Here is a 237,908-nt window from a genome sequence, read left to right as displayed (position 1 = left end):
GGTGGGACCCCAAGGCGTTCCCAGAGACGGTCCCTTTAAATGAAACAAGGTGCACGAGCTGGAGACACTCACAAACGCACACTTTTTCTCACGCACCTTTTGTTATTGCCACTTTTCCGTGCAGCATATAACACCCACAGGGCAAAAAAAAACAAAAACATTTGTTCTGTTTATCTCCTGGACCAGATCTTGGATAAACTCCCAGACCCTCAGTCGCAAAAACACGATGAAATAAAGTCCTGAACACGGAGAGGAAGGCGCTGCTCGTTTGCTTTTCCGGTTCTTACCTGTGGAACATCAGATGAGAAAAGTTTTGGCTTCTTCGCGTCTTCGGGGAGCTGTCTGCTGATGCGCTTTGGTGAGTAATTACACTTATTTTTCATTATACTTGGAGAAATGTCAACCAGCAATGATCCAAGCGCAGTCTGAGGGCTTCTGAAGTTACGCATTTAATTATAATTCTCCGTTATAAGCCAAGGGCGAGCGACAATTTTACACTCTTTTGTTCAGAAAAATCCCCTTTTGTTATGATTAAACGCACCAAATAAGTGAAGTGTGCAGCAAGACATTCGTTAACTTCAATTATTGTGGCCGTTGCGATTGTGGAAGACGGTTTTGAACGAGGCTGAAGACGATGATCTGTAACACTTTAAAATAGTGTCTTACTTTGGTAGTTCGTCGATACTTGAAAAGATTAATTTGCCTAATAACAGCAAATACTTTAACATTGTCTATTAAACAAAATATGTTTTCTAACTGCAATAAAAATCCAAATTCATTATTTATAAGCGGTACAGATCAAAATTAAATGGCTGGAATTGTTAATAAATTAAAAATAAAAGGTCGACTGATTGTTTTGATGCTGATTTAAATGAATTTGGTAAAGAACATTATTAACTGCATCACCACACGCTTTAAATTTATCTGTAATCAATCGTTTTTAACAGACGCTTTTAAAAACAAACTGAAAATAGACTTTGAATTTGTAAATGTGTAAATAATTTTTAAGTAATTCCCATGTTCAAAAGCCGACTATAGACCTGTGTCTCTGCTGCCACAATTTTACAGAAAAACGTTTTGTATCAAGATTGGATCATTTTATTGATAAGTACAATTAACTTAGTGATAATAATTAATATGGCTTTAGGAAAAAAAGGTCGACTTCAATGGGCATCATGGAGCTTGTGGAGAAGAAATCTGCAGCAACAGACACTAAAAAACAAACTTTTATTTATTTATCGATCTTAGACTTCTCTCCTAGACTTCATCTTACACTACTTTAAAAAAAAAATTGAAAAAATATGGCTGGAAACCTCAGGATGTGCATATAAACATTAAGATTCTGCTGGAAAAATGATTACGCATGGGGTTCCGCAGGGCTCCGTTTTAGGACCCATATTATTTATCATGTACATAAACTATGTCTGTGAGGAAACGGACAATCTGAGCTGTGATTTGTTTTGTTTTGTTGATGACTCCAGCCTCTAACGCTCAGGAAAGAATCTCACAAATCTTATACAAACAGTAGAAAATGAGCTTAGTAAAGTAAAGTAAAGATTTAATAAACTTTCAGTGAATCTAAATAAAACTAAATATATTATCTTTGGGAATAGAAAAGTGTATATTAAGTAAATATTAAATTAAATGATATGGAAATTGAAAGAGTAACAAAAATACTAAAAAAAAATAAAATAACACCACCAATAAATGTATGAAACTGACACTATAATTATTCACTTAATATGACATTTTACAATAAGTACCAGCACTAGTACCAAGAATTATTAGTGCAAGTGTCACTTTTGTACCACTAAGTACAGCTATTAGTTATACAGTAAGTATCAGTAAGTATCAAGTACCACAAGTACCACAGTAACTACCAGTGTAACTATCACCATTCATTCATAAATATGCACTTATCAATCAGAGACTAAAGTCCATGTGCATATTTCTGTGACTCTAATGACCACAGCTGCCTCACACTGATTTAACTGGATACAAATCAGATGCATGAATATATTTCCACACAGATTGTACGAGACAAAATGACAAACTCACGTCGAAAGCAGAAAATATTTAGAAACGGCTAAAACTTTTCTCTGAACAACCGACCCAGGACCTCCAGACTCGTCCAACCGACATTTGCTCGTTTGCTGTTGATTCATTTGCTCGTTTGTTTCTGTTTCGTTGTTGATTTTCTAACTTTTTCCCGGTTAAATCAGTTCTCATGTTCAGCTTTAAGAGGCAACGGCTGCTGTGATTTTGGGCTTTACAGAAATTTATTGAATTGAACTGAACTGAAGCTGCTCCTCTGTGTTTGATTCTGTTAAGACTCTGGAATTATTTGACAGAAACACTTGTATCAGATGTTTATATCGTGCATTTTTGACTTAATTAATCATATCTCATGTCAAAAATCTCAAATTATATCTAAACCAAGTCAAAGTAAAACATAATGTAACGCTAAAAGGGCGAAATAGGTAGAATGCACTTTCAATTAATGCAGAACCGACGTCTAAATCTTTGTTTAATGTTTTACAGATGGATCTTTTCTTACTGTGCATAATTGGTTTGAACAACATCAAAATCCTTGAATCCCTTGAAAAAAAAGATCTATACTTATATTTATTTCTCTTCAAAATGGCCGCTGTCCTTGCTTTGTGCGTTGAACAGTTGTAAACACACTGTATATATATATTTACTGTATATCCTGAGCATTACTTTCTCGTACAGACTGTATTGTTTGTCCAATTACTTTTCGCCGAGTGTCAGGCGCACAGCAGCCCCTCGCTCTGTCGGGTTAGCGGCGCGTCGGGAGTGATCCACACCAGCCCCGGCTCCAAACTGTCACCTCTGTGCTTCTTCTGTGTGTTCCTGTGTGCAGATCGAATAAAGCCTCACACCGTCCCTTCGTTTTACAAAAAGATCCAGTCGTCTTTCTCTCAAATAATAGTCACCAAATATTATCAATGCAAAAAGAAAACACAAAAATATCACTCTTGTAAACAGTATTAGTGTTTGGTTGATTATTTCTTCACTAGTTTCGTGTTTTGTCGCTGTTTTTTTATATTGTTTACAGTGTTGTCGTGGGCGCTGTCCGTGGTGCTGATTCAGCTCAATGTGTAGAATAAATTTTCATGTTCTTTACTAAATCGTTCATAATTATATCTTTATTTAATTTTGATATTTACTAAATAAAACTTAGATAGACATAGAAAGTGTGACTGTTTTTATTAGTATGTTCTGATAGTTTTAACGTGTTGATACATGTTTTAAAAGTGGGTCAGTGAATCTCAGCAGTGAAATAAGTGACGTCATTTTACAAACCTGAGTGTCACCGACTAAGACAAAACAACTGGTCGAGGTGAAAACGGGAGTAGATCGACAAAATGGTGTCTTGAAAATAAGCGATTAAAGATTACTCCAACATGAATGTCTCACTTTTGTCAAAATAAAAAAGGTATTTATCTGGATTTAAAGAAACAAGATATTTGTAGATGTTTCAGACACTTTCAGCTGAATGGATTTCCACAATCACTTCTAGAATTTCACACAGTACAGGCAGCTCTACTACTACTACTACTACTACTACTACTACTACTACTTCTCTACTACTACTACTATTACTTCTCTACTACTACTACTACTCCTCTACTACTACTACTACTACTCCTCTACTACTACCGCTACTACTACTTCTCTCTCTTTCTTCTTGTTCTTGTTCTTCTTCATGTTCTTCTTCTTGTTCTTCTTGTTGTTCTTCATGTTCTTGTTGTTCTTCTTCTTGTTCTTGTTCTTCTTGTTCTTGTTCTTCATGTTCTTGTTCTTCTTCATGTTCTTGTTCTTCTTCATGTTCTTGTTCTTCTTCATGTTCTTGTTCTTCTTCATGTTCTTGTTCTTCTTCATGTTCTTGTTCTTCATGTTCTTGTTCTTGTTCTTCATGTTCTTGTTCTTGTTCTTCATGTTCTTGTTCTTGTTCTTCATGTTCTTGTTCTTGTTCTTCATGTTCTTGTTCTTGTTCTTCATGTTCTTGTTCTTGTTCTTCATGTTCTTGTTCTTCTTCATGTTCTTGTTCTTCTTCATGTTCTTGTTCTTCTTCATGTTCTTGTTCTTCTTCATGTTCTTGTTCTTGTTCTTCATGTTCTTGTTCTTGTTCTTCATGTTCTTGTTCTTGTTGTTCTTGTTCTTGTTCTTCATGTTCTTGTTCTTCATGTTCTTGTTCTTCATGTTCTTGTTCTTCATGTTCTTGTTCTTCATGTTCTTGTTCTTCATGTTCTTGTTCTTCATGTTCTTGTTCTTCTTCATGTTCTTGTTCTTCTTCATGTTCTTGTTCTTCTTCATGTTCTTGTTCTTCTTCATGTTCTTGTTCTTCTTCATGTTCTTGTTCTTCTTCATGTTCTTGTTCTTCTTCATGTTCTTGTTCTTCTTCATCTTCTTGTTCTTCTTCATGTTCTTGTTCTTCATGTTCTTGTTCTTCATGTTCTTGTTCTTCATGTTCTTGTTCTTCATGTTCTTGTTCTTCATGTTCTTGTTCTTCATGTTCTTGTTCTTCATGTTCTTGTTCTTCATGTTCTTGTTCTTCATGTTCTTGTTCTTCATGTTCTTGTTCATGTTCTTCTTCATGTTCTTGTTCTTCTTCTTCATGTTCTTCTTCTTCTTCTTCATGTTCTTGTTCTTCTTCTTCATGTTCTTGTTCTTCTTCTTCATGTTCTTGTTCTTCTTCTTCATGTTCTTCTTCTTCTTCTTCATGTTCTTCTTCTTCTTCATGTTCTTGTTCTTCATGTTACACCCAGTGCCAGTATGAGCTGCTCTCCTGTCGTCACTTCCTCGTCGCTACATAAACGTCGGCATATGACACATTTCTAAAGTTTTCAGTGAACACAAACCGTTGATTTATTTCGATGTTCCAGTCCTGAGCTCATTCTGACAAACACCTGAGGAGTTTGTAAAAGTCTCCTGTGCTGAAAACAACGTCGTCGTTTAACATTTGGAATAAACATTTGGAGTTTTTGTCACTACAGCAAAAACAAAAGTGCAACATTTTAGAATCTCTGAAACTTTTTTATTATTATTTTTCTCTAAAACTGTGAACAAAATGAAACAACTGATTCAACTTTCACTGACATTGACGTTTGTGCAAATGGGAGCAAGTTATAAACATTCAACATTTCCCAAATTCTGGACAATTTTGCCAAAAGTGTCAAAAATGTTGATAACTTTTGACGTCCCGCTCCTTGAGATCATTTTGACTAAATTTGAGCGTGTTCAGATGAACGCCCGAGGAGGAGTTTGTGAAAGTACGACATTTACCACACACGCTTAGCAAGTTTTTATCCAATAAGGCAGATATCAGGTTGAGTGGAAGGCAATTTCCAATTTTTATTTTTGAAAATTGCCAGAAATTAGAGGAGCATGAGTTTTAAATCTGTAAAATCTTCTCTAACGTCTCTGTGGGGTGATTTCTATCGTGGTTTGAAGATGTAAAAACTACAGAGAAATACCTGATAAAGATAAACAACAGAAGAAGAACTGCATTAATTATGAAACGAAACGAAACTTGTCTTGTCTGGCTCTGTCCGTGGTGCTGATTCAACCCAACGCTCACAATGAAAACCTAAACAGGGACTGCATTTACTGTGAAAAGTTACGTGGGAGATCCAAAACTACGAACTATGAAAATATTTTGAGGCTCACAGTGCGCTTTATGTCAGAGGCACAGATGGAGTAGAATGAGTCGGCCCGTGCGTTTCATGACTCAGCAGTCTCCTAATGGGAAAAAGACACGTTCTTATTTGTGCCGGATGATAAACTTTAATCCAACACGACGGCTGAGGCGAGCTTTACTTTTTAGATTCTCCTAAACTTTACTTAACATTTCAGTTTCACTTCTTATCAGACGAAGGTGAGAGCGTTCGTTTTGTGGGGCCGACTGTGTTTGTCCTGGACTTGTTGATATAAAAAAGTGACCTGGCATTTTTCTAAAGTGGCCGTGTAATTACTGGAGCATGTGAACACGGAAAATCACAGCTCGTTTCATTGGAGCTGAAAGCGTCTGCCAGAGGTAAAGGGAAAAGTGAAAGCTTCATTAGATCCAGTGAAACAAACTCAAACTCATAACCAGACCATGACGACGCCTTCAATTCAATTAATACTTTTTCTACAATAACAAAGAAACATTTTGTCGTCTGCGGTTTGATGGAAAACTCTACCAAAACGTATCATTTGTCAAATAAAAGGCGTCTCTGAGTGTCCTTGAGGACCGGACTCGCCCACACGCCGCCGCCTTACACATCCACGTGTTTTTGGTGAGACGGCGCAGGATCGTTTGTCATTTCCCGGAGGTCATTTTTACCTCTTTACCTCACGCTGCACTGCTCCATGAAGTAGAACTGCACTCGACAACAACACCAGATGTTAGACGTCTTGTCAAAGTTTTACATAAGATTCAGGACACGCCGGAGGGGCTGGAGGACATGTCTGGGGTGAGGGAAGTCCCTGTTTAGAGCTGCCCCTGCGACCCGGCCCCGGATAAGAGGAAGAACATGGATGGATGGAGATTCAGGTGTGTTTAAAAGTCATATTTCACTAAAACATAACAGAATTAATGGGATTATATCAACGATTTCACTCAGATTCTTTCTTTTTCTTCGTCGTTTGGTGAATCATTTTATTGAAGTTCATCATTTTGAACGACCAAACTTCTACTTGACGGGTGTAAAACTGTGACACAGATGACGTCCAGGTCTGATCCACGGTAAAAACAACAGTTAAAACTTAGGAGTGAAGACGTTTCAAAGCAAACAAATGAAACAAAGAGAACACGAGTGAGGCAGTAGGGCCATTAAAGGTTGAATACTGGTCATTAAAGCTGTGATAAAGTGGGTTAAATTTAGTTAATTCAGTTCAATACATTTATCCACTGACCTGAATCTCCACCTGGTCCAGACACAGAGGGGGGCGTGGTCTATGTCGGCCATGTTTAACCCGGACCATGTGGAAGGAGAACTGGGTTAAGTTTGTTTGTTTAGTTTCAATGTTTTAAGTGTTTAGCTGTAGTTCTTACTCAACCATCTTAACAAAGAAAGTGGTTAAAAGTAAAACTATAAAGTTTTACCCACAGCACCAGTGAAGAATATGGCGTACACCGGGGGGGAGGGGCTTCCTGTGCAGCGGCGCCACTTAGACTTTCAGAGAGACATCAGAGTAGCCGGAGACACGTGGGTTTTCTCCTTAGTTTTTTAATTTCTGTTGCTTTAAGTTGAGCACAGTTATTTTTTTTGTAAATATGTGTTATTTTTGTCCACGGAGCTTCAAATAAATCTCGTCAAATGGGACTTTTCTGAGTCTGTCTCCGGCTTTGACCACGTCGGGCTTCCTCGCAAAGGCTGTTTACAGTTTCAGTGTCGTTAGCGCCTCCTTCAGGCAGATATAAGGCAGTGTCCAGCAGGAATCTGACCAGAACTGAAGAAGAGACGTGTAGGAGTGAAGAGGTTTAGCTGCTCGTCCTAAACCAAAACGGGACTAGACCGGGACTAGACCGGGACTAGACCGGGACTAGACCGGGACTAGACCGGGACTAGACCGGGACTAGACCGGGACTAGACCGGGACTAGACCGGGACTAGACCGGGACTAGACCGGGACTAGACCGGGACTAAACCGGGACTAAACCGGGACTCAAATGGGACTAAATCAGGCTTGGACGAGCAGCTAAACCTCTTCACTCCTACGACTTTTTGTCCATTTAACAGATTGAACCGTTGCTTTTTCCACAATGACACATATTTACCGTAACATAAACCCGTCCGTGCACTTTAACACTTTAAGCTCCGCAGACGTGTGGCAGGTCGACCCAACAGAGGCGAGAAAAAGGACGTCTGAAACCCTCGTCTTTTTACCGAGCGGTTCACGTCCTGCTGAATTTTAGTAATACGGCCAAATGTAAAACTCTATTGTGAGAAAACAGTGTAAATAAGAAAACTGAATAAACCTTAAGTGGCTCTAAACCTTTGAGAACAAAAACAAAAACACGTCCATATAAAGAAAACGTTACTGGACAGAGAAGCTGAAGCCCGTTTCTGTCGGTCTCACTGTAAAATTGACTTTATCCAGACTTTAATAAAAGAAGGAAATGATGGTCCCACTCAGCACTGGAAAAGGAAAAGAACCAGGTCTATTTAACTGGACAGAAAAGGCAAATCTCAGTCATTTACAGTTATCGTCTGAGTTCACTGCCACCGATTCGCTCTTTATTTCCAACATTTTGCCTATAAATCACTTTTAACTAGATCAATATGTGACCACAGTCGAAAATGAACAGAAGTGAGAGTGAAAACGTCCGACCGCTGAGAGAAATGACACTGTTCAAAGTTCAGTCCTGGAATAAGGTTCATTAGTGAAAATGTACTCGAGTAGTGCTGTTATTCCCACAGTATAAAAGAATCACTTTGTGTTAAATAAAATCCACACAGCAGTGAGTCACAGGATCAAATGTTCTTTAACGTGAACGTGTCTCTTTACCATTTAAAGAGCATTATGCAACTTTTCTAGAGGATGGACTGCTCTGGAGATTTAAAACATGATTTTTAAACCTCGTGTTCTGTGAGTTACATTGAGATGAACTTGTTTCTCAATAAAAATGTGACACACTTATTTTAAAATGTCAAACTTCAGTCACATGATGCAGCTCATCTGTAGTGACGTGTTCTACCTTCATGTCGCTAACGATAGATCCATTTATGATCGTGTACAGTGTGTACATAGGACCAGCCGTATATAGATAGTACTTTTCTGGAGTATAAGTACTTGATGGTCCTTTATAATGTGACTCACACATGAACCTGCTGTTTGTACCTTCATCTCATGATATAAACTTCTTTCTGCTCTTTACCTACTTCCGTCACAGTTACACAGATGTCCTGGATTTGCCATAATGTTCCATAATGTGGTGTTAAACTAAACTATCTCCATGGAGACGAGCCCAAGTTACACGTCAGGTCTTTAGATGATCATGAGGATGAGGTGATGCGAGTTTTTATGTAAATTTTGAGTAATACATAATAAATTACACTCCAGGGTAGGCAAAGATATAATATTTATTTATTTATTAATATTTATTTTATTTTATTTATTTTATACATTTATTTTTATTTATTTTATTTATTTTATTTATTTTTGTTATTTTATTTATTTATTTATTTATATTTATCTTTATTTATTCAGGGGAACCCAATGAGACTCTTTTTTTCATTGACGCTCTGTTTAAAATACAACACAAACATAAAAACAAACAAGACAAATCCATGTAAACATTAAAAACAGGAGCAGGTGTGGATTAAAACTCTTTACCAGATTATTAAACTGCGATTGTGTCACTAAAGTCTCCAGTTTGGCTTTTCCTTGTAGTTTGTTCCATTTTTGTGAAGTAAAAACGACTAAAAACCTGTTTCTCGTCTCAGTTCTGCTGCGGTTCGTCCTTGGCCTTATACAGTCTCTGATCTGGAGTTTTATCTTCAGGGAAACAAACAAAACACACATTTACACCGTTCAATAAAAATGTGTATTTACTGTGTGTCTGTTTATTTGAGTGTCTTTGTATCGTCACATTGTTCTGATGCACATTTCATTAAGTTCAATCTCACACCACAAACTTGACTTTTAATCCACTGCCTGGTCATAAAAACAGACACAAATGTTCTTATTCTGCACAAATATATTATAAATCCGAGTAAAACCTGCAGCCTGCTCCTCTGACACAGGACTGAGGGGTTTTTTTTGTTCTGTGATGTGAGTTTGTCCATGATTCTGAATAAAACCGGCTGCTGTTCATTGCACATAATGTTTTGGCAGTTTGGCAGACTGGCAATTACACGAGTGTGGGTGGAGTGTGTGCGTGATCGTGTGACTGGGAGCGCGGAGAGAGAAGGAGAGAGTGAGAGAGAGGGAGGGAGAGAGGGAGAGATGGAGAGAGAGGAGAGTGAATGGGAGCGAGCTGTGTGACCAGACCCGCGCACACTCAGCGCACTGTCCCCCACACGCGTCTGTCTGACCAGCTGCAGGTGACCAGAGGAAAAGGGTTCAAGGGAAAAGAGAGAAGAACAGAGAAGAGGAAAGGAGGAGGAGGAGGCGCGTGCCATAGATGGATGGGTATGATCTGACCGCAGTTATTTTGTGCACTTGTGTTTTTTTTTCTTCCTGTTTTCGCACGGATCTGCAGCGGTGTCACGATTAAGTAAAAGTATGAGCACAGACCCCGGCGTGGACTGCCTTTTCCACACCTCAGGAGGAGGATTTATGCCCTGGAGTTATCATCTTTCTGCTGCACACTCCTGCCTTCCCTTTGTCTTTGTGCTCGCGTCACGTTGGTAGTTGGTATCTCTTGTATTTCTTTCTTTATTTTCTAAAAAGAATGGGAGCTCAAGCAACAAGCGACAGTGTCTGTGCGCAGCAGCAGCAGCAGCAGCAGCAGCAGCAGCGTCCGCCGCGCTCACAGGAGGCTGCACTGGAGAACCACACGCTCATTTAGGCTTTAAAGCAGCTCCTCGTGAGAATTTGGGACCTGCGCTTTTGAAAATCTGCGTGATTTTCCAGAACAGCGATGGTCTCAGGTGTTGGATTAAGAGAAGTGTCCTGAGAAGTGCCTCTGAGACTGAAGCTGCTGTAACTGTGCGTCAGGAGGATTTATAAAAACGACCATGGCCAGGTTCTGCGCTGTGAGTTTCCCCCTCAGAGTCCTGTGGATGCTTTACGCGTTCCTGGATGTGAGCGGCTCTCAGGAGATTTACGCGCCGCACTCTATCCGCGTGGAGGGCGACGTGACGCTGGGGGGGCTCTTCCCTGTCCACGCCAGGGGGGTCCCCGGGATGCCCTGCGGAGATATCAAAAAGGAGAACGGGATTCACAGACTGGAGGCGATGATGTACGCGCTGGATCAGATCAACGGAGACGAGGAGCTGCTGCCCAACATCACTCTGGGCGCGCGCATCCTGGACACCTGCTCCAGAGACACGTACGCGCTGGAACAGTCCCTGACTTTTGTCCAAGCGCTGATCCAAAAGGACACGTCGGATGTGAGGTGCACGAACGGAGAGCCCCCGGTGTTTGTCAAACCTGAGAAAGTTGTGGGTGTGATCGGAGCCTCGGCCAGTTCTGTGTCCATCATGGTGGCCAACATCCTGCGCCTTTTCCAGGTCAGTCTGCGCAGGGGGTGTTTTACGCACGGGGGGGTGTTTTTACGCACGGGGGGTGTTTTACGCACGGGGGGGTGTTTTTACGCACGGGGGGTGTTTTTACGCACGGGGGGGGGGGGTGTTTTTACGCACGGGGGGGTGTTTTTACGCACGGGGGGGTGTTTTACGCGTGTGTTTAGGGCCTGGGGTTTGCTGCATTTGGCTAAAGCTTTGAATTTACCTGGATTGTGAAATGAAAATGCAAAAAGTCCCTCCTCCTCTTCACCTGTTGAGTTAAATATTTTTACTGTAATCTGCACATTTCTTCAGTTTTGTCTGGCTCTTGGCTACAGTTTCCATTTCCAGTGTAAGATCCCAGTTAAATATAAACTCTCCACGTCAGGGCTGCTCAGTGGAGGATTAAATGAAACTGTGAAATGATTTGTCATTTTAGAATGTGTCTCTGTGAGGTTCAGCTCTGTCCCTCTGGTCTGTGCTGCTGTGACTTTAAGAGTTGAGGTTTTACCTTGTGCTTCAGCTCCGCCCTCACTGCACCTCACACACTGATGGTTAAAAGTTGGACAGTTTATGAAATATATTTAGTTTTTTTGCTGGTATGTGCATTCATAAAGATGCATTTGTTGAATTTGCATCATCTTAAGTGAAAAACAAAGCAGATGTTCATGTTCTCAGTGGCTCTTGTCTTATTTAGATGTTAGTTCCATTTGCTCGTCGGCAGAGTGATGACTTATTTACCCGTGTTATCATTAATGTCTGCCACATGGCCTGTGTGTGCCTGTGTGTGCCTGTGTGTGTCTTATGTGTGCTTGTGTGTGTGCTTGTGTGTGTTTGTGTGTGCTTGTGTGTGTTTGTGTGTGTCTTGTGTGTGCTTGTGTGTGTCTTATGTGCTTATGTAACTCTCTTTTCCATCACCAGTGCAGTAAAAATTAGATCCATAACATTAGAAGTTGCAGGTGTGATTTTTTTTTACGCTCCCTAAACACATTTGTGATGCTCATTTCAACAGAATAAGACACATTTTTGTGCTCTCTCTGCACATTTTACACCTGCGACGCAGCTTTTGTCAGCTCCAGGTTTAGTGACAAAACAATACGGACGATAAATATGAAAAACATGAAAACAAACGGCCCCAGCGTCACAGAACGGAGAGGTCAAAGTGTGACAGAGTCTGAACGAGAGCAGCAGTGAATCAGACCCATTAGTTTTCATTTTTCACTGCTCCTCAGCAATAAGATAAAGTGACAAACTGTAACTGCTGATTTTACAAACACACTTTATAATCCTCAGTGCTTCGCTGCTGAACTCTGGCCCTTCGCTGCAAGTGTAAAATAAAAACCTTCGTGATGTTTTAAAGCAGCTCTGTCCTGATAATCACTAAATCGACTCGTTTTCTTCACATTAGTGGGATTTTTTACTTATTTTGACGCAGTATTCAGCCTGTGTGATGATATTTGAGTCGTAGATGGTTTAATATTTAACTGTGTCGACACTAGAACTAACTTAACTCTTACGTGTTTGTGCTATTTCCACGTGCGCAGCCAAAATACGGTTATTATGAGTCACTTCAAAAAAGATTGACTGATTATCCTGCGCTGAGGTTGGTGTAAAAGTGGCATAAACTCATGTCAATATTCGTTTAACAATCGTTATCATGGTATTTTTATCTCAGAGTCGATATAATGTGTTTTAAAATGTGTTATCGAGACAGGTCAAGTATCAAAGTTTTGATTTCAGAACTAATAATTCAATTGGGAAACTGTGATTACTGTAAATCAGCAGTGACTTTTAAAGGCAGGCAGTCAATATTTAGCCAAATAACAATGTAATAACTCCACTTTTTATACCAACCACACTGCACATTATTATTTTGATAGTACTGTAGTATTTTAGTGACATTAAACGTATAAATCCTGAGCCATTTGGAGTAAAGCCTCGACCTACAGGCAGCAGGACTGTTCTTTATACATCTGGAACCATTTGAGTGACACGCAAAACAAAACCTCGTCTTTCCCGAAACCTCCTGTATTTCCCTGAATTGGAGCCAGATGTTCTTCCACACGTGTGTAATAGTCGTGTTATTCCAGATGTTCTTCCACACTCATGTAATAGTCGTGTTATTCCACTAACGCCGTCGCTTCACAAACAGAAAAGCTCCAGTTGCTCCGTCCAGATCCTCCATTTCACACAAACTATCCCCAAAACGAGCTCAATATTTGATTAAACGTCTGTATCACTCACTAACATCTAATCACTAGAAACATGAAGCTAAAAGAGTTTATTTGTGTTTAAAGTCGTTGCTGCTGTTGTCGTCTCATCACCTCAGATGTTTTTATTCCTCCAGATTCTACTGAGTTTTATTCCGTTTGTAAACCCCCGTGTGGCGTGTCCAGGTGTAAAAGTGCATGTTGAGAGTGTGTCCTCCGTGTGGACAAAAACACATTTAAAGAGACGTTTGGCGCCGCGGTGCTGCAGTCTGCTCAGTGTCCAGTAGGGTGTGCTAAAGGACACTGTGACTTCATGCTTCAAACAGACAGAAGTGAAGGGAAAACTGGATTATGTGGATGTGTTTTTAACTATTTAATTTTGCTTTTAGATGTTATTGGATGAGCGCTGCTTGTCTTGATTTCCCTGACCACGCGCTGCCGTAAACATCGACGGTTTTGGTTTTACGCTTCAACAGATTTCATTCAATTTGACCAGATGATGCAGCAGTTCACTTATATTTGAGATATCGCACAAACATTAAGCGACATGTGTGTGTGTGTAGTGTGTGTTTCTTCAGTGTTTTAATGTGGTTTTCTTGGAGGTGATTTGAAATGTAATGTTTTCAGTCCATGTCTGAATCACAGATGTTTTGTTTTTGTGCTCGTGTCTTTACACAGACTGATATTATCCAACGACCAGATGGTTTCACCAACTCCACCAGACTTTTGTTTCTTTTTTACTCACGTTTTAAAAAGCCAGACAGGTCACACTTTGAAGTGACAGGTTTCGGTGCATCTGCTCTGAATCTCATTGAATCTCATTGAATCTGTCTGAATCTCTCTGAATCTCACTGAATCTGCTCTGAATCTCACTGAATCTCACTGAATCTCACTGAATCTCACTGCGTCGCTGAATCAAATTAAAGCCTCTTTATTTTGTCGTGTGATAGACACATGATCTGCTCCACTGCTGTTTGCTCTTCACATGAGGTGGACAGACACCAGAGTCTCACCAGTGACACAGTAAAGCTTCAGTTTGTCGACTGAATTACCCACAGTGCACAGAGACTGAAGACAGGAACAAACGCACAAGTGTAGAGCACGACTACGAGCTCTGGAACACTGTAAACAGAGTAAAGTCAGGACTCTGAACAAATGTACTGAGTGTAGAGCACGACTTCTGGAACACTGTTACTATCATCTGTTTTTTGAGATGAATAGTTTCGTGAAATTGCCGTTTTACACTGAATGTGCCACAGTTTTTACATTTTGTCTTGTATCTGTAGATATTTCCTGAATTGCAATAACACATTTATAAAAACTAAAAAAGCAAAGAACAAAGACCTAACACATAATGAACAATTAGTTTATTAAGAATGATTCAGTTTAGTTTGTACTTATTCCCCAAAACCAAACTCCTAGATCATTAATGAAGTAGTTCATCATGAGTTAAAACTTTATTAAGGCTGTAGTTTTTCTAAAGCTGCAGTTGTGTGTCTTTTCTTTAAGATGATGTAATTTTCTGCTCCTTTAAACCTGTTTCTGTCGTTGTAAAAGTGTCAGATTCATACATTTATAATCAGACGGTCGATGTAAGTTACGTCATAACCAAACATAAACCCCGTCATATTAAACCCGGTCAGGGCCGGAGCGTCTGGATCTGTGTTTTTTGGTGGTTTGTACCTCTCAAAGTCATTTTATCTGAGACTTTTCATGGCTGCTCTCCGTCGTGCTTCATTAGGCCCTAACACCAGTTGACTCATCCCAGATTGAAGATGTGGGACCATTTAATCCCCCTTGTCACAGCACATTATACAGAATGGGCCTGTTAATCACCTCCATGTGCACAACACTAAACACAACTCAACTTTACTTAAAAACGCAGGAAAAGACAAAATTTTATCACGGCCTGTAGTTTAAAATCAGCACTAACCCTAAACCTAAACCTGCAGGTAACAGTTTAATCACAAACGTCTGAAAATCACAAACCCCAGTGTAAAACTATCATCTTTTTTCTATTTAAACTGTTTATTTTAATGGTTTTCACAGTAAAAATAAGGCAAGGAGAGTTTATTTGTACAGCACATTTAGTACACGAGGTAATTCAAAGTGTTTTACAGAATAAGAAAGATGAAAAATCACAACAACAACAAATCAAAACGTAAATAATCATCGTAAAATTAACGTTAAAACAGAAGCAGAAGAGTGTTTGAACACAGAGAATAAATACATACATGAATAATAATACAAATATAGAAATGAAAGAGAAAAATATATATATAATGATAAAATAAACTAAAAAATATCTACATGCATCTACACATATACATACGCACAAATGATGTTAAGAAAAAAAAAAAGAAACACACAAGGGGGCGCTGTCATTACCAACAAGAACCTAAAGTTGGTGTCACATGGACGTCACAGGAAGCGTCCGGTCAAGTCCTTTTTCAGATTCTAAAACAAATATCCGTGTTTGTAGCTCATTCATTTGTCGTTGATGTTCCGACGGCGTCCGCAGAAATAATTCCTTTGGTTTCTTCCCCGGGACACGTCGCTGCCTTGTCAGAAATTTAGTTAAAAATGTCTTGGTTTTCTTAAAAGACAATCATGACTAAACAAATTTCCCAGCGCAGGACGAGGTAAAATGATTAAAAAGAAAGTAAAGAAGAAGGAAACAGCAGGAGCGAGGTTTACGTCTGCGCTCTCCAGAAACAGGACGTTACATTTGAGAGAAAAGTGGGATTTAAAAAGTCATTTTCACCATAAAATCGCTGTACGTAACTCGGACAAATGAGTAAATTCTGGAGCTACAAGAGGCACCACATTATTGCATCATTATTTAACTTATTCATATAATCGATAATCTGGTTCACGTCACAAAACCACAGGAAATACTCGAGTCGTTTATGTTTTAGTTTATATAAATGTGTTATTATTGTTGTTCTGGGCCAAAAAAGTCACTTAGAGGCGACGAGTCCTTCACAAAAGAGTCTATAATCTGTTTGACGTCAGAATGGTGAATGTTGATGGCACAAACGCGTTGGATATAATTTGGAGCGTGTATTTGTATCAGCTGTTGTGATGATTCCAGTTAATGGGGAGTGGGCCACAGATCGTTACACAAACGCGACGTTTCTCTGGTCTAAGTGACAGAGTAAATGTCTGTAATGAGGCTTGAACTCATTTACACGACAGAATATGCACGGCCTGTTGGCAGAGATCGAAATGAACCAGTCAAGTACTGTCCTTAAGTAGAGTTTATAGTATTTGCAGTTTACTTAAGTACATTTTGCTGTGTGTACTTTTTACTTTTATTTCGGTAGGTTTGAGAGCAGCATCTGTACTTTCTCCTCCACTAAGTAAAAGTACTTTTCACATGATTTGAGGGGTTATTTTTCCTCATAAGACTAAAGTTTTCGAGTTCAAGTTTCAGGTTTGAGCAAAACAAAAATAATACACAAAATTCATGAGAAATAATAAGAAATTGTTTGGCAAATGTTGACCAAAATGTATCATTTTTGAATAAATATCACTGCATTTACATTAGATTTACACTTGAAAAGTAATTCACGCACGTTTTTGACACACTGTTTGTTACTTTTTACTCTTAAAGTACATTTTTAAACAGGTGCTTCAATGCAATAACACAAGTCACATTTTCCCTCTGTATCTTTACTTTTACTTCAATAACATTTGTACTTCATCCACTGAATTTGACTCATAAATCCATCTTTTCTCATCTTACACAGGTTAAATGTTGTTAAATATTGACCTGCTGCACATTATTCACTAAAGTGTCACTTTTCTCTTGAAGATCTGTGTTAAAATTATAAGTTTTTTGGAATCTGTTAAAAAAACAAACACATTTTTTTCTGCAGAAGTGAAAGAGTCGTGTGTTGATGGGAGGATGGACCTGTTCACGGGGATAATGACTCTGCTCCACTTTTGGTCATTTTATTTTTGTTGAGATTGCAAAAAAGATGCATCTAAAAGTTAAAGGGACAGTGTGAAACTTTCCATCTATTCTCCGTGGAGACAGAGACATTTTACGCCAAAGGAACAACATTTACCTTGAGATGAAAGTCACTCACAGTAAAGACACAGGTTTTCTCTAGATTTCTCAGTCTCTTCTGCTTTTGTCATTTTATTTTTGTTGATGCAAAAAAGAATCTGGTCAAAGATCCAAACGTCAGAGTCAGACCGATTCAAACACTGGACGTGTCCTCAGACCGATTCAAACACTGGACGTGTCCTCGCTCGGTCCGACAGTCTGTTATTTGGTCTAATTATAGTCGCCGCAGAAACACGGCGAGCGCGTGACGTGAGGAAGTGGGACTGTCGTGAACCATCCCCCGCTCAGGTTCTCTTCACGCTCCATGTTTCTGCTTCTTAACTGTAATCCTCTCGTGGGGAACTTTCAGCCGCACATTCCCTCGCATCGAGTTAATCCCGGACCCCGGAGAGGCCGGGCGCTCTCAGCTGCTCTCCTCTTGTTTTGGGGCGTCTTTGTGTGGCGTCCCGAGCCCGTCACAGCTGCGTGGGAAGCCTCTTTTCCCTCGCTGTCTCCGTATAAAGAAAACACTATGGTAGTCAGTCCTTTGAGACTCACCACGAGCGCACAGCCCGTGTTTTACAGAGGGACGCCGTGTGATTTCAGAACTTCAACTTTAATGTTTATTTGAAACAGTCGGAGTCGGTGAGGTACAGTATTATTATTATTATACAGTATAGAACCACGATCTCATGGTTTATGCTGACATTTCTTTAATGTGACATACTCAGTATCACCTCTGCCTCAGATGTTTCTGCTTTGACTTGTTACTGTGAGCGGTGTCGCCTCTCCACAGACCTGACCTGCAGCTTGACCTGGTGGTGTTTGTCCTTAAGAAAATGGATCATTTTAATGCAGTATTATGGAACAATCTCAGTCAAAGCAATGGAATATATAAAGAAAGAGGTGGGGGACCCTTTATTAGAAAGATTATGCAGAAATAGAAGCAGTTTTTTTGTTATTTTACTGTATTTTGCAGTTGTTGTTGTTGTTTGAAGGCATCGCCAGCACAAAGTCATGTGCTTCTTCTGTTTTTCCTCATTTCTTTCCTGTTGTCGCCTCGTTCGCTCTCGTTGCTGTTCGCTTCGTGCTCTGTGCCGCTGTTGCCTTTTAAATGATATCAGTCGTGTCATGACCTACATGTTGCAGTGGAAGGAAAGAAATCTTGGATCAAGAGAGCGCCGTGGTCCACTGACTGCAAATGTAACACCCGACTGAACTACCACTGTTTTTATTTGCTTCTTAACGGCCAGAGCTGCTTTTAGTCTCATTTGTCACGTGATTTACTTGGACGCAGGAGAATCTATGTCAGCGTGAAGCACATTTGTCCTAAACTGACGCCGTACTTCTCACACCAACTGCAGTACACTCAAACTAATAAAGAGTCGACGGGTTTTACTGGAACAGAGAATGGCTCAAGTGGCTCGAGTGGCTCCACAAACTCGGCTCCCGCCCTCCAGACACATCCTGCATCCTCCACGAACAATAGTCCCACAGCAGAAAAACTCAAATGACAATTATCCAACAGGAACACACTGTTTACCTTTTCAAATAACCTACAGTGAAGTGGGTAATAAATAACGTGGGTAAAGAGCTGATTTTGCTCTTTAACAATGACATTATATTTCCCGACAGCAAACACAGCTTCCTTTACATTGTCTTAAAACGATTGTAATCACACTTTCTACAATGACCCTCTAATTATCTGTGATTAAATGGCTCTAAATGTGAGTCTGGTCCCTCCCTGAACTGTTCAAGTTTGCATTTCCGCGTTTCCCGTCCAGTTTCACACTTCTTTTTTCTAATAAACGTAACATTATTCATTATGAGTCTGGTGCAGGGCCGACGGGAGCGTTCTCTTCCGTCTTTAGTCTCAAGATCAACTTTTATCATCTATAAATACATCTGTGCCAATGTAGTGTAGTTACTATAGTGACCGTGCGTACCAGGACCTCCAGTGGTGTGTATCTGCAGGGAGGGGGGTCATTATCCACGACTTTACTGCTCCTAAATGAGAGACGACGTGCTCCAGTACGTACAGAACACGACTGCGCGCGTAGTTCTCCAGTTCAACGGTACAAATGACTCTAATGGTAAACTGTGTCAAGCGTGATGGCTGCGGCGCGTTCTAATTTAAGACGAGATCTGGGCGTGCGATTGGTGGAGGCCTGGTTCCATTGTGCTGCTCGTGAACCAGCTGCTAATCCACCGCTGCAAAACAAGGACAAAAGTATTTATGAAGCTCCGTGATTCTAAATGACTGCGAGTAAAGTGGAGATAGGCAAAAGTGTCCTAGTTCTGCTTTGCCTTGCCTCGCTCTTCTTCTGTGCAACGGAACGGCGCTTGTTGCCATGGCTACCACTCAATGCTATTTCATCCTGCACCAGTTAATTACAATCCAATATATATCTGTTCAATGAGGCCGACATTCCATAGTGTTTCTATTCACTGTGATGGGATGGGGATGGAGTAAGATTATTCAGCGAGGGATGAAGTTATCAGCAGCATCAGGACTGACTTTAAACACAAAATGGTTTATTCTAAAAGTGTAACCTCTTTGACATGCATTGACTTTTGCCCTTAGACCTTCTTGTTCTACTTGTTCTACTTGTTCTACGTTTTGTCCGTGACCCGTGCGAGGAGCCGTCATATCACGACTTTCCATTTCCTGTGACATGGCTGTAGTTTTTCCAGGAGACAGCAGGACAAATGTCACCCTCAGCGTGTGGATTTTCAGGACACACGGCGTAAAAGGGGCCGGTCGTCTCTCCCATAGACAAGATTTATGTGTTGCCAACTTGGCCTGTCCAAAAGTCAAGGACATATCAGAGGGACGCTGACTGTGATGGAGTCTGGGAAGACGTCCAGCGTGAGGAGGGAGGCTCTCTGCACGTCTCAGCGGATGGAGCGGCCGTGTGACTGTCGGAAACGCTTTTGGATGTGAGCGGGAGGAGAATGGGTCACGGTGTTGTTGTGTTTGAAAGTTGAATGTCGAGTTTTGTGAAGAATATGGTTGTTTCACACAGATAAAGCAGAGGACGGTTGAACGTGGTGGTTAAGAGACATTTAAAAGTATAAAAAGTGTCAGTGGTCAGGGGTGAGTAGATCAGTACTTTTACTTTAACTTCTGGACAGTTTTTGATGGAAATGCGATTGATAATAAGCCTTTGATTTACTGTGTGGAGCAATACTTTATATAACTCATATTTTTGTGAGTTTATTATTAGCAAAGACAAATATTTGAAGGAAGGTTTCAGTGATAAGTACGAGGCAAACGTGGAGCATAACAGATGTAACATTTATTTTAAAGCATGTATTGTGTGACTGTGCGTACAGTCGTCTTAAAGATGACACTCTCCAGCTGAACATAGAGCAGGATTTGTGACTTACCTTTGGTCTACATACACATTCTGCAATTACAGAGGATGAAAACACTGGTTTAAAAATAGCTTTCTGTGCAAAGGGGGAGAACAACACAAAGTCTCCTGTGTTAACGTCTAATGCCTGTCAGCCCGCCATCCGCCGCCGCCTCGTCCCACAGGAGCTCAGTGTCTCTGGAACCGCAGTGGCATCACCAACTCACAGCAAAACATGTAACGTGTTCAACTTTACAGATGCTTTGATGGTGAACTGCACCAACAATCAATGTGAGAATGTTTAAATTATAAATGCACGACCTCCAGATGTAAAATATTTATAGTTTTACTGGGCCACACGTGACTTTTTCAATTTGGCGTAGAGAGTTTTCAGAGTCTTTGGAGATTTGTGTGACTTCCAACGAAAGTCCCTCAAAGATTTAGAATCATAAAGAAAACTCCTGCATTTTTGATGTCATGGGCAAAGCAAAGACATAAGTCCAAAGGGGCTCGTTTTGTGCTTTGTGAACAATCGGCTCGGGCTCTCGTCCTCCGCCCACTGTCAGCGCCGCTCACGCTGCTTCACTGATTCAATGAAGCTCTTTTGCCCAAGGTCTGGAGATGCTCTACTTTTGACTTCCACCAAGAATGACCTCAAAGAAACTCCCAACAAGTCTGAAAAAGCCCATCTCCACATCAATGTCACGTCCTTTAGTCACTTCTAATCAATAAATCCTCAAAGTTGGACTGGGGCTTCTGACTCGACGTGATCTGGTTTTTCTTTAAGGTTTCAAAGTATTTGTCTAACCCATCTGTTAGTAAGTCAGCGCGCGCCCTTTAGAATACACAGTGAAGGAAAAAGCACGGAAAAATGCACGACAAAGTGGTGAGATGCCAGTGGGGAAGCTACTGTCTTTACTGTCTCTACAGATATGCAAAATAATCATGTGGGATGTAACCCGGGCTACATGGCCTAATTAAGAAATTCATTATTTTTAGCAGTGGGAGCATCCTTGTTTGAAGCCGTGCATCGTGTATTGTCCTATTCCCTCATTAAAGACTGATCCAGCCCTTTGTGGTTATCTGATCCTTCTGCTGCTGCTTATGACAGCACTTTACTTACAACAATAACACCACAGAACCGAGGCATAAAACACACGATTATCCTGCATAAATATTATAAAAACCTGAGTGATTGTCCCGACTGCTTTACTTTCCATGTTCTAACACCACATTAACGTGACCTTTACCTGTTTTGCAGGACTAGGACATTTGTCAGAGGTTGATAATTCTCTGGAGGCGCAAATTACATTCCACCACATTAAAGGTTACAGTCAATTTGTACATTTCATTCACTGTCTGCCATTGTTAAATCATAGCGTGAGTGCGTTAGAGCTCACACAGGTCTGGACTGTAATAGCAGTGCTGCAGACTGACTCTTTTCATCATATTACTCCTCACTATCTCTCTACACATTCAATAAAATAAATCTTTCTGTTATTAGACATGACATCAAACCTGCTTCCAGTCTCTGTGAGCTCTGGAGCCGCTCTGGAGCCGCCCCGGAGCCGCCCCGGAGCCGCTCTGGAGCCGCCCTGGAGCCGCCCTGGAGCCGCCCTGGAGCCGCCCTGGAGCCGCCCCGGAGCCGCCCCGGAGCCGCCCCGGAGCCGCCCCGGAGCCGCCCTGGAGCCGCCCTGGAGCCGCTCTGGATTGTGCACGTTCACGCTTAAACATTCACGGGGTTAAAACACAAACTGAAGTGATCCCAGAGTTCAGTTTTATCCTTCAGTCTGGACGTCGCACAAGACGCAAGAGCAGATTGGGGTGAGGTAAACTGCCCCCAGAAGAGCAAGTACGACTTTTTTTAAGAGTGAGGATGGAGAGTGACAGGAAGTTTTAGTAGAATCTGTGGTGGAGAGATCTCTGGACGTTTTGTCGACAGCGTTAGGAGCTGGGAGGCATTTCATTTACCTACGGAATCGAAAGGAATACCACGAATCCCTCTCTCCCAAATTGTCGCAAACCAGTTACCCGGTGTTCCTGACAAGGCTGTAAACGTAATGTGCGTTTTTGACTTAAATTTGAAGAGTTCTGTGAGTCTGTAGAACCCGGAAACACATTAATTTATGATAAAAACTACAAGGTGCATGTTTACAACGAGAGATTCTTGTTTAGCAATTAAAGTCCAATTGTGGTTTCTCTTTATCAAACACAATGTCACACCTGAAATATAAAAGTAATGTTTTGTTTGTTGTTTATGCTAATTGCAAGGTCATAAATCTTCCATCTAAAAAGGAGCAGATCCAGCGCTGGATGCTTTTGTTTACTTTCAGCATCATTTATCATCCAATCAGACCGTTTCAAACGTGAGTAAACGCTCGGCTCGAGATTCTCCCGGAGCTGAATCGTGTAGAATATCGACCTGCTGTAAATAGTAACCGTCAAACGTACGTCTTCTGCATCTCAGCTGAAGTCAACAGTTTGAAGATCATTGTTAGAGCGAAGTTTAAACAGTGTTTGTTTGAGTTTCATTTATCTTTATTTGTACAGAGCCCGGTGAGAGCTCCACAGTCTCTTTTTCACGAGCGGCCTGTTAAAATCCACAACAATACTGTGCAAACTAAACAAATAACCATCTAAGTCCATTTAAAACATTGAAAACAGGTGCAGGTGTGATTAGAAATGTTTAAAGTGCATTAGTTACACAACCTCTGATCATTTGTTTCATGTGTGTGAGATATTCTGTGTGAAATCTGCACTTCATTTGTTCATTTTGCTCTGGTTTTGTCATGTGAGACTCGAACGAAGGAGAAGCTGAGGATATAATGGGACCAGCTGACAGATCCATCGTGTGTCTCTGGTGTTTGATATTTAGTGACAGTGTGTTCTCATTCATAAATACCATTCCATCATATATCAGTGAAAAGAATTGGTTTAAAACTGTTAGGACAATATTGACAGGAGCTAAAATGTGTCCCGTCTCAAATGTCACGTTCTATGATCTGTGTTTTTAGTGGATTAAAGTCAACAGAACTCTTCCCGACGCAGCCGGGCGGAGCTGCTCTTACGAGGGTTAGACGACATTTACCTAATTTCACGCTGGAAAAGACAATTGTTGTGCGTCGGGAGGCGTTACTCTGCGGCTCCAGACATCTGCTCGTTTGAACTGTTCCAGACTCAGTGACTCTGTGGCGTCTTCTGACAGAATAGAAATGACATATTTATTTTGAAAAGCTCGAGGGCGTGCATTGGTTTAACATATTTTGTAAAATTATTTAAGTACTCACGCATTTTTATGGTTCAGTAATTCAGTGGAAAATCATGAAGACATTCTTCTTTTTATCTTTTCCCTTGTTCTTTGTAGACTCTCGTTTTCTGCCCATTTCTTGCTGTGTGCGAGTATTAAAAATGGAAGTCCCCTGGAGTTTTATGTCTGAGTTATATTTCAGTGCTGCCCTGTACACTGCGCTGTTCTAGCTGTGACTATGGGAATTTCCCTTAAGGGACAATTAAATTGAACTTGAACTTATCTTGTTATCTATTGTTTTCATTAAGTGGACTGGCCCAACACCAGGTGGCCTTGTTTCACTTTGTGGTGGGATTACTGATGCTTTGTGTTTATCAAGAGCGTCTGTGCACGTGAAATACGAGACGAGAGTCAGCAGGTTCGTACTGTACATGTTTTAGTGAAAAGTCTCGCCGCTCACACAGTGCGGTCCATCACGCAGAAGGACTGGGACATATGGGGAAAAAAAGAACCAGCATTTTTTCCCCATATTGATCAGTCTGGAATCTTCTTACATCTACACTCACCTGAAGGATTATTATGAACACCAGACTAATACGGTGTTTGACCTTTCGCCTTCAGAACTGCCTTAATTCTACGTGGTGCTGATTCATTCTTTACAAATGTAAGCCCATATTGATTGATTGATTGGTCTTCTGCTGTTGTAGCCCATCCGCCTCCAGGTTGTGTGTGTTGTGGCTTCACAAATGCTTCGCTGCATTCCTCGGTTGTGGTTACTTCAGTCAACGTTGCTCTTCTATCAGCTTGAATCTCTCGGCCCATTCTCCTCTGACCTCCTCGCCCACAGGACTGACACATACTGGATGTTTTTCCCTTTTCACTCCATTCTTTGTAAACCCTAGAAATGGTTGTGCGTGAAAATCCCAGTAACTGAACAGATTGTGAAATACTCAGACCAACAACCAGGCCACGCTCAAAATGGCTTAAATCACCTTTCTGTCCCATTCTGACATTCAGTTTGGAGTTCAGGAGATTGTCTTGACCAGGACCACACCCCTAAATGCACTGAAGCAACTGCCATGTGATTGGTTGATTAGATAATTGCATTAAGGACAAATTGAACAGGTCCTAATAATCCTTTAGGTGAGTGTACATCGCCATAGACGGGTGGACTTCAGGTGCAGAGGGCAGAGCGTCAGGTCACTACATCAGGTCACTACAGGGTTTAATAAAGTTTTATTTCACGTCGACAGGACCAGCAGCTCCAGAGAAATCCACACGTAACGTTTGGAAAAGCCTAAATCCATGTGCGTGTTCCGCTGTCAGCAGAAACGCTGGTGCGACGTCTGTTTGCTTAATTAGGTCTTAAGTTTCCCTCATAAATAGTGAGACAGAGAGAGAGAAGAGGAGCAGACAGAGGGAAACTGCAGATTTAAAGCTTGATAAACGTGAGGAGACATAAAGAAACACGCTACGGCCCTGACTCTGAACTTTCTCCTGAACAATCGAGCTGTAACTCTTTGGAGTGTTCTAAACCACATCAGGTTTTGTAACAGGAGCCAGTGCAATTTGCTGATTGTGATAATGATTCACTGTGCAGCTTTTCTACTGAATAATAAACTGTTACACGTACAGTGCGTGTGCAAGCCTTCACTTTTCATATTATAATGTAATTTCAGCTGCAGAATGACATGGTTTGGAGTGTTTACAAGGACATTCTCCACCCAAATGTGCACGTTCTATCCTCCTCCTACATTTTCATGGGTTAAACTGACTATATTGACCTTTATTATACAGTTAGAGCCATTCATTCACAAAGCAAAACGCAAACCCTTATGCGATTAATTCACTCCACTGACACCGTAAGTGTCTCAGGTGCATACGTCAATATCCCATTAGCAAATTTACTCAAGACGCAGTAATATGAATGTAAATGAACACGCCCGGCTGCACCACACGCCGTTTAACACGCCGGTTATCTCACCCTACTCTTCTGTTTTCACATTTTGGTTCAACAATGGCCAAAAGCACATTTATATTCACCTTAACACAAGGTCACATGGGCCTCGCCTGAGCACGTCCCCGTCACGCAGAAGGAGAAAGGTAATTGTCCTGTGGTTTTATAAATGAACAGAGGTAGATTCCAAGTGAACAAATGTTTAAACTATATTTTCTTTTCATGCACTCGCTGTTTTCATTATCGTAATCAGACGAAGAAGAAGTATCAAATCAAAATAGTTCTCCGTTGTTAACTGTGAAAGCAAATTAATGACACGACCTGACGTGTTTTTATCGACCATCTGTACCACTTTGTTTTCCTCAAACTGCTTAATAAATGTGAACTGCTTTTAATTTATCGTTAATATCTGTACGAGACGAAACTTTTTTTTGCTCATCGCCCAATAAATAAACCCACACTTGTACCGCACGAGGCCAAGACACATGTGGCGTCGTGCGATTGTAAGGAAATCGTTTTAGAGCGATGATTACGCACGCTCCATTACGCAGGTTATTACGCTGATGTTTACACGTGTCGTAAACGTAGACGCTGTTATAAATATAAAGAAATAACTGACCTCTCCAGTCATTGTGTCGTTATCTCCACCGGACCTCTGCAAAGATCGACTCACGATCGTTTTACTCAAGTCGTTTTTTGTGTTTTGTTGCGTTCAGTTTAATATTTAAGCGAGTTTATAATGTTCCTAGGATTGTTCTGTCCAAGCACCGTCACACTTTTCATCATATTTCATCTCTTTAAATCCGTCTCTATGTTTCTAACCTACTTGAAGTCCAACTATTGCTTATAACATGGTTTTCACTGCTGCATTTCGTCCGTTACTGAAGTGCAACCAATTTTCCTTGTGGATCAATGAACGAAATGACTTTTGTCTGGACTCAAAAGTCATTTACAAACTCTCGTCGAAGTTTAGTTGTCGTAGTGTAAAGCTGAAGTTAAAACATAATATTTAATGTGAATATTCAGCTGACATTATTTGGATTTGGACTGTGTTTGAAAGTAGGAGAGATTTTCCGTCTGGAGGCGGCAGCGACTGTAGCAGCAGGGGATTTATTACATTAGCTGTACAACCAAAGCTTGAAGACTGGTGCAGGACTGAAAATATGACTTTTTTTTGGCATTTTTAAAACAGGACTTTGCACTTCCTTGAGCTGTGGACTCACTCTGCACCTGTGGACCAGCAACTAAACATTAAGATCAGCTTCTCTTCTTCTTTTTACATGGTTCCTTCAAAAGATAAATCAAAAAAACGTCGTACGAGCCTCCTGTTGGATAATTTCTGCATGGATGATTATCGTTCAGCTGCAATGAGTTATTTAACCCCAACTGGTGCAATGAGTCGCTTCTCGTTTCTTAAACAACCTCGTGGAAAGACACATCTCCAGGTTGTGGAAAATATGTTAGTCTGGTCAAATCCTCGGCGTCAAGCAGAGAAAACATCTAAGGAGATTGTCCGCGGGATCCCTCAGTCGTCCAGGTCTGATTTCAAATTGTGGCTTTACACCATTCTGGATCCATGCGTAGATCTTTGAGATGTTCTTCTGTCCGCCTTTAAACGCTGCGCTCATCCACTCTTCCTCTCAGTGAATTTCATCAGTCGACTGGTCTGCCATTACGCATTAGCCCTGTTGATCCCCCCGCGGGAGGAGTCAGTCATGGACGAACAACACCAACAAACGCATCCACGCACACACACACAGCGACTTCGCACCGGCCGAATCCGCGCTCCTGATCCAGCCGTCGTCCCGCGCTGATACGAGCGTCCTCTAAAATGGCTGTAATGGACGTTTGCAGGTCGGTGATTGCCTCTGTGTGAATCTAGAGCAGGTTAGATGAGTTTCCACCTGTGCGTTTTTTGGGTGTAGACGCTCCCCCGGCTACACGCAATCTTCATGCTCCAACTCCTTCAGCGCTGTCTGAAGGAAAAAACACATCACATCAAATCTGTGTTTCTGCAGAGTGGGACGATTCAAAGAAGAGCTGGTTTATTGTGATGTTAGAAGTTCGATTCATACAGAGAAATATCAATATGAAAGGTCGTTGTTTTAAATATGACAGAGAGCCACACGTCAGATGCACCGACAACAACACGACTGCAAGGACCATTCAGATTTTTTTACTACAACTACCTTTTTTTCTTTTTTTCTTTATTCATTTGGAGCACAGTCACACACCCAAAGCACGTCTCACAGATTTGTCCCTACACAAGCTCAAAAAGGAGAGGGAAGAAGAAAATTTAAGTCCAACCCCTATCATCATTTGAACATAAATTATACTTCCTGTTCAGTTGAAAAAAATTAAATAAAAATACATACACACACATATATTTACACACACATATATTTACACACACACACACACACATACTGTCCTCCTCAGACTCGAGCTCTTTCATGTTGTGGCTTTATTCATTTCTCTTTCTTATTTGGGCTGATTGGACCTGATGAGTAAAAACTAAGAATTATCTTTTTGTATTATTATTATTATTATTATTAGTATTATTATTATTATTATTATTATTATTATTGCATTTTGAGAAAATTGATGTAACTCAAATGTCCTCATATGTGACATTTTAATCATTTTGATAAAACATTTGAATGATTTGCAAAAACATATTTATTAAGACCCTGAAACTGAAACATTTGTCCTGAGTAAAAACAAAATGAGAAACAACAAATGAGCCTCTTCTTCCTTCTTCTTTCTTCTTCCTTCTTCTTCTTTCTTCTTCTTTCTTCTTCCTTCTTCTTCCTTCTTCTTCTTTCTTCTTCTTCCTTCTTTCTTCTTCCTTCTTTTTCTTCTTTCTTCTTCCTTCTTTTTCTCCTTCCTTCTTCTTTCTTCTTCCTTCTTTCTTCTTCCTTCTTTCTTCTTCTTCCTTCTTTCTTCTTCCTTCTTCTTCCTTCTTCTTTTTCTTCTTTCTTTTCTTCTTTCTTCTTCCTTCTTCTTCTTCTTCTTTGCATTGTGGCCGAGACAACCCAAAATGTGTTGTCCAAATATGAAAACGCCAGGTCCCAGAAGGTTAAAACTACACACACATATCACATAAACATATATTACATACATACACCCCCCCCCCCCCCTCCACACACACACACACACACACACAGACTCATTCAATTCACGATAATAAATGCAGCAAAATGTCACTGACAATAATAAACAACAACAATAAGAACAAGAAAACAGCAATGATCAGGACAAAATCAGTATAAAATAAACCCAACCCTGATGAAAGGTCAGTGTGACTTTATGTTTAAACTGGCCTCTGTGTTTGAACCAGAACATGTCGTTATATAGAAACTTAAAATGTGTTTTCAAAATGTCGATCAAACACAACAGAAAAAAATAATTAGCTTTGTTTTTGTGTGGTCCCAGTTGTTATTGTGTAAAATGGAAGAGAGAAATTACGTTACATGGAAAAACAGCCCAGAGCTCGTTTTAGTAATACAGAGCTGACTATTGACTACTTCGGCCAAAAGACGTATATTTTACACCAACAAAACCAATTTACCTACAAAAACTCGATTCAAATACTAACTTACAAACGTAAATAGTGCTTAATATTGTATTGACATTGCTGTATGGCCTGAATATCCTTTACTGTTGATGAAGTATGCTTGTTTTAGCACATCAAATGCCTCTGCGCCCGTGTGAAAACGCCCCACAGCGGCGACTGCGATCATCAATCATCCGCATTCATTAAGCCGAAGCCGGTGCACATCTTACAGTGAGAGCAGACAGAAGCCCCTGACAAGCACCTGTCATATTTCAGAAGAGGAAGCTCAAGATAAAACTGAGAGAGTACGCTCACTATTCACCGCAAAACATCCACGAAACGCAAATCCTCCAGCTGACGTACTCCAAACCGTAAGATCTGGAGATGGTTCATGAGACGCTTTGCAATTACAGGTTAATCAGACAGCTGAAAACCCCTGATGCTATTATGTACTCTTATGGGAAATTAAAGTTTTGTTCATAAATATTGCCCTGAGCGTGTGAAGATAACGTTTAAAATGTACTTCAGGAGCTCGTAGTGGGACTCCTGAGTCACACGAGGTGAACGAAAGTGTGAGAATGACCACGAGCTTTTTATAACGAGAGAAATGACCCACCTCTGTTTATGAGACGATCGCAAAAAGTAGAACGATCCGCCGCAGCATCATAGACGAACCTGAACCTCAAGATTCGCCAAAAACCGGGCTAAAACCGAAGCGCTGATCACACGTCCGCGCTGTCGGCTCGAGTCCAGTGTTGCAAACCGAGCCAAATGTAAATCAAACTTCTAATTTGGATGGAAGACGGTAAATTCTCTCCAAGGGCTGAAGTTAAACACCTCACAATGTGCAACAACAACGCGCTCTTTCATGTCGCTTCCTCGAGCAGATAAACACTGAGGAGGAATGCCGTTTTAGATGATCGGGAGACGAAATGAACTGGATAAGACACTTGTTGAAGTCAGCACGTACCTGTTGGGGTAGAGCGCTTTTAAGTTGAAGCTTCAGTCAGTCTGGAGTGATCAATATGTGCTCCAGATCTAACCAAACGACTGCAACTGGACGTAGTACGCATGTAGAAAACCTTTACTTGCAGCACTGTAGGAGCGAGTCACCAGTAAAAGAAAATATACAAAATATTTTAGATAAATACAGACTCTAGCAGGACTGTTTAAAATAAATGTCTTGAAGTAATACATTTTGAATTAAATCCTAAATGGGATATTAAATCTGCAGGCCCCTCACCTAAACATGAACCACTGAAAGAATTCTGAACCAGTGTGACAGTTCAGTGGCTAAAACGAGACTTTTCAGGAGTGAAGCTCGGCTAAATCTTGAAAAAAGTCCCTGCAAAATCGTGCAGAAACTCTACAAAAGTCCGATGTTTGTGACGACACCTCGATAGCTGAACATAAGCAGGTTGATGTCAGAAAAAATACATTGCACTTTGCACAAACTGGCGTCAGGATGGAGCGAGTCAGAGCTTTAGCCGGTTCATATCCGAGATCCATGGCTAGAATCCACATCCGCGACAGTTATGTTCTGTGTTAGCTATGCTGTTAGTACAAATGATGAGTTGTCTGATTAAAAGTTTGAGCGGCAAATGAGATGAGGAAGCGTATGCAACTGGGTCAGCGAGCCGACCCAAGTGAGAAGAGTGATGAAGGGGAGCGCTGATAAGGACCGCAGCGACTGATGGAGACAGAATGAGGTGGACTGGATTGCCACGTCTGACTGGAACGAACCAGCCACAGAAGAAACAATAAAACAATCCAAATCAGACCTGGTTACGCTGCAATGGAACCGCAAACGTAATTAACCCAGGTTGAAATTCTGTTTTATTAAAAAAAATGTTTTATTAAACTCCTGCTTTGACCTGCCGTTAAATCTTGTTTATATAAAAGCTACATTTATATATTTATTTCTGCTCCGTGTCTCATACGTGCCTTACGTAACCGCACCCCTAATCACGTGACCCGAGTCCTCCAATCACAGCAGAGCGTCTTTTCACTCTGTGTCGGTTCTTCCGGGTCAGAGCTGCAGCTGTGAAAAGGTCAGTCCCAAACTATTTACAATATTCGCTCTTTTCTGTGTTTTTAAGCTTCAACAAACTCAGTAGTTCCTCTCTGAACATTGTAGATCTAAACCTCCGGTCCGTGGGGAGTCACCGCCATCATGTGATGTTAAACTGGGGAATTGGTGAGTTTGAATGAATGTAAAGTGCTGCTAGCATCCGATGCTAAGCTAATTAGCTTAGCATTAGCATGCTCGGGCTAACGGTGTTTTCTTGTTTGTGCTCATTGTAAAACACTTTTAATGCCTTTGTGGAGCATTTAGCACTTTGTTGTGAAATGACTAATGTTTATGTTGGTAATTTAAGACCATTTATGTGAAAACCTGCGAGGTTAACGCTGCAGCTATGGACTACAGCCACAGCACCGTGTTCAAAGATTATTTATTTGCAATTTGGCAATTAATTGATTAATTGCATTTGAGTGGTACATTATTTTGTGAACACAATGGAACTGAACAATGTAACTCAGCTCAGGTTAATTACTTTAGACTGGTCTAAAGATAATTTAGGGTCTGGTAGGAGGTGACACAGCTCCACTCTTTCTATCTTTTACTGACTTTTTAACTATAATCAAAGCCAATGGACACTATTCTAATGAACAATACAAATGGACACTAAGCAAAGACAAACTCTCAAATACTGAAAAGTCAGTAATAAGTGGACTCCACCTGTACAGATTAACTTCCTTTCATTTTTTTTTCCTTTTGTTGCAACCGACTCATCTCAACCAACTAGAACTTAAAGTGCACTTACTGACCACATCTTACCGGTTCAAATCTGCAGACTGTAAATATTCGGGGTTTTCATTATTGTTGTCATTATTACTATTTTGTGTTTTGCTCTTTTTGTTTCTGTAAATATTTGTAATATAATTCACTTCAATATACGGAACCAGCACCAACATAATTCCTGCCTCCTGCATTTTACACCAGCTCCAGCAGAATCTCAGTCTACTGATCTCAGTCAAACTCAATTCACACAGGAACTTTTCTTTTTATTAATAATTAATTAATAAATATAAGTTAACACGCAAAAACATGCTACATAATCAATAGGCTGCCAACCACAGCCTGTTGTCGTGTTGTCGTTCTTTCTTTTTTCGTACGCCCAACTTTCAGGTCGTGTAACAAAACAAGTCACTGCGTCCTTGGGTAATTGTACTATCGAAGTATTGGGATTGAAAAAAAAAAAAACAGCGAACAAAAACTAAACTGAATCCTCCAGATATTTTTTCTTCTTTTTTGCCAAACTGAAAAAAATCCAACTCTCGTAGAAGGCGATGACACAAACTGTATTCGCTTGAGCCAGGCTTTGCTAAATTATGAGCTGTATTTGCCACAGAGTTCAACCGTGTCACTAAATGGGCACGTTTTCCTGCATTCTGTTCCATGTTTTTCAGAATAATATTGCAGTGCATAGGTTTGTTTGTGGAATCAGCATCTGCTGTTTTTCTCCGCTCGCCCAGGGCCTTGAGTATACATGCTAATACATCACCGCTAATAACCGCGCGGGCAAGTAAACAAAAAGACTGGAGCAGAGGAAGTGATGAAGGCCGTGAGAAATAAATGCTTTGTGAAGTTGGAGGGAACGGAATCAAAATGGAGGCACGAGGAGAGCGGAGAAGAGGGCGGTACGGCGTGTGCAAAGGCTCCCTCTGGTGGACACGCAGATTCGTCCTGTTCAAGTCCGTGTAGATCCTCCGTTTGTCGCTCAGTGTAAACACGTTCGCCTACGTTTGTGTTATTTTTAATGTTCAGAAATGCAATTGTAAAGTTTTATTGCATCACTGGATTAGACATTTTGTAACAGCCAGTACATCGTAGTACCTTCGATGTACCGTTCGAAGTGCAGTTTGAAGTACCCGCCCGACGAAGTGTACTCCTCCGTGTAGTCGCCTTCGTGCCGAAATGGAACACAGAGCGAACTTTAACCTCTGTCTGTGCGCTTGTGGAGAATTGAACCGCTGAATAAGTGCCATTCTCCGCCCTCGTCGCTCCTTGAACACAAAAGAACATTCTTAAATAAGGACGAATATTAAACGTCACGACAGCTGCACTAACGCACAAGTGTGAGGGATAATTCCGCTCACGTTTGGTCAGTGACAGCGATTAAACACAAACGAACAGGACGTCACTGAGAGTCGCTTCAGACAGATCTTTACTCAGATTTTAACAGTTTCATGTCGCTCTGTTGTCGGCGACGTAAACCAGTACGGACATTTGAACGTGTGCTGCATAGCGGACTCCATTTTCGTCTCTTTTTTGCATAACGGGAAACGCAGGGCACATTTTCGTCCGCGTTCGTCCGCTGGATGAAATGAGACAACATTTATCATGCTGGCAGTCACGTAAACCCTTAAACGCACTGTTCAAACTGCACATTTAAGGGCACTTCGGTGAACTGGGACACGGCCATCGTCTGTTTTGACCCACGAACATAAACGGACTGGAGGTTTCCCTGACAGCAGGAGCACGGTCCAGGTTCTGTTTTAATTTCACGCAGTTAAACGTGCACATAAAATCCATCAGTCCTCCGGCGAATGAGAACAGACCACTCAGCTGCGCAGTATTTCTAACAAGTGGAGCACAAATGTTGACCTGTTAATGCAGAAAATAAAGACGGCTAAAGAACGTATTCCCACAATGTGATAACTAATTACATTCACTTCACCTGTCAGTGCGTCCAATGTTACGGCTGATTACCTTTCTCCATTTAGTAACTCAATAAAAAGTTTTTAAAAGGAGCAGGCACATTGTAATTACTTCCCAAGTATTCTGATGTCATATTCACTTCCCTGGGCCGAGGCAGAAACGCTGTCCTGGTGATTTTATTATGTGCCATCAATTTAGTGTGTCAATGCTTCCACAGCCCGTGTACCAGCCTTTTGTGTCGCCTTTCTCCATCTCATTTATATCCGCACCTCTATGCAGCGCTATCTCTTCTTTATTATTTATATATTTCATTGGTATTAAAGTGATTTATCTTCTGTATTACATTCCTACAGTTGCAAATTAATTATAGATCAGAGGCGTCACATGGCTGCGGCCGGCGGAGGCGCAGACCCGGGCTCCGAGCTGCGGCGTGACGGCAATTTCAACCTCCGCCGTGTCGTAACTCGTAGGGAATGTAAGAATGTTCGTTTTTGTGGTGTGAGCGTCAAAGAGGAACGAGAGACTGAAACATAAAGAAGGAAGGTTTAATGAGTTCCACAGGTGAAGTGAAGAATGAAGCAACGGAGTCTCAGGAAAGGACAGAAGAGAGTCCTACTGTCCTCTGTCTCGCTTTATAAAAAATAGTAAATTATGGTAAAAACTATGTGTATATCAGAATGGAGCAGGATCGTTACAACCGCCAAAGGATCGTCCTAATTTCCATCGATTTATTAACCAAATTGCGAGTTTCGTCCTTGCGCTCAGTGTTTGTTTGTGCGGTGTTTGTTTTCATCTGGTCTGCGCGGCGTCACAAATTAAGAAACTTTAGGCGAAGTCGAACGAGGGGAGTGTTTTATGACCCTCTCAGAGTCGGGGGTCACACATTCCTTAGTGGGACGGGTTCAGATAAGAAGTGTCTTTAACCAAAATGATCTTATTGTCCGCACGTCCTTGTAAACTCCACGCTGCTCTGAGTTTGATGTGGCGCTGCGCTGCTAGAAAATACTTTACAGGACTGAAAGCGTGATTTTTGTTTTACGACTCTACTCTTAAACCTTGTGTTGAATACTGTGAGTCTTAAACATTGAACTTTCTCAGTAAGAATGTGACACGGGCTTATTTTAAGATGTCCTCACTGGAATCTGCTACTTCATCATCTTCAGGTTGAATAGACGTCTTGTAAAACATCTTTTCAGTGACTACAAGTATCTTTTTAGTGACATATTCTACCTTCTTTTAAACAGTTAACAGTGTATTCATTCATGACTTTGTACGGACAGTATGTACATCTATAGATAGTACTTTTCTCTGAGTATAAGTACTGGAGGGTCCTTTGTAATGTAACTCACGTGCTGCTGTTTGTACCGACACTCCTCATAATCTTCTTTAAACTCTCTACATTACAAGGACTGACCAAAAAAGGTTAGATAAGTACAGCATGGTCCAAAAGTCACTGACAGTTTAAAAAAATGCATAACTCTTTTGTTTCTAAATATTTTTCTTGTATTTTTCCAGAGCCTTTAGAACGACTCTTCAAATCCATATGAAATATTTGTAATTTGAATAGGTAAAAAATATAGAAATGATTAATTAATAAGATAAAAATGTATCGACATTTATCTTACAATTACATGTGGCCCTTTGAGAGCAGCCATTTTGTTGATGTGGCCCTTTTCATTTTCATTCAATGTACCAGATTGTGGCTTTATAGCTCATTTCTATCTGTCTAAATGAGTTTGACACCCCTGCATTAAAGGAATAATAAGTGTTTTTCACAGACAGGGGGCAGTATCTCCACAGACCTGACTCATCCTGATTTCTTCCTGTGGGTCGATCTTAAAGAAAAGGTGTTTGTGAATAAACCTCAGACGATAAACGACTTAAAACATAATATCGAGGATCAAATAAGAAACATAAGCCGGAAATGATTTAAATGTGACGCAGAGTGTGTTGTTCCCCGAGTTTAAGTGTAAATGAACAATTATAACCGTATATATTGACAAAAATCTCAGAAGGTTCAGTTTATCTACGGCTAAAATTTGGTGAGTTTAACTTAAAAATTCTAGGAGCGACTGAAGATTTAAAAGTGTCAGTGACTTTTGGGCCTGAACCGTCACTAAAACGTTCATTTGGCGCCAACTTTCGGCTCCTTGGCTTTAAACGGCGGCGTCAACGAGCCAATACATGCGGCACGGTGATTTATTTAAGAGCAGTGCAGGTGTGTGTCACGTTTGAACACGAGTACAACGCAGAGCAGTGTATCGTTTTACCAGTAAAGAACGAGAGATGAAGAAACAGGTGCAGAGCTGCGACTCGTATCCACCCGAAAACACATCAAGTCTCGGGGCTTTTACAGCGTCGCAAAGTCAAAGTGTCGCGCGTTAGAATAAATCCACATCCAGTCACAGTCGGCAGTGTCTCCGTAAAGTTCAAACCAAACAGAAAGTATGAACCAAACTCCGCCAACATCCTCCTCCTCTTCGCTCCTAATAAAAGCGTAATTCTCAAATAAATGTGCTGTAGTAAATATCCAGTGTGGAGCCTGCGTCTGCTCAAAGTTGAAGCCAAACAGATAATTTGAACCAAAACACTGCCAGAATCCTGCTCCTCCTCTGCCAGTGGAACAGTAATTCACAAATAAATGTGGTGTAGTAAATATATCCACTGTGGAGCACGTGTGTAGTAGTATAGTACAGAGTATGAAGTATAACGTTTGTCATGATCCTCCTCCTCTGTCCAGGTAACGCGCTGGAAAAGAGTAAAGTTATTTATTTATATTTATTTATTTATCAGAATCACAATCAGAATCAGAACTTCACAAACTAGGAACTTTCTTCGGTGATAAAGTGCAACATAAAAACACACTGAATAATAATAATAATAATAATAATAATATTATTATTATTATTATTATTATTATTATTATTATTATTATTATTAATATAAAAAGTAGAAATATAGCTAATATAAATACACATCAGGACATGCATTAAGTTAAAAAGATATGCTTAAAAATAAAATAGTCATAGAGGCAGACAAACAAAAAGCATGTGAAAAACAAAAAGCAGCATCGTTACACTGGTATCGAAAAAAAAAAATCTAATGTGATCCAGCTGTTTATAATGTATAGAGTTTATAGTTTCAAATCGCTCAGTGCATATAAAAACAGCATTAATTGTAAACTTTGGCAGTGAGACGGGCAGTTTGTCCCTACAATGTGCTCTATTATAGCAGAGTTTTTGTTTGTTTTTCTTTTGTTTCATTCAGGCACAAACATGTCGTCCTCTTGTGTCTTTGGCACAGAAATAATACATCCAAATGTTTTCAGTTGTGCAGTGTTAGGTCTTTAAATTGCACAAAACGTTAATAGTATTCAATAAATGGGAGCATATAGGACTAGTACTACTACTACTACTACTACTACTACTATGGACTACTACGTTCACTCCTACCAGTGTTTGTCATATTTATATGAAAGATGAAACATAAAATAATATGGATGGGCTTTATTTAGTCTATTTATTACATTTATTAAACACAGCTGTCCAAATATAGTGATAAGACCAGTTTTTGTTTTATTTTGATGATGTGACACTAAACCATTTATGTCAAGATGCTCAAAAGAACTTTTAGGACCAAGTGCCGTATTTTGTGGACGATAAGTGTGACTTTTTCCACAGTTTGTCGTTGGTGCGACTTATACTCAGATGTGACTTATATGTGAAATGATTCAAATCTATAAAGTCACATGTTGGTTCTTGTCACAGTGACAGTCGTGCGAGGGGCTCTAGACTTGGACCAGTATCTACTCCTCCTGAACCACTCAACATTTAAAATATCAACATTACACTCATTTAAAAGACAAAGACAAACACTGAACGCTTCATCTTCCTCTGGAGTTGGTGGATTTGTTCAGAATCGACACTGAGGATGAAGAATTCAGTGGATTTATTGATTTGGAGTGAGATCCAGAGTAAACTTGTTGTTTTTTCTGCTTTATTTATCTGATTAACTGTTAATATCTTACGTTAACAAACCAGACACGTGTTCAGTTCTGTCTGTGCTTCATGGAGCTGAATAAATATAAATGTGTTACGTTAGCGTGATGTACTGATATTCAGCCTGTTGGTCCACATTTTATTATTATTATTAGAACTTGATTTAAAGATAAAATGTCTGTTCTTGGTCTCGTATTTTGCAAAATAAATCTTCCGAAAAATGCGACTTATATGTGTTTTTTTTCTTCATTATTTTGCATTTTTTGGCTGGTGCGCCTTATACTCCAGAGCGATTTGTCGTCTCCATTCCTGTCTGAAAATGGTGTTGTGGTTGTGTAAAGTTACATAAGATCTTAATAAACCTAGAGACGGAGTTTTAATAATTCTTTTGAGCGTATATAGAACATCTCAGCAGCTCCTCTCGTCGTCCTAAACGTTCCCCCTGACGTCCTGCAGTGACGGTGTTTAATCGTGTCCATAATGCATTACCTCGAGGTCACACAAACCATATTAGCGAGCGCCGTCGTGAGTAAAACGCCAACTATTGCCCATTCCCATTGTATCAGCTTGCATTTAACAAACAGAAGTCAATATAAGTGTGACTTATAAGACCCTGTGGCTATTCTGACAAATGGTTATGTTCCCTAATGTGGCAGGAAGTCCTGAACACTGGTGCTTACCCAGCCTAGCATAAAAAGGTAATTATGCTGACATCCCATTGCCTCTGAATTTATGCTTCGGTAATAGCCTAGGAGCACAAAAGCGGTGAAACATAAACTATATTCTACACTTTCTGAAATATAATGGCGTGAAATGACAGTTGAATCCATTTTGTCGTCCATCAACAATCGAAATCGCAATAGAAGAATCTGCTCGACACCTGATCTTCACCAGTGTTTTCTTTCTGCATCGGTGTGAAGTCACTAAATGAGATGGAAATGTGATTGCACTTGCAGAGAGCGTCCTACTTTGCATAAACTGCCTTTATTTGCAAATGAAGTAACACCTGATGCTTTTAGCCGTGGCAGCGTCGCACTAACCCAGTACAGTTGTGAACGGTTTGTGTTTTATTGCAGTATTCAACATGTTTATTCAAAAAGAGCAGTTTAAGTCACAGTATATTATAAAACCAAACGCTTCCTCACGTTCATTACGCTGAAGTTTATGTGCAGCGGGTTTTGAAATGTTAAATAATACCCGTGTTTTCCTCATACCTGTGATATTGTGGGAGCTCGGGGAAGATGAGAGCGTAAACCCAGACACGGCGTGAACATCCACTCACAGAAAATCCCCTCTACGCCCAAGAATCTGAGCAACTTGAGCAAAATTTCTACTTTCATTACGCGCTGCAGAGAATAGTAAAATATAGTCATTAATTTTGAAGAATGTGGATAATGTGCCAAGTGGTTCTTTTCTGAATTCAGGCTGTGGCACCATTCATTATTGCGCACTAATGCAGCACACCTGGGACGCAGAGCACGATGAGTGGATAAACGGATGGCTCGTAACAGGATTCACTTATGCTAAATTGCCTTTTAGTAATGTGTTGTTTCAGCAGTTACACCTGCTTTTTACTCTGCAATCTATCTACGTCTATCATCTGGAAAACTCTATGGAACGGAGTGGAAACGTTAAAACTCCGCCTACAGAGTTTTATGTGCGTCGCTGTGGGGTCGGGGTCGTACATTTACACACCACTCGTCGTTTGTTTACACAGATTGTTCCAAACTTCACAATAAACAGACAATTACATTCCATTGTGTTGGTTTGAATCCTCCCTTTTGCCCCACTTTTCTGTACGTCTTTCATTCTGTTCCTCACTGAATAGAAAACAGACAATATCTTCTGCAGACTCTGTTCTCCTAAATATGACAGACACAATTAAAGCCTCAATGCTCTTGAAGGACAATAGCTTTGGTAATTGTAAATGGATAAACGGTTCTCTGCTGACAGCCAGCTGCCAGAGCAATAAGAGAAAACATCACATTTAAAGTGTCGTTCAACCTTTGTGAGGCAGACGATAATAATCTAAATAAAGTCAAACCGTTTTTGTTTGAACCTTGCAATCTTAACACAATGTGTGATCATTTGTCCTTCAACTTTTGACAGAGGCTTTTATTGTGTGGTATGTGCAGTGGTGTAATCAGACAGAAACGGGAATAAAACTGTTAGAAATCCCTTAACACAACCTCAAATCAGTCTTTTTCCATAGAACCTGCACGTTGGTCCTTCCTCGCACAAACACAGTCTGGACAAAAGTCACCACCAAAAACAAAGTCCCACACTCGAATATTTGTTTTTTTCACCTTTAGCTTTGGTGCTGATTTCGCTTCTTCAACGTCAGATTTATTTCCATCCAGTGTTGCATTAGTTTTTCACCTGTTGCATTGATGATGGTCGAGTCTGACGCTGCACAAAGCCTTTATTTGAGCACAGACCTGACTCGTACCTATTTTATTTTTATTTTTTTGGCCAGGCAGAGTTGTTGTTATTGAAGGTTTGATGGTAGAGGACTTGTAACTAACATAAAATGCACTTAGTACTTTCTAATTTGGGGTAATTCATCAAGAAACCTAAGGGCAAAACAACAAAGCAAACAAAATGGCGGCGTTTGGGCCTAAAATGGACACGTCTACCTCACAGCAATGTCCAGGTTATAGTGGAAACCTGGAAAAAAAATAAAATAAATTAAATAAATAAATAAATACATTAATAATACTAATACTAATACTAATAATAATAAACTATACAAAAATATGACAGAAAAAAGTTAGAAAATTAATGATTACATGGTTTGATTGACTTTGTTTTTTGCAAGACTTTTTAGAAATATTTTGATAATTAAACAGAAATAAGTGAGTACTTTGTGGCTCTAGGTATTTGGCAATAAAACAATGTAAAAATACATCGTATTAGTTTAGTTAAATACGTATTTCACAGCCAACATTGTTAGTGAAGAACAACTGTGGAAATATAATCTGGCCTTAAAACTGAACACACAACAAGTCACACAAAAATGAATCCAAATCCGACCGTAGATTGTCAGAAAAAATAAAAGCAAAATTGTGCTGTCAAGGAATTTGGCAGTAAATGAATGTTGGCACACAGTATCAGGAGCTCAATTATGCAGCATCGCGACTCCAACTGAAAGAATCCTGTCATTCTGTCAGCCCAAGTTTGACATCACCGCCTACATCTGTGGACTGCTTCAAAAAGCACTTGCTAAAAGCTAAAAGGATAGTCATTTGCACAGACTCTTTTTTGTACCATAAACTGCCTGTGTTGTTTTGTAAGTCTTTGAACACAAATTACTCAAGCACTACAAGCACCGGGAATAAATATTACATTTTCAAGAAGCCAAATGTACTTAACCTGAGCCTCTAAAGATGTGCCTCAACAAACATCCGCAATGCACCTGGAAACACTCGAGTCTCATCGTCTAATGGTTTTACAAATTTAACTAAAATGAGGAGGAAAAGCGTAGACTGTGTAAAGGAGTGACTAAGTGAGTGTGACGTCACCGCAGCTTCAGCGCCGAATGAAGCTCATCGAGGCGAATTTGGAGCAGAGTTTCATATTTGGGATAACGAGCACGAGTATCATAGCAACCAAAGAGCCAATCCAGAGCGACGCTGGTGAAACAAGGCGCCCCATTTGTCTGTTATTAATGTTCATATCTTTGATTTACAGACGCAATAGTGAAATAAAAACCCCAGGATCATGTAGAGGGTTAATACGAACATTTAAGACCAGAATGACTAATGAATCATTTGAGTTTGAGACCCCTGAGTCGATGGAACAGGAAGTGCGCCCATGATCACTTCCTGTTTAGAATGCGGCAGCTAGCAGGTTAGCCACGTCCATTTATATAAACAGTCTATGTCAATGTATTTATGAACTATGAATGTGTTTGAACTCTTCAGCAGCCCACAAACTGAACTCAAGGGGGAGCTGTGGAGTATTTGACCCAAACTCGTCAAACGGTGCATCTGCTCAAGGACCGTTTTGTGTTTTTTATTTATTTGAATGGACGTTCACCAATGTCTGTCTGTTGTTTTAACGTTTAATATATGGTACGACTTAAACACAGTGTCCACTCTGTCTCTGAGTCGTCTCTGGTCTTCTGATAGTAGCCCAACGATCTGGTTATAGTACAACTACTACTACTACAATTACTACTACTATCACCAATATACCCGTTATACTATGGTAAAACTATTGGACACAAATTCCAAACCAAAACTGGGTCTTTCTGCGAGGAGTTTGCATGTTCTCTCTGTTTCTCTTTTTTATTTTATTTATTTTTAATTTAATTTTCAGTGGAATCGTGTCTGTTAATTTACCAGATGGAAACAGACTCCCTCAAACCCGTTTTCCTCTTGATGTTTCCACTTTGACGACTCAGGACTCACCATCCATTTGATTTATGCAATTTCGCTGAACAATTTAAACTGTAACATGACAAATACTTTGAAAACTGAATCTACAGCTGCGTCGTTATAATAATCAAGCAGCGTGCGTGACATTAGCGACATTATTCTGCACCTCCGTTTGTTTTTCGACTGTGCGATTCTGGCTGTTTTATTGACACCGGGGAAGCGACCGTCGGCTCTTTAGTGCACAACACGTCAACCAACTTTTTGAGCGAGATGACAATTAAGTAATAGGGTGCCGACAAGTGAACCTGTTATCGGCGTTGTTTTGCTGTCATGGCTGTCCACGCGGAGATAGTGACACGGTGAAAAGGCAACGAGAGGAAAATTGTGGGGTTGCGATGAGGAAAAAAACGCACAGTTTGAGATGAAATGGAGAGCGAGGGCCGGGGGGAGGAGACGAGATCACAACAAGAAACGAGCCCGAGACAGATGACGACTTTGTATCGCTGTGTGGACGAAAAAAAACACATGTGGGTTTGGAATGAAGATGAAAAGAGGGGAAAGAGAGACTACGTTGGGGCAAAAGGGGAGATAAGAACAGAGAGGTGTTGAGTAAATATTTTTTTGACTGGTTATTAGCTCTGTTGTGACACAGCTGGCCCACATTAGACGTCCTCTGACACATCGTATTTCCTCACCGCGATAATTGGACTGTCACAATGAAGGTCCCATCTACGCCCACGTCCAGCGCCCCCCAGAGGCCCGTGGGCACGCGCTCTCCGCCGCTGGACTCGGGCCCAAGCGCCATCGGTTCACATAAGCTTCCCCTGGTGCGTTTCAGTGGTTACGTGATGTGAAAGGTGCGACGCATGTTGAGATTATTTATGTTTTCTCATTCCGTGCGTCCTCAGAGAGACGCTCGACCTATAAAAAAAAAATCAAACAAATCGCCGGACAGGTTTTACGCTACGTCAAATATACAGCGTCCTCTTATATTTCAACACAAACTGAGCCAACATTGAAACTTGCAATAGAAATATCTGTGTAGCTGTGGATTCAAGGCTGTGTTTTATTTTCAAATCAATGTCTGGGCTGATTTCCAGACGCTGTGGGTCTAAAGTGGAGTACAACAGAGATACATTACACTCATTTAAACCCATTAACACTTACCACCTACCAGCATCTGAATATTCCTGTGATCCTGGCGAACGCAGAACACAAATAATCCCTGACAGTAGCTGGATCTGCTCCACAGGTCATGCATCTGTTTGTATTTCGTGCGTACAGTATGCATCTTTATTATTTATCCTGCTCAGGGAGAAGTGAGGCCCAACGCTGCTGTGAAGGTTTCAAGCATCAATGAGAAATGAACTTAGAAACCACGAAGTTCTCAGAAATACTACACTCTTTGGATTCATTCGCACGTTTTTTTTAATGTACGGTTTTCATCTCGCACTCGCCAAACAAGTGTTGTAATTTATCTGGACTTCAGCGGTGAGGAAATATGGACAGAACACGGTGTTTTGCGGTGGTTGTTCACGCTGCGCCCCCCCCCCCTGCTGAAGGCCTTTGGGGTTAATGGCGTTATCCCCAGTGGGAAATCATTTACCTGAATTCACACGATTCAAACGCCCCGCTGTGTCAAACTCAATTTCACCACAGGTCACTGCAGCAAATGAGAAGCATATCAATGTGTCAGAGTATCGATCACATCCATTATGAGCATTTATTTAACTTAAAATTATTGAACATTTGCTGGTGTTTAACATGTGATTCAATAGGGTCTAATGTTGCTTATTGTTTATTGCCAGGGGCGGAGCCAGACATTTTCAGTAGGAGGAGCTAAAGGGGAGCCTAATGTCGTAAATGTGGGTGCTCACTTAACAATAAAGTGTACCCCACGTCCTCTACCATGTTTGAGTCGCTGTTTTCCAAGTTTAAATGTAGTTAGCAGGCTGTTGTGGCTTATAAATGCTAATATGGATTCTTTTTTGGATTTATTTCTCATTTTTCCATCCTGGAGTGGGAAATCTTGGGAAGTCCTTGGATAAAGCGTAAGAAAATGGATGGAATGGATTGCTTATTGTTTATTGCCAGGAACGGAGCCAGACATTTTCAGTTTAAGGAGCTAAAGGGGGGGGGGCTAATGTCGTCAATGTGGGTGTTCACTAAACAACGGAGTGAACCCCACATCCCCGACCATGTTTGTGTCGCTGTTTTACAAGTTTAAATGTAGTTAGCACGCTGTAAAAGCTAATATGTTTTTCCTGGAGCGGGAAATCTGGGCCTCCCTGTGGATAAAGGGAAAGAAAATGGATGGATGGAGTCTCATTTTGAACATTTTTAGTCAAGATTGGATGTGCTATATAAAAGTGGGGCACAAAATCTTAGCTATAGCGGTGTTTTGACCATTCTAGACGAGGTTAGCGCCCCCTCATGCCCCCCTCCAGCACCGCCCGTCTTCATTGCACATGTTCTATCCAATACATCACAATGCAGTTTCAATATCATTTAACAATATTAAGATGTTCTCATGTATTTATTTGCCAAATCATCGTTACATTTTTTCAGTCCAAACGCTGATATCGGTTGCAAAAAGTCAAAGTATCGGAACTAAAAAAGCTGTGTAGCGATCTCATCTTATGTTACATCTGCAGCACGTCTCAAACTTTTCAAACTGGGAAATTAAAATGATATGAACAACCTCGTTAACTCGGTCTGAGTGAACAGATCGTCTAACCTGTCACACGCACTTTCGTTAAAACACTCCTCCTGTTTTGCCTGTTCAAGGACATCAGAAGTGATATTTTATTTTTCTTGACTCTCTGCAGAGCGTCTTTATCGTCCGACGTTCTCCTGTGCCTTGAATTCCTTTATCAACAAAGGACAATACAGATCTGGTATAGGTATGCGAGGCGATGAGCGGCGCATATGTATTCAACAGGCGGCTGAGCGCTCGCCAAATGTCAGTATAGATGCAAAGATCTTTTGTCTGTACGTGCTGCCATTGTTCCTTTTAGCAGCTCCTCCGGGGGAAAGCAACAAAAGCCCAAAGAACATCATGTTGTTTTTTTATCCTGCTCAATTATGCCCTGCCTCCATTTTGTCAGGCCCGTCGTTTCCTCACTGTTTACCACAACCCGGTGAAAAGACTTTTGTTTTGATGATTAGGGAAGCCAAGACAGTGCAGTTCATCCTTGAGCAACAGAGAGGGGGGGAGGTAATGAGACCGAGCTAACCGCGGTGCATCGTGGGCGATTTAGCCAGAGTAGGAGCCCAGGGCCGTCCACTCGCCAGTCCGCACGGCACCAGCGCTTCAGCTCTCGGTGTCGGCGCAGGTTAAATCAAACATTATCTTAAGATGTAGATCATTACTCATCATTATCGGAGCTAGTGCTAACACAAAGGCTCATAGATCACATGACTAATCCAGCGCCATTCAAAACAGCTTGTGTTATTCATGGACTGGAGACTATTTGTCACATTGAATTGAATCATCTAAATATGTGAGCTTTATCACCAAAGTGCAGGCTCTCAATGGCACTGATTCAAATGGCGTTTTTGGTGACCAGACGGGCTGTTTTCAAGATATAGTTCTAGTCCATCTCATAAAAAGCTTATTTATCACTACGAAAAGACATTTGGAGTAATAACCTTTGTCATACATTTCATCTGACTTTCGTTTTCAGGAACAGTCGCCCAAATTTCCACCGTCCACAGCGTTATGAGCAGAGTTTATGAATCCTACAGACGTGTCCACAGTCCCAGTAAGTATAAATAAACAGATAGTATGAGTTCAGACCTTATGTAACTCCCCTGTAGATGTGTAAAAAGTCACACGTCAAGTAAAAACATCATCAAGTAATTATGATTAAGTTTAAAACACGATTAAGTTTAAAACACGATTAAGTTTAAAACACGATTACGTTTAAAACATTAAGTTTAAAACACGATTAAGTTTAAAACAGGATTAAGTTTAAAATACGATTGAACAAGTTTAAAACAGGATTAAGTTTAAAACAGGATTAAGTTTAAAACAGGATTAAGTTTAAAACAGGATTAAGTTTAAAACACGATTAAATTTAAAACACGATCAAATAAGTTTAAAACATCCTAGAGTAAGTTTAAAACATGATTAAGTTTAAAACATGATTAAGTTTAAAACACGATTAAGTTTAAAATACGATTAAGTTTAAAATACGATTGAACAAGTTTAAAACAGGATTAAGTTTAAAACAGGATTAAGTTTAAAACAGGATTAAGTTTAAAACACGATTAAGTTTAAAACACGATTAAATTTAAAACACGATCAAATAAGTTTAAAACATCCTTGAGTAAGTTTAAAACACGATTAAGTTTAAAACATCATTAAGTTTAAAACACAATTAAGTTTAAAACACGATTTTACAACATGATGGAGACATTTGGAGTAAAAACCTTTTTCCCCTCATCTTCTCTGACTTTTGTTTTCAGGAACAGTCGCCCAAATTTCCACCGTCCACACCGTTATGAGCAGAGTTTATGAATCCTACAGACGTGTCCACCGTCCCAATACGTTCAAATAAGCCGACAGTTTGATTTCAGAGCTGACGTAACTCCCCTGTAGACGTGTGAAAAGACGTTTTTCCTCCAAGCGCAGACCGGAGAGAAAACACACCACACCACGACTGATGCCTCTCGTTCATTTCACGCAGGATTATATTTCAGAAAGCGTCGTTTAATGAAGTCTCCGTTTTCTTTACTACGACGTACTTTACTGCCAATCTCTACACCTTCATTTTACACCGGTGCACATTCCGTTTGCTGCACACACCGACCGAGTCACATTAGAAACCCGCGTCTAAATGTGATAGCTTTTATTATTACCGCGCTAATCTTTTCTGTGTGGTTCCGCCGTCTGCACCGCTCTTATACTATCACCAAAATGACAAACATGACTGAAGTGTGATCTGACAGTCTTCATAAAGCCGCCTTTGGCTTTTGTCTGCAGTTGATATTTCGCTGTATTACTGAAATTAATTGCGATGAAAAATTCCACTCTACCATCTGGCATTCCGATAAGACGTGCATCAAACAGGCGCAGGGGAAGGAAATAGATTCAAATAATGCAGCTATAAGGGAAGTGATATACAAATTCCTTTGACACTGACATTTATTTGAGGGAATATTCAGATGAGAGGCTTCCTCAAAATGTCACGCTTTAATATTTCTTCTTAATGAGAGCTTACAGGAGTCGGTGTCTGGTACAAACACGACTGAGGAAGTGTGCGGCGCATTACTTACACTCTCCAACGGTGAACTCTGAGAGGCGCCGTGTCGGGTTGAAGAGCACGCGGCGGCGCTGAGGTTGGGTCTGATGTGGCGCTATAGGCTAAAGTCGTGTCTTTGACCTTTTATTCAGATAAATCTTGTTAATAACAGAGTGACGGGGGGGTCCTTAGAGCATTTTTCTGATGTTTTAATATAAGGGAAACTGGACAAATGGCCAACACGGGGGTCGATACGCAGAGTAAACAGAGAAAGGTCTGATAAGTCACACCTGGGACACTTTCATTAACAGATCTGCTCAACGTGTCAATAAACGATATCAATATTACACGGGAAATGAAGGGAGAATCGGTTAAGTTCCATTGTGCCCAGAGAGAGCTGAATGTGGCATGGGGAAGACCTACTTTGCTCACGGTGGAGCACTTGATTTGTTCATGTAAAAATGTCATTCTTTCACACAAATAAGAGGGTTTAAGGTCCTGAAAATCATCTGGAGACTGTCCTCTGCCACTGGAGAGCCCAAACCTGCGCCCCAGATTCTGTCGTTAATATATCTGACTATTGCTTCCAAAATATTCTTCTCTTTATACGCTGCCTGGCCAAAAAAACCTGGATTTAACTCTGCAAACAGGTCGTCTCCTCCTGCAGTTGGTCCGGTCGAGGTCCAGCAGAGTGAGGTCAGCTGACACCTGAATATACTGAATGACCAGGTTATTCCATCAGTGGATTTTTGGGCATATTCCAAGACGACAATGTCAGGATTCATCGAGCTCAAACTGTGACAGAGGATCAGGAGCAGAGACGTCATTTTCACACATGGATCGTCCACCACAGAGTCCAGACCTTAACCCCAGTGAGAATCTTTGTGCTGGAGAAGCTTTGAGCAGCGTCAGACTCCACCATCATCAATGCAACAGGTGAAACATTAATGCAACAACTGGATGGAAATAAATCTGTGACGGTGAAGAAGTGAAATCGAAACAATGACACAGAGAATGTGACGTGATCAAAGATAAAGGAACAAACAAATATTAGAGTGTGGGACTTTTATTTTGGTGGTGACGTTTTTTATAAGTTTGTGAGCACGTGACTTGATTTTACCGCCTCATAACTCGCTCAAGTGCAAACATTTTACACCTGACAGCTTTGAAAGAGCTAAATTAGCATTAGCTCACCACAACTTTTACAGATTGATTGCGTCTCATGAGCAAAAAGTGATACCCAGTGTAAGTTTATTTGTGAAACATGTAAATATCTATCGTGTCAGACACTTGCAGGACCAGTAAAAGGTACCAGTTGACCAGTAAAAGGTACGCGCTGTAAAGGTTATCGTCCCGGGGCCCCTGTTGCCTGAATCCTGACCTCCCCCTGACTCTAGGCTCTCCTGTGTCTCTGCAGACCGTCTGCTGTAGCCACTGCACTTTGACCGTACTTGATCTTCAGCCAATATGTCCACAATCTGCAGGAAGAAAAGCAAAGCTGCGGATGGAGAGATGCTGAATTATTTAGATTGCAGTGGACTGTGTGGTCTGGTGCGGATACTGAGGCGCTAACTACAACCTTCTACTCACATATCGCATCACTGTAGTTTGTGTATTTTGAAAAAAGTTGGCGTTGTTAGTCGACGTAATAATAATGTATGTTTTTGAATAGTCTTAAAGCGTGTGGATGCATGTCGAGCGCTGTGTGTATTATCTGCTCCGTCCAAACATAAATCGTCCTTCACGGAGAAGCTGTTAAAACCTGCAAACACGAGCAATTAATCAAAAAAACTATTCATTAGATTAATTAATAAGTAAATACCTGGTAGTTGCAGCTGTACTGACAACAAAACATTACTATATTTTTCCTTAGCATGGCCACAAACCACTGGACTCATAAGAACTCCAGAGTGAAGTTGGTAAAGTGCACAACTCGTGGCTGTGGTTTTATCTTAAAAGCACCAAATGTTGCTGCTGCCTGGGGCAAACTCGAGTCTGCCTCTTTATGGGCTTTTTATGTGTTTTAACCAACATAAACATTGGCATAATGGCGGCGCTCGAGACTGGAGAGACATGATTCTTCAAACTTTGGGGATATAATTATAAAACTGAAAAAAGTGAATCTCCAATAATAATGCTGTGTGTCGTATTCTGATCATTAAGATGTTTTTGTGCAGAATACTCGGGCTTTATGAGGTGTAAATCATGGATGCTACGTGCTTCACATGGGGCCTATTTCACTGGTTTGATTGACAAGGAAGATCCTCTTAATCCCATCAAAAGTGGAAATGGATTTTTCCGGAGTGAGCAGGTGATGCCCCGTGTGCCTTGGCATTTGTTTTTGCTCTCCAGTCATTCATCAATATGCCGCTGCAGTGTTCCCAGGCTTGTAAATGTTGGAAGGGTCGGAGGTTCAGACACTGGCAGAGACGTCGCCCTAAAGGAGGAGCGTGAGGAGAACGTCTGCGGTGCAACTCCATGAGCCCAGCACCTCACCTCCTGAGACGTTTGTTAATAATTAAAGGCGTTAAAGATGCTACATGAGACTCTTATATCAGACAATCGAGTAGATCTGTCTCCAAATAAAGAGCCAAAACAGAACAAAACTAGAGCGTTGTAATGTCTGGGGGGGTCAAAGATACAGACTCGGGGTAAAAAGGTGAACAGAGGTTACTTACAAACACAAATGTAAAATGTAAATGTTGATCGACGGAGCAGATAGTAGAGCTCGTTGAAGGCTGAGATCTTTAAGCTCGTTACTACCTAAGCCTATTTTGAAGACAAATTTTCGAAAAATGTATATCCATTTATAAATTGGTCCATTTCAGCAGCCCCAAGGTGGATTTGAATGATTTTTGTGCCATTGTAAAGGGATCATTGGGCAGAATAATTTGATATGTCATTTATCCATGTATGTGTTACTGATAAAGAGAAAATTAGGATGAAACACAGCAAAAATTTTGATTTTTTTTTAGCCTTGCCTAAAAAAACAACAACATGTTTTATGATGAATAACTCTTTGGGATGTTGCTAACATAGCCTTTTTATTTCATAAAATAGAAACCAAACATGTGAACATTATCTCTGCAAAGGTTGAAACTGCCCGTTGTAGGTAGCAGGGACAGAGGCTGGGGTGTCCGTATCGGAGGTGGAGGTGCAGGGTAGTTCCAAGGAGCGGGATCTGGCGAAAAATGAGCAAAAAACTGTTGAGTACGGAGATAATAAGCACGAGAACTAGACTGAGCCAAGTGGAACTGCACCGCGGTGGATACACGGAGGTGGAGGCTTGATCGCTCATGGGCCGCAGGTGTGTAGTGGGCGGTGCCAGAGTCTCCACCCACCTGCCCAACAGAAGAGATGGGGGGAAAGACAGAACAGAAACACAGGGACAGACTGGGATCTTGACACAAAAATGTAGTGGTGCTTATTCCCAGTACCATGTGTCACTTGTGTTTTAATTTCCAGTATCATATGAACTATAATCGCACATAGAGACATTATTCTGCCATTTGAGCCTCATATTCCTCATGAATTTCTTTTATGAAACTGAAAGAAATGATTTTCAATATACCACACGGCGTTATGTCCTCTGATAGCAGCCAAAGATGGTCATAACGTCTGTCTCAAATTGTCCCAAACTACAGGGAAATATGAGAAGACGTCGCCACGGGGAATAACGCGCCAGGTCCGTTCACTTTCCTCATCTCAGGTAATTTAAAGTGACCATTACCCAAATGTTCTGAGGCTGATTCACACTCCAGATTTCTGTATGTTTCAGTGTAATACTCCTTTATCCGGGCCTCACTCGTCTTTTCTACGTCCCCCGAGTGAAAGCAGAGCGAGGTAGAAAAGTAACGTGGAAAGAAATCACAAAGAAAGAGATTCAAAAAGTGTGAAGTGCACGGATCATTGGTGAACTGATGGAGCTGTCCAGGGATGGGCTGTTTGTGCTGGCGCTGAATGACAGAGGCATCCGCTGGATACAATAGAAAACTAGATGCTGTAAAATAAATATATAGCGATGTATTTCTGGTTTTTCCCTCAAGCTTCCCAGTGTTTTGACAGAAAGTGGGCAATCCAGATGTCAGTGGCCCATAGGAGGCGCTGTAATGTCAAATTAAAGTACAGTGGCCCCTGGTTTATCTCGGGGGGTTATGTTTCAAAAATAACCCACAGTAGAAGAAATACACGAAGTATCAGCTTTATTTTTTACAATTATTCAATATGTTTTTGTCTGTAAAACCCCTCACCACACACTTTATACACTTTTCTCACACAGACGTTAACATTTTCTCACATTTCTCTCTTGTTTAATGAATTGATAGTGACTTTATTGAAAAGAAAATAACTTCCACTGGACTCTGTTGTAAAACGCGAGTTACAAAATTTAAATTCACACCTTTGCAAAATCATTGTTTACAGAACATTTGTCTCCGTCTTTACGCGCCGCCTCAGCTCGTTTCCCAGGCGTGTGCTCTTTTCCTCGTGCGTGCTGTCGCTCTTAAAGTGACGGTAACATATTTACCTGAAACTTAAATAATAACTAATAATTCTAAGATATTTTAACAATAAAATAAATGTATCTTATGTTTATAAATCAAATATTAAATGATTCATGTAAACGTAAAACAGCATTTAAAACAAAATATCAACACTAAATTTGCAGCATTATTTTATATGAATTAAACTTGTCTCCCACACATTCTGAGATCGATTGCCGGTGGCCTGCAGTGCCTTGGCCAGTCTGGACGCAGAGCACAATGCACGTTCATACTCTGTAAAAAAGAGTGTAAAACTGCACTGGAAAAATCAGCGAAACAGCGAGAACGCGAAAGGTGAACCACAATATAGCGACGGACGACTGTACTCCAGTATATTCAGTCTCATATTCAGTTTAAAAAGCCAGAAACAAAGTGTATAGTTCATTCATTCATCATTAAACTTTGAGATTAGCTCTCACTTTAAGCTTCATGACACACTCGCTGAAAACCGTCAGTACAGTGTAAGTCTGCGTCTTTACATGTACATAATTATTCACGCCGCAGCTGCTCCAGTGTAAAAAAAAACAAAAAAAACAACGTTCCCTGACAGCTCCATATGTTATGACAGCCTCCACTGTTAAAGGGGAAAGTGTGCTCTATAAAGGATGAGGGAAGCAGAGCAGAGGATAGACCTGAACATGGAAACACAGAAGGAGCCTCCAGGCAACACCGAGGCAGAGCAGCAGCAGCAGCTTCTCCACAACCCACAGAACGTTCTCACTCGCAGAGAAAAAACAAAGCAAGAGGAGCTGGAGGGAGCGAGGACGTCTGCGAGTCGTATTCAACCCAAGAAAGACGATTATAAAAGCCGCTCTTAAAGACAATGGCTCATTTTGTTACATCCACGATCTAAAAACAGACGCAGAGACCAGCAGACGCTTTACTGACCTTTTGTCGAAAACGCATTAATTCTCCATGTGCTTCTTCAGTTTAACAAAAACTAGAGAGCGTTGCATAGTTCACATTCTCTTCCCAAAGGTGATGTTGCATGAGGCGGGGAGAGCATACCAACAACGGCAAGGGACATTTCTGAAGAATTTAATTCATTGCAGCTGTCCGTCAGCCGCATTTTCTCCTTGGGATTTTGAAAGACTGCGGTTAGTGCTGCCCTATAATTCTTCTCTGTTCTCGGGGCCACAGCAGGGCAGTTAGAGCGCACCTCCAAACACATTTATATGCTCCGCGGGCTTCATCTGTAGTAATGTTTCCATGCATCAAACATTCTGATGTGCATTTTGGGCTGGTGCACCGGGGTTATACAAAGAAATTATTCAGATTTTTATCAAAGGCAGTTAGACGTGTCTGTTGGGTTTAATAAAATCTGATTATATTTGTGTTTCTTGTGAACATGTCTGTGTGTTCCTCAGTCGTCCAGGTCTGATCCAGAGCAAAAGATGAAGTTTAAATCTGTCAAATGGACAAATCATTGTAGAAGTGAAGACGTTTGGCTGCTCGTCCAAGCCGCGGCTTGGACGAGCAGCCAAACGTCTTCACTTCTACGAGACGCTTCTTCAATTCGGGTCAGATTATTTCTTCAATTCTGGTTTGTTTCAGTGTCGTTAGCGCCTCCTTCAGACAGATATAAGGCAGTGTCCAGCAGTAATCTGACCAGAACTGAAGAAGAGACTTAGACGAGCAGAGAAACGTCTTAACTCCTACAACGATTTGTCCATTTGACAGATTTAAACTTGGTCTTTTGCTCTATTTCTTTTGAACACACCTCAGTCTTCATCAGGAGTGTCGTGTTGTTGCTGTGACTGTGTCTGATCAGCTGATTTAAACAGATTTTGTCGCTGCCCTTCCTCCTGAAGCAGTAGAATAACCTGCAAAATCTACAGTTTGACTTTTTTTAGAACTTGAAAACGAAAATGTTGGTGCATGTTTTGGATTTAAGCAACAACAGGTTAAGTCTGAAGTCTCACCTCTCCTGGACTGGGACGAGGCTAAAGTCAGAATCACAAAGAGCAACAAGTACCGTCGCTGGATCAGGGAGGTCATCGAGATCCAGAAACACACCGCTGGACTGTGAATAGAGATGAGGGGGCGTGCCAACTGTCTCATACCTGGGATATAGTTATGAAGAAGACTGCAGATGGCGCTATCATCCAATCGTCCTATGTCCTACAAGCAGAAAATCACACAAAAAGCAGTTTAAATCTGCTGACCAAACATGAGACAGCAACATCACGTGACACTTTTGAAGGCAGCAGCGTGCAGGCGAAAATGCCAAGGTAAAAATCGAATTATATCAGAAGATTTAACGAACCTAAACTGGACTATTAATAAAATATCCTTTATTTTAGAGCCAGATACAACGAAACTAACGAAATCTTCCCTAAGTTTCCATGCACATCTTCTTATTTCTATGCTGTCCACGCTTATCTGCAGCATATTTTCAAGCTGTGATTTTAAATATTGCTCTCAGTTAAAACCAATCATCAAAATAGTTCAAATAAAATCAAAATCTTCAGTTTAATCCAGACCTGCTGCCCCTGAATCCAGTGTGACAAAAGTCCAGTCTGATCTCACTGTTTTCCAGAGGGGAACCACGATTTCACAGACGTGCACAAGTGTCCTGCCCTCCATCATCCCATCACTCCTTCTCCTCTTTCTCCTCTTTCTCGTGCACAGCCCTTTTGTATTCTGATCAGCTCCTTTAGCAGCAGGCCCTCCAGGATTTCCATTTCCAGCCTCATATCAAATTTATTGCTTGTTGGCCCGTTGAGATCAAATCCACGCCGCACGCTCGCCCTGGCCTGGGTTGGGTACCGAGAAATTCCTCCACACTTATTTATGCACACACGTTTGCACACGCCCAGAGTGGCACTTGAAAACACTTTAACACACAGAGACGCACACCTCCTCCGTACATCACAACACACAGCGGCATACGTTAAAAATAAACTCACATCAAAGAATCAAATCACTCTCTCTGCAGAGTTTTATGACCCCGTCTGCTTATATCATGTCCCACATTTGCATATCCCTCAGATTATGGACATGTTTTTTTGCAAGACGCCAAACACTAAAACGACTTTTGACAAACACATCTGCAGTGAAAACAAATGCATTTGTTTTTCATCTGATTTTTTCTGTTCTGATAATGTTGTGTTTGTCCATGGACTTTGTCACGTAGAATGTCCTGCATTATTCCTTTATTTCTCTACTAAATTTGACAGCGGCGAAGCGATATCGTCATCATATTTTTATTAAATGATACAGAGGTGTATTCATGAGAAAAGCTTTTGTATTGTGAGAAAAAAAAGTTGCTGCTTTTATGAGAAAAGTTACTCATAGACCGAACATTAATGGATCTCCACAGACACTGAAGAGCTTATCTTATTTTATTTTATATTTTTTTATTTATTTATTTTATTTTATTTTATTTTATTATTTATTTTATTTCATTTCATTTTTTAATATTATTTTTTATTTATTTATTTTTATTTTATTTTTTATTTATTTTTATTTATTTATTTATACATACAGGGAAACCCAATGAGACACTTGGATTGTCTTTTTCATGGACGCCCTGTACAACAAAAGCAGAAAAAGAAACAAAACAAGTCCATTTAAACATTAAAAACAGGAGCAGGTGTGAGGATAAAAGTTTGTTACCACTTCATTAAACTGCGATTGTGTCTCCAAAGTCTCCAGTTTAGCTTTTCCTTGGAGTTTGTTCTATTTTTGTGAAGTAAAAACGGCTAAAAACCTGCTTCCCGTCTCAGTTTTGGCCTCGTACAGTCATGTGATCTGTTATTATCTGGTGTTCTTCGTTTTTTAAAGTCGTCTCTTCTCGCTAAATGTCACACGGAGCTTCTCTTCTAACACGTCCCATGATCGGCTGAATGTTCTGCCTGTGTTTTGTCCCCTGAGGTCTGCGGCGCTGTAGAGACGTGAGATCGGACGCTGGTTTGACGTGAGCATATGCAGTACACACATCTGAAGTAAAAGTACACACATCTGAAGTAAAAGTACACACATCTGAAGTAAAAGTACACACATCTGAAGTAAAAGTACACATATCTGAAGTAAAAGCCAAAAGTTGTAGGAGTGAAGACAGATTGTACTTTTGTCTTTTTCTCTGGATCAGACTTGGACTGAGGGACGACACAGACACATCAGACTCGCTCCAGTTCCTCCCAAACCTGGATGTATAAGAACGGACACGCTGCGTTTTCTTCTTTTCTCCTAAAACACTCGACTACTGCTTTTAATTACGGCGCACAGTGGACGGACTTTGTTTATAAATCAACTTGATTACAGAACAAAGCTTAAACCCAACGCATTAAAGAAGAGCCCGTGGACGCTGAGGGTCCAACATAATGTTCATCTTAACTTTTCTCATAAAAACAGAAACTTTTTTCTCATAAAAGCGGCGAGTAAATGCAATAAGCTGCTGTTAATGACAATAACAGCCAAAGTAAATAAAACACAGGGGTGATGATGCGTTATGGCTTTAAATGAGCACAGCCTAATGGTCACTTTATATTTACTTCATGTTTACACGAGCAATAAACTGACCGTAGACACCGATCCACGTCACCTGGTTGGCGTCAGGACAGTTTCAGGTCCAGGTCCATTATGACTTTATCCTAAGTTTCAGTTTTGGTACAAAGTTTTTACAGTAAACCAACTTTATTTATCTTTTTTTGTCAAATGCACTGATGTCTCTGTGTCCCTCAGTCGTCCAGGTCTGATCCAGAACAAAAGCTGAAGTTAAATCTGTTAAAACAGGACAAAACGTTGTAGGAGTGAAGACGTTTTGCTGCTCATCCAAGACGCTTCTTCAGTTCCAACAAAAATCACTTGAATGAAAAAACGTTTCTGTTTTTATGAGAAAAGTTAAGATGAACATTACGTTGGACCTGAGCTGTTCGTGGAGCCGTCCCCTCAGCGTCCACAGGCTCTTCTTTAACGCGATGGGTTTGAGCTTTATTCTGTAATTAAGTTGATTTATAAACAAGGATCTTCCACTGTGCAACATAATTAACCCTCTGATGCATGAATTATGAAAGCCTTGGTCAAGATTTTTTTCTGAAGTGTTTTTATTATTCTCAGGACATGAAACAACTTTGTGAACTGCCTGTAAAAATGAGTTAACTTGGTGCAATGTTTAGGCCTGCGTAAGAAAACCAATCAGTGGAAATTTACTTGCAGTTACACCAAGTGACCACTGAACTGACCTCAATGGAGTGTGGCAGCAGAGAGCACTCTAGAGGCTGATGTGCAGCTCCACCACATAAACCAATGCATTAAAGAGAAAGTTATGTTTTAGTAACTGTCCACTGCAGTGACCGCTGTGCACAGAGGGTTAAATGCAGTAGCTGAGTCTTTAGGAGAAAAGCAGAAAATGCAACATGTTTATCTTTATACGGAGCTGAAGAAGAGTCTTGGACGAGCAGCCAAACATCTTCACTCCTACAACACTTTGTCCAGTTACAGATTTAACGTAGACTTTTGTGATCAAATGAGTTTTATTAACCTCCAGATTCCATAGGTCACATTTCGTGTTTGTTGTTGGCGTGTTTGTGCAGCCAAACACAGAGGAGCTCTCCACACGCTGCGGCCGTGGCCAGGCATGTTCTTTTTCTGTCCAGGGTCTAATTATGTTAATATATTCTGCGCCCGAGAGCAGCGCTCATTAAAACATGCAGGTAGCCTTGTCTAGCCTGGGCCATCACAAGCAGCTCTGCGGACTGTTGTGGAACAAGCTAATGCTTAATAAATGCTGCCACAAACCAAGGCATGACACACTTTCCTACATTCACAGATATCTTGTTAGCTCTGTCACCTCACTCTGATATTTTGGCCTGGAGCTCTGCTTTTCAGGCCACGGGCAGAAAAAACGAAGGGGAGATTTATGCAAAGGACCTGCAGACACCTGTTTTGTGCACGCAGGCTGCCGCCGTTACGCCAGATAACCCTCTGAGGAGGTTTCATCCATCACCGCGACAAAAACAAATGTTTGATTTTCTATTAATGAAATGAAATGAAACGTTCTGTGCCAGAGTCAAATGTATTCACCAGCAGAAGTGTTCCCCGCTCTCATTAACAATATGTTAAACTCATACGACTCTGTAATCACAGAGGTTCAACACATCCAGAAAAAACACGGTGCGTAAAAGAAGAACAGCATCGTCCATCCGTCCATCCATCCATTTTCTTCCTCTTATCCGGGGCCGGGTCGCGGGGGCAGCAGTCTAAGCAGGGACTCCCAGACTTCCCTCACCCCGGACACGTCCTCCAGCTCCTCCGGTGGGACCCCAAGGCGTTCCCAGGCCAGCCGAGAGACATAGTCCCTCCAGCGTGTCCTGGGTCTTCCCCGGGGCCTCCTCCCGGTGGGACATGCCCAGAACACCTCCCTAGGGAGGCGTCCAGGAGGCATCCTGAGCAGATGCCCGAGCCACCTCAGCTGGTTCCTCTCAACGTGTAGGAGCAGCGGCTCTACTCCGAGCTCCTCCCGTGTGACCGAGCTCCTCACCCTATCCCTAAGGGTGCGCCCGGCCACTCTGCGGAGGAAGCCCATTTCAGCCGCTTGTATCCGCGATCTTGTCCTTTCGGTCATTACCCAGAGCTCATGACCATAGGTGAGGGTAGGAACGTAGATTGATGGTAAATCGAGAGCTTCGCCTTTGGGCTCAGCTCCTTCTTTACCACAACGGACCGATACAGCGACCGCATCACTGCAGACGCTGCACCGATCCGCCTGTCAATCTCCCGCTCCATCCTTCCCTCACTCACGCCCCTCCAAGTGTCACTGTCATTACCCACATGGGCGTTGAAGTCCACCAGGAGAACAACGGAGTCCCCGGTTGGTGCACTGTCTAGTACCCCTCCCAGGGACTCCAAGAAGGCCGGGTACTCTGCACTGCTGTTTGGCCCGTAGGCCGACACGACAGTGAGAGACCTGTCCCCGACCCGAAGGCGCAGGGACGCGTTCACCGGAGTGAACCCCAACACGCAGCGGCTGAGCTGTGGGGCAATGAGCAAGCCCACACCAGCTCGCCGCCGCTCCCCGCGGGCAACGCCAGAGAAATGGAGAGTCCAACCCCTCTCAAGAAGTTGGGTTCCAGAGCCCGAGCTGTGCGTGGAGGTGAGGCCGACTATATCTAGCCGGTAACGCTCAACCTCCCGCACAAGCTCAGGCTCCTTCCCCCCCAGCGAGGTGACATTCCACGTCCCCAGAGCTAGTCTCCATGTCCGGAGATCCGGTCGTCGAGGTCCCCGCCTTCGACTGCCGCCCAGATCTCTCTGCACCCGCCCTGCATGGCTCCTCCCGCAGGTGGTGGGTCCACGGGAGGACGGCCTCATCGCTGCCGAGCACCCACCCCAGGCCTGGCTCCAGGGTGGGGCCCCGGTAACGCCGGTCTGGTGGCGTAGCTGGCTTTGTTCTTTCTGTCTTCTTGATGAGCTTCTGAACAGTATCAGACTGTAAATGTATTCCAAAGGTTAACACTTTCAGTTCTTTTACACCACCTCTGTCACGTCTCCGGTTCGATACACGTCTGTCGTCAGATTAAAATGTGTTAAAAGTAAATGAGCACGTTAACAGTGCGTCATACACCTGCTTTTGACGGATGCTGATGAAGTTAAACAAGACAGAAAAAAGATAAACATAGAAAAACAAGTGCATTTCAGTGGAATTTTACTGTTTCAAAGAATAAAAAAAAGAAAGAACAAGGCAGAACTTTTCATTTCCTTGTTTCTGTCAGAACAAATAGAAAGACGAAGTTTAATACACGTAAAATTCATGTCAAAAACTGTATTTGCATGTGGATTTTGTTGAGATATTCAGGATTTATAAAGTAAAGTAACAGTGGGCTGTGTCCAAAGGACAGAGCCTCTGTCTCAACGTCTCACTTTTACTTTCACTTTAAATACTGAAGGAAGAAAACACACCGGGTCTATGAAATTATGAAGAAGAACAGAGGACAGAGGAGAGGAGGAGGACAGAGGAGAGGACAGAGGAGAGGACAGAGGAGAGGACAGAGGAGAGGACAGAGGAGAGGACAGAGGAGAGGACAGAGGAGAGGACAGAGGACAGAAGAGAGGACGGAGGAGAGGACGGAGGAGAGGACGGAGGAGAGGACGGAGGAGAGGACGGAGGAGAGGACGGAGGAGAGGACGGAGGAGAGGACGGAGGAGAGGACAGAGGAGAGGACAGAGGAGAGGACAGAGGAGAGGACAGAGGAGAGGACAGAGGACAGAGGAGAGGACAGAGGAGAGGACAGAGGAGAGGACAGAGGAGAGGACAGAGGACAGAAGAGAGGACAGAAGAGAGGACAGAGGACAGAAGAGAGGACAGAGGACAGAAGAGAGGACAGAGGACAGAGGAGAGGACAGAGGAGAGGACAGAGGAGAGGACAGAGGAGAGGACAGAGGAGAGGACAGAGGAGAGGACAGAGGAGAGGACAGAGGAGAGGACGGAGGAGACACTTTCACCTGAGGCGTGTCCTTGTGTTTCTGCACAGGTGAGTCACATATAAACCACACACACACACACACACACACACACACACACACACATTACGTCACAGTTTTCTCTTGAACATTTCGTCTTTTCCTTTTTGTGTTTGTGACGGGACAGAGTCTCTTTAAATGAAGCGTAACATTAATCAAAACCATGTGATTAAACGGGCCGTGTTTCCTTTTGTATCTTCATTTTGTTTATTTGTTCGGTTCATGACAGAGACAAACGAGCCTTTTGTTTCCACGATCATCGACGTGACTCGTGTTTGTGGCTCTGGACAAGTGTTAATTGTTCAAGAAAATGTGTAAAAGAGACGAGAGCAAAAGACGACATTTAAAACGATAAAGGACGAGGCTTATTATCCAGCGTAATGTCTGTGTTTTTAAATCGACCTGATGAAGAGTTTTTGTGTCAACGCTGCTTTTTGCATGACGTGAATTCGTTTTATTTGAGTATATGTTGATATTTTATTATTTAACTGACTTTATGAAACCTTTGACCTTTATGTCGTGTAATATTTTCCTCAATTCTCAAAATACCTCCGACTTTTCAGTACATTCACCTTCACTACAAACGTGATTTTGAATTTCTGTCAGTTTTCGATACTAGATCAACAAACACATGACACTACGAGGAGATTTGAGCTTCAGAAAGTTGAATTTTGACTCATTATCGAGACAAACTAACTCTGTCAGTGTCGAATTCTGCTGTTTATTTGTGCCGTTTGTGTCGTTTAGCAGTATTATACTTTTTGGGGGATAATTCTGGTTTATCGTTTGGTTTCAGTGTCTCATTTATCGTTTATATTATTTATATTTACTTCAGGCCTTTACAGACGTGAACCTAATCAACACTTCAACACTTGCAGAAAGTCAGAATATTTATAGTAAAAATGTTTATGATTTGTGAAAACACCACAGTGAATTTGAGATGAAAAATATAAATACAAGCTTGATCAGAATTCATGAATATTCCAGTGACTGACCTCTTTTTGCAGGAGGAAATTCTGACCAAATCTTTTTACTTAAGTTTTTTTCTGTATCCACAACATTAACCCTGGACTAAATATATTTTCTTCTTCAGTTTAGTTTCAGTTTGGTTAATAATAATAATAATAATAATAATAATAATAATAATAATAATAATAATAATAATAATAATAATAATGCGTTTTATGTATAAGCGCCTTTCCAAACACCCAAGGACCCTGAACAAGACAAAAATCAGATCAAAACATACAAATATTTTTTACAAATTCAGTTTTAACGTTGTTTGTTTGTTTGTACTTGTTTTGAAATGTTCTGCGTCTTGGCCACGACTCCCTTGAAAAAGAGGTTTTTAATCTCAGTGGGACTTTCCTGGTTAAATAAATAAAAAATTACAATAAAACATGACAAAAAACTGACTGATAAAAGATGGTTAAAATGGTTAAGCTCGATCTTAGAGTAAAACACAAAACTGCAAACCCTGCGCCGGTTTGAGTCACTAATGCGTCGCAGTTGGATCTGTGGATCAAAGCAGGTGGCCCTGATATTTTCCAGGGGGAGCGTCATTCCCCGCCTGCTCCTTGTTAGCGTGTGCACGTGTGGCGTCGCGCTCGTGCCGTGGTTTATGAGCACAATCAGTCAGGTGCAGATGGCGGACTCACCCTCAGGTCAGCGTCCTCCCTCTCGCCTCACGTGGGGGGGGGGGGCTGCCGACTCGCACGCTCCTCGCTCTCGTCTTTAGATGTGTCTTTGGGTTCGGAAAAGACACGTTGTCGGTCAAATGTTACCGTCAAAATGATTCATTCCAAGCTGCGTATGTTGAGCTTGAAAATGACAGTGAAAAACTATATTTATGACAAATTTTTCTATCAAAAAATACATAAAAATACATAAAAATACCACCTTTTGTTATCCGCAGAGTGCACTTTTTTGCTTTTTAATCTCACCAAAAACTATTCTTTGACGTCAAATCTACAATCAAATGGTGCAGGTCTGGTTGATCTTTTCTTCTGACGACCCTGTTTTTACTTTGTACTGTGTGATTTTTATTTGTGCACCTGATCATGAAAACCAGAGCTGGATATTTGTGCACCGGCCTCACTACAAATGCTAATGTTGCTCCAAATGTGGTTTAGCTTTAGCGATTGTCAAGCAACACTGTGGTTAGAAATGGCGTCTGTCAATTATAGTATTTTATCTTAACTGCTACAAAAGCCGTGTACTTTAAGAGGAGTATTTTACTGCCGTCTTGGATATAATGGACCAGAGCGACTGAGACGTTTCTCTGCACTAAGAACTTTAATGTACAGCTTTATTTGCAGCTGAAAAAAGGCAATAGGTTAAATCCGTGAAGTATCAGCTTTATTTTTTACATTATTCTCTCTGTTTTTGTCTGTAAAACCCCTCACCACACACTTTATACACTTTTCTCACACAGGCGTTAACATTTTCTCACATTTCTCTCTCGTTTAAACTCTCTCAAAGTTCAAACCTTCGTAGGCGTCTTTGTCGGTGCAGAACGTTTCATCGACATTGTGGGTTTTGTCGGGGAGAAAACTAATTGCAAACGTACAGCACTTCAGAGTCACACTGAGATCCAACGTTTATGTAAATTTGTCTGAACACATTCTGTACTGGACAGGAGACACGGCACGGAGGAGACTGATGGACAATGGTCTACAGTCCAACAGCCAATCAGGACGCACGACACAATGGTCTACAGTCCAACAGCCAATCAGGACGCACGACACAATGGTCTACAGTCCAACAGCCAATCAGGACGCACGACACAATGGTCTGCAGTCCAACAGCCAATCAGGACGCACGACACAATGGTCTACAGTCCAACAGCCAATCAGGACGCACGACACTGTAATAATGTCACACACAATCCACTTCTGTCCAAGATGTGAGACACTGGAGTTGTCGTCTTTTTAAAACATAAATGTTTATTACTAAAAGACAATGAAAATGTTTAAATCCAGGCTCCAAACGGTTCTTTTTTTATCTGTGCGTGTGACTGAAAGGGTTTTACTCTGCACTTTTCTCCTTTAGTCTTAATTTTATGATGATTATTTGTGATGATTAATGTCATATTGTGATTTTAACGTCTTTTTTTTATTATTATCGTGCTGTAGAAATGAACTCACCTCGCCTAAAAAAACAAATTTAAACCTGTCAACTGGACAAAAAGAAGTGAAGAAGCGGCTTGGATGAGCAGAGACACGTCTTTTTGTCCAGTGACAGATTTAACTTTGGCTTTTACTTTGGCTCGGACGACTGAGGGACACGGACATAAATGTTTTACTGTTTGTTTTGTCACTGTCCTCGTCTGGAATAAAGACGAACTAAATCATATAATCTTTAATAATAATAATAATAATAATAATAATAATGCATTTTATTTATAAGCGCCTTTCAAAACACCCCAGGACACTGAACAAGACAAAAATGAGATAAAAACAGACAAATACAATAAAACATGACAAAAAACTGATTGATAAAAGATGTGTGATTGTTACAAGAGACAGGACAGACTGAACAGGGGAGTTTTGAGTCTGGATTTGAAGAGTCTAAGGAGATCAGGAGGAGAGAGATCCAGAGCTGAGGGGCAGAGCGGCTCAAAGTCCTGGTCCTCACGGTCACACGTCGGGCAGAGGGGACAGTGAGCTGGACAGAGGAGGAGGAGGAGGAGCAGTGTGGAGGAGGTCACATATGTACGAAGGGGCGGGGTTGTGTGTTGCTTTGACGGCGGTAATTAGTATTTTGAAGTGAATTCTCTGTTTTATGGGGAGCCGGTGGAGTTGTCGTAGGACGGGGCTGACGGGGCTGACGCGGCGGAGAGGGGGGGTCCGTGTTCTGAAGGAGCTTCGCGTTCACTTCGAGATTATCAGAAAGCTGTAAACGCTGAAAGGTGACTGCTGCTGAGACAAATTTATTGCAGTTCTATGCGTTATTTTTGCATCACCGGGAGCCTTCCATCTGCTTTTAATGCACGATGTTTATGCTGCATTTCCAGAACCTTCAAAAAGACACAAAAGCCCCGAGCTACTCTCCCCAACAACATCCCCATATGAGCTGCAAATGAGCGCCCTCCAACATAATTGATACTAAGCGCACACTTCTCTGCACTCACGGACTCTCTGATTGATGTCTGTACCTTCTCCGCTGTGCCCTAATAAACGAGATTACGTGGTGTTGCATTTTTCCCCCCGCGCTGCTGCTGCTGCCACCAGGGACATTCCTCATTTAACCAACAGGAATTAGCGTATTAGTGCCACTTTACTGCCAATCCCCCAAAACTCTTCTGCCAAGTCTTGTCCTTTTTCGCTGGGTGTTGTGCCAGCGCAGCCAGCCAAGAAGCCACAGATCCACACAGGAGACAGAGCAGCGAAAGAAAAGGAAAAGCAGATCAGTGAGTTTGACGGCGTCCGATTTTCAGCCAAGAGACAGCCGTAAACAGAATCTTAGTGTTTGAGTTGTCAGTCATTTCTTTGTTCGCAGTAATGATCTTATACTGAACATGTTTACCTTTTTAAATCAAATGAGATGTGGGCGTGGAGCTGCTGGTTTTACTTGTGTCCGGTGGTGACTCCAGACTAAACAGGACTCTGCTCATTTCTCTGGTCTGTTTTGTAACGATAATAATGAAGTTCCATCCCAAAACTTTGTCTGTTATGAATTAAAGCCACAGACTGTTTGTATAAATGGACATTGCTAACCCGTTAGCCGTCGCGTTCCAAACAGGAAGTGAGCACGGGCGAGTGTCCAGCTCCATCGACTCCAGGTCACTTTACTGCTTCTTCAGACTCGTCATTTTGGTCTTGAATGTTCGTATTAACCCACTCTACATGATCCTGGGTTAGGTTTTTTTATTTAATTATTTTTGTAGTTATTTTGAGTTTTTTTTTTCTTTTTTTTTTGTTATTTTATTTATTTATTTTTTGTTATTTTGAATGTATTTATTAATTTTTTCAGCTTATTTTCTTCATTTTTTTATTTATTTTCTTGAGTTTTTTTTTGTTGTTTTTTTTAGTTATTTTGAGTTGATTTATTTTATGTTTTGTTATATTGAGTTGAGTTCTTTTTTTTAGTTATTTTGAGGTTTTGTTTTCTTTTTTTTAGTTGTTTATTATATTTTAGTGATTTTTTTTGTTATTTTGAATTTATTTATTATTTTTTTCAGTTTATTTTCTTCATTTTTTGAGTTGTTTTTTTGAGATTATTATTATTATTATTATTATTATTTTAGTTATTTTGAGTTGATTTATTTTATGCTTTGTTTTATTGAGTTGAGTTCAGTATTGAGTTGAGTTCAGTATTCGGGGCGTATAGTCTCATTCTAACTTTTCACATCTGTAAATCAAAATATGAACATTAATAACAGACAAGTCAGGTCCTTCTTTCCCCGAGGTCGCTCCTGTTAGCGTTAGCAACAGGTTTGATTGACAGCGTTGCTATGCGCCCGCTCCCTGCTGAACTAATGGTGCGGACATGAAGGGGCCTTTAACAACCTCACTCCTGATTGGCTCTTTTGTTGCTATGATACTCGCGGTCAGAAGTGCAAATATGGAAATCTGCTCCAAATTGGCTCCTGTAACGGCGTCGACGAGCTTCATCTGACCGGAGCTGAACGCTGTGGGGGACGTCACACTCACTTAGTCCACTTCTTTAAGCAGTTTGTAGGCAAAATATGTAACTTCTTGAATTAACTAGGTAATAATAGTCAAAGAGTAAACACTTAAATAGACAGTTAGCAAACAGTTGTGCACGAATGACACAAACACAATTTAATCCATCAGCCAGTCCAGTCTGTTATTCAAAATGTTTTAGAAGAATTTCCCCCTGACTTTGACATTTACGTGATATTTTTTGAAATGTATTTTATTTTATTTAAGGCCCAAATGAGGATGCACGACTAAAGATGGTATTATGTGTGAAAGAATTCTAATCTGCTGTTTAAGCTCGTGTCGCTGCCTCGTCTGAGTTGAGAGGACTAAGCTCTTTTCACGGATCTTTGGCTGCGGACGACTTTGTGTATCTCAAAAGCCTCGTCTCTGAACTAAGACGAGCTTAGACAAAACAGAGGCAGCTTTTTGTTGTCAATCTGTGTCTGAAAGTGCCCGGTCGGTCTGTCCGTCTGCGTCCAACCCCGTCCTGACTCCCCCTGGAGCCTCAGTGGACGATCGACTCATTTAATATTTCATCTGCCAGACTCAAGCACAGAGATTTCTTTTTTTGAGTTTCTTCTTCTTCTTCTTCTTGTTCTTTTTCTTGTTCTTTTTCTTGTTCTTCTTGTTCTTGTTCTTGTTCTTTTCTTGTTCTTCTTCTTGTTCTTCTTCTTGTTCTTCTTGTTCTTCTTCTTGTTCTTCTTGTTCTTCTTCTTGTTCTTCTTGTTCTTGTTCTTCTTCTTCTTCTTATTCTTCTTGTTCTTTTTCTTGTTCTTCTTGTTCTTGTTCTTTTCTTGTTCTTCTTCTTGTTCTTCTTCTTGTTCTTCTTGTTCTTCTTGTTCTTGTTCTTCTTCTTGTTCTTCTTGTTCTTCTTGTTCTTCTTATTCTTCTTCTTGTTCTTCTTGTTCTTGTTCTTCTTCTTGTTCTTCTTCTTGTTCTTCTTGTTCTTCTTCTTGTTCTTGTTCTTCTTGTTCTTCTTGTTCTTCTTCTTGTTCTTCTTGTTCTTCTTCTTATTCTTCTTGTTCTTTTTCTTGTTCTTCTTGTTCTTGTTCTTGTTCTTCTTGTTCTTCTTCTTGTTCTTCTTGTTCTTGTTCTTCTTGTTCTTCTTCTTATTCTTCTTGTTCTTTTTCTTGTTCTTCTTGTTCTTGTTCTTGTTCTTCTTGTTCTTCTTCTTGTTCTTCTTGTTCTTGTTCTTCTTCTTGTTCTTGTTCTTCTTATTCTTCTTCTTATTCTTCTTCTTATTCTTCTTGTTCTTCTTGTTCTTGTTCTTCTTCTTGTTCTTCTTGTTCTTCTTGTTCTTCTTCTCCTTCTCCTCCTCCTTCTCCTCCTCCTCCTTCTTCTTCTTCTTCTTCTTCTTCTTCTTGTTCTTCTTGTTCTTGTTCTTCTTCTTGTTCTTCTTGTTCTTGTTCTTCTTCTTGTTCTTCTTGTTCTTGTTCTTCTTCTTCTTCTTGTTCTTCTTCTTCATCTTCTTCTCCTCCTCCTCCTCCTCCTCCTCCTTCTTCTTCTTCTTCTTCTTCTTCTTCTGCCGTGTACAGAACCCCGACACTGGAGCTGTGTGGCTGAGTTCTGAGGAAAGTCATGTGCTACTTGAACATATAAAAAGAACCTCTGTTGTTGATCTCATTTTCTTATGTTAAATAAATCTGTAAGGCTCAAAATCATTGGCGGAGCGAGTCCAGCTCCCACAGATGAAAACTGTTTCTTTCTTTTCTTTCTTTATTCTTTATTTATTATTGATTGATTGATTCTTTATTTGTCAGGGACCGTGTGCAAATTCATGAATCTGAGAAAGAAAAGATGATTTGTACAGATTTATCTCCTGCCTCTGTCCCTCTGCAGGTGAACACACATTAAAACACACATTTCATTACAGTTACATCATAAAACAAACAGTTCATCATTGACATCAGCAGAAAAATACAATAAATGTCCCATGTCCAGTGCAGAGTGTTTCCTTCAGTCCAAATATATTTAAAAAGTCAGTTCTGTGCAGGTTTTTACTGTGAAACAGAACAGAACAAATGAACCAGACTCATGTGGACATGTTTGATGATCTAAAATGTACTTTTTCACATTTCTAGTCAAATGATTCAGATGTTTCAGATGTTTCAGAGTCTGGAGCTGATTCTCTGATGGTTTAAATGAAAAAGCGACAGAGCAAAGTCCCAGGATCTGTGTTTGGACCTGAGCAGTTTCACAGAGACACGGTGGATCTGGAGTTTGTTCGGAAGAAAATTTAATACATTTTTTCAAAGTAGGTGGAGCTGAATTATTAATAATATTGAATACATTTCTTAGATTTGAACACAAAATTAAATTGTCGTAACTGAACATTTTATATTTACTGGAGATATTACAGTGTTTTGTTTTGTTTTGTTTTTTTTTAATCGAGTGCCTTTATTACCTGATCATAGATGGATCTGAGGGTTGAAATATGTGAGAGCGCCCCCTACTGTCAGGCTGTTCCTCATGCGTCAGATTGATTTGTGTACTTTTTTTTTATCAACAAAGTCTCGTCCAAATGAACACTTTGTACTTTGTCTCTGTTACAATCTTTATTTCTGCTCCGTTAACAAAGATCGTGCGTATCTTTAATTCTGTTCGTTTTGGTCAAATAAACACCAACTGTTTTATTAATGTTTAGAGTCAGACGTGAAGATTTGGAGCCAAATATCAGTTTTGTGCGTAGCTGAAGTAACGTGGCGGTCGTTGTGCGTCCCTTCGCCTTTAGCGTCTGCGCACACTGGAGTATAAATGTGCGTGTGAATGGATAATATGAAGAGTTTTGAGCGTCTTAAACGTGCTAAAGCGCAGTATAAGAATGTTTTTTTTTCCTTTTTTGCAACCTGTTAGCGACTTTTTTCACTCATAAAACGACTAAGACTGTGCTCATGAGGTAAAAGGACACACAGCAGGTGCATTTAGAAGTGGGACATACTGTATTTTTATGCAGATTAAAATGTTCCACTTAATACGACTCTCGTTTTTTTGAAGTTGCCGTTTTATGAGCTTCCAAAGGTGTTACATATTTCTGCTGAAGTCAAACAGGAGCTAAACACTGTCGGATGGCCTATTTTTACATAGTTTTCTGCATCCACTTTGGAATTTCTCTTTTGAAATGAATAAAGGGATGAATAAGATGAATAGTGAGATGAATAAAGGTTCTTTCCCTAAAGGCCGAGGGTCGTATATGACCGGCACGTCCCCATATGCACAGGCGCTTGTATGTTTGTGTGTGTGTGCAGTTGTAATCATGTTTTATTAGACAAATAAACATAAAAAAACCCGCACACACAGTGGACTGGATTTTTCTACTCGACGTCGATAAATCGTGTTTTATATTTTATTGTGGCTCTGCTGATTGGACTCGTTCTTTCACTGCTGTGATAACACGCTCCATATGTCGGGGGTAACAGTCTCCAGGTCAAACGGCGCCCCCTGTGGTCGTGTGTGTGTGTGTGTGTGTGTGGGGTTCATGCTAATGCCACTGATGCTGTGTGATGTTCATGTGCAGCTCAAATAATGAACGACAAAGTTTTTCTCTTCAGTTTATAAAAATGTATTTTCCTTCGTATTTTTCATATCTCAGACCATTTAGCTCGGGGAGATTTATGGTATGTTTTGGTACATTTCAGATCAATTGTTGTCACTTCTGATTTATAGAACTCAGCACATTGTGTTTCTCTCCCAGTCTAATGTAATCACACTGAGATGTTTCCAAACAGGTCTGAGGATGTTCTGATGGTCTGAGGTTCAATTTATTTGACTTTTTTATTTCCATGATGGGGTTTGGGAGACAACAATAAATGAAGTGCTGCAACTGACATTTTTTTTCTTGCAAAAATACTTATTTACCTTATGCATTCTGAGCATCATAATTATTTACTGTGATGAGTTTATAAAGTTCATCGCCTCAGTTCAGTGTGGAGTTCTGCTGAGTCGGTAAAACACTTCCTGATCATCGGACAGTAAAATGTTTTCTAATAAGATTCAGACAGCGCAGAGTGAGAGAAAGACTTTAGAGTATTTATTACATATAACCATCAGCGGAGACTATTGGCGCTGCGGCGTGTCTGCGTCCGTGATTAGCCTTTATGCTAGCTGGTGTGCCCAGGATAAGTTGCCTCTAGTTTGTGACTGGATGCTCTGACGCTTAAAGACACGCCGCAAAAATGTAGGATGGCCAAGAAACGTGTCCATCGTAGACGTTGCGTGTGAACTCCATGCTCCTGATGCCCCAGTGTGAACACACGATAAGGGAGCGTCCAGTCACCCTGCGGAGGAAACACATTTTTGCCGCTTGTATCTGTGATCTTGTCCTTTCGGTCATTACCCAGAGCTCATGACCACAGGTGAGAGCAGGAATGTAGACTGACGGTAAAACGAGAACTTTGTCTTTGGACTCAGCTCCTTCTTCACCACAACAGAAGATACAGCGACGTCATCACTGCAGACGCTGATCCAACTGTCAATCTCACGCTCCATCCTCCCCTCAGTCGAGAACAAGACCCCGAGATACTTGAACTGCTCCACTCGAGGCAGAGACTCTCCTCCACCTGCAGAGGCGACGGCTCCTCTGCTGCTCGTACAGTATATGTGCACTGGGCTGAGGCAGATTTTGCTCAAATATATGTTAAAAAAATGTGGTAGAGGCCATTTAATGTAATAAAAGTGTGAGGTGCACCGTGTGTTTTACCATCGTGCGGGTGGAGGGCTGACGTCGCATTCGTCTTTAATTTCAGAGTTACTGTACAGCGCTGTTTACGTGTAATCGTCCTCACCACCTGGAGGCGATGAATCAATTACTCAGCGCATAAATAACCTGTTTTCATAAGTACCTCCTCCCTGTAATCAACATGATATATGACTAAATATTCTAATGGGATAATGAATTTGGTGTATTAGTGCCTAAATGAACAAATCCATCTTAATACAATGCTATGGTTCTGTAAATGTGTCATTACATTTTAACGCACGAGATTAACCGTTTAGTGGAGTACATTATACCTCGCAGAGACTATGTGGCTCGCGATTGTGTGGAATTTAGTGTGTTCAGATCATTTTATCGCTGTGTAAAAGACCACAAAAGTAATGTCTTTATTGCCACACCTTTTCAAATAACGCTTGAAACTTTTATTGTTCAGAAATGCACAGTTGGCCACGTTAACCACAGCTGATCACAAAATAAATACATCTGGCTCTTAACAATCCTACATCATCCCGTTTAGCGTTAAATGTAAGTGGCCGTGCTCTTTATTCTTAACGCTTTTCAGCATTTTTATGTGAGCCGGGCCTGATCTATGGCGGTATAATCTCCTCGTTTGTGTATCCGTGGCGTGGCGACAGCGGTTGGCGGCTAATCCGGGCTGTGTTCGCGTACGCGGCGAGATCACCGGGAGAACTAAGCATCACTGGAGCAAATCGCTTAGGGGGGGAGATCCATTGTCGACGCCGTTGTGTAAAGGAAACTATCTCACCAAAACATGCGTGGAGCCAGTCTGGACAACATTTCAAAAGCCCGCTGAGAGCTGCTGGACGCGGCACAGTGCGGAGCGGTTATGCGAGAGGGCGATAGCGAGAGGGCCACTCAGCAGTCAAGTGTCTCATCGGTGCTTTTAGCGGAATACCGGGTCTTGGCAATTGAATGAAGCGCATTCACCAGCACAGAATCAATATGGATGCGCGTGCGGTCGTCAATGCGCGGGTTTGCAAAGGGACTATGAAAAACAAGATGACAGAATGAGCGGCGGTTTGGGTTGATGATTGCTTTATGGGCTCTGGGTGGAGAGTGGCGAGTGGGATTGGAGGCGCTGGCAGTGGCAGAGCCGTGGAGAGCAAAACAAGACGCTGAAGTAAGAGTTTATACGGCGCAGAAGCCAAGGTGAGACGCACAATATGGCTGAATGGTAATGTATTCAATGCCTTCTTTATTGACTCCATAATAAAGGGCTTGAAGACGGGTTTCATTAAGTTGAAATGCGCTGCGCAGCCACAACAGAAAGCACAAAAATGAATACATATCCCTCATAAAAACTCCTGCTGGATATTACCATAGGAAAAAAAATGTAATGTAAGATACAGCTGCTTCTGTCAAGAGCAGATTTAAGAGCTGGATGTTTCTTGACAGGACTCGACGGTGCACCCACAACATGACATTTATAATTTGACTGGAGAGACTTTGGTTCTGGGAAGTTCCCGGCATCAAGATCGTACGACAAAGTAACACGGACGACATTTTGTGTTGTCAAACTCTGGAAAAAATAGTTTGAATGATTGTTATAAACCGCAGCAGTGACACGGACGATGCTTCTGTGGAGAACAAGAACAAGTACAGTTAGCACTTTATAACTACAACTAAATAACGTGATGATTCCTGCAGCTTAAATAATAAGACATGAAGAAACACTTAATTCATCATGAACAAGGATGAGTTTTATCTCATTCAGCTGAAGCAAAAGACAAAAACATTTCCTGCTGGTCCAGCGCACTGACCAAACTCGACATCTGAATATATGACATGTCTGTTTTTGTGTAATGTGGATTCTTTATAGTACAAGTACAAGTACAGTACATCAGGAATATGTATAATGTCATTTCTGCTGATGTGTTTTTATGGAGGAAATTTGCAATTACTGTATGGAAGGAATTCAAACTTGGACATGATTACTTTTATTATTACTTTTACTTTTATTTTTTTGTATTATTATTATTATTATTATTATTATTATTATTATTATTATTATTATTATTATTATTTATTTATTTATTTTATGTTTTTTATTTTTTATTTATTTATTTATTTATTTTTTATTTTTATTTATTTATTTTATTTTATTTTTATTTTTTATTTTTTTCCTCTGTGTATATGCCCATTGGGGGAGATTAGATCAATACTTGAATAAAAGATTTGATCACACACACACACCCACACACGCCCCCCCCCCCCCCCCCCCCACACACACACACACACAAAGATCATAATGAACAAATATGAGTGACGTCTTCGTTCCTGCTCATTAAGCCCAGTTAAAGTTGCAGAATCACAAAGTTGTTTCTCTAAATTGACCTTAAATGGGGCAAACATGAGCCTGACTTCTGTTTTGTGGATGGACCTCGCTCCTTGTCGCTTAAAGAGACAAACTCCCAACAGTCTCGACCGAATGAGGCCCATCCATCGATCCCCCCGTCTGGCTCATCCAATCAGAGCGCGGCGTGTCGCTCTCCGTCCCGTCCACAGACTCTCCAATAAATCGTTGAGTCAGAAGAGCCTCTTTAAGCATCGAGAGGACGGAGGCTCCGCTGTTGTCGAGCTCATCACCACTTTAGGAACGACATACGGCCGAGCGGCTCTTCACTGAGCGTGTTTAGGATAAATATTTAAATCTTATGGAGGAAAAACACCAATTTGGCTCCTAATTTACCTTATTACACTCAAGCTGTTGTGTTACATCAGAGCCGCCGTCGCATTACACCGAGTCACTAGACTTTTGGAACTCATTTGAAATCAAAATAGTTACTCCATCACTCCAGCCACCTAAATGGTTTAATTTAAAATATTCATTGTGATTATAACTGTGCCATTCAATTAATTCAAGTCATTTAAAATTTAATAGGCTGCTCCAGGTCATTACCTCAGATCCTGATGGCTCTGAGCGCCTCGACGTCGTCTTTCTCCTCTGCTAATGCCAGACTCATTTTGCAGCGTGAATCTTTCTTCCTTTACTGTCTCCTCCTCCTCCTCCTCCTCCTCCTCCTCCTCCTCCTCCTCCTCCTCCTCCTCCTCCTCCTCCTCCTCCTCCTCCTCCTCCTCCTCCTCCTCTCACATCTGCCCTTCTCCTCCTGCTCGTCTCTGTTACGGGTGACACCAGAGAGTGAATTGGGGGCAGTGTAGGACAAATGAATTAACAGCATCAGATTAAGTAGGATTACTGCACTCTGTTACAGTCCGAGGTGCCGGGTGAACCTAATGAATTATGTAAGGCCAAAGTCCTCCGTGTATTTGATGGGACAGTACTGAGAGGGCACTTTTATTGAGCTTGTCACAGTCTAGTGCAAATCAAGCTAACGGGGGAGCAGCCGACTTCATCTGTTTATGGTTCTGCTTGAATATACGGCACGTCGCTGTGAAAGTGAAGTCAAAGTTTCATAGACGCTGCAGTGTTCTGCTGTTTAAAGCTTTATTTTTTACTTTATCTGAGCGGAATTTGTCTCGCCCCATGACCGTTATGTTGTATAAGCAGCTCTTGACGTCAAAATGAATGTACTATGAACGATCTGAATCTAATTACTGTAAATTTGGGACTGAATATAAGCCGCATCAGCTAAATTTGAAAAGAAAATCTGTTTTGTTCATATATAAGCCGCACCTGAATATAAGCCGCAGGTTTTTTTTTACACAGAAAGACGGTACACTGAAGGTTTTTAAGTTTTAATTAAGGAAACGCTTTTTTTCTTTTTAAATTGTGTCTGAAAAGCATCCGTTCATAATCTTTCCCTGTGTCTCACTTATGCGTTTACTGTTAGAGCGCCCCCCAGTGGACCTTAGGCAGTAAAAATCTATAAATTAGCCGCACTGTTGTTCAAAGCGTGGGAAAAAAGTAGCGGCTTATTGTCCGAAATTTACGGTACATGTTATATTTTCTTATCCGAGATGCAAAATGTGTACGTTTAACATCTGTACGATTACTGCAAACTCTGCTCTGGCGTCTGATCGTTGTGGAAAACACTTATAAACTCATTGTGGTGAATAATTAAGATGTTCAGATTGAAAAAACAAACAAACTATGGCCCATTACAAACCCACTGTTCTGTTTATTAACGTCTGTTTCATAAAACTTTACTCGTCTGGTCACTTGAGTCTCTTCACATTATTAACGTTCACAAACACAAAAACTCCACTGAACTCGATCACGTGTGTCTGATGGACCAAGGACCGACAACTCACGGCTCTGGATCCGGAGCCGTATGTGGCTCTTTCGTCCTTGTACCGTGGCTCCTCATGGTTTGGGAAAATAGTTGATGTAAGTATAAGTATTTAATTGAATTGTGTTTTATTTTCATAAATTGGAAGATTTTTTTGATCTTGAAATATTAAAATAAACGTTTCACTCACGGAAGTCGGTACAAACAGAACGGTGTGTATTTAGTGTCCGGTACACGATCTGAACGCACGAAAGTGACACAAGGACGACGCTCATGGTGTTTTCTGTTTTTGTTTTTTTTACTATTTGAGTTCAAAATGTTCAAATGAGTTTGTGACATAAATAAAATGTACTTTTCTCTTTCTTTCTTCATGGATTTCATAAGCAGCACATTATAGTTTATACAAAGTGTAAAGGTAAAAAAACTAAAACTTCATTTTCGATGTCAGAAAGTATTTACAGTGTTTTGTTTTGGGTTTTTTTTTTTTTTTTTTTTTAAAGATCGCCAACCCCTGCACTAGACTGAGTTGGGATCTAAAGTTAGTTTGTTAGCTAGTTAGTTAGTTAGTTAGATAGTTAGTTCATTAGTTCGTTGGTTCGTTAGTTCGTTCGTTAGTTGGTGGATGGTCTTGTTTCTCTTCTAACCTGACATTTATCACTGCTCAGTTGATAAATGTGCGCTCGACAGCCTGGATTGCTCAAACTGATAAAATTATAATGATTTACTTCAGCATCTGGTGTTTTTAATTCAATTTTTAGAATGAATATTTGGCAAAGACATGCATCAATACAGACCAAGACGCCGCTGCCAGTCGCTTCTTTCTGCTTCATTTATCTACCAAATAAAATTAAGACTTTTTCAGAACATTAAGCACTTGTGATCACACTAAAAAGGTAAATATATGAGAAAAACGACATTCTCAAGTGTTTAAGACTCATCCACTCACCTGAAACCCGAGACACCTGATCGTTCTCCGCACAACAGCAGCCTCGGCGTAATGAAGTCAGCGTAATGCGTCCGCCCTCGTCTTCTACGTCAGGTTACACCGAGACGAACGCGAGGGACGGACACATCTCAAACGCTCACTATTTTACAATCACGACAGTCATAAGCGTCTCAGCACAGTCACAGTTTAGCGTCGTGTTTGAAATGGAAAATAAATGAATGCGAGTCAGAAATGTGCCATTATCCAGCCACATCAATAAACAATATAAAAGTAATTATACGTGTAATTTTATACAGAACATCGAGAAAGCAATCGGACTTATTCTGCCAGTCCCCACGGAGATGTTCTTGCAAAATGTCGCCTTAAACGTTCTGTATCTGTCATTTATTAAAATCAAGATGTTTTTATTGTGAGAAAAAGAAAACATCTGGAACAAAATACCTAGAAAAACATGAACTTTTACTGTGAAAGGACTCACCTCTCCACAGATCTGACCAACTGGAACTTGGCCCTGGAACATCTGCTTTTCTTCATGGAGATAGAGATACAGTTTAATGCCGTACTGTGAGACATTTCAGGCCAAGCAAAACCATCGCTATAAAGTGGTAGAGCTTGTTTTAGAAAAGTTACAAATCCAGAGCGCCCGTCTCGTTTTTCTAGTCTTTTTTTTTATTCCCGATGCTGCGGAGTCTCAGTTTAGTTTGATTAATTCATGACTTATCCCCAAAGTGAACTTTTTACAAGGCGCTTAAAGTGTCAATTTCTTTTCTTTTTTTAAGTTTTATTGTCAAATGCACGGAAAAGAAACCCAGTACGATGAAATTCTTACTTTGCTGCCCACACTGGACGCCAAGAATATGTTAAAAAAAGGTATAAAACAGATAAATAATAAGATAAAGAGAAGCAGTAAAATATAGAAACAGAAACATAATCTTTACAGAACATGGACTATGTCAAATACAGGATGGATGCTGTGTACATATTCACAGATAATGAGCAAATATATTCAGATAAAATATTACAAGTGGAATTGTTTTTGACATTTGGATGATTGCGATTGATTAGTCAGTTTGATTTTTGGCTTCTCTTTTAAACATTTGGCTCATCCGTTTGAATCGACACATAATCAAAAGGAGCACATGGACGTTTGACTAAGGCCACTGGCTAAAATATATTTTGTGCCATTTTTGTGCAGTTGTCAGTAGTAAAACTGTGCACAGATGAGGATATAATGTGCAAACAGGAAGTGCAAACGTCCGAGCCGACTGTATTTCATCAGTTGAAGTAGCACAGTTGCTTTCTGTCATTTCCACGAGCTCTGATCACTGACTGATTGGTGTCCGGTCGCCGCACCGTCCTCAGTCTCCTCGCCGTGTTCCGTATGTGCGGCGTAGGCTCCTGTCGTCTTGATTTAGCTCAGGTCGGAGCGCTGTGCCAGATGTGACCCTCTGGCTGTTGCACGGTGAACACAAAGAGCTGTCAGACGCACAGACGTACATCCAGGAGACAAATCAGAGCTCGGGATTTGGTCATTAGCCAGTTCCACGTGCAGGTCGGAGCTGGAGAACAGGTCGGATTTGTTGAGTTTATGGTTAATATCTTTGTAAAAACTGGGCCTATCCACATGAACAAAAAGTGACACAAAGACATCAACATCCACATGTCCCCTGGCTGCACAAATAAACAAAACTGAAGTCATTGTATCTTAAAAAAGAGCTAATATTTAATCCTAAAGACGTGATCATTGCCATTTGAAAAGTCTTAAATTCACGAGATTCATATGGCGAGTTATTAAATGATATGGTTCAACATTTGTGAATCATAAGTTTGGACATTTCTTTCAAAAACAGCACATCTCCCGTAGAGTTAGAGCCGGAAATGACATTATTATAATATAAAATGTGAGCGTAAGGTCCAGTAAGGTTCATTATTCACGGTCACTGCAGTGTCTCTCGTCTTTTTGCAGAGTATTTGCTGTATTTCTGTGCACCGCTGTTGCAGGTGATCTGTTTTATTTTATTTTCACCGTGTCGAACATTTGGTGCCGTGACCCGAGACAAATTTCTCCTGAGGGAAACAATAAAAGAATATCTTATCTTGTTAGGAGGTGCAGAGTAGGTCTATATATTTGAGATGGAGCTCGGTCGGGACAATCGCAGCAGCAGGTTCTACTGGACGAGCTGCACCGTGAGAAATCCACCGTCTCAGACCCACTTTTCTGAGCTAATAACGTGACGTCTTATGGCTCAACCTCTATACCTTTTGTATTCTGCACAATAAAACTCACTGGATCATTTTCTGGTAATGGACACCAATTAGAGAACATTTTGCCGTTTCAGCCGTTTCATAATAAAATGTCTAGACAAGTCTGGCCTTGCTCCTTCGTTACTTAATATATTTATACGCTTACCCCTGCACCGACACGCCGTTTTAGTGCCATGTTGGACTAGCAAAGCAGACTTTATTAGACGCCAAAGTCTGACTCAGTTTTGGTAACAAAGTAGAAGTAAAAACTGCTGCTAAAGGTAGAGCTGTGACGATTCACGGACGTCTTCAACAACAAGTGGGAAAATACGTTGACGCAGGTCGAGCGTGGCCTTGATGTGGCAGATATCACAGGTAGAAGCGTCTCTGAACGTCTCTGCTGCATCTGCATACAAAGCGCAGCAGCTCTTCTCTTTCATTTTCTGCACACGAGAGGCGAAGGAGTAGCCCAATTCTCTTTAAGAGCGAGGGGGAGGGATGAGGTGAAGAGCTGTACACTCCTTCAAACGGATGAAACGCTTCAAACCGAGGGGTAGGAGAACCAAGGAAATGTGCTGACGAAATAAACTCAAATGTCATCAGTCATAACTTTAATGACATTTATCAGATCATATGGTTGTTCTTTAGAGTTTTGTTCACTTTGGGCCACTGTAACCTATATTTTTTTTATTTATTTAACCTTTATTTTACCAGGTAGGTCGGTTGAGAACCAATTTTCATTTTCAACAACGACTGGGCAACCCTAACCCTAACCTGCTCAAAGCTTAAACAGTCGTGTGTTTTGCATCGTCACATTTTCATTTGTCATGCAGGTTGTAAGAATGTTCGTTTCTGGTGGAGCAAGAGTCTGAAACATAAAGTCAGAAGGTTTAAAGAGTTCCACAAAGGTAAAATGGACAATGAAGCAATGGACTCTCGGGAAAGGACAGGTTTTGGACGGGTGGGTCTTCTTCTGGTTTGCATGGTGGGAACTGTTTTACAATCCTCTCAAAGTGCGGGTCACACATTCCTGAGATGTGTTTTTAACCAAAATGACCAGAACATCACAGTTATCTTCTTGTCCACAGTCGTTGTCCTCTCCCACGCTGGTCTCCATTGCGTCTTGGTGATTCCCCACACTTCCAAATCCACTGTGTGTTATTTAGTTTAGCGTTGGTAAATCAAGATACCAGTTTGTTGTAGATACCTTAGAAGGTGCTGTTAATGTGCAAACTCACCGCGGACTCTGGGCTGTGCAGGCTCAGGTCACTTCAGAGTGTAAATGCTGCAGAACTCACATCAGTTTCAGTAGATTCTCACCCGTCAGTATCCGCTTCGGTTATGAGGGAGAAAAAAAGTATCGTCGATCTCTGTTGAAACTTGCACGTGACATAGGCGTCCAAATCTATCTACGTTTTGATTGCTTTACTCGTCCCTGATGTCTGGATGTCTCTATAGGACACGTCCATCACGCGTCCTGTGCGTTCTCTTCGAGTCCTTAGGCTCTCATTACCGCCCGGTGCAGGAGGCCCGTGGACTCTAACAGCTGTCACAAATCATTGGGAGCTCTTTTCCGACAAACACACTCATTTAATAGACATCAGCCCTCAGCAGAAGGTCAATAACTCCAAGTCTTGTGCCATAGGCCACTCACACAAATGTCAGATGGAAATGTCAATATCAGCGCTGGGCCACCTTCACTGTTTTTTCATCCAAACTGTTTTGTCTCGTACTCAGTTCAGGTTCAGAGCAGCTTACAGGGTCATTGAATCAATTCTGTATCTCTCTCTGTCACCTCCTGGATCCGTGTTGCACTTTATTGTGTCGCTGTCTCTGACTGTGCCGTGTTTTCAACCAACTCTCAGATTTTGTTGTTATAGTTTTGTTCATTTTTTCCCCTTTTTGTGCATTTATAAAGCTGTAAACACGGGGGATTTTTTGCCAGTTCAGCACCACAAACTTTGCGTAGTAGAAAGTAAACCAAAATGAATGGATGAACTAATCAAAAATAGTATGTTAGAAACCAGTTTGTCTTTTCTGCTTTTTTGGAATCGTATCATTGCTGAGATATGATTCATTTAAAACTGGACGGTGCAAAAGAATTAACACAATCTCAGGTGAGTAGGTCAGATTTAGTTTTAATAAGTTGTTGCTGTTTTCCGACTGAAATCCCTCGGCAGGTTGGTGTTAGAACAGACAAGCCACAAAATAAAAGAAAATATATATACACACTGTTAAAATCCACACAAACATCAGTAAACACAGGCAGTGACGGTTGACGACGCAGAATCCAATGAGCTGAAATATAAATACATGACGGCGAAACCAACAACCAACCGGACACTGCGGAGGTGGAGAAACATCAGAGCAAAGCCGCCGTGGTGGACGTCACAGAACCAAGCGAACATCAGGAAAAAGGAACACGAGAAACTAGAGAAACGACCCTCAAACTGGAGCAGATCTGAGGAAAAACATCAGACATCTCAGTCCAGAAAAGTGCGGAACAGGAAGAGCAAAGATACTGCAGAACCCTCAAGCTCTTGGGACTCTGGTGGAGAAACGAGAGCGTGGAAAAAGGATGAGAGACCAACCTGCAGACGAGGAGGAATGGATTTTTTAAATATAAATACACTGCCAGGCCAAAAAAAAAAGGTCCCACACTCATAATATTTGGTTGTTCTGCAGCAACCCCCACATATTTGCTTTGTTAAATCCAGTTTTTGTGTATTTTTATCTGTTGATTGCTTTGTGTTACCTCTGAACCATGTCTTTTTACTTCACACTTTGTAATAATCGATGTAGATCAGTACAAAACTTGGCTGTAAGTTTTGTACAAGTGGGTAATTTTGGAAGAATGGAAATATCATTTACAGAATTTCATAAAAGCAGCAACTCTAAATGAACTTAAACGACTCAGATTACACCATTTTCTGATCTCTGTTTTAATGTTTCCTCGTCACACACAGACCTGGAGTTGTGTTTTGTTTCATTCTCACATGTTTATCACACAAACTCTGCAGATTTAGGCTGAGTACTTCTCTCAAACTGTTACTCAAACACGTGTAAATGAAACAAAACACAACTCCAGGATTGTTTTTTGAGAAGGAAACAACATTATAACACGGTTTAAAGATCAGAAGAGTAAATTTAGCATAAAATAAGTCTCAAAATTCCCTCCTGGAATCTCCGTACTGCGTCTGGGATCAATGGCGGCTTCAGCCATTGTCACGCTGTAGTGCAGGTTGTGTTTTATTGAAGCTGTCGAGATCCTGACCTTTCCATGTCCAGGCGGAGAAAGAAGAATGCCAGCGAGTATGATGGAAGGAGAGAGAGGTGACCAAGCCGCTTATGGCTCTAATCTGTCACAAGGAGGGAGATATTGGTTTTCTGCCAAAGTTAAAGCTTTAAACCAGCTGCGTGCTTGTATACAGTGTGAAGGTGCACGGACAAACTCGGAATTATCCGCTCCATCTGCATGAAATGACCAATTATCAGTGGTCAGGCCCAAATAGTTGTGCAGAAGTGGAATAATGTGGGATATTTGGATGCACTCGTGGTGGAGAGTACAGTAGGTCACGTGTTTTCGTCTGTGGACATGTCTGAAATGTTCTACAGTCTGGCATTAAACGGTTCTATCTATGCAGGCGTGTCACGATAAATACATCGCCTTATCGTTCAGGACGTAACAGATGGAACAGTCGGGTTTGGGGGCACATTTTCTTTGCGCTAGAGGGAAAAAGTTTGGTTATTTTTCTGTTCTACGTTGAGATTTGAGCTGGAAAGTGTTGAACTATGAACTTCTATGACTCGTTATAGATACAAACCAACTACTGAAGTGTTGTGTTTTGTTATTTATTTATTTCAGTTTGTGTTTTTAACAATATTGTACATAAAGAATGCTTTTGGGGGGATAATTCTGCTTTATATTTTGGTTTCAGTGGTATTGCTTATCGTCTATATTTACTTCAGAAATAAACCGCACTTTAAAATGTCTTATAAAGGTGTTTTATTGCCAAAAAATCCCTTCAAAAACATGGATTTATCGCCTCTCCACAAACCTGAACTATAACTTGGTCTGTGGCGTCACCTGGAAACAGTCACTGACGCTAATTTGGCTTTTAATTTTTTTGTGTGTGATCAGTTTTTGTTTTATTCAAGTATTGATCTCATCTGCAACTATACAGGTTACAGTACAATTACTTTTTTCCCCTTTTTTCAACCCCCACCAGAAGAGAAAAAAAATAAAATAAATAAATAAATAAATAAATAAATAATAATAATAATAATAATAATAATAATAATAATAATAATAGTGAAAAATAATATTATAAATGATATAAAAATGAAAATGAATAATATTTTCTCTTTTTCATCCTGAGGTTATGTCCCCCGGTTTGTCATTTCCACACATCCATTGGAAGTTCCTTTTCATTTAAAAATCACTCTCTCTTAAACGGCTTATGTTTCACAATAACTGCCTGGAGATTTCATTTTTATGTTACGGAAAAGAGCGTTTAAAATGCTGAATTATGTTTCTGCTGACACTGATCCTGCGCTGTGCTCCAGACGCCGTTCCCCGCTGTGAACGCCCCGTGTGCGCTTGTACAGTGACCGCTGAGCGTCTCAAAGCCTCCGACGCCTCTGTGCTGTGTCGGCTCTGTGAGGATTTACTTCAGCGGCCGTGTCAACTAACTCACCAATAATAAATGAATTTGGAAAAGAGAAGCAGAGAGTGAGTGGAACTAGTGTCTGACCTTCAAATCCAAACGTTTTAATATAGTTTCAGCGCCTATGAAATGTTACAAACTGTATTTAACTGATAAACTGTCAATTCTGTCCGTGGTCGGTTACGGTGACGTAGTTTTAGAGTTTTTAATAAATATCTGTGTCAGTCCATGGGTCACAGGTAAAATGACTGTGCAGGTAAAGCCTCTGTCGAGTTGATGGGTCTGAGTGTTTTCATTGTTCACGGTGGACTGACCTTTGACCTGCAGTGACCTTTGACCCCTGCTCTGACGTGCACAGTTGATGCTGTGAGTTCCTTTTTGCACAGAGCAGTAATCGCTTTGTGGTACCTGGAAAAATCCCATTTGACCAAATATACACAGATTGTTTGTATGTTTCTTTCCAAAATGTCACAGTGACGTCTGCTCTGGGCCCAGGTCTCACTGAAACAGACGCACCTTTTTCCTCGTGTAGAGTCTAAACACTGGTCTTTTCCACAGGCTGGTGAAGCTGTTTTATCAAGGTCACGTGTGTAACATCTGCTGGTTTAGTCAATTATACGTGAGGTGGGCAGTGCAGAGGAGGACCACCTGGTCCTGAGAGCGTCCTCTGGGCTTTAGAGCTCTGTTTGTCTTCATGTTCTCATGTGCTCATTTCTATATTTAGTCATATATTAGTGTAATAATCATGTAGTTTGAGCACATATCACGACATGTACGAGCTGTAACGTGTAGATCAGTAAAGTGGTACATGAAAGTGTTTCCATTAACATTCTAAAAATGTGTAAATGGTCTTCTTCATGGAATGAACTTGGGTCTAACATTGAATTCCATTTGCACAAAAGAGCAGTTTTCAAGGATCTTGGACTGAACCTGGAGCCATTTCTGAATGAGTGGGAGTGTGTTAGTGTGAGAGTCCTGTCCTCAGCAGAGGTGAGGGGAGCAGAGAATCAAGCAGAATAGAGAAGGAAGTACGCTTGGATTTATTTCCACTTCTCTGAGGTTACTGTGTTTTGTGCCCGCAGGCTTTTCTGCCCGGGTTTAACATGCAGAGAAGCAGCACTTTGCATTTGTCAGTGAATAATGCTCCGTTGTGTTGTGACACCGTACCCAGTGGTCATAACGCCGTGGTTTGTTTAAAAGGTCTGTTTGTTGTGATTAAAATACTGTATTGGTTTTAATCTTTTGTGCCTGTCCTTCAGAGTGTTTACCTTCGGGAGACTTGAGCCCTGCAGGTCACTCGGCGAAGCCTCTGTGACATCTCGAGTCACAAGTCAATAAAACACCAGACACGTTTAAGCAACTGCATGTCAAGGACACGGCTGCTAAATCAACAGGGTGTGACCTCGGGCTCAGCAGCTTTGCTTATACGGCTCGTATTCTGCTACTGTGAGCACAAAAAGACTGATTTTGTAGCTGCTGGTCTTTGCCATAAAAACACAGGGTAGAAGGATGAATTTGGTGAATGTTGATGACGATGAAGGTCCAGCTCACAAACCTCGTATCTCAGGGTCGTACTATGGAGCTGTTGGCTAAAAAATAATGTGCAGCAACGATCCAGGAGCTTCAGAGTGTGACGGAGGAGGATTTTCTCTTCTGTGGAATCTTTTATTTTAAATTTAAACACATGGGGCTGAACTTATTACTTAAAATTACATCAACTGAACATTCAAACGTGTCATTTAAAATCATCTTTCGTACTTCCCCCAGTCCAACAACGGCCTGAATCAGTTAAACTTTTACATTTGTGTGGCACGTTTTTGTAAATTCTTTTCAGACGATCGGATAATTTGAGGAGGAGACGGAAAACTGAACGGAAGAACAGTAAAAGTGAACAAAAGACGCTTCAGTTTCAGTGTCGTTAGCGCCTCCTTCAGACAGATATAAGGCAGCGTCCAGGAGGAATCTGACCAGAACTGAAGAAGCGTCTTGTAGAAGCGAAGACGTTTAGCTGCTCGTCCAAGCCGCGGCTTGGACGAGCAGCTAAACGTCTTCGCTCCTACAACTTTTCCATCCATTTGACAGATTTAACTTTCGTCTTTTACTCTGGATCAGACCTGGACGGCTCGACTGAGGGATCACGCCGACACAAACCTCTGAAAAGAAGACGTGTTTCAGACGTCGAAGCTCCTCTGCGATTTGTTCTGACCATTAGCAAAGACGCAGATGGACACTGACGTCGTAACCTCTGACCTCTCTGATATTTGCCGTAATCGCCAGCATCGCCCGCGCTCTCTGTCGTGTCGAACTCATTATGGATTATATTGACATTAGAGTTTGGTTAGCGCTGCGGTTTCCCCGTCTGATCAAACGTACATGGATTTATCTCGATTCTCGTGGTTTATATAACTTTATTTCGTGTGTGTTAAGACTTTTTTAGCGTACGGAAAACGAGGTCAGCTGCTTTTTTTTTGCTCGTTCATCTTTGGCTCACATTTAATTCATTACTTCCCAGCACATGTCGCTACACGTTTTATCTTTTCAAACCACATTCTCACAAATATTGTAAAAGTTTATGAAAATTGAATACGTTTTCCTTGGATTTAAAGTTCTGCTCAAAGTAATTAAGTTGATGGTTTGAACATTATACTAATTAATTACATAAAGACACCGTCAGCAAATGTAAAAGCCTCGCCAATTATGAGGTGTGGAAATAAACGAGAAGCTCACAGCCTGTCGTGGTTTAAAAAGTTGATAAATGCAGTGCAATTAGAGCGAGATAGCGACATTATTACGCTAAACGTTTTTATTATACTCGACGTAATCTAACAACCGACAATCCTGTGTTTTTCTCCTTCAGATTCCTCAGATAAGCTACGCGTCCACTGCCCCAGAGCTGAGCGATGACCGCAGGTACGACTTCTTCTCTCGAGTGGTGCCTCCGGACAGCTTCCAGGCCCAGGCCATGGTGGACATCGTCAAGGCCATGGGCTGGAACTACGTCTCCACCGTGGCGTCCGAGGGCAGCTACGGCGAGAAGGGAGTGGACGCCTTCATGCAGCTGTCCAGAGAAGCAGGTCTGTGACGCCGTTTAACTTAATGTTTCTGAAAATGGCTGTGTAGAAGGACAAGGACATTCTCTGGAGACGCTCTTTACCCTTACATGTGATTTGGGGTCATAGTTTTGTCAGACGTCCATAAAACAGTTTTTTAATTGTTTTGTCTCATGGCTACAACTCCTATCAGAGTAGAAATAAGAGTTTAATGAGGGTAAAATGTGTTTTCTAAGGTATAATTTTCAATGATGCAGCTTTGATGAAGTGGGAAAACAAGGGAAGTTTATTTGTACAGCACAGTTCAGACACAAAGTAATTCAAAGTGTTTTACAGAATAAGAAAGACCTTAAAACATGATCATAAAACTTACTTTAAAAGAGAAAAGTGCAGAGTAAAACCCTTTCAAAACCCTGTCCTGTGCACAGAAAAACAACCGTCTGGAGCCTTTTAGCTGCAGAAAACTGAAACAGTGATTCCCCATGTTTAGTCCTGGTTTAGTCCTGGTTTAGTCCTGGTTTAGTCTCTGGTTTAGTCCTGGTTTAGTCCTGGTTTAGTCCCGGTTTAGTCCCGGTTTAGTCCCAGTTTAGTCCCGGTTCAGTCCCGGTTTAGTCCCGGTTCAGTCCTGTTTTAGCCCTGGTTCAGTCCTGGTTCAGTCCTGGTTTAGTCCTGTTTTAATCCCGGTTTAGTCCTGTTTATTCCTCAGAGTGTGAGCTGGTTCTCACGTCTCAGATGTTCTTTTGCTGCTTTAAAGTCTTGAGCCACAGGAGTCGATTTGACAGATTTGATTTGAGATTCGTCTGATTGTTCGTTCCCAACATTCCAACGAAACTCGACAGAACCAAGAGCGACAGAAATGGTTTGATGTGTCATTTTTTTGAGGTTTTATTTGTCTTCTTGGAGCAGTTCCAAGAAGACGCAGAATCTATCACTGATCTATAAATGCTGCTGATACAAACATGACACACAGACTGGGCACTGACTGTCCAAACTGTTCATTGTATTAAAGGTTCTTGAAAGGAATTGATTAGGTCTGAATGTGTTGATTGGTTTTAGTTTAATCTCTGTGACATTTTGAGTGATTTGCGGCGTGTTTCCCTCTCAGCGGTGTAGGATGCATCGTGACATTTATACCCTCCACTTTTGTGAGGATTATGAAAGGACACGGCGCTGGTGGGGAGCAGGGAGGGGACCAGGGAGATCTTTTTAACTGTGCGAACACAAACACCCAGAGCCCCACGTTCACCAATAATCTGTTTTTGATCAAGGCCCAGACTCAGCGGTCGACCTAAAGAACCGAAACGCCTCATTTATACCTGGAGACAGACAGAAATGTGTGAAAACAGAGCAGATTTCAATAGAATAAATCTGTTTCTGAGGTAAAATAACTTTTCATTCTTAATGTCAAAAGGAAATTCCAAAGGAGATGTGCGGCTGCGATTAGATTGTCCCAGAATTGGACGTTTGCCTGATGCGTTTGACAGTGTGAGAATGAAAAAGCAGACACACCCGAGCGTCAAAATGAACCACGTTGACGGTACAAATGTAAGACTTTTTAAACATGTATGTTATTGGAGTATTAAACTGCACGTCTGAAATATTTAGCAGGTTCCTTCAGTTCATCCTGTTATCTGCAGAGTTCTAAGTTATCCACATATTGATCCCGGAACTTCCTCCTCTCTGTTCACACGTTGCATCCAAATATAGATCTTTGCACGCAGCGCTGGTCATAAATTAGACGGTTGTTGTTTCCAGCGCGGCGCAGACAAAAGGGGCAGACTCGCACAAGCACATTGGCTTTGTTTCAGTGAGCAAACATCCAGAGTGATTAGTGAGGATGTGGGGGACGCCTCTGCGATCGGACAATAGTCTCCAGCTAATGGCGCACTTCAGAGTGAAGCAGCTCAAAACAAGTTGGGCCAAGTGAACGAAATTGGATCAGTACGAGAAAATGATGAGAATGAGTCTGGAGGACGTGATTGGACTTTAAAAACACTGAGGAACATTTCACATTCACCACTTGATGGCAACAAGAGGTCGTGTGATTGTTTTGACTCCACAAAATGAAAAGAGCTTTAATAATTTTATGAATGAAACACAAAGGTTTAGACAGTGTTGGGCCTCCTCTGCTGGAACTAAACATGATCAGAAAAGTGAATTTATTTTCATAAATATGTCAAATGAAATATTCTCTCACACAAACTGGACGTGTACGTGTCCCGTGATTGGACTCTAGAGACGGAAAGGTGACAGTTTATAGAAAGTCAAACTAAACCCAGAGATCCAAAGCCAAATGAGGAGTAGAGACTGATCTCGTTGCAGATAAACTTTCCACGCCATTTTCAAGACGGGCCTTTCACGAAAAGCTGGATATTACCCCTGTGCTAGCTAACCTATCCCTGTGAGGAAAAGGGTTTGTCCGTCAGACGAGCGACTCTGAACGGTCCTCGTGGTCACAGCTTCTGACAAACGCTGCAGATTGTTCTGTTGTTGTTCGGCTACGACACTTAAAGCTAAAGTTTAAAAACATTTAGAGACACTGGAGTGGACCTGCAGCTCAGCGACGCGCAGGGAGACGGAGCTCCACTGAGGAAAAGTGAGTTTATAATGTGAATAATAACGTGGAGCATTGAAGTCGCCTCAGTTAAAGCTGCACTAAAGTTTGTTCAGTCTCATCTGTGCCACATTTTCACTTATTTGCTGATGTTTAGACTATAAATAGTTTGTTTTGTTATTGTCTGGTTGTGTCTTATATGAAACGGCGACATTGTGCAGTTTATTGGAAAGACTTGTTTAAATCATTTTGGTGGATTTTGTTTGGCATCTTTAAATCACATTTTTATTATTTTTTTTTGACAGTAGCTGAACTTAGTCTTCTTCTCTTAATTGTGAATTTAATGCTGCTTATTGGTTTTAAATGCTCCTCAAATGAAGTGTTGTTTGACGAGTCTGTACTGAGGTGATGTTGTAATGTGTAAGTGGGACGTCACTCAAGGGTCAAGGGTCAAACGCACGACCCGACACTGTGTTTTGATGATGAACATTATAAATCAAATGTCAGGTTTACTTAATTCAATGCTTGATTAATGATTTCAATGAATCAGAACATCTATAACCAGCTTAGTTTGAAGGTTTTCATATTTTTTTTATCTCAAAATCGCCTCAAGTGACGGCAGAAGATAGAAGTCAAACGCTGAGTTCAAAACACCTCGAGCGAGGAGCTGTCAAACCAACCCCGACCGCTCCGTCTTTCCCTCTGGAGCCCAGTCTCTCTGCTCAACCACGCCCTGACCTGCAGAGCAAAGGCATTACGACGATCGCTCTGCCTTAAAGCGCGTCATGTTCAGTCGTCTCAGAGGCTTTCGTGATCGTACGATGTTTCAGTTTCGCGGCTGCTTCTTGAGTCCATACCCTCTGGAGCCGCCTCCTATTATCTCTGAATCAGCGGGAACGCTCAGGCCGGCGCTGTGAGATGTTTGCTTTCTCCGCTTTGAAAGGTGGAGACTGCTGAGTGGGTAACAGGACCGCTCAGACCACGGGCACTTAGTATGGGCCGCGTACGCCGAGCGGGAGTAATGCCTCGAGGCTGTTTACCATGTGAAACGTTTGGGGAAAACAGGCGCACCAGGCGAGACGTAATGGCCAGCAGCTCCGGCCCCGCAATAAACCCTCCGCATTCCATGTTTCTTTCATGAGCCACTGTGACAATCAGATAAATGTCAGAAATTTTCAAAATGTATTTCAAAGAGAGCGCGACGTCTCCGAGCTGATGGAGTGAAATGGACTTTTACCGTCGATGTGAGAGGATTAAGTCTTATCAAAATATAAGGTGCGTTTTTGATTTATAGTAGAACTTTTCATCCAGTTTACACAAGTGTGCGCCCGTGTCACCGATTGCATCTCATGTTTGAACACATTTATATGTATCTACACTTAATATGACACACACATTTATATCTACACTACACAATACACAGATATTTTAGTACAGGACTGATGTGGTCTCTTCTTTTAGTTCCTGTTAGGACTCTGGCCGCTGCATTTTGGACCAACTGGAGGCTCCTTATAGTACTTTATAGTACTTTATAGTACTTTATAGTACTTTATAGTACTTTTGGGGCAGGCGGCGAGCAGAGAATTACAGTAATCAAGTCTGGAAGTAACAAATGCATGGAGTTTTTCAGCATCGTTTTTAGGTAAAATATTTCTAATTTTAGTTATATTTCGCAGGTGAAAGTATGCGGTTTTACAAGCTAGGTTTATATGGGCTGTGAATGAGAGATTTTGATCAAATAGGACTCCAAGATTTTTTACAGTAGGACTAGAAGCTAAACTCACATTGTCGAGTGAGATTATCTGGTCTGACAGAGAATCTCTTTGACCTTTGGGACCAACGACAATGACCTCTGTTTTTTCAGGATTTAAGAGCAGGTAATTCAAGGTCATCCAGGTTTTGATGTCCTTCACACAGGCACTGAGTTTATCTATTTGATCAGTCTGATTTGGTTTCATTGATAAGTACAGCTGAGTGTCATCAGCGTAGCAGTGAAAATTAATGCCATGTTTTCTGATAATGTTCCCCAATGGCAACATATACAGAGTAAATAGGATTGGACCAAGCACAGATCCTTGTGGAACACCACAGGCTACTTTAGAACAGGGAGAGGTGCTCTGGTTTATACTAACAAACTGGTACCTATCTGATAGATAGGATTTAAACCATTTGAGGGCGGTCCCTCTGATTCCAATGTCACATTCTAACCTCTGCAGTAGAATGTTGTGATTAATGGTGTCAAACGCTGCACTGAGGTCCAGTAGGACCAGGACTGAAGCCAGCCCGTTATCAGCAGCAAGTAGTAAATCATTTGTTACTTTAAGCAGTGCAGTCTCTGTGCTGTGGTGAGCTCTGAATCCAGATTGAAATTTTTCAAATATATTATTGTCCTGCAGGTGGCGGCAGAGCTGTTTCACCACAACTCGTTCTAGAATTTTTGAGAGGAAGGGAAGATTAGAGATGATCTTCAATACCGTGTTACTTCAGTGAAAGTTTTTTGGCTCGATGCATTTCAGCGTCTGATAAATCTACATTAATGAAAAAATGAAAAGTATTGATCCAGACATGAGGGTCAAGCTGTTGGATGTTTTCCAGCGAAGGGTCAGCAGTTTTTTCGCTGCTGTTAAATCTGCAGGTCGTGTCTTTTTGTGAAAAAAGACCAGAATAGTAAGTTTAAAAAAATCATTAATTAAGAAGATCAGTGGAGAAAAACATAAATATTCAGTGTAACAGTTCAATTAGATAAGAACGTGCAGTTTTCCAAAATGCATCGACGTGTTTACTGTCCCAAAGCTCATGGATAAAAGGACCAGTGACGTTCTCCGAGCTTTTGTCAAATAAGTTCTGTGTAGAAAGTTCTAGTGTAATATCTCCATTCTCCAATACTGCATCCAAATCTTTACTCCACACGTTTTCAATTTCAACAGTTTATAATTTGCAAAAAGTTATAGATTATATATTTCTGAATGTGGTTTGATTTTATTGAGCGATATATTTCAGGATGTCATTGCATTTCTGGGTCGTGAACTGAAACAAGCAGCACCAGCTTCTCCGTTTCAGTTACTATAAACTATTTGTATGTCTGTTTTTGGCCCGGATGCCCTTCCTGAGACACTTGACTTCATTTTTCTTGCGTCCCAATGTTGCCATAATGTTTGTCAGTCTGGCTCGCAGGTCGGCTACGTCCATTTATAAGTACAGTCTCTGGTTATTCCCTGATAATTATTGTATAAATGAGAAAAAATGCGATAAAACCAATCGTTCAGAGTTGTTACTGTTGTGCAGAAGGGTCATTTAGATAAACAAACTTTCCTTTTATGCTCTTTTCCCGTTTCCAGCTCCTTTTTCTGGCTCAGTTTGATGAAATCCTTGTCTTCCATATACGGCGCTCCACCCCAGGGGCTACAGCGTCTGAGGCAGCAAACAAACAATTTAGGCCTTATTTGAAGGAGCTGCTTTAAAAGGCACTTTGGGATGGGAGAGGTGATAAAGTGATAGACCGCAGAGAATCTCTTCAGCTTCGTGCACTAAAGCCCCGCTGTCTCTAAAGATATAGCCACGTGTTTTCATGCTGTCAGGTCATTTCACACTGATCCCAAAAGTCACTATTTTTCAATGCCCACAAAAATATGAGAAGAAAAACGTGTTTGTCCGTGACTTTAACCCTAAACCTGACCCTCATATGTGGAGTCTGTGTGGAAATTTGGTGTCACGATGTATTTATTTATTTTTTTATAAAATGCAACTTTATCTCAAATGTTTTACAGTCATTTATAGATTTTAAGGTGCCCTATGAAACTTTCTGGTGCAGGGCATTCATTCATTAATAAATGTATTTTTATTTTTATTTTATGCATTTATTTAATTCATTTTATTGTATTTATTTTATTGTATTTTATGCATTTATTTATTTATTTCATTTTATTTTTTGCATTTATTAATTTATTTCTATTTTATTTTATGCATTTATTTATTTCATTTTATTTAATTGTACTTTATTCATTTATTTATTTATTTCATTTTATTTTATGCATTTATTAATTTATTTTTATTTTATTTTATGCATTTATTAATTTATTTTTATTTTATGTATTTATTAATTTATTTTTATTTTATGCATTTATTAATTTATTTTTATTTTATGCATTTATTAATTTATTTTTATTTTATGCATTTATTAATTTATTTTTATTTTATGCATTTATTAATTTATTTTGATTTTATTTTATTTTATGCATGCATTTCATTTCATTTATTAGTTTATTTGGGAGGGACAGTGTACAAAAACATTAAAGATGCTTTACACCAGATTACAGAGTTAATTTACATCTGTATTTATTTATTTATTTAATTTGATGCATTTATTTATTTGATTGGGACAATGCTAATGTACAGACAATGACAGCAAAAGACAAAGTTTAAATCTGTCACTTGGACAAATCTTGTCGGAGTGAAGACGTTTTCTGCTCGTCCAAGCCTCTTCTTCAGTTGTGGTCAGATTGGACGCTGCCTTCTTATCTGTCTGAAGGGCTATTACACGGCTTTTGTCTCCAGTTTCAGCCTTAACGACCCTATTCAACCTTTAATGGCCCTCCTATTGTTCTCTTTGTTTCTTTTTGTTCACTTTGGGTCTGTGAGAGATTACAGTGTGTCTCAGGTTTCTGTTTAAGGAAAGAGGACAGTAATCTGACCAGAACTGAACAGAGGCGTCAAACTCATCTTCACCGAGGGCCACATCAGCAAAATGGCCGCCATCAAGGGCCAGATGTGACTGTGGCAGGATAAATGTCACTAAATGTAAACAAATGTCATGTAAAATAAATGTAACTACTTTTAAACTTATTTCGTAAAACGTATTTCCTGATAAACTCACATTTTTAAAAGTGTGTATCTGGTCAGAACCTTCAGCTCTGCTTCAAAAACAGACTTTTTTAGCCTTTTAATTATTGGACAGTTTGTTGTTTTTCTTGCAGTCTCACTTTTTCACACTTAGCTCCGTGTTTTGTGTCAAAATGTCGACGTAGATTGGACCGACCGCGCCTCATAACACAAAAAACATACAGATTTTCTCCTTAAAGCACAAACTTTATTCACCTTTAGCGTCTTTCTTGAAACTTCCTTCCACGCCCACAATTTTCCTCTTCCTGAACAATTTGGGAAAAACTGAAGAAGCGTCTTGTAGAAGTGAAGACGTTTTGCTGCTGCTTGGACGAGCAGCAAAACGTCTTCACTCCTACAACTTTGTGACAGATTTAAACGTCGTCTTTGACTCTGGATCGGACCTGGACGACTGAGGGATTACACAGAGAACAGACGTGATACAACATGATGTAAACGCACTGGATTAGAGCCAAAGGATCATTTCCATCCGCTGTCCCAAAGCGCTGGGGTCAGAAAAAGACCAAAATAAAAACTGCACATTCGACTCATTGTAGTTTCTGTAACTGCACATGACACGATTATCCTGGACAAATTGCGATTAACAATTATCAACGATTAAATCACGATCATTATTAAAGTTTCTGACAGTTTATAAATGTTACGGATAATTATTATGATTTTATTTCATATTTAAACAACTGTGAAAGTGAAAACAACAACGAGCCAAAGATCATCACGGAGAACGAGCTTTTTCTTGCACATTCTGTCGATATAACGGTGATTATCTTTGTCGCCGATTCTCACAATGATATAAAATGTCCCACAAACATTTTCTGTCATGACAATAAACGATATTTTTATTTATTGTCCCATCCCTAGTGACAAATTTAGCTTCTTATTTTACTTTTCTCACATATTGTAAAGTCTAAACCCAAAGGCCACGGAAAATAAACCAAAAACTACACCTTAAATTTCGCTTTGGACAAAACAAACCAACCAAACCAACTTTTTTCCTTTATTACCACTGCAGACTAGGGGTTCCCATCTTATGATTTACGATTTAATAAAGTTAAGATGTTGTGAAAATTGTCCCGCTGCACTAAACCAGTTGTTTGTGCGCCCGCGGTGCAGCGGCGAGGCCCATCTCCAGACGACTCGCTCTGTTTTCAGTGTCGTTAGGCGCCGTATTTATAAAGTAATTACTAATCCAGACATTTCATTCGTAAAGCGGGAGCACTGCTGATATTGCATTACGTCCTACTGTAGTTTAGCCCTAAAGGACCTCTGTAACTGCCCTCTGTCACGCTCTGTCCGCCCGGTTTGTGCCTGCGTAAATTCGTTAGGCTGCAAACATATTTATGGAACACAACACCCGCTAATGCCAAGTCTAATGCTGCAGTTTGATTACTGAGGGAGCCACAATGTCATAGATCACAACTTTATTAGACTCTTTAAGTCCCATAAAAACCCTACGGTCCTCATCACCCTCGCTGTAAAAGTCATTTAATAAAAAGGACTTCACTTCGTCAAACTGAAGTCACCGTTTGATTGATTTCTTTGTGATGCTACTATTACATTTTTATTTATATTGCACATTTATAAACAACTTCAGCTGCCCATAGTGGTTCACATAAAGTAGAAGTATACACCCCCGCGATTATGAAGGTGAAGGTTTAACGGACACGCACCGTCCCGAATACAACGAGGATTTATGTATTTAACGCGCGCTACGTTATTTGCATCTATAATAACGACAATTATTCAATTTTCTTACAGATTGTCAGCCTCATAGCGTGATATTTTGGGGTTTTATTGTCGCATTTTACTCTCCAGACCATTGACTTTGTCCTCAGCCAATCAGAACAGTTTTTACAGCAAAAAAACCCCCCAAAAAACAACACAAACAAAGCACCCGGTCTTATTCAATCTTACTGACACAGGGCCATTTTTTCTTGCAATTTCTCCAAAAATGATTGATCATCCAATAACAATATTCCTCATCAGACTTTTAATATTTTATGAACAAAACAAAACTGCTTTTTTACAAATAAAATGAAGTAATGACCATCAGACAAAGCCACACACTGCAGTACAGGCTAAATGTGTGCGTCTTGTATGTTTACACACTGATATGTTGTGTAACGTTGTGTGTTTCCTGTTTTCATTGGTCTATAATAAATCACAGCTCCAGAATAGTTTGACGTTGGCGATAATGACTCAGACCAAACTCAATTACGTACAAGCCAAACGTTACAGTAAAAGCGTGTGTGTGTGGACGTGTGTGTGGACGTGTGTGTGGACGTGTGTGTGGACGTGTGTGTGGACCGTAGAGCGGCGCGGGGCTGGCACACTGCCCACAGACGGCCCTTCGTTAGGAGGAAGGTGTGTAGTGAGGATAATGACTAACACAATGAGTCATGAGTCTGCAGCAGAGGCGATTCGTGACTCCTCTGCCTCGGGTCTAACTCTCATCACCGGCACAACTTTAAGAAACTCTTCACTCACACTCGCACGTCCCCGCAGTTCAAACGCTTCAAAACAACTCGGCAAGAGAAAGTAAATTGATCAGCTTATTAACGAAGTCTAACGGAGGAAAACAACACGAGGCATGAGACGGTTCAGAGTTAGTTTTAAAGTGGATCTGTGATGAAAATGTGTCGTGAAAACTGACACGGAACCAAAAGGCGAACAGTTTAACAGTTTTTAAATGTGCAAATTAAGGTAGATGGATCAGGGAGTTGAGAGCGGGTTGTTCGCAGTCGTCCAGGAGTAGAGCGTGAGCAGCGAGGTCAGAGACAGAGCTGGGTCGGAGACAGAGGAGCTGAGCGGGTCCAGGGGGCGGGGTCTGACCAGGAGCAAAAAAAAAACATCCAACTTAGAAACGAGAAACAAAATGCAAAAAAACATGAGACTGAGCCAAGCAGAGCTGTCCCACTGTGGACACGAGGACGATCTGGCGCTGAGTGTCAGGTCCACGGTCCCTTTGTCCTCCAGGTGCAGCTTGGTTAGTGATTAGTTGCAGGTGTGTGTGTGGGAGGAGCCTGAATCTCCGCCCAGCTCCAGGTTCGGACGCAGACGGGAGGGGAAAACAGCACAAAGAAAGACAGGACAGACTGGGATCTTGACAGAACTAAACACTTATATATTGAATTGTTAGAACTTTTATGGTCTTTGTTGTCACTTCCTTTGAAATGGGATAAAACCACGAGACATTGCACTTGAGACAACGCTCGGTAAAAGTAAAAACAGGCGAGACGTGGACAAGAAAGCGATCCCGTCTTCACGATACTGTTGCATCTTTCAGCTTATTTAGTTTTCACTTTATGCATCTCTAACAAAAACCACAGTGAACAGGAGCCTCCAGTAAATCAGGAGGTGAAGCATCACTTTTCAGCACAAAATACTGTGAGAGTATATTCCCGTTAAGGGCCCCAAAGCCTTTTGTAGTGCGTAAAAGCTACATTTGGAATATTTTAGTGCATTAAAACGTAGTGAACCCACCCGAGACAAGTGGACTCTGCACTCATTTATCAGCTGATGGTCCACGCTGACTGTTCCGTCATAACAGGACGTATGAGTCGATCCATCAGCCTGTCCCCCGTGGCGCTCCTCCGCCCGCGTACTGCCTTTAAATATATTATTGTAGTAATATGTGGATATAAAGGAAATAAGTCCCACGGTGCCCAATAACCAAACTAGCCTCTGGTACGATTTTTTTCTTCTTTTGTATATTTTCTATAAAGTTTTGTATTAGACGTGAAAAGCAGATGTAGGACTGTATACTGTGAGAGTACTACTGTGTGTATGTTATTACACACAGTACTTTCATGCTGTGACAGTACTGCGTCTTATTACACTTGACAGACTTTGCTTTACTCAGAAAATCAGTATCTTAGATCAGAAGCAGAAGGTCAGCTCCACGTGCCCTGAAAAAAGCTCCGTGTGGTGGAGGGAGAAGACGCTGAAGTGCCATTTTTCTTGAGTACCTTTCTAATGACATACTTAAAGTACTTAAAAGTATTAACTTACTTTTACTAAATTAAATCTTTAATGAGTAAAGTTTTTATTATTTTTCAACTTGGCAAAGTAGGCCAGATATTTAATCCACAGCTAGAAGGTTGTAAAGTTTAGTTCTTGAATATGATTAAAATAATCTCTCCGAGGCCCCGGGGACTTTGTCAGTTCCGCTCAAATGGTTATTGTTGATTCCTCACCAGGTAAACGCCAAAACACACGCACAAGACGCCGGCCCCGACGCTCACGAGTCTTTTCCGAGCGTCGTTATGGCCTTAGATCTGTATTAAAGCTCGTGAATGGCGCTGAGTGTGTTAGAATGACTGTCGTGTGTGTGTTTATGTTCACAATGAGCCCGTATCCAGCCGACTCACTGACTTCAAGTGTCCACCCTCCGGCTCAGCGTGTGGACCTCTGCACACGTCACCTGAGCTGCAGAGAGCTGCACTAGTTGCTTGGAAACAACATAATGGTTTGAAGTGAAGAGAAAAGGATGCAGTCTGCTCTCGCTGTTCAGACAAATACTGTAAAATAAAGAATATGTGAATCAACAGACAGCGGTGAAAAGATAAATATCAAACTACTCAACTTCTGAAGAGCAGATCATTATTTACTCACAGATCTGATTCTGAAATGTTCCATGAAGCGCTGGGTGTGTGACCTCAGAGCTCCGTGTGCTAAGTGACTGTACAGATCCATCTACACTGGTGCAGAAGTCGCTGTTGTGATTAGTCCATCCATGTGTTCAGAAAACGTCGATCGAGGCCTAAGATTAGATTGGACTAGTTTCTCTCTTTCTTTCACGCCCAGGAGAAAATAAGCGCCTCCCCGGACGATCCTGCCTCATCAAATGTTCATTTCTTTGGTCAATAATTGACTCTGGGCCTTTTATTAGCCTTCTGTTAGCAGAAAGATTAGAGCGAGGATCTGCTCATGAGCGTCTTCTCTTTCATTAGCAGAGATCGGGAGCAGCACACGATTGATTACAAACGTGCGTCTGTTTTGTGCGTCCGGGTTCACGGCCAGGACGGTCTGGGAGAGTTCACATCTGTTTAGTTTGGGCAGCAGAATTTTCCCATTGGCAGGAGTCGCAGTGGTATATTCCCTCTCCATCAGCTGCTTTCATAACACTCCAGCAGACATAAAACGCAATCACCAGGAAAGTTGGAACATTTCTTGGCCAGTAAAATATGATTACAATTCTATGTTTAGATCAGCCCATATGAAGTTACACTGTGTCCTTCAGGTTTGGACGAGCTCTGAGGCTTTGGGTCGAACATGTGACTGTGGACGAACAGAAATGACATTGTTCTGTCCTTTTGATGAAATGAATGAGACGATAAAGCGACGCATCGCTCCACGTGTTTGAGACAGAGTGTGATGTTTTTGTGTGAAATAATGAAATGTGGACAGGAAATGTCATTTTTATTATGGAACGATAAGTATTAAGTCTCCTGGACAGAAAACCAGCCTCTGTGTCTTTGTCTCTGTGTCTTTGTCTCTGTGTCTATGTATCTATGTCTCTGTGTCTCTGTGTCTCTGTCTCTGTGTCTTTGTGTCTGTGTCTCTGTGTCTCTATGTCTCTGTGTCTGTGTCTCTGTGTCTCTGTGTCTTTATGTCTCTATGTCTATGTGTCTGTGTCTCTCTGTGTCTGTGTCTCTGTGTCTCTGTGTCTTTATGTCTCTATGTCTATGTGTCTGTGTCTCTATGTCTCTGTGTCTGTGTCTCTGTGTCTCTGTGTCTTTATGTCTCTGTGCCTCTGTGTCTGTGTCTCTGTGCCTCTGTGTCTGTGTCTCTGTGCCTCTGTGCCTCTGTGTCTCTGTGCCTCTAGGTCTCTATGTCTCTGTGTGTCTGTGTCTCTGTCTCTATGTCTCTGTCTTTATGTCTCTATGTCTCTGTGTCTCTGTCTGTGTCTCTGTGTCTCTATGTCTCTGTCTCTATGTCTCTGTCTTTATGTCTCTATGTCTCTGTGTCTATGTCTCTGTGTCTGTGTCTCTGTGTGTCTGTGTCTCTGTATCTCTGTGTCTTTATGTCTCTGTCTCTGTGTCTCTGTGTCTGTGTCTCTGTCTCTGTGTCGCTGAAGGAAAACTCTCCACTCCACATTCTGAATCATCTACAGGAGCCACCTCAGGACAATCTACTGTAAAAGGACGTGATTTTCCTCATGGACACACACTTTGAACTGATCTCTCTTTTATGACGTCGACACAAACATCGGCAGGTTTGAAGTGAACTTTTTTTCTGCTCCAAATTGTAATTGGTCTGACGCAGATTAAAACTTCCTCTGAACAAGAACTGATGCAACTTTGACTTTGTTCTGTAAACGACGGTGCTTTTCCAGAACAAATATTAGGATATTTCAGAAAACTAACTGTTTGGTTGAAGCTGAAAGTGAAGAACAAAAATCACGTTATTCTTTTATCTGGTACATTATAATCTGTCATTTATGTTTTATCTGAAATGACTTAAAGTATTTTCTGGACGATAAGTGTGACTTTTTCCAGTTTGTCGTTGGTGCGACTTATACTCAGATGTGACTTATATGTGAAATGATTCAAATCTATAATGTCACATGTTGGTTCTTGTCACAGTGACAGTCGTGCGAGGGGCTCTAGACTTGGACCAGTATCTACTCCTCCTGAACCACTCAACATTTAAAATATCAACATTACACTCATTTAAAAGACAAAGACAAACACTGAACGCTTCATCTTCCTCTGGAGTTGGTGGATTTGTTCAGAAGCGACACCGAGGATGAAGAATTCAATGGATTTATTGATTTGGAGTGAGATCCAGAGTAAACTTGTTGTTTTTTCTGCTTTATTTATCTGATTAACTGTTAATATCTTACGTTAACAAACCAGACACGTGTTCAGTTCTGTCTGTGCTTCATGGAGCTGAATAAATATAAATGTGTTACGTTAGCGTGATGTACTGATATTCAGCCTGTTGGTCCACATTTTATTATTATTATTAGAACTTGATTTAAAGATAAAATGTCTGTTCTTGGTCTTGAATTTTCCCGACTTATACTCCAGTGCGACTTATATATGTTTTTTCTTCCTTATTTTACATTTTTTGGCTGGTGTGACTTATAGTCCAGAAAATATTTAAACTGACATATTTAAAGAATCTGTTCCACTTATTGGTGCTGATTTCTGCTGATTTGTTATTTTACACATCTGATAATGGAAAAATTAAATGATTTTACAGAATTTACAGATAAAACATAATCAAAACCTCATAGTTTGTGTCACTGTTACTGTAATAAGCCTGTTTTTAGATGAATCCCTGACCCATATTTGTTCTATTTAGTAAATTTTATCCTCCGTAAAACATTATTTGTGTCACATGCCGTGTCCTGGTCAGAGTTAAACATAAATCTCTGTATCTTACGTTGATCCATATGTTTGACGTCAGTGACTGGTTTTCTGTCGACCCACTTTCTTATTTTGTTCGTGCCCAGTGAGATCCCCCAGGATGCACCGGGGGAACGCTATGTGTGTCTCTTAAAGGGGAGGATGATGAAGAGACTTGCCCACCAGAGATCGCACCGATAAATACACTTTAAAGGGGCAGTGATGGCTGTAACACGTCTCTGGGGCCAAACCTAATCCACTGCAGCGAATCTCACACAAACTCCAGCTCAGTGTGGCATTAAAGGAGCAGGGGCGTCAACTCTGCACCAAACACTAAAAGCATCAGCGTAAATAATAGTAAAAAGGAGACTAATTCATGCAGGGGATAAACATCAGGTTATGGTTATGGTGGACTCATGTTTGACACTTAAATTTACTCTAATTAACAAGTGTTTTTTGGTTTCATTCTTATTTTCAAGCAGCTCCACTAACTCCAGCTCTTTTTTTAACACAATAACAGAAGAATCAAAGCCGCGCTCCACGCTGCCTCTGCTGGCAGCTGTTAGGACTTTCCATTTGTGAAAAAACATATTTGAACAATAATCCTTTGTTTACTCTTGATTGTTTCTGAGCGCTGCACTTTTTAAAAAACTTACCATGTATTTTTCATGGAAGTTGTTTACTTTCCTGATAATGAAGCTATTTAGAGCCAAAGCCACGTTCTGTTTTCCACAGTTAAAGATAAAAGTAAGTTTGTGCACACAGTATTTCAGTGATTAGAGTCATTTGACAAAGCCAAGGTTACAAAACGGGACTTATTTTTGCAAATCATCTTTTTGTTTGTGTGTTTATTTAGAAATGTTTGGCGATAAACTGTGGTTTGAATGCAGTTTCTACCAATAATTTAGCCAATTCCAATTCACCATCTGGACATAAAAATATTAATATAGTGTTTGGTGCTGAGATCATTTATTTATTTGACTGAACAAAGAGAAACGTCACTGTATTTTCAAATGAATCTGACGCTGACACAGAGCACACACCGTCCAGAACAGAGAATATCAGACTCATGAAGCAGAGCGACGTGGACCAGTTTGTATGTCCAGGATTTATGTATAATTCTCATTCTTACCAGATTGTTAAAATGGTTAAAATGGTTAAAAATCCATCGTTGATCTTCTTGACTCATCTCCTCACACTGGAAATCAAAAATGAGGGTTAATGAGGTTTTGTCCTTTCTGAAAGTGGAGAAGAATAAATATTCCAAGAAGAGCATCATAAACTTATTTTATAGAAAGTGACAACCATTTATTGACTTTTTTGAAACCGTCTAAGCCTTTTTTTCCATTATTATTATTATTATTATTATTAGTAGTAGTAGTAGTAGTAGTAGTGGTAGTATTAGTATTAGTATTAGTAAATTTATTTATTATTTATAATATTTTCATTATTTATTGTGTGATGCTCTTCATATTCATCTATTCACTCAAGATTTGTGTGATTTATTTATTTATTTAGTTTCGTATTATTATTATTATTATTATTATTATTATTATTATTATTATTATTATTATTACTATTTTATTTTTTTGATGTATTTATTTGTTTATTATTTATTTATGTATTATTTTGTACAGTTTGAGGTTGAGGTTTTGTCAATGTGGAGGTTTTATCCTGGTGGAGGTTTTGTCCAGGTGGAGGTTTTGTCCATGTGGAGGTTTCGTCCTGGTGGAGGTTTTGTCCTGGTGGAGGATTTGTCCAGGTGGAGGTTTTGTCCATGTGGAGGTTTCGTCCAGGTGGAGGTTTTGTCCATGTGGAGGTTTTATTCAGGTGGAGGTTTCGTCCAGGTGGAGGTTTTGTCCATGTGGAGGTTTTGTCCATGTGGAGGTTTTGTCCATGTGGAGGTTTCGTCCTGGTGGAGAACTACACCACCTTTACATGTCTGTGATTCAAACTCCTGGAAAAACACACAAAAATGTAAAATGTTCTTAGAAATTCCTCCGTCCGGCTCTGAATAAATGAACCTGTCAAAGTTTCTGCTCTGTTTTTTTCCCCGGAAACCTAAACTTTATCCCCCGTCCAATCACACGACTCCAGGCACAGGCAGAAGTTTAAGGAACATCTATTACCGACAGTCGCACAATCAGCACGAAGTCGCACAAAAACACATAAATACAGCCGCCCTCGGTGACTCAACTTTCACTTTATCAAACGTCCGCTGGTCGTTACCACATTACCTCTCTCTCTCTCTCTCTTTCCCTCTTCTCCGTCCGTTTCTTTCGCTCTCTCTTCCTCGTCTTTTCGCTCGGGGACAAAGCTCGTAGACGCCGCTGTCGGGTGTAGGATTGATTTGCTGTCGGGTGTAGCTCGTTTGGAGACGGATCTACGTGCGAGTGATGTGTCTACTTCTCTATGCAGTTTTATGAACCGCAGAGTCGGTGTTTGTCTGGGACGTTTCCATGGATACAACGCGTTTTTACTCTAAATTACTGTAATGCGGCTTTAACCTGATCAGACAGAACTATGTGTTTTAACGACCGTAAATTTGGGACTAGAGCGCGCCGGAATATACGCCGCAGGTTTTTGTGTTGTAGCGTGTGATATTTACACAGAAAGACGATACAATGAAGGTTTTGTGTTTTAATCAGAGGCGTCAAACTCATTTACACCGAGGGCCACAGCAGCAAAATGGCCGCCATCAAGGGCCAGATGTGACTGTGGCAGGATAAATGTCACTAAATGTAAACAAATGTCATGTAAAATAAATGTAACTACTTTTAAACTTGTTAAATAATGTTTCTGTGTTTATTATTTATTCAAGTTGTAAATATTACGTGTCTGTGTAACTGTGTATTTTCTGATAAACTCACATTTTTAAAAGTGTGTATCTGGTCAGAACCTTCAGCTCTGATTCAAAAACAGACTTTTTTAGCCTTTTAATTATTGGACAGTTTGTTGTTTTTCTTGCAGTCTAACTTTTTCATATTTAGCTCCGTGTTTTGTGTCAAAATGTCGACGTAGATTGGACCGACCGCGCCTCATAACACAAAAAACATACAGATTTTCTCCTTAAAGCACAAACTTTATTCACCTTTAGCGTCTTTCTTGAAACTTCCTTCCACGCCCACAATTTTCCTCTTCCTGAACAATTTGGGATGATTATTTGCAAATATTTCTCTGTGTCACTTGTTGGGAAAATCTCATTAGTTTATTGTCAATACACACATTAAATCAGTATAGACTTATTTTAAAATGACAGTCAAGCCTTAATTTACCTTCTCACGGCCACATAAAATGACGTGGCGGGCCGCATTTGGCCCCCGGGCCTTGAGTTTGACATATGTGGTTTTAAGTTAGGAAACACTTTTTTTTTTTTTATTGTGTCTGAAAAGCAGTTCAGTTCATCTTTCCCCATGTCTCACTTATGCATTTACTGTTAGAGCGCCCCCCAGTGGACCTTAGGCAGTAAAAAAGTATAAATTAGCCGCACTGTTGTATAAGCCGTGTGGGGGAAAAGTTGCGGCTTATTGTCTGAAATTTACGGTAAATTTGACAAAGATGAGTTGGTCGGAGCCGTGGGGAGGATGATTGACAGGTGGATTAACCAATCAGAGAGACGCTCCATTCTGGGGAAAAACAAACTAAAACAAACTAAAACCAACTTAGAGGATGAAGAAACAGCAGATTTCTATCGACAGTAGCTCAACCAAGCACGAGCAGACACTCTGAGAGAAAGTGGCTCAGTTGGTTGAGTGTTTGTCCACTGATCTGATGGTTGGTGGTTCAAATCCCGCTCTGTACATAAACAGATGGATGTGCTTTGAGTGACCGTTCACCATTAGAATCAACAGTTTAAACACCAAACTCTTATTTATCTCAGGTTAGAAGAAGTTCTTACATTTTGTTCTGAGTGATAGATGAATGTTCTTCTGCGTTTGACAGATCCGTGCTCCAGTTTAGCATCTGTGGTTGGACTGTCCTGACTCTTCTGGATTCAAACAGAATGGAGAAGGGACGGGCCGGTCGTGCAAATGTGATGCAACGTGAGATGATCGTCCAGATGTATTCGCTTCTTGTTCTGCAAAAAAGCAACATCTGGATCTTTATTTAATGCAAAACTAAAGTTGATTTCAGATCCATTAACAGTTTTCTTTGTGAACTGCCAGTTTACAAAAAAAAAACAACAACAACAACCTTAAACCGAGGCTTGATTTTCCTAAAACACCTAAAACTAAAATGACCCCCGATTCAAACTGAAGCTGTTTCTGGACCTTTTGGAGAGCAGACAAATGGCTGCGTTCTCTCTGAAGCTGAAACTCTGTTGTGTGCTTCGTGCTAATGGAGGGACGGCTCGACACAGTAGATTAGGCTTGTGTCGAGTTTTGACAATTCCCTTTTCAAATCCGAAGCCAAAATGACTAAAAATGAGATTCAGTGACTTGTTATAAAGTAAAAAGGTCCAGGTGGAATTGACGTACGAGGTCGTATTTGTCAGAATTTTAGACTTATTCTTTATATTTGTGGGTTTGGAGTACAAACTGATCCCGATTCTCCTCAGAACAGTTGATTTGACTGAAAATAAGTAGATTACAGCTTTCCCATTATGTTTGACACGCCTATTAGTTTGATGGCTCCTTTTACCAGCCTCTGCGCACAAATGAACTAATAAAGAACATTTCAGAAAACCCTCTTATTCTTAAAATCCAGTACAACTTCTCATTTTCGTGTCTGGATGTTTCTGCGCCAGTCGCTTTAAGTTAATCACGTAGGTTTAAATGTATGTAGTCGTTTCTTTTTAAATGATTGTGCGGCAAAAGTCCAGCGTGTGGCGTGAAATAACACAATTATTTATATACCCACGAGCAAATTTTCAAAAGACAAGGACTTTTGAACACGCTGACACAGAAATATCCGATGTTTTAAGTGAATTTATTACCGAAAACGAGCTGAGTCCAAACGGGGATTGAACCGTGCTTAAATACTCCCCATCGCGGCCGTGTTTACTCGTGTGTGTTTGCGTTAGCGTCTCCAAAGCGCAGGATCGTTCTTCTCTCTGGCAGTTATTGCGGTGTCAGTTGATGAGCTCCCCGGGGTAAACGGCCCAGTGTTGGGGACTTGGCTCTTGGCCCCCAGAGCTGTTTACTCCCCCCTCCGCTCCACCCCACGCATCAGCAGCACACACAGAATATAATAAAAGAGTAAAGAGGCGGAGGCAGAACAAAGCTACACAAATACTGGCAGTATATGGAGGGTAGGAGGGAAAAATGAATTTCAGGAGCTTTTATGCCAAAGATGAAAGCAGCGTCATGGAGCTCATATAAAAGGACGTGAGTGTAAGTTTACATCAGCACACAACACACACAAACGCACACTTTAAAGGCGTTAACACTGGATATGAGGATTCTTTCTGTTTTCTGTAGTTTGAGAAATTGACGTCAGCGCGATGCCCGGAGCGTTCACTTCAGTCGACCTATAAAAAAGCGTTATCTGCGGCGCTAAAGCTGTCAGCGTGCATCAAACGCGCGGATCGTGGGGTACGTATTAGACTCGCCGTGTTCAGAGAGAGTCCTGTTGTGCTTCAGAATAAAGTGGCCCGGGCTGCTGCGGTGTGACTGGACGTCTGCCCCCCGGCGCTCCAGCCTTCTCCTCATTCATCACGGCAAATGAGGCACAGCCTGCAGTGAGACCGGGGCCACGGCCAAACGCCTCAAACATCCTCTGGACTCACAGGCTTCGCTTTGTTAGGAGAAAACACACTGCCCGACCCACACCTGCACGTTCTACAGCGACTGTGCGTAAAGAGAACGATCTAAAGACGCAATTATGCACGAGATCGGCCCGAGCTGTGGGACTCCTGCCCCGTAGAGACAAATGATCGATGAGTCTGTGTTAAGTCCAAATCTGTCAGAGCAACATGACTTTGTACGACTCGACACACCTGCAGTCATAGTACTTGTGTGTATATGAAGTACTTTTGTATATATATTGTTAGGTTTGTGCACTTTTTTTCCCCCCTGTGTTCCTCAGTTTCCTTTGTTTTCCCAGTTTTAAATCATAAAACGTATTCCTAAGTTTTTTCCTCTATATTTTTGTTAGTTTAAGTTAGTTAGAATTTTTTTTACTATTTTTTAAGTCTATTTTTTATTGTTTGCTCCCAGTCGTTTTGTTTTTGCGTGTTTAGATAGTGTGACCCTGGCGTGCTCGCTCTCTCTGCTCACCGCTGGCGTCTCCATGTCGGGTCCGTGTAGCTTTTCGTTAGCGTCACTTCTTCGTCCTGGTGAGTCCGGACGTCCTGTTTTCGCTCTTTATTTTGCATAGGAAAGTTTATGTGTTGTTTTATCGTTAGCGTCAGGACGGCGGCGCGGGCAGCTCCTACGTCTCTGTACAGGGTCGTCCTGTCCAGCGCAGCGTCCTTATTTAACGTTGGACGGCTCACCATGGTCTTTTTTCCTTTGTTACTTTGTTTTTTTTGGACACAGGGTTTGATAAAGGTTTTTTCTCCACAGCTTTCCAACTTAAGAAGAACCAGAAGCTACGAAAACAATAAACCGCTTTGAACCTTTACCTCTGTTCTGCCGTGTCCCTTTGTAAATATGTTTGAACTCTTTAGGTCGTAAAGATATTAACGCCAAAAGTCGAACTAAATCAACACATTTTGGAGAAACATTCGTTCTTTTCCAGTGAATAAATCAGAGGCGTCAAACTCATTTTCACCAAGGGCCACAGCAGCAAAATGGCCGCCATCAAGGGCCAGATGTGACTGTGGCAGGATAAATGTCACTAAATGTAAACAAATGTCATGTAAAATAAATGTAAATACTTTTAAACTTGTTAAATAATGTTTCTGTGTTTATTATTTATTCAAGTTGTAAATATTACGTGTCTGTGTAACTGTGTATTTCCTGATAAACTCACATTTTTAAAAGTGTGGATCTGGTCAGAACCTTCAGCTCTGATTCAAAAACAGACTTTTTTAGCCTTTTAATTATTGGACAGTTTGTTGTTTTTCTTGCAGTCTAACTTTTTCATACTTAGCTCCGTGTTTTGTGTCAAAATGTCGACGTAGATTGGACCGACCGCGCCTCATAACACAAAAAACACACAGATTTTCTCCTTAAAGCACAAACTTTATTCACCTTTAGTGTCTTTCTTGAAACTTCCTTCCACGCCCACAATTTTCCTCTTCCTGAACAATTTGGGATGATTATTTGCAAAAAATCTCATTAGTTTATTGTCAATACACACATTAAAGCAGCATAGACTTATTTTAAAATGACAGTCGAGCCTTAATTTACCTTCTCACGGGCCAAATAAAATGACGTGGCGGGCCGCATTTGGTCCCCGGGCCTTGAGTTTGACATATGTGGTATAAAGTGTCTGTTTAGTGAATTTAGTGGAAGAATCACACCTTTATTTTAACTAATCTCAATAGAAAAACACATTGGCAGGTTCCACTCGAGTGATTATAAAAGACAAGATGACCAGACACGCACTTTGATTACGAGCGTCTTCTTGACCACGGCGGGTGTCACGGGTCTTGAACTGTAAGTGTAGTGCGAGGCGTCTAATCAGCACATCTGCAGGCAAACACGCAGCACACGGTGACCTCCGCTTCAACCGACGCCCCGTCACTCCGCATTAATGAGAGCAACGGCCCGATCCGACGACGGCGACGCATCGAAACTGCCACCTGACGTGAACTGAACGCACAAACGCACATGAGTAAACTCGGCACGCCAGTATCTCCGCCGATTCAAAGTAAACTCTCCAAGTAAACGTGGGTAAAGCGGTCAGATCCACTGGCCCGCAGGTTGGCGGTGCACTTCCAGCTCCCGCAGATGAATATTGTAAGACACTTGGGCAAGACACTTAACCCGCCGCGCCTCCAGAGTGTGTGTAAACCTGTGTGTGGATGTGCGTTTGAGTCGGTGAGTGGTTTGTGCGAGTACAGAGCTTTGAGTGCCTTGAAAAGTGGAAAAGCACCGTACAAATCTGACCATTTACACTCTGATAGATACACAGACTTTAACGCAGCAGTTTGATTTACAGTTCGATGCTAATTTGCAGCTTTTGTCCCTGGATGGTTCTCACAAACAGCGGTGGTCAGCTGTTTCTGGACTGATGTCACACTTTGTCTTAAAATTACAGAAGATCTTGTGCCTTACAGTTACAGATTGGGTTGTCGTCATGTAAAACACCGTTAGTAAATGCCCCGCCTTGTGCAGAAACGGGGTAAAAATGCAGTGAAAGCCTTCCAAAGCCGTTCCTTCCTCCCTTTCCGTTTCCGATGGTGCTGGCCTGGTTTCCTCCTCCCCAGAGAATCTCTTTACAAGTGGTTGCTGAATGTAGCAGTTTCCCTTCAACTAGACGTCTCCACTTTTGACTAGAGCACTCCAGCAAATGTTCCACTAATGCGTGTTTATTGCATATATTAAATGCATCTAGTTTGGTTGCTTTGTGGGTTTTGTCCTAATTTTATTACCACATTATTAAAGCTACTTCTCAGCCTTAATGAATGCTTAATTATGCATCGGCTCTTGGCTGTGGCGTTGCTTATACACACTGCAAATGTTTTAGCGAGGAGTGAGCGATGCTGTTAACTTACAGCTAAAATAACCTCAGAGATTTAATAGCTTTTATTAAATTAAACGTATTTTGTTAATTAGAGTTTATAGGGACCGGTAAAATGAACTGCAGTCACTAAAAGAATCGACCAAACACAAACCAATCACTGGGGAGGGAACTAGAATATATCTGAGTTTTGCTGCCACTTTTCTGGTCTTTCATATTGGACTTAAGTGACGCTGTGAAGTGAAATGTTCTTTATATCTATTTGCAACAGAAAACTGCGATGTAAAGCAAACCGTGCAAACAGAAACACGAGCTTATATCAGCCCCGATGGAGTTTTGAACGCAGAACGCAGCCCTTTTACGTCACGCCGCGCCATTAGCTGGTACATTTCTCCGTGTTACATTATTTATCGCAGCATATGACACGAATATGGAGCTGCTGATACAAGTACAAGCTGGAGGATGAGTAGAACTGATCCAGAACATGCACTGTGTTTAGAAATGGACGTAGCTAACATGCTAGCCGAGCGTCGCATCGGCTCGGTTCCAGTTCACGTTCTATTGAAAAACTGTCGTGCTTCCCGGTGTAACTGCTGCTGTCAGACTCGTTGTTTAGTTTTCGGGCAGGAAGCGGCGTCACGTTCCACAGCCCCGCTCTGGATCGGCTCTTTAACGGCTCTGAATCTCGCTCGGACTCGCAAACACGGAAATCAACTCCAAATGTGGCTGGAGCTGAACGTCTTACTCCCTCAATCCACTTCTTTAAACTGGTTCTGGTTCAGACTTTGTTCACGCAGGTTCAAAACTGAAACACTCACGTTTTCATGAGAGAAAAACCCACAAATGTCATTCCACCAAACTGTTGTTAACTCAAACAGAAGAAATTAACGACGCACGATGCACAATGGGGTTTAAGTTTGCACAAAACAATAGGAGTTGGAAAAACAGAGGAGCTAAAGTCAGAGGCACTATGCATGTTTTAATTATTAGAACAATGCAGGCTGGAAAATGTCTCTCCCAAAGGAGCTGTTCTCACTGAAGGTTCTGGCACAGGGCTATTAATATTTCACAAGTCAGTCTTAAGGAGACTTGTAATGGCTTAGCAGAGAAGCTCGTACCCACTCGATGTCGTACTTCAAGAGGTTACATGACATTTTCAGAGAACAAGCAGGCGAGCTCCAAGCGATAATAATATTGCCCCTGGCTGATATGAAGACAATAGCAACTCAGACCTTCAAATCAAATAGTAATTTTGAAATTATACAACACTTCTACAGAATACTGACTTGTACAGTTAAAGCTAAATGCGAAAAGAAGAAAAAAATGTGAATGAAAAGGCGATGTGTGTGTAAAAAAGCGCAAAAAATATCCCTGGACTCAAACTCTAGCTCCATGTGTGCTCCTATAACATCTCTGTGTCATATTTTGTGAAGAATGCTTATGTAATTTCTTTTTTGTGAATCCAAGAACACCTGCAGACCTCAGACAGCCGAACAGAGGCTGCACAAAGGAGCGTCTTCATCCCACCCACAGGTTTGCGGTCGTGTCAGGACTGCAGTTTTGGCGTCCGTACTGCGTGAGGGACACGGTGATCTGTCATGGTGATGCTGGTGCTGATGCTGCCAGGGCTTTCTGTGGAGTCTGTGGATGACACAACAAAGCTGCGGCCTCCACACTCTCTGGATGAACAAATTCCTCGAGTCTCGTCTCTGCTGTGATCTCTCCACTTTCATCTCCGTCTCTGTTCGCTGCAGCCTGGCACGACAAGACACAGACTGATACTACGACGAAATGAATAAACAAAAACAGTGTAAAGAAGAAGAAAGAGAAGGAGAACGAGGGTTGTGTTGGGTCACGTTTAATACTCAGGAATAAACTTTTATAAAAATAACACGTAAAAACCATAGACTGTTTATAAATGGACATAGTGCTCCAAACAGGAAGTGATGATGGGCGCACTCTGGATCCTTCTGTGTAAAAACTGTCCCCTCTCTCTTTTTTTTTTTTTTTTTTTTTTGAGTTATTATTAATATTTTTTTATTTTGAGCTCATTTTTTTGTTTTTTGTGTCCTCTCTCTGTACCTCCGGCCGTCAGACTCGTCATTTTGCTCTTAAATGTTCCTATTAACCCGCTTTACATGATCCTGGGGTTTTTATTTTGAGTTTATTTTTATTTATTTTTAAGTTATTTTGAGGTTTTTGTTGTTTGTTTTTTTGAGTTCATTTTTATTTATTTATTTATTTATTTTTTTGAGTTTTTTAGTTATTTTGAGTAAATTTTTTAATTTTGTTTTTGTTTTGTTTTTGTTATTTTGAGTTTTTTTTTAGTTTTTTAAATTTTTAGTACTTTTTTTTGTTTTGTTATTTCGTTATTTTTTTTGTTAAATTTTTGCATTTTTTTAAATTATTTTTTTTGTTATTTTCTTCAGCCTCGATGAGCTTCATTTGACTGGAGCCGGACGTTATTTAATACAGTCTAAGGTAAAAAAAAAAACCCAATATATGTGCCTTATTAGAACTTAAATATTGGAACAGGAAGCTTAAACATCCATCCATCCATGTTCTTCCTCTTCTCCGGGGCCGGGTCGCGGGGGCAGCAGTCTAAGCGAGGACTCCCAGACTTCCCTCACCCCAGACACGTCCTCCAGCTCCTCCTCATTACCCAGAGCTCATGACCAGAGGTGAGGGCAGGAATGTAAATAAAGCATTTAATTTATGTCCTGATGGAAGATAGGGGTGGAATTTAAAGTTTTCTTCTTCTTCCCACTCCTTTTTGAGCATAAATAAGAACAAATTTGTGAAATGTGCTTTAAGTGAACTTGATACATGAGCTCGGAATAAATAAATCAATGAAAATAAACATAAATATGCAAATTTTCCTGCACTTTGACCTCCTTTTCTGCATAAAGACAGTGCTATACTTTAGAACATTCGACGAAAAGCAATGAAGACAAGACTTTTCGCAAACATCTTGGTCAAAATCAACACTTTTTTTCCTTTGATTGACACAAACCATCCTTCAACTTTCACGTGAGATCATTTAGTTTAACCCGACGTGACCGTGTGGACCTGGAGCCTGGACCTGACGAAGCCTCCGCTGCTTTTTCACACTTCAAAATCAACTTTTTCTTTTTAAACTTTGTCTTTTTTTACCACACGGCCACGACACGCCGCTTGATCAACGTGTATTATTTATTCTGTTTGAAAGAATAGATCCAGACGCTCTTTTTTCTGTGGGATTAGTGAGAGTCTGTTAACGGTTTTATGATTCACCTCATTGTTTTACTCGTGCCGTATCGTCGAGTGCGTGTCGGAGAGCGCCGTGCGGATGTGCGTGACCGAGGCTTGACCGGGGCGTGTGCGTGTGCGTCCCTAACAGCGCCGTCCACGTGAATACAAACACGACTCTTTGATATTCCGCTGACGGCCCCACTGAACAACTGCCTGTGATGATGAAAGCCTCCCCTCTTTCCCTCTCTCTTTCTGATTCATCCCCTCTCAAAGCGAACCATTTATAACTTATTTGATCAAACACTCTAAAATATTCATGATGTTTGTAGATTTGTTACCTTCTTTCGCAAATAGCGCCGCAGACATTGAAAACGACAGGGTTACGGGGATAATATTTGTACTTCTGCCGCCCTGAAAATCTCTCCGTGTGGAAGTAAAACTGCCCTACTTATTAAACGAGCGCTGACTCCATTTTTGGGTTGTCGCTGCGATTGCCGGCCTTTGTGCCCAAACTCAGACGCGCAGAAACTTGGAGAGTCAAAAGCGTCGACGTGTCTTGTGCAACGGTGCAGACGAAACGAGAGGAAGAGACTGAAATGTTTGATTCACCGCTGCCTCCGCGATGACGATGCTCTTATAGATGAAGATTAAAACGTCAAATGATTGTTCTGTGAAAAGAGTGCGGAGCGACGAGCCGATACTCGGTTATTCTGTGTGTTTATTCAGTCAAAATCAAACATTATTCACTTGTGTAAGATTGTACATAACGAACAGCTGAAGTAAAAACGACTTATAACACTGTGGGGAAGCTGGTCCGAGTGATCAAAATAGGAGGCAGACTCAAAGAAGTCCCATTAGACAATATTTATTCCCATGTAGTGGTACTCCGTGAACACAAAAATAATACATATTTACAAAAGTGGACAGTGCTCAACCAAAACTTAAACAACTAAGAGAAAAAGGCCACGTGTGCCCTGGATACACTGATGTCCCCATCTGTCTAATTACCCCGGCTAAAATACTCTCCTGCACCAGAAGCTCCTCCCCCAGTTTACTCCATCTCTTCTTCAGGGGCTGTGGGTGTAACATGAGCAGTATTTTCCATATAAAACCATCTCTCAGGCCCAAGTCCCTTTACTAAAAGTGTTTAACAAAATAAACTATAAACACTTATATCAATGAAACAAAATACACAAGACATTAACACAAAGAAATAAACAAACTTAAACCAGTTTTCCCTCCACATGGTCCGGCCCATGACCCTCTCAAGTCTATAAAATGGCCGACATAGGCCACGCCCCCTCTTTGTTTGGACCATGTGGAGATGCAGGTAAGAGGATTAATGTATTGAACTGAATAACTAAATAGAATATATTTTAACGAACTAGTGTGTGGTGATTTAACTGATTGAAAACTAAACAAAACAAATCTGGGATATTTCTATTTAGTTTAGTTTTAAAAAGTTATTGAAAATGAACAGACATGTGCACAAACCAAATTATAATACTATTAAAAGGGACAAAGGCCCAGTTTGTCACAAACACCTAAACCGATTTAATAATAACGACGCAGAAGAATCACAAGAAAAGCAGCATCAGTTCGACAACAAATGACTCGATATGTAACAAAAGAAAAAGGACAAACCGCAGCAGTTCACCTGAATCACTCCTGAGTCCTGTAATGTTCAAAAAGTCGTGTTTTATACTGTACTTCTTTTTAAATGCTTTTATTGTGTAGGAGCTTTTTCATTTATCCTCCAGGTTGTTCCACACACTGACCCCTCGAACACAAACACAACCACGGTTTCACTGGTTCTAGTCTTACTTTTTTTAATAAACCTGTTGGTCTAAGATGATTTTGACTCTGTTTGAATAACATCTGTAAAAAGGGGCGGAGTTTATGATGATCTGCCTTAAACATCATCACGACTCAAATCAACATCAGACAATTTGACTCGTTTTAACTGAACAAAAACAGGATTTGTTGGTGCGAGATCGTCTGCTTGGTGAACTATTCCAACGACCTTCTTTTGGAGTAGAAAAACTGATTTTATATTAGATTTATGAGTAAAACCCCAGAATTCTACACAATAATTCAAATATGGTTGAAATAGACGATTGTGCAATAATTTAAGTGAAACGTGACTCAGAAAAAAAACATTTTACTCATTTTAGCAGCAGTTTTGGCTTCTGAAGAACAATAATGTGAAGTTTCCAATTAATATGAACTTTAACACGTCTGATGTGTGTGTTTGTGCGTGTTTGTGTGTGTTTGTGTGTGTTTGTGTGTGTTTGTGTGTGTTTGTGTGTGTTTGTGTGTGTTTGTGCGTACAGAGTCACACACAGGACACGTCTGATATGGAGAGAGGTCATTAAAGATGCACTATGTCACTTTTCTGATGAAACTTCTGCTCTCTGCCTTTATTTATTTGCCACAGTGGGGCATTAAACATCTCTCCAAGCACACGTCAGATCTGTGGAGAGGCAGCCCTGAATATTAGATGGATATGCGCACGGATAAGTCGCACTGTGGAACATTAAAGACGAAGGAATAACATCTCCATGGAGACCAGCAGGCAGCGTATCTACCCCCTGAAAAGTTACATAATGCAACACTATGGATTCATAAGTGAAGGGTCAAAAATGTTTTATTCCTCTTTACGTCGAGCTGTTTTTTTTAGCTCAAATGTTCCATAAATGAACAGAAAACTCTGCAAACTCCATGTAAACAAACAGATGACTCCAACAAACCCATTTTTGGCAATAAAAATACTATAATTGAGTAAATCCAAGCTAAAATGTATGATAAATGTCAGCGGTGATGTATTTTTCATGAGAGACCAACCCCACAGAAGAAAACGTCCGTCTCGTGCTTCACTTTTATCCTCTGTCAGTCTGAAAAAGAAAGAAAAACCACCGTCTATTTTCCTTACTGCACATTCGCTTTAAAATGAAACACAAACGCAGTCTCCCGGTGAGTTGATTGAATAGATATAATTGAATTTCTTAATACCTTTCATCAGCAGACGCTTTGTGTAGCCCTGACCAAACGATTATTACTGCGACTGTGCGTGAATGAATAATCAGGATAAGATAATACGCCGTAATTGTGAAGAACATCGCAGACGACGTAAAGCTGGAAGTTACCGCGACCGTTAGAACGTTGCCCGGTGGAACATGTTTTACCGCTGCGTTCCTGTGTCATGATCCGCACTGTCCGCTCCTGGTTTTCCTCCCTGTGTGCTCTTCCCCCTCCCTCACCTGCCTGTACCTGGAGCTGGGCGGAGCTCTCGGCTCCTCCCACACGCACCTGCTGTCCATCTGGATAATCACCACACCTGCCGTGGATAAGAGGAGATGGGGGAAGACACTCGGGGCGAGATCGTCTGTTTGGACTCACCCTGTCTGTGCTGTGTTTGTCGTCCTCACTTGTTCCTGTCGTCCCTGTGTTCCTGTCGTGCTCCGGCCCTGGATGTCTCCTGCCCGCTCTGCCCTACGCCCGTCTGGTCTGCCTGTCGTCCTGTGGTCCCTTCATGTCCCCGGTCCCTGTGTTTCCTGTGTTCCTGCTCACCTCCGGATCACCCCCTGTTCGTACCTTGTCCCATTTCTGCACCTTTTTGTCAATAAACACTGTAAATCTGCCCCGAGTCTGCATCCCTTGGTCCGCTACACTCACCGGTTACGACATCCTGCTTATATTGTTTCGTGTCAGTGTCGTGGCGTTTCTGACCGGCCAACCTTGACACGAGCGCGTGCGGCGTCACACTTCGACCTTGACGCCGGGTTATAATTCATCCTCTCAGCTGGTTTGTGGAGAATTGGACCTTAACTCAACGTCGAGAACAAGCGTACACAGACGGGAACAAAAATATGGATATACCTGAAGTGAAGAATGATCGCCCCAATCAATATTTTGTCATAGATAATACAAATAAATCGCCTGGCGCTGAGTAAAGGCGTTGGTCGAGCTGTACGCGAGGCGATAAGTCAAGCGTGTTTATGTAAGCTGCCTGGCCTCGCTACAGAAGGATCGAGGAGGAGGAGGAGGAGGATGTCTTTTGAACGCTTAATGAAAAACTGTTTTTGGCTAAGAAAGTCGAATTATCTTTAAAACTATCTTCTTATTAACTTCCATTATATAAAGCCATTCATTCTCCAATATTCCAATAACACATCATAAGTTTAGTCTCAAAAACGATTCCGTGTCTCGCATTAATTCACAACAGCGGACCGAGACTTTCAGACGGGTCTAGACGACTTTTGCCATCCTCCGTGTCAACCTCTAAAACTTTCGGTGGCTTTGATCGATCAGATTTTCTCATCCATCAACTTAAACGGGCGGTTACTTTTTGAGCGCCAAGGAGACATCAGATCTTGCATTCGCTCTGCATATCCTCGGATATACATCATACGTTCCTCAACGCGGCTCCTGAACGGCCACACCTCACGGACGGACACATTTATTGGCCGCCCGGTGATTTATGGCGGAGCTCTCACGGGATCAGCGCGTAGATGGATGGCCCACGTATATTAAGCGGAGCGGGGGCATAAGGTTGCTTACCTGTACGCTTTGAATGTACATGACAGCGGCTGATCGTCCTGATGGGTTTTTCATGTGGAGAAGGGGATGTAACCTGATCGATGGCTCACGTGGCGAGCGCTTCACTGGACGGCGCTGACCTGAAACGAACGCGCTGCTGTGGAGGAGTGAGGAGTGTGAGCACGCCTTCCACTTTATGCACGCCATGAATATTTATTAATAAGCTTTTTTTCCACTGGCGCAGTTTGAGTTGTGTTTCCATGGACTGGGCTGAGGTCCAGGAGCAACTGGCATCACCCAAATGTACAGTGACTAAAGGTGATTTAATAAGAAATCATGAGAAAGAAGAGAAAATATTTGATTATTTTCTGTTTTTTCATGTCTTAATGATGATTGTTTATCTGAAAAATGTCTTGCTCGCTGCTGCGTGCTGTTTGTCCTCTGATAACTGCTCAGCGCCGTGTCTAGTCCCGCCCCCTCGTAAGGTCATCGCAGGTCCTAACCTCGTCCTAACCTCGTCCTAACCTCGTCCTAACCACGCCCGAACCCCCTGGAAGGTAGAACCTGCAGCGAGCCACTTGAGACCTCTCAGACAAAGCGGTACAGTCACTTTAGACCAGGGGCAAAATGGCTGCCTCAGAGGACCAGATGTAAAATAAATCTAGCTACTTTTTAAACTTGTTAATTAAGTGTTTCTGTATTTATTACTTATTCAATATACAAATATTGCATTTGCCAAGATGTAAAAATATGTCTGTGTAACTGCATCTCCTGATAAAATGACATTTTAAGACCATCGTACCTTTTAATTTACTCTGTCGAGGGCCACATAAAATGATGTGGAGGGCCACATTTAGCCCGTGGGCCTTGAGTTTGACACATGTGCTTTAGAGTGTGTGTTATTACATGTTTTTATTCTCATTACAGTTTTAACTATGGCCTTAATCAAGAAATTATTATTTAAATGTGAATTTCAACTCAACCCATGTCTGAAATTTTGTTTTTTTTATGAAAATACATGGTGTTTTCTTGGGGGAAACTCATTTAGAGTTTTTTTTTTTCTCTCAGAGTCGACTCAGGTCAAGTCAGGTAGAAATTTGGAGTATTACTTATAAATCTAATATAAAATCCATTTTTCTACTCCAAAAGAAGGTCGTTGGAATAGTTCACCAAGCAGACGATCTCGCACCAACAAATCCTGTTTTTGTTCAGTTAAAATGAGTAAAATTGTCTGATGTTGATTTGAGTCGTGATGATGTTTAAGGCAGATCATCATAAACTCCGCCCTTTTTACAGATGTTATTCAAACAGAGTCAAAATCATCTTAGACCAACAGGTTTAATCAAAAAAAGTAAGACTAGAACCAGTGAAACCGTGGTTGTGTTTGTGTTCGAGGGGTCAGTGTGTGGAACAACCTGGAGGATAAATGAAAAAGCTCCTACACAATAAAAGCATTTAAAAAGAAGTACAGTATAAAACACGACTTTTTGAACATTACAGGACTCAGGAGTGATTCAGGTGAACTGCTGTGGTTTGTCCTTTTTCTTTTGTTACATATCGAGTCATTTGTTGTCGAACTGATTCTGCTTTTCTTGTAATTCTTGTGCGTCGTTATTATTAAATAGAGTTAGACGTTATAAGTCGTTTTTACTTCAGCCTAAACTCTTTCAGTCATGATAGAAATGTTATGTACAACTTTATACAAGTGAATAATGTTTGATTTTGAACAGAATGACCCAAAACCTTTGTAGAAGTATCAGGTTATAAACATAATCAATAATCAAACTAATGGACCCTGCCCCGTGTGACAGAGGCTCTGTGTGTCATTATGTGTCTAACGACGTGTGATAAAAGCAGAAACCTGCAGCTCGTCTGCGTCTCCAGGGACGATCGGCCTCGGTGTTTGTGATTATTGATGAGTCGTTATTGACGAGTCGTCCTGTTACAACATCATTATTGAACTGGAACATGTTTATTTTCATTTGAACTGAACCTGTTCTTAACCTTTAACCTTCTAAATGAGGTTAAATGAAAATCTACAAATGAATGACATGATCTCAGTTAATGTGTGTGTTCTGCAGGAAAACAACTGTCTGCCTTTATTTCTTTGTTTGTTTGTTTTTTTGTTTTTTTATTATTTTTTTCTTCTTTATCTATCATTATTTCTTTCTTTGTTTGTTTATTTCTTTATTAATTACTTATTTATTTTTTTATTCATTTATCTATCTGTTTTTATTTGTTTGTTTGCTTTTTTGTTTATTTATTTTTTCATTTTTTTATTCTTCATCTTTTTATCCATCATTATTTCTTTCTTTCTGTTTATTTCTTTATTTATTTTAAAATTTCTTTTTTTCATGTATCTATCTTTATTTATTTATTTATTTATGTTTTCTTTCTTTATCTATCTTTATTTGTTTATTTATTTATTTTCCTTCTTTCTCTATCTCTATATTTATATAATCCCTGTGCCTGATTTTACTTAAAAACATGAAAAACAGATGTAGTTTATTTTCAGTTTATGCTTTTAATCCGTTTGCAGTTTCTCTTTATCTTAAACATTCTGATCTTTCTAATTACTCAGCACAATGAGTTTATAAGCACAGAGCCCATCACAGTAATGCTGACAACAGCTACCATGATAACTGCGCACTTGCTGATTATCAGACAGTAAAATGTGTTATAATTATGCAAACAGCTCACAGCAGACACATTTTACCCCGAGAGCGGCTCATGTCTGCGCCGAGACAAACTGCTCAAATATACGTCAAATATAATAAAATGTAACGAGGTGCAGGACACGCCTTCTGCACTTTGTGATTCGGAGGTTAAAAGCTCCTCTGTCGTGTGCAAGTGTCGCTCCGTGTTGTTAAAATCCTGCCTAAACAGAAAGTGAAAGAGCCCTTTGTCGTGGCGTGTATCTGTCCCGTCTCTCGAGTCCGTATTAACGAGGTGCTCGGGAACTGACTCAGTGCCTCCAGCAAATATTTTCATCAAACATCATTAACGTCAAAGTCGCACCGCTCGCTCCCACACAATTAAGTTCAGCCTCCAGTCACATCAGACGCACATTTGTAAGTGCCAAAAGTCGGTCGAACGCCGCGTGTCGTCGTGGATACAGTCGAGTTGTCACCAAACTAAAACGTCAGATCCATTTTGAAACTGTAAAATTCAGTAATGATTTGACTTTTGTGTTTGTGTTTGAGTCTGTCCTGGGACTGGAGGCTGAAACCTGAAACGTAACCTCTTTTCTTTCTCTTTTGTGCATTGTCCTCAATTAAATAAATCAAATAAATTCAAATTCAAGATACCACAAGCTCTTTTTTAAACAATACACTGTCATTTTGTGGTTTTCTACTAATCAAACGTAAACTTTGTTATGTTTTCCACTATTAAAACTTCAATATCTATTTGTTTCTAGTAATTTTAGTGTCAATTTGCATCGATATTTTGACAAACCTGCACAGCGTCAGCGGTTAAACACTTGGACAGTGACTTTTTTTACCTTTACACATACGGTCCTTTCCACATGAAGTGCTTTTTTATGACCCGAGGATGTAGAAACTCGCAGAAATGTGAGCCGTCTGCATCCAGATCACTGCTAATGCTTTAATTACGACCCACATCGGGCATTATCCTTCACACCGAGAGTAGTTTTCACTTTTACGTTGGGAAAAACTGCACTGGAATGTTGGACCGTGAGGCAAACGCAGGTACGGTCCGTTTAATAATAAGAGTTTAGGTGTAATAAGACGGGGCGTGGCGGCAGGACGGGGGTGTGAATGTGCTTTACGTCTCCGGGTGAAGTCGTCATGTCGTCCGTGTGGTTCAGTCGCTCCGTTTTAGCTCCGTTATGTGTGTTTGTGGTGAACTGACGACACACCGGGTTCATAAAATCAGATGTTCTACTGCTTTGTTTGTTTGTTTGTGTGGCTTTTGATATTGAGCTGCAGGATTTGACAAAAGTACGGTACATTTTTTGTCAAGTACTTCCGTAAACTTGCACCAAAAACCTTGCATTTTAACGTAAAATAAACCGATTATAACATAACATCGGTCTTTAATGTACATTTTGTGTTCTCATTTCAGGTGGGATTTGTATCGCCCAGTCCCTGAAGATCCCACATGACCACAGACCCTCGGACTTTGATAAAATCATCCGTTTGCTGCTGGAGACTCGTTACGCTCGGGCGGTGATCCTGTTTGCTTCAGACGAGGACATCAGGTAAACAACGCTGCAGCCTGGATAAAAGATTATTTAATAAACATTCGCACAAGAAATCAGACTTGTACCTTAAATGTAATCTGTCTAAAAAAAAATCTATTATTCTTTCTATTTTCATATACTGTATTTTCTGGACTATACGTCGCACCAAGAAAAATGCAAAATAATGAAGAAAAAACACATATAAGTCGCATTTTTGAGGAAATTTATTCGACAAAATCCAAGATCAAGAACAGACATTTTATCTTTAAATCAAGTTCTAATAATAATAATAAAATGTGGACCAACAGGCTGAATATCAGTACATCACGCTAACGTAACACATTTATATTTATTCAGCTCCATGAAGCACAGACAGAACTGAACACGTGTCTGGTTTGTTAACGTAAGATATTAACAGTTAATCAGATAAATAAAGCAGAAAAAACAACAAGTTTACTCTGGATCTCACTCCAAATCAATAAATCCATTGAATTCTTCATCCTCGGTGTCGCTTCTGAACAAATCCACCAACTCCAGAGGAAGATGAAGCGTTCAGTGTTTGTCTTTGTCTTTTAAATGAGTGTAATGTTGATATTTTAAATGTTGAGTGGTTCAGGAGGAGTAGATACTGGTCCAAGTCTAGAGCCCCTCGCACGACTGTCACTGTGACAAGAACCAACATGTGACATTATAGATTTGAATCATTTCACATATAAGTCACATCTGAGTATAAGTCGCACCAACGACAAACTGTGGAAAAAGTCACACTTATCGTCTAGAAAATACAGTATTCAAAGATCATTTTAGACTTAACGAACACGTCTACAGTCGTCTCCTGAGTCCAAACACAGAGCGGCTCAGTTATTTCTCTGTGTCATTTACAAAACTGATCTCTAAACCACTTCAGTCAAACGATAACAGTTTATGATAATGACATAATCAGGACAAACGAGTTCTAGCGACGAGCTGAAGCCACATTGAAACGTGACGAATTTCCCGGCCCCTTTTATGACCTGTTTGTTTCCGTTGATCGTAGGGGGGTCTTGAACGCCACTAAAAGGGCGGAGCAGGTGGGACATTTCCTGTGGATCGGCTCAGACAGCTGGGGCGCCAAGAACAGCCCCATTCACCAGCTGGAGGAGGCCGCGGTGGGCGCCGTAACCATCCTGCCCAAGAGAGCCACCATCAGCGGTCAGTTTTCTCACCTCACACTTTGTATTCCCTCATCTGTGCGATATATTTCTCCAGGGAACAGACGATTTAATGTCCTATCTGGCTGCGAGGGACTAGCGAGAAACACATTACTCAGGGAGAACATTGGCTCCTTTGGTTTTTCCTGTGATGACACCAAACTGCTCTGTGTCGTTTGATAATTCTCACCATCATCATTCTGCCGGAGAGCTATCATCAGCGCTATCTACTGGAATTCAACTTCTTATTCAAACTCACAGCCTTCGTTGAATATAGAATGAAAAAAGTTTCACCCCGAGCGGCACATCGCAGACTTTTGCATGTTTATATATACAGTACTTTTCCTTTACGACGGTTCAAACGTCGGTAGATTTCAAGCCACTCAGCGCAGAAAACGGTTGTGTCTTCAAGGGCGAGACACTGTGCACTGCTTTTTAGTCTGGAGTATGAAAGTAAAGGCTCTGGGATGTAAAGAGCCAGAGGTAAAGAAGTGCGTTATAACACTGACCCGTTATACCGCACTGTTTAGCATCGTTTTGAGATGGTTTAGCTCTAAGCCACGGAAACACGAGGATATTTAACACATTTTAAGCACGATTTTTTCACGAGTCAGAAGGAGATGTGGCTTTAAGTAATGCTTCTTTGTCACGACAGTCTGCGTGTGTGTGGTGTCAGTTCCATCCGTCCATTTTCTTCTGTTTATCCATGTTCTTCCTCTTCTCCGGGGCCGGGTCACGGGGCCGCAGTTTCAGCAGGGACCCCCAGACTTCCCTCACCCCAGACACGTCCTTCAGCTCCTCCGGTGGGTCTTCCCCGGGGCGTCCTCCCGGTGGGACACGCCCAGAACACCTCCCTATAGATTTAGTTTTATTATGACTCTTATTTGTTGAGTAACAGATCCAAAATCTCAAATCAGAAGCTTTTCATCCTGATACTACGGCTCTGTGTGGCTTGGGAAAATAAATTATAAGTTTAAGTGTATTTTATTTGTATTTGTTTTTTTGTTTTTTTTTTTCATTATATTTTAAATTGGAAGATTATTGTGAATTATATTTTATTATTTTTCATCATTCAAAATAAACGTCACACTCACAGAAGTCGGTGCAGTCGCCAAAACGCCGTGCATTTATCGAGACTTTCCATCCCCAACACCGACATAAACATGATGTTCAGATTCGTTTGTGAGCAGCTTTTCTCCACCATGAACTATGTAAAAAACAAACCTCAGGCCTCACAGACACAGTCCTGAAACATGAAACTGCAGAGGGTCAGGAGCAGACGAACATCAACCAGAGAAAAGACAGATTTATGCAGAGATTTTGTACAAACTATAGCTGTTTATACAAAGTGTAAAGGTAAAAAAAGCAATATATACAGTGTTATCTTCATTTTCTATGTCAAAAAGTACGTGCGTCTTTTTGTGTCAATCTATAAACCATAGAATTAGCAAAGAACGCCAGCTCAGACGTACGTGCTGTCATTATTCGTCATCACAATCCCGACTTTAACAAGCTCCACTGCAAACTAAACATACTGCGCTCATACATATTCTTTCTTTTCCTTTTCGCTGCGTAATAAAGCAAATAAAAACAGCCACTTTGTTCAGATCCTGACACCGTCCTCGATCTATTGATGCTTTTGTTCGTCCGCAGTGAGTTGTAAATATGTAATGTTTGGTTGTCCTTCATATTAGCGTCACAAAATGTCCCCGTGTTTGTGTCAATATTTAAAATCTTTCACTTTGTCCTTGGCTCTTTGTCCCACCGTGAATCTGCTGTGAGATAAAACAGAATCAGACAGCGCTGCAGTTCTGACGTCCTCTCATGTTTCTGACAGAGTAAAGCTCAGATGAAACTGTAAATATGAACCCAGCAAACACAACAGGGCGTGTAACTATTAAGTGAAGTCATTTTAAACGTATTTTAAACGTCGTGGTCGTTTTCCAGCAGAGATCACTTTGACGTGAGTTAGTTTAAAGTGAAATGTCTGCAGATTGATTTGTTTAAATACACTTCTAATGACAAAAAGAGTCGTGTAAGACGGAGATAAAAAGCACAAAGAAAACTAAATAGTGGCAAAGTGTGGCTGCAGGCAGTGAGAGCGCCCCCTGTGGCAAAGGACCCCCGCTGTGTCGCCCCACTGAGAGGAATTCACATCCCACGGCTAATTGCATCTCTACACACATCACTACACGCACACATCTCTACACACATCTCTACACACATCTCTACATGCACACATCTCTACACGCACACATCTCTACACACATCTCTATACGCACACATCTCTACACACATCTCTATACGCACACATCTCTACACACACACATCACTACACGCACACATCTCTACACACATCTCTACACACATCTCTACACACATCTCTACACACACACATCTCTACACACATCTCTATACGCACACATCTCTACACACACACATCACTACACGCACACATCTCTACACACATCTCTACACACATCTCTGACATTTTCCATGGTCTTACACTGTGAAAACAAAGCTCTGTAAACTGTATGTCCTGGTGCAGGAGATGATTTTATTTGGATTAATAACTTTTCTTGGGTTTTTGCATTTGTTCTTTGTCTTGAAGGAGTGTTGCCATAGAAACCTGGTTTACGAGCTCATTACTCTATAAAACATTTTTACTCCACAAATTCTTCATATTTATTACAGCTCCTCACAGATGTAATAAATAAATGTATTTTTTAACTAACTAACTTTTTATTTTGGATTTTTTTAATGAATTTTTTATTATTATTATTATTATTATTATTATTATTTTACATATTTTTCATCTATTTGGGATTTTTTTTAAATTTTCTTTCATTAAAAAAACAAACAAATTTTTTATTATTTTCTTTTCTTTTTTTACACATATTTTTCATCTATTTTGGATTTTTAAAAAATATTTATTTATTTATTTACCTATTTTTCAACTATTTTGGAATAGTTTAAAACGTATTTATTCCTTGTTTTAAATATTTTTAACTATTTTGGGATATTTTAAAATGTATTTATTTTTTTATTTTTTTATTTTATTTTATTTTTTTTTACACATTTTTCAACTCTTTCAGAAGGTACCAAAACGCCCTCGCTGCACTCGTTCCTCTGCTGTTGAGTCGAGGGTTCGCATTAGGCAGCATGTTTAAATCATGATTAGTCTCCTTCAGGATGGATGTTTTCAGAAATTTATGGGATAAAACCAGAGAAAGCTGCATGTCCGACGCAGACGCTCGCCTTCATTTGACTCAGAAAACCAAATGGATTTAACTTGTACATTTTGAAGGACAGGTGAATTAAAATGTGAGCGCGGCTTGTTAAGGACGAGCACTTCAGCCTCTTTATTAGCTCTGTGTCTTCTTCCACTTTGATTGTAATGTGCTTTATATATTTACTCAGCAATAAGACTTTATACGATCATCTCTGTTGTAAGTGGAGAAATAGCTTCATGTCTCGTAGCTGTGCAGTTCCTTCAGACCATCAGAGGCCCACTCCTGCAGACGGCCTTAAAGGGAACGGCAGGAGAAGCAGAGCAGGTTTTGGGCTCTGGCTCTGCAGGAAACACAAAACATGAGAATGAGATGGATCCTCAGGCGTCTGCAGGGGGCGTCTGCAGGGGGCGTCTGCAGGGGCGGCTGCAGGGGGCGGCTGCAGGGGGACGTCTCTACCGCCGCTGCACCTCCTAGACATGTTCTGGGAAATAAAGGAGCCAAACATCTGTGCAGGGATTTTGCATCAGCCCAAAACTTAAATGGACTTTTGGATCAGTTGGAGAATCACCCAAAATCTGTTTAACTCTCTCTTTTAAAACTCCGTCAGTGATTCTGCGCTTTAAAAAACACGACATTTGACTACAGTTTGTTCACAACTATCGAAAGTATATTAAGTTTCCTTGATGTCGAGACAAAATACGTAGAGAAACAGATTTAATTCACACAACTGTCTCTCGAGGGAACCCTCCTAACTCTGCTAAATGAAGATAACATATATTGTTCCATTGTCATTTGGGACGGTGCTGCAGCTTATCCTACAAATTGGGATAATTAGTGTGAAGGGACTACACTCTGCAAATTAAGAAGAGATTAGCGATCATGCACCATTGCGTTTGCAGTCAACATCTCTTATTGTTAAGTACCTGACTGTGGCCAGATGTTGTTGTAATCAGTGAGTTATTCAGTGTAGCAAATGAGGATTAGTGAAAAACATTTGTTTCATGGTTGTATTTCACCAGCACAGGCTTTGACAAAATCCTAATTACGTTGTTCTTTTAAAGGCTGTTACGCGTCGTTGTAACTTCTGTAACTACGATGTGGATTGGCAGCTTTTGTGTTGCTGTTTTTGTTTTATCCGTGTATTTCTGTTCAAAAATGGTCTTTACTAATAAGGCACCGGGTTGAACCTTGTTACGTCGCAGGAAAGAGCTTTCATCCTGAATTTTCTCTCTTGTCTTGATCACCGTCTCGCCTTCACCAGCGTCTCCAGACATTCCCCTCCAGCCCGTTGTGTTTGGGATGTTCGGATTCGTGTTTCAGTTGTTTGTGAGACTCGGAATCACGGAGACGGACGGTTTCCCTGGACACTCAGCTGATTCAGTGGGAATACAGAGAGCAACGGGTCACACAGTGGAACCTCGTTATGTTCTTAAAATAACCAGCAACAGGCGAAATCTGTGAAGGACTCAGTATGTTTAAGGCTGTAAAACCCCTCACCACACACTTTATACACTTTTATCACACAGGTGTTAACATTTTCTCACATTTAAACTCTCTCAAAGTTCAAACCTTCGTAGATTTTACAAAATAAATACAGTATTATAGAACGAAAACACGTTATTTTCCTCCTTCCTTATGTAGCAAACCGAAGATTCATTTATTCCATAGTGTCGCCCCCTACAGTCGCAAAACTTCTACCTTCTGACTCAACAGCCAATCAGGACGCACAACACAATGGTCTACAGTCCAACAGCCAATCAAAAATCTGCGAAACAGCGAGACCGTGAAAGTTGAACCGCGATGTAGCGAGGGACAACTGTTTATTCCTTCGCTGGTGTCAAAATGAACTCTAACGTGACTAATAACAAAGAGACGAGGGGAGGAGCTTCTTTGTAATATATAGATGTTTTATTTATGCATTTGGAGATGAAATGTGCCGCTGAACGTCTGTACTTTTATGCTCAGACTAAAAAGAGGATGAGTGAATCTGTGGGACAAAGCGACGGAAGGAGCTGCGTCTGTGGTTTTTCTGTTCACAGTTTAACCTTGACACACAAAGAGAATCAGAATCAGAGCTCAGACCCTGTGAAACATGAACTACTTTCAGTTATGTTCTGGGTTTTTTCTGTCACTTTGAGGCTGGATAATATTAGTGATTGAATATATTTGTCCTTTTGTGGAGCCCTCGGTGGCCTGAGCTAAAACTGCAGGTAATTGACTTTGTTTACTGGCCTCAGCCTCCGCGGACGCACTGGACCGGCCGATGGCCTTTCATTCTGACCATTAGAGTAACAGCTTGGCTCCAGGTTTAGCTGCGTCTCCTTAATGCCTCCTGTTTGTTTGGGACTTGTGTCGTCAAGGTGGAGGCTGGAAAGTTTCTATAAGGGTCGAGCTCATGAGGTGTGTTCTTTTTGTCGAGGTTTAGGACGTCTTTTTTACGTTCAGAGCAGTCGTTTGGGCTCATATTTGAACATTTCACGTTTAAAACCCCTGAATTTATCGGTCATAACGCGGTTCTTCACGAATATCCTTTGCCCCAGTCGCAGTATTGATGTGTTACTGAATCATTGCTTCCTCTGTAGATTCTTTATACACCAGTGATCCGGTCCAGAGACGGAGCGAGGGACGTCGTAAAGGTCAGATATCGATGCCCAGCTGAGCCTTACGTTGAGCATCATTCACGTTCAAGTGCACAGGGGACAGATGATGTGCGTTTGTGGAGAGAGCGGAGGGTTTCCCGGCGCAGTGACCTCAGTGACAGACGCCGGATATGAGACGGAGACAAACGGGGACAAGGAGACGCCGGGATTTACTGTTGTTAGAATGGACTTTTTTTTTAATTCATGTTTTTTGTTGCATTTTAGCACCGGGGTAAGGACAGGAACAGAGAAAAAACAATTATATATATATACACACACGTGCATCTCTATAAATGCATACATGTACACATAAAAAAGTAAAATAAAATAAAATAATAATAGTAAAAGTATGGTAAGCATAATAAGTGGTAATATCAATGGAAAGCAGTAATACGGGCTCAGAGGTTGACTAGAAAATAAAACACAAACCGCACAAAATATGTAAAAAAATAAATAAATAAATATATATAATTAATAAAAAAGAAAGAATAAATAAAAAATAATATTTAATTAAAGAATAAATAAAACAAATAATAATAAAAATAAATAAATAAGAGTAGTAAAATAAAAAAAAAAAAAATAGCCTCTTTATGCTTCATATACACCAATAATGTGAACACTCAGTATATTTACATGTCAGGAAAACTGTATATCTGCCCTAGTCCACTTTATCAAAATGAATGTAAACCTGTGGATGTTTAACATGTCGTGATTTAAGTCTCCCAGATCAAAATAACACCTGGAAATGCTAATCCGCTCTTGGAAACTCACTGCACGTAACAGCGTAGTCCGATTTACATTAGACGGATCAAATGCTCAGTGTAAATGCTCATTTATATGTCATTTATTTGTTTATTTATGCCAAAAATGTGGTTAAATGTTGAGTTTTTAGTACAAATTGCAGCTATGAAGTGTTAGTGCTAAACTACTAGACGCCTCCAAACATCTTGAAGTCTCTTTTGAACTTTTTTGTTCTTTGACCTGCCTGTAGACTCAAGAGTGATCTGACAGGTTTTGGAGCAAAGACGATCTGATTTAGTTTGTTTATCAAACTTGTGCATGGAAAAGTAGTGACTGACATCAGATATGTTAAGTGTATTTACCAAAAATGTTGATTATAGGAGAAAAGTGGTTTGTTTTACAGCTTAACATCACACACTTATGTTTTCTCTATTATTAACAGGAAAAATAATCATGATGAAGCTTCTCTATGGTCAGACAAACTTCACTTTCCTTAAATATGTCTGTGCACTTTACCACTGTCACATGTCAGACTGGAGCACTCTGGGATGTGACTAGTGCTGGCATCTGCTCTGATTCCTGTGTTTTGTGCAGCTTTCATGCACTATACCCCCTCACTGCAGCACACACTCAGTCTTCTCCAGCTTTGCATGCGTCCCATACATCCTGAGATGAATCGCTCCGCCCGCAGCACCTGAGCGTGTGAACAGCAAAATGCACCTCCCTGCACGACGCGCCGAGCCTCTGTCAAACATTTAGATCCTCAACGTCTCACTCTGGTGCTTTGATTCACCACAGAACTGCACTGGGCTCTGCAAACTTATGTGTCTATATTTACATTCACTCGAGGCGTACGAGGAGTCGCACAACCAGCGACTATTACGACGTGTCAAATCACGAAACAACAAACAGCCCGGCTCTGCGCTGTGGTTTATATGAGAACAGAGTCTAGAGAGGCACAAGATGAAGTGTTAATGATCATCACGGACATAAAGACGTGGGCGGTGAAGCGGCCTCGCGTTTGTCTCCTTGTTTTGATGGTGTTGTATGAATCAGTCGACGGACAGAGTGAAATCCTCCACCTCTAACTGCATTAGTCCAGGTGTTGTTGTCCAGAGTCACTAGTCCAGCCTCTGCATTACACATAAAGTCATTAATGGTGCTTAAATTGAATGAGTGGGTGTTGGACATATTGTGATGATAATTATGTAATATTATCACACCTCACTTTGCACAGGCCAGAGGAGGTGAACCGTGCAACACTGCTTAATATTTTTATAGCTTCTGCTTCTGGGAACATTTGGAAAATGTGCTGGCTTCACACTTCACTGAGCAAAAGTTGCTTTAGCACAGATTCATACAGATTCAGGATGACTCCGAAAGTCTTGATATCCAAAAAGGCACCGAGTTCATCACCGAGGAGTTGACTTTTAAAGAATGACAATTTATGTGCAGTGGACCTGAGCGAATGTGTGGATTGTTTTTGAATATAACCAAATATAAACGTAAAGCAGAAGTGTTTTAGTTCAGTTTTTACATCTGCTTTGTTGACATATAATGGGACGTTTGCACCTTTCCCCTTACAGTTTAAGAGAATTTAAAAGTATTTCTGGATTTAAACAGATCCACAGTGTAAACCTCAACACGTCGCTCCTCTGCGTCGTCCACACAGATTCCACTGACGTCAGGAGCCACATCTGCCTTTCCTCAAACAACAATATTACAAACTGTGGGCAAAGATCCAGAGCTGCTTCTTCCTCATTACTGACTCATCACTGAGGCTCCCGTCGTGCAAAAATAAACTTGCTATCAATGGCTGTGCAGTCATTTTCACAATTTTATGACTGCATAATATTGCTTTTTTCACACCGTTTCAGGTTTTGTCCTGGTAATTGCTTTGTCTGTTCTTCTAATCACACCATGTCTTCAAATAAATACGCCGAGCTGTAACGTACCAAACCGAGCGTGAACCTGACGCTTCTGGAGCTCGTGTGACGGGACCCGCGAGGCTTTATTACCCACTTTTGTGTCACGTCTTTTGGGATATTATCTTCGTATATATAATTGTCCTGGCTGTATATGGACAGTGATAATAAATCCATACCTCATCAGAACATACGCAGAGCATTAATCACGACCTCGCGAGGTTCGACGTGCGTATTCTCCGGTGACACGTATGAAAGGTCTGCCAAATGTGAAGAGGAGATGATTGACAGTTGTAATATCCAAACCCTGTCAAAACATGTCTGAGGTTTCTGTGGAGTGTGTAATACGTCCGAGGCCTGGCAGCAGGTCGGGGTTTCATATTACGCACTGGGGATGGGGGCGATTGATTCTGTCAGGATTAACATGGGAAATATAGATTCACGGGTGACGTTTTCACTCTTAACTAAGGCTTTAGGGGAGTCAGTGATGGTTAGAGTTTAGGTTTTTTTGTTTTGGACCCAGGACACGCTGAGGGGCTGTGTCTCCGGGCTGGTTTGGGGACGTCTCGGGGTCCCGTCGGAGGAGCTGGAGGACGTGTCTGGGGTGAGGGAAGTCTGGGAGTCTCTGGTTAGACTGCTGCTCTGGATAAGTGGAAGAAAATGGATGGATTTTGCTTTTGTTTTTAACGTCTTACAGCACAGAAACAGCATTTTTATACTTTTAGATAGGCAGATGTTTGAAGTGTCTTGCTCCGGGACACAGCGGCAGTCCTCAATAATCATTTTTCTGACCTCGTTGTTGTTGTGTAGCTTGTAACACTTATCTCAGAGTGATTACTTGAAGTTGTAGACGTTCTGTAGTCGATTAATCGCGACCAAAATCATCGACAAATGTTTTTATTCGGATTATAAGAATTTATACGGGGAAAGGAGAAAGCGTGGAGAGAGTTATCAGGAGTTTTTTGGAGTATCTGGACACTTTTATCTGCTTTTTTACTTATGATACTCTTTATTACTACTTCTCTGCAGTGGAATAATAATTTTAAGAGCTTTATCCAGAGCCAAACCTCCACAAATATCTTTAACAATCGACTCCACCTGGTTTCTAGCTACTCAACACTTTTTTTTTACAATACAGTTTGATAAAATGCGTATTAAAAACAACCTTTTCAAAACAATGTCCCACTGGAAGCAGAAGACACATCGCTCTGACATCACACTCTCCACAAACTAGGCTACGTCCCATCAGGCATTCTGGTAAATTAAGATCAAACGCGCCGCTCGCCTTGAGGTTACCAGCACATGCAATTATCTCTGAACTGCTTTATTTCCTCCTCCTCTTCCACATGTGCGCTCCAAGTCCTGTTGTCTTAATACTTCATTCTACCAGGGCATTTTTTACCGTCTTCCCATCGAGCGGAGACCAGGACTGACGCCCCACAGTCAGACGAGATGTTTGTCTTTGTACAGTATCTTCAAAACGCCACAATGGGTATTAAGTGTTCTCCGACTTGTCTGTTTGTTTTGTTTTTATAGTGTGATATTATCTCGCTCTGGTAATCGTTTTATCAGCTGTTAGTCCATATGAAAGTGTTACAGATTTGTACACGGGCTGGTGCTTATGTTTTTGTCTCGCACTTGTCCCGTCCAGGTTTTAAAAATAACAGAACAAAAGCAGAGTGACTTTTTTATGTCAGAGCAACGGGGCCAAAATGTAAAACACGACAAAACGAAGGTAGAAACGTGTAGACTTGACTGCAGCTTGTTTAACCCTCGACTACAATACAGTCTCTTAACTTTCCCCGTGCGCTTTTTCTTCTACTTCACCGTCTTTTCCCTCACCACACTCCCGTCTGCCGTGAGAGGAAATACTGTGCCCTTACCGCAATCTTTCAAACGCCGTTCTTTAAACTCGCTGCTTTCTATGCAAATGAAGCCCATAATATAATAACTCACTTGATAAAACGCCGCGGCCCGAGCGAGACCACCTCAGATGAAAAACGTCTTTGTGGTGAGGGTCTGTCGCCCGGCGCTGCTCCACTTACACCTGAGCAGGAGGAATCAGCTCCTTCTTACATTTACATCTCCTCACCCACTGAATTATGAATTAAATCTCATACATTAAACGGCGTCTTTCATTCTCTCGTCGTCCATCAGCTCGTCCCACTTTGACCCACGTGTCCCTTCTCCTCTCGAGTCTGTCCCACTTCACCAACTTCACATAAAGGAACGTAAAGGTCCAGGTCCTAATCGAAAGTCAGAAATGATTCAAAGGAGTGTGAGGCAGTGACATCACAGCGGGTGTGAAGGACGACTCGGGGGTGTGGGGAGCCGCCTATCACTTTGAAGACACCCTCGTGTCAGGGGAAGGAAGATTAAGAGCACTTCTTAAGATAAAGCACAGCTATACTTATTATGGCTCCTCCTGACAGGATAGAGATCTGAATGATAGAGCGGTTAAGACCAAACTGTCAATAAAAAGTGCTTTTAAATCTTTGGTTCTATCTCAAGAGAAAGATTAAATTAAGATTTGATTGAAGGATGGAGGGTTTAACGCTGCCATAAACCACCTGGTTTCCTTCTTTTAGGTATGTGACCAAATAAATAATATTATGTGGATGATCAGACTTGAGAAATGGAGAAACGTTGTGTTTTTTTGGTTATTATTTTTGTAAATGATGTCTCTCAGTGGGACATGTTAGTGCTGGTCCTAAGCCTGGTTAAAAGTGCAGTATATTCCATGAAGGTTTTTCGTACGTGTCATGTCGATGGGTTTGATGAAGATGATTTGAGTCGACTGTAACATTTAACAAGAACTACCAAAAACGACTTTGTCCTTGACGTCCCCGGTGACACGAGTGAGTCTGTGATATAAAAAGTTGAGTTTTTCAAAGTCAGTGATGTGAACATTTCCTGTTTTGACACATTCTTCTCTTCATACTTAATAATAATCCTTTAATTGACTTATGTGCTTAACACCTCCACTCCGCCCTCCCGCTCCAGCTCATTGTCATCTGCACTGCCTCTTTTACATTTTTCAGCCGGATCCTGTGACTCAGTTTGTTGCTTCATGTTTACCGTTCTGGAATTATCTTTGTGAGCCAACGATTTGATTAGCATACGTGAGGGTTTATAGCATAAGCTCAGCCCGTGATACATTTGAGAGCTGTGTTCACTGGCAAGAGCCTCTGCTGCAGGTTTTTTGTTCCAATATTCACAATGGGCCCAAAGCCGTGGTATATTATAGAACATAACACACACTTACACTCACACACGCACATGCCAAAAGAACGTGGCTTAGTTTGGGGCATTACTGACGTTTCTATGCAGTTCTATTCACTTCTGGCTCTATTTGTTTTCTTAAATCATAAAAAAAATACTTAAAAGATGAATTTGCACAACATAATCTAAACATATACTCATGAGATTCCAAACTCCAAGCTGTATTTGTATTTTGTAACTGTGTTTTCCACAACTTTAGAGCTGAAAATGTGTTGTTTTGTCGAGTTCACTGAGTTTTTTGACGACTTTCTTTCAGGTTTTGACGCCTACTTCACCTCACGGACTCTGGAAAATAACAGGCGGAATGTGTGGTTTGCCGAATACTGGGAGGAAAACTTCAACTGCAAACTGATGAGCTCCTCCAAGAAGGACGACAGCAGCCGGAAGTGCACAGGTGGGTGGAGCCAAGGGACGTGACGCACAAACAAAAATGTGCAAAGTGAAATGAGGTTTTGGTACAACGCAGTTACACGGTGCAATGGTCACGGTCGATATTTATGTAATATTTAATCTGTTTTGTTACTTTTACTCCAGTGTCTGTACTTTTACTTAAGTATCACATAAAAAAAAACTACTTAATTAAACGTAGTGGTAGTAGTACCTGTATAAAAAGTACTTAAAGAGTAAAAAATATTTCAAGCTGATTTTGAGATTTATAATAAAGCTTCAGTTGTTTGTGCTGAGTTTTGTTCCACAGAAACAACTGAATCCATTGTTTTTTCTGGCTCTTTTTATTCAGATATTTGTTAAAAAGAAAAACAAAACTCAGCCTTTTCAGCAGGTCTCAAACTATAATAATAATTAAAAAAAAACTTTTACTTTTCAGCCTTGTTTCAAAATGAAGAGGAGTAGAAAGTACAAATACTGCTCTTAAATGCCACGAAAAAGTAAAAATTATCTACTTTAAATGTGTTTAAATAAAAATGTTAGGTGTCTGTACTTGTACTGTACAAACTTTACACCAGTGCATTTAAAGTCACATCACTGTTCTTAAAAATAACTGTTTGTTTTCAATCTGTAACTGAACAGAAGCACTTAGGACTTTCTTACAGCGGGATCCAGCGCTCGTCTCTGGAAACGACAGGTTTGATTTACGTCACATTTACGCTCCAATCCACTTTCTACGGAAAAACTGTGTCTCTCTCTGTCTCTGCTGCTTCAGACTCGTCATTTTGGTCTTAAATGTTTGTATTAACCCTCCACATGATCCTGGGGTTCATTTTTTTTGTTATTTTGAGTTTTGTTTTTTGTTTGTTTTGTTTTTTTGAGTTTGATTGTTTTATTTTTGTTTAAGTTATTTTTTTTAGTTATTTTTATTTTTTTGTTGTTGTTATTATTATTATTATTATTTTCTTTATTTTTTAGTTATTTTGAGGTTTTTTTATTTTTATTTTTTTATTTTGAGTTTGATTGTTTTGTTTTTGTTTGTTATTTTTATTTTTTTAGTTATTTTTATTTTTTGTTATTATTATTATTATTATTATTATTATCATTATTATTTTTAGTTTTTTAGTTTTTTTTATTTTTTTTATTTTGAGTTTATTTTCTGCTAATTCACTTTCTGTGTAAAAACTGTCCTCTCTCTGTCTCTGTCCTTCAGACTCATTCTGGTCTTAAATGTTCGTATTAACCCTCTACATGATCCTGGGGTTTTTATTTCACTATTGTGTTTGTAAATCAAGATATGAACATTAATAACAGACAAATCAGGTCCTTCTTTTCCCGAGGTCGCTCCTGTTAGCGTTAGCAACAGGTTTGATCGACGGCGTGTCCCAATTCGACATTGCATGCCCTTATTTGTATTTGTATTTGTATTTATTCAGTGTGTTTACGTTGCACTTTTTCACCGTATCAAGTTCCTAGTTTGTGAACTGTGTTCACAGACTATGGCAATAAAAGTCTTCTGATTCTGATTCTGACAGTCGCACACTTCGAAGTACCTGACTGACGAAGGGTGCTCCTCTGTGTAGCGCTCGTCGGTGGAAAAGGCCGTGCTGAAATGAGACAGGGCTACGCCGCGGAGTGTACGTCAACTGCTGTCTGTGCGCTTATGTTACGTCGCTTATGTTATGTCGCTTATGTTACGTCACTTATGTTACGTCGCCTAGCAAACGTGACGGCAGCTAATTAATGAGCTAAAGGTGTAAAATGGAGACAGAAATAATAAAGAATTAAAAGTAAAACTGTAATTATTTCATAGAAGAAGAAGTGGAGTCATCGCAGCTGTTTATTTCAGTTTACATTGAATGAAGTCAGGAGTTTATGTTTCTCTTTGAATATCAATAGACAAATTGAACATTCAAGGTGATTTTTTTTCCCCAATTGTCGCTAGAATTACATAACTTAAAGAAAATACACCTTGTTTCTCCTGTAGAAGTGTCACGTTCGTTCGCGGACGATCTCCACGGAAACACAGCGCACATTTTTGGCCACATTAGCTTTGTCGCGCTGGAAGCTACGTAAGCGTCCTTCGAATGTACCCGACGAAGCGTGAAACCGTCAAAACCGTGTCGTGGTGTGGAGCGGAAAGGGCGTTACCTTCAACAGCGTCTCTCCTGATTGGCTGTTTGGTTGCTATGAAACGCGCGCCAAATTTACTGCTATACCTGCTAGCCTGGATGAGCTTCATTTGACGGGAGCTGAGCGTTTTGTGGTCGTGAGTGAAGTTTAAATAGAATATCACTGACTTATTATGAGTAAAGACATTTTCAGTTCCTTTCTGCGCATTTTTGGTGAATTATTTGCGAAAACTTTTCACACAAATCGATGAAACGTGCTAACCCAAACCGTGTAAACTTTCGCCTAACGCCTCTGCACGACTCTGCTGCTTTTCGAAACGCGTCGGTGTTTTATTCACGATGGTAGCACACACTCAGAAGGCTTTCGTCCGCAATCAATAATGCACTGCAATTAGCGGCTGGACGTTGCGGCGTGAACAGACCTTGAACACTAATGAACCTCTTCAATTGCCGTATCGATCGGGAGCCCATATTCCACCGACGTTATTATATCGTCCTTCCAATCGTCTCCCGTCGCGTTTGATTGCGTTAGCTTTGTCTCGTACGATCATTCACCTGCCGTATTCCCAACCGTAACGACCGGTCCGTGATATGATAGATGTATAAACGTGTGGATTTCCCTCACGCCGTTTCCCCCGGTCAGATGGCGAGGCCTAATTGATCGGCGCAGCTCTGTAACTCCAGCTCTCTTCGCACATTATAATTCACACCGCACAGACGTAGGGATCATCTGTGCCCCCTAGAACCAAACCCTCAATTACATAATGAACACGCCGTCTGTGCCGCTCCAGAATGATTGACTCCTCGGGTTTCCTCGGAGCAGCAGGCGAGGAGCGGCGGCGATGTGCTGACAACACGAGTTTACAGAACCCACGGCTGCGGATGACGTAATTATAGAGTTTATACAGAGCTGATGCTTCCTCTCTGGCTCAGTGCAAATATTTTACATTATATAACCCGGAGGTGTTATTGCAGAAGTTGAGGTGGTGGTAAAAAGGTTAGTGCACCGACGCCTCACAGCGAGACGGTGTGTGGTTTCATACCTCCAGTTTACTTTACTTAACTTTGTGTCTTTCATGGTCATTTATTTCCCCAGTCAACTTAAAAACTTGATTTAATTTCAGATTTTGTTACTGAAATGCATTTTACTTTTATATTTTTTGGCTGTAAGTTGCGAGTCAAGGTAAATACACCTCTGTATCAAAACTAAACAAAACTCAAATAAATTAAATATAACTACAGTACTGTGTTGTAATTAAAGACAAGATGAAAGTCAAGTAAATATAAAGTAATATAAAACATAACTGAAAAAACTAATGGATGTAAGAGACTTTTTGGCCTCCTCCTTTAATACTTTGGTTGTCTTTAAACTAAAGCGTAACTGTTTGTCTCAATTATACGAGTGCTTGTTTTGGAAATCTTTGTTTTTTATACTAGATTAGATTAAAATATTTTATTGAAAACAGCTTTTTAAAAACACTTTTTATTATATTTTTGAAATATAGAACAAATGAAAAAAACTGCTATTCATACTACGGCTACTACTACTACTAATCATCATCATCATCATTATATATATAAAAAATAAATAAAAGAACTGAATACCATACACATTTATACACACACACATAGACACACATACAAATCTACACACATATTTACATTTATACACATAGAAGGACTGTCTCAATATTCATTTATTATTAAAATAATCCATAAAAGTTGCCACATGTATACAAAAGCTCTTGATTTTGTTGAGTTTTACTATTTTTTTATTTTTTTTCCCAGTTCAGTGGAATAAAGTCTCTAACAACGTAACGTAACTCAAGACGTTCTCTCGTTTTTAAGACACATTTACAGCAGACGCTCCTGGATCCATTGGAAGCTGGAATTTGAGGATCACAGTGAGGGTCTGGAATATCCTCGTCTAGTAAAGAGCCATGCTGGGACATTCGCCCTTCATGTGGACACTGTGGGCACAGTGTCCACATGAAGGGTCCACCCCTGGAAACAGCTTTTAATGGTCAGTGTGTGTTTGTTGACCTCATTTCCCACGTCCCACCTGTCGACACATAAAGGTTTTTACATAAATCTTTGAATGGAAATCCCAGTATTTCTCATTTTGTTCTGGTAAACATCTTTTACGATGAACAGTAAACGCCCTCAGTGCTTTATAAACCACGACATATGACAAACTGTTAAATCCCGAGGCCACGTACGGCTTTCCCAAGTGAAATAATCTCTTAACACCTTTTGCCACCAACTGATGGGCCACACTGATCTTCCATTTTAAATAATCTTCACGGTTTTACAAGCAGCGCGTAAGAGGAATACAACGCCCACGCCAAAGCTATTTTATGTGTCATGATGGTGCAGCGAGCATGACTGTGACCATAATCTGTGAAAGAACAGTCTATCACAGAATATTACAGTAATAAACCTGCCCCGTGTTGCAGCATAAGATCTAGAGTTTATGTTTGGGTCTAACCCTCATCCAGCAGAAATCATACAATATGAAGCATGTTGAAGCGGGGCAGAGTGTGATCACATTTTGTTTTATTATTTAATTTTTTAAATATTTATTTTTTATAATTTTTTGTATATTTTGTATTTATTAAATGTATTATTATAATTATTATTTTTTATTTATTTTATTTTATTTTTTTTAATGTACGTGTTGATCTGCACAGTTACATTTTGATGACATTTTTCCCCATTTTAAAGCCCACACCTCCCAACTGTTTTCACTGAGATCCCCTTTAGATGGAACATGCAAAAAAGCAAAAAAATAAATAAATAAATACATAATAAGGAAAAAAAAAATATATACATATAGTAATACTACTACTACTAATAATAATAATAAAAATAATAATAATGATAAATATAAATATAGAAAATCATGCCTTACAGATGTAGGGATTATATAAACATTTTTTAAAATAAATACACAATAAGGATAAAAAATAATAATAAAAATTATTATTATTATTAATAATAATAATAATAATAATAATAATAATAATAATAATAATACAAAATCATGGTTTACAGACATAGGGAAAAAAATAAATAAAAAATCTATTCATCTGATTCAATCTGATTTTGTCCCCACATTCAGATTATCGCCTCCATTGCTTCAAAGTGATATTTTCTTAAATGAAAAAGGACGTGAATAAGTATTTGATCCCCAGTTGAGAAAATAAGAAAATAGTGTAATTGGAAGCAGTGTGTACTCCATTATGCTTATACTTATGTAAAATAATTACAGCTGCGGTTTGTGGGGCCTTTTATGTGATGGCAGTGGTTTTCTTCTTGAAATAAACCGTGTGGATAATGTTGCCATGAAAATCATCGTTCCACACGGCTCCTAAAGGTGACTGCCGACTAAAGAAACATCTGGTAACTTTGATTGGTCTTTTCTTAAGTGCAGCTCCGGCGTGCGCCTCTTTGAGTCACTCAGTCTTTGGTGAACAGACTGAGTAAAGACGCACGACGCAGGAGCTTAAGTGCAGCGTTAGTTATGACACAGACTGAAGTCCAGCAAAGAGTCAAATGTGGCTCCAGATGTAGATCAATACTGTTAAATAAGGAAATATTCAACAGCGTATGTGCATTTTTGTGGTTTTTAGTTTAAATTCAGCCATTTTGCCTTTTAGTTTAGTTCTTGCTGATTCTGTTTGTTAATTAATCTCCAGAGCTCCATAAATCAACATCCGCACTACACCTGCTTTAGTGTTTCTCTTACCTGAATGATCGTTTGAGAAGGTTGTGATTGTGCAGTGCGGTGCAGCCGGGAGGAGCAATAATCACACACTGCATTATTTCTTTAGGAGGATGAGGCGTATACGGCGCCAAAGGCCTTAGCCTCTTGTGTGATTCTGTGTTCATGTGTTATGGAGCGCTAAAAGCTGATATGAGCAGGTCATGGAGAAGAGAGAAGGACTTAGAGGATCCTGTTTATGAGATAGCATTAAGCCGCCAGTCCCCGTGCCCCTGGCGTAGAAATAGAGAGAGTATAGAGAGTATCTCTGCGGCCTCCTGAGCTTTACTAAAAAGAGATAGGACCACTGCGATCAATGTCCGCTCAGCTGCGACTGTGAGGCGATACCGAGCTCATAATTGGTCTTGTCAGAGCGGCGAGGGGGTTGAGAGCAGAATAGAGAGCAGCCCGCCTCCTTCACTTTGACTAAAACAGAAGCTAACGACGTGACGGCACAAGCAGGTCAAGAAGAGACGCTATTTAAGCACACGTCCTTTGTTCGTCTGCCTCAGGTCTTTACAGGTTTTACACACAGGCTCAAAGATTATTATGAAAATACTATTCACAAAATGATCTTTAGTCGTGCCGTTATGTCCAGACTTTCTCCGCCACATTTCCTCCAACTTGTCTTGAAGCATTTACAATCCAACAAACCGACAGCCCCTCCAGCGCGCCTTTGGTCTTCTCCAGTATAAAACAGCCCGTTTTGCTAATTTAAACAAGTTATAGTCATTTTTTAAATATATTAACAATGCATGGGATTCATGTGAGCTGTTTGCCCGCTGGTCTTCACTAATGAGAACATTTGAGCGCCATAATGCTTCACTTATCTTCAGCCTCACTGCCGTTTCACTGACTTGTGTTTTTGCTTACAGTCGGACACAGCCGTCTGCACTTGGTCATCTGCAGACTGGAGAAAAGACGGTTTGTTTAGCCTGGGATTGGGGGAAACTGTAACAGAGACACACGGTTCATCTGGGTTAGTATAGAAACCTCAATCTGATGCAAACTGTTGAAAAAAGATGATAAAATATATTGTATTTGTGCTTCAGTCCCGTCAAATACACATTATACAGGGTTTAAAAAGTGAGAAGTGAAGTTATAAGCCAAAGCAGTGAAATATTTCTTGGTTTCCATGAAAGAAAACATTTGGATACAGTCAGACTTTAATTTGTAAATCAGTACAGGAGCACACTTGAACTGGTTTCATGAGTTGGAACAGAAAAACAGTTTCCAGATCTAATGCGTCCCATTAGGCTTCATTATCATTTCAAACAGTCGACAGAGACAAATATTTTCTGCATCTTTTACCTCAAAAATCAAGAGAAAGGGGAATGTGATCAAATACAGGTATTCAGACTTACTCAGATTATTAAGGTAATTCAACAGATTAAAAAACAACAACGACGGCCGACCTCCTGAACCTTCAGAGGGACATGACGGGTTAAAGGTTCACACGGGGCCAGTTGGACGCCTCTAGTTGGACGCCTCTAGTGGGACGCCTCTAGCCTCTAGTCGGACGCCTCTAGTAGTCTACATTTGAGACCAAACGCCTCTGATCCGTGTCATGGACGCCCTGGACGTTGGAGAAAAATCCTTGTAGCGCTCATCCAGGGCGTCCGTTGCGGTCTGTGAGTGTCTTTGGGTGTTTTGTTTTCCCTGTGTCTTTGTGAAGCTGCAGACCAGGAGAGAGTGACTTTAGTGGATTTATGACATAAAACTGATGAAAGGAGGTGATCGGCTCTGCGGCGTGTCTGGGTCCGTTACAGCCTTTACGCTCGCCGCATTATTAAGTTGCCGTTAGTTTGTGGCTGACGCCTTTCTACTTTTTCTGGATAATGATGTCGTTAAATCACTGGAGCGTAGTTTCTGAGTAAAAGTTCAGCTTTTCTTACTCTGGCGTCTGACACTTTGGACGAGCAAACGGAGCGTCTGACGTGTCAACGCTCAAGATGTGCCACGTCAACGCCAGATACGTGCTGCTCTGTCGCTTGAAAACACGCCGCAGAAACACAGGGCACCAAGACACGCGTCCACCATCGACGTCTGTGTGTCCCTCAGTCGTCCAGGTCTGATCCACAGCAAAAAGACAAAATTAAATCAACTGGACAAATCGGAGAGGACAGAGTTTGATTCTTGGGCTGGACGAGGTCTTCAGGTTTCATCCTTGAGTTTCCTTCATCAGCTCTGAAGTCCGACACAAGTGTTTCACGCAGAGGAATCTCGTCTCGTGCGTATTTATAAAACCACTCCACAGGGAAACGCCTTTGTCTCTGGGGTCTGTTTGTGTTGTGTTCAGGGAAACTCCTTATTGAGCTGATCTTTAGTATGTGCCGAGCATCACGCCACGGAGCGCACGCTGGAGCCATTATACGACAGTTTTGGACGCACTCAACTTCGTCAAAGGCGTCTTCGGGTGCACATAAGTGACGCAGGGCCCGGTGCGTCTTAAATAACACCATTCACACGTTTCGCTCTTACGCGTCGAACTCTATAACCTCCCACAATGTATATCTCCACAGTCAAACAGACGCATCTGTATCACAAAGAGGCGATTGTTGTGCGAGGCGGTGTGTGTCGCAGCGTGTACACAAACCTGCGGCTTTGAAGCTTCACAAAGACGAGGATATAGAGTGTGCAGCTCAGGTCGCGTTCTTCAATACAAAACGCACATCACTCGCTCCTCGCACACATCAGCCACATCCGGCATCAGCGGAACACGGAATAAAACCGTACCTCGTAGTAAATGTACGCTTAAAGTTTGAATGAGACCACAGCACGTTTAGATGTTTTTTTTATTCGTAGAAGAGCGCGGCGGCGTCGGTGATGTTTGTGTTCTTCCTCGTATAAATGAGACTGACTTCTGCAGATTTTTTAACCTCTCCAAAAATATTGTCCAAAACTCTGATAACACTTAAAGTTGTGCAAAAATATTGAAATATCGTTATATCGTATCGCTTCATTTAATGCTACAGTATCGATATCGTGTGCTGCTGTATCGATAAATCCCCAAGAGTATTTTTTTTTCTATATTTCACCAAATTATTCCGTCACAGCTCTACATTTGTGCAGCTTGTTTTAGAGGAAATAAACTCGTCTCTGCTGAACATTTGACATTTGATTCACTGTTTTGATGATTAAAATCAGTTTATTTCATATTAACTTTGGTCTTTTAGTGTCACAGTTGTTTTAGTCGATATGTTTTGCTCGTTCAGAGTTGTTAAACTGCACATGTCTCTGTGTAAATGTAAATGTGGAGCTCGTATAAACTGTGGATGAACAAAACTGACACATGGAACAGTCTGATGTGTTTTTATCGTTGGTAAAATCCACAAAACAAAATGCACCTTGTTCTGTTCATTCATCTTCAATAAATAGAAGATAAATTTAAAAAAAAAGATAAAATTAATGTTAATGTTTGTGAAAATGGGGTTGATCCTTAAGTTTCCCAAAAGTCTTTATTTTTCACTGAATTGTGTTGAATTGATTTGAAATATATCGTATCGTATTGTATCAAATCAACAGTGCACTGTATCGAGATAAGTATCGTATCGTGGCATTTGTGTCGAGGTTTGTATCGTATCGAATCGACAGTGCGTTGTATCGAGTATCGTATCGTGGCCTTTGTGTCGAGGTTTGTATCGTATCGTGGCCTTTGTGTCGAGGTTTGTATCGTATCGAATCGACAGTGCACTGTATCGAGTATCGTATCGTGGCCTTTGTGTCGAGCTTTGTATCGTATCGTGGCCTTTGTGTCGAGTATCGTATCGTGGCCTTTGTGTCGATGTTTGTATCGTATCGTAGCCTCTTAATGACACACAGCTCTTGTAAATACGAGGTTGTTGTTGTGTGTGCGTTTGTGTTGCATACATAATTGTGTTCATAGGATTATTCTCAGTGTCGTATATTTGTCGGTTAATGAGATCCCAGGTGAGACTCTGAGCCATAGTGTCTGTTTGTGTGCGTGTTGTTGCTGTATGTGTGTATTGTCTCTGCATGTGTGTGTTGTCTCTGCATGTGTGCGTCGTCACTGTATGTGTGTGTCATCGCTGCATACATGTATCCTTTCTACATGTGCGTATCATCTCTACATGTGTGTCATTGCTGATGTGTGTGTATTTGTCATGTGTGTATTTGTCATGTGTGTATTTGTCATGTGTGTATCGTCGCTGATATGTGTGTATTTGTCATGTGTGTATCGTCGCTTGGTTTCTGTAAATACGACATCAGTGACTTTATAACACACACTTGTTGTTCGTTGTTGTTTCACTAAATCATATTTAAATAATTTTACCAAACGCCTCAAACATAAAAACTCAAACATGTCGAGTTTTATCAAGATTTTTCTTAGTGGAAACATTTTTACAGTTTTGTGTGAGTCTCAGTTTATGAGACTCAAATTTAATAATTGTCCCACATAAACTCATAAAATATTGAGACGCCACATTCACAGTGGAGTGTGCGATCGCCTTCAAATACTACGTTTTGTGTGTTTTTTTCTCTTAAATTGTGCGTCACTAATTGTAGATCGTTAGAACCGACGCAGTTTGATTAAAGAAGATCTCACAGACGACTCGTGTGACTCATATTTCAGTAAAAGAACAGGGAGGGGAAAGCCACAATGCGGAATATTTGAAGTTATTGAGTGAAGAATCGTAGTATGGAGTTAATGTTGTGCGTCCAAACTCGCCGTGGTCTCATTTCTTTCACACTTTCCGTAGTAATAAAGTCGCACGCTCTGCCCTGAGGACGTGGACGCCGGGGTCACGTTCTCCGCACGCCGCTGCCTCGTCCCTCGCTCTTCTCTCGTTCTCCGCCCGTGTAAAATGAACCGTACTCGCTAATTAATCAGGAAACGAGCGTCGTCATGGAGACCTGGAGACGGCACATCCCGACGTTTCGCAGGTTCGACGACGTAATCACACACGAATATAAAGATGTAACTGTACAAAGGTGTTTTAGTCGTCACGGTGTGGATTTATTTTATCATCAAAATCGAAATAATCAACAATAATAACAAACAAAACCATGTGATCCAAGAAAACGCAATCATTTAGTAACAAAATGGAGATAATTTTGTCAATTTTGTGTCACGATTTTCACGGTGGAAATAAGTGATCAAAGATAATGTCACGATTATGATTAATTAGTCGCTGATGGTCTAAAAATGTTAAATATATTACAGTGGCCCCTCGTTTATCGCCGGGGTTACGTTCTAGCGAAGTATCATCTTTATTTTTTACATTATTCTCTGTTTTTGTCTGTAAAACCCCTCACCACACACTTTATACACTTTTCTCACACAGGCGTTAACATTTTCTCACATTTCTCTCTCGTTTAAACTCTCTCAAAGTTCAAACCTTCGTAGGCGTCTTTGTCGGTGCAGAACGTTTCATCGACATTGTGGGTTTTGTCGGGGAGAAAACAAATTGCAAACGTACAGCACTTCAGAGTCACACTGAGATCCAACGTTTATTGTCATGATGTCAGTTTCCCTGTCCTCCCGTGCTCTCTTCCCCTCCCCTACCTGTGTGTCTGGAGCTGGGTGGAGTGCCTGACTCCTCCCGTGCACACCTGGGGTGCATCAGCCTAATCACCACCACCTGCTGCTGAGTACAAGAAGGCTTGGCAGTCTACACTCGGTGCCAGACCGTCCGCGTGTAAAACGTGAATGTTTCTTGCTAAGCTTTGTTATATGGTACTTTCCGGCAAATGCTCATTTGGATTTATGCACCCTCCAGATTCCTGCCTCTACTCGCCCAGCTCCTGCCGCCACGTTCCAGTCCCGGTATCGCTTCCAGCTCGTCTTGTCTCCTGCTCGTCTCGTCTCCTGCTCGTCTCGTCTCCTGCTCGTCTCGTCTCCTGCTCGTCTCGTCTCCTGTCCGGTCCTGGTCTCTGGTTTGTCACCCGCTCCCCGCTCTGGTCTTCGTCTGATCCGCCTGCCCTGGTACCGCACCTGCTTCTATCCCCGTCCTGGTCCTGTCCTGCCCGCCTCTACCTGCACCGCACCCGCCTGACCCGTCTCCCGCTCCCCGGTTCCTGTACCTGCTCTTGTGACCTGTTTAAAGACTGCATTTTCACCGCTGTAAATAAACACTGTTAAAACTGCTCTGGTCTGCATCCTTTGGTCCTATCCGCACCGTTACGACAGAACGGTCTGGCCACTATGGACCAAGCAGGCTCAGATCCGGACCAGACGCGCCGCCTCACGCACTCTCACCCCGAGGCGGTGCTGGGTCAGCATGAACAATCCATTCGGACTCTATTGGAGCTAAATCAGACATTGTCCCAGCAGGTGGCACAGCTTAACCACCAGGTGGCCGCGCTCCTCGTCACCCCGCCTGCTGCAGCCGGAGCGCCGCCACGCCTCCCGGAGCCGAGAGGCACGGATCCGGAGCCGTATGCTGGACAACCTCACCTCTGTCGCGGATTCCTGTTCCAGTGCGAGTTCATGTTCCAGCAATGCCCTTCTCGTTTCAGCTCGGGGGCCACCAAGATCCGATATATATGTGGATTACTCCGGGGCAGAGCTCTCCAGTGGGCAGAGGCGCGCCTAATGAAGACGTCTGTGGATAGCCTGGATTTTAATGAATTTGTGTCCACGTTTAAGCTGGTGTTTGACCACCCGCACTACCAGGACAATGCTGCCTCCCGGTTATTGACTCTCAGCCAGGGCTCCAGGACGGTAGCGGATTATTCCATTGAATTCTGGACACATGCGGCGGAGCTGGACTGGACGGACAGCGCGCTGCGGGCTGTGTTTGTGCGGGGCCTGAACGAGACTTTGAAAGATGAATTGGTTTCCCGGGACGAACCCCCCGACCTGCGGACCCTCATCTCCCTCACTCACCGTATAGACAACCGCCTACGGGCTCGTCGCCGAGAGAGACGCCGGTCACCGGTCCCGCCGGAGCCACGCGCTGCCCCGCCCCCGCCGGATGAGCCCATGCAACTCGACAGGACCCTTGTGTCGGCCGAGGAGCGTCAACGGAGGCGTCGTCTGGCCGGGGCTTGCCTCTACTGCGGTGAGCGCGGACATTATGTGGTCACTTGCCCAGTTCGGCCAAAAGGGGGGGCCCACCAGTAGCACTGGGAGTACTGGTGGGCGAGCAACACATCCTGGACTCTTCTAATAGACTGCGGCTCAGCGCCACCCTGTGCGTTCGCACAGAGACCTTATGCGTTTCCGCCCTTATCGACTCCGGGGCTGAGAGGGACTTTATTGATGCCCAAGTCGCGGAGCAGCTCGGGGTCTACCTGGAGCCCCTCGAACGCCCCTTAAATGCCCAGGGGCTCAATGGACGTTTTCTGGGGCACATCACTCACATCACAGAACCTGTCACCGTGATTCTGTCCGGCAACCACCAAGAGAACCGTCAGTTTCATGTCCTGTCCTCCTCCGCTTCTCCTCTGGTCCTTGGTTACCCCTGGCTACGCGCCCACAACCCTGTTTTCGATTGGGCCAGGGGCGGAGTTTCGGGCTGGAGTCCCGATTGCCACGCCAAGTGCCTTCGGTCCGCCCTCCCTCCGGCCGGGAGGTCCGTTCCTGTCGCTGATCCGTCCCCAGACACCCCCAATCTGTCCTCGGTGCCTGCTGAATATCACGACCTGGGGGAGGTTTTTAGCAAGAGCAAGGCCCTCTCTTTACCGCCCCACCGTCCATATGACTGCGCCATTGACCTCCTGCCGGGTGCCCCACTACCATCTAGCAGGCTATATAACCTGTCTAAACCTGAACGCGAGTCAATGGAGGACTATATCCGTGGGTCCCTGGCTGCCGGAATCATCCGCCCGTCCACTTCACCCGTGGGAGCGGGGTTCTTCTTTGTGGCTAAGAAGGACAAATCCCTGCGGCCTTGCATTGATTACCGGGGTCTGAACAATATAACTGTAAAGAATAAATACCCGCTTCCCTTACTGGACTCGGCATTTACGCCCCTCCACGGTGCGACCATCTTCTCAAAGTTGGATTTGCGGAATGCGTACCACCTGGTGCGCATCAGGGAGGGAGACGAATGGAAGACGGCCTTCAAGACACCCCTGGGACATTTCGAATACTTGGTTATGCCCTTCGGTCTCACCAACGCCCCTGCCGTATTCCAAGCCCTCATCAACGATGTGCTCCGTGATTTCCTTAACCGATTCGTCTTTGTTTACTTGGATGACATCTTGATTTTCTCGCGGTCCCCCCAGGAGCATCATCAGCACGTTCGCCAGGTTCTCCAGCGCCTCCTCGAGAATAAACTGTTCGTGAAAGCTGAGAAATGCGAGTTTCACGCAGAGGAGGTCAGCTTTTTGGGCTTCATTGTGGGGCGGGGCCAAGTAAGAGCTGACCCTGAAAAGATCCAGGCTGTCACTGAGTGGCCCGTTCCTACCAGCCGGAGACAGCTCCAGAGATTTATCGGCTTTGCCAATTTTTATAGACGTTTCATCCGGGATTTTAGTAGGGTTATCTCGCCCTTAACTAAACTCACCTCTCCTGCTTTGCCGTTTGCCTGGTCTCCTGAGGCGCAGACAGCCTTCGAGAAGCTTAAGAGACTATTTACCTCCGCTCCCATCCTGCACCAGCCCGACCCTTCACGGCAATTCATCGTGGAGGTCGACGCCTCCGACTCGGGAGTGGGGGCCGTGCTTTCGCAGAGGTTCGACCCCCACAACCGCCTCTGTCCCTGCGCCTTCTTTTCCCGGCGATTGTCCTCGGCCGAGGTCAATTATGACGTGGGGGATCGGGAGCTCCTTGCCGTAAAGCTGGCCTTGGAGGAGTGGCGCCACTGGCTCGAAGGGGCGGAGCAACCATTCATCGTCTGGACCGACCATAAAAACTTGGAGTACATCCAGTCCGCCAGGCGCCTCAATCCCCGTCAAGCTCGTTGGTCCCTCTTCTTCAGCCGCTTCAACTTTCTCCTCACCTACCGCCCCGGATCTCGGAACGTCAAACCCGATGCCCTCTCCCGCCAGTTCGCCCTGGAGGATAGCCCGGTCACCGCAGAAACAATTATTCCCTCCTCGTGTGTGGTGGCCGCGGTCCATTGGGATATCGAGGACACCGTCCGAGAGGCCCAGACCAACGACCCCGACCCAGGTAACGGCCCTCCAGGTAAACTGTTTGTTCCCGATTCTGTCCGGTCTCAGGTGCTCCAGTGGGTCCATGCCTCCCGTTTCGCCTGCCATCCTGGTGCCGGTCGCTCTCTCTCCCTCCTCAGGAGACGCTTCTGGTGGCCCACGATGGACACAGACACCCGGGCTTATGTCGCCGCCTGCCAGGTATGTGCTCGGGCCAAGGCCTCCCACTCACCCCCTTCTGGTCTCTTGCATCCTCTCCCAGTTCCTCGTCGCCCTTGGTCCCACATCGCCTTGGACTTCGTGACGGGCCTTCCCCCTTCCCAGGGGAACACGGTGGTTCTCACCATTGTGGACCGCTTCTCCAAGGCCGCCCATTTCGTTGCCCTGCCTAAGCTCCCCACAGCCAAAGAAACTGCCGACCAGCTGACCAGTCATGTCTTCCGACTCCACGGCATCCCGGTGGACATCGTGTCCGACAGAGGGACCCAATTCACCTCTCAGGTATGGCGGTCTTTCTGCGACGGTTTGGGGGCCACGGTTAGCCTCACGTCCGGGTTCCATCCACAATCTAATGGGCAGACGGAGCGGGCCAACCAAGACCTGGAGTCGGCCCTACGGTGCACAGCCTCCGCCAACCCCGCGACCTGGAGTACTCACCTGCCCTGGATAGAGTATGCTCACAACTCCCTCGTGAGTTCCGCCACTGGTATGTCCCCCTTCGAGGCATCGCTGGGATATCAACCCCCTCTCTTTCCCACGGAGGAGAGGGACCTCGCCGTCCCGTCTGTTCAGCGCCATCTCCAGCGCTGTCGCCGGATCTGGAAGAAGGCCAGGGCGGCCCTTCTTCGGGCTGGAGCGCGCACTAAGGCGACGGCCGATCGCCACCGTGTCCCGGCGCCCGTATACCAACCTGGCCAGATGGTTTGGCTCTCCGCCAAGACGGTCCCGCTGAAGACGGACTCCCGTAAGCTGTCCCCCCGATTCCTGGGACCGTTTAAGATCATGAGGATCATAAATCCATCGGCGGTGCGCCTCCAGTTACCCCCGTCTCTCCGGATTCATCCGACCTTTCACGTCTCCCAGGTTAAACCAGTCCGGACCAGCGACCTGTGCCCTCCGGCCGATCCCCCACCGCCCGCCCGAGTCATTGACGGCCACCCGGCGTTCACCGTCCGCCGCCTGATTGACGTTCGTCGCCGTGGTAGGGGCCTCCAGTACCTCGTCGATTGGGAGGGTTACGGTCCGGAGGAGCGATCCTGGGTGCCCAGGGCACGCATTCTGGACCCCGACATGGTGAGAGACTTCCACCGCGCTCATCCTGACAAGCCTGGGGGTCCACCAGGAGGTGGACCTTAGGGGGGGGGTACTGTCATGATGTCAGTTTCCCTGTCCTCCCGTGCTCTCTTCCCCTCCCCTACCTGTGTGTCTGGAGCTGGGTGGAGTGCCTGACTCCTCCCGTGCACACCTGGGGTGCATCAGCCTAATCACCACCACCTGCTGCTGAGTACAAGAAGGCTTGGCAGTCTACACTCGGTGCCAGACCGTCCGCGTGTAAAACGTGAATGTTTCTTGCTAAGCTTTGTTATATGGTACTTTCCGGCAAATGCTCATTTGGATTTATGCACCCTCCAGATTCCTGCCTCTACTCGCCCAGCTCCTGCCGCCACGTTCCAGTCCCGGTATCGCTTCCAGCTCGTCTTGTCTCCTGCTCGTCTCGTCTCCTGCTCGTCTCGTCTCCTGCTCGTCTCGTCTCCTGCTCGTCTCGTCTCCTGTCCGGTCCTGGTCTCTGGTTTGTCACCCGCTCCCCGCTCTGGTCTTCGTCTGATCCGCCTGCCCTGGTACCGCACCTGCTTCTATCCCCGTCCTGGTCCTGTCCTGCCCGCCTCTACCTGCACCGCACCCGCCTGACCCGTCTCCCGCTCCCCGGTTCCTGTACCTGCTCTTGTGACCTGTTTAAAGACTGCATTTTCACCGCTGTAAATAAACACTGTTAAAACTGCTCTGGTCTGCATCCTTTGGTCCTATCCGCACCGTTACGACAGTTTATGTAAATTTGACTCTAATATTTTGTTCTTGTCTCTTGAGGCGGTGGTTTGTCACATTTAGATTTAATTTGACGTATTTTCTTGCTTCTTCTTTGCTTAAATCGACCGACAGCAGGACAGTTACAGCTCGTGTGCGCTCCTCAAATGTGCTGTACTGAAACAATAAGTAGGAACCAATATTATTATGAAGAAAGAAAATAATGTTCATCGTTAATTAAATAAGTACAAAGTAATAAACAAAATACTAATGACCCAAATAAATGTTAAATCAAACGTTACGTAAATTTGGCTGAACAGGAGACACGGCACGTCCCTTAGCCAATCAGGACGCACGACACAATACACATTTTATATACTTTTTATATAGTTGTACTTTGTTTGTTGAGTGTCTCATGGAGAACATTTATAGATCAGCAGCTTTTTTCTGTCGATTTTTCTGGTCACACATTTATACGATAACTTATGATTATATAAAATGTTCCACGAATGATTATTCCTCCCGTTTTTATCCTGATAAATGATATTATTGTGAATCGTCCCGTCCTGGGGCAGAGGTGGAGCGTCGTGTAAACATTTAGTTCATAAACAAACCCAAACTTTACAAAAATAGGTTAAAATATCAATTATCTCCATCCAATTAAATGTAATGAAAACACTTTGCCGACCATTTTAGAAGCACGGACTTGTTTTTCCTCTCATTATTTTTTTAGTAATTGGTGCATTTTTTTGTTTAAAATTTGCATTTAATTACAAGCACTTTGCAAGTTGATTGTTTTGAACATTTTAAAAGTGCGAAATAAATAAGTTAGCGATCCTGAAATGGGAAAAAACAGAAACTAATTAGACGAAACTTAAGTATTAACATAATTTTGCATTATTATTATTACTTTTTTCTATTCACACAAAACACAGTAACAGTTTTTTGTGCTTGAGGAACAGAAGTTAAGCTCCACACGTCTCCAGAGTTAAACGTCCCTCTCGTCTTTGTCTCTGGGGAAAATTATTCCTGTTCTCGATGTGTAAATGTGCAGAGGACACAGTATAAACCAGTAAAGTCCCAGGATAAATCTGATTATCTGAACGTGTCCGAGCTCCTGTTACTGTTGTTAAAAAACCCGTTTTCTTCAGTTCTATCATCGTTTCCGTCATCACGATCTCGCCGTAATAAAACAGAAAACAGCTCTCACTGTTTGGGAATAAAAGTAAAACAGAAGCTCCTTGGGTTTGTTTATCCTCGTCACTTTCAAACATGTTTTTAGTTTTTTTTTAAGAACATTTCTATTGAGTTTAATGTGTTGAATGTTCTGACTGTGTTTTGTGAATCTGAATAAATGAGAGCGTCTTTTGTCTTTACAATCTGATTTAAACTGTAGATAATATACATAAAACTCACTTATTATGTCGTGATATAATGTGTGTGTGTGAATAAAGTGTGTGATTTGTGTCTGATGGAGAATAGAGGAGGGAGATGATGCGTTTTTCTTCTTCCCACTGTTTTTGGAGCTTGTATAAGAGCAGACTGTGACGTGTGCTTTAGGGGAACATAGATAAAATATAAATAAATAGATAAATAAATAAATAAATAGATAGATAAAAAATAAATAAATAAATAGATAGATAAAAAATAAATAGATAGATAGATAAATAAATAGATAAATAAATAGATAAATAAATAGATAAATAAATAAATAAATAGATAAATAAATAGATAAATAAATAGATAGATAAATAAATAAATAGATACATAAATAAATAAATAGATAAATAGATAGATAAAAAATAAATAAATAGATAAATAAATAAATAGATAAAAAAATAAAAAAATAAATAGACAAATACATAAATAGATAAATAAATAGATAAATAAATAAATAATAAAAATAACTACATAGTAATTTATTCTGGACAATTCAGTCCTGTAAATCAGAAAAAAACAACAAACAAACAGAAAAACAAAGAATGGCCAGGTTTTGATTTCCAAGTGTGAGTCAAATGGATTTTTCAGTTTACATCATATGTCACTTTTGCAGACGTCCTCGCGCAGACGTCCACACACAGGCGTCCACACACAGGTGTCCACACACAGACGTCCACACACAGATGTCCACACAGAGACGTCCACACACAGATGTCCACACACAGATGTCCACGTAGTCGTCCATTGTAGATCCTTTCCTGATGAAGTTCCTGCAGCAGATACATTCACGTGGAGTTAAAGTGACATGGATTTAAGGTGTTTACTTCATTTGGAGACGACATGACGTTGAAGACATGAGGACCTCTCTGTGTCTCTGTTTACACGACAACAAACATCATTCTCTGATCATTCTCTGATTTCTGTCAGGGAAACAGACTTTTAACTGTTTTAATTCACAAAAATGGAACAAACTCCACGGAAAAGCCAAACTGGAGACTTTGGTGACACAAACTTTAATAATCTGGTAACAAACTTTTATCCTCACACCTGCTCCTGTGTTTAATGTTTTATATGGACTTGTTTGTTTTGTTTGTTTTTTCTGCGTGTGTTGTATTTTAAACAGGACGATCATGAAAAAGAGCCCGAGTGTCTCATTGGGTTACCCTCTATAAATAAAGATAAATAAAATAAAAAACGCTCCTGTTGGTTGGTCTTGTCGTTGCGGTTGAACCTTATCTCGTTCTCTCTGCGTCCCTCAGGTCAGGAGCGCATCGGGATTGACTCAAAGTACGAGCAGGAGGGGAAGGTGCAGTTCGTGATCGACGCCGTCTACGCCATGGCCCACGCCCTCCACAACATGCAGCGAGACCTGTGTCCAGACAACTCCGGGTACTGCCTCGAAATGGAGCTGGCGGGAGGCAAGAAACTCCTCAAGTACATCCGCAGTGTCAGCTTCAACGGTGAGTAGATGACCGGCTTCATCGGAACTGGGATAATGGGATTCAAACCATCAACTGCTGAGTTAAGAGCGTTTTAGAAGAGCGTATTTCACACAATCAAACAGTCATTCTCATAATTAACATTTAAACTGGGACACAATGCAGCAGATGGCAATACTGTGGAAATAAATGGTGATAATAATCTGATTTGGAAGCTCGTTCGCGTTGAAATTCTGGTATCGTCCGTCTGACTGAGCACGACTCCGCAGCGAGCGTCGTGTGTGTCAATTATAAATATACATTTTTATACCACAAGGTTAATGTAGTTTATAAAAAGGCTTTTCAAACAGAATCTTTACTAAACGAGCTGAGTCGCCTCGTGGCCATTTGTCTGTATGATAAAGTGTAAAGCTGTAAGATTAATATTAATGAAGTGAATTTTCCATGAACCTTATTACTGTGCAGGTTTGGGGAAATAAAATGTTGTGAGTGCGTAAATGTCGCCTTAATTACAGATGCAGTATGTTACAACTTCATTTTGGGATACAATTAAAGAGTTCATTTGCACAAACTGATGAGTGCGATTTGGAAAAGCCGACGGAGGATTGTAGTTTACGCTTAGTAGAGGAATATTTTTAAAAGCCAGATCTGTTTTACTGCTGTCAAAATGTGCAGTGGTCCCTCGTTTACATTCTAAAAATAACCTGTTAAGTATCAGTATCAGTATTCACCGACGTCATGGCGAATGACGAGCGCTAACGCGCTCGTCATTCGCCATTGACCCCACGGTGACGTGGGGAAAGTCGAGAGCTTTCAGAAAACATATAATATGTCATTGTAATGTTATCGGATATATTGTTTTTGCTAAAAATATAACCACATAAAAAAATAAATTTTTCGCCAGACCTGAATTATGGGCAAAATTTGGTGAGTTTTTGAATATGTTCAGGGGGTCAAATTCCTGCTCAAAGTGCAGAAGAAAGAAGAAATTATTATTAGGCCCGAGCCCCTACAGGGCGTAGGGCCTATTGCTTCCGCAACGAAGTTGCGGAAGCAATAGGCCCGCACCTTGCACAGACTCCTGTGTCAAGTGGCTGTACCTAGTTTTCATATAATTGAGCTAAATCTGTCTTGCTCATTACAGATATATTGTAAACCACAACATCACAAGGGGAGACTGAGCATTTTGAGCATTGGATATGTAGACAGACTAATAAACCAGTTTTTTTGTTTTGTTTTTGTTTTTTCAATAAAGTCAATGACACCCATGCTTTTTTTTGCACCGTGTTGCCATGGCGATGCGCCAAACTGCCAATGTTATGCTAATGGGAAATCTCCGAATTTTTCCCATTCATGGGAATAATATTAGTTTCATGGAATAATGTGAAATTTGGCACCATGACTCTTCATGTCATCCTGATCAAAAAAGTCAATCAGACCCAAGTCATATTTTTCACTGGGTTGCCATGGCGAAAGCGCCCATGTTATCCTAATGGGAAAATTTCCAAATTTTCGTACATTTCAAAGTCTTATAACGACTTACTACCGTCAACGACGAACACAAAATTTGGCACAGTGATTCTTCAGGTCGTCCCCGACAAAAAAGTCCAGGGGGCCAAGTTTGTATTTTGCACGGTGTTGCCATGGCGATGCCTAGAAAAAACAAATTTTGCCATTTTGTGCATCAGCACTTCAGATGTGTTTTTTTTTTTGTAACTTATATTTTATTATTTTCAAAAATACAACAAAATAACAATGAACATTCGGTCAGCCGTCATTTAAATAAAAAAAAACATTTGTCCCAGTTTTCTACATATTTTTCCTTTTGTAACCTTAAAACATATGTAAGTCTCTCCATGGCGCGAATTTCTTCCACAATGTCCCTCCAGTTGTCCAGCGTAGGGGGGTCTTCCTTGTGCCATTTGCGTGTAATGGCTTTTTTTGATGCTGCCAGTAATACCTTAATCAAGTAATGGTCCTTTTTTGGGATATGCGCATCAGTAGTCCGCCCAAAATACATCGTTATGCATGACCTTGATAGTGTGTACCCCAATATTTTCTCCATTTCTTTGCCCAAAGTTTCCCAAAATAGTGACACCTTGTTGCACTGCCAAAACACATGTGCATGTCCCACATTATACTCCCCACAATGTCTCCAACATGGTTGATCCACTGATAGAGATGCTTTTTTAATCTTTGGTGTGATGAAAAATCTGATGATGTTCTTCCAGCAAAAGATTCTCCAGTTTGTTTTGACATTTTAAAGGTACAAGTTTAATTCACAAATCATTATGTCCAGCTCATCAAACCACACAAGTGCTACATTGGGTCCATCCAGATCCGATCATTTTTGCAAAAGTCACATGAATTTTTATACTTTCAAAATGGCTGTTTTGTTAAGATGTCATTATGTTGAGTCGACTATATGTCCCGATGAGGCTGCCTCAGTTTGGAGTCTGTCAGATAAAAACCCTACGACAAGTTTGTTAAAGTACATTAGCTAGATTTTAGATATTTAGACTCAAGTTTAACCCAATATTGCCAACACCTAAAATAGACTAAACCATGGATAAGGTGGTTCAAATAATAATTAACCCAAAAGAAGACAAAAAAATGAATGGATTTTTTTTAATTTTTTTATTAAACAATAACTCAAAAACCTTTTTTTTTTAGTTATTGTTCATGTGCAGAACAGGGTGGGGGGTTGAGAAAGGGTCTACACTAAATATATATATGTGTAAGTGTATAATATAAGTATAGTATGTATAGTATAGGAATACATATATAATGTGCATGTATGTATATATATATATATATATATATATATATATATATAATTTTTTTAATCTTGTACATGTGGAGCCCAGGGAGGGGGGGTAGGATATCACCATGAGCTCGGGATGTTTTTGTTTGTTTTGTTTGTTGTTGTTTTTTTTTGGGGGGGGGGGGTATTGTGTTTTTGTTGTTATTATGTAAACAATAAAAACATTTGATCACAAAAAAGAAAGGGTCTAAACGTGGAACAGTCTCCTGTACCATTTCCTCTTCCTCTTCTCCAGCTCGTGCTCCAGTGTTATGCTCATCTTCTCCAGCAGGGAGCGCTGTTCTTCTGTGCTCCTCAGCTGTTTCTCCAACGCACTGCAGCTTTCAGCCTGTAGGGAGCTCTCTGCCTTTAGCTCCTCACAGGTCTTTAAGAGAGCCGTCTTCTCCTCCTCTAGTTCGGTTTTGATTTGTTTCTCCTCTTCTATCTGTTGCTGTAACACGTTGTTCTTAATGACCAGCAGGGAGCGCTCTACCTCTGCTCTTTTCAATTGCTGGTCTGATGCACTGCATCTCTCCATCAGCAGGGAGCGCTCTTTCTGTGTCTTTCTGAGATCCTCCTTCACCTCCTCACAGGTCCTCAAAGTGGCGTCCTTCTCCTCGTCCATCTTTCGGATGTGCGTATCTTTGTCTTCCATTTGCCGCAACATCTGGACCTTCTGGACAGCCGCCTCTTGTTTTTTGGTTTCCAGTTCATGTTTCAGAGCAGACATGTCCGTTCTGAAATCTGCCAGTGCACGCTTCAGTTGAGAGTTCTGCTCAGTCAGCTCTGTATTTTCTGAAGATTTTTTGTGGAGTTTGGATTTCATATTGGCAGCGTCCGTCTGAAGATTCCGTTTTTCCTTTTCCCACTGTTTGGATTTTTGTCTGGAATTTTTTCGAATTTGCTCCAACATGTGTTTCATTTCAGCAACTTGTTTCTGCAGTGCGTCCATAGTGCGATCTTTGGACTGAAGCTGGTGCTTCAGTTCATCTGACTGGTGTATAAGTGCTGCTCTCTCCTCTTTCACGTTGTTCAGTTCAATTTGGAGTTCTTGGGTTATTCTGTCCTTTTTCTTCATTTCAGTGTTATGATCTTGAATAATCCGCTTCATTTTCCTCTTGTCCTCCTCATGCTGTTCGACAAGCTGGTTTACGTCTCCATCTTTGATCTTAATCCTACGTTTCAGCTCCTCAGATTCTCTCACTAATTGTCTGTTCTCCTTTTTCACTGTGTGCAGTTCAGATTTGAAGCCTTGGAGTTGCTTCTTATGACCTGCAATGATCAGCTCAGTTTTGTTCAATAACTTGAGCTTCTCCTCCTGGTGCTGTTCGTGGTCAATTTCTCGAACATACCTGAGGTCTTCCAGTTCTTGGAGAAGACGTTCCTCTCTGGCATCTAAAGCCTGAGCAGCTTTAGAGGCCTTTTCAAATTCGAGCATGTTTAAGCTCAAGCTCTGGTCTTCTTCCTCTTCAGACCTCTGTTGGGTTTGAGGCTCCAACTGCTCCCTCTCCAACTCTTCAAGAGTTACAGAGGTTTGGACCACCTCCTCAGATGGTCCAGAGGTCTGGTCCTGATTGGCGAGTTCCATCTCCAGGTCGAATTCCTGGCTGTAGAGGAGTTCGTCGTCCTCAGAAGTATAATCACACCAGTTTTTGGACATGTTTGCTTCAGTGAGTTCTGTTGCTGTTCCCTGCTGCTCTAGAATAGCTGGGTTCAAACACTGAGGTATTTGGGGGACACTTGTTTCTCCTACATTAAGTGGTTCATTCCAAACTGGATCTTCAAGGCCAAAATAGAAAAACCCATTGACGTACTTGACAGGTTGCATGTTTTCCTCGTTGTCCATTGGAGTCTCTAGAATACCCTGGTTGAAACACTTTGTGTTGTCTATGTGCTCCAGTGTTTGCGTGGGTCTTATTGCTTCCTCCTCATCCCAGAGCGGCTCTGGTACATGTTGTGGGACGTGTGGACTGGGCTGTTCAGGAGGGCTCAAATCAGACACAGTGGTGGACCCTTTAAGAGCTAAGGCCATGAGGCCACGAGCGTTCTCACTGTATTCACTGTCATCACCGATCAGATGTTCCATCGTCACAAAGGGGTGATGGAGTGCCTCCTTGGGAGTGATTCTCATCTCATCGTCCAGGTCCAGAAGTCTCTTTATGAGATCAGCAAAGGCCAATCTGTCTCTGTGCTCTGGGTCTCCCGTTCTTGTATGAGACCCCTGAAAAACACTGTCTAAAGAGCTGAATATTCCAGCTAGACAATCTGAGACCTTGGGCATGTCTTCTCTCTGTCTGCCATAGTACTCATCTAAGGTTTGAAGTCTCCACTGTGTGAAGTCACCAGAAGGGCTTGTAAAGTAATCTAAAGCCATATGTGCTTTTTGGAGCACTTTTGCACTTGGAAGTCCTACCAGTTCGACGATTGTCCTGAGATTGTCGTAGGCTGAGTGTCCACTGAAAAGACGGTATCCTGTGAAACACTCTGCCAGAGTGCAGCCTAGAGACCACATGTCCACAGCCTCAGTGACGTCGCAGCCTAGAGTGGCCTCTGGAGCTCGGTATGGAAAAGGCTGCCATATGTTCAGGAAGTCCATCATGTCTGCATAACCAGCAAGGCCAAAGTCAATGAGTTTGACTTTAAAAGGCTGCTTACTGTGGTTCACCAGCATGATGTTGTCTGGCTTTAGGTCTGCATGAATGATCCCAGCCGTCTTGAGACCGTCAAAGGCCACCAGGAGCTGCTGTACCACTGGACGGAGCTCACACAAAGACAATAGCTTTCCTCTCATGTTCATAAAGTCGAACAGGCTCCTGTCTAATGTTTCAAATACCATGCATTCGGAGTCCTGTTCTGCAAAGTATTCAATGAACCTGACAATATTGTACTTGTCTGGTTGTAAGAGGCGCAACTCCTCCAAGATCTCAACTTCGTTTTCGAGACTGCTACTGGCGTTCTTCAGGGTTTTAACTGCCACGATCTCTAAAGTCTGAGGGTGAAAGCATCTAGTGACTGCACCAAAATGCCCTTCCCCAAGTACGTCCAAGACGATGTACTCCCCTAACTTAAACAGGGTTTGATCTAGTCTGGAGGGATATCCTGAAGCCATTTCAGTATGTATTTAGGTTGGTCAAAAAATTAGATATCTAAGCAACAGAAGAGCAATACACGAACAATACACGAGCAATACAAGAGCAATACAAGAGCACTTGACTTTGTTGTGACCGTTGAGTTTGATCTAACAAGTACTACAAATCGATTGCTTTGTGTCAAAGGATTTCTTTGTCACCGTGACGAGAACACCATGGCAACACTGGTTGCTAGGTGAGTGTTCTAGAGCTGGTCACATGACTTCATGACAACATTATAGAATGCCTCATTTAAATGTGAGCTGGAGAACAGTCAGGATTCTATGGTAGAATTTGCTGTTTAAAGTGGCTGTACCTAGTTTTCATATAATTGAGCTAAATCTGTCTTGCTCATTACAGATATATTGTAAACCACAACATCACAAGGGGAGACTGAGCATTTTGAGCATTGGATATGTAGACAGACTAATAAACCAGGAGACAGACTAATAAACCAGTTTTTTTGTTTTGTTTTTGTTTTTTCAATAAAGTCAATGACACCCATGCTTTTTTTTGCACCGTGTTGCCATGGCGATGCGCCAAACTGCCAATGTTATGCTAATAGCAAATCTCCGAATTTTTCCCATTCATGGGAATAATATTAGTTTCATGGAATAATGTGAAATTTGGCACCATGACTCTTCATGTCATCCTGATCAAAAAAGTCAATCAGACCCAAGTCATATTTTTCACTGGGTTGCCATGGCGAAAGCGCCCATGTTATCCTAATGGGAAAATTTCCAAATTTTCGTACATTTCAAAGTCTTATAACGACTTACTACCGTCAACGACGAACACAAAATTTGGCACAGTGATTCTTCAGGTCGTCCCCGACAAAAAAGTCCAGGGGGCCAAGTTTGTATTTTGCACGGTGTTGCCATGGCGATGCCTAGAAAAAACAAATTTTGCCATTTTGTGCATCAGCACTTCAGATGTGTTTTTTTTTTTTTGTAACTTATATTTTATTATTTTCAAAAATACAACAAAATAACAATGAACATTCGGTCAGCCGTCATTTAAATAAAAAAAAACATTTGTCCCAGTTTTCTACATATTTTTCCTTTTGTAACCTTAAAACATATGTAAGTCTCTCCATGGCGCGAATTTCTTCCACAATGTCCCTCCAGTTGTCCAGCGTAGGGGGGTCTTCCTTGTGCCATTTGCGTGTAATGGCTTTTTTTGATGCTGCCAGTAATACCTTAATCAAGTAATGGTCCTTTTTTGGGATATGCGCATCAGTAGTCCGCCCAAAATACATCGTTATGCATGACCTTGATAGTGTGTACCCCAATATTTTCTCCATTTCTTTGCCCAAAGTTTCCCAAAATAGTGACACCTTGTTGCACTGCCAAAACACATGTGCATGTCCCACATTATACTCCCCACAATGTCTCCAACATGGTTGATCCACTGATAGAGATGCTTTTTTAATCTTTGGTGTGATGAAAAATCTGATGATGTTCTTCCAGCAAAAGATTCTCCAGTTTGTTTTGACATTTTAAAGGTACAAGTTTAATTCACAAATCATTATGTCCAGCTCATCAAACCACACAAGTGCTACATTGGGTCCATCCAGATCCGATCATTTTTGCAAAAGTCACATGAATTTTTATACTTTCAAAATGGCTGTTTTGTTAAGATGTCATTATGTTGAGTCGACTATATGTCCCGATGAGGCTGCCTCAGTTTGGAGTCTGTCAGATAAAAACCCTACAACAAGTTTGTTAAAGTACATTAGCTAGATTTTAGATATTTAGACTCAAGTTTAACCCAATATTGCCAACACCTAAAATAGACTAAACCATGGATAAGGTGGTTCAAATAATAATTAACCCAAAAGAAGACAAAAAAATGAATGGATTTTTTTTAATTTTTTTATTAAACAATAACTCAAAAACCTTTTTTTTTTAGTTATTGTTCATGTGCAGAACAGGGTGGGGGGTTGAGAAAGGGTCTACACTAAATATATATATGTGTAAGTGTATAATATAAGTATAGTATGTATAGTATAGGAATACATATATAATGTGCATGTATATATATATATATATATATATATATATATATATATATATACATATATATAATTTTTTAATCTTGTACATGTGGAGCCCAGGGAGGGGGGGTAGGATATCACCATGAGCTCGGGATGTTTTTGTTTGTTTTGTTTGTTGTTGTTTTTTTGGGGGGGGGGGGTATTGTGTTTTTGTTGTTATGTAAACAATAAAAAAATTTGATCACAAAAAAGAAAGGGTCTAAACGTGGAACAGTCTCCTGTACCATTTCCTCTTCCTCTTCTCCAGCTCGTGCTCCAGTGTTATGCTCATCTTCTCCAGCAGGGAGCGCTGTTCTTCTGTGCTCCTCAGCTGTTTCTCCAACGCACTGCAGCTTTCAGCCTGTAGGGAGCTCTCTGCCTTTAGCTCCTCACAGGTCTTTAAGAGAGCCGTCTTCTCCTCCTCTAGTTCGGTTTTGATTTGTTTCTCCTCTTCTATCTGTTGCTGTAACACGTTGTTCTTAATGACCAGCAGGGAGCGCTCTACCTCTGCTCTTTTCAATTGCTGGTCTGATGCACTGCATCTCTCCATCAGCAGGGAGCGCTCTTTCTGTGTCTTTCTGAGATCCTCCTTCACCTCCTCACAGGTCCTCAAAGTGGCGTCCTTCTCCTCGTCCATCTTTCGGATGTGCGTATCTTTGTCTTCCATTTGCCGCAACATCTGGACCTTCTGGACAGCCGCCTCTTGTTTTTTGGTTTCCAGTTCATGTTTCAGAGCAGACATGTCCGTTCTGAAATCTGCCAGTGCACGCTTCAGTTGAGAGTTCTGCTCAGTCAGCTCTGTATTTTCTGAAGATTTTTTGTGGAGTTTGGATTTCATATTGGCAGCGTCCGTCTGAAGATTCCGTTTTTCCTTTTCCCACTGTTTGGATTTTTGTCTGGAATTTTTTCGAATTTGCTCCAACATGTGTTTCATTTCAGCAACTTGTTTCTGCAGTGCGTCCATAGTGCGATCTTTGGACTGAAGCTGGTGCTTCAGTTCATCTGACTGGTGTATAAGTGCTGCTCTCTCCTCTTTCACGTTGTTCAGTTCAATTTGGAGTTCTTGGGTTATTCTGTCCTTTTTCTTCATTTCAGTGTTATGATCTTGAATAATCCGCTTCATTTTCCTCTTGTCCTCCTCATGCTGTTCGACAAGCTGGTTTACGTCTCCATCTTTGATCTTAATCCTACGTTTCAGCTCCTCAGATTCTCTCACTAATTGTCTGTTCTCCTTTTTCACTGTGTGCAGTTCAGATTTGAAGCCTTGGAGTTGCTTCTTATGACCTGCAATGATCAGCTCAGTTTTGTTCAATAACTTGAGCTTCTCCTCCTGGTGCTGTTCGTGGTCAATTTCTCGAACATACCTGAGGTCTTCCAGTTCTTGGAGAAGACGTTCCTCTCTGGCATCTAAAGCCTGAGCAGCTTTAGAGGCCTTTTCAAATTCGAGCATGTTTAAGCTCAAGCTCTGGTCTTCTTCCTCTTCAGACCTCTGTTGGGTTTGAGGCTCCAACTGCTCCCTCTCCAACTCTTCAAGAGTTACAGAGGTTTGGACCACCTCCTCAGATGGTCCAGAGGTCTGGTCCTGATTGGCGAGTTCCATCTCCAGGTCGAATTCCTGGCTGTAGAGGAGTTCGTCGTCCTCAGAAGTATAATCACACCAGTTTTTGGACATGTTTGCTTCAGTGAGTTCTGTTGCTGTTCCCTGCTGCTCTAGAATAGCTGGGTTCAAACACTGAGGTATTTGGGGGACACTTGTTTCTCCTACATTAAGTGGTTCATTCCAAACTGGATCTTCAAGGCCAAAATAGAAAAACCCATTGACGTACTTGACAGGTTGCATGTTTTCCTCGTTGTCCATTGGAGTCTCTAGAATACCCTGGTTGAAACACTTTGTGTTGTCTATGTGCTCCAGTGTTTGCGTGGGTCTTATTGCTTCCTCCTCATCCCAGAGCGGCTCTGGTACATGTTGTGGGACGTGTGGACTGGGCTGTTCAGGAGGGCTCAAATCAGACACAGTGGTGGACCCTTTAAGAGCTAAGGCCATGAGGCCACGAGCGTTCTCACTGTATTCACTGTCATCACCGATCAGATGTTCCATCGTCACAAAGGGGTGATGGAGTGCCTCCTTGGGAGTGATTCTCATCTCATCGTCCAGGTCCAGAAGTCTCTTTATGAGATCAGCAAAGGCCAATCTGTCTCTGTGCTCTGGGTCTCCCGTTCTTGTATGAGACCCCTGAAAAACACTGTCTAAAGAGCTGAATATTCCAGCTAGACAATCTGAGACCTTGGGCATGTCTTCTCTCTGTCTGCCATAGTACTCATCTAAGGTTTGAAGTCTCCACTGTGTGAAGTCACCAGAAGGGCTTGTAAAGTAATCTAAAGCCATATGTGCTTTTTGGAGCACTTTTGCACTTGGAAGTCCTACCAGTTCGACGATTGTCCTGAGATTGTCGTAGGCTGAGTGTCCACTGAAAAGACGGTATCCTGTGAAACACTCTGCCAGAGTGCAGCCTAGAGACCACATGTCCACAGCCTCAGTGACGTCGCAGCCTAGAGTGGCCTCTGGAGCTCGGTATGGAAAAGGCTGCCATATGTTCAGGAAGTCCATCATGTCTGCATAACCAGCAAGGCCAAAGTCAATGAGTTTGACTTTAAAAGGCTGCTTACTGTGGTTCACCAGCATGATGTTGTCTGGCTTTAGGTCTGCATGAATGATCCCAGCCGTCTTGAGACCGTCAAAGGCCACCAGGAGCTGCTGTACCACTGGACGGAGCTCACACAAAGACAATAGCTTTCCTCTCATGTTCATAAAGTCGAACAGGCTCCTGTCTAATGTTTCAAATACCATGCATTCGGAGTCCTGTTCTGCAAAGTATTCAATGAACCTGACAATATTGTACTTGTCTGGTTGTAAGAGGCGCAACTCCTCCAAGATCTCAACTTCGTTTTCGAGACTGCTACTGGCGTTCTTCAGGGTTTTAACTGCCACGATCTCTAAAGTCTGAGGGTGAAAGCATCTAGTGACTGCACCAAAATGCCCTTCCCCAAGTACGTCCAAGACGATGTACTCCCCTAACTTAAACAGGGTTTGATCTAGTCTGGAGGGATATCCTGAAGCCATTTCAGTATGTATTTAGGTTGGTCAAAAAATTAGATATCTAAGCAACAGAAGAGCAATACACGAACAATACACGAGCAATACAAGAGCAATACAAGAGCACTTGACTTTGTTGTGACCGTTGAGTTTGATCTAACAAGTACTACAAATCGATTGCTTTGTGTCAAAGGATTTCTTTGTCACCGTGACGAGAACACCATGGCAACACTGGTTGCTAGGTGAGTGTTCTAGAGCTGGTCACATGACTTCATGACAACATTATAGAATGCCTCATTTAAATGTGAGCTGGAGAACAGTCAGGATTCTATGGTAGAATTTGCTGTTTAAAGTGGCTGTACCTAGTTTTCATATAATTGAGCTAAATCTGTCTTGCTCATTACAGATATATTGTAAACCACAACATCACAAGGGGAGACTGAGCATTTTGAGCATTGGATATGTAGACAGACTAATAAACCAGGAGACAGACTAATAAACCAGTTTTTTTGTTTTGTTTTTGTTTTTTCAATAAAGTCAATGACACCCATGCTTTTTTTTGCACCGTGTTGCCATGGTGATGCGCCAAACTGCCAATGTTATGCTAATGGGAAATCTCCGAATTTTTCCCATTCATGGGAATAATATTAGTTTCATGGAATAATGTGAAATTTGGCACAATGACTCTTCATGTCATCCTGATCAAAAAAGTCAATCAGACCCAAGTCATATTTTTCACTGGGTTGCCATGGCGAAAGCGCCCATGTTATCCTAATGGGAAAATTTCCAAATTTTCGTACATTTCAAAGTCTTATAACGACTTACTACCGTCAACGACGAACACAAAATTTGGCACAGTGATTCTTCAGGTCGTCCCCGACAAAAAAGTCCAGGGGGCCAAGTTTGTATTTTGCACGGTGTTGCCATGGCGATGCCTGGAAAAAACAAATTTTGCCATTTTGTGCATCAGCACTTCAGATGTGTTTTTTTTTTGTAACTTATATTTTATTATTTTCAAAAATACAACAAAATAACAATGAACATTCGGTCAGCCGTCATTTAAATAAAAAAAAAAACATTTGTCCCAGTTTTCTACATATTTTTCCTTTTGTAACCTTAAAACATATGTAAGTCTCTCCATGGTGCGAATTTCTTCCACAATGTCCCTCCAGTTGTCCAGCGTAGGGGGGTCTTCCTTGTGCCATTTGCGTGTAATGGCTTTTTTTGATGCTGCCAGTAATACCTTAATCAAGTAATGGTCCTTTTTTGGGATATGCGCATCAGTAGTCCGCCCAAAATACATCGTTATGCATGACCTTGATAGTGTGTACCCCAATATTTTCTCCATTTCTTTGCCCAAAGTTTCCCAAAATAGTGACACCTTGTTGCACTGCCAAAACACATGTGCATGTCCCACATTATACTCCCCACAATGTCTCCAACATGGTTGATCCACTGATAGAGATGCTTTTTTAATCTTTGGTGTGATGAAAAATCTGATGATGTTCTTCCAGCAAAAGATTCTCCAGTTTGTTGAATTAGTTGAGGTTATTTGCCCACTCTTTAAATTTGGTATTCATAATTCCAGGTTTAAAATTTGTATCATATGCTAGCCAACTTAAAAGATTAATCTCTTTCTCTATTTTGAATCTTTTTACAATTCTGAACCAGACATCCAGAGTGAACTTGACCATACAGTCCAACTTTGTTACATTTTCTTTAAACAGTCTTTTGTTTGCAATCATTGCTCGTACATGGCAAACATTATTCACCTCAATTTGTTTCCACTTGGCCGTGCATTCAGAGTCACACCAACAACTCAAAGATTTGAGCTGGGCTGCATAGTAATACTCCTCTAAATTTGGCAGGGCCAATCCACCTTCATTTTTTGGTAATTGAAGTGTTGAAAATTTAATTCTTGGTTTGGCTCCATTCCATATGAATCTTGAGATTTTTTTGTTCCACTCCACAAATTGATTTGTTGGTATTGACACTGGCAGGGACTGGAAAAGATACAAAATTCTCGGTAGGACATTCATCTTAATTGTCTCGATTCTGGCATGTAGATCTAACAATAAAACCTCCCATCTTTCCATGTCTTTGTATATTTGTTGATTCAAAGGTTTATAGTTGGTCTCATATAATGTGTTAAAGTTATTTGTAATCTTTATTCCTAAGTAGTCTATTGATTTTTTATTCCACTTGAAATTATATTGCTGCGATATTTTTAGTGGTGGATTACAGTTTAAGAGGAGAACCTGCGTTTTCTCAATATTCAGTTTATAACCCGATAGATAGCCAAAATAATTTAATAAGTCCATTAATTTAGGTAAACATACATCTGGTTGTTTTAAGTAAATTAGGACATCGTCAGCAAATAGCCCCACCTTATGCTCTATATCCTTGATTTTAACTCCTATTATTCCCTCTTCCTGCCTTATAGCTTGTGCCAATGGTTCAATAAATATTGCAAAGAGGGTTGGTGACAAGCTGCACCCCTGTCTCGCAGATCTTTCTAGGGTAAACCAGTTTGTGAGACTGCCATTTATCTTTAGTCTTGCTTTTGGATCTTGGTACAGTGTCCTGACACAATTGATTGACTGTGTATTAAGGCCAAATCTTTCCAAACAACAATACAAAAATCTCCAGCCAACGCAGTCAAAAGCCTTTTCGGCATCCAGACTCAAAAGAAGTGCGCTTTCGTTTGTTTTTTGTGCTTGTTCGATTATATGTAAAGTCCTCCTTATATTGTCTTGGGTTTGTCGTCCTCTAATAAAACCTGCCTGATCCTCATCTCTCATATCGGAAAGAAATGTTTGGAATCTATTAGATATAATTGACGTATATATTTTGTAGTCACAATTTAATATTGATATTGGTCTATAACTTTCACAATATTCTTTGTTCTTGCCCTCTTTATGGATAATCATAATTATTGCTTCTCTCCACGAGGTAAAACTCCATTTTTCAGAGTGTGGTTAAACGATGATAATAACAGTGGGTTCAACTCTTCTTTGAAGGTCCTGTACCATTCCACTGGAAACCCATCCGTTCCAGGGGTCTTGTTGGATTTCATTCGTTTTATTGTACTTTCTAGTTCTTTTTCTGTGATGGGTGAACATAATATTGAATTTTGGGACACTCCTATATTTGGTAAATCTAATGAGTTTAAAAAAGCTCTAATTGTCTCATCGTCTGCTGATTTAGGTTGGGAATAAAGTTTAGAATAATATTTTTCAAATGTTTTTTCAATTTCTTCTGGTTTGTAAACTAAGTTTTCCGTTATCGGCTCTTATTTTGTAGATCGTGTTAGATTGTTGTTTATTTCTCAAACGTCTAGCAAGTGATTTTGTTAACTTTGATCCTCCTTCATAATATGTTTGTTTCCGAAACCTAATATTTTTTTCCACTTCTTCTGTTAATATCTTATCAATTTTTCCCCTTGTTTCTTTAATCTTATCTAGTATCTCTGGATTGTTATATTTCTTATGTAATTTTTCAAGTTTTTCTAATTCCTCTGTGTCTGGTAGTCTAACATTTTCCTTTTTTTTAATATATGCTGCATGTGATATCAGTTTGCCTCATTACAGCCTTCATGGCATCCCACACCATTGTGGGATCTGTTTCACTATTACAGTTTTCTTTTTTATAATTACTGATTTCAGTCTTTAGCTTTTCCCTTAATTGTTTATTGTTAAGCATTCCAACATTGAGTCTCCAGTTTGTATTTTTAATTTTCCTACTAAGGTCCAATGTTAGATTCAATGCACAGTGATCTGACAAATCATCTGCTCTTATCTTACATTCTAATATTCTAAACCTGTCTTCTTTGTTCATAAAAATGTAGTCTATTCTTGTATAAGTTAAGTGTGGAGCTGAGTAGAATGTGTAGTCCCTTTCTAATGGATGACATTCTCGACATCTATAATCCCCAATTCATTTAATGTTGTATTGATATATCGTGACAAATATGTTTTACTGTTTTTCTTAACTTTACTTGAGTCTAAAGTATGATTCAAGACAATGTTCCAATCTCCACAGCATATTAATGTTCCTTCTGTTTCCATAGTCACTATGTCAAATACAGATTTATAAAATGACTTATCAGATTCAGGTGGAGCATAAACATTCAACAATGTAACCACATATAGTTTCCCCTTAACTAATATAAATCTACCTTCACTGTCTTTTATTTCTTTCAGGCCCTCAAATTTTATATTGTTATGTATTAAGATTGCTACTCCCCGTTTACTCCCTCCTTTAAATGAACTATAAAATACATTTCTAACCTAGTTTACTTATTTTTTGATGCTCCGTATCAGACAGATGAGTTTCTTGTAGGTAAATGATCTCTGCCTTTTCCTTCTTTAACTTTTTAAGAACCTTTCCCCTTTTAATAGGATTGTTTAAGACATTCACGTTCAGAGACACAATCTTCACTTTACTGGTGCACATCTTTAACCAAGGAAAAAAATACTGACAGTGTGACCGTAACAACCCAGTGAACCTTATGAACTCTAACTAAAATATTAAAGAACAGTACCCCCTGGTAAAAGTCTGGGCCTATGGGTGACCCTAGTGTCCTGTTGGTGGGGGAGAGGTAAAGCCTCCCACAAAAGAAGGGCCCCTCTGTAGATGGAAGTGTTGACTCAAAAAGTCTAACTTCCATTCTACAATGTCCAACTACTTTCAATTTCCTCTTGCCAGTATCATTATTATTATTATTTTTTTTTTTTCGTGGGACGTTTTTTTTTTTTTTATAAAGAGAAGCATACTGCCGGATTTCCACATGCTTGTCTAATTTAGTAGTGTTTATATTGGTAAACCTTTTATTTATTCTTTACTATTTAAATGTATTTATTTGTTTTCCTCCTAGCAGTTACCTCCCGTGATACTCTTATGTTTTATCTCCGAAACTCCTGTAGTCTCTCCCTCGCTCTCCGTCCTGGAGATCTGCTCCGTGTATCCCGTGTGTGCGTTCCCATGACCAGGCCTGTTGAATCCTCCGCTGCACCTCGTCTTCTCTCTCCGTAGACCCAGTCGTTACATCAAAACCCCGTTTCTTCATTTCTTCCGCTGCATCACGTGATTTCCATATGTTCTGGTCCCGTCCGTCCAGTGAATTCTTATCTTTGTCATAGGTGTCTGAAATCTGACCCCGTTTTCTTTTAGCGCTTTCTTTATGCCTCCATAAGCTTTTCGTTTTTGAACCACATCTTGGGCATAATCGTGATCAAAGTATATTGGTTTTCCATCTATTTTCAAACGCTTCTGCCAGGCTTTCTTGAGTATCAATTCTTTTGTGTCAAACTGGAGAAAGTTCACAATCATAGACCGTGGTGTCGCTCCGTGTGTCGGTCTTTCACCCAAAGCCCTGTGTGTGCGTTGAATCTTGAGCTGGGTCTCCGCGGGTAAATCCAACTCTCTCCTCCACATAGCGGGGGGCAAGTCTCCCTCCGCGCCCTCTGGTACTCCAAAAATGCGCACGTTGTTTCGCCTTGACCTTCCCTCCAAATCCGTTAGTTTGTCTTTTAACATCTTTTGTTCCTTAAGAAGCATTAGCAAGATTTCTTTAACTTCTAGATTCCACTCCTCGACTTCATGAACGTGCGCCTGTGCGTCCTTTATAGCCGCTTTCTGCTCCTGTAACTCTTTATCATTGTCGGAAAGTTTCTTGTTTATTTCAGCTCTAAATGCGTCAAATTCTTTTCTGATATCAGCTTTCACTTCTTCTTTAAACGACGCAAATCCGTTTCTTATTTCTTGCTTTAAATCTTCCAATATTGTTACCAGGCCTGGTAGCATCTCCTGCCACGCTGGGGCGTTAGCCGCTCGCGTGTTAGCTTCGGTGCACGCCACATTTTCTTCTCTTTCAGCATCTTGTTCCATTGCTTTGTTTCGGAGACTTTTAGTACAACGTCCTTCTTTTTTGTTTCCCCCATCCATTCCACCATTTATTTGTTGAATTCAGTTGTCTTAGTTGCTGGGGGGGTGTAATTTGCTATGTACTGGCAAGAGAGCAGAATTAGGCTGCCATCTCTCTCGGCGCCGACCCGGAACTTCTTCAGATGTGTTTTAACTTGTTTGGTGACAAGTGCAGCCCAAAGCCCCTATAAAAAAGGGACAAGTGGCGCATTAGCGGCACCCACAGGGAGTGCCGGGTCGGCGGAGTGCGAAGCACGGCCCGTGAGGGCCGTTCAATGCCGCTTGCGGCTTTAATTTACAATTATTCTCTCTGTTTTTGTCTGTAAAACCCCTCACCACACACTTTATACACTTTTCTCACACAGGCGTTAACATTTTCTCACATTTCTCTCTCGTTTAAACTCTCTCAAAGTTCAAACCTTCGTTGATTTTTAGCTCAGTTTTATAGAGCTGTGCTGTAAATAAAAATGACAGCTTTTAGAAATACTGCAACAAATTCAATTTTAATGATTAAACTACGAGGTTGGACACATAAGAAATGATTAATAGTGATTCAGGTGTATTTCACAGTTCATCTGACTCCGCCTCCTCTGAGCCCGCCTCTTCCTCTGACCCCACCTCTTCGTCATGTTCTTTTTCCTGCAGTCACTGATCCTCAAAGCTAAAGCTCCACGATGGTTCAACCCCTTATGCTTCTTGTTCAAACTCGTCGCTGCCGTCGTCGTTATTTTCCTCCTTTTAATGTAACGAACCGAAGATTCATTTATTCCGTAATGGCGCCCCCTACAGCCACATAACTTCTACTTCTGTCTTTGTCGGTGCAGAACATTTCATCGACATTGTGGGTTTTGTTGGGGAGAAAACAAATTGCAAACGTACAGCACTTCAGAGTCACACTGAGATCCAACGTTTATGTAAATTTGACTCTAATATTTTGTTCTGTTCAGTCTCTTGAGGCTGTGGTTTGTCACATTTAGATTTAATTTGATGTATTTTCTTGCTTCTTCTTTGCTTAAATCGACTGACAGCAGGACAGTTACAGCTCGTGTGCGCTCCTCAAATGTGCTGTACAGGAACAATAAGTAGGAACCAATATTATTATGAAGAAAGAAAATAATGTTCATTGTTAATAAAATAAGTACAAAGTAATGAATGAATGAATATTGTTTATTTGAGCAGGCATAATATAAAACAATAAAAAATATATATATTTAATATATATATATATATATGTATATAAAGTAATAAACAAAACACTAAAGACCCAAATAAATATTAAATCAACCGTTACATAAATTTGGCTGAACAGGAGACGCGGCACGTCCCTCAGCCAATCAGGACGCAGAACACAATGGTCTACAGTCCAACAGCCAATCAGGACGCAGAACACAATGGTCTACAGTCCAACAGCCAATCAGGACGCACGACACAATGCAGGTTCATATGCTGTAAAAAACATGCGAAATTGCACGAAAAAAATCCACAAAACAGCAAAACGAAAGGAGACCCACGATAAAGCGAGAGACCACTGTTATTCCATGTTTTCGTGATAAAATCCACACAAACGCTTCACTAAAACACAACAAACTATTTATGAGACGTGTGCTTTTACGCTGGGATGGACTTTGACACCTTTGTGCGTTTTCTAAATTAAAAAAAGCCAAGACTAGGCGTTATCCCTCGTCCCGTTCTCCACGTCGTGTCGGGTTATTCGGGGTTTTCAGGCTGTGTAATAATAATATGCATGAGAGAAGACGTTATGAAGCCCTGACAGTTTTATCACGTAACTATTAAAAGCTGCGATGTGCTCATTTCAGACGGAAAGTGTCACTTGAACCGGTGACCGAAAATGTGAGTCTTAATAATTACACACAAAACATAATCAAGCGACGCCGGGTATTGTTCGCACAGAGTCACAGGCCTCGACTGCGATTAATGAAGATCCGGGGTCTGGGGCTTGTCGCGGTTTGATCTTCAAGGGACGAAGCTTCAGCGGTGAGTTCAGTGAAAACAAGTCGTCCTTTGGAGCTCACAGAAAAGACGCGAAGCAAAATGAATGAGTGAAGACAAACGCTAACCCGGACATGTTTTTGAACGACATTATAACATCGTATAAAAAAAAAAAATTTCAGCGGATTTCAAGCTGCGGTCAAGTGGTCACATGACACAAGGACTCAGATTTAGAGCGAGCGCATGAGAGGAAAATGGTACAGACAATAGACAAACGTGCACGGTTTAATGTAGTTTAAGTAGAAATACAGTCGTCTCCCGTTTACGGCGGGGGTTATGTTCTAAAAAATACAAGTATCAGCTTTATTTTTTACATTATTCTCTCTGTTTTTGTCTGTAAAACCCCTCACCACACACTTTATACACTTTTCTCACACAGGCATTTTCTCACATTTCTCTCGTTTAAACTCTCTCAAAGTTCAAATCTTCGTAGATTTTAAAAAAGATTTTAAAAAAGATTTTTAAAAAGGCCCATTTATTTGTTTGAGAAATAAACGTTGTCCTATACTCTGAATAAAAATGATGCTTTTAGAAATACTGTCGGTGCAGAACGTTTCATCGACATTGTGGGTTTTGTCGTTGAGAAAACTTCAGAGATCCAACTTTTATGCACCGTATTTTCCGTTAGATAAATCACACCAGCCAAAAAAATGCATAATAATGAAGAAAAAACATATTTCACACATACATAAGTCACATCTGAGGATAAATCGCACCCCTGACAAACAAAAGTGCAAATTATAATCCGTAAAATACGGTAAAATACTGTACAGGCACGGAGGAGACTGATGGACAATGGTCTACAGTCCAACAGCCAATCAGGACGCACGACACAATGGTCTACAGTCCAACAGCCAATCAGGACGCACGACACAATGGTCTACAGTCCAACAGCCAATCAGGACGCACGACACAACACACGTTCATAAAAACATATAAAATTGCACCAAAAAATCAGCGAAACAGCGAGACAGTGAAAGTTGAACCGTGATATTGTTGTTGTTTCTTCAAATATTTCAATCTGGATTATTCCGTTACTCTAGTATTAGCCTCATTGTGATTGGACAAAGACGGAGCCAATGACGTCTACAGATACATCAGAGTCTAATGAGCAAAAAAAACTCAACTTGGCCAAAAAAAATCTACTTGTGCAGTGAGGTCAGCGTTATGTAAGAACCATTAAACCACCAAAACAAAGAAAAAAGCCCTGACATTTTGACAAATTGCGATCCTCCTTTATATAGTACCAATGAAAATTCCACTTCATATGGGTCTGCGTTGCCAGCGGCAGCATTTAGCCCAAATATCGATCCGGCGCAGTCGTCTGGTGGAAGGAATGACTGATTGAGCAGCTGACACAAAAGAGACAAAAGACAAACGGCCGTCGGCACAAAACACTCCAGACACTGTTGTCGGGCATGTCTCCATTCTGACCAGCAACTCATCATCCTGAGAGTGTGCGTCTGGTCTGGTCCCAAATACACACCTGGAGAGAAAAAAGTGTCGCCTTAAGTATTAAACAACACACATGAGGCGCTCGTGTGGCTTTAACTCCATTTTGAACACGCTTTTGGTCACTTTGGGATTTGTATTCCACATGTTTTTACTTAAAATGATGCATAAAACACACACTTTATAAACTCTACATCTGTTTCCAGTGAGGTGCGTTGGTGTTAGAGCGCCCTCTGCTGTCAGCAACGGGAAAGAACAATGAGCCTTTACGTGAATGTTCTGCTAAATATAAGATGAGTCCAGTGTTTATGAATTTAAGCATTGTGCGTTTTGTAAATGTGATGCAACAATCTGGGCAAACCGAGCATTTTTAATTAACAGATTCATTAAAACAAGCGTAAATGAAGAAAGACACGACTCCAGGTGCGTTTTAGACGAGGGGAGAATGATATAAAACGGTTAAAAGCTCAAAAATGTCACAATATTTGCACAAAATTAGGTGATGTAAAGATTAGTGGTAAATTAAAGTTGATTTGATTAATTTTATGAACTTGTACGGTTGGTTTTGTGTCATTAAAGATGAAATATTAGCCTGGACCACAGTTATTTTGCCAATTTAAGATACAAATCATGATGTTAAATAAAAAAAACTACCATGTTCTATGTCAGAGGAAACACATGATGAAACATTCCAACACATATTCACATAAAACACTGATGTTCATGCAGTTTATTCATGTTTAAATCACAGTGTAAATTTGTTTTCGGTTCTTTTCTTTGAGCAGGATAATGCAGCACATGCCATTACAAAGATTCAATAATGTGTGTAAACAACGAGCGCCGGGGTGTGCGTCTGAATACACACACAACACACACAACACACAACATATTTACACACATTTGAAAAAGAAGATGCGGAAAATTCAACTGGAAAATGTTTTAAACCAGTTTCAGAAAAACAGTCAATGGTCAAATGTGTTTATACAGAGATTTACAACAACAAGAAAACACACACACAATCACACACACAAGGTACACACATATACAAACTCACACATTTACATACACACATACACAAACTCACACATTCATACACACAAACACACACAAACACACCCAATCACACACACACACGCTCACACACACACATACACAAACTCACCCCTTCACACACACACACACACACCCCCCTACACAAACTCACACATACACACACATACAATCACACACACAAGGTACACAAACTCACCCCTTCACACACACAGACAATCACACACACACACATACTCACACATTCACACACGTACACAAACTCACACATTTACATACACATACACAAACTCACACATTAACACAAACACACACACACACACCTACACATACACACAGTCACACACACATACACACACATACACACGCTCACAAACAGCCACACACACTCATTCACACATAGACATTCACGGTAACACATTCACACAGATTTACACACACAGTCACAGAGTTACACACACAGTTCCACACAGTCACAGTGGATTAAGTGTCTTGCCCAAGGAGAAAAAAAAGGACATCTCTAGGGGGAGCTGGACTCACACCACCAACCTGTGGTCAGTGGATCTGACCGCTCTAACAATGATGTTTATGTGGAGAGTGGGATTTGCACCATCAACCTCCAGCTCAGTGGACAAACGCTCTACCAACTGAGCCACTTTAAGAAAAAGATAAACTCTTGATCTTCATTTACATCTCAAAGAAACTGCATTAACCACGACACACAACAGCCCCACACACACAGACAGTAACACACCTGGGTAAAACTTTCTCATCTTCACTAATCTGGCGGTTGCAGGTTCGAATCCCGCTCTCTAAAAACACAATCTGACCAGCAGCTCATCATCCTGAGTGTCCAGATGTGTCCACACCTGGAGAAATGTAAGTGTCCGATCCAATGACCCACAGGCTGACGGTGCGATTCCAGCTCCCACAGATCAATACTGCTGTTGTGTCCATGGGCAAGACACTTAACCCACCTCTATAAAGCGCTTTGAAAGAGTAAAATCGCTGTATAAAAGTGCGTCCGTTGACCATTGCGTATTATCTTCAACGTGACACAAAGTGAGCTCTATTCTCCTCGTTTTTGTGTCTGTTATTTGTGTCCACACTATTAAACGCACAAAAACATAAACACTACACTAAAACTGAACGAGTCGAGTGTTTTAACTCGAGCGAGGGACGTCAGAGCGTAGAGTAGAGGCGTCAAACTCATTTTCACTGAGGGCAAAATGTCCGCCATCAAGGGCCAGATGTGACTGTGGCAGGATAAATGTCACTAAATGTAAACAAATGTCATGTAAAATAAATGTAACTACTTTTAAACTTGTTAAATAATGTTTCTGTGTTTATTATTTATTCAAGTTGTAAATATTACGTGTCTGTGTAACTGTGTATTTCCTGATAAACTCACATTTTTAAAAGTGTGGATCTGGTCAGAACCTTCAGCTCTGCTTCAAAAACAGACTTTTTTAGCCTTTTAATTATTGGACAGTTTGTTGTTTTTCTTGCAGTCTAACTTTTTCATACTTAGCTCCGTGTTTTGTGTCAAAATGTCGACGTAGATTGGACCGACCACAAAAAACATACAGATTTTCTCCTTAAAGCACAAACTTTATTCACCTTTAGCGTCTTTCTTGAAACTTCCTTCCACTCCCACAATTTTCCTCTTCCTGAACAATTTTAATTTTTCAAAATATTTCTCAGTGTCACTTGTTGGGAAAATCTCATTAGTTTGTCAATACACACATTAAATCAGTATAGACTTATTTTAAAATGACAGTCGAGCCTTAATTTACCTTCTCACGGGCCACATAAAATGACGTGGCGGGCCGCATTTGGCCCCCAGGCCTTGAGTTTGACATATGTGGTGTAGAGAAAAGCTTGAATAATATGGTTTTGGTTTGGTTTGAGGACAGGACGCCGGAGCGGAGAGGACAGCCAAAGCCACACAGTGTGACTTATTCTCACAGAGGAGCCTGCTGAGGTCTGGCATGTGTCAAACCCAGACACGGTCACGACTGTCCGGCGTCTCCAGTCTCTCCGCATCACCTCATGAACCTAAAACACGCCACACGAGGTGATGCAGACACGGTCACGACTGTCCGGCGTCTCCAGTCTCTCCGAATCACCTCCTGTGGCGTGTTTTAGGCTCATGGACATCGAGTCGACAGCTCCAACGTCGCTTAAAAACATATTCAAAGTGGAGTTGACTGTGTAATTTAGGTCAAATCAAAGTCGCAAATGGAGTTTATTTACTGTACAAAATGTGAAAGGTACAGTAGTTGTTGGACAAAGCGGTGGAGGGCTGGGTCGGAGGCGGAGGTGTTCGTACCGGTTGTGGTGAGCTGGGTCGGAGGCGGAGGAGCACGGATAGTCCAAAAGGAGCAAAATCACGAGGATAAACTGACGAATAAACTGTAACATGACACGAAGGACGACTTGTTGGACTTGTCCTTGGTCCTTTTGTCCTCACAGGGGCAGCTTGATTGATTATGAGTGGCAGGTGTTTGTGGGAGGAGCCAGAAACTCCGCCCAGCTCCAGGCGCAAACACAGAAAAGAGAAAACGGCACAGAACACACACAAAAAAAACAAATCCTGACAGGTTTATACGTTTACGTTGGGTTCTCTCTAATCCAGGGGTGTCCAAACTTTTCTCATTAAGGGCCACGTATAAAAACAAACAAAGCTGAGCGTGGATTGAGGGCCATAGAGTGTTCGCAAATACAGTAAAAACTTCAAATCTGTTTTATTATTACAAGTTAGACTGAACCGCTGGACCTTTTTCACACTTACATCCTCAGTGGGACACATTAAATATTTTATTTGGACTTGTTAAAGTAGATTTTCAGAAATGTACAGTAAAAAGTACTATTAAGGTAACATGGGCCAAGAAAAACTGGTCTAAGGGCCGCATTTAGCCCCCGGGCCACAGTTTGGACATGCTCGTGTTCATTTCTATCTAAAAATATGTGAAAGGAATGAAATGAACCAGACACAGTTTAGCAGAGCGGTAAAAATACAAGTCAAAAATACAAAAATAAACAATAACATCGTTTATCGTGATAAAAATGGTCGACAATAATCGTTTGTGAGACATTTCAACAAAGATAATCGCCATTATATCACCAGAATGTGCTGAAAAAACCCGACTTATCCACAGGGGAGTCGACACGGGGGACAAAGGGGCCCAGAACTGGAGCCTCTTCCTGTTAATTTGTCCTAGAGGGGGGCCCGTGTGAGGCTTATTGCCCCGGGCCCCCACATTTCAGGCGACGGCCCTGCTCATTTATAATATTCTCTGTTAAATTGTAGTTATTTTCACTGATAAAAATGGAAAAAATAATGATAAATGGAACTTAGTCATAATATTCAAATTATAGTGATTCATATCCATAACATTTTAAACTCTTATCGTGATATAATCGTTCATTTCGATTATTTCGGCCTCGTTAATCGTCACAAAACTTCGTAAAAACCATCGTCCCAGACCTAATAACCAGCGACTGTGCGGCTGTTTGACTGATTAATACTAAACAGTCTGGTAAAAACTCTCATCGTGTCTGTTTGTTTTTACAGGAAGTGCTGGTACTTCTGTGACGTTCAACAGAAACGGCGACGCTCCGGGACGTTACGACCTTTTCCAGTATCAGTGGAACAACATCACGGGTCACGGCTACAGGATGATCGGACAGTGGACCGAATCCCTGCAGCTCAACGTGAGTCTGACTGTTTCTTTATTCCTTCTGCATATACAAAGTTTTGCAGAGCAGTGCGTGATCTGGATGATCAACGCGTCTTCATGTGCAACAACCTTTTAGAACCTTGAAAGTAAATAACGTTAACAAGAATCCGATAAGGAAATCAGCAGGGGACACCGGAGTGGAGCTCTGTGCTTCTCTTTTGATCACAGCCAGATTTTTCTTTTTTAAATGTACTAACTCTGCATTCTTACAAAGTGAAGGTCGCTCTGTGGAGGTGCGGCGTAAAGATCTGGAGCAACATCACAGGCCTAATGTGTATTTATTCTGTTATACTTAGATGAATAAAACACAGTAAACGTGAACACAGGACAGTCTGTACGAGTGATTAGACGAGAGTTAAACCTCCCAGGAGAATCTATAAATACAGAACTTATCCTGGATCTGTAAAAAAAGTGTGATATGATGCAGTACACACGTTTCACCTGTAGGTTTACAACACGAGTATGGATAAAAACATTTAGACAAAGAAGCACACAGCAGTTTTTAGAGACGTGGACTCTATTTTTGAATTATTTTGAGGAACGACAAACACGTCACAATGAAAGAAACACTCACTGATTTTACCTGTACATTTTTTTATTATTATTTTTTTATTATTATTATTATTATTATTATTATTATTTTATTTTATTATTTTGTATTAGTACTATTATTGATTTTATTATTATTTATTTGATTTATTTATGCCTTGTACTGGAACTTACAATAGGCAATAAAAAGGAAAAAAATAAATTTAAAAAAATGAATAAAAACATATCGCCAAAGAGAAGCACACAGCAGTTTTTAGAGACCTGGACTCTATTTTTTTATTTTTTGAGGGACGACAAAGATCTCTACATGAAGTGAACACTCACTGATTTGACCTGTAATTTTTTATTTATTTATTCATTTATTTTTATTTTGTTTTTAGTTTAGTATTAGTACCATTATTGATATTGTTTATTTAATTTATTTATGCATTTATTTTCAGTACTGTATACATTGTCCTTGCTTTTTTAATTTTTTAATTTTTTTAATGTTTAATTCCATTATTTCTATAAAACTATAATGACACATCTGTAAATCTGTTGTTCACTGCTGGAGATGACGTTGTATTGAGTGTGTGAGGTGTGTGTCCTGCTGCTCAGACACACTTGAATATTATTTTGCAAATGAGCAATAAAAAGGAAAGAGGAAAAAATAAACAAAAAAACAAAAACCAAGCCACAAATCCATAAACTCCTTGCAGTGGTGTTTGATTGAGAGTCTGATGTCCAGCCTGTCCCTCCTACACAAACTGATGATTAATTATTCTCCCGTTAGAGCCTGAACACGTCAGAATGTTCAGGAGACAAACATTTAAAACATAAACAAACAGGAGCTTATTGGAGCAAAGTGCTGTGGATTTAAACGTGTCCGTCAGTTTCCTCTTCTCAGTCTTGGGTTTGCTGGAAATACTGCGCGATGTTGTGACGGAATCATAAAAAAAAGATGATTTTATAATTTTAAGGTCCATTTTACGCTGTTTTCTGTTTGTTCTAATGTCGTTTCCTCATCACACACAGACCTGGAGTCGTGTTTTGTTTCATTCTCACATGTTTAACGCACAAACCTGCAGATTTAGGCTGAGTTCTTTCCTTGTTCCACCTTGTGATGTCATCGTGTGGTGATACAGGAAGTGCTCCACAGTGCAGCTCTTTTCATGCTCAAACTGCTTTTACAGAATTAAAATCACACCAGTTTGCAAAATATAAAAGTTCACACAGTTTGCAAAAATATGAATTTACATAATTTACACAAAAGATCAGTTCAACCTTTAAAACTTTCAAGTCAATAAATAAATAAATATATAAATTCATGGATAATTTTTCCATTAATTAAACATTTCAGGTTCCATTCATGCTTTGCTTTAAAAAGATGTAACTTTAATTTAGATTTGAAAATATTTAACTTTTTTTCAAGGTGCAGGTTTTTTTCACTAGAATAAACTGGATTATTTCAGACGTGGATCTGATAATCTCCTCACTCATACGTAACCTCGGTGTGCTCCTCGACCCCACTCTTTCATTTGAACCCCACGTCAAGCACACAACCCGGACTGCGTTCTTTCACCTCAAAAACATCGCCCGTCTCCGCCCATCACTCACCTTCTCTGCCGCTGAAACTCTCATCCATGCATTCATCACATCCAGAATCGACTACTGCAATAGCATCCTCTACGGTACACCACCCAAAACCCTCCACAGACGACAGTACATTCAGAACTCCGCCCGCCTCCTCACCCACACCCACATCACTCCTGTCCTCCACAAGCTCCACTGGCTCCCCGTCCCTCAGCGCATCCACTTCAAAATCCTCCTCATCACATTCAAATCTCTCCACAACCTGGCCCCTCCTCACAGACCTGCTCCACCTCCACACTCCACCTCGCCTCCTCCAGCTCCAACCTCCTGTCCCTGCCCTGTAGGACCAAGCTCCGAACCAGGAGGGACAGAGCCTTCTCCATCACCGCCCCCACCCTCTGGAACTCACTGCCCAAACCTCCTCCGTGACCTCTGACCTCCCCACCTTCAAAAAAGAACTCAAAACTCACCTGTTCAAAATCGCTTTTAATGTTTGATTTTATGTTGTAAATTTTGTGATATTTTATTCTTGTTTGTTTTGTGAAGCGACTTTGAGTGTCTTGAAAAGCGCTACATAAATAAAATGTATTATTATTATTATTATGTGACATCACAAGGTGGAACAGAGGATTTTGAGCTTTGGAGATGAGTGAATGTAAGAAAACAGAACTCCAGGTGTGTTTTTGAGGAGGTAATATGGCGTCATTTGTTTAAGTTGAAGTGTTTACAGAAATCGTACGGTGCAGTTTCTAAAAGTCAGCGGTGAAAATGTGAAAGTGAAGCGCACATGTGTCTGACCACACACTTCAATTTTTATTTTTTGTCTTTAGTGGAAATATGTCATCAAAACAAGATTTGAACAGACAATGACAGATTTAGAGGCTGAGAGTGGATCTGTCCTTCACTGTGCTTTTTTTGAGTTTTTCTTGCCGAGGTGGAGTGTCTGAGCACAGGGGGCGCTGTGGGACAGTGGTTCCTGCAGGAGGCGTGTCTGAGCACAGGGGGCGCTCTGCTCTGGGACACTTCTCCATTTGCTCGTCTGTTTCTGTTTCATTGTTGATTTTCTAACTTCCTGTTGGTTAAATCTTTCTCGTTCAGCCCAAAGAGGCGACACTGCTGCTGTGATTTTGGGCTTTTTTTTTTGTCCTTTTTCTTTTTTTTTTACAATCTGTACAATTTAATCTCAGCGTAAAACTGCCAAATCTGAACTAAACAAACATAAACAGTATCACATTTTGACATGAAATTATGTGATGTGTAAAACGAGGAACTACAGTCGAGGATCTGTCCACTTTTGTGCGTTTGTTTGGTGAGATATGAGCTATACTGATGTCATGACTTGTAGTAGTAGTAGTAGTAGTAGTAGTAGTAGTAGTAGTAGTAGTAGTAGTAGTAGTAGTAGTAGTAGTAGTAGTAGTAGTAGTAGTAGTAGTAGTAGAGGCTCTAGAAGTAGAACCACTGCTTGTGCGTAAATGACAAAAGCTGAAACATAAAGATAGACAAATGACGCCATAGTAACAGCATCGTAACGTGGCTTAAAGCGTCATTTCTTTTCTTAATTCCTTTAAACGTGCACATGTCGGTCCAGCTGTTGTACGTGAATCTGTAGTAATGATATAAACTTTGCGTGTACTGTAAACCATAGCAGTGCGTGTGTTTGCAGAGTAAACTGAGCGAGTATCCGGGCTCACACAGACATTCCCTGCACATTCTCCTACTCGTGCATTCTACACCACGTCTCTCCTCCCTCACAAAACTAAATTATTCACTTCAACAGCTTGTAGTGAGCCAGATGTGGCGTGGCTACTGCTATTAGGTCCACCATTATTCCAACTTCTGCTCTGAATATCGTCGTAATTCTGATACGTTTCTTGTGTCTCCTTCTCATTATTCGACAGGTGAAACTATCTGTGAGCATGAAAGACAAAACCTAATAGGATTTAGCTTATGTCTCTGAATGCGGACGGAGACGCTGCTTATTAAACCTCGCCGTGAATTAGGAGCATTGTCTGAGTAGAAGGGGTGAAATGGAGAAAATGTAAGCCCCTGGGCACTGTCTGGGATGTTATGTATGGATCAATTACCCTAATGTGCTACGCTGACATGCCGGATCTGCCCTCCGTGTTGGGTTCGGAGGCAGCTGGGATTTGAATGAGCAAAATAAAGCGGATTTATTTGCAGAGGTCCGCCCTGAAAGACCTGCAGATAATTGGTGCCGGATTGGAGTGTGGTGTTTTTAGGAGTTTGTCTCTCTTTAGTCTCTTTAGTTCCTGGTTCCTGCTGGTAAAAGACTTAATGGGTCAATCAGACAGTGTTTCAGTCTGATCGCTCTGCGTTAGGGTTTATAGGGGTTTGAACTGCCCAGGACACATCACCTCCCGCCCTCCGTCCACCCTCCGGAACATTCAAATCAGATTTTTTTATGATTACAGTTTTTGACAATGGGCTGACAAAGTCCACCTTTTTGACCAATCGTGATAATACTTTGTGCAAATTGTGTTCTTAGTAAAGTTTTTTGGGGAGATTTTGATTCTGTGGCGTGAAATTCGAGCACAAACAATGGGACGCTCTTAAATCTGCCTCTCTCTGGTCACTTCTGTCGTCACTGATGTAAATGTCGTGTGTGAAAGTCGGTGTTTATTTATGATACTTCACGGACAATAGGCCGACGCTGCACCTAAAACATAAACAGAAAGAGGCAAAGCAAGTTTATTTGTGCAGCACAGTTTGTGCACAAGTAAGGTCCTGTTTTAGTCCTGGTTTAGTCCCAGTTTAGCTCTGGTTTTATCCTGGTTTCGTCCTGGTTAAGCCCCAGTTTAGTCCTAGTTCAGTCCCAGTTTAGTCCCGGTTTTAGTCCCGGTTTAGTCCAGGTTTTAGTCCTGGTTCAGTCCTGGTTCAGTCCCAGTTTAGTCCCGGTTTTAGTTCCGGTTTAGTCCCGGTTCAGTGCTGGTTAAGTCCTTGTTTCGTCCTAGTTTAGTCCTGGTTTAGTCCTTTTTTAGTCCTGGTTTAGTCTTGGTTTAGTCCTACTTTAGTCTTGGTTTAGTCCCAGTTTAGTCCTGGTTTAGTCCTGGTTTAGTCCCAGCTTAGTCCTACTTTAGTCTTGGTTTAGTCCCAGTTTAGTCCTGGTTTAGTCCTGGTTTAGTCCCAGCTTAGTCCTACTTTAGTCTTGGTTTAGTCCCAGTTTAGTCTTGGTTTAGTCCTACTTTAGTCTTGGTTTAGTCCCAGTTTAGTCCTGGTTTAGTCCCAGTTTAGTCCTACTTTAGTCTTGGTTTAGTCCCAGTTTAGTCCAGGTTTTAGTCCCGGTTCAGTCCTGGTTAAGTCCTTGTTTCGTCCTAGTTTAGTCCTGGTTTAGTCCTTTTTTAGTCCTGGTTTAGTCTTGGTTTAGTCGTACGTCCTGGTTCTAGACCTGAGCACAAGTACAAATAGTCGATTGATTATTAGTTTGACATTTCCTCAGTCCTCAGTCTGTTTCTCTGACTCCATCACACTGAGGCTAATATTAGCTTATAGCACATTAGACACTAACACAGACACTGACTGACAAAATCTTTGACATGTGTCTTGTTAACGAAGTATCACTGCTGCACGAACACTGAGCTGTCTCTTTGGAACATATATAAAGTCTGAAAGTGAGTGGCACTTTCCATCTTCTAGACTTCACGAAAAATATAGAAATCGTTATTGTATTTGTCTGAAAATCTGCTATGGACCTGTTTGTGGAGGTGAGACTGTGATGTGAGGTGCACGGAGGGTTAACAGAGCAGTGTATGTTTGTGTAACACGGCTTAAATATCCCATAGTTCTATTTAAACAGCGTCGTGTTTTCGTTTGTTTGGCCGAACGCCTCATGAACGCTGAATAATTCTAAAAAGCGTCTACACATTCACATAACGGCACAGCTTGACATTCTGGCCCCAGATTATCCCTCTCGTTTAAAGTCCCGCTCCGAACACGAGCTCTTCCTGACAGGTCCGACGCAGACGTGAGGTTTCCCCGCGCCGCCCGATCTCCGTCCGTATTGACACACCTGTTAAACGAGTGTCCGTGGAGATGTGCACACACGGCGCCGCTCGTTTATCAGCCTCCACCTGCGAGATAAACCCGGGTCGTGTTCAAGGTCCGTGTCACGCAGCGGAACAAATGTCCTGTCGCCGCTCGTCCCGTCCGAGGCCGTGTGCCGTTCACGTCGTTGTAAATAAAGAAGACGTACTTTACTCGAGGTATGTTATGAAGCACAGAGACACTGATAAAGCCTCGGATTCAGAAGGAGGAGGAGGTGAATCTGGAAGAAAACAGACACATTTTTGGTCAGTTTTTTTGCATTGTTCCTTTTCTGTTCCTCGTTTTCGCTCTTTGTTGGCCGTATGTGGCAGCTGCAGTGCAATTATATAAACTTATTTTTGCTTTTTCCTTTAAAAAATTGCTGTTCCACGTCCCAATTCCCAAGAGAACTTCAGCATATTGAGCCGTGAGTCCTCATTCTGTGCCTCTTCACCTGATTTCTACAGTTTTTCCTGGATATTCCTCTGCCCCGGGACAGCTGAGGCTTTATAATCTGACGTTACCTTATAACCCCTGAGATAATAATCGTATCTGTGACATGGGCTAAGCTGTTTAATTTATAAAATGGATGGTTCATGACACAGTAAACCACTAAGAAAATGACAAAACAGAATCCAAACAGCGTGAGTTTATTTAGACTAATGATATCGTCCTGATGCTGTGGGAGAAATATGATCATCACGAGACAAGAGGAGGAGATGGAAAGGCTGAGGAGGCTGGGGAGGGGAAAAGAGTGCATTTATATGATGTTTGAGTGGATTATTTGCGCCGGGGTTATGGGCCGTGAACAGCCGACAGGAACAGGCTCATTTTCCTACAGTTCAGGTTGAGTTTTTAGATTTTTTGATCACTTTCTGCGCTTCAAACTTGACAATGACAGTTTATATTCCAACTAAATCAATGTACAAAGAGCAGAGAGACGGACTGAAAAAGAAAAGGATAATCCTATTGTCCAAAATGAGCCCGTCTGTCTGTTTCAGAGTGAGGCAGAGAGTCAAAGTGATGCAACCGTCACTTCCATTTACGTGAAAACAAACTCTATACGTCCAAAACGACCGCACCGTGTGTCTGTGCGAGAGCCGCTCCTCAGACGCAACCACAAGCAACACGACGGGATTTAAATGGACAGAAATACGGCCCTGATTACATCATATGTGGAGAAAGAAATTAAAGTATAAAGTATTATTCTCTGACAAGTTTGCACACATCACACAGATCGTATTCTAGCACAGAGAAGCTTAGTTTTGAGATACAAGTTCAGAGAATATTTAAGATAATAAATAAATAAATATAAATAAAAATAAAATAAATAAATATAAATATAAATTAAAAATAAATATAAATTAAAAATAACATAAAATAAATATAAATTAAAAATAAAATAAAAAAATAAAATAAAATAAAATAAAATAAAATAAAATAAAATAAAAATAAAATAAAATAAAATAAAATAAAATAAAATAAAATAAAATAAAATAAAATAAAATAAAATAAAATAAAATAAAATTAAATTAAATTAAATTAAATTAAATTAAATTAAATTAAATAAATTACATTAAATTAAATTAAATAAATGTGTTACACAAAGAGGCTGCATAAGAGTATGTCACTTTGGCAGACATGGCTAATATTCTACAAATCCTAGTTTTAGAGAATTGTGAACTAGTTAAAAAGTAATACAAATATAGCAGCATAGCAATATACACTGCTTGGCCAAAAAAAAAAAAAAGTCTCCACCTGGATTTAACTCAAACAGGTCGTCTCCTCCTGCAGTCGGTCCGGTCGAGGTTCAGCAGAGTGAGATCAGCTGACACCTGAATAAACTGAATGACCTGGTTATTCCATCAGTGGATTTTTGGGCATATTCCAAGACGACAATGTCAGGATTCATCTGGGAAATACAGGATGTTTTTTTAGGAAAGACGACGTGGTTTTGATTTGCATCTGTGAGAGGTGAGTGTCTGTGTTTAAAGTGACGTTTGTGACACATGAGGCATCTGTCTGAGCAGTGCACTGTCGTTACTATTTCTTCATGAACGTACGTCGTGTGTCGTGAGTGTTTGTGCATTCCGCGTCTGTAGATCTGCATAATGATGATCACATACATAAAAACAGAACTGCGGGCTCAGCGTTTGTGAAGAAACAAACGAGCGTCAAACACAGTCCAGTATGTACGAATGTGACTGAACTCTGCAGGTGAGTCCAAAACGTCTCAGTACATTTGCATTTGATGTGTCAGTAAAAATGAACACACCAATCTGCAGTGTAGTTTGTATAAAACACGGCGTTAATAAATCGTTATCGACTAAATATTGATGTCTACCCCGAGTCTGCTGCCTGCCCATAAAAGTCACGGCACACACACCTGAAATAAAGACATCTCTGTGCTGCGCCGCTCTCCTATAGCGCCGTATAATGTGAAAGAACCACCTGCTCTGCGCTGTTCAAAAATACATGAAGTGGCTGGGCGATCTGACAGGATGATTACAGCGTGTATCTTATGTAGACACCTATAGCTGTAGAATCTATCAAAGAGAACAGCAGCAGCACAGGCACAAACAATATGCATGAGTGCGTCTGCGGCAGGTAAACAGAAACGTGCAATGGGCCAGAGAATAACCAGCGTCTGCACGAGTCTGAGGGAGCAGAGGCCATGAGGTTTGTTCTGTAAACGAGCGGGTTTTATTTATCGTTTGCTGATCGCACAAATGTATAACTACTTTTGGTCCACTTTTCTCATTTTGCCTTGTCCTTTAAAAAAAACACATCAGGATTTCTGTCAGATTTGGGGGATTTTTTTTCCTTCCTGCACGTTTCCTTTCCTTTATTTAATTAATTTATTTCTTCGTGGTGGCACTTCCATTTCATAGAGAGTTCTGTTAATTTTAAATGTTGAATTGGAGAAACATTTTGCAGCTAAAATATGATATAAAGTAGGTTCCTCTGTGTAAAATGTTCAATGTTCATGTGATTAACAGGATTTAAAACGGCTCTGTGGTTCGTATAAAACTTATTTAACGTCAAGATCAGCAGGTCCGTGCAAAATAATACGACTCGAATGACGACGGCGGTGCCCAACGCAACTTCTGGAATCATTAAGAGTAGAATTAAGAGTAGAATTCTTAAATGTTAGCAGTTAAAGCTACACTATGAATCTTTTCTGCTTGTCTCCACCAACATGTTATTTCTTTGCCTGGTTTTTCAACAGTTTAAACTTTGCGTTTATTGTGTTACTTTCTTTTCATCGCTGAACCCAAACCTTTAAAAATAGTTCTCTAAGTGGGTCAGACCTGTGACTTGGCCTGAACGAGGATAGAATCTCGTGACACTGTGGAACATTCTCAACAAAAGCAGCGTTAACATCTCCATGGAGACTGTAAACGTCACACCACAGTCACGTTGTTCTTTCCTTCTGTATCTGTTGCTTCTGTTTAAGCTCGTGTGTGTCATAAAGAGACAACTGTACGATCAATGCAAAAAAACTATTTATTTCAGCGTCTTTTATAACACATGTGTCAAACTCAAGGCCCGGGGGCCAAATGCGGCCCGCCACGTCATTTTATGTGGCCCGTGAGAAGGTAAATTAAGGCTTGACTGTCATTTTAAAATGAGTCTATACTGATTTAATGTGTGTATTGACAATAAACTAATGAGATTATTTGCAAATAATCATCCCAAATTGTTCAGGAAGAGGAAAATTGTGGGCGTGGAAGGAAGTTTCAGGAAAGACGCTAAAGGTGAATACAAGTTTGTGCTTTAAAGAGAAAATCTGTATGTTTTTTGTGTTATGAGGCGCGGTCGGTCCAATCTACGTCGACATTTTGACACAAAACACGGAGCTAAATATGAAAAAGTTAGACTGCAAGAAAAACAACAAACTGTCCAATAATTAAAAGGCTAAAAAAGTCTGTTTTTGAATCAGAGCTGAAGGTTCTGACCAGATCCACACTTTTAAAAATGTGAGTTTATCAGGAAATACACAGTTACACAGACACGTAATATTTACAACTTGAATAAATAATAAACACAGAAACATTATTTAACAAGTTTAAAAGTAGTTACATTTATTTTACATGACATTTGTTTACATTTAGTGACATTTATCCTGCCACAGTCACATCTGGCCCTTGATGGCGGCCATTTTGCTGATGTGGCCCTCGGTGAAAATGAGTTTGACGCCTCTGATTTATAAGCTTTAATATTATTTTCACTCTGGAGTATAAGTCGCATCAGCCAAAAAAATGCATAATATTGAAGAAAAAAAACATGTATAAGTCGCATTTATGGGGGAAATTTATTTTACAAAATAAAAAAAAGTGACACTTATCGTCCAGAAAATACAGTATTCTGTCTAAATCTCTAAAGCTCAGAATGCTCCGTTCCACCTTGTGATGTCATGAAGCAGAACTTTAACAGCTCCTTTTACTTTTTTGCTCGTGGAGATCGACAATTCCTGAAAATTGCCAGTTATCAAAATGATTCTGGTGAAGCTGTATGACATTTAAAAACACAATAAAACACTTCCTGTATCACCACATGATGACATCACAAGGTGGAACAGAGTGTTTTCAGCCTAAATGTGCAGGTTTGTGTGTTAAACATGTGAGAATGAAACAAAACACAACTCCAGGTCTGATTGTGATGAAGAAACTACATTAAAACTACAAGAAACTACATTAAAACAGAGAAAATAGAATAAAAAATAGTGCAATATGGAACATTTAACCACAAATCAGATCAGAACACCTGCAGTCTGACAGCTAAATGGTAAATTCTCGTCCTCCTCCGACAAACTATGGAAAAAGTGACACTTATTGTCCAGAAAATGCAGTGTTCTTTGTGTGTGAACTGTTTAAACGTATAACCCAACAGTGAGGCAAAGAATAGTGTCATTTTCCAGTACTATCTACAGTATCGCTCTGAAAATCTCTCCATCCTTCCACATGTGAAGCGACTCTGACTCGTCTTTCATGTGAGAAAAAAGCTGGAGATGGAGACAGGAGATCGTGACGGGAGCTAAGCCTCATTAGGAGTAATGAAATGTGACCTTGATCTGTGGAGGAGCGATCCCTCTCAGGCCTTTCCAACACGATTATGCGTCACTGGAAGATTCCGCGCAGGGAGAAAACCCTTTAACGCACATACGGGCCGCGCATAAGCACCGCCCATCCTGGTGAACGGGGCCGTGCGTCGCCGTGGGGTTAATGAAGCCAATTTAAAAGCGCTGCGTTGCTGGTTCCAATCCGTGTGCTGATTACTGCGTGTGAAAGTAAACAACGCCCGGGACGTGGCTTTGTGTGCGAAGAGTCGACTCGAGGCGTAAAAGCAGAGTCAGACTTTCTCTATTCGTTGGATTATGCGTTGAACAACAAAAAACAGCGTAAACTTCCAGAACAATCCGTCATTTCGTGCACAAAATGACACGACTCTTATATTTTGGGATGTTTAAAGGAGGAGTCACCCGCCATTTTGAATCTGAGAGCGACATCCTGGACATTGAGTCGTACGAAGAGACGCTCCTCTGAAACAACACATTTTATGAGTTTGCCTCTAGTTCTACTTTATTAATAATGATAATAATGATTTCTCACAATCAACAATGACAGAAGATCAATATTCAGCACTTTGACTTTGTTCTTCTCAGTAATTGTTAAATTTTCAGACATACATCTCAGAGGAAGTGTCCCATTTCCACTATCCACAGAGTGACCCTCGTGTTTCAAAACGTTATCAGTAAAAAAAAAAAAGAAAAAGAAAAGTAAAGAAAAAAGTAAAGAAAAATCGACTTACATATTTTTAAATAAATCTCAGTTGATTTTTGTGACTTTTGTCGTGAAAAAAAGCCCGTTGTTTACCCAAATCTGCCTTTAGCTCAGGGCTTTTTCTGCCCGTAGAGCGCCTCCTGGTGGTCGTTAGCGTGGAGCTTTAGTGACACGTCGTGAAGTCTCCCTCTACATTGCGCCGCTTTGCCGTCGCCACAGATGAGACGCGCAGGTTTATTTTACAGCCGTGATATTCGTTGTGAAAGTGATCATTTCTTTTCTGCCGTGTTTTTGGGGTAACTGCGTTTATCTTCAGGTTTTGACACGTGCACAATACTGACCTTTGAACTGAGGAGGTCAGGGTTCACTTTAACTTATCTAAACTTCACGTATAATGAACATATTTTTAAGATATTGTCATTTTTAAATCTATATAAATGCACGGGTGATTAAAAAAAAAAAGCAACAGAATGAATTAAAATTTTAGATTCAGCTCTTTAATCGTTTTTTCTGTTTTTAGACCCAACGTGCGGGCGACTCGTGTGGTCCTCGGGGGTTTAAAGGGTCTGTGCCCGGTTCTTTCATGTAATAAAGTAATATTAGTTTTGCCCCAGTGCAGAGCGAACAGTAAAAGCAGCTCTTCAGGGTCAAAATGAGACTGCTGTGCGCCATTTCCTTCTAATTATTCGACCTGCTGTTGCACTGTTAGCATTTTATACTTATTGTTAGCTTTACCGTGACAGCAAAACTCCACTCTGGCCTCTGGAAGTCGAGGATAAACTCATAGCGCTGCGTAATTAGAATGCACCGGGATAGTGAGGAAGAGGTTTTGACAGTAAAAATCTGGCACAGCACCTTTAAGATTCACTTTAAAGTTCATCTGTGTCACGTTTCTGTGAGTTTGCACCATATTTGTCTCCACGAACCTGTTATTTCTCGTCTCAGCGCGGTATTAAATGTATCTAATGTAAATGTTTTAGTTAAATAGATTAAATTGCTGATTGACTGAACGATTAAACTTCTCAAAAGATTCCGTTATTCATCTGTATAGTTATAAATGCCCGGTGTTCACTGCATTATTGATTTATATTGTGTGAAAAACGCAGTGTAAGATGTATCTAAACCCTCCGTGTTCTGGTGGATGGCTTCAGTCCAGCTGGCTAACGCTCCTTTTGGCCCTGTAAATGTAAATGTACCTCCATTCGCTGCCTATGAACACGGAGGGAACCATTTGTTTGGGATATAAATTGAACAGGAATTGTTTACTGTTGCCGGCGTCTGCTCGTGTTGATGTATGCTATGGCGGTTTGCATCGGGCTAATAGGGTCCTAGCGCTGCAGAGGGTTGTGTCGCAGTCTTGGGATTTGAGCCTAAAGCAATATAATTATTCAAATATGGCTATTTTTCCCTTGACTGTACCTTTGCTTTGAAGAAAAGTGTAAATCAGAGTTTATTCAGATTTATTCACAGCCAAAATGAGAGAACAAAGGGAGTCAATTTCCTCGCCGCCCCCTCCCTCACCTTTGCATATGTTTGTGTTTTTATTTTTTTTATTTTGGAGGAATTTCACACGAGGGGCAACGCTCAAAATATAATCCATGTCGTTCTATAGATGATGTAATGATGGATGTTTGGCTCAATGCTTCTACTGAGATGCTAAACATATGAATTCACGCCGTTTTTGTGAGTCGAACCCGCTCCCAAACTTCAGATAAGTCACTAACAAACCTCCAGACAAATGCACAACTTTCATAAATTATAAACTATTGCATTAATAAGATTTTAACACAATTACACAACTTTTAACTCCTATAATATTCTAGAAAGGAAACTCATTTGTGAGGTTTACATTACGGCGCTTCTGGGGAATAGAATTAGCGTGTAATAAATCTTGCTAATTTTTTATTGTAATATTGAACTGTTCCCCGATTGAAAACTCATACTGGAGCTCAATAGTCCAGTTTTTCTCATAGATCTTTGGAGAAATATTAAAAATCCAGTAGGAACTCGCTAGAACTTGTTGGTTTTCTGTTCTGCTGAACAAGAACAAGCTCAGAGGCTCAGGGTCGTTCTGTAGATGTTTAATGTTACAGCAAAACAGTCGAGTTAAAGACGGTACAGAGTGAGACTGTACCAGGGTCTGACAGGGTCTAAGAGAGTCTAACAAGGTTTAACAGAGTCTAACGGAGTCTAAGAGAGTCTAACGGAGTCTAAGAGAGTCTGACAGAGTCTAATGGAGTCTAAGAGAGTCTAACAGAGTCTAACAGAGTCTAACAAGGTTTAACAGAGTCTAACGGAGTCTGACAGAGTCTCAAAGAGTATAAGAGAGTCTAAAGAAGCCGACCTTGCACCAGTGTTTTATATAACTTGAAGAGTGTGAGTTCACATTCTATAGATATGAAATGTAAAGCCCAGTCGAACAGTGTGATCATATCAGTGTTTTATAAAACCTCAGAGCCGTAAACGATATTACATTTATATATTATCCACAAACTGGACTGAAACAATCACATCATGAAGGTCAGGAGCCACGTCGCAGATCAGCCTTTTCCTTTTTATATGGACCACGTACAGAATGATGCGTACAATCCGTGATTATGACGTTTTCCATCAACTCCATGAAATTGTTTATATGTTAAATAGATCAGCACACGTCTGATGTAGAGACACGCCCACAGAAATACACAAATCATTCACTTTTACTGTAGAGCATCCAGCAGTCTCCATGTCAGTCGTGTGTGCGGTGCAGGATGCAGTCACAGTCGTGCATGGGCTCATTTTACCCACAGCTCTATACACCACAGTTTGATTTTTCTACTCTGTACGATGCTATCAGCGCCGTATGAGCATTAAAGCTGTACACACATTACCAGACTGTGTTATAAATAGTGTTTCCTTATTGTAAGTGATGCATTTATCAGGGAGATCCTGTTGCAGCAGTAATCGTTGTCTGATTAGCCTGCCAAGCTCTTTTTCTTTCTCATTTTATAGCTGTCACAAGGGCCTGCTGCTAATTTGCTAACTATGTACATCCACTCAGCGTCTACACCGGGAGCCGCTTCCTCTTCCATTCAATTAATCAGTTTAATCATGATCCGCCGAGGCTGCGTAATGACTGATGTTTGCGTTATTGGAGAGGACGTGCGAGGATCATGTGTGTCAAATCAAACTCGAGATGCTCACGTTTGGATGACGTTCAGATATTTAGTTGCAAGTAATGAGAGCGATTATGAAAACGGACTATTCCAAAAAAACAAATCAATAAAACAGCATATCTGCTTCCATCTTATTACGGATTCGTTTTCATAATTTGGAAAAGAAAAATATCAGAAGTTTGCTTTTGAATTTTGAAATGCAGAATCAAGATTTCTGTTTTTGTGCGGCTTTCTTCCAGCCAATTTCACTTCTGAAAATAACTGAAATGCAGCTAAATGAGCATGAAAATGATTCTGAAATTGAAATAATACCTGGGTTTGTCTTTGGGTTTGTCCAGAGTCGTCGTCATTTGAGATTTGGCACTGGTCCGTCCTCTCTTTTGGCCTAGAATCACTACTATTCCCTGTGTTGTTTACATTGGTGCCATAGACTGTTTATATAAATAGACGTAGCTAACCTGCTAGCCGCCGCCGCGCTACAAACAGGAAGTGATCACAGGCGCACACCCGGCTCCATCCACTGCTGTCAGACTCGTCATTTTGGTCTTAAATGTTTGTATTAACTCGCTCTACATGATCCTCGAGTTCATTTTTCGCTTTTTTGTCCGTGATTCAAAATAAAAACATTAATAACAGACCAATCAGGCGCCTTCTTCTTCCACGAGTTCGCTCCTGCTACTGTCTGTGTCTGGAGCTGGGCGGAGACTCTGACACCACCCACTACTCACCTGCAGCCCATGAGCGATCAAGCCTCCACCTCGGGAGTGAATGAAAAGGGACTGAGGAAACTGCGAACTTCGCCAGATCGTCCGTGTAGACGCCGTGATCCCGCTACTTGGAACTAATCTGCACCTCCGCCTCCGACCCAGCTCTCCATGACCGGGACGAACACCTCCACCTCCGATCCAGCTTCCCACGACCAGGACGGACACCTCAGCTTCCGACTCAGCTTCCTACGAACAGTACAAACACCTCCTCCACCGACCCAGCTTCCTCCGCCACCGACCCAGCTTCCTACGACCGGTTCATAGACGCCATCCTACAACCCCCACTCTCTACTTTCTGCTCCGTCAACCAACATTCACATTTCCTTGTTAGCCGTTACGACGCAGCGTTGCTAAGCGTCTGCTCCGTGCTAAACCAACGGTGCGAGCGTTAAGCGACGTTTCCTTCAACAGCCTCGCTCTGGATTGGCTCTTCGGTCGCTACGACACTCGTGGTCAGAATTCCAAATAAAGAAACTGGTTCCAAATTAACCGCTGTACCTGCTCTAGCCTCGATAAGGTTCATTTGGAGCTGAACGCCGCAGGTGACGTCACGCTCACTTACCCCACGTCTTTATACCGTCTTTGGTTGGTGCGTAAACGCCGTATGTGCCTGCGTATTGATAATCTATTTTCATTTTTGCAGCGAAGGCGTTAGACCCCATAAAGCTGGCTAATGAAATGTGGCGTTCAATTGAAATACTTGTTAAAGGCATTACTGAGGAGGGACTAATGAGGCTATGGATTAACTGCTCCCGGTTAACCCCTGAAAAATAGGAGTAACTCAGCCTCACGTGCAAAATATATCTCCTTAGAAGGTCGTTTTCTAATCCTGAAAATCCTACGGGTCGTTTTTAGCTCGTGTTGATTGTAGCTGGGTTTTGCAGTCGTCCGTGTCAGCAAATGTGTGGCCTCTGGATAATTCTGCCCCAACTAGGACGCAGTATAAATGTGAAAATTAAACGATGAAGCGGTAAAAATTTAAGTCAGGATTTGGCAACCTCGGGGATCTCCATCGCGGCACAGATTCTGCGTCTTTTTAACAACGCGCAGGTGGTTTGTCGGAACATTTTACAGCGTATTTATTCAGACCATCCTTATGTCGGGACGATTTGAATAGCTCACCTGACCCCCGGCCTACAATGACATCGAGGTGGGGAGCGGTGTTATCGACGGCGGGCTTTGACAGCGGGGAACGGGCAGGCGGAGGAGCAAAGGTCTGCCCGCCGCTGATAAGACGCCGCCAGAATAAAGGCTCTGAGATGGGAACAAAAGAGAGAAGAAGAGGCAAATACGGGGGTGTGTGCACTGGGACCACCTGGGTTCAGCTGCAGCCAGAGATTCAATTAGTGCAGATTCATTTTGTGCTTCGTGCGACTGACGGGTGGTTGTCAGAGGGGCCCATGATGCAAACTGGCAGCCCGTCTACCCCAGGGCAGCTGTGGCTACAACAGGACTGCATCTCCCTGATAAATAAAGTATAAACTGTGACTGTAAGTGTCTGGAAAAGTTCTGTGTGAGCCAAATGTGTTTTTATCATGATCAGATTGTCTTTGTTTTCTAATAAACACAAGCAAAATAAGTTAAAGAATATCAGAGGTGTAGCTTTTTTTATACCAACTGGCAGCTTTTTATTGATTATTTTAATAATAGATAAATACTGAGATCTCCCATGTGTATAAAAGTATAAATATAAATATGTGTATAGATTTGTTTGTGTATGTGTATATATATATATATGTATATGCAGGTCTGCAGTTCTGTTTTATTATATCTATATTTATGTATTATTATTACTGTGACTATCATAGTTTTTGTTTGTTCTATATTTCAAAAACATGATGAAAAAAAGTTTAAAAAAAAAGAAAATAAGATATCAGTGGTGGACTGTACCAAATTTATAGTAGTAAAGTACTGTACTTAAGTAAACTTTACAGTGGATACTTTTTACTTTTACTTCACTACATTTGAGAGAAGTATCTGTACTTTTACTCCTCTACATTTTTTAACAAGACTGAAAAGTAAAAATACTTTTATTATTGTCTGAGACCTGTTGAAAAGGCTGAGGGTTTATTTTTAACATGTTCATAAAATGAGCAAATAAAAATAATAAATACAAATAAAAAAGCTGGAAAAAAACAACAACGATCGATTCAGTTGTTTCTGTTGATCAAAGTTTAACACAAAATCACCACATCTGAAGCTTTAAAGACTCAGAATCTGTGAGAAACGACTTTTTACTCTTTATGTACATTTTTAAACAGGTACTTTAATACTTATTTAGATTTGCCCTGGTATATTTACTTTTACTTGACTATTTTTTAGCCCTGGTACATGTACTTTTACTTAAGTAGATTTTTTCATGTGACACTTTTACCTGAGTATTTTTCCCCCCTGGTATTTATACTTTTGAGTATTGTTTTTTTTCCCTCCTGGTATATGTACTTTTACTTGACTATTTTTTAGCCCTGGTACATGTACTTTTGCTTATGTGGATTTTTTATGTGATACTTTTACTTGAGTTTTTTTTTTTTTTTTTTTTTTTTTTTTTTTGCTCTGGTATATGTACTTTTACTTGGGTATTCATTTGAGTATTTTTTTTGCCATGGTACATGTACTTACCTAAGTAACAACACTGAGTACTTCTTCCACCACTTCACTCCTGATGAGAAAATAATGTGAAGTCACAAAATCACACCTGAAATCATCTGAAATCGACGTCGTGTGATCGTGTCCGGACGTTTCTGTGGCCGTTAAACATGAACCAAACACAGCTCTGGTCTGAAAGTGACAAACCATCAAAGACCTGAGTGAAGTACTGCGTGTACCTCATATACACATCATATATTTACTACATGTGCCATCGAGAGGATAAGACAGATCGTGTTTCTTTTCCCATCGCTGACCTGGAGTCGCTTGTGGTTTGTAGAATCCTATTTGAATCGGCAAACAGAAATACATTTGGATTTATGTATTTTAAAACGGCGCACTGACTCATGTGTTGTCATCTATTTTATGTGGTAAAGCTCGTCACAACATGTCACGTCTGATTTTTAAACACTTTGGCTAAATGGAGTAGGACCTGGAGTAACCGGATACGCGCTTATATCGGGGAGAAGGATTTGTGCCACGTCGCTTTGATATTTGGTGCTAAATGTGGAGAGGTGGGTGTTGATGACATGATTTAAGTGAATAATAAATAAATGTAAAAATAAAGTTGGCAGTTTGTAGAAAAACTGAACTGAACTGAGCACAGGTCGTGCGTCGTAACTGGTCAGTTTGTGGTCGTGTTAAACCAGATTATGTTTCCCAGACTAATTCAATCCATAATCCACAAAAACACAAGTCAAACTCAACAGAAACGCAACAAAAAGTGACTGAAGTGCAGCTGGACAGAGGAATTATTAAGTTATAAAAATGAAATCATGGCCAACATTTCACAAAACTGTCTGGGTTTGTGGAATTAGAAAAGAAAACAGTTGTCCCTCGCTGTTTCGCAGATTTTTTTGTGCACTTTTACATGATTTTTGACAGCGTATAAATGTGCATTGTGTCCTGCGTCCTGATTGGCTGTTGGACTGTAGACCATTGTGTCGTGCGTCCTGATTGGCTGTTGGACTGTAGACCATTGTGTCGTGCGTCCTGATTGGCTGTTGGACTGTAGACCATCGTGTCGTGCGTCCTGATTGGCTGTTGGACTGTAGACCATTGTCCATCAGTCTCCTCCGTGCCGTGTCTCCTGTCCAGTACAGAATGTGTTCAGACAAATTTACATAAACGTTGGATCTCAGTGTGACTCTGAAGTGCTGTACGTTTGCGATTTGTTTTCTCCCCGACAAAACCCACAATGTCGATGAAACGTTCTGCACCGACAAAGACGCCTACGAAGGTTTGAACTTTGAGAGAGTTTAAACGAGAGAGAAATGTGAGAAAATGTTAACGCCTGTGTGAGAAAAGTGTATAAAGTGTGTGGTGAGGGGTTTGACAGACAAAAACAGAGAGAATAATGTAAAAATAAATCTGATACTTCACGTAACCCCCACGATTAACGAGGGACCACTGTCACCTGAAATCCTGATGAAAGAATCTCACAGGTTGGCAGAGCGACTCCAGCTTCCACAGATGAACGCTGTTGTTGTGTCCTTGGGCAAGACACTTAACCCACCTTGCCCTGTACTGGTGTATGAATGTGTGAATGAATAAGACAGTGGCTCCTTGATGTGAAGCACTTTGATTGATCTGAAGGTGGAAAAAGAGTATAAGTCGTACCACCCAAAAAATGCACAATAATGAAGAAAAAAACATATTTCACACATAAGTCGCATCAGTATAAATCACATCCACGGCCAAACTATGAAAAAAGTGCAACTGTCGCTCTAGAGGGGTTATTTTGTGTTGATATATACATTACTTTTTAATTTATTCATTGTTTTATGTTGCCCGATACTGTCAAATCATATTAGTTTGTGATTTCTGTTAAACGGCCTGATCAGACGTTTGTATTTCTTGCTCCTCATCTGTTCCGCTCATGTTTTCAGGTTGTCTTATTCATCAGTTCATGTAGAGCTGTGGGAGTTTTTTGTCTAAAAGTGGGTGGTGATTACATCTGGTACATTTTTCCCTGTTTATTTTCTGAAGTGTTGCCCCTGGCTCCAGCGCAGCCTCCGCCGATTCAAAGTGCTCTTCATTGACAGCTCGTTGGAGGATGGCCCAAGTGTAATTGATCAGTTTCAGGTCAGAGGAGTCTTTGAAAACCTTCCAAGTCATTTGAAATCTTCCAAAAGTGGGTCTGCCAGCTTCCCGTCTGCATAATATTAAAATGCAATAAAGGCCCTTCCAACGCCATCGATCACCAGAACTTTTATTCTAAGAGTCGACACGGTTCTGCAACAAGTTATTAAAAGTGTTGTGTTTTTCAAGCTTCTTTTCACATATCAGCACAATGCGTAAAAAATTGTAACTTTTCTTTTGCTTTCGCTTTGTCGAGATCGATCTTTGATCTTTTATCTTTTTTTTCTTTTTCAATTGTGCATGAACATGAATTTTACAGCTGAATAAAATACTTGACCATATGCACCTGCTTGTCTCTACGGAGATAAACAAGTTTAATGTGTTTAATGTTAGTCCTGGTTTAGTCCTGGTTTAGTCCTGGTTTAGTCCTGGTTTAGTCCTGGTTCAGTCCTGGTTCAGTCCTGGTTTAGTCCTTGTTTAGTCCTGGTTTAGTCCCGGTTCAGTCCCGGTTTAGTCCCGGTTTAGTCCCGGTTTAGTCCTGGTTTAGTCCTGGTTTAGTCCCGGTTTAGTCCTGGTTCAGTCCTGGTTTAGCCCCGGTTTAGTCCTGGTTTAGTCCTGGTTTAGTCCCGGTTTAGTCCCGGTTCAGTCCTGGTTTAGTCCTCCTCATGTGAGATGGTTCTTGTGGCTCATGTGGGAGATGTTCTTCGGTGCTGGTCCATGGAGAGACTTGTTCACACTGAGCTGCTTTAAAGTCTCTGAGCCACAGGAGCCACAGACCTGAGCCACAGGACACATGTGTGAAGTACTTCCTGGTTCTAGTCGTGACCCGAGCAGCGATGTTCTGGATGTTCTGGATGTTCTGGATGTTCTGTTCTGTCTTAAGGCTCAGACAAGCGGCTGGGGCTGATCTTCCACTAGAAAAGTAAAAAACCTCAAAGCCTGCAGTGAGATTCTAATGATCAGCTCAATATTCAAAACACCAAAGAAATGTCGGGCTAACTAGCAAACAAAATCAACAGCTCTGAGCTCTTCTTTCTAAATGGCACATTCCTCTCCTGTTCTGCTTTTTTAAATTCTGTCTGTCTTTGAAATGGTCTTCCTCTTCCACAAAATGTCCTTGTCTCTGTTGCATTTATCTCTCCAGTTTAATCTCCCTCTTCTTACTGCTGCACACCTCTTCCCTACAAAGAGCAATGCCCGGTATTTTTCATTTAGCTGCAACAAGTCGAGAACTGTCTTTTCTCGCACTCATCTCTCACAGAGACAGTACAGATCATTTGTGTTTAGAACAGTCTGCACATTTATGGTGTAATAAACATCTGAGCTAAAGTGTTTAATGTATACACCATTTGATCATTTTCACATCAGTTTAGCATAAATAAACTGGTAAAAAAGAATATTATCCATTACACTACTTGTACGAATGCAGCGCCCGTGAATCATCGCTAAAAAAACCCCCAAAAGAACATCAGGGTCTTAATTAATTACCCAAACTCGGCCTTAAAATCAATTTCTTCTGCTACTGCAAAAGCTAATAAACTGATTGATCTAACCTGGAGACTTTAAAGGTTCTCCAGCAAACACAGTGTGTCAACAGACCCTGGCAAAGGCCTTGAAGTGCGTCACCAGAGACTCGCGGTTTAGATTCTCCATCAGAACACAGCCTGCAGGCCAACTTACTGTGTGCTGTACCTGACTTAATTATTGACTATCACGATGACTGCTCGATGAAGCGCTATGATCCGGGTGGAATTTATGCATATTGATGTTTCTCTAATGGAGTATTCATTACTCATTAGCAGCAGGAAGCCGCTCAGATCGATGGGACCTATGCTCCGCTAACAAGGCACCAGCGAAATCCCTTGTTTAACGCCGCGGCTCGGACATAAAAGATAAAACCACGGCTATAAATCTGTGGCTGAGGGTCCATAACCTCTGAGCGGCAGTCCAACAATGTCATTCCTAAGAGGGACTTTTATTGGGGTTTCAGGAGAGTTTTTATTACAAGGATGAGGTTATTTGAATTCTACACTACACTTTCTGTCTATTTTCAAAACTGTTCTTTCTGAAACAAACTAAACTGTAGCTTTAAATGTCCTTGTAAATGAAATCTTTGTACATTTTGAGTGAAATATTAGTCTACACCTTTCAGCGTTTGGTGGAGGTTTATTGATGTGTGTGTGTGTATAATCCTTCAGTTGTCCAGGCAGGTTCCATTGACAAAGAAAATGTAATTCTTTCAGCAGACAAAAGTTTTTTGGAGTGAATATGCTGCAACTACTATTTACTTGGTGATTGGGGTTTAAAAGTCACAAAAGAGTAAATCTACTGAGCTCGTTGGGCTCGTGTTCTCTGTCTGTGCCAGTTTCACATGAGCACCCCCTTAGGAACTTTCAGCAGAAGGTTAGTCGATATAAAGTCTAAAGTCTAAAGAGAGTCTAAAGCAGAGTGTCTAAAGTGGAGTCTAAAGCGGCATCTAAAGCAAAGTCTAAAGTGGAATGTCTAAAACTGTCTAAAGCGGAGTCTAAAGCTAAATCCAAAGTGGAGTGTCTAAAAGTGGAGTCTAAAACAGAGTGTCTAATGTGGCATGTTTAAAGCAGAGTCTAAAACAGAGTCTCATTTATCGTGACATTCATTTACTAACACAAACATAAAGTTACCAGTGTATAATGGCTTGTTTTAGGTAAAACAATAATACTAATAATGAAAATTCCTGACCTCTTCAACGTCCTTGACCCACGACACAATGAACAAATAAATTATAGATCGAAATCAAAGTGTTACTTATCATGAAATACAAACTTCTAAGTTACTTGTGTTTGTTTTCAGATTGAAGAGATGCAGTGGCCTCGCGGGGAGTCGGACATCCCCATCTCCGTGTGCAGTCTGCCCTGTAAGGTCTACGAGAGGAAGAAGGTGGTGAAGGGCATGCCCTGCTGCTGGCACTGCGAGGCCTGCGACGGATACCAGTACAAAACGGACCAGTTCAACTGCAAACTGTGCCCGTATGACATGAGACCCAGCACCAACCGCTCCTCCTGCCAGCCCATCCCCATCGTCAAACTGGAGTGGCACTCTCCCTGGGCCGTCATCCCCGTTTTCCTGGCCATGCTCGGGATCATCGCCACGATCGGAGTCATGGCGACATTCATCAAGTACAATGATACTCCGATTGTCAGGGCGTCCGGGAGGGAGCTGAGTTATGTTCTCCTCACTGGCATCTTCTTTTGTTACATCATTACATTCCTGATGATCGCCAAGCCGGATGTTGGCGTGTGCTCCTTCAGAAGGATTTTCCTCGGTTTGGGCATGTGCATCAGTTATGCGGCGCTGCTCACCAAAACAAACCGCATTTACCGCATTTTTGAGCAGGGAAAGAAGTCGGTAACTGCACCGAAACTCATCAGCCCGACCTCACAGCTGGCGATAACCTCCAGTCTCATCTCTGTGCAGCTTCTGGGGGTATTAATCTGGTTCGGGGTAGATCCTCCCAACTCAATCATTGACTACGAGGAACAGAGGACCATCAATCCAGACCTGGCACGAGGTGTGTTGAAATGCGACATCACGGATCTCCAGATCATCTGTTCGTTGGGATATAGTATTTTATTGATGGTCACATGTACTGTGTACGCCATAAAAACAAGAGGAGTGCCAGAAAACTTTAATGAGGCCAAACCCATCGGGTTCACCATGTACACCACTTGCATCGTGTGGCTGGCCTTTATACCCATCTTCTTTGGCACGGCGCAGTCTGCAGAAAAGGTAGGAGCAAAATAACTAACAGTGAATGTGAAATCTGTGTGGAAATAAAAATAACCAGCTATAAGTAGCACTTTAAAATGGAACTGACTAATGCAGTAGGTTACACATCATATACTCCCAGTCATAATGTGAAACACTTTAAAGATGTGGTTTTGTCCAGGGCCTTTGCTCATAATTATATTCATGAACTGCACCTCACACCAGGTTGGTCTTGACGGCGGCCGTACCCCCTGAGGAAACCCAGTTTAGGTGGATCAGTTAAACGGGGTTGGGCCTGGTTAGTACTTCAGTGAAGACTGTGGCACAATGGCTCTAATGCACACTGTTGTTGTGCTCTTAGGCAAAACACTTCACCCACCTTGCCCAGTGTGAATGTAGTGAGTGAGTGATGGTAGTGGTTGGAGTGGCCCATGGCACAGATTGTCATCCTCTCTGCCCCAGGGCAGCTGTAGCAGTAGCAGCAAAGTGCTGTGGTTCAATCATTATTACTACACACATCACCGTGTATCTGTGCATTTACACATATATGTGACATAACTTCATCAGAAATGTTCTGCAAATGTGTTTTTAAATCTTGTGTCTAAGTAATAACAAGTGTCTTATAAATAATCCCACTGTGGCTCCTAAATAAGAGTGACTGTTTCTTGCATGCTGATGGAGTACACAGATCCTCTAATACCTGCAGGAGCTTGATGGAAGTTTGAGACTAAAGCTGTGAGGCTCACTGCAGGCAGGGATTAGAGGGGCTCTAGTACTCCACATCTCCTCCCTGTGCCACAGGGGGATATGTGTCTGTTATCACTGGCCCCGGCAGTGGGCGTCCGACCTGACACTGTGATCTTTGCCTGAGTCGTTCTAAAGACTAACCTGCTGTGCTCAGCCTCACTATTAGAGAGATGGATTGGACCAAAGTCCCTCTGATGGACTTGTGTCCTCTCCAGAGGCAGACACTTGTCCACCTGCACGCTCCGGGCCGCGGCAGCGGCTGATAAGCTCGTGGCCTGGGAGTCGCCTAACAGCCCTGCCACAGCCGTGAAGTGAATCTTTGATACGTGCGGCTCACGTGGGAGCTCATAGAGGCACAAACATGTCAACGTTTAGCTTGGACTCGTGTGGACTTAATGCCGCACACGAGGGGACGATGCTGATATTTTATCAGCCACATTAACATGTATTAATAAAATATTATAAGAAGGTCAAATCTGAGCTGGGTATTTAACCAGCCTCATTGTATTAAAGGTTTAATATAGTTTTTAGGACGTGTTTGCAGCACTGAAAAGTGTAAAAACAAAGGCAAACGGATGTACAGCCACAGTATGAGTCACACCGACCCAAGAGTTTGGAGGAAAACTTCAGCTGCAGTCGGTGGTAGAAAATGAAAAAGCTTCTTGAATCTGGAGCTGCAGCTGACAATAACAATGGAGACTGGATCAAAAGCCAGAGGCTGAAGTGCACACAGGGCCAAGCATAGCAGGGAAGTGTTCACCCGCACAGGTGCAGTGTGCTTGGAAAGGAACATGAATACAAATACAGTGTTTTGGTTTGTGCTGGTGTAATAGCTTCTCTTCTAAATGGAGTATGATAATGTGTACAATAATATACTGTATTATATTATTATTATATATTATATACTGTATTATACTCTGTAAGGGCTAAGGGCTTGATCTTGCTCTAAAATGCTGTGTTTTTGTGCATATGCTGCAGGATGAGCTCTGACCTTTGCTGGTTTTATTTAATTAGACTCACACATGATTTTATTTTGACCATAAATGTTTTAAACCACTATTCACAATCTCAGAACATGCTCAGAGTGAATAGATGTTTTACTGTTTTATTTAATGTAGCTGCAGTGTATCTATATAAAAAAGACCTGACCCAGTTGTATTAATGGCATAAAGAAACTTCATCCACTGCAACTGCTTTTCTAAAATATCTTTGTGTTACAGAAATGGAAGCACAGATTTGTTTGCACAGAGAAGCAGGGCAGTACTGAGAGATCCACACTGTGGTGAATTGGGACTTGGGAGCGACACACACAGGGCGGTGTGATCTGCAGCGAGGAGCAGGGATAACATTTGGGATTAGATGGAAGAGGATGCAATTGGGATGAGACAAAAAATATCACAGAAGCAGATTGAAAGGCATGAAAGGCAATCTATTTCTTTCATCGCTTCACCCAAAAGAGCCCAAGATGGAACAATCAAATCAATTACAACGAGTTTATTATACACCTTTTCAATCTCTAATACGTACAGAGAAGTATAGGGCTGTGCAGTTATTCAAATGTGAATCAAGATGGAGATTCAGTAATTTCTAATCATCAAAGATATGCTTGTTTGTCTGTTCTGTTTTTGTCGTCGTTGTTTTTTTATCTCTTAACTGAATAATTCTCACTTTGAGTCGGTCTTACGTGCGATTCGACGGTCGGTACAGGGTCAGAATTTGCATTATCTCATCTCCTGGCCGGTGCTGTAAAGAGTCTGAAGGTTTCCCAAGCCCGCGGGACTCGTCTGAAATGGTAACAATAATTTTGAAGTGAACTCGTGAGAAAATTGGCCTAAATCACTGCTAGAGTTTGCGATAATACTTACGGTATATAATTTTAGTAGTTCCCTTGGCTGCCATTAGCTGTACAAGTAGAATCAAATACCCCGAGCCACTCCACGTACGAGGGGCTTCAGAGAGAACTCAAACCTGTTGCCAAAAAGTGCCTTTGCTTCATTAGTTGTTGTACTGGGGCTAAGTCGGAGTAATCGCTGATGTGGTGCTTCCTTCTGGCTTGTTTTTACGGTCTGTTTTATTCTACTTATAGATTAATGGCCCACTAACTTAAAGATATCGCTGCGGTTGTGTCAGTCCCATCTCAGAAGTGCGATGTAAGATCTGCCTCTCACAAAACTGCATTAGGTTGTTTGTTTTTTTTTATATCTTGATGAGGTAAAGCTTGAAAAACATACCAATTGTGAGTAATCAGAGCTAAACCAAACCACTAAACTAGTTTTACGCACAAAAACAGGTATAAAAAGCGTATTTACTGACATGTCCCACTTGAAAAGCTCAGTAAACTTTAACTCCTTCCAGAAACTTTTGTAGATGTACTTGATGCAGATGCCATATAAAACAGCTGGGCCTGGGTGCTGCTCTGTAATATCAAACCGTGCAGAGGGATTAGCCCGTGTGCGTAACAGCGGCCTCTTCTCACATTGATAAAAGCCGTTTGCAGCTCCCTGAAAGGGGATTTGCAGTATCTAAATGTAACAGGGCCGTACTGTGGATATTGTCTGATGTGAATGCGGCACTGAACTCATTTGGGATTTAGTCAACGAAGAATTAGATTAGAGTCAGTCTTACTTTGAACGTGAAATGAGTTTACTGTTTAGTGTCATATTTGCAATTACAAACATGTGAAGCAGACAGATGCAGGCAATCACAAATGTTCACACTCATTTAATATATTTTCAAGTGGAGGTGTCCTTTCAAACTTAGTCACCAGCTCGTTCCCGCTGGAAAACTTGGTGGCTTCGAAGTGAGAACTGTGAGCTTAATGAAAGGAAGCAAAGTTAAAAAACAAAAAAAAAGCAAAAAACACACACCATTTCTGTCCCGCTCGTCACAGACCATTTATGATACAAAAATAATCAAAATATACTAACACTCTTCCCGTGTTCCAGTAGTTTGTTGTACTTTTTTATCATTTTATCATCCGTTTTTGCATATCCCCAAAGCGCTTTTATCACCATCACTGATACAATCTGTCAAAATTTAATTACACTGAGAGTTTCATTTCCCCCATAACAGCCACAGGAAAAGTCTTGTTACTGCCCTAATCACCACAACATTTTACCCTCATGTCCTGAAGCTTTCTGACCAGTGCTTCTCACTCTGACGGGCCTTTAGCCTCATGGAACTCGAATGGAAAAAAACGACTAAATTGGCTCTGTCAAAACCTACTTTGAACAACATAGATTTCATCCCATTTTCTATTTTTAAACTCCTCCTCATGGCTCCCTCACCCACACATTTATCAATTTGGAACGGAAAGGTCACGAGAATGTCGCGGTTTTACTTGACAGCACTCCAGGCCGTATGTGAATAAAAAAGTGCTGTTAATATTTCAGATTGCTTCAAATTTAAACCATCAAATCCGTGTTTTGAAGCAGCGGAGAAGCAGGTCTGAGTGGGATTGATGGCGGCTCAGTTGGTAGAATGTTTGTCCACGGACTTTAAAGGTTGGCGGCTCAAATCTCGACATAAACATCACTCGTTTAGGGGTCAGATCCAGTACAGTGGACCCTGGTTTATCGCGGGGGTTGTTCTAAAAACAAGCAATTATTCTTTCTGTTTCTAGCTGTAAAACCCCTCACCACACACTTTATACACTTTTCTCACACAGGCGTTAACATTTTCTCACATTTCTCTCTCGTTTAAACTCTCTCAAAGTTCAAACCTTCGTAGGCGTCTTTGTCGGTGCAGAACGTTTCATCGACATTGTGGGTTTTGTCGGGGAGAAAACAAATTGCAAACGTACAGCACTTCAGAGTCACACTGAGATCCAACGTTTATGTAAATTTGTCTGAACACATTCTGTACTGGACAGGAGACACGGCACGGAGGAGACTGATGGACAATGGTCTACAGTCCAACAGCCAATCAGGACGCACGACACAATGGTCTACAGTCCAACAGCCAATCAGGACGCACGACACAATGGTCTACAGTCCAACAGCCAATCAGGACGCACGACACAATGGTCTACAGTCCAACAGCCAATCAGGACGCACGACACAATGGTCTACAGTCCAACAGCCAATCAGGACGCACGACACGATGCATGTTTATACGCTGTAAAAAAAAAACATGTAAAATTTCACCAAAAATCCATGAAAAACAGCGAGACCACGAAAGGTACAACTGTATTTCAAAGACACTTGCCTCATCTCGACCTCCGTGTTTAAAAAAATCCAACTCTCAACATAAACGTCATTGGTCAAGCGCTCGAATCCACTGACCCAATCGTTGGCCGTGCGATTCCAGCTCCAGTAGGGGAATAATATCGTCGTTCTTGGGCAAGAGGCTTAAAACCACGTCTTTCTCTGTGTCTATGTGTGAACAGATGAGCGGTTCCTTGATGTAAAGAGCTTCGAGTGCCTTGACGGTGGAAAAACGCTCTATAAAAATGACCGTTTACCGTTCACTGTCATCGTAGGTATGTGTTAGAAAACCTGTACCAGATCACAGCGGGTCGTAACGTAGTAGAGAGGGTTTTAATGGATCGTTATTGTGTACCATTATGTTCTAAATGGCATTTCGGTGTTACTATCATGTAGACGCAAAGAGAGAGAATCTACTTTGGCATGTTAGCACTTCATGAATAAATCAGCGTCAGGCTAAAGTGTTTTCTTGCAGCGACAGAACAGCTCATTTCCCCGGAGAGTCATACATCTCCTTATGCAAAATGCCAAGGTCACTATGGTTTTCTTGTTCCTGTCATTAGGCGTTTAAACACCAGCGTCCAATTTGATTTAGCGCCGTGTTTTCCAGGTAAACTCGCTCAGGTGGTCGCGGATTAAACAGAAATGCGTGGAGGCCAGAGGGGAGGCCGGTATTTGCAATGCTTATTTCATTTCTTCATGGATACTGCGTTTTATGGCGGTCATTAATGTTGTGTTTTCCAGCTGTCCGCCTTCAACCTCCCATCCTGTCACCAACTTTTATTTTAGAGGCCTCGACTTCAAGAGGTGTGACTATTACTATTTCCCCAACTTATAGTCTGTTGAGCCGCCGACTTCATGCTCCTTTTTTCTATTGTGGGTCTCAGCTTTGTGCATTGAACCAAGGTTTTTCATTTGGCATTCAGAATCGCTGCCGTCACTGCCCGAAAATCTGCGTGTCACAAAAAAATGTCATCTAGAAAGAAAAAACCTCTTGTCGACTTTCTAACAGAGGGAAAAACGTTGAAATAAGACTGTGGTAAGTTGGTAATGAAAGGGAAAAGTATTTTACACGTTATTTTACATGACTCTACATGTTAACCATCCCTCAAACCTGAACATTTAAGGCGTAAAAGGGAAGTTTTGGCTTTTTTTAAGAGAATATCTACATGTACACCATTATTAGTCTGCAGAATTATTATGGAACTAAATGAAAAACTAAGATTTTCTCATCTCACTTGTTTATTTTCCCCTTTTCAAGTGAGAATAATAAACTCAACTCTTGTCTTGCATAAAAATCAACGTCTTCTTGAAAGATTCAGACTTTTTCCTGCACCTCTGCTTGAAGAAAGTGTCTAAAAACTGGCAGTAGGTCTGAGAGTTGATTTTTTTAAGTCCATGTTCAACCCAAAAAGGTCCAAGGAGTTCAACTTTAATAATACCTGTCCATACGAGTGTCCCACCTCCACCTCACTGTCGTCTGAGTCGAAGTGGAGCTCTGTGTCCGTTACCGATCCAACCACGAGCCCGTCCGTCTGGTCCTTCAAGAGTCTCATCTTATCAGTCCACAAAGCGTTCGAAAAGTCTGTCTTCAGATATTTCTTGGCGTTGACGTTTCAGCTCATGTGTCTTGTTCAGAGGCGGTCGAGTTTCAGTCGTTCTTACCTCGGCCACGTCTCTGAGATCTGAACACCTCGTACTTCTTGACGCTCCAGGTCGGTTGCGGTTGTGGAATGTGGAAACACGGGAGGATAATGGGTTCCTCGTAGCTTCAGGTTTGATTCTTCTCAAATATTTGGCGGGTTAATTTGTGTCTTTTCTTCTCGACACGTTTCTTGCGACCCAGTTGACTATTTGCAACAAAACGTTCGATGTTTCTGTGATCACGCCCCGATATCTTACATATTTCAAGAGCGCTGCATCCCTCTGAAAGACTTTTTTACGATTTTTGAGTCAGTTAAATCTCTTTTCCTCTGCTTTGATATACTGTAAGGTGTTGATCTCCTTAGTCCACGCCCTCCCTCGTTACACAAATACTCATCAAATCCAATAAGCATTCACGTTTATGCAGCCTGGAGTTGGAAATTATGGATAAAATGATGATATGGTCAAAATAATCACTTCCCTAATAATTGTGCAAACAGTGTACGCGATATTTTCAAAGGTTTTTATCTTCTACCTCCATTTCCCTTTGAAATTTCAGGGAAAACGCTTGATCAACATGAGCGATAAGAGCATTTTGGAGCTAAAACTAGCATTAGTGGTCGTGCGCATTTGGAATTTTTGTTACCGAACGCTCCTCCTTCCCCAGTCCCTGAAAAAAAATCCTTCAGAACTTGTCCTTGGATCACTGGTTTAGTCGATTAATCAGTCAGCTGTGTCTCAGTCTACCAAAAAATGTTCTTATCCAGTTAATTATATACTGGGATTATAAAGATTTTATAAAGGGCATGGACAGAGCTGGAGATTTGGGATTTAATTAGTTTCTGCTGTTGTCATTCAAATATGCAGTTTACTTCTCGCACGTTGTTGTCTTCTCAGTGCACTTTGGGTCGTATAGTTCAGCTCGTACAGTTTTCTCACCTTTTGCTGATGTGTTTTTTTCTTAAATTAGTGCAGAGAACGTGCAGCAGGAGCCGGAGCTTGTGCGTCGTGTTATTATCATCGTACAGAACGGCAGCTCTGCGTTAGGGTCCAGCTGGGGAACGGCCTAAACATAAATCACCTCCTCATTTACGTCTGAAGGCTCACGCTGGACCCGTCTTTTGACATCCGCCATTGATCAACTGTCCATTATTCAACCTCGTGTACAAAAACGTCCACTGTATAACGCTCAGGGAAAAAGAAACAGGATGGACCACTTAATTTATACTTTCTGTCAGGAGTTCAGTGTTTGTAATATTGTGTTATTTTCCCGCAGACCTGCATCCCTCTGCTCACTCCGGTGTGAAGGGAGGACAGGTCAAATTGCAGGTTGAGACTCTGAATCTAGTTGTATTTCCCTCCCACCGGCTCGGCCCCTTCGCCCCGTTGCGTTCAGGGGGAGGTTCGGTCGACACGTGCGGAGCTCCACACAATACACCCGTGACGTCAGGCGGCGGAGAGATTAATGAAGCGCTCGCACGGTGCTGCGTGTCCGCTCCAGTCTGGCGTCTGTCTACACTACGAGACTTTATGAGCGTTTTGATAGAGCACGTGTGGCGTCTCCTGTTGGAACATGACACGTGTTTTATGTCTGTCCTAAAATGAGGCTTATCTAAAGGTGAAGGGAAATGTGTTTTTATAGAAACTGCAATGAATCTCTTCTATGTTACACACATTATGGAATTATAGATGGTGTTTTTCTTCATTATAGTGATGCCGAAGCACCAAAATCATCAGTATTTTTCCTGAGGTCTTGGCCTGTGGCACGTGGCTGATGTGGGAGGACGTCTCAAGGTCGTCCTTGAGCCGTTTCAGTGTCACGTTGTTCCTATTGGTGTCTTAATAAGGTGACACAGTGCTACAGCCAAAGATGAACAGAAATGGTGCTGTTAATCTCAGTTTTACATTATATTTATCAAGACGTGTTTATTTGATGAACGATGAACATGGTGTTTTGGGAAACGCAGCGTTCTCGTACACAACAGCAGCGTTGGCAGGTCTGCTTTTCAAATAACAAATCATTTATTAACAAATAATCTTGGGGTCCCACCGGAGGAGCTGGAGGACGTGTCTGGGGTGAGGGAAGTTTGGGAGTCCCTGCTTAGACTGATGCCCCCGCGACCCGGCCCTGGATAAGAGGAAGAAAATGGATGGATGGATGGAAATAATTTATACAAAACACACAAATTCAGGACATTTTCCAAAAAAATGCCTTGAAAGTGTTGAAATCCAGGGGGTCAAGCTCAACGTTAACGCTGTGAAACGCTAATGGGCTTGGAAATCCTGTTTTTGTTACTGAAACAATTATAAAAATGGGTTATTTCTTGGTCTAGTAAACTTTCCTTTGCAGTGTGTGAAAACGCTGGGAGACTTGACTCTACCTGCCCCAGTATTTGATTATTCAGTCATTAAATTTGCTTGTTTCACTCTTCGATGCCCCGCTCGATGCCTAACCAAGCCCTTCCATTTGCCTCGTGTTAACTTATCAGCGCTGATTGCAGCCTTTATGTTAGAGTACTTTTAAACCAGGCTTATTCTGCTCTTCTGCACTTACCCACAATCCCCCACGTCTTTCACTGACAAAAAAAGACACGCACAGGCCCATTACATGCGCACACACAAAGACACACAGCCGGGCGTTTAATCAATACAGCTTCGTTAGAGAAAGTCAAGAGGATGATGCTGATGGGATTGCTTTAGCAGATTACACGGTGTGGGGTCAGCGGTCGATCCCACATCAGCGGGTCTCTGCGTTCATTTGTGTTACAGCCATGTCAAGTTAACGGCCTGGAATTACTCTTTGTTCTTTGGAAACACCTGATGTAGCATTAGCATGTTAAAACGAGAGGTGGGCCGTACGCTAATGCAGGGCCCGTCAGAAGAACGACACGAGAACATCACCAGGCGGAAAGGTTTCAAAGTACGACGGTAATACCTGGAAATACTTTGGTAGAAGTTGAGTAGAGACGTAAAAAGGTTCATTTAAATCATGATGCTATACTTCAGCTTTTGTGATGACATAAGAGAGTCTTTATTTGTCTCACAATGGGGACATTTCTTGCACTGCACAGTTCAAGAAATCAAGATAAATACCGATCTAAAAGTGAAACTGTGAAAACAGAGCAAAAATTACAAGACAATAATGTCCCTCATTATATCACAGTTCACCTTTTAGTTGTCAGTGCAGTTTTACATGCTTTTTTCCAGCGCATTGTCTTCTGCGTCCTGATTGGCTGTTGGACTGTAGACCATTGTCCATCAGTCTCCTCCGTGCCGTGTCTCCTGTCCAGTACAGAATGTGTTCAGACAAATTTACATAAACGTTGGATCTCAGTGTGACTCTGAAGTGCTGTGTGTTTGCAATTTGTTTTCTCCCCGACAAAACCCACAATGTCGATGAAACGTTCTGCACCGACAAAGACGCCTACGAAGGTTTGAACTTTGAGAGAGTTTAAACGAGAGAGAAATGTGAGAAAATGTTAACGCCTGTGTGAGAAAAGTGTATAAAGTGTGTGGTGAGGGGTTTTACAGACAAAAACAGAGAGAATAATGTAAAAAATAAACATGATACTTCGTGGATTTTGTCTGTTGCGTGTAATTTTTAGAACTAAACCCCTATACTTCAGCTTTTAGTCCTTCACATAAGACGGCGTTTATTTGTCTCACAATGGGGAAATTTCAGTGTTGTAACGCACAGTTCAAGAAAATGGAGATAAATAACAATCTAAAAGTGAATTTAGCTCAAGTAGAGTAAAAATACAAGACTATAATGTACAATAATTTAACTGTTGACTGTTACTTATGTTTATTCACAGTAGAGCACATGGACACGATGGATGTGAATTGGACCTGTGATGTTTTATATCATCAGAGACAGCAGCTCCAGTTGTTAGAAGGTTTGCTCATTGATCCAGCGGTTGGTGGATTGACACACTGTAAACATCATTGTTAGTGCGGTTCATCGGTGCATTTCACTGACCCGATTCCAGATTCCGGCTCCCACAGATGAACGCTCTTGTTGCCTCCTTGGGTGAGTGGTTCCTTGATGTAAAGCAGCTTCTTGAAGGTGGAAAAACGTCGTATAAACACGTGATTATTTAGTATTGCGCATGTTAGCGGCTGATAATTCTGTGTTACTTTTACGTTTCACTTTTCTACTCCAGTTTGCAGATTAGACAGAACAGTTGTGTTACTAAAATCTCTTCTCCAGCTTCAGCTCATTCAGAAGTTCCCGCTGGTTGGCTCTTACTCACAGAGGCAGTGAAATCGCCCGCAGGTCTTGTGTGTACTAACGCTGAAAAACACAACTCTCACTACGATTGTCTGAGAAGATGCATCCTCCGCCTCTGAATCGCACACACACTCGTAATATTAATTAGACCGCGAACACAATCCTACGCCTTATTTCCTTCACCTGTCAGCTCCTAATGCGGGGAGGAAATTAGAAAGTTTTACTGCAATTCCTGGCTGATGTTTGTGCGGTTTTGAAATGCCTCTAACTCAAAGTGAATAAATGAGAGAGTCACGAAGAGATAGAAGACAACGCGCTCTGTTTCCTGCACTCAGCATGTTTAGAGTACACCGGGAGATTGACAGTGTTAGAAGTTGACTTTGGAGCGTGGAGGAGGTGCTATGTCCTGACAGCTTGGTGCAAAAGTGTTCAAACTTCCTCCCTCGGTGTCGACTCATCCTCTTCCTCTCTTTTTTCTTCCCTTCGTACCGTTGCATCAGAAATAATCATCTCGTATCAAGATGTTGATACGGTTGCGTCTGCTCTCCCAGCGCTCTGCTCCATCCGCATTTACATTTCCTCTGGAAGCAATAATAATCTCATCCACTTTGTTACTCAGCAGGTCCTCACAAAAGAGTCTGGACATGATCATTCACAACTCAAGTGTTTTTAAAAGTATGTGGAGTTTGTGGTTTTGGTCTCTTCAGGATTTATTTTTTGGTTGAAGTGTTGTTTTTCTGTGCAGAGCCATATGCAGTGGAGTGGAATTTCTAACTACAGATTTTACCACTCGCTGTATTTTGCGAAGGCTGAAGTACGATTCCTTTGCGAGTTCGTCCTTTCGTAGACGAGCACAGTGGGCACAGCTGATTTAGAAATGTCACCGTGTTATTAAAATCCTAAAAAGGTTTCAGTGAATGAGCTTCTTTTTCCACAATTCTCAATTTTATCTGCGTTCATTCACAGCTTTGAAATCTAATGTTAAACTCTCCAAATATTCAATACTTCACGGTCATTTCAGTTTGAGCGTGCATACACAACACAAAATGTAAAAAAAAAAAGAGACAAATACCATGAGCACAACCTCACAAACTCATCTATAGAACATAACAAACTCATCTGTTGCTCAGTTGTGCAAGTTCATCGAGGTCATTATCGACACTAAGAACTCTCTGCAAAGCTGTAAAAATTCTATCAAACAAAATCTGACAGGATAATTTAAAGTGTTTGTGAGTTTTCTGGAAACTTGTAAATAAATGCTTTTGTACACAAGTTACAGACTGGAGGTTTTTTATCAAAGAATTGAGGGTTTCACAAAATTGCTTCTTCTTTGCACTTTCTGTGCCAACTGTACTGTTCCCGTCAGCCCTCACTCTCAACTTTTTGGCTGTGACTGTGATCAATATTCCATAGCTGTCCCGAGTCTAAAAAGTTGCCAGCCTCGTGCCATCTGCGGCTGCTTTTCTCCCTGTTCACTCATTCATCATTTACAGCTCCCTCCCTTTACCTGTTTTTGCACTCAAGCTTCAATCGCCGTCCTCCGGATCACACTTAACCTTTTAGCGCCGCTGTCCTGCTCCTCTGACTCTTCTGATGAACTCACTCAACTTTTCTTTTCCCACATATTCATTTTCCATCATATTCTGTCATCGTTTTTCTCACCGTGTCCTGTTAGCTGTAGCAATTAGCAATTCAAAACTAATTATTATACCTTTTGAATGGGCAAACGTCCTTAAGCTGTCACTTATAAACCCGTGTGTGTATTTAGTACTCGATCTGTCGCCCATTTACTGCATATTTTAAAATGTAGGTATTTACAGACAGGAGGCTCGAGGATCTGCTCTTTTGCTCTTTTGGTTTCCTTCAGTCACATTTTGCACTGAGTTCAGTCTGAAGTGAAATCCTCACATTTCTCTGTGTCCTGTGTCTGTGCATACATCTGTCTCAATCCACAGTCCTTGACCCAGGCTCTGCTCGCCTCTCCACGGATCCTGCTGTGGCTCTTATCCTCGTCTAACTCCAAACTCTCTGATGCCTGTTTTCTTCAAATCTGGAGTTTTCAAACTGCAGACTTTTTTCCCTCTTTTTGAACGTTTTCTTTTAAGTCACAAAAACAAGTTATTTCACCACAGCTGTACTTTTTTAATCTATTTTTTAAATATAATTTCTCGCATTTCTGTCACATTAAGAAGGTTAAATGCAGAGAACGAGGATAGAACTAATCTCACTTGACAAATGTCAGAATATATAGAATATTTACTGCAATTAAATCAAAATCACAGTCAAAGTCAGTGATGACTTAACCAACATGTCCTCTGCAGAGTAAGACTTTTTTAATACAATATCTGTAGTTTTGACCAGTACAAACCACACTGCACTACAGGCATGTTCTGAAATGCATTTTCACAAATATTAATGCTCCCAGAATTAATAAGGTGTTTATCATGCAGCCCTGAAACCAGACATAAAACATTCAGTAATGAAAAATACTGGTGCTTGAGGTGTTTATTGTGCATCAACACAAACCTGTTCTGGGGATGATCTTTGATTCACACTTTTTGAAAAGTTCCTGGTGCCTGGATGTTAAACACAGATCCAGAGGCACGTCCAGCGTCCTCATCATCAAAATTCAGTTTTGAGTTGTTTTGGAATATTTCTGTTTCTGAAACTCCAGGCAAAGCCCCTGGACAAGGCCTGAGCCAGAGTCTTCTCTTTAGGGTGGCACGAGGTTATGTCCAGTCCAGGTCTTTAAAGCCCCTGGACACACAGACTCCAGGACTGACCTGTGCTCCTCTGGTCCCAGATACACCTCTCCCAATGTTGAAGTTCAAGGCCAAATGCACCTTAAATAAACGACACTTCACACTGTCACTTTGGAGACAGTTTAAATCTAATGTGTTGGATGAAAAGTGGAGCAATTATGAAAATGTATTTTGTTTTAAAATCGTGCCGTCAATCGTAGAACATTACTAATATGTGTATGCACTCACTATGGCGATAATACCAGGCCGGATCTATGGGAATGTCTCTTGGCACGAGGCCTGCATAATGATTAATCTGCTCCGAGCTCGACATCTCTGTGGGGACGAGCGCCTTAACCCACGGGGGCTTAGCAGGAACAATGAAGCACCTCGTACAGACGTTATTACATGTCATATGAAAGCCTGAGGGGACTAACTATGCACCACCTCGCTCTGCTGGGACTCCTGACTGACCTGTGCGACTGTAACTGTAGTGGTTTTTATATTAGCCAGGCCTGAAGGGAGAGAGCGGTCATGCTGCTTATTATCCCCCGAGACGACGTTCATATTCCAATTAAGAACAAAGCGGTGTCCGGGCGCCCTCCAGCCCTCGCCACGCCTCCGTTAAGTGCCAGTTACTTATAGGCCTTCTCATTATCACAGAACGCTATGTTTCATGCAATTACCCCGGCAAACGAGAGCACCATTTTTAATTTCACAGACTGGAAAATTAAAATTTTGTAGATGGATTATTTCAGGGATTCACATTCCCGATGACCATGAAAGAGCGTCCTGATTGTGTCGTATCTCGGGATTAAGGTTTACATCATTGTCCCATGTTACATTTCCACTCTGTATTTGTCCTGTTCTTTACTTTTTTCAGATGTAGGTCACTATTTTGTTACTCGTTTGCTCTATAATATAAAGGCCAGGGGTGTACAGCGTCTTACAAGATACTAAATGCACCTTTACTACTACTACTACTACTACTACTACTACTACTACTACTACTACTACTACTACTACTACTACTACTACTACTACTACTACTACTACTACTACAAGTGTTCCAGCCTCAGAGAATTGAACGTCAATTTCTCACACGCCATATTTCATAAGTGACTGAAATGTCTTGCCCAAGGACACAACAGTATCCATCTGTCAGCTTTAGGGTTGGTCTACGAGTGTTTTAAGTAACTACTGTATTTTCTGAAGTATAAGTCGCTCTGGAGTATAAGTCGCACCAGCCAAAAATGCAAAATAATGAAGAAAAAAACATATAAGTCGCATTTTTGGGGAAATTTATTTTACAAAATCCAAAGACCAAGAACAGACATTTTATCTTTAAATCAAGGTCTAATAATAATAATAAAATGTGGACCAACAGGCTGAATATCAGTACATCACGCTAACGTAACACATTTATATTTATTCAGCTCCATGAAGCACAGACAGAACTGAACACGTGTCTGGTTTGTTAACGTAAGATATTAACAGTTAATCAGATAAATAAAGCAGAAAAAACAACAAGTTTACTCTGGATCTCACTCCAAATCAATAAATCCACTGAATTCTTCATCCTCGGTGTCGCTTCTGAACAAATCCACCAACTCCAGAGGAAGATGAAGCGTTCAGTGTTTGTCTTTGTCTTTTAAATGAGTGTAATGTTGATATTTTAAATGTTGAGTGGTTCAGGAGGAGTAGATACTGGTCCAAGTCTAGAGCCCCTCGCACGACTGTCACTGTGACAAGAACCAACATGTGACATTATAGATTTGAATCATTTCACATATAAGTCACATCTGAGTATAAGTCGCACCAACGACAAACTGTGGAAAAAGTCACACTTATCCTCCACAAAATACAGTAAGTGATTTATTACTAAACTTCCTTTCACAGTGATCAGCTCATAAGATGCTTTACAGATTCAAATATTTATATTAATTAAGAAAAAAGATCAAATGCATAAATATTATAAAATACAATACAGTCAACATTTACAAAAACAAAAACAGGTCAGGAAATAAAGGCGAGTTTCTACAGGTGAGGCTTTAAATCATTTTTAAATCATTTTTAAATCGAGATCGAGACAAAGTGCATTCTATAATTTAGCTGCAGCAGATCTGAACGCTCAGTCACACCTCGTTTTGAACCAAATCTGTGGAACATTTAGCAGCTGCTGGTCCGCTGACCTGAGACTACGACCTGGCACCTCCTGGTCACTCTGGGCCTGTCCACAGAGAGATCTCAGGTCGTGACCAGGATTCAGAAATAGATTCTGTGCTGAGGAAAGAACAGGAGCGATGTGCAGCGCGGGGTTCAGTCTGTGGACTCGCTGCAGCGTCCTGGATTAGTTCAAGACGATCTGATTGTGTTTTATTGAAGCTGCAGAAGAGCGAGTTTCCATAATCAATCTGAGTTCTGAATGGGACAGTCAAACTCAAGGCCCACGGGCGAAATGTGGCTCGTCACGTCATTTTATGTGGCCCACAACAAGGTAAAATAAAATGTCAGTTTATCAGGAGATACGCCATATTTTTACATCTATGGAAATCTATGTGGAATATTTGTAAGCTGAACTGGTCATAAATACAGAAACAGTTAATGAACAATTTACATTTATTTTACGTCACATCTGGCCGTTTGAGAGCGACCATTTTGCTGATGTGGCCCACGGTGAGAACGTGTTTGACGCTCCTGTTGTACGTCTAAGTTTGGATATATTTTTGAGGTGGAAGACGCATGTGCGGGACAAAGTTTGGACGTGCTGTTCAAAATTCAGGTCCTGATCAGACGTATCGACCTCAGAGTCACTCACGCCGCACGAAGTCGCCTCTAAACTAAATCTGTGAATCTCAAAGCGGCACAGTCACAGTGAAAGTCCATATGTGCGAACTATATTTCCCAAGGTACAGTTTGTTCTTCTTCTCAAATTTAAATCCGACTTTGACAACATAAACTCAATTACGTGACTCCTAAGTGAAAAGGGAACGTAAATCAATCAATCAATCAACGTTTATTTATAGAGCACTTTACAACACTCAAGGTGACCAAAGTGCTTTCCAGTAAAATCAAATTAAAACAAGTTAAAATTAAACTAAAACAGTAAAATAGGAGAATAAAATACATTAATACAACAAATTATAAATAATGATAATGTGTCACAACTTTACTAAGTGTTAAAGCCCAGTCTGAATAAATATGTTTTAAGTAAATAGCACGGCTCATGTTATTCATCGTATGTCTAACCTCCGTGTTCCATTCCCTCGTCTTTACCTCATTCTTCATCATTTTATTTTTATTGCGTTCTTGCTCTACATTATAACATTACACCAAGACCTTGATCTGCGCATGACCCGCACATACATATTTATACAGGAAAATTCCATTAGTCATGTGCTGTACGGGATGAATCTTTTCTATTTAGGTCAGTGAACACAGGTTCTTTTATGTAAATCCCATCCAATGTTCATAAAGGATGCAGAGCTTGTCACACCAGAGGAAAGTCAGAGAAGCTGTGAAACGCACTGAGCAATGGGGAATAAAGGGACATTTTAAAAAAAGCAAGTCTTTCACAGTCTCATGCAAACTGCACGCAGGCTTTCACATCGCGGCTTTATACTGGCACGACCCAAAGCATGTCAATGGGAATGATGTAAATTACACCAAATAGTACAGCCAAAAGAACCCCGTGAAGCGTCGAGGGATTTACCGACGTCACAGAGATAAACTTGACACGAAAACAGCTCTTTGGGAATGAGACTCCGCGCGGAACGTCACAAACTGAATCGGTTTAATGTATCTGAATAAGAAATTAATAAGTTCACATTTATAAGTCGCCTTTGCGCTGGTCTGTGTTCAGTCGCTCAATTTAAATCAATTTTTCAAACCCGGGGACTGCGATTGAACCAGTGCGGCTTCAGTGTGTTGATTTGTGCTGCGGAAATAGTAAATAAAGCTGTTACGGACACGTCTGAACATATCAAACACTTCAGATGAATGAGATGTTGCTCGTGTGCGTCTGAGAAAAGCGTGGTTATCCGTACGATAGCTGTTTTTATTTGCAGCTCTAGATCAGCGCCTCATTTGCACGTGTTTGTTTGGTCTGCAGAGGTTTGATGCAAAGACGAGCGTAAATGAGAAGCTCGTGCGCACGTAAACATAGTGATTATCGTGACATTGATTCTCGCTGTGACTCTTTTCCCCCATTTCCTGCGATACTGCCCCGTTATATAAACCCTAAAAGCTGCAAAAACTAAACGCCAACTAACGAAATCTGCAAACACTTTGTAAGAAACTATATCAAAGACACTGACGCCTAAAGCTGAGTCTCCGCTCCCACGAGAAAAGCTACGGATTGAGGTTAACCAAACAAGATAGTGATGCGTTATTTGATTTTTATCGCGGCGGATTTTTCACCACGGATGAAACAGGATGAAGCGGAGTGACGGATCATCTAAAACAAACAAAATTCAAGAGTTACACTATTCCAAAGCGCTCCAACTTTACCGTTCAACGTGGCATTTTCAAATAAATCGATGTAACGTCTGTTTTCGTTCAGAGAAATTACAATGGCTTGAGGAGCTCTGCGTAAAAAAGCCCGGACCTTCTGTCTGCGTCGGCGAACAGCTTTACGTAAATGCTCATTTTTGCTCCCAGATTAGACTTTGACTTTTTTTCCCCCGAGGCACAAAGAGGAGGACGGTTTGGGCTTCATTTTGTCTATATATTTGCTGCACATCACACATCCAGCTGAGCGCACACATCATTTCACTTCCCGCAGTGGTAATATTGTTTTCTTGCATAACCGCTGTTGTTATTGTCGTCGCGTTGCCTCCATATGGGGCCCAATGTGTTTCCCCTAATACGATACACTCTCCTCCTGGATTCTGAAGTTGGCCGCTATAATAATGAAAAAGGCGTTTAAGTCGTGCCAAGTGTTCGTCTGTCGTCCTGTTTGGAAACTATAGTAAACAATAACTTTTCATGTTGATGATGTGACCCAGTTTCTCGGCGGTGGCACTTCGCTCTCGTCCCACGCTGCGTCCTGTCTGCCACCGCATCAAACCCAGCGTCACATTACCCCCCCGTTTACGAAGCCCAGGGAGGTCTAATTAATGGACAGTGTTTTGTTTTTTTTGCCCACGTCCTCAGATCCCCACTGTGACAATTTGGCTCAAATGATTCAAACACAAACGACGTGGGGCGATACCCGATGTGTCACAAACTTACGTTGATGAACTGGCTCCTTCTTTGTAAAACAGATCAATAAATAATAAAGAGTAAAGGTGTTTTTACTTTATTTTATGATCCATGTAAGTATCTCCACGACTGACACAGGCGTTACATCACAAAGGAGCGTTCCCTCAACTTAAACCCTGAAAATGGTCCTGTCTATAGAACGCTGGTCTTATAAGGACCTAAACCAGATCAATCAATCAAACTTTATTTCTATAGCACCTTCCAACAACCAAAGCCGACCAAAGAGATGTACAACATAAAAAAACACGATTAAAAACAATAAACATCACAAATCAACAGACACATTACACCATTAAAATAAATAAAGAGTCACAAGGCCAAGTGTTAAAGGCCGTTCTAAATAAATAAGTTTTAAGTTTGTCTTTAAACAGAGGCAGGTCAGAGATGGAACGTAACTCAATGAGCAAAGAGTTCCACAGTTTTGGACCCGCCACTGCAAAAGAACGATCGCCCCAGTGTTTGCCCCGGGACAGGACGACCTCCAGCAGATCGTAGACTCTGCTGGGCTGGTGAGGCGTCAAAATGTCACACAGATAAGAAGGAGCAAGGCCATAAACTAAATGTACATACTGTCCGTACAAGGCCATACAGGGATATACTGTTAGCTGTTACCAGGAGGGAGAAGACGTCACTGAAAAGATCTATTCTAAGGCCTTTTCTCACAGACAGATCAATACTGGACCTGTATCGTGTGACTGAAGTAGCAGGTTCCAGTGCGACGTGTTAAAATAAGTCTGTGTCGTATTCTTAGTGAGAAACAAGTTAATCTCAGTAAAGTAAAGTAAAGACGTTTAAAAAAAATCATTGCTTTCAATCTGTGTAATTCTCAGTCGTTCAGGTAGGATTCACGGAAAAAGAAAACTCTATTCTGTCATGTGGACTGGAAGTTTTTAAGGTGAACGTTTAAATTCTTCTGCCATGGAAAATACAAATGTACCTGTCCTCAACTTCACCCCAAATCTCTCTCAAACTTTATGAAATTTTCTCAATAAAATCCACTCTACAAGTCAGACGAGACGTTAGAACCTCGTGTTGTTCTGTGAGTAAAGTCTCTATTCAACAAACATTTAAGCGATTTATTTAATGAATAGTTTATTTATTTGATAGGGGACAGTGTGTACATGTGCCAGATGACGGCAAACATTACAAACAGTCATTTCCATCTGTTAGATTAAACAAAAAAACACACAGAACAATTAAACGAGGTGTAATTAGCACAGAGCAGTGTAACGAGCACGCAGGAGTTCAAACATCACTCCAGTTGTTTTATTTCATCCGTGTTTGTGCGTTTTCCCGTTTTCCGACACTGTCTTTCTTTGAGCTGGATTGTTTCTTCAAAATTGCACACAGGAGCTCATAGTAATTGGAGCGACAGCGGTTTGTCGACCCCAAACACCGCCCGGGTCAGCACCGTCTCCGCCTCGGACGACATGAGACAGACCAGCACTTTTAAAGAGAATGTTGCAGTAAAAGCAGCGAGGACCAGGTTTAAAAGTGTTACAGGACGATTTAAACTGTATTTATTCATGATTTATTGATGTTTACGCCGTATATGAGCTTTAAAGGATTATGCAAAATTGAATGTTACTCTGTGTAAATCTTAAAGAACACAGCCAAAATACATAAGGTTTATTGGAAATACTGCTAAATGAACAAAAGAAATGAACAAACAACAATCCAGCAACCCAAACTGAACACTGAGAGAACATAAAGGCCACACTCCTGATTAACAATGAACTTGAGGTGTGGGGAAAACAGGGAGGAAGCAAACAAAGGACTGGAAAAGGCTGAGAAACGAAACTGGACTGAGGATAAACGAGAAAACAGGCAGAACTGTGACAACTGCAGTCTGGACATTAAGACGCTCCAACTCCAAACACGGACGACTAGATGAATGTTTTTAAAGGTTATTGTAATCACACTGAATCGAAATCCACGTTTAGTTATTTTTATTTGACAACAATCAGCGTGGCACGTTTTAATCAAGAGCTTTACCGCCGCTTTTAAACTTTTGAAAGGAGAAATTATACGTTTTGTTGTTGTAGTTTTGAGCTCGTTGTCTGTGTTTCCCTCAGTCGTCCAGGTCTGTTTCATAGTAAAAGAAAAAATCTAATCAGTCGACTGGACAAAAAGCAGTAAGAGTTCTTCAGATTACTCCTGAACACCGCCTTACATCAACTGAAGGAGGCGCTAACGACGCTGACACTAACGCATCTTTGTATTTACACTTTCTGTTTGTAGTTTAGGTCTAACGAGCTACGCTAAATGTGAACTGTGCCTGACTCATACTTAGCATAATCATTCAGGCCCCTAATGAGTGCGCTCACACCTATTAGCATACCGGCTAGCGCTATTGTTCTCTTTGTTTCAATATAGATCTAAGGATAAGGGTCTAACAAAAGAGCGACTCCAGAAGAGAATGTGCCGACGCCGAATGTGTCACCGAGCTACAAACACAAACTGTAAACAAAAGGTGTGTTCGTGTCAGTGTAGCGCCCCCTTCAGACAGATATAAGGCAGAGTCCAGCAGGAATTTGACCAGAGCTGAAGAAGCGGCTTGTAGGAGCGAAGACGTTTAGCTGCTCGTCCAAGCCGCGGCTTGGACGAGCAGCTAAACGTCTTCGCTCCTACAACTTTTTACTTTTAATCTCGTTATAGCATTGCTTCCTCATCAAAAACACCTTAAGTTTAGTCAGTTCAGTAAAAAAAACTAAAATAAACATGTTATTTTTGGATTTCCCTGGATTGTTACATCATAGGTAAAGCTGCGGACGTCTCCTGCGCTGTCCATAAACTAAAATCTGAACATTTCTCCCATGAAAGTGTGTTTTAGCTTGTCGGAAAATGTTGCTAACCCTGGTCGTGTGAATTTTCAATGGCAACCCAATATGCAGCGCACATCTGTGAGAACATGTCAGAAGATGGGCATTATTTTAAGTTTTGAAACATGAAATACCAAAGCAAAGGTCCTAAAGAGCATGTTTAAAGGCCAATAACAAATAACATACATAATATTTGTTTAGTAAAGGGTCCATATTATGCTATTTTCTGATATAATGTTGTTTCCTCGTCACAAACAGACCTGGAGTTGTGTTTTTTTTTTTCATTTAAACATGTTAAACGTATAAAATCTGCATATTTACGCTGAGTTCTTCTCTCAAATGGAACAGACCTTCACTAGATGATTTCATTTGGATGATTTCAGCTCTGTACTGAACTAAAGGAGCTGTTAAGCTGAAAACTACATCTACGAGACATCACAAGTGGAACAGAGCGTTTAGACAGACTCATAAAGTCGTACTCAAACATGTGTGAATGAAACAAAACACAAATTCAAGAATGTTTTTGAGGAGGTAACACGTTAGAACACGGCCGAAAGCTCACGGGAATCCATTTTGTGTAACGTGGGACATTTAAAACCTCATCTTCTCATCCGTAAAACGCACAGACGCCCCTCACGCTCGCATAAAAGAGTATTAGGTCTCGTCTTGTTGTGTAATCCTGACGATCTCCGCACCGTGGTCGTGTGCGAATGCCGTATCTGCCGTGTCATCTCATCACAAGAGCCGTCTCATCACACCTCAGCGACTTGGCAGTGGCAGTGATACAAACAGCTGTGAACAAATCAGACGTACCCAGACCCAATTTCCATTTGGTTTGTGCTTCATTAGTCAGACTGACACTGAGCTCATCCTGGTGCATCTCTCTGCACGCCGCCCCAGAAACTATTGTTTTGTCTGTGCTGATCACTGACAACAGGCACATAAACAGCTTGACATTTGAAGAGATATTAAAAACATTCAGTTTCTTACAAGCTTGGAGAGAATCAATACCTCGCTATAGCCACGGTGCTCCAATTATATAGTGCTTATTCGAGCTTATGTCAGGGATAATTGGTTTCTAGTTGTTATGTTGTCTTATATTGACTCTCTCCATGGCCGTGTGAGCCGTCTCCTCGTAAATCCATTGACCTATAAAACTTGTTCCATGCTTCGATACCAGAGTTGAGGCCTTCACAATAAGAACGCTTCCAGTTGTCCAGATGTCGCTGAGCAAGGACAAAGTGGTTCAATTGTCCGATGTTTGGGGAATGTGCCAATATGACGCACTGAAGGACGTTATGTGATGATTTATTAAACGGTGGATGAGGCATTAGGTCTGGGTTTGGTCGTGGTGGGACAAAAATGTATTTCAGATTATTTATTATCAATTATATTTGTTAAAAATAGTGGAATGTAATGATGGAGAAGTAGTAAAACACTGTACTCACTTAAAGCTGCGCATTTTAGGCACCTGTGCTTTACTTGAGTACGTTTTTAAGTGAGTATTTCCTACTTTTACTTCACTACATTTGAGAGCAGTATCTGTACTTACTTTCTACTCAACTATGTTTTTTTAACTGTACTGAAAAGTAAAAGTATTTTCCTGTGTTGTGTGAGACCTGCTGAAAACGCTCATCATTTATTTTTAACTTTCTCATAATTTAAGCAAAAAGGTGGCGTCCTCTGCAGGTTTTGGAGAGTCTCTGCCTCAACAGAACATGGACGGACGGATAATTTAAGCGAACAAAAATATACAAATAAAAACAGCTCGAACAAACATCATATCGAATGTTTCTATTGAACAAAATCCAGCACCAAAATTAATCAAATTCACCACATTTGAAGCTTTGTAAGGCTCAAAATCTGTGCAAAATACTTTTATTTAAGCACATTTTAAACAGGTACTTTAATACTTTTTCATGCAACACTTTCATTTTTCCTGTAGTATTTTTTCCGCTCCAGTATCTGTACCTTTACGTAACAAAAGTGAGTACTTCCCCCCACCGCTGGTTAAAAATAAATGATAATATTCACGTAGACATTTCTTTTCCTTCCAGTTCATCCATATTTGTGAGATGTAAATCATTGACTGTGACGCTCACGTGACAATATATTACATCACATTTACATACGTCGTCTTTACCGTATGTATAGGAGTGATTGGTTAGCGAAGCGATGCACGGCTGGTTGGTTGGTAGTTGTTTTTCTTCTTCTGACTGCAGCATGGTTTGGAAAGAGACGCAATAATGAGTAGATTAAGAATTTAAAATAATAAATGATGTACGTGATGATTTTGCGTCATCGTGCCCGGGTCGTGCATCATTAAGGACGTCAGTTTTCTAAGAGCAAATGGTACAGACTTAGAAAAAAAACATTCTTCTTTACATTTGCGAGACGTAATCTTTTGTTTGAATATTAACACGACAAGAAGAAAGGACTGGTTGAATAACTCGAAGCAGAGTAGAAGACTATGTGCAGCTTTGGTTCATTTAAATTAAAAAAAAAAAATTAAATAAAAGTCATTCGCGTGGAGGAAATAAAACACGAGGCACTGAATGGTTTTAGCCTGAAATTTAAGACAAAATGACTAAAATCAATAGTTTCAACGTGGCTTTGTTTACACACACGCCTAAACTTGATTTCTGGACCAATTATTTAAATTCAAACGCTGATTGCCAGAAAGAAATGCGATATTTTTGGTGTTTACGTGCTACTTTAATCGTCTTATAACTCCAAAAACATGATACCACAGCCATTTTGTTTTCACTCCATTTTTCAAAATCTAGTCAAATTGGTTCCAGAAACTTGCTGCATACTGTTTATAAATCTTGAGAGTGTTCTTAAAGTCCACATTTCCGGCCTGGTGCGCGCAGAGGTCCTCAGATTGTGACTGTAAATGGCATCCATCACTGCGCTAACACGTACAGCTCATAACACATAAAGACGGAGGCAGGGCTGGAGGAAAGGCACTCTGAAAAGGCCATTACAGCCCTGCTCCGGTCTCTTTATGCAATCACCCTGCCTCATATTAGCCTGCTATTGGGTTCACAGGGCCACGGCTTCAGATGCAAGTGCAATATACACAGGACATAAAACATTGATGAGGTGGTCCAGCTGTCTGCCGTTGTTCTGTGAGAGGTTTAAGCTACAACACAGGAGATCGTAAAAGTTATTTATTTATCTCACTAGATTATAAAATGTATCAAGACAATGCACAATCCTCTCATGAGTACAGGCGTTGTGTAACTTCTGACAAATTATTTAAATATATCTTATCTGAATCAAATGTAGGACAATAGTTTTTAGGTTTTGGTTGTTGTTTTGACTTGTCGTTTGTTCACTGATCTGAAGGTTGGTGGTTCAAATTAGGGATGGGACGATATTACAATTTAGACTCACGATTATTGTGACCAAAATAATCATGGTCAACGATATTATCACAATAATTATTAAACCGAGGCAGTGTAATCTCCTCATATGTGGACGCCACGTCAAATGAGGTTATAGGTTCAGATTAATTCATGATTGTTGTAAAACTGTGCGCCGCTGTTAGCAAACTGTGCAATCATCTGTGCAAAATGCTGTTCCGCTAATGCTAACCTAGCGATAGCAAAGTCGACACAAACACGTGCCATTAATCACACAAATCCAGACTAACACAAACTACAGTCAATAGTTTATTTCTCATGGTGTGTTTCTTACGATGGAGATTTTCGGCTCAAGTTTGTCAAACGATGCAGATGTTTGTGTCGTAAATGTGCGTCTGAGTCGCCCGTGTTAGTCGCTCGTGTTTCTCCTCTGAGCCGTATCTTTTCTCCTTCAGACTCTGCAGATCGGTGGCTCGTCTTGTTGCTCTTGTTTTTCAAATCCATAATAATTCCACACATCAGACTTCACCTTCTCGAGTGGAGGATATAAATGTGTGGAGTCATCCGGATCCAGATCCACTGCCCACGAGCCACGAGCCACACGCACAGAAGCTAACGAGTTTCACTGCTATGACAGAGCGCCCCCTTGTGGACAAACACCAGAACTAACATCTAAACATCGTATTGAAACTGAAACATGAGTCAGTCTGGAGCCGTAAAGACGATGTTTATTTAAAAATGCCACAAACGATTAATTGCGGACCTTTTTCATCGTATATTGTCCCATCTCTAGTTCAAATCCTGCTCGTGACATCAACACCGTTGGTCGAGCGGTCACATCCACTGACCCACAGGTTGGCGGTGTGATTCCAGGTCACACAGATGACACAGATGAATACTGTCGTTGTGTCCTGGCCCACCTCGCCCCCGGTGTATGAACGTGTGAGTGAATGGGTGAGCGGTTCCCTGATGTAAAGAGCTTTGAGTGGGTTAAAGGTGGAAAAGAACTGTACAAAAATGTTACCATGACCATTTAGTAGTAATCCTTCTTTGTTCCTGCTTTATAAAGTGTCATCATTGTGTCTAACCACTTCTCACTATGTCTCAGATTGATAATTCCTTCCTAAAATCAGCTGAAATGTCTTGATTTCAAACGACTAAACCTTTGAAACTATTTTGACCACGTGCCTAACCGTCTTTTTCCCCGTGCGTGTCTTCCAGTTGTACATCCAGACGACCACACTGACCATCTCCATGAACCTGAGCGCGTCCGTGGCCCTGGGGATGCTCTACATGCCCAAAGTGTACGTCATCATCTTCCACCCAGAGCTCAACGTGCAGAAGAGGAAACGCTCCTTCAAAGCCGTGGTCACAGCCGCCACCATGTCCACCAGGCTGTCCCACAAGACGAGCGACCGACCCAACGGAGAGGCCAAAACCGAGCTGTGCGAAAACGTCGACCCCAACAGTACGTGCTAAAGCGTTACATACTCTGTGTACTTTGGAGTTTAGATCTAAAACAATGCGATAGTTAAAAGCTGCACTATGTAACCTTTCTGGTGGGGGGTCTGCCGCCTGCTTGTGCTCGTCTCTTGGAGATGTTTGCTCAGTCTTCTCCGCAGCGTCTTGCCTTCTATAACAGGCGTTTTTATTGCCAAACACACTTGTCACCTGCTGTTCTCCATTAAGATAAATATGTTAATGTCCCACTGTGGAACATTCTGGGCAAAGGAACAACATCTCCTTAGAGGGAACCCGAAAACTTACATAGTGCAGCGGTATTTTTACTTAAAATTGCATTAAGTTCATTTATTTATGTTTTTATAGCTGTGGTTTGGTCTTGATGCTCAGTGACAGTTTTGCTAGATACGATCACATGGAGACATTGCGCTAACAGACTGATTTTGATAGAAAACATGTTAAAAAATCACCTGATCTAATGCTTATACTTTTATGTTCTTTCATTGTGATATTAACGTTTGACTATGATGTAAAAAGAAAGAAAAAAAAAGCTCCAAACTCCACATTTAATATTACATTTTGATCCCATTGCCATCACTTAATGGGCGACTTGTTTTTCTCCCTTTGACAGGCTAATTTCATTATTTATCTGAGGTAAGAACAAATTAATCTTCTCTTCCTGCTTTACCTTGACCTTGATCCATATACTATACAGTGCAGATGTGGAGAGAGGCTGCCCATTGAGAAACAGAGAGATTTATGGGTAAAACGCTTCAGTCTGACAGTGTGAGCAGAGAGGGTTTATCCACCGCTCTTTATCGCCATCATTCACTTCACTCATAACTTTTCCACAAGGAGAGCGGCCCGGGCGAGATTTGACTTTTTATACCCCGTTCTCTTGTGTTTAGTTACTGTGGGAGGCTCCATAAAGCAGTTTAATTGACCCTCGAGACACTGGCGTCGAATAGAACAGACAAAGTTTGCAAAAAAGAGATCTCAAAGTGTTTGTTTTTCCAGGTTATATGCCAGCGCTTGTATTGCATCGGCGTACAGGCTAAGATAAGCGACCGTGAAAACACTTAAACTACTATCAGAGAGGGACGGAGGTCGTTCTTGTCGGCCCAGCGTTTGGTAAATCGTCTGAATCAGTGAATTTTTGAGTGAGTTAATGTGTGTCAGCCCTGTAACTTTGTCTTGGCTGTACTTTGCCAAAAGCTGCTGGAAAAGTCGCTCATAAGCCGAGAAAGATGGATGAAAGAAATTCTAATTTTACTGCAAAGTGGGTCAAGAATTCTTTTTGTTGAGGTTATGTAAAGAGAAAAGCAAGAGTAAGCAGTAAGTAGAAAGAAAGCAGTCGCATTAATTATATTAGCTTCTTTTTGCAGGGACAGTACAATTAAAAACTAATACTGATATTTGACCAATGCCGTGCACAAAAGGACCGTAACGACAGGATAAACCTCATTGCACAACATAAAGAACACATTAAAACATAAAGTAAACCCACTGATTCCATTTTCAACACCATTTTCGGTTTGTTTTGCCAAAATACAACCCTGGATAAGTTCAAATTCATGTTGACCAACTGAGGCTCCATTTTACAACCAAATGAAAATGAATTGGGATTGAATAAAATGGAAGTGTTTTGACCCAATCCTATTGTGGAGAAAATGTGCCAAGGTTTCTCAAAATCCCAGGTAAATGAAAAATGTTCCTTCAATAGAAAAAGGTGCTGCAATCCTTCAAAAAATCCCACCAATAAAAATGTGTCAAACAGCACATGAATAGTGTAGGAGTCTATGGAGATGTGTGTCTGTAGAATACAAACTCGTTTTAATTCAACAGTGACAAGTTGTTACGAAAATAAATGAAATACTGATACCGATCCAGTCCATAGCGTCACGTGTACACGCTAAGGGAGTCCAAGCCAACGAGCTGCATGTGTGTCACTGGACAGATGGACTTGTGACCACGTTTTTTTGTTTTTTATGACAACGGAAAGTGAGTGCGTTTCTTGTTTCTCGAGCTATTCCCTTGTGGACATTGAGAATCCTGCCTCATCAATCAGCCTGGTTTTTATTGCACGACGGGGGCTATGCTAGTGTGTTTAACTGGCTGGGACTCTGGACCCGCGGCATGTGTTGCTATTCTGAGTGTGTCCACGCTGGAAGCCACACAGCCCAAGTGTAGTCGTAGCGTTTGGCAGGCAGCAGCTCCGTCATAGCTCCCCAAAGACCTCTGGAGCCATCTGTCGGACTGGGTCAGACCTGGTTCCCTTCCCTCCTCCTGTTCTTTTAGGTTAGGCTTACTGGTATTTCCCCCTCCACCATATGTGCTTTTTTTTTTTCTTCTTTACCATTTTTGTTTTGAGGAAAGTCCAATTGGGATCTCTTTTTCGAAGGAGTCCTGGCCTAGAGGCAATCTGCAGCACAATCCACAGACAAGATCTCTCATATAAAGTAGACCGTTGAATACTAAGACTTAATACTAGGCTGGATTTAAAGACGCATTTAGAAAACTGCAGCAGGTTAAACACAGTATTTCTAGGTGTTCCAGATAATGTCGAAATGAAACATAGACCCAAGATTTCATTTTCATAACTACATCGTCTGATGGGGCAATTGCTGCTACCCAAAATGAACAAAGTCAAATGTAACTTCAAAAGCCCAGAGTGCCACTTCTGACCCCTGCATTGCGACACCTAGTGGATGAATGTTGAACTAAAATGATCCAGAGTGGTAGTGACAAGATGGACGACCACATGATGTTTTGTTGAGCTGGAAAACAACCCAAATAAAATCGTCTTCTCAGCAAAACAACGGTTGGTAAAAATGTGGTGTTTTTTTGTTCATCTTTTTAGTAATAGCTTGCAGAATATCTAGAAGTGCGTTTTATATTGTTTTTGGATAAATTATATTCTTTAAGGGCCAAATTTATGAGGGAATAAAGGGTTAAAATGGAAAAAGTGGATATTTCCGTGAACTTATAACACTAATTTAATGCATTGTTCATAATATTCCAAAGAAGAAAAGGGTTCTTAGGTTCTCCAGGGTTAGAATTCTTCTGTAGATTAACACATTTACTCTTCTACCTTAAGTCTGCTCATTTTAGATATCATATTAAAGTTTTATAATTGCAATGGTCCACATAGTTTCCAATCTCACTCCCAAAAACTCTTCCCCGTCCTGTCCTCACAGTGGCCTAACTTCCACTATACAGCATCACTTTCCACAGCACATTGCACTCTTCTCCCCTCACCTCTTGTCACAACAAAGAATCCTATCTCAGGCTGTTATTTTGGATTTGGCCTCTCCTCAAAGGCCAAATCTCCCTGATTCTTCTGTTATAAGGCGGCTGTGCCTTCCCCCACAAGTCCATTTCTTATACAACAAAGACGTCCACATCTCTTAAAACTCATACGGCTTCAGCTCCTTTCACAAAGAATCCCTACAAGTGCTGCTTCCATATCTACTAAACCCTTTTTCTCTGCAGCACCCACTATGATTGCAAAAAAGTAAAATAGAAAAGCTTTAAAATTTGACTTGAGGGAATCGTTCTTATAACTTCTATACATGCGGGTTAACTGTTTGGAGGCATAATGTGAAGACAAATTGATTTAAACCACTTTTCCTTTGTTTGATTTGAGTGGAGGGATTAACGTAGCCCCTTAAGTAATTTGTCTTTTAACATATTCACTATTGATTCCACCGCCGTCAGAAATACTACAAAATCCTTACCTGAAGATATGCTTAATCCCAGGGGATCCAAAACATGTCTATAGCTAAAAAAAAAACTGAATTTCATTAAATCCAGGGAGCTTGTCCGCGCAAAAAATCACAAAAAACTAATTGCTAATATTCACAAGTCTGCGGTTGTTTCAGTGAAGAATATTCATAGCGTGTCATTTCTGCTTTTTCTACGTGGCGTGATTAATGATGTGCGTTTGGCTTGGACACATTTGTCATTGGGTGAACTTAAAAAGGGCAAGAAGAAGTGGACAGTAGCCGGTGTGGGGGGCAATGCTGCAAAAAGGAGATAGCGTAACTAAAGGATGACCGCTGATCACATCTGGTTAATGCTCGCTCGGTTTTCACTTCACCATCGCACGTATTATCTCAACGCAAAGACCAATGAGAGATGTTTGGCTCCTGCACCGCACATGCTTTATCGTTTGAGCTATGACCTCTCAAAAGACGACCTTATGTTTCCTTCAGAGGGGCAAATAGTTTAACAGTGCACTCCAAGAAAAACACTAAATTGCAAAAAAGTCTAGCAATTTTATCTAAATTTAGACATGTATTTCCAAATAACTGCACCGTAACCTCTTAAAACTATTTGTTCATGATGAATTAAGTCTTATTTCGTGCTTTTTTAAGGCTGTACAGAGTGAAATTATTCTAAAATGTTACCAAGTTTATACATAAGCACATTCCTGGCCTGGATGAACTCTCCATGAAGAGAAACATCAGCTCAGGCATTTTGTTTTTGAGAAATAGAATCCAGCATCATTGGCTTAAAGCATTTGGGAAAACACAAACAACATTCTTTACTTTCAGGTAAATAATAACATGAAAAACTAACTTCTGAAAAGATTTTGTACATCTCTATTCTGAATTTTCAAGACTAGTTTCTTCCAGCTCAGTTTTGTTCATGTAAAAATCACAAGATGCTTTTAATAAGTCAGACACCATCACTCAGCTGGGGAAATGCTATGTGATAAGTGCCCTGTGCTACTTGAGAGTTCATAATTCAAGCCTTCAGCACATCAAAGGCCGAGTTCAGACTCTTTGAAGAGGGGTTGAATGAGGTACTTCTACATAATTGTGGCCTTGCACCAGTAGATGGCGTTGGAGAGGATATCAATCTGCTCTGTATGATTATCCAATACTTCAAAAACCCTATTCAAATCAACTCTGAACTTTGTAGTCTGTTCAATCTGCATTCATCACTAAACCTCATTTCACTCGTCCGAGCATTTCGCATTATTTGGCAATCAACTTCCATCGGGACAGAATCTGACTTGTTCACTTTTTCTTCGTAGGCCCAGCTGCAAAGAAGAAATATGTGAGCTACAACGACATTGTGATCTAAGCATTCCTCATCAGAAAAGGCTGGACAAAGCGAAAGGGAGAAGCCATGGTTGACGAGTGTCCAGCGCCAGACAAGAAAATGGACCTATCTTTCTTTCCAGGCGTTTCAGTTTCTTTGGTTACTTTGTGTTCACGTCACGGCCCACCGCTGGTCAAAAGAGGTGGGTAGTGGCAGGAGCAGCACCCGCCCGCCAAAGCAGTGCAATATGGGACATTCCGAGGCAGGCGGGCGGGACATTTGTGAAGGTTGAAACTGTTCAGGAAAGTGAGCACAGAAAATATAAATATGTAATCAGAAGTTTGTAAAGCGGCGATGGAGACTTTTGTGGTCATGCCCCGGGCCTGTTATCGGTTTGGGGGTGTTTGCGGTTGTTCCTATGGCGACAAAAGGGTCCCAGGGGATGTCACTGATGATGTCACTCGAGCTGGTTGCCTCATCCAGCCGCTGACATGCACATCGGGCACCTCTCACAAGCCTGACTCGTTTCAAACAGTACTGTCACACTGAGTTTTCAGACATCCTGTGTGTGTTATGACCTCAATGTTTGGCCTACTTCAGTTGTCGTTTTTGTTCTAAATGCTATACATATTTTGCTTCTTGAATGCACTTTTTGTTATTGAAGCCATATTCTTTGCTTTGAGATGTCTAGGTCTTTGCTCGCGCTGCAACATGGAACTTGATTCTGTACTCAAGGGTTTATGGAACAAAGAAATTAGCACAATCTAATCATGGAGTTATCGCACAGCTGCTGGATTAGTTTACCGAGTTTACATACAATCCCACAATTGGGGCAAGCCCAGGAAATGGCAAAAATAAGACACAAAATGACGCAACCATCTCAATTTACAAAGCCAGGGACCAGAAAAAACATATCCCAAGTCACAGAGTACACGTTTAAGAACTGCTGGTGCAGATAGTAGCTCAAGTGTAATATCCTGTGTTTTATTGTTTAAAACTGAGAGTAGTAGTAAAAGTAGTAAAAATAGTAGTATGGGTCTGAAAGTGTCGCACAAATCCCTGATTTTTATCTTATTTTTTATTTGTCACACTTTTCACTGAACCATTTTAGTAAAACAATTTAGAAACCTCTCCCCCTTCACGAGAGTCTCGATCCCGCCGGTTTAATCCCCAGCTCTAATTGTTACTGCAGAGCAATTTCATGGTCCTTATGGCCAATAAATCTAATAGAGTAAGCACATCACTGAAATGTACGTTTGCTGCATATTTGGTTTTCTGAGACATTCCAAAAGTGTTTGGTTTGCAGAAATGTCCAACGATGTTGACAGAGTTCAAGCTTTATGGAGAAATAAGGGGACCATAGATTATTGTTCATGCACAAAACACAAAAGTACAGAATCAGATTCTCAGCCATGAAAGCAAAGTCTAAAGCAGGTGTATCGTGAAGACCTTTTCTCTTTTCAGCTGTTATTGGTGGTTCCATAATGAAAGCATTCCCATCTTGCACTGTCTGCAGCACATCCATGGCTCCTGAGTATTTTGTAGGTGTATGAAGAAGAAGATGACCCTAAACCTGCTGTAGCCGACGCTCCGAGGGCCAGGCCTCACTAGACCCCTGCACGTCTGGTGACCTCTTTGGCTGCTGATACAACTAAAGGTGTTGATGTTGAGGTTGTCAATGCATGCCTGATATGTTTGGTGTTGAATCTGAAAAAAAGATTTTAATGACACTTGTCATGACACAGTTGACTCCACCTGTCTGCTCGAGTTGTACTGTTTTTGA

General features: G+C 41.2%; 1 protein-coding gene across 2 annotated transcripts; it reads left to right on the top strand.

Annotated features, from left to right (window-relative positions):
* The first annotated feature begins 86,217 nt into the window (after window positions 1–86,217).
* On the top strand, window positions 86,218–236,298 carry LOC117371361 (metabotropic glutamate receptor 7). Of its 2 annotated transcripts, XM_055222142.1 has the most exons (10): window positions 86,244–86,431; window positions 121,643–121,778; window positions 122,797–122,951; window positions 135,027–135,164; window positions 154,837–155,037; window positions 180,091–180,230; window positions 203,681–204,616; window positions 230,837–231,083; window positions 231,708–231,730; window positions 236,118–236,145. In XM_055222142.1, the coding sequence occupies exons 1-9, from the start codon at window positions 86,320–86,322 to the stop codon at window positions 231,710–231,712; spliced, it is 2,070 nt and encodes a 689-aa protein (XP_055078117.1). In that variant the 5' UTR covers window positions 86,244–86,319; the 3' UTR covers window positions 231,713–231,730; window positions 236,118–236,145. The 2 variants fall into 2 exon arrangements, with proteins under 2 accessions (XP_033822915.2, XP_055078117.1); XM_033967024.2 differs by lacking the exon at window positions 231,708–231,730 and having other exon boundaries at window positions 86,218–86,431; window positions 236,118–236,298.
* Window positions 236,299–237,908: the final 1,610 nt, after the last annotated feature.

Source organism: Periophthalmus magnuspinnatus, chromosome 5 (assembly GCF_009829125.3).
Source record: "Periophthalmus magnuspinnatus isolate fPerMag1 chromosome 5, fPerMag1.2.pri, whole genome shotgun sequence".
Classification (NCBI taxonomy): Eukaryota; Metazoa; Chordata; class Actinopteri; order Gobiiformes; family Gobiidae; genus Periophthalmus; species Periophthalmus magnuspinnatus.
The sequence above is the reverse complement of the archived record's forward strand: the minus strand, read 5'-3'. Positions and strand labels throughout refer to the sequence as shown.

Bases quoted from the DNA above. Each gene is read 5' to 3' on its own strand.
- LOC117371361 (XM_033967024.2), top strand. From the start codon at position 86,320: ATGGTGGACATCGTCAAGGCCATGGGCTGGAACTACGTCTCCACCGTG. The intron at 155,038-180,090 runs GTGAGTAGATGA...TTGTTTTTACAG, and splicing joins CCGCAGTGTCAGCTTCAACG to GAAGTGCTGGTACTTCTGTG. The intron at 204,617-230,836 runs GTAGGAGCAAAA...CGTGTCTTCCAG, and splicing joins CGGCGCAGTCTGCAGAAAAG to TTGTACATCCAGACGACCAC.